At 41.7% G+C, this 243,793-nt stretch overlaps 2 protein-coding genes across 7 annotated transcripts; one reads left to right on the top strand and one right to left on the bottom strand.

Annotated features, from left to right (window-relative positions):
* Nucleotides 1-51,949: 51,949 nt before the first annotated feature.
* On the top strand, nt 51,950-87,441 carry hmgcra (3-hydroxy-3-methylglutaryl-CoA reductase a). 2 transcript variants are annotated; one of them, XM_041186661.1, is made up of 20 exons: nt 51,950-52,105; nt 60,774-60,957; nt 64,289-64,400; nt 64,547-64,634; nt 65,335-65,419; nt 68,180-68,285; nt 68,656-68,762; nt 68,908-69,027; nt 70,475-70,635; nt 72,033-72,247; nt 73,307-73,497; nt 74,156-74,350; nt 76,335-76,493; nt 76,649-76,806; nt 78,149-78,254; nt 80,393-80,563; nt 80,734-80,874; nt 83,101-83,259; nt 85,479-85,633; nt 86,784-87,441. In XM_041186661.1, exons 2-20 carry the CDS (start codon nt 60,793-60,795, stop codon nt 86,836-86,838), a joined length of 2,649 nt encoding a protein of 882 aa, XP_041042595.1. In that variant the 5' UTR covers nt 51,950-52,105; nt 60,774-60,792; the 3' UTR covers nt 86,839-87,441. The 2 variants fall into 2 exon arrangements, with proteins under 2 accessions (XP_041042595.1, XP_041042594.1); XM_041186660.1 differs by lacking the exon at nt 51,950-52,105 and adding an exon at nt 52,403-52,420.
* A 20,346-nt stretch (nt 87,442-107,787) lies between these two features.
* On the bottom strand, nt 107,788-239,348 carry LOC121277086 (ceramide transfer protein). Of its 5 annotated transcripts, none has more exons than XM_041186066.1 (18): nt 239,119-239,348; nt 238,197-238,331; nt 193,235-193,351; nt 154,546-154,653; nt 151,999-152,034; nt 142,851-142,989; nt 141,849-141,929; nt 140,158-140,315; nt 138,629-138,721; nt 137,327-137,413; nt 137,047-137,139; nt 122,221-122,316; nt 121,872-122,004; nt 120,994-121,064; nt 116,337-116,465; nt 115,959-116,088; nt 112,499-112,635; nt 107,788-111,466 (listed from the first exon to the last, which is right to left on the bottom strand). In XM_041186066.1, exons 1-17 carry the CDS (start codon nt 239,209-239,211, stop codon nt 112,508-112,510), a joined length of 1,827 nt encoding a protein of 608 aa, XP_041042000.1. In that variant the 5' UTR covers nt 239,212-239,348; the 3' UTR covers nt 107,788-111,466; nt 112,499-112,507. The 5 variants fall into 5 exon arrangements, with proteins under 5 accessions (XP_041042000.1, XP_041041999.1, XP_041041998.1 ...); XM_041186065.1 differs by having other exon boundaries at nt 115,959-116,085; nt 141,849-141,932; XM_041186064.1 differs by having other exon boundaries at nt 141,849-141,932.
* Between the last annotated feature and the right edge of the window lie 4,445 nt (nt 239,349-243,793).

Raw genomic sequence — 243,793 nt, forward strand, 5'->3', positions numbered from 1 at the left:
CTGTCTGTCCCCCCAACCAATGAATCCCCTACCACTATAGCTCTTGTTTTCTTATTCCTCCCCTCCTGTACAGCCGAGCATCTCATGGTGCCACAAACTTAGCCCTGACAGCACTCCTCTGAGGAACCAGCAGAAAACTGATTTGTGAGCAGGACCCCAGGAGACACCTGCACTATCTGCCTACTTCTCTTAGGCTGCCTGGTGGTCACCCATTCTCTCTCTGTCTCCAGGGCCTTAAGTTGTGGTGTGACCACCTCCATGAATGTGCTATCCACACAGCTCTCAGCCTCACAAATGTGCCACAGTGACTCCAGCCGCCGCTCAAGCTCTGAAATCCAGAGCTCAAGTTTCTGCAGCTGCCAGCACTTCCTGCACGTGGTCACCTGGGACACCAGTAGTGTCCACGACTTCACACATATTACAGGACACGCATTCCACTCGACTGAGCTGCCCTGCCATGTCTTAACTCTACTTCCCTTATGTTAATTTTATTCTACTTTGGATTATTTATATTGCTTTATTATATTGGCCATAAATTTCCCTGTTTCCTTTTGCTTCTCAGTTAAATCCAAGTACAGCAACTTGTTTAAAAATGTTACACTTTCCTAATTTAGTCACCGGGTCCTACTTACTAAGGCTGCTGCACTTCTTTGAGGAAAAGTAGAAAAGGAAAGGAGCACCTCCTCCCTCCTCACCGAACTCCCTCAGTCACCAAACTCAACTGAAGCACTCTACTGCAGCCATAAGCAGCACTCCAGTGCAGGCAAAAGACATATTTGACATTTCCCAAGCGACAACAGAGGTACATACAGGAGATGTCCAATGGCCTGTTTTGAAGGGCCAACAAATTCATCAAATTTTCATCAGATGCTGATATCAAGGCTGCTACAGCAGTTGACTTCGGGACTATCGCATGGTTTCCACAGATACAGGGTAATCAAGTCCACACATGTGCCCATTAGGGCTCCCTGATAACAGCCAGCTACAATTGTAAATCATAAGGGGGTAGAGTGTACAGCCTTGTCCACTGCTGGGATTGTCCAGTCCCACCGAAAGTTAATGGACGTTTGGCTGGTGTCACAAAAATATAATTTTCATAATATTATTGTAATTTATTGTAATGGTAGATTAATAGTGGGGTTTGGATTAGTTTCTCTTTGTGTAGATATGTGTGTAGGTTTTAACTGAATTACAGACAACTGGTCTGGGTGCTTTGATGTATCAGAAGGGAAACGAGGTTTGAAACGCTAAATACATAACCGTGGTTTAAGTTTTAGATTGGGGAGGTATGAAGAACATTTGCATTTTTAGATAAACCCAAGTAGTGAATTTCAAAGAGATGGTAAGGTGTTACACCTAGCCAGCAGAGGCTAAGCCAAGCAGTGTGTTTATTGTTCCCAAAGATTACTGATAATATGAGTGCTATGAAAAATTTATATTATGGAAAAAGTAAAGTTGCAAAGACATATTGGGACAATGGGATTTACATTAAAAAGGGAGAAACATTATAAAGGAGATGAGGTTATGTGTAAGGAAGAAGACATTCTAAGATCCAACAAGTGTGAAAAGCCTCAATGTACCAAGCTGCTGTCTCCAGGAACTGAAATTAAGAGAATTCACTTTGAATATCATTGTCTAGGGTATTGTGTACTTTGCCTGGGTCTATTGAAATCTATGTTGTTTTACTGTTGCCTTAATGAAGGTGTAGCTGGGAGCTAGATTAATTAGGGAGATTTGGGAGTTACCAGAGTAGTAATTTGTAGACCTATGTTTGTTCTTAAAATCATTTCTTTTATTAATAAATGTTTAATTTAGTTTTGTTTAAAAAAACCTCTAAGACTCGGTTGACTACCGAATTCAAGGCATGCATCTCGAAATAAAATGCAAATTGCAAAACAGTTGCGGCAGCTGTTTCAAGTTTCCCTCTGGGATTTGAGCAGCTGAGCATTTACCATCCACTGTAACACTGCCATACCGCATACCCCGCAGTTGGTCCCGCCACGGCAGGGTTGGAAATTCCCGGCCAAGGAGTTTCACTCCGTTAATGTTCCAGTTGTCTGTGACCACCGGGGAAAAAATTGTACAGGTGTTATGCGTGTTTCCCACGGAACTCTCATGACTCTCACATCTTAAGGAACTTCTAGTTGCCACTGCTATTCAAAGACTCTGCCCAAGTGCAGGGTTAGGTCCTGGGTGACAAAGGCTGTCTCTCTCAGAACATGGTTCATGACACCAGTGTGTCATCCCCAAAGCCCTGCAGTAAAACATTATAATGCTGCATGCTGCTATCATAAGAGCCATCATGTAACAGACCATAGGATTGCACAAAATGCAGATCCAATGCCTTTTTGACAGGTCCAGTGAAGCTTTACAATACATGCCACAAAGCGTGTCCAGGATTGTCACTGCCTGCTGTGTCCTGCACAACATGACATTGCAAAGGGGAGAAGAATTGCCAATCGAGGACATGGAGGAGCTGCTCACCTCCTCAGATGAGGATGACAGGGAGGAATGTGTGGAGGAGGACAAAGATCTCGCGGTAGCTCTCCCAGATGTCAGGGCCGTGCAGAGACATGCCAAGGTTGTCAGGGACAACAGAAGAGTGATGCATCTACCTGATCATCATTTCCTCGCCTGCAAACCTTTTCCTACTTCAACTGTGCACCCACCTCTGCCAGACTCCGTCTGGAGCTACCTCACTACACGTCTTCTACCCTAAGAAGACCAAAGGGAGTGGACCATTCTCAAAGGATCAAAAGATATGGCTCCCCTGGAGGATACTTGTTTTGCACTAACACTCAAGGCAATGAAGCTATCGTGAGCCATCGCTCTGTTCCTGACCCATATTGTCAAGGCCATGATGAAACACATCACTTCTCGTGCTTGGTGACCTTGGTCAATCTGCTTGGCAAGTCACTTATGGGGAGGTCAGCAAATGCAGCATGTGCAGGCATCATACATTGCCTTGAGAATACAACTCATGTGACACATTTTACCATCCAATTAAGGCTGACCTCCAACACACTGCCACATTGTTATCTACACAGGTGAGATGTCCCTCAGTTCTCTTCATTCAGCAACAACTGCCAAACATGAAGTATGACAGTTGAATATGCCCTCCTAACAAATGCACATAATGCACATAGTCAAGTAAACATATTCTACTGTGATATCTATATAAATGTGCATACCATATGTGTTTCAGCACCCGTGCCACCATTGTGTCATCAATACTTATTTATTTTCTTCTTTTACAACCTCAACATCTTGCTGTGACCCCAACATCAGCAGTTGACGAGGAGGTAATTCCCCTACTGTGTAATTGCACGTGGGACACGTACCTGCCGCACGCACTTAAAATTCGCATTGTTATTGTGTATGTTGAAGCTCCTGTCATGTAAATGGAAGTGGCATCCACTTCTTTCATGCAGTTGGGAGCCACGCTCTTCTTATTAAGTTACGTCCTAGATCTCTCAGGGAATCAAGGGATATGGGGAGCGGGCAGGAAAGTGGAGTTAAGGCAGAAGACCAGCCTTGATCATACTGAATGGCAGAATGGTAGGGACCATATGGACCACAGGGACCGAGGGGCCATATGCTCTACATCTGTTACTATTTCTTATGTTCTTTTGAATGCCATACCTCACCAATTTGATTGAATTTTTTTAAGTAAGTTATTAGGTTGGTTGATATTGTATACCTTAGTTTTCAAAATGTTTTAGAAAGGTGTTATACAATCAACTATTACCACCAAAACCTTTGGATTTAGTGGCCAGACTTAAAGACCATATAGGAATTGGTTCCATTCTCAGACAGAAATTTGTCAATTTTGGTAATGTGGTAACCGATTGCTAGTGCAATCCTGCAGGAATCAGTGTTCGGGCCACTGTTCTTGATAAGCTTTATCAATGATTTGGATAAAGGCATTAGATGAACAGTCCATATGTTAACAGACAACAATAATTTTTGCAGGTGTTAGATCTTTAAATGAGAAAAATTCTAGCTATGATATGGAAACAGGCCAACATCTGGCAGATGTAATTTAATATAAATAAATCTAGTGGTATGTACATGGATACAGCTAATAACAAGAAGTATACACCATGCAGAATTGTATACTCAAGGCTCAGATTAGAGAAAAATCAGGATACACTGTACATGAATCTCTACAGGTTCACAACCAGCTGCTATGCTCAGCTAATGTGGGTTGAGGATGGGGGAAGCAGGGATGCAGAAGCGACCCAAAGAGAGAGACTGAGTGAAGGTAGGGTTTCCCTTTATTCATCCCAGCATGAATTGAACCTTCTATCTCTCTAGCAGCAGCCAGAAAACCCTAGGCTGGCAGCCAGGAATGCAGCTGAGCTCCTGTTTCCATCCCCCAAACCTAGTGTAAGGCCCTGACACAGGACAGACCTGAACCCGGGAGGTGGACTATCTAGACTCCCCCAAGGCAGAAAATATGGGCGAGTCCAACCTTCTTGAGGCATGGGATACCTTGGGTACATTTCACTTGTCTAGTGCATGATTGTCATTTCTCTTTAAAAGAGTCAGGCACAATCAGCCCTTAGAACTGCTGACAATGTCACCAAATGGACATTCTCCGATGTAGGATTTAAAATAATTCAAACTTAGTCACAGTTTAACAAAACACAATAATAATGTACAGGCAGTGATTATTTTGAGAAACAGATTTGACTTCTTTAGTATCTTACATAATCCTACCTCAGTAAAGACTGAGACTGCTCCGATTGTGTTGTGTGATCATAAGCCTACAGAAAGAAAGAGAGTAGGTAAAAAGGTTACCGAGACCTGAATCAAAGATATTTTCAATTCCAGTAAGATGATAATCATTTTGTTTTAAACTCTACACATTTTATAAGATTTTGTTTAAATGAAGGTCAGCCAGCTTAAAATCTGCAGCAAAAAAAAGGGAAGGTCTTTCACCAAATTTGTACATCTTTCTAAGCATTAAGTATTATATTTTCACATTTACTGTTAACTCTTAGGGCAGAATTGTCCCAGATTTGCACCAAGTACGGTAGTGGGCGGGAAGAAGGACGTTTTACCCGCTGGCCACAATGGCAGGTTATCATGCCATATCATCTCAATCCCACCTCATTAATCATGCATTCCTGCCAGGGTAAGGCACCCATCTCATCACTCTAAGCTCACACATTCACAAGCCCATCACATATTCACTGGCAACTCACTCACTGCCAGCTCAAGGGACATCACCATTTACTCATTCTCTCTCACACACCCTTACATCTCCATCTGGCCTCATCTCCTCCGGAGATTGCCTCCTCAGCCCTCAGCTTCTTGAGGCCACTTGCACAGATCAACAAGTGCCCCTACACACACCCTGGGATACCTGCCTTTCCCAGCAATGCCATTCACTTGCCTGAAGCCACTTCCCTAAGAAAGCCATAGCCCTGCAGCCGTTGTAAAGCCCCGCCTACGGCTAGTCTCATAAGTGGAGACTTGCCTGTGAGCCCCCCTAAGAGTGATGTGGTGCTGCCTGTGAAGCCTGGCACTGATGACCGCGAGTCCTGCCCAAAGCAAGATAGGCAAACAAGCCTCAAAGTCCCGAGTGAAGTTCAGCTCGCTAAGTGCACGTCGCTTATGTTCAGTTGTGAAACACATCAGCGTGCCCGCCATTGATTGGATGAGCAGACAATCACAAACTGCGATTTTTGGCCTTCCTGTCATATTGTCTGCTCACGACTGCCATGATGCCAAACGCCAACAGGCACAGAAAATTCCATCCTTAGTGTTTAATTATTCCTCAGTTGCAGATTTTTGGTCAAGGGCAGCCTGGGAGCGAAACATCTAGATTATTGTTTTTATTACATCCTCTCCAATTACATCACAATTTGAGACTGCTTCCTAATAACTTTAAAATTTCTTTAGTTATAAGATCTCAGAAAATTTTAGTAAAGTGTTTGTGGAACATAGGTTTTCAATTTATTTAATGGGGAGATGGTTTTAGATGAAAATGACCCAGAAAGATTTGAAAGTAGTTCATTAATCATCTTAGATCTAAGAATAATGATTATTTTGAATGAAAGCATGTACTTATGTTCACTTCTTAAAGTATCCAGGAAAATTACTGGGTGCCTACTTAGAAAGTCCTTTGCAACAGAATGCTATGTCATTCTGTTTCTGCATTAGGATGAACTACCAAAGAATGACAAAGAGAACCTTCAGTCTTTCCTTCCATGTGGCTCCTGGAGACAGTTTTCAAAATTCCAGTTAAACAGGTAAGTTTGAAAATAAAGTTCTGCATGGAGCTGCTCCTCCAATCACAGGATTTTTTGCTGTTTTGATCCCGCACTGGCTGCTGTTTAGGCTCACTAGTGAACCTAAATCAGCAGCAAATGTGGGAGAGAAACAACCTGTGATTGCAGGAGTAGCAAACACCAGTGGCAGTGAGTTTGGGGCCGGGTGAGCATGGTCCAGGGAGCGGAGGTGCCGGCAAGCATGGCCCAGGCAGGTCGGAGCAGGGCTCAGGCGAGTTCGAGCAGGACCTAGGGGTCCAGAGCGGGGCCCAGGCATGCCGTAGAAGGGCCCAAGTGGTTCAGAGCGGGGCTCAGGCCAGCTGGGGCAGGGCCCAGGGCGGGGCAGAGGGGAACCTAAGCAGGCCAGAGTGGGGCATGAGGCAACAGCCAAAGCAGGACTCATGTGCACCGGTGTGGAGTATGAGGCAGTGGGAGCTTGGCCCACTGGCATCTGAGTAAGTAAGTGTCTGGAGACTGTGTGTGTGTGTGTGTGTGTGTCGGGGGGGGGGGGTGTTAACTCAAAGCCGAGGAGAGTGTGAAGGGGGAAAGGTTGCGGGGAGGAGTGATTGTGAGGGGGTGAGAGATGCGAGGGGGAAAGATTGTTGAGAGTCATTGTCATTGGGGTGAGAGGGTGTGAGGGGGAGAGGAGGGAATAGGTAGAGCGTGATGGTCAAGAGGGTGAGAAGAGTCTGTGTGCAGGGCCAGACTGTACCTTAAGTCTGACTCACTCCCAGTATCATTTACCCTCACCCCCGTACACCAACATGCCTGGGCTAAACAAATACCAGCTAAATGGTTTTTAGGGTAGTCTACTGGATATTCTTCAATTGAATATTTATCTATAAGGTTAATTCTGATTTATATTTTTCTTCATTGCTGTACAACCAGAAAATCAGAATGCTCGAGGGATGGCAGACATAAAGCAATGCAAATAAACAAGTTTTCTGACTTGACGAACTTAACTCACTGGTTCCACTCACTGGAAAGACATGGTTTAGAAATTACATTCAGTGCCAGGCTTCCTGCATGGTCTGTTGAATGCATTACTGCTATACCAGAAGCCCAAAGGGCTTGAAAAATGATTAGGAAAAAGTACCACAGCTCAAGGATAGCCATTATCAAAGTAATGTGAAAATGAACTTGCAAATACTGTACTCTAACAGACGTTTAACTACCATAAAAAATCATAGTTCTGCTCCAACAGAACAAAGAAGGGACCTTGCACAAGTAGTTTGGAAAAAGGAACTACAGCAGAAACCAATAATGGAACAATGGAAAGAAGGCATTCAGGTGCAAACTAAGCATATTTATTTAACGAGAAAAGATAGAACATCTAAAGCTAATGCAATCACTGTGGCAAAGGAAATAAAAGTTAAAATGAAACAAAAAAAAGAGATGAATGACAAGCATCAGGAGCAAGATTCCATTAATAACCAGGAAGATTATGGAATATACAGGGGGAAAAATGTTAATACGGGAATCAAACGACAGGTTACAAGATTAGTAGGCAACATTAAATTGAACTCCAAAACATTTTATAAATTTATAGGGCGGAATCATCACACATTTGCACTAGGAGCGGTAGCAGGCAAGTAAAACGATGTCTGGGAAACAGCCAACGAAGCCAATGACCCAGGGCCTCCAATCAAGCCCCGCAGAAAGCTCTGAAGAATCTGTAGGCCCCCTCCTTGAAGTACGTCACAGCACTCACCCACACCCTCCACCAGGGCAGAGGCACACATCTCCATAAGATCTACCTTTAGAATAGCCTCGGGATCACAATCTGGTGAGCACATCGCAGTGTCTGATCCACAACTGGCGGCGGCAGGGACTCCCTAGGTGTCCAGCACTCAGAGGACTGCTGGAGGTCAGAAATTTGTTGAGCCCAAGTCAGATGACAAGCCTCTAGACTCAGTCACATCACAGCTGCTGGAACTGCAAAGGCAAGCTCGGGAACATCAGGAAGGGATGTCCGCTGCACTCCTCAGATTGCAAGGTACGGTGAAGGAGTCCATCTGTCTTCACTCTAAGGCAAAAGTACCGGCATTGCAACACACGAAGGTCAACACTGGTGGGATGGTGGCTGCAATGGAGGCCTTGGTCCAGGACATTGGTCCAGCACTGCTGCGCAGGCTCAATTCCATTACTGATACCATAGTTGGCCTCCAACAGTGTGAACGCAAGAGGGGTGCTGGACAGCTTGATCTCACTCCAGCTACCTTTTCTCCTCAAGGGGTCAGCCTGGGGCCATCGGGCACCCATAGGGAGGTTCATCAGCAGGTGCACACCCAGGGGACCATCCATCCAAGTGACTCTGGGAGTGTCCAGCCCATCCGATTCCCCTCTTCCTGTGACCTCAACAGCTCCAGCTCCACAGGCCGAGGAGGGTGCCACTGCCACACAGCATGACCCCCCAGGGAGGCCGGGGTCCTCCAAGTCTCAGCCCTCCAGAGGACGCCTGTCAAGGTCTGCAGGCTGCCTCTGCCTCCGCTGTGGATGTTCGGGGGGCACCAAGATGTAGCAGCAGCGTTAGGAAAGTTAAGGAGAATTAACTCTTTTAGGGTCTACCAAATAAACTAAATTAACAAAGTCAGGGACAAAACAACCACATCTCCTAAATTAGGGAACTGCAAAACCAAAGACAAAGTTTAAAGGAAACTTACAAACATTAAAGTTAAGGAGAATTACATTATTTCATAGTTTTGCCGTTGTGAGATTTGAACTCTTCATCTTGGGGTTACAAACTCAGTACCATAACCACTTGGCTATTTAGAATTAGTTGCACAGCCTGGGCACATACTGTTCACTATTATCAATAAACTCCCAAAAATGTCTCGTTGCCTATGGCTCATTGTTCTGATGAGCACTGTTCTTGTCATCCAGACGTGAAACCTTCTGCACAAGATAAAGGCAGGTCTCTCAGTCCAGGTCCTCTTCCCTGTGGAGCCTTCAGACCAAACTGATGATCTGGTTTCACATTGCCTGGACACATTACTGATACCTGCACCTCAACAGTGCTCATCATTGCTGCCAGAATGTAGTGGGCAGGTACTACAGAGTTTTGTCATTCTCTGTGTGCTCGCAGCATCTTTAAGGTGGGGCTGGCCCCCAGCTCTTCAGCATTTGTGGCCACTGATGCTGTGCTCCTGAAGGGCTCAGGTGCTGAAACTCTTTTGAGTACAAACACATTTCCATCTGTTCCTATTCAGATGAAGTTACATTGTTTCATAGTTTGCCATGATGAGATATGAACTCTCGATCTTGGGGTTACAAGCCCAATACCATAACCACTTGGGCAGACAAAGGGTCAGATGCTTGTGTTGTTTCATGGCTGCGTCTCTATAAGACCCTGATCACAGACAGCAGGTGAGCTGCCCTCGGCCAGACAGGAGTCAGACATTCTCACAGGCTGTATGAAAATCTATGGAGTGTCACTGCATGTGACCTCATCCTCTTGCAATCAAGTGACTATCAGGGCCTCCACTACGTCTCCATGACAGGAGCATTCGTGCTACCATAAGCCAGACTGGAGTCAAAAGTTCATAGATGCAATGTGAGGATCTATGGGATCACCTCACCTCACTGCATGTCGTCATCATCCTCCACAAATCCAGCAGCTATGAGGGTCTTCCAAGTTCGCCTGCCCCATCTAGCCAATGCAAGGGCCTCATCACCATCGTTGCCTTTGAGGACCTCCTCACCTTCATCAGTGTCCTCCTCATTGGAGGAGACCTTCAGCTCCTCCTCAGCAAGCTTCTCTCTCTGTTGCAGCGCCAGGCTGTAATGGGCACAGCAGGCAACGATGATGCGTGACACCCTCTGCGGACTATATTGCAGAGCTCCACCACGCTAGTCCAGGCACTGGAACCTCATCTTCAGCATCCCAATGGTCTGATCCACCAAGCTGCAAGCTCCAGCATGAGCCTCATTATGCCATCACGCCATGTGAGTGCAGTCGATCACACCCTGCACCTGTGGGAAACCCAAAATCTGGGTGAATCTAATTACTCTTGCATCCTGGCTCTCCTAGTCCCAGGCGAAATGCACAAAGTTTTGTGCCTCACAAAAAAAGCATCCATGACCTCATGAATGCATTTGTGGGTGGAGGCTTGTGAGATCCTACAGAGGTCACCTGTGGAGCCCTGAAAGGAGCCACTGGTGTAGAAATTGAGCACTGCAGTCGCTTTCACAGCCATTGGCAATGAATGCCCTCCATGTCCCCGTTGGTGCCAAGTCCTGCAGTGGCTGGCAAATGTGACCGACCAGTTCCCTAGACATGTGTAGTTTTTGGCAACACTGGTTCTCGGTCATCTACAGGAATGAAAGACAGCATCAATAGACCCTAGGCGTCGTTAAGCATGACCAGAGGCAGCTCACTGTGGCTCTTCAGCAGCATGTGCAAGGGCCCCAGTTGCCCCTTCTTCCTGAGGTTGCTGCTGCTCCTGCCTCTGCGTAACCAGAAGCCTCAGTCGCTCTATCCGCCATCATCTTCACTCTCTGTAGGCCATCATGATCCTGGTGTACTTCTCCTGCAGTATGAAAGAGAGAGACACGTGGTTAGCATGGGTGCACTAAGAACCTGTCCTGGGTAAGTGTGAAGGCCATTTAACACTTCCCGAAGAGTGCTAGCCACCACTTGGATGGCCATGGATTAGCGCACTGCATGGCTGCCCGAAACCCCACCCTTTTCCACCCCAGTCCACCCGACCGATTGGCAACAGCTTTGCCAATTGGATTGCAATGTTATGCTCTCAGCTCAGGCGTTCTCCTAACCCGCGCTGCAAAGCTGCACCGTTAGGTTGAACTATAGGGGACACTGGTCGAAACCGGAATGCTGACATTGCAAGGGGCTGTGAGCACCTCCAGCAGTGACGACTTGCACTATGGCCAGCTTCAGCGAGGAGATTGTACAACGTGTGCAGTCGTCCAACTGTTACGCAGTCCACTAAAATGCTCATGACTTTGTAATCTATGCCAGGGTGGAGGCAGGGGGGGAGGGGGTGCATGAAAAGCTTTGGAGCACTTGGTGGCACTTTGACGCCTCTGCACTGCTCGAATGGGCAGATAAGCCCACTCACTCATGGGATGTGGGCTTCGCTGGTTGGATCAGTATTTATTGCCCATCCCTAGTTGCCATTGAAGAGGTGGAGGCGAGCTGCCTTCTTGAACCGCTGCAGTCCATGTGGTGAAGGTACACCCACAGTGCTGTTAGGAACAGGGTTCCTGGATTTTGACCCCACGACAGTAAAGGAATGGCAATATATTTCCAAGTCAGGACGGTGAGTGACTTGGAGGGGAACTTAAAATCTATCTGCTGCCCTTGTCCATCCAGATGGTAGTGGTCATGGGTTTGTAAGGTGCTGTTGAAAGGGCCTTGGTGAGGTCCTGCCATGCATCTTGTAGATGGTACACACTGCTGCTACTGTGCATCGGTGGTGGAGGGAGTGAATGTTTGTGGATCAGGCGGGCAGCTTTGTCCTGGAGGGTGTCAAGCTTCTTGAGTGTTGTGGGAGCTGCACTTATCCAGGCAAGGGATTTTTGCCTTGTAGATGGTGGACAGGCTTTGGGGGTCAGGAGGAGAGAGTTACTCATCGCACAATTCCTGGCCTCTGACCAGCTCTTGTAGCTACAGTAATCATAGGGCTAGTCCAGTTCAATTTTTGCTCAATGGTAACCCCAAGGATGTTGATAGTCGGGGATTCAGTAATGCATCAAGGGTCGATAGTTAGATTCTCTCTTGTTGGAGATGGTCATTGCCTGGCATTTGTGTGGCACAAATGTTACTTGCCACTTGTCAGACCAAGCCTGGATATTGTCCAGATCTTGCTGCATTTGGACATGGACTGCTTCAGTGTCTGAGGAGTCACAAATGGTGTTGAATGTTGCACAATCATCAGCGAACAACCCCACTTCTGACCTTATGATGGAAGGAAGGTTATTGATGAAGCAGCTGAAGATGGTTGGGCCGAAGACACTAGCCTGAGGAACTCCTGCAGTGATGTCCTGGAGCTGAAATGACTGACCTCCAACAACCACAACCATCTTCCTTTGTGTTAGGTATGACTCCAAGCAGCAGGGAGTTTTCCCCGATTCCCATTAACTCCAGTTTTGCTAAGGCTCCTCGATGCCACACTCGGTCAAATGCTACCCTAATGTCAAGAGCAGTCACTCTCACCTCACCTCGGGAGTTCAGTTCTTTTGTCCATTTTTGAGCCAAGGCTCTAATGAGGTCAGGAGCTGAGTGTCCCTGTCGGAACCTAAACTCGGCGTCAGTGAGCAGGGTTATTGCTAAGAAAGTGTCACTTTCTTGTTGATGAACCCTTCCATTACTTTACTGATGATCGAGAGCAGACTGATGGGGTGGTAATTGACCGTTGGATTTGTCCTGCTTTTTGCATACAGGACATACCTGGGCAATTTTCCACGTAGCTGAGTGGATGCCAGTGTTGTAGCTGTACTGGAACAGCTTGGCTAGGGGCACGGCACATTATGAAGCAGAAGTCTTCAGTGTTATTACCGGAATACTGTCAAGCCCATAGCCTTTGCACTATCCAGTGCCTTCAGCCATTTCTTGATATCACGTGGAGTGAATCAAATTGGCTGAAGATTGGCATCTGTGATGCTGGGAACCCCCGGAGGAGGCCGGGATGGATTATCCACTCAGCACTTCTGGCTGAAGGTTGTAGCAAATGCTTCAGCTTTAGCTTTTGCACTGATGTGCTGGGCTCCCCATTCATTGAGAATGGGGATATTTGTGGAGCCTCCTCCTCCAGTGAGTTGTTTAATTATCTACCACCACTCACGACTGGATGCAGCAGGACTGCAGAGCTTAGATTTGATCAGTTGGGTTGTGGGATCGCTTAGCTCTGTCTGTCATTTGCTGCTTATGCTGTTTGGCACGCAAGTAGTCCTGTGTTATAGCTTCACCAGGTTGACACCTCATTTTAGGAATGCCTGGTGCTGCTCCTGGCATGTCCTTTTGCATTAATTGAACCTGGGTTGATCCCCTGGCTTGATGGTAGCGTGAGATTGGGGGATATGCTGGGCCATGAGGTTACAGATTGTGTTTGAGTACAATTCTGCTGCTGCTGATGGCCCACAGTGCCTCATGGATGCCCAGACTTGTGTTGCTAGATTTGTTCGAAATCTATCCCATTTAGCACAGTGGTAGTGCCACACAACACGATGGAGTGTATCCTCAACGTGAAGGCGGAACTTCGTCTCCGCAACAACTGTGTGCTGGTCACTCCTACCAATACTGTCATGGACAGATGCAGCTGTGGCAGGCAGGCTGGTGAGGATGAGATCAAGTATATTTTTCCTTTTTGCTGGTTCCCTCACCACCTGCCACAGACCCAGTCCAGCAGCTATGTCCCTTAGGACTTGGCCAGTTCGGTCAGTAGTGGTGCTACTGAGCCACTTTTGGTGATGAACATTAAAGTCCCCCATCCAGAGTACACTCTGTGACCTTGCCACCCTCAGTGCTTCCTCCAAATGGTGTTCAACACGGAGGAGCACTGATTCATCAGCTGAGGGAGGGGTGGTACGTGGCAATCAGCAGGAAGTTTCCTTGACCATGTTTGACCTGATGCCATAAGACTTCACATGGTCCAGAATCGATGTTGAGAACTAAGGGCAACACCCTCCCGACTGTATACCACTGTGCTGCCACCCCTGCTGGGTCTGTCCTGCCAGTGGGACAGGACATACCCAAGGATGGTGATGGCGGTGTCCAGGACATTAGCTGTAAGGTATAATTCCATGAGGATGTCTATGTCAGGCTGTAGCTTGACTAGTCTATGAGACAATTCTCCCAATTTTGGCACTAGGCCCCAGATGTTAATGAGGAGGGCTTTGCATGGTCAACAGGGCTGCGATTGCCACTGTCGTTTCCAGTGCCTAGGTCGATGCCGGGTGGTCCATCCGGTTCCATTCCTTTTTTGAGACAACTGAGTGGCTTGCGAGACCATTTGGAGAGTGTTTAAGAGTCAACCACATTGCACCTGAACTGTCCCAGCTGCAGAGGAATGGTCACTTCATACGGATTTCCCCAATGCATAGCCGCTTCCCTCACCCACCCTACCCCACACTCCAAATGCTTGAGATATATTCACCCCACCCCGAATGCTTCTGTGATAAGTTCAACAGCAAAGCTGCCCTTGACCCCACCCCCTGACAAGTCACCTCAATGGCAGGACTGCCCTTGTCCCCCACCCCTACAAGTCGCCTCAACCTTAAGGCAGCCCTTTTCCCCCCTCAATAAATCATCCCAACGGTAGGGCTGCCCTTGATCCCCCCGCAACGCTCCTCAATCTTGAAGTCAACAGGGAAGTCAACATCGTTGCTGTGTGCTCACCTCCAAGTTCCCCTCAAAGTGCAGCCTGCCAAGTGAACATCTTTTACATGCTATTGTGAAACCGTTTGGCATGCTTTCCCGCCGACCAGGACAGACAATCCAGCGGGGAGGTGCGATTCCAGTAGACTGGCCTAAAATGATATGCAGATGCATTACAACGAGGTTTCCAATGTCCGATGGCAGGAAACGCAGCTTGCCATTGGCGGGGCTGAGTGGACGATTGCGAACTGGTTTCACACCGTCGTGAAACTGATCGCGCCATATTGTCCGCTCACACCACTGAACACACCCGATGCCAGCTGCCACGGAAAATCCTGGCCATAAAGTTTAAGTGGTTAGCAAGGGAGGAATTTGGGCCTATTAGTTGAATTGAAGACAGTTCAGAGAAGGTTCACTAGGTTGATTCCTGGGATAAAGAGGTTGTCTTATGAGAAACAGCTGAGCAATTAGCATCTATACATACAGGAGTTTAGAATAATGAGTAATCTCATTGAAAAATTTAAGATTCTGAGGGGGCTTGGCAAGGTAGATGCTGAGACAATGTTTCCCCTTCTGGGGGCATCTAGAACTAGGAGAGGGGGTTGCTTCAAAAAAAGGGGTTGCCACTTAAGACAGAGATAAGGAAGAATTTCTTCTCTGAGGGTGGTGAGCCTTTAGAATTCTCTATCCAGAGAGAGGTTTGAGTCACTGAATATATTCAAGTCAAGATAGTCAGATTTTTGAATAATAGAGGAGTGAATGATTATGGGAACATGCAGCAAAGTCAAGGTGAGGCCAAGATCAGATCAGCCATCGAAGCATAGGATCAACAGTAGGCTATCCAGCCCGTCGAGCCTGCTCCACCATTCAATGTGATCATGGCAGATCATCTACATCAATGCCACCTTCCCACACTATCCTCATATCCCTTGATATCATTGGTTTCCAGAAATCTATCAATTTCTGTCTTGAACATACTCAACAATTGAACTTCCCACTTCCTCTGGGGCACAGAATTCCAAAGATTCACCATCTTCTAAGTGAAGAAATTCCTCCTCATCTCAGTCTTAAATGGTCTACCCCTTATTCTGAAGCTGTGACCCCTGGTTCTAGATTCACCAGCCACGATTAACATCTTATCTACATCCACCCTGTCACACCCTGACATAAGACTAATACACTTATAATTTCTTAATTTATGTCTCCTACACCTCTTAAACAATGTAATGAACCAAGTGCCAGAAATTGACCTGCTCAAACCAAAGGAAGTACCACCATTACCGATGCATCCATCAGCATCTTAGGGGTTTCCGCCAGAAGCTTAACTGGACGAGCCATATCAACAACCAAAAGGGCAGACACTGGACACTCACAAATTACTCACCTTCTGAACACTCAAGAACGTCTCCACCATTGAAAGTTCTCCAATCAACATTATAGTGGAATTATTCCACTCATCTGAGTGGATAAAGCGGCCACATTCAATAAACTCCACACAATCCAGGGTACAGCGTTTCATTGATTGGTGGCCTGCCATTGGACTCTACCTACAGGATGTGATTCTGTGATGTACTGCAGCAACTCAACAAACTTATTTATATAGTTGCATATATCACCATTCCTTCGTCATCACTGGGGCAAGGTTCTGGAATTTTCTCCGAATGCCATTAAGAGAGCAACATCACCACAAGGATTGTAGCAGTTTAAAGCAGCTGACTGAAATCTTCTCAAGGCTACTAAGGATGGGCAATAAACCTGGTCCTGCAGTATCACCCAAGTTCCAAGAACAATTCAAAAAGGATACTCTACAGCATTAGCAGTGTTGTGAAGCATTTGGCAGTAGAGTGACAGAGATATCGGTGAGAGCCCTATGGCAGCACCAAGCCCTTCACTTTTATGCTACATAATCCAAGTAATTCAAGTATTTGAGCTTGTTGGCAGCAGCCACTATTCACTTGGCCAATATACAAGTCACAGAAGCAACATCAACCACCTACCTTTGCATCCTCATGTGAAATACATGTAAAGGCATAGACACTATATAGGAATGATCATTTATGATGTCCAATCTTTCCTATTCATAAAAGATGCACCAGCATCTTGTAAATAGGGCCCTAAGCCTTTGCTCACATGCAAACTTGATGCAGAAACAGTGTGCCTTAAAGCTATCCTGTAGGATAATGGCTACCCTAACCAGATGCTTGTTCACTGTGCATCACACAAACAGGCCAAAGGCTGACATTTATGGACCTAAAAAATGCCTGGTCTATCTCAAATTACCCTGCAATGGCAAAGTATCTCGAAAATTTGAACAGATTAAACGAGATGTTTTATGCTCCTACTATGCAGTGGCTACGTGAGTGGTATTTTCCACTAACAGGATGTTGTCATCTGTCCAAAAAGATGTTCTGCCTACCACACAATTGAGCAAAGTCATGTATGAATTTCAGAGCCAGTGCAATAGCAAGCACGTAGACTGTTATGTCCCAACGATTGGCTGATGAAATCAATCAGTATGTTCCTTCAGTTGTTTGTAATAGGCAGAGTGCAGACTATACTCAATCAGCCTGCGCTGAACAAAACATCTACTGTTAGATGTGATTCTGTGATTGGGCAGCACTCGCTGAGATAGAGGAAGACAGAGAAATGATCGGCAAAAGAATCAAAGGGCAGCTTGACGAAACACTTTTTTTATGCACGAGTAGTTTGGATCTGGAATGCACTGCCTGAGTGTGTGGTGGAGGCAGCTACAATCGGGACTGTATGAGCACCTAAAAATAAAAAAAATTGCAGGGCTATGGGAAAAGGTTAGGATGTAGTAAAAGCTGAGTCGCTCTTGCAGGAAACCAACATGGACACAATGAGCTGAATGGCCTCCTTCTGCATTGTAACCATTCTGTGATTCTAGTTTTAATTCTCCCAACATTATCTTCATGACAAGGTGGTCTCCTTTCTCTCTAGTCACGAATCCAGGTTCATTGCAGCCTTCCGTCTCGTGAAAAAACAGTTTGCACCTTGGTAGTTAACTCGTGTTACGTACCACCTTGTGGGACTCAGGAGACCCACTGTGGCATAGCAGTCTCTGCCACATTTGCTGCAGATGAAGATAGTGCCTGAGAAGAGGCAGGATTCGCTGGCCTCTGTTTTCTCTGCACTGTCTTTTCAGTCAGCTAAGCTTTCCATTTCTCCTTCCCTCTTCTAATCCCCATCCGAACAGTCAACCTGCAGAGGTCACAGTTGTCAGCGACAATCTCCCAGCTGTCAGTGAAAATATCCACCATTTTCATATCTCGCTAGCAGGTGTATTATAAAGAAGATATGAACGTCCAGCAGATCATGGCCCAGTAGCCAGTTCACTGTACAAAGTTTCTCTGGGGAAATGGCCATCATCCATCCAATGAACATGACCAAGAATGTACAGATGTTGTTAGCTTAGTAATTAATGCATGCTGATGGAATTAGCAAACTCCAGGGTCTGAGTTGGTGACCTCACCCAAGAGATGCCAAGTAAATGTCTGAGACAGCAAAGATAGAAACTATGCAGCCTTTTCTCCTGCTAAGCATATACTGTCCAGGTCTTATTACTGTAGAGGAGCGTGCTGAGGTTGCAGGCTTGCTACACTCACAGTTTGGTGTTCCGAGTCAGACCACTGTTGTTCCAAACTCCCTTACTCAGCTTGGGCATAACAGCTACAGCTTTTGCAATGCGCATATTAATTTCAGCATCAAGTGACAGATTGTTGATTTTGGATCCTAGATATGTGAAGCTATCAACAACCTACCACATCACATTGTCAATGCAAATTGAGGGCATGATGGCAATGTCCTGGACCATGACATTTATCTTCCTGAAGCTGATGGTCAAACCAAACTTTTTACAGGCATGAGAGTCTGCCCATTGAAAGTGTACCTTGGTGTGGAGCACTAGTGCAGCATCATCGGCATACAGCAACTTTCTAATAAGGGTTTGCTGCACTTTTGTCTAGATCTCAGGCTGCAAAGCTGAACAGCTTTCTATCAGTTCTAGTATGTAAGTGGACACCCTCTATAGTTGAACTGAAGGCATATGACAGCAGTGAAGAGAAGAACATGACAAAGAATGTTGCATCAGAACAACTTTATTTGATGCTACTGGGGATCTCAAATCTCTCTCACCTTATCATAGCGGACCTTACCCATCATGTTCTGTAGCTTCGATGGACAGCCAATTTTCTTGGGCAGCTTAAATAGACTGCCTCTGCTCACATCTGGGTCTTCCACTTCTGAAATCAAACTGGGATTCAGGATAGCTGCGTTCAGTCTGAGAAGGGCAATACAGGCAAGTACTTCTCCCATAATTCAAGGTGAATTGTTCATTATCATTTGCAACAGATTTTAGTCACATTCCCCTATTAACCTCACTACCAATATCAAACTTCAAACCTAACCAAACTTTCAGTGGCAGCTCAGAGTCAATTTTTTAAAAAGTTCATTCATGGGACATGGTTAGCGCTGCCAAGGCCAGCATTTACTGGCAAGCCTTAATTGACTTTGAACAAGTAACATCTGTGAGATGTTACTGCACCCACAGTGCCGTTTGGAATGGAGTTCCACGATTTTGACCTTCAGCTATGAAAGAACGGGAATATATTTCCTAGTCAGGATGTTGTGCATCTTGAAGTGGAATTTGCAGGCAGTGGTGTTCCCTTAAGCCTGTTGCACTTTTTCTTCCAGGTGATGTCAAAGAAGCTTTGGTGAGTTGCTGAAGTGTCATGTAGACGGAAATTAGAGCTGATAAGTGCAAAAATCTTTACTGACATATATGGGGATTAAATTTTAAGTCGTGCGTTTTTTTTGTTTTCTAAATATTTGTTCTTAGCATGTGGATGGTGCCAACAAGGTCACATTTATGGTCCATCCTAGATGCCTGTGTCTTCTTCAAGTGGAGCTACAGTCCTTGTGATAATGCAACTCCATTGTGATGTTAGGTTGAGAATTCCAGCATATTGACCCAACAACAAAAGGACAATATACATCCAAGGTAGGATGGCATGTGACTTGAGTGTGATGGTTTTCCCAAACAATTGCAGTTCATGTCCCTGTCTGTAGTAGAGATCATAGGGTAGGAATTGCAATCAAAGTGTAACTGATTAAATTAACTATTTATATTGCACATTAAATAAATGAACCATTGGCTAACTTGTCATATAATGATCAGTCTCTTTTAATGCTCAGAAGCAAAAGGGAAATAAAAAGTGCACGATGCCATGAAAATTGAAAAGAAATAAATTCAGGAAATAGTGATTAGGTACGCTTCTCTTTTGAAGACTGAAGCCAAAAAGACTCTTCCTTTTTCGCATTGACACCCTTGCATCGCCCTCAAAGTGCCTTGGAAGAGAGATAAAACATGACCCACTCTGTGACAAGATCTATCATTGAGCGAACCATTGGTATCCCGAAGATCCATTTTAGCTCTAGTTACCGCCACCTCTGTTCAGATGCAGCTGTCTCATCAATATAGCTCACTGCTTAAATGTAGAGAGGGCGATAAACTAAATAGTGGGGGCGAGGGATCAAGCTAGGGAAGATAAGATAGATTAAAAAAAGACAAGGCAAGACAGCAGTAGGAATAAGAGAAATGATAATCAAAGGCATGGCAGGAAGAGACAGAGTACAAATCTGAGAGTGCAACAGCAGGTAGGGCTAGAGGTTACAAAAATAGTAAAGGCTCTGTATTTGAATGCATGTAGCATACATAACAAAACAGATGAATTGGTAGCACAAATAGAAATAAGTATGTGATGGCTATCAGACCATTCAGAGACATGGCTGCAGGGTGACAAAGACTGGGATGTGATTATTCAAGGGTACATGACATTCAGGAAGGACAGGAAGCTAGGAAAAAGTGGATGGGTAGCTCTGTTGATTAAGGATAACATTGGTACAATAGAGAGAGATGACCTTAGTTCTGGAGATCAAGATGTAGAATCAGTTTGGGTAGAGATGAAAAAATAGTCAGTACGAAGTTACTTGTGGGACAGGTTTCCAGGCCCCTTAACAGTAAGCACATTGTATTGCAGGGTACGAAATAATGAGACTTGTGAGAAAGATACAGAAGAAAAAATCATGGGTGATTTTAATCTACAAAAAGATTGGACAACTCAGGTCGGCAAAGGTGGCCTTGATGGTGAATTCATAGTGTTTTTTTCAGGACAGTTTCTTAGAGCAGCATGTTCTAGCACCAACCAGAGAGCAGGATATACTACACCTATGATGGAAGACATCATCAACAGTGCTATTAAGCGACCCTTGCTTAAAAATAAACTGCTCACTGACACTCAATTTGGGTTCCGCCAGGATCACTCAGCTCCTGACCTCCTTATAGCCTTGATTCGAATATGGACAAAAGAGCTGAACTTAAGATGAGGTGAGAGTGACTGCCCTTGACATCAAGGCCACATTGACCGAGAGTGGCATCAACGAGCCTAGTAAAACTGGAGTCAATAGGAATCAGAAGGAAAGCTCTCCACTGGTTGGAGTCATACCTAGCACAAAGGAAGATGGTTGTGGTTGTTGGAGGTCAATCATCTCAGCTCCAGGACATCACTGCAGGAGTTCCTCAGGGTAATTTCCTAGGCCCAAAAACATCTTCAGCTGCTTCATCAATGAACTTTGTTTGATCATAAAGTCAGAAGTGGGAATATTCTGCACCATTTGCGACTCCTCAGATACTGAAGCTGCCCATCTCCAAATACAGCAAGACCTGGACAACATTCAGGCTTGGGCTGACAAGTGGCAAGTTACATTCGTACCACACAAATGCCAGGCAATGACTATCTCCAACAAGAGAGTGTCTAATCATTGCTGAATCCCCCACTATTAACATCCTAGGGGTTACCATTGACCAGGAACTGAATTGGACTAGTCATTTAAATACTTCAGCTACAAGAGCAGGTCAGAGGCTAGGAATCCTGCAACAAATAACTAACCTCCTGACTCCCCAAAGCCTGTCCACCATCTACAAGGCACAAGTCAGGACTGTAATAGAATATTTTTCACTTGCCTGGATGAGAGCAGCTCCAACAACACTCAAGCAGCTCGACATCGTCCAGGACAAAGCAGCCTGCTTGATTGGCACCACATCCACAAACATTCACTCCCTCCAGCACTGGCACGCAGTGGCAGCAGTGTGTACCATCCACAAGATGCAAATCAGGACCTCACCAAGCCTCCTTAGACAGTACCTTCCAAACCCACAACTACTACCATCTCAAAGGCGAAGGGCAGATGATGCATGGAATCACCACCATCTGGATTTTGCCCTCCAAGCCACTCATCATCCTGGACTTGGAAATATATTACCTTTCCTTCATTGTTGCTGGGTCAAAATCCTGGAATACCCTCCCTAACAGCACTGTGGAGCACCTATGCCACATGGACTGCAGCAGTTCAAGAAGGCAGCTCACCACCAACTTCTCAAGGGCAATTAGAGATGGACAACAAATGCTGGCATAGCCAGCAACGCTCACATCCCATGAATTAATTTTTAAAAATCTGGAGCAGAATTTTCCAGTCCTGCCACCAGCGGGAGTTGTGCAAGACGGGAGCGGAAAATTCGAAGAGGCCAAAAGTTAGATTTCTGCCGGCAGGAAAGCAAGATGGAATTTTCCCTCAGCACTTTCATGGCGGCCTGCTGACGGTTTAGATTTCTAGCTACTCCATGCTGTTACAGACCCCAAAAATGAAAAAACTTACCTTTTTAAAAACGAAGGTTAGGCCCTCAAGAGTTTAGAACTACAGTTCCTGACGGACCTCAGTGGTTTCTGCACAGGTGGCAGCCGTGGAATGGCCGCACAGGCGCAGACCATTCTTTATGATCTGCAAGCTCTGCACATGTGCTGGCAAGAGAATGGTGTTAGGCCAGTAAGCGGCCATACGCACAAGTGCAGTTTGTCCTTTTTCTTTTTTTTTTATTTAAAGCTAACCCTGCATCTGTATACAAGGGAAGCACAACCCCAAAAGTGAAACAGTGCGAAAAGGGGTTCAGATGACTTAGAAGAAAAACGCTATTACATAGATAGGCACAGAAGAAACTGGACATGAGAGTGGGAGTTTCAGAGAGCAGATTTGCCAGAAGAGGAAGGTCCCAGAAACCAGGGAGAGGGACAGGAGAAAGCCCCAGGAAACAGTTCATGCAAGGAAGAAGAACAGGAATCAGAAACAGGTCCTGGTCAGTGAAGTCAAAGTAAGGAGCAGAGAAAAAGGCTTTGAATGAAAGAGAAAGCTGCGGGGAGAAGAATCAATGCAAAGTGGTCTTGCAAGTGGCTAGAAGATCCAAGGAGACAACCAAAGGTTGTTGGCTCCTTACTATGGATCTGTGAAGCAGTTGTGTTCTGTTGGCATGGCTGAGTCTCTCTTGGGAGGAGGCTTGGGTGGGATTAGTATGGCAGAGCGTGGAAGGCAAAGCTTGAATGCACGTGGCAATCCAGAGAAGAGGAACATCGGACAGAGGGATCGAAACCCTGCAGGTGGATCCTTGTTGAAGAAGTCTGAGAGAAATCATCATTTGGGAGAAGATTCCAAGGCGAGTTGAGTGTGGAGATTGGAAAATCTTTTGCGAAAGACAAGATTTCCGTGAGACCAGTTGGCTCACAGTTTGATGCGCATCTGATGGGAGCTGATGAAAGATCCTTAGCATTTGCTTTGGGTGGCATCGGTCACTTGATCTTGGAGGGTGCTGTGTCCGGCCACAGGTCCTTATTGGTTTACATGGACTATATACTTACTGTGAACATTGGAGTATAAGATGGATTGTGTAACTTGCGTTATTCTTACAAGTCTGTATATATCTGTAAAGGTATGGTTGCAGGAGAAGAGTAGTGTAATATAGTTCATCTTTTCATGCTTAATAAATGTTTCATTCTTTTATTAAAAGTTCATCAGCAGACTCTGTGACTCTGATTAGGAGTTTCCCTCTATGTTTCTAAACAAAAAATAAAAGTTAGGATCTATAAGTTTGCTGATGACACAAAACTTGGTGGGAATGAGAGTGGTGAGGAGATGTTAAGAGGCTTCAAGATGATTTAGACAAGTTCAGTGAGTGGGCAAATACATGCCACATGAAGTACAACATAGATAAATGTGAAGTTATCTACCTCGGTAGGAAAAACAATGGCAGGGTGTTATTTAAATTGTGATAGGTTGGGAAATGTTGATGTGCAAAGGGATCTGGGCGTCCTCGTACACCAATCACAAAGCAAGCATGCAGGTGCAGCAAGCAGTTAAGGCAGCAAATGGTATGTTGGCCTTCATTGCGAAAGGGCTGGAGTACAGGAGCAAGGATGTCTTACTGCAGCTGTTTAGGGCCTTGGTGAGACCACATCTGGAGTAGTGTGTACAGTTTTGTCTCCTGACCTAAGAAAGGATATAATTGCCATAAAGGGAGTGACTGATTCCTGGGATAGCAGGATTGTCGTATGAGGAGAGATTAAGTCGACTAAGCCTGCATTCACTGAAGTTTAGAAGAATGAAGGGAGTCTAACTGAAACATGGAAAATTCTGACAGGGCTAACCAGGCTGGACGAAGGATGATGTTTCCTCTAGCTGGGGGATCTAGAACAAGGGGTCAGAGTCTCAGCATACAAGTGAAACTTCAAAGGGTGGTGAACCTTTGGAATTCTCTACCACAGAAGACTGTGGAGACCAAGTCACTACATATATTTAAGGAAATAGATAGATTTCTAAACTCTAAAGGTGTCAAGGGCTATGAGAAAGAGAGCGGGAGTATGGCATTCAGGTAAAGGATCAGCCATGATCATACCAAACAGTACAGCAGGGTAGAATGACCTACTCCTGCTACTAATTTCTACGTTTCTATAAAGCCAGGTTCCACCAGGAATCTGACTCGTCCAGTAGTAACATCAGCTGGTGTCATAATGTCAGGAACTCCATTTGCGTGCATTAGCATATGATGAATATTCATTAAAAATACAATGTGCCAGATTCATGTGCACCCTCCTAATCATGTGCCATGCCATCAAGAAATTAGACCGGTCTGATTCATGACTGGACTTAAGTGACGTGCACCTGCCCACCTTCACTTCACTCGTGACTTCAAGGTGCGAACAACATTGAAAGCCTATCTGCAACAGAGCTGTTCCGACTCCTCACTGCTGCCAAAGCTGCCCGTTCAGGCGAGACTGGTAGGGTTCGCAGGCAGGGCTGCTTGCACTGGGTGCTGTGGAGGCACAGGCAGGGCTGCACTCTACTAGTAGAGACCAGTGTGGTGGTGGTGGTGGTGGGCAGGGGGGGTGGTGTGTGTGTGTGTGGAGGACAGAGACACGAAGGTCAAGTGAACAGGGCAGGGAGGGGGGAATGGCAGGCCGAAGGATGATTGGGGTGGTGGAGATAGAGCCACATGGAAGGGGTGCACGTGGATTTGGGAGGGGTTGGGTGGGATTAGTATGGCACAAGGGGGAATGGGTGCACAGACTGATGACTGGGGTGGGGGGTTGGTGGAGACAAGTGTCAGACAGTAATAGTACTGGGACTTTTTTTTTATTCATTCATGGGATGTGGGCTTCGTTGGCTGGGCCAACATTTATTGCCTATCACTAGTTGGCATTGAGGTGGTGGTTGTGAGCTGTTTCTTGAACCCCTGCAGTCCATGTGGTGAAGATACACCCACAGTGCTGTTAGGAAGGTAGGTCTAGGATTTTGACCCAGCAACAGTGAAGGATCTGCGCTATATTTCCAAGTCAGGATGGTGAGTGACTTGGAGGGGAACTTCTAGGTAGTGCTGTTCCCATCTATTTGCTGCCCTTGTCCTTGTAGGTGGTAGTGGTCATGGGTTTGGATGGTGCTGTCTAAGGAGCCTTGGTGAATTCCTGCATTGCATCTTGTGGATGGTACACATTGTTGCCACTGTGCGTCGGTGCTGGAGGGAGTGAATGTTTGTGGATGTGGTACCAATCAAGCAGGCTGCTTTGTCCTGGGCGGTGTCAAGCTTCTTGAGTGTTGTGGGAGCTGCACTCATCCAGGCAAGAGGGGAGTATTCCAACACACTCTTGACTTGTGCCGTGTAGATGGTGGACTGGCTTTGGGGAGTCAGGAGCTGAGTTACTCGCTGCATGATTTCTAGCCTCTGACCTTTCCTTGTAGCCACAGTATTTATATGGCTAGTCCACTTCACTTTCTGTCAACGGTAACCCCCAGGATGTTGATAATGGGGTATTCAGTGATGGTAATGCCATTGAACATGAAGGGGCGACGGTTAGATTCTCTCTTGTTGGAGATGGTCATTGCCCAAGATGTGTGTGGCATGAATGTTACTTGCCACTTGTCAGCCCAAGCCTGGATATTGTCCAAGGCTTGCTGCATTTGGACATGGGCTGCTTCAGTATCTGAGGAATCATGAATGGTGCTGAACATTGTGCAATCATCAGTGAACATCCCCACTTCTGACCTTATATTGGAAGGAAAGTCATTGATAAAGCAGCTGAAGATGGTTAAGCCAAGTATACTACCCTGAGGAACTGTCCAATCTGATGGCAAATGGTCAGGGTGAGAGATTAAAGGCAGTCCTGGGGCTTTGCAGGCCATGTTATAGGGCTGTACATGGCACGAACAATGTGGTCCCACTCCAAGGAGGGGCAAGTCTGCCTGCTCAATGGGGATCATGCACAGCATGGTGTGCAGGGCATGGTCAGTGCCTCACACACAGTGGTCCTGGGGGTGGCTGGCTCATCACTGGTCTGCCAATGGAATAGTCATGGTTAGGGGAGGCATCTGAGGCATATCAATGGGGAAACTTAATAAAGGAGAGTTTATCAAAGCTTTCGTTGGGGGGCACCCCCTGTATGTGACCGCACACATAGCCTGAAGATGGGGAGGGATAAGGTCCACCTGGCAGATGGGAACATCCAGTGATGGGTTCAAAGGGGAGGGCAGGTCCACAACAAACACTATGTGCTCAGGTTTACAGGGGAGGCTGGAGAGTGACAGGAGGGAGGTCTACCTGAACATTGTGGGGCTCCAGGATGATTGGAGGGACATGAACAGTGACAGGGGGAGGGTGGAAGCTGGTCTGGAAGCAGAAGTCCAGCACCACCTTGTTGAGACCCAAATCAATGACAGTTTAAAAATGAAACTGGAAATAAAAAAAATCACCACAGGAGGGGTCTGATGCAATGTGGGAGGCGTCCACAGCTGGGCTCCAGGGACAACATCATATTTATTAGAATTTCAACATGGAGATGAAGACTCAGCTGAGAGAACTCATGAAGACTTTATTGAAAAGTTAGAGCTAAAGCCAACAATTCATGATGTGCTTTCACGCAAGACTGCACTAGGCTTTGAGGTAGCATTATAGGTGGTCTCATTGAGCATTTAACTGTCAGAGGAACATAAGAAGGGAAGAGGCAGCCAGCCATTAAGGGAACACAACTGCTGGATATATGCAAGAAGCTCTATCAAACCATGCAAACTGCACCGTCTATTTGACATGGGTCACAGGGACCATTTCCAATCTTTCCAAAAGTTCAAGGCATGAGTAATCTCAAACCCAAATTAGGCAGTGTATGAATGCCTATAGTGAGCTTCAAAATTACATGGCTGTGCCTAACCCTCTTCTATCCTAATGGGATTGAGATGTCAAGTTGTTGGGGTGGCTTCTTGATCTATGATCTGTGAGGGAGTGCCTCAGCTACAAGGATGAACCTGGGAAAGGCAGTTAGCGCAAGCATAGCCCAAGGGCATAACAGTGGCTCTCTGGCTTGGAGTGGGAGGTCTGTAACTGTTGGGTGATATACATTCATCTGTTGCCTCTATCTGTCCACAGCAAGGAAGAAAATTGCAGAATGGAGGCTGCAATCAATGCTGCCTTCTTGACGACAGTGCTCAGATTGAGGAGGAGGAGGGGGGCCGGGCGCCATCTAGCACAACCTAAAGAGCCTCTACCTGACGTGCATGGTCCTGGGCTGCCCCAGGAAGACCCAGAGGCTGAGGACATCAGACCCATCCCACAGAGGTGACTGGCATGATCAAGGGCTTACCGAAGGTACCTCTCCTATTTGGAGATGAGTTGTAGATCTGCATGGCACTGTCTCTGTTTGGGGGAGGCGGTGGCATAGTGGTATTATCACTGGACTAATATTCCAGAGACCCAGCGTAATGCTTTGGGGACCCAAGTTCCAATCCTGCTATGGCAGATGGTGAAATTTGAATTCAATAAAAATCTGGAAGTAAAAGTTTGATCACCATGAGAAACCATTGTTGATTGCCGTAAAAACCTACCTGGTTCACTAATGCCCATTAGGGAAAGAAATCTGCTGTCCTTACCTGGTCTGGCCTACATGTGTATTGTGGTTGCCTCTTAAATGCCTTCTGAACAAGGGCAGTTAAGGGATGGACAATAAATGTTGGCCTAGCCAGCAATGCCCACATTCCATGAATGAATAAAAAAAAGTCAAGAGATGTAGTGACCCATTTAGATGTGGTGGCTCATATCTGCAGGAGGATCTGGTGCCGCACGGACTCGGAGGCCATCCTCTGCCAGTGCCTTTGAAGGGAGTGGGAAGCTTTGGCAAGCGGCTCATTCCAGGGAGCCACAGGGAACCTATCCGGCATTCCTTAGTCCTCAACATAAATGTATAAAGGAGGTGACGGATACCTTCTACAGTTAGGCTCAACATTATATAATGTTCATAATGGATAAAGGTAGTCAGCTGCTAGATTTCTGGGATGTGCTTCCCAAGAGTTCCAATCAATTGCACACGTCACTAAGAGCTCCCTGGCAACAGCCCTGACTTTCATTAACAGGAAAGGGTTCGAACTCTAACATTCGGCTGGTCTGTGATCATCAGAAGCAGATCGTGCACATTTGTGCCAGGTACCCTGGGAGTTCTCATGACTCCTACATCAAAATGAACACAGTTCAGTGTTGATGAAATATTACATGTAGCCTCCAAGACATATGAGCACAGAATTCCATGATGTGTTGCAAGGTTTAAAGGGTCAACTCTCAATGTGCAGTCACTTCCAGATATCGCTTGACACATATCCCTTACATGACAAGGGGCGAGTGACTAACAAGTCTGTAAACAGCACATGAATGAGATGCACAAGAGGTGGCAAAACACAGAGGGAGCTTAGATCACCCTTGCAATAAGAGGCACATATATTCATATGCAGGAGGCATTCACACAATGACACCACTACCATTAACTCAAAATGTGTTTACAAAGGTACATGATATATGGTGAGTGAACACCCATGCCACTCACGGATGCTCTCAGTATTCCTTACCTTTTTTTACCCTACCACTACATCTAGGTACATCCCTGACATAGCAGCAGGGTGGAGGCAGCCTGCTGCTGCTATGTCATGTTGTCTGTGATGACCTCTGCTGGCATCCTCTGGAGGGTCAAGGCCTGGAGGCCCCAGCCTGCTTTGGGTCTTCTGTTGTGAGACAGCTACACCTTCCTTGGCCTATGAAGATGGAGGTGATGGGGAATAGAATATAAAAGCAGGGACTTTTTGCTACAGTTGTACTGGGCATTAGTGAAACCACATCTGGAGTACCATACAGAGTTTTGTTCTGCTTAGTTGAGAAAGGATATAAATGCAACAGAAGCAATTCAGAGAAGGTTCACCCAACTGAAACTTGGGATGTGTGGGGGCGGGTTATCTCGCTTTCTTACAAGGAAAGGTAGGGTAGACTGGGCCTGTATCCTTTGCAGTTTAGAAGAATGAGAAGTGAACTTACTGAAACATATCATATCCCAAGGGTGGATGCTTGTGGGAGAGACTAGAACTGGGGGAGACAGTTTAAACATAAGGGTCTCCTATTTAAGACAGAGATGAGGAGAAACCTTTTCTCATAGGAGGAGATGTGTTCTTGGAACTCTCTTCCCTGGAGAAGGGAAGAAGCAGGGTCATTGAACATTTTTAAGACAGAGGTGGATAGATTCTTGGCTAACAAAGGAGTCAAAGGTTATTAGCAGTAGGCGGAATGTAGTTGAGGCCACAGTCAGATCAACTATGATCTTATTGAATGGTAGAGAGGTTCAATGGGCCAAATGGCCTACTACTGCTCCCAGTTCATATGCTGCCACAGAATTTGCCCAAGAAAATTAAAGCTTCATTCCAACACCACAAGCAGGAATTAGGCAGAAAAGTATTTGATTTACCAGCTCTGCTGGCTTCCTACACTTGACATTTTGCAGCATAAGTGATGCTGCCCAAATATGGATGGACATGTTAGAATTAAGAGCAAATGATAAGAATTCATCGTATGACATAATTTCTGTCATTTATAGCTTTAGCAATGCTGAGCACAAGGGATACCTGTTATGACTTAAGAAAATATATTTGACAGCTTGTGGTCAGCGTCACAGATTATCACCATGAACAGTGCCAGCATAAACGGTAAGTAATATGAATAAAATGGACAATAGCAAAAAAAACTAACAAAATATATATTCAATTAAAAAAAAACAAGCAAAGAGCTAGAAATGCATCATCTGGCCTCCTGCAAAGGTAGATACGGAATGCAGTGGAATTTCTACCCATTCATAGTTGGGTCACTGACCCTGTCCTAATCCTGGGGTCAGGATTATGTGCTGAGACACCTGCCTCAGCTGGGATGGGGGTAGGGAAGAAAGAGATTTCGCTGTGGCACAATGCTGTGCACTGGCTGCCATGGAGAAACTGTGCCAGGCACAATAGCATTGGGGGAAATAAAGAGGAAGAGGGAAACTGGCAGGAATTCTGACAAGTGATGTATTTTCACCAGTCCAATTCCTAGATCTTCATCATAGAAGAGCAAATTGTAAATTTGTCCTGATTTCCTGTGGAATTTTGTTATTTTACCAAAAAAAAGGATAAGGTCAGAGGATCCAGCACAACTAGGTTGCAGCCCAAATTCCTCCAGATCAGCCACTATTTCCAGAGCTATTTCAGGGCTCAAAAATCTGACAGTCATCCTCTATTTCAAGATAATTTCTAACTTTGATATAATTCGTACCAGAGTTTTCACTTGCTGTTGACGATTTTCCAGATGTAATAGAAAGCATTTGGTTTTAGGAATCATCTGTATCACAGGTGAAGAATTTCCTAAGACAAGTAAGAAAAATTATTATTCACTTTTGAATGACCATCATTCTTCAAATTAAGGTTCATACCATGCATTAACCTAATCCAGGAAAATTTAGATGGAATTGTTCATTTAACAGATTTTGGTAGAAAGGAACAGAGACAGGGACTTTAATGTTTATATGGAGGGTGCAGCAAAGAATGAAACCAACCGAAGAAACCAACTGAAGGTGTGCTGTGGTCCTGCCAAACATACCAGCATTATTCATGTTTCAAGTACATTCGGCAGCTAGCCACAACCTCCCAGGGGGATGATTCCCAGCAATCGGTTGAAGGAAGAAAGGCTGTGACAGGAGAACCAAGGCCTCCTTGGGAAGCCTGGAGAACCACTCCTGCTCCTCCTGGTTATAAGAAACAGTAAAATAAAAGCAAAATACTGTGGATGCTGGAGATCTGAAATAACAACAAAGTGCTGGAAAAACTCAGCAGGTCTGACAGCATCTGTGGAGAGAGAGAGTTAACACTTCAAGCTCATAGGACTCTTATTCGGAACTCTTCAAGTTCTGTTTCTCTCTCCGCAGATGCTGCCAGGCCAGCTGGGTTTTTCCAGCACTTCTGTTTTTATATAAGAAATGGCAGTTCCGAGACTATCATAGAATTACTGGAAATGGGAGTTGTAGGAGAAATGCTGGGGCTGGGCTTTTTAGCAATAGATTTATCTAGCGCCCAATTCAAGGGATTCTCCAACTGCCTGCCAGACATAGCAGTTAAGACAGATTGTGTTTTCCACAGGGTCATCAGTCTAGTTCACCTAGCCAGAGACATAGATCCTCCAGATACAGGCTTTTTTTATTCTTTCATGGGATGTGAGCATCGTTGGCAAGGCCAGCATTTGTTGCCCATCCCCAACTGCTCCTAAGAAGGTGGTGGCAAGCCACTTTCTTGAAACACTGCAGTCTGTCTAGCACAATGTACCCACAGTGCTGTCAGGAAAGGAGTTCAGGATTTAGATCCAGCGACAGTGAAGTGATATATTTGCAAGTCAGGATGGTGTGTGGCTTGGAGGAGAATTTTCAGGTGGTGATATTCCCAAGGTCTTTTCTGAATCCATCCCATTTAGCATGGTAATAGTGCCACTTGACATGGTGGAGGGTATCCTTAGTGCGAAGGCCGGACTTAATCGCCACAAGGTGATCACTCCTACCAGTACCGTCATGGATGTATCTGCACAGGTAGTTTGGTGACGACAAGGCCACAAGGTTTTTCCCTCTCGTTGGTTGGCTCAGCACCTGTCACAGGTCCAGTCAGGCAGATATGTCCGTCAGGACTCAGCCAGTTTGGTCGGTAGTGGTGCTACCAAGCCACCCTTGGTAATGGACATTGAAGTCCCCTACCCAGAGTAGATTCTCTGCCTCAGTGCTTCTTCCAAGCGGTGTTCAACATGAAGGAGTACCAATTCATCAACTGAGAAAAGGCGGTATGTGGTAATCAACAGGAGATTTCCTTGCCCATGTTTGATGACGAGATTTCATAGGGTCCGGAGTCAATATTGAACTCTCCCAACTGTACACCACTGTCCTGCTGTTGGGACAGAACACACCCAGGGCTGGTGATGATGGTGTCTAGAACACTGGCTGTAAGATACGATTCCATGAGTAAGACTATGTCAAGCTGTTGCTCGACTAGTCTATGGGACAGCTCTTCCAGTTTTGGCATAAACCTGCAGATGTTAGGAAGGAGGTATTTGCAGGATCAACAGAGTTGGGTGTGCTGTTGTAATTTCTGATGCCTAAGCCAATGGCGGGTGGTCTGTCCAGTTTTGTTCCTTTTTGATTTTTCTGCAGCGGTTTAGTACAACTGAGTGGCTTGCTAGGTCATTTCAGAGGGCAGTTAAGACTCACTTTGCTATGGGTTTGGAGTCGCACAGCCACCTAACTTCCTTCCCTAAAAAGGGCAATAGTGAACTAGATGGGTTTTTACAAAAAGTGATGAGTTTTGTCACCATCACTGAGACGAGCTTTCAATTCCAAATTTATTAATTAATTGAATTTATTAACTGAATTTAAATTTCACCAGCTATCACGGTGGGATTTGGGCCCAAGTCCACAGTGCAATAGTCTCAGCCTCTGGATAACTAATCCAGTGACATTATTAACCATGCCAACATCTCCCTTCCTGAGCATGACATGGAGCCTTGTGCCAGCTTATTTAAACAACTATTGAAGCTAACTGAGATATTCTAACTATAACAATAAATAACAAGAAAACTTCATGGGCTAAGGGACTAAAATAGGAAAGGAGGATGTAATTGAATGAGTAATTGGCATGGGACTCATCAGCCTCTAGAAATAACATATATAAACAGGCACTTGGGGAAAAAGGTGCATTGGACATGGGACAGCTGTGTGTGTAGAGGATGTGTTTTCCATTTTTTAAATCTTTACCCACCCTGTCCTACCCCACCATCATCTGTCTTGGAGAGGAGTAAATATTGAGGCCATCCTATTATACATAAAAGTGCTCATGGGGTTGAATAATCCCGTGGGCAGGTATGAAAGCTCTATTCGCTGTAACTATGTACTAAATATGAATTATAACTGAGGTGTAAAAAAGTCACCAATCTTAAACCAGTTATTTACAAATGATACCTTTGGGTTCCAAATCAAACCATGTTTTCTATCATTGGTTTATTACCTGAAAATGGCTACTCCAACAGCTCTATAGTTCCAGAGTCCACGAATTAAATAGGCAGGAAGGAAAAAGATTAAAATTGCTGATTAATTTACAGAGTCTCAGCCAGAACAGCAGTAGGATCACTACTATTCACCTCAGTGGCCTTGGTCTAGGTTATATTTTGCACATCAGCTTTAAAGGAATGCTGAGCAAGTCCATAGACTGGAAAGATGCAAGGCATAGGAAAATTGTTTGCCTGGAGAAAACTGCAAGCAGAAATTTAAATGTTAACCAAAAATGAGTTTAAAACTCTCCCAAAGGCCTAATTGTAATAGTGGCATGAGATAATATAGTAATTTGGTGGCACAGAATCACTACAGTGCAGGAGGCCATTCAGCCCATCAATTCCACATTGGCTCTCTGAACAAGCATTCTACTGAGTCCCACTCCTCTGTCTTATCCCCGTAAATGTGTACATTCTCTGTATTCAAGTAGCAATCCAATCCCCTTTGGACACCTCAATCAAATCAGCCTCCACCCTCACAGGAAGTTTGTTCTAGGCTCCAGCCACTCTCTGGGTGAAAAATCTTTTCCTCACATCACTTTTACTGCTTTTGCCAATTAGTTTGAATCTGTGCCTTCTATATCTTGTTGCTCTCGAATGGGAACTGCTTCTCACTATTTACTGTCCATACCTCTCAGAATCTTGAGTACCTGTACAGGAAATCCTCGGACATACGACAATTGCTTCCTGAAAACTGCGTCTTAAGTTGAAACATTGTAACTCGGAGCCGATTTTCCCATAAGAACAAAGTTATAAATGGGGGATTGTTTCCAGAACCAAGGTCCGATACCCTATTTTCCCTAAAATAACCCAGAATTTTGTACTCAATTATAGACAAGTAATATAGCAACATTAATGTATTTACATTGTAAACAACAATCTTACTGCCATAAACAAATCACATAAGATGAAAACGCATAGAAATATAGTACAGTACTGAACTAATGGCACCAGAACAGCAACTGAGCATCTTGAGTCAGGGAGATGGGCAGCACAGAATGATGTGCATGTATGAACATTTGAATTTGTTTGCTGGCCTGGCATCATAAAGTCGAAACCAACATGGGAACATCAAAACAGAGTGTCAATTTATAAATGTCATTAGTGCCATCTGTCGTAACTCGAACGTCATTGAAGTCGAGAACAGCCTGTATAAAGTCTCCTCTCAGCCTTCTTTTCTCCAAGGCAAACAGTCCCAACTTCTCCAGTCTATGCTCATAGCTACAGTTCTTTATCCCTTGAATCTTTCTTGTGAATCTCCTCTATACTCCCTCCAATGCCTTCGTAGCCTTCCTCAAGTATGGTGCCTAAAACTGGCCGCAGTATTCCAGATGAGACCTAACTAGTGTCTTATTCAAGTTCAACATGGCCTCCTTACTCTTGTTTTCAATGCCCCCATTAATAAAGCCTAACATTCTATATGCTTTATTAGCTGCTCTCTCAACATGCCCTGCCATCTTCAACGACTTACATACATATACACCAAGGTCCCTCTGTTCCTGCACCTCCTTTAGAGTTTCTCCCTTTATTTTATACTGTCTCCATATTCTTCCTGCCAAAATGAATCAGCCCACACATCTCTGCATTGACCTGCATCTGCCACTTGTCTGTCCAATCCACCAACATGTCTATGTCTTTTGAAGTTCAAGACTATCCTCACCATAGTTGACAATATTTCCAATCTTATCATCTGCAAATTTGGAAATCATTCGCTGAACACCACAGTCTGGGTCATTAATATAAATCAGGAAGAGGGTTAAAACAGTGACCCCTGGAGAACTCCACTACGGACCCTCCCCCAGTCTGTAAAACACCCATTTATCACTGCAGTTTCTGTCACTCAGCCAATTTCTTATCCAAGTGCCTACTTTGCCTTTTATTCCATGAGCTAGAATTTTGTTCACAAGTCTGTTGTGTGGCAATGCATCAAATGCCTTTTGAAAATCCATATATACATCAACAGCATTGCCCTCATCAACCTTCTCTTTACCACCTCAAAAAACTCCAGCAAATTAGTTAAATATGATTTTCCTTAATAAATCCATGCTGGCTTTCATCAATTATCCTGCACTTGTCTAAGTGACTATTGATTTTGTCCCAAACTATAGTTTCCAGAAATTACTTTAACACAAGTCCAAGTGACTTGTCTGTAGTTGCCGGCTTTGTCCTTGCACCCCTTTTTGAGCAAGGGTGTAACATTCGCAATTCTCCAGTCCTCCGGCACCAACCCTGTGTCCAAAGACGACTGGAAGATTATCACTAATGCCTCTGCAATTCCCACTCTCACTTCCCTCAGTACACTTAGATGCATTTCATCCGGCCTTGTACCTTATCTATTTTAAGTAAAGATAGCCTTTCTAACACCTCCTCCTCCTCAATTGTAAATTTTTCAAGTGTACCAGTTATCTCCTCTCTCACACCTTGGCCTGGGTAGCATCTTCTTCCTTTGTAAAGACAATACAAAGTACTTGTTTAATACCTCCGTTATTTCTCTTGCCTCCACGTGCAAGTTTACTTTTCTATCCTTAATTCACTCTACTCTTCCTTTTACCACCCTTTTATTATTTATATGCTTATAGAAGGCCTTGGGGTTGTCTTTTATATTAGTTGCCAGTCTCTTTTCATGCTCTTTCCATTCTTATTAGTTTTTTTTCATTTCCCCTCTGTCCCTTCTATATTCAGCCAGGTTCTCCATTGTATTTTCTACCTGACGTCTGTCATACATGCACTTCTTCATTTTCATCTTCACCTCTATCTGTCTCATCATCCAGGGTGCTCTGGATTTATTTTTCCTGCCTTTCCCTGTCAAGGGACTATACCTTGACATTGCCCGCAATACCTTTTCTCTCAAAGTGGCCCATTGATCAGCCACCATCTTTTCTGTCAACATTTGATTTCAGCCACGTGCTGAACTGTCCAATCTTTCTATTCTTACGTTCATGAGCATGCGGCACTGGGAGTAATCCTGAGATTACTGCTCTTGAGATCCTGCTTATTAATTCCCTTCCTAACTCTCTAAAATCTACTTTCAGGACATCATCCCTTTTCCTACCAATGTAATTGGTCCCAAAGTGGACCACGACCTCTGGCTCTTCACCCTCCCACAAAAGAATGTTCTGCAGCTGCTCTGTGACATCCTTAACCCTGGCAGCAGGCAGGCAACATACCATCCTGGAGTCACGTCTACAGTCATAGAAACGCCTATCTGCTCCCCCAACTATGGAATACCCTACCACTACAGCACTTCCACTCTTCCTCCTCCCCTCTTATGCAGCTGAGCCACCCATGGTGCCACAAATTTAGCATTTGCTACATCTCGGTCACCAGTATCTGAAATGGAAAAGCAATTAGAGAGCAAGATAGCCTCAGGGATTTCCCGAACTATCTGCTGTTTCTCTTAGATACTCTTGCAGTCAACCATTCCCTCTCTGCCTGTGTACTTCTTAGCTGTGATGTGGCCACCTCTCTAAACATGCTACCTACGTAATCCTCAGCCTTCCAGAGCAGTCCAGCCGCCACTCAAGTTCCAAGACCTGGAGCTCAAGTTTCTGCAGCTGGTGACACTTCCTGCAGATGTAGTCATTGAGGGCATTTTGTGCCTGCACGATGCCCACATCCCACAAGATGCACGTTCCACATGGCCGAGCTGCGCTGACATACCATAAAATTTACATAGTGTTTACTACAGAATAATATAATAACTCAACTGTCTCCTCTGTGCTGAGTCCAGAAAAGCCAATACTCACCAACCAACCTACAGGACACCTATGATGCAAATTTTAGATTTAATCTGTAAACTCCTGGCCCTCTCTCTCCAAATGCCAGCCGCTTTATGGGCTTCCCCTATAGCAAAGTAACAGCCAGCTACTGGAGGCTGAGGACAGGTAGAAAATGCAAGGATCACCTCCTTCCCTCTTCACCAAATTCGCTCTTCACCAAACTCCAACTTAAGCATTCTAGTGCACACAAAGCTGCACTCCAGTCCAAACAAAAGCAGCACTAGAGCAGCAGAACTAGAGTATTGCTGAAAAAGAGATATGGTATCAAAGCTTTTTGTCTTGCACTCATCAGGATAGCTTGCAGGAATTTTCCAGCAGTAATGGAGGAACAACAATTTATACTGCATGAGAAGAGAGTGCTGATGGTTGGCAGGTGGATTCCAATTGGTGGAGTCATTGCCATGGAGAATGCAGCATGGAACAGTTAACTGCCCTGCTTTATTCAAATTCACTGTAGATACAATGCCAAGCAGGATTTGCCATAAAGTCTTGGGTTTAACTCAGGGGAGATGCCAATGTAATGGTAGCGTCATTGGATTTATAATCCAGATCCCACCACGACAGTTGGTGGATTAAATCCACTTAATAAAATCTGGAATTGAAAGCTGGTCTCAGTAACAGTTCACTAATGTTCTTTAGGGAAGGAAATCACCCAGTCCTTGCCCGATCTCCAGACCCACAGCAATTGCTGGCCCAACCTGCAATGTGCTAGACATTTAACTGCCCTTTGAAATGGCCTTGCCAGCGACATCCAAATCCTATGAAAGGATAAAAAAAATCATGGTTTACACTGAGCTAGCTAATCTCAGACAAGGAACAGTTGGGAAACTACAAGTAGGTCCGATGCCACTGACCTGGGGAGAGGAAATCAGCAAGCAGAATTTTAGGGTCAAATCAAAAGGCAGCTATTCACTCGTCATGCATGTGGGTGGCAGCTTTCAAGCAATTATCCATTCAGTCCCATTTTTGTGCCCCCCCCCCCCAACATATATTTGTATTTTTCTAATATTTATTCACTTCTTTTTAAAATAAGAGGGCTTTTAGGGACTGCCATCACTTCAGACTATTTCCTGCCCTAATAACCCTTTGCATTATAAAACAGTTCTCCTAACCCCTCCCATCTTTCTTTATGATTTTAAATTTATTCCTTATAGTACCTGAGTTACCACCAGTAGAAAGAATTTTTCTCCCTTTTCCCTCAGTCAAACGTCAATTTTAAGTAGGTGCCAGATATCCTCTTAACTTTTTCCGTTCTAATGAAAAGAACCAAAATTCTCTCGTCATATTTCATACTTAAAGATTCTTATCCTAAGAGATTTCTTCTGATTCCCTCTCCTAATTCTAATTAAGTTGAGACTCCTGCTGATATTTATGCCTGTGTACACACAGAAAGGAAGGTATGAATTCAGCTGTGATCAGCTCAGTAACACTGTTTAAGCTTGCACAAAGAACACACTCATGGGTGAGGTAGCATTAGATTGCTGACATCTAGTGAGACTTACCTTTGACAAACGCCAGTGCCATCATGTGGGTGTGAAGAAAATGGACAGAAGGAACAAAAAGGTAATGGGGGAAAAAATGAGCCTATGTACCTCTTGATAGAATTAGACATATAAAATCAAAGAAATATTACCCCCAAATGCTGCTTCTGTGCCGGAAGTAAAATCACTCATTGTGTGGTACAGCTGAAAAGCATTTTTATGAATAAACAGCATCCTACATGAAACAGAAACACATTTATAACAGCAATATTGAAGAGTAAAATTTGACAAGTTACAATAGCCACAGATACGTACAACAGACAAATGACACTGTTAAATTCAAGTCCATTGCTGTGGATGGCATTCACCAAGACCACAAAACCACAGGAGATGTTGAGTGTCTGAGAAGACTAGGGAAGTTGAGGAAAAAAACAAATTGTCCTCCACACAAATTTGTCAAAGACATTCTACTTAAATCATTACAAACATTTTCTACACCCAAGTTTTAACGGTGTATAAAACAAAGCAGATAGTTTATGGTGCAATGCAACATATAATTATGGAGTCTGTTGTATATCCCTCCAACCTCAGTTGCAAATGCTTCAGTGAGATCCTAGATGACACCAAACATTTACTCAGGGGAAAGGGAATGTGGGGCTGGGGGGCGGATGGAGCAAGGAGGGGGGGATTGGGGAGATATGGGGGGGGGAGGGGGAATTGGGGGAGGGGGAATGGGGAGGATTTGGGGAGTGCCAGAGATGGGGGTGTGAGGACCGCGGCCTGGTCTCGCTTTCTATCACACGGACGCTGCCAATGCCGGGGTCTCTGGCTCCGATTTTCATTTGGATACCTCTCCACGCGAAGCTCTCCCTCCTCGCCCTCACTATCCTGGACGGAACCCTCGACGATCGTCTCCTCACTCTCACACTCCGACAACGGTTCGCACTCCATCTCCCTCACACCAAAAGCAACCGCCCACTCCCCGCCGCGCATCAACAGCGCACACCCTGAAGATACGGGGGGGATCGGGCCAATCACTCGTCAAGTCCGCACGTGCAAACCTGTCTCAGTGAGGTGGTGGACCCGCGAATCACGTAACAGCAACTGCGCATGTGTACTGTCCAATGGACTCGCGCGAGGCATGCGCTTCGCGTGCTCACGGGGCACATGCCTGAGGTGTGTGCACGAGGCGGAGAAGAATGGTGCAATTTGTGTTCTAGGGCTTAACCAGATGAGGAGAGGGGAGGAAAAACAATTATAGGTAGTTGCTGAATGTGGACGACCTAATGCCCACCCATTCATAAACTCCAGTTTTTCCAACGAGAAATATTTTTGTGAATGTGACTTCCCGGATTTTTTTGTACACTTTTCGTGGGATTTTTTTTAGAGACTTTATGAGCATGCTGATTCTTATGCCAGTGTTTGTGATGCCACAGCAATATGTATGCTATTTTATAACAGTAAGGCTGTTGAATTGATTCATGTGCAGTGTATTACCGGGACAATTGTGACAAATGTTAATATTGCACAGACACACCCGCCGTGGTCAGATGAGTCAGATTTCCTGCTCTGTAATGTTAGAGGATGTGTTTGTGCCAAGTATGGTATGAGAAAATGGCAGACTTATTAAATGTGTACTTTTAAACTGTAAACATAGGCCGGGATTTTCCGACCCCGCCTACTGAGATCTTCTGCTCCGGCCGAAAGCCAATGGATAGGTTGAGTAAGTGGGCAACAATTTGGCAGATGAAGAATAATGTGGGAAAATGTGAAGTTGTTCACTTTGGCAGGAAGAATAAAAAGGCAGAGTATTACTTAAATGGAGAACAACTGCAGAATTCTGAGGTGCAGAGGGATCTAGGTGTTCTAGTGTTTGAACTTTTTAACAAAAAGTTAGACTGCTGTTTTAGCCACAGTATCCATATGGCTAGTTCAGTTAAGTTTCTAGTCAATGGTAACCCCCAGGATGTTAATAGTGGAGGATTCAGTGATGGTAATGCCATTGAATGTCAAGGGGCAATGGTTAGATTCTCTCTTGTTGGAGATGGTCATTGCCTGGCATTTGTGTGGCACAAATGTTACTTGCCACTTGTCAGCCCAAGCCTGGATATTGTCCAGGTCTTGCTGCATTTGGACATGGAGTACTTCAGTATCTGAGAAGCCACGAATGGTGCTGAACGTTGTGCCATCATCAGCGAACATCCCCACTTCTGACCTTTGATGGAAGGAAGGTCATTGATGAAGCAGCTGAACATGGTTGGGCTGAGGACACTACCCTGAAGAGCTCCTGCAATGATGTTCTGGAGCTGAGATGACTGACCTCCAACAAGTACAACCATCTTCCTTTGTGCTAGGTATAACTCCAACCAGTGCAGAGTTTTCCCCCCGATTCCCATTGACTCCAGTTTTGCTAGGGCTCCTTGATGCCACACTCCGTCAAATGCAGCCTTGATTTCAAGGGTAGTCACTCTTACCTCACCTTGGGAGTTCAGCGCTTTTGTCCATGTTTGAACTAAGGCTGCAATGAGGTCAGGAGCTGAGTGGCCCTGGTGGAACCCAAACTGGGCATTAGTGAGCAGGTTATTGCTAAGCAAGTGCCGTTTGATAGCACTGTTGATCACTCCTAACATTATTGTTGATCGAGAGTAGACAGATGGGGTGGTAATTGGCCAGTTTGGATTTGTTCTGCTTTTTGTGTACAGGACATACCTGGGCAATTTTCCACAAAACCGGGTAGATGCCAGTGTTGTAGCTGTACTGGAACAGCTTGGCTAGGGGCGCAGCAAGTTCTGGAGCACATATTTTTAGTACTATTGCTGGAATATAGTCAGAGCCCATAGCCTTTGCACTATCCAGTGTCTTCAGCCATTTATTGATAACACATGGAGTGAATCAAATTGGCTGAAGACTGGCAGCTGTGATGCTGGGGACCTCCAGAGGAGGCCGAGATGGATCATCCACTCGGCACTTCTGGCTGAAGATAATAGCAAGTGCTTCAGGTTTATCTTTTGCACTGATGTGCTGGGCTCCCCCGTCATTGGGAATGAGGATATTTGTGAAGTCTCCTCCTCCAGTGAGTTGTTTAATTGTCCACCATCATTCATGACTGGATGTGGCAGGATTGCAAAGCTTAGACCTGATCCGTTGGTTGTGGGATCACTTAGTTCTGTCTATCGTTTGTTGCTTATGCTGTTTGGCATGCAAGTAGTCCTGTGTTATAGTTTCACCAGATTGACACCTCAATTTTAGGTATTCCTGGTGCTGCTCCTGGCATGCCCTCCTGAACTCTTCATTGAACCAGGGTTGATCCCCTGGCTTGAGGGTAATGGTAGAGTGGGGGATATGCCGGGCCATGAGGTTACTGATTGTGTTTAAGTACACTTCTGCTGCTGCTGATGGCCCACAGCGCCTCATCTTGGGCTGCTAAATCTGTTCTGGTAGTGCCACACAACACAATGGAGGGTATCCTCAATGTGAAGGCAGGACTTCATCTGCACAACGACTGTGCAGTGGTCACTCCTACTGATACTGTCATGGATATTTGAAACTGCGGTAGGCAGGTTGGTGAGGACGAGGTCAAATATGTTTTTCCCTCACCACCTGCTGCAGACCCAGTCTAGCAGCTATGTTTAAGACTCAGCCAGCTCAGTCTGTAGTTGTGCTACCAAGCCACTCTTGGTGATGGACATTGAAGTCCCCCACCCTCTGCTGAGCCTGTCCTGCCATGGGACAGGACATACCCAGGGATGGTGCTGATGGTGTCTGGGACATTGTCTGTAAGATAGAATTCCATGAGGATGTCTATGTCAGGCTGTTGGTTGACTAGTCTGTGAACCCAATTTTGGCATTAGCCCCCAGATGTTAGTAAGGAGAACTTTGCTTGGTCGACAGTCATTTGCCATTTCATTCCTTTTTTTGTGACTTTGTACTGGTGGGGGAAGACCTATAATTTCAGAGGGCACTTAAGAGTCAACCACGTTGCTGTGGGTCTGGAGTCACATGCAGGCCAGACCAGGTAAGGATGGCAGATTTCATTCCCGAAAGGCCGTTAGTGAAACAGATGGGTTTTTACAACAATCGATAATGGCTCCATGGTCATCATTAGACTCTTAATTCCATATTTTTATTGAATTCAAATTCCACCATATGCCATGGGAGGATTCAAACCCAGGTCCCCAGAGCAATACCGTGGGTCTGTGGATTACCAGTCCAGTGACAATACCACAATGCCATCGCCTCCCTACAGGAGAACCTGTGGAATTCTCGACCACAGATGGCTGTGGAGGCCAAGTCACTGAATATATTTAAGAGGGAGATAGATAGACTTCTGGATTCTTAAGGGCATCGAGGGGTATGGGGAGAGCGCAGGAGTACGGCCTTGAGATAAAGGATCAGCCACGATCATGCTGAATGGCAGAGCAGGCTCAAAAGGCCAAATTACCTACTTCTGTACCTATTTTTTATGTTATAACAGATATTTAAACCAGAATCAGGGAAAGTATTTATAATAATTGAGAAGTAATAACAAAATTTGTTATTAAGAGTTCTCTCTTTATGGCTGTGAGGGAAGGTTTATAATTGGACAACTTTAAATAGAAACACCTGAAAAAAACAGGAAAATGGATAATGTAGAGTTGAACACTGATAGCCTTATACATCCTTATAGTCTTGGAAGAATAACTGTGCTCTTTCGACAACTTTCAATCTTTCTGTTAGAATAATTAAGAAATATTTAAATGGCGAAGCTATCCCAGACTTTCTTTTAGCATTATTAATGTTACAGCAAATGCAAGGAATCTTAAAAGCAATACGCTGCATATGCTGGAAATCTGAAACAAAAACAGAAAATCAGATCAGGCAGCACCTGTGGAGAAACATTTCAGGTCAATGACCCTTCAATGAAACTGAGAAAGATAGAAATGTAATAGGTTTTGAGTAAGTGAAAAAGGGAACAGTGAGGGGTTGGGAAGAACAAACAGGAAGGTGATGGGTGGAGGACAGGAGAGATTAAATTACAAAAGGTTTCATTGGATAAAAATCAAGGTGAGTGGTAATGGGTAAAATAAAGAAACAAAAGATGTATCCAGATAGGGTGTGAATGGCTGGATAGCAGCCATCTGATTGCATAGCGAAGGAATAAAGAAAGAAATGAGAAAAAAAACAACCAGCAAAAAGAAGCATGAAACAACTTGGAGGCAGAGGTTATGATCTAAGATTGTGGAACTCTTGAGTGCAGAAGGCTGCACAATACCGAGTTGAAAGATAAGGTGCTGTTCCTCGAGCTTGCATTGAGCTTCATTGGAACATTGTAGCAGGCCAAGCACAGAAAGGTCAGTGGGAGCAAGGTGGAGAATTGAAAGGAGAAGTGACGTTCAGGGACACGTTTACGGACTGAATGAAGATGTTCCACCAAGCAACCATCCAGTTTGTGTTTGGTCTCCCCAGTGTAGAGGAGACCAAATCGTGAGCAGTGAACACAGTCTAACAAATTGAAAGTAGCACAAGTAAATCACTGTTTCACTTGGAAAGAGTGTTTGGGACCTTGGATGGTGAGAAGGGAAGAGGTAAAAGGGCAGATGTTGCATCTCCTGTGCTTGAATGGAAAGGTGTCATAGGAAAAGGAGGGGGTGTTGGGGGTGTCATGGAAGGAATGATCCCTTCAAAATGCTGAAAGCAGAGGGTGGAGAAAATCTGGACGTGGCAGAAATGTCGGAGGGTGATCTGCTGAATATGAAGGATAGTGATGTGTAAGGTGAGAGAAATCTTAATCTTGTCTCTAGATATGAAAAGAGAGTTTGGAAATACAAAGGCAAAGAATGGTAACACAGGTAGAGAAAAAGGCAAATCCCCTGAGAAGAGGCTAGTTGCCAAGGCACCACATGCCAAAGTAGATGGTAAACATTTGGCCTACAAACACTGTATTCTACACAAAGCTAGTGGCACGAAGTAAAAGACTGAAAAAGTTAGAAGTAGAGCAAATGCCTGATATGAGGCCTCAGATGAACCTGCAGTCCATGTATTATGTAAGAATAGGCTAATGTTGTACTATAATATAAGGAAAGAACCCTGAATCCCCATTAATACATTTAAGGAGCCATGCAGCCACTCAAGGGTTGGAACTGGTCTCTCCAGGATTTGAGGATGGATTGTGTTGTTCTCTTGGGAGTTGGGGTGCACTGTTGAAGAAGTCGGAGCTAGAAAACCTGGTTGTGTTATCTGCATGTCATCTTGTCATTTAATATAACTAAAAGACCATTACCAGTCAATGTAGCAAAGTTTGTTATTTTAAGAAATCAACCAATACTATTGTAATATGATCACGTCTTTCCAAAAGGTTTTTCATTTGCACACACGTGAAATGCTATTAAATCCAGCTGCCAAGAAGGCTTCAATTTAGGTGGAAAGGCTGCGGAGGCTATTTTTGCTGGATATTGTGGTGCTAAAGAACCTCTGATATGGTCAAGCTGAGGTCTTAAACTGCACCAGTGATTTAGTTCACATATAACATAAGATGTCATCTTGGTAAAGGAGTTGAGGCCTACACCAGGAATGGCCACTCACCGACTCATTAGGGTGCTGATTGCCATGTAAAATGCCTGCTAATGCTGATTAAAAAGACTGCACAGCATTTTGGTACCAAGTTGAACAAACACCATTTTCTAATAGTGACCAGTTGCTTGGGAATAAATGCAACATTGATGGAGATTTCAAGAACGACTAAAGTGATACTCACCATTTCATGTTCATGTATGGCTGAAGCTGTGAAGAGGACCTTTCAAGCACATCGGGCGACTTTCTGGAACACTTTATTAAGAATTCACCAACCCTTGAGCAACACTTATTCTGAAATTTCTCTGAGACCTTCCGTGAAAAAGAGTGTGCTGTTCTACTGAATCTTAATGGAGATTTTACAGATGTTACCAGGAGAAGGGGAATCCTTGGTCATAAAGTTATGATCCTGTTTGGTACCAGTAACTTGATGTTTAAAGTAGACAAAATTTGAAATCCTGGTTTCTTACTAAGAGAAAAAAGCCATAGGATTCCGCGGTTTCAAACAAACAGAAGAAAGTATTTATTCAAGAGTCAACAAAGCAAAGAGTCAAAACTATCTTATACCCTAACAACCAAAATTAACATGAGGAAAACATGAATTAACAGGCAAACTGTGGTCGAACACAAACCACAAACGTCACACCAAATGGCAGTCACAATCAAAACACTAATTTCTCAGCAACCCACCGAGACATCAGTAGTCATGGTGAGTCTTTTAAACTCTGCCTTCCTCATAAGGGAGATCAGCTCCTCTCCTTTGATGGTTCAGCTGTTGATTTCCCTCAACAGCAGTTCCAACTTGAAATGGAAGCCCTTTTACTCCTTCTGCCTACAATGAGTTGGCAAGCAATTGGATTCCAGCTCAGACTGTCCCAATGACTGTTCACCATCCAGCCACTCAACTGCTTCTTCTGAGACTGCATCCGACTGACACAAGGATCCCCAGCATCTAATCAGGGGAACGATCCCAACTCCTTAGCTGCTCTGAGCAGAACACAACTGTTCACAGGCTTTTCTTTGACCTAACTGTCAGTTTCATCAAGCAGACTCCTCCTTAGCTTCACTAAGCTGATAACTACTCCCCACAGGTTTGCTCCCATGCCCCAGCTTCAATGAGCGGGCACTTTTTCAGCTTCGCTGAGCTGACACTGCTCCTTCCACTGAGCTAATGACAGCTGCTATTCCCAGGCTTATCTGAGCCCAGCTCCCAGCTGCACTGAGCAACTACTGCCCTTCAGCCTTGCACTCCTGCGACTCCTGCTGGAAACCTTCAGCTTCGCCTACCCAGACTAATCTGGTCTTGTGGGCTTATTATGTCCAAAAACCCCTAATCACCTGATCAACTTTCGCGCCATCTCCACAGGTCCTGTGGTCACTCTTTTCATGCCATCTCTGAGTATGCTGTCAAAAGGGAATCTGGAAACCAAGCATGTGCTCTGCACCTGCACCATAGCTCCAGGCATGTCAGGAGTTATAGTCCTCAGCCATCACCCCAAAAGTGCATTGCGCAAACCCAACAGTACAGATTCCCTCACACAATAGGCATCTTGCTAGAAGGCCCCTTTTGGTCTGGAGGAAGAGGAATGGGAGGAAGATATGAGAGCAGTCAGAGCACCACTAGCTGCTGGAGGAGAGAGTGACAAGTGAGAAAGGTGGACTCCCCCATGCAGGTATATGATTTTCCTCAACAAAAACAGAATTACCTGGAAAAACTCAGCAGGTCTGGCAGCATCGGCGGAGAAGAAAAGAGTTGACGTTTCGAGTCCTCATGACCCTTCGACAGAGCTAAGTAGAAACAGGAAAGGGGTGAAATATAAGCTGGTTTAAGGTGTATGTGGGTGGGGTGGGTTGGGTGGGGGGAGAGAAGTGGAGGGGGTGGTGTGGTTGTAGGGACAAGCAAGCAGTGATAGAAGCAGATCATCAAAAGGTGTCACAGACAACAGAACAAAAGAACACATAGGTGTTGAAGTTGGTGATATATATCTAAACAAATGTGCTAATTAAGAATGGATGGTAAGGCACTCAAGGTATAGCTCTAGTGGGGGTGGGAGTAGCATGAGATTTAAAAATATTTAAAAATAATGGAAATAGGTTGGAAAAAGAAAAATCTATATAATTTATTGGAAAAAAAAGGAAGGGGGAAGAAACAGAAAGGGGGTGGGGATGGAGGAGGGAGTTCAGGACCTAAAGTTGTTGAATTCAATATTCAGTCCGGAAGGCTGTAAAGTGCCTAGTCGGAAGATGGGGTGTTGTTCCTCCAGTTTACATTGGGCTTCACTGGAACAATGCAGCAAGTCAAGGACAGACGTGTGGGCAAGAGAGCAGGGTGGAGTGTTGAAATGGCAAGCGACAGGGAGGTTTGGGTCATTCTTGCGGACAGACCGCAGGTGTTCTGCAAAGCGGTCGCCCAGTTTACGTTTGGTCTCTCCAATGTAGAGGAGACCACATTGGGAGCAACGAATGCAGTAGACTAAGTTGGGGGAAATGCAAGTGAAATGTTGCTTCACTTGAAAGGAGTGTTTGGGCCCTTGGACGGGGAGGAGAGAGGAAGTGAAGGGGCAGGTGTTACATCTTTTGCGTGGGCATGGGGTGGTGCCATAGGTGGGGGTTGAGGAATAGGGGGTGATGGAGGAGTGGACCAGGGTGTCCCAGAGGGAACGATCCCTACGGAATGCCGACAGAGGGAGGTGAAGACAGAATGTGTTTGGTAGTGGCATCATGCTGGAGTTGGCAGAAATGGTGGAGGATGATCCTTTGAATGCGGAGGCTGGTGGGGTGATAAGTGAAGACAAGGGGGACCCTATCATATTTCTGGGAGGGAGGAGAAGGCATAAGGGCGGATGCACGGGAGATGGGCCGGACACGGTTGAGGGCCCTGTCAACGACCGTGGGTGGAAAACTTTGGTTAAGGAAGAAGGAGGACATGTCAGAGGAACTGTTTTTGAAGGAACGGAGGCGAAGGAACTGAGAGAATGGGATGGAGTCCTTACAGGAAGCAGGGTGTGAGGAGCTGTAGTCAAGGTAGCTGTGGGAGTCGGTAGGTTTGTAATGGATATTGGTGGACAGTCTATCACCAGAGATTGAGACAGCGAGGTCAAGGAAGGGAAGGGAAGTGTCAGAGTTGGACCACGTGAAAATGATGGAGGGGTGGAGATTGGAAGCAAAATTAATAAATTTCTCCAAGTCCCGACGAGAGCATGAAGCAGCACCGAAGTAATCATCGATGTACCGGAGAAAGAGTTGTGGAAGGGGGCCGGAGTAGGACTGGAACAAGGAATGTTTCACATACCCCATAAAGTGACAGGCATAGCTGGGGCCCATGCGGGTACCCATAGCCACACCTTTTATTTGGAGGAAGTGAGAGGAGTTGAAGGAGAAATTGTTCAGTGTGAGAACAAGTTCAGCCAGACGGAGGAGAGTAGTGGTGGATGGGGATTGTTCGGGCCTCTGTTCGAGGAAGAAGCTAAGGGCCCTCAGACCATCCTGGTGGGGGATGGAGGTGTAGAGGGATTGGACGTCCATGGTGAAGAGGAAGCGGTTGAGGCCAGGGAACTGGAAATTGTTGATGTGACGTAAGGTGTCAGAGGAATCACGGATGTAGGTGGGAAGGGACTGGACAAGGGGAGAGAGAAGGGAGTCAAGATAACGAGAAATGAGTTCTGTGGGGGAGGAGCAAGCTGACACGATCGGTCTACCGGGACAGTTCTGGTTGTGGATTTTGGGTAGGAGGTAGAAGTGGGCCGTCCGAGGTTGGGCGACTATCAGGTTGGAAGCTGTGGGAGGAAGATCCCCAGAGGAGGAGGTCAGTGACAGTCCTGGAAACAATGGCTTGATGTTCAGTGATGGGGTCATGGTCCAGGGAGAGGTAGGAGAAAGTGTCTGCGAGTTGACGCTCAGCCTCCGCGAGGTAGAGGTCAGTGTGCCAGACAACAACAACACCACCCTTGTCAGCGGGTTTGATGACGATGTCAGGGTTGGACCTGAGAGAATGGAGTGCAGTAAATTCAGAGAGAGAGAGGTTAGAATGGGTGAGAGGAGCAGAGAAATTGAGACAACTAATGTCGTGCCGACAGTTCTCAATGAAAAGGTCAAGAGAAGGTAAGAATCCAGAGAGAGGGGTCCATGTGAAGGGAGAATATTGGAGGTGGGTGAAAGGATCCGTTGAACGGGAAGAGGACTCCTGCCCAAAGAAGTGAGCCCGGAGACGAAGAAGAGTTCCGAAGGCAGAAGAAGAGTTCAGCATCGTACCGAGCCCGAAATTCATTAAGGTGAGGGCGTAGGGATATGAAACTAAGTCCTTTGCTGAGCACTGAACGTTCAACATCGAAGAGGGGAAGGTCAGGGGGTATAGTGAATACACGGCTGGGACTGGGATTGGAAGATGGGGTGGGGGCAGAGGGACAGGCAGGGGTGGAGGGTCCTAGATGGGTTTTGGTGTCGATGAGTTGTTGGAGCTTGCGTTCCTTAGCACTTGAGAGAAAGAGAAAAAGTTTCTTGTTGAGGCGTCGGATGTTACGAAGAATGAAATGAAACTGGGGGCACGCGCAGCTTTGAAAAAGGGTACGGCGGTGCTGCTGGAGGGAGAGGTCGAGTGTGTTCATATGGCGGTGCATGGCACTGAGTGTGGATCTCAGGATGCAACGGGAACAGCAGTCATTTTCCTCCTCTGGATCTTCTTCACGAGGTGCTCCAGTGCCATCTCCCTCAGTATCTGAGCCATCCTGAGATGTCTAATTGTGTATCAGCCACACCTACAGTGGAAATGGATGCATGGAAACAACATATATTGCTCTATGAAAATTTCACTTAATCAATGCTTGAATGCTAACCTGCAAATCTCTGTTTTAGCACTTGCAGGCACTTTAAATCATGGCAATTATTAATTAGCCCCAAAAGTGTAGGCTCAACCCAAGTGGAATGTCTTATTAACACAGCACCCACTCAGCACCTGTTTACACCCCTCCCCCAAAGACTTTAAACATTCAACTTACTGGAAAGATCAAGTTGAAATGATAGATAACTTGCAAGGGTAAACGGTTCCACAGAACCGTATTTTAAAATTGCAAGTAAGAGTGGGAGTCAAGTGATTAACAATAGTAGTCAAGTGATTAACAACAACTTCAGACCATGAACACTCTCCTCCATCCTCACCCCTTTTTATCCCCTTTTTTCAATATTCATTTTTTTTATTTATTCATATATTTTTCCCACTTATTTTTATTATTTTTTTAAAATTCATTTTCATTTTTATTCATTGTCTTATCCCCACCTTTTAGCCTATTTTCGATTGTTTTTCCCTCCACCCCACCAGGGCCATCTGTCACTTGCTCATGTTGTTCTTTCCAGAGTGCTTATCCTTGTCCAGCTATTATCACATTCTGCTTTCTACCCTTAACGTCACCATCAGCACCTCCTTTAGCCAGTATCATCACCACCATCAACACCCCTTTGACCTTTTGTTTATGACATCTTTGGCAATCTCTCCTTTGCCTCCACCTATCGCTGGCCTTCTATCCAGTTTCACCTGCTCCAACCCCCCCTCAAACAGGATAAATTTCAACGCATTTTTACTTCTCTCAGCTCTGAAGAAGTCATACGGATTCGAAATGTTAACTCTGTCTTTCTCTCGACAGATGCTGCCAGACCTGCTGAGTTTTTCCAGCATTTTTTGTTTTTGTAACAGTTAGTATTTGTCTTGCTTTTGTTGCATTAGAATAATTTGCATTCCTCAGGGAATATTATAAACATAAGCAATTACTGTATTTCTGGTTTCAATTAGCTGAAAGCCTGATCTCATCAGTTTTCAGTCCACATTCTGCTCATTGAACTTAGTACAAACTTTTCAATAATTTCAACCTCAAAGATGAACTTGGAGGCATCATGGAACGAAACCTCCCATTTAACCATTGCTGCTGTTGCCACCTGTGTTTGCAGCACCTTACTTTTCCCATGCAGGTGTACAGTATGCCAAAGTTGGAAATTCATAGGTTCAAACATGTCAGAAAATGATTGTTCCTCTATTGGATGCAAATACTTAAAAATGGGCATTAAAGACCTAATAAGCAGTGAAAAATACGCAGAATGGTGAGTAGACCTGACACCTCCTGCCATGCCACATCTTATGGCAAATCTGCAACTAGTGCAATAGGTATTCAAGCATGTCCCATGATAAATATGCTGACATGTCTTTTTACCGTGATAGAATGTTGACGTGTAGTTTGATTATAAAGTCTCTGCATGAAAAATGGTTGCCAATCCCTATAGTTTGAACTACAAAGTCTGCTGAATAAAAGTACCTGCCATATACAATACTTTTTGCATTATATGATACCGAGATTCGATAGTAGCTGCATTGCTTTGATTGGTACACTTCCAACTGTGGGAGATAATAGGAATGCAGCCTCGTGTTTCGATATACAAGTATTACATAATAAATACTACATATGAAGAAGAGGGATATCACCAAACCCCGAGACATTGGAAGATTGTGTGAATTCATTTAATTATTCAGAGACGGTGCTGCTTATGCTAATATATTTATAAAGGTCGCAAGTTCCCCGCGTCTGTCCCCGTTAGGCCAATCAGGACGAGCGCGGCCCTAAACCTACGGCCCTTATTGGTTCACTTGTCCTCGCAAGATTCCGGAAAACGTGAGAAACCGCCAATCCGGAAGAGCGTGACCAACACATCAGCCAATCAGGGGGTAGAGCAGATCGGGCGATGGGCGCTCGCCATCTTAGCCGCTGGGAGCCGAGTTGGGTTGACGCTGTCGGTGAGGAGACAGCCGAGAGAGGGATCGCAGGCTGGGCAGCGGGGCGGGGGAAACCTAAAACACAGTTTTTAATTTGATCCGTTTTGGGTTTTAATCCGGGGTGAGTTTAAAAATTGTTGTGATTTATTTTTTTTTGTTTTGGACGGCGGTCGGGATTTTGTTGTGAAGGCGTCGCTGTAGGCAGGCCCCGGGGGGCATGTCCCGGTGGAAGCCAAGCATGTTGAGCGGGTGACTGTGATGTAACTTTTTTTTAATGGGGTCGTGGTCCAGGGCATGGCTGGAGCTGTTTGGGAGGCACATACAGTACAACCCGGGCTCCCACCTCCGCTGAAGGTGACCCGTAGGAAACCGTGTGGGTGGATCATCTCCTCGCAACATCCCCAGCACTGTGGCCTGGAAGCGGCTTCATTCTCATGTAGGGCTGCTGTTTCCATGCTGACCACCTTTTGTTGGTTGTCATTCCTGTTTTTAATAATATGTGTATTTAGTTCTGTATTTGAATTCAAAGCGTGTTGATTTCCCCCCCTCCTCCTCCTCCTTTCTGATGTATTGTAAACCGTGCTTTGAAAGCCTGTATTTGCTGACGACTGTACTGCATCTTTTTTCACCACAGCTACCATGCGAAAATATATATTTGCCCCTCGGCTCCGAACCGCGGCCGATGTTATTTTTAACGCCCATAGTGATTTTACGTATTTAAATGCGTCATTCAAAAGGCAGTTGCATTTGTGTTAATTTTAAACTTAGCGTGAATCTGCTGCCGAAGCTTGGATGTCTGAATGGTCCATGTTTGCTTTCACGGTCTGTTTTGCGTTTTTCCTTTTGTTTTTGCAAAATAATTGCATCGACTTGGTTACTGCTGAACAAACCCAAATATTTTTTTAGATATTACCCAGTTTCGCTTAAAATGTCAATGTATGTGATTCTGTTTTAAAAAACCTGTCATTCGAAACTGGTTCAGAGATATAAGGATGTAACAGATTTTACTGAATCATTTCACAGAGTCGTAGAGGTTTACAGCACAGAAAAAGGCCCTTCGAGTCTGCGCCGGTCAATCAAGTGCCTAGCTATTCTAATCCCATTTTCCAGCACTAGGCCATGGCATCACAAGTGCACATCCAAATACTACTTAAATTTTATGAGGGTTTCTGCCTCTACCACCCTTTCAGGCAGAGAGTTCTAGATTCTCATCACCCTCTGGGTGAAAACATTCTTCCTCACATCCTGTCTAAACCTCCTGCCCCTTACCTTAAATCTGTGCCCCCTGGTTATTGATCTCTCCACCAAGGGGAAAAGTTCCTTCTTGTCCACCCTATCTATGCCCCTCATTATTTTATACACCTCAATCATGTCCGCCCCCCCCCCCCCCCCCCCCAATCTCTTCTGCTCCAGGGAAAATAACCCCAGTTATTCCCAATCTCTCCTCATAACAAACTCTCCAGCCCAAGCAACATCTTGGTAAATCTCTTCTGCACTCTCTCTAGTGCAATCACATCTTTCTTGTAATGACACACCTTCCTCCCACGCTCCAACCAAAAGTTTAGGCAATTGGGCCCCTCCTCAATCCTCTTTCAAACACTGTTTGTACTTGATCACGTGCTTTCTTTGCTACACCCTGAGAAAAAAAAACTGTTTATTCTGTACTTCTCTTTGCATCATAATTGGGATATTACTGTAAATAGAGTAACGGCTTGATCGATTTTATATAAGCTTTGTTGATCAATAAAGCCTATATGGAAAATCCTGATCCCATTGGAATAACTTGCATGATTTCGTACATACTCATGCTCTACATAAATGCTGACCTGTGATTGACAAATATATTGTTGTCATAATTCCCTTCAGTACAGTCCCCCCCCCCCCTCATGTCACCCCAATATTGCATTAAATGTATATTGGCACTAGGATTCTAGAATACCACACAGAATATCAAGTAAACCTGCTCTGGTTCCGTTTTCCTTTCACTTATTTGCTTTCTTTGCTGAATGAATGGCCTAATCAAAAATCCAGCTCTGTACTGTTCCGTTTTTGTAGTTCTAAATAAATGTTTGGATTCTATTCACTTGCATTCATCCTCCTTTCTCCAGAAATTTGTCAGTGAGGTATCAAATGTGTCTTTTGAGAATTCCTGGAAAGGAAGTTTGGAATTCCTTTACTAGTGTAAAAAGGTGTGACTGTTTCCCTCCCAATAAAACTTGGCAATACTGCCAGTAAAGAAAGTGAAAAGTGTAGTGTATTCTGTGTTGAAAATTAACTATACGATGGGATAATTTAGGAATACATTTTGGCACTTGACGGTCCTCATTTACAACTCGGCTTTCAGTAGTCCTACAAATTAAACCTGGATTAGGTTTAATCCAAGTCATTCACTTTACACAAACTTTGTCAATTTTATTTCCACTACAGCTCAAATATATGATCAAATTTTGGTGCGTCAGAAGATTCACATTCCTCTAAGCTGACTGTTTAATAGCTTGCTGTAACTGGTGTGTATTCTTGGCTCAGCTTTGTGCTTTTATAAACTCAGCCACTGCCTGTTTTGCTTTTTTATTATTTCACTGTTAAATTTATAGTGAATACATTGCTTCTTTGACAATTTCAAATTACTGTGGCTGTGAAATCTGATGTATTTCTCCATGGATTTTCAGCAAATTATCTCATTTCCTTTAAACTAGAATCCATACATTCTTTTTTAACATCAGTCTTGGCAGAGAATTTCACTTTCCATTCCTATTTTGTATATTTTTTTAAAAGTCTACCTTTTTATTCAATTGTTTATTGATCTGAAATTTGTGCCCTTGCATCTGTCTGACCAGTGAACTTATCAGATAGTGATGATAATGTGATGAATCAGAGGTGCACCTTTTCCATATTTAAATATCCTTCATGTAATGGGTTAAAATGGAGGAGATTGGGAGCATAATGAATCAAAACAACAAAAGAATTGCATTTTCCCCCTCCTTACCAACTTACCAACTGCAGATTCATAATAGTTTTTAATAAAAACAAATTTCACAACCTGATTTGAACTTGCCTTACAATTAATAATTGTCATAATAGTTTTACTTGGAAACCCCAGCCCCTGTAGTTGATATTTTACCAAGACTACCAGGAGTTGCAAAATACATCTGTGCCTGCAGTTTTCAGGATGCTACAGAGTGGGCAATTGTTCAACATGTGTTAGTATGGTTTCTGTGTATTAGTGGAAGTGTGCTTTTTCCTTGTGCTGTAATAAGATTAGACATTATTAAACAAGTTTCATATGGTCAAAGGCACGTTTAGTATATAGACAGCTTGTTCTTCAATTTTGACTTTTAATTTCTTCACATCAACCAAATAATTGGTTTGCAGAAAATAATTTTTGAGGAGCAATCAGATTGGCTTTTCCTGTGTTTTTATGTTAAATAAACAGACACAAGCTATGTTTAAAATTATTGAATTGCATATTTTTGCCTCATTGGCTGGTTCAGCACATGTGTTGCAGATGAATGGTTATCACAGCTTGCTTACTTTGGTTTGTACTCAGAATTCAAAACCATTTTATTGTTTGTAGAATTTAATTATGCAGATGTACTACATATATCCAGCATGTACTGTTGCCCAGCCACAAACTTGATAAATAACCGAAGGCATAAGGAGCCAAAAATTCAATATTTCAGCTTTTAATATATTATCCAAACATGTGTAGGATCGGCTTTTTTTTTCTTCCACCAGTAGCTAGTGTTTAGTAGCTAGGGCAGGTTGTTTATGCAATTTATTTTTAATTTATTAAACCTACCACTAGGGGGTAGAATATAAAGATAAAAGCAAAAAACTGCAGATGCTGGAAATCCAAAACAAAAAACAAAAATACCTGGAAAAACTCAGCAGGTCTGACATGCTGCAGTGAGGAACACAGTTAACGTTTCGAGTCCGTATGACTCTTCAACAGAACTAAGGAAAAATAGAAAAGAGGTGAAATATAAGCTGGTTTAAGGGGGGGGTGAGACAAGTAGAGCTGGTTAGAGGGCCAGTGACAGGTGGAGATAACCGAAAGATGTCGTAGACAAAAGGACAAAGAGGGGTTGATGCTGGTGATATTATCTAAGGAATGTGATAATAAAGGTACAGATCGCCCTAGTGGGGTGGGGGAAAGGGATTGAAATAGGCTAAAAGGCAAAGATAAAACAATGGATGGAAATACATTTAAAAATAATGGAAATAGGTGGGAAAAGAAAAATCTATATAAATTATTGAAAAAGGGGGGGATTGGAAAGGGGGTGGGGATGGAGGAGAGAGTTCATGATCTAAAATTGTTGAACTCAATATTCATTCCGGAAGGCTGTAAAGTGCCTGGAACAATGCAGCAGGCCAAGGAGAGACATGTGGATATGAGAGCAGGGTGGAGTGTTGAAATGGCAAGCAACAGGGAGGTCTGGGTCATGCTTGCGAACAGACCGAAGGTGTTCCACAAAGCGGAATTTGGTCTCCCCAATGTAGAGGAAACCACATTGGGAGCAATGACTGCAGTAGACTAAATTGAGGGAAGTGCAAGCGAGATGCTGCTTCACTTGAAAGGAGTGTTTGGGTCTTTGGACGGTGAGGAGAAGGGAAGTAAAGGCGCAGGTGTTACATCTTCTGTGGTTGCATGGGAAGGTGCCGTGGGAGGGGGTTGAGGTGTAGGAGGTGATGGCGGAGTGGACCAGGGTGTCCCGGAGGGAACAACCCCTGCGGAATGCCGCCAGGGGGGTGAAGGGAAGATGTAAGATAAAAGCAAAAAACTGCAGATGCTGGAAATTCATGCTCTCGTCTGGACCTGGAAAAATTCATTAATTTTTGCTTCCAATTTCCACCCCTCCATCATTTTCACATGGTCCATCTCTGACACTTCCCTTCCCTTCCTTGACCTTTCTGTCTCAATTTCTGGTGATAGATTGTCTACCAATATCCTTTACAAGCCTACCAACTCCCACAGCTACTTCGACTACAGCTCCTCACACCCCACTTTCTGTAAGGACTCCATCCCATTCTCTCACTTTCTTCACCTCTGTCGCATCTGTTCTGATGCCACTTTCAAAAACAGTTCCTCTGACATGTCTTCCTTAACCAAGGTTTTCCACCCACGGTGATTGACCGGGCCCTCAACCGAGTCCGGCCCATCTCCCGTGCATCCGCCCTCACACCTTCCTCTCCCTCCCAGAACCATGATTGGGGATCCCCCTTGTCCTCACTTATCACCCCACCAGCCTCCGCATTCAAAGGATCATCCTCCGCCATTTCTGCCAACTCCAGCATGATGCCACCACCAAACACATCTTCCCTTCACTCTCTCTCACACACACACGCACGCGCGCACACAGACACACACACCCCCCCGGCGGCATTCCGCAGGGGTCGTTTCCACAGGGATCGTTCCCTCTGGGACACCCTGGTCCACTCCTCCATCACCCCCCTACACCTCAACCCTCTCCCAGGGCACCTTCCCATGCAACAGCAGTAGGTGCAACACCTGCTCCTTTACTTCCCCTCTCCTCACCGTCCAAGGGCCCAAACATTCCTTTCAAGTGAAGCAGCACTTCACTTGCACTTCCCTCAATTTAGTCTACTGCATTCGCTGCTCCCAATGCAGTTTCCTCTACATTGGAGAGACCAAATGCAGACTGGGTGACTGCTTTGCAGAATACCTTCGGTCTGTCCGCAAGTATAACCCAGACCTCCCTGTCGCTTGCCATTTCAACACTCCACCCTGCTTTCATGCCCACATGTCTGGCCTTGGCTTGCTGCATTGTTCCTGTGAAGCTCAACGCAAACTGGAGGGACAGCACCTCATCTTCCGACTAGGCATTTTACAACCTTCTGTAATGAATATTGAGTTCAACAATTTTAGATCATGAACTTTCTCCTCCATCCCCAACCCCTTTCCGATTCTCCCACACCCCCCCTTTTTTTTTTGTTTTCCAATAATTTATATAGATTTTTCTTTTCCCACCTACTTCCATTATTTTTAAATGTATTTCCATCCATTGTTTTATCTCTACCTTTTAGCCTTTTTTGGTTCCTTCACCCCTCCCCACCCCGACTAGGGCTGTCTGTACCTTGCTCATCTTGCTTTCTACCCTTAATTAGCACATTCCTTAGATAATATCACCACCCTTCAACACCTCTTTGTCCTTTTGTCTGTGACATCTTTTGGTTATCTCCACCTATCACTGGCCCTCTATCCAGCTCTACTTGTCCCACTCCCCCTTAAACCCGCTTATATTTCACCTCTCTTCTACTTTTCTTCAGTTCTGTTGAAGGGTCATTCGGACTCAATGTTAACTGTGCTCCTCTCCACAGATGCTGCCAGACCTCCTGAGTTTTTCCAGGTATTTTTGTTTTTGTTGAAGGTTAGATGTGTTTGGTGGTGGCATCGTGCTGGAGTTGGCAGAAATCGCAGAGGATGATCCTTTGAATGCAGAGGCTGGTGGGGTGATAAGTGAGGACAAGGGGGCCCCTATCATGGTTCTGGGAGGGAGAGGAAGGTGTGAGGGCAGATGTGCGGGAGATGGGCCGGACACGGTTGAGGGCCCTGTCAACCACCGTAGGTGGAAAAACTCGGTTAAGGAAGAAGGAAGACATGTCAGAGGGACTGTTTTTGAAAGTGGCATCACCAGAACAGTTGCGACGGAGGCAAAGAAACTGAGAGAATGGGATGGAGTCCTTACAGGAAGCGGGGTGTGAGGAGCTGTAGTCGAGGTAGCTGTGGGAGTAGGTAGGCTGTAGGCTGTAATGGATATTGGTGGACAGTCTATCACCAGAAAGTGAGACAGAGAGATCAAGGAAGGGAAGTGTCAGAGATGGACCATGTGAAAATGATGGAGGGGTGGAAATTGGAAGCAAAATTAATAAATTTTTCCAAGTCCAGACGAGAGCATGAAGCAGCACCGACATAATCATTGACGTACCGGAGAACGAGTTGTGGGAGGGGGCCGGAGTAGGACTGGAACAAGGAATGTTCCACGTGCCCCATGAAGAGACACAGGAGAATATAAACATTTGTTTCTGGAGCTGCAGTGCATAAGTAAAACTCCTGTGGAGGAATGATCTTAACTTGTCTAGAGAGCCATCTGATAACTATATAAAATCTTTCATTGCAGGCATCCATCTTTCCCCCAAACAGCAAATCCAGAGAATTGCTGACTTATAAGAATGAAATGCTAAAATGTATTATACTTGGATGGTGTTTTGAGTTGATATGGTATGATATCAGTGTTGTGAACAATATTTCCTGGAACACCTAAGCAAGCTTGGCATAGATGTTGCCTTTTTAATAAACACAGCCCATATTTGTGCGTAAATGATTTCTGATCTTCAGTTATGCTGATGTTGCTTGCAAACATCTAATGCCCAAGATTTTTAATGCACTATTTAGTTGAAAACATGACATGCTTTCTGGTGAAGAATTTTAGGTTGTCAGATGTACTTTGCCATTAAGGAATGGTTTTGACATGCATTGCTTTCAGAACTTGAAATTCCATTATTTTGTTAACCAATGTCTTTACAGGTTTCTTGAATTATTCTCACATGCAATTGTGTTTTTAAAACATTCCTAACATGATGGATTATTGAATGCAATCTGATTTGTACTCACCTTCCTGTGTCCCTTTATGCCCACATGCGGCGAACTTCATTGTACAAGATGAACTAACTCAGAGAATGCCGCTGTAACGTCATAGACGTTTACAGCACAGAAGGATGCCATTTGGCCTATCATGTCCACGCTGGTCAACAAGGATTTGATTACACTAATCCCATTTTCCAGTGCTTGGCCCAAAATCCTTGAGGTTATGGCAATGCAAGTGAATATCTAAGTACTAGAGTGTTACGAGAATTTCTGACACAACCACCCTTTCAGGCAGTGAGCTCCAGGCTCCCACCACTCTCTGGATGAAAACTTTTCTCCTCAACTCCCCTCTTAGCCTTATACCTCTTGCCTTAAATCTATGCCCCCTGGTTACTGACCTCTCTAGTACTGGAAAAAGTACCTTCCTACCCACCCTATTTATGCCCCTCATAATATTATACATCTCTATCGGGTCCCCTCTCAACCCTTGCTGCTCCAAGGAAAACAACCCCAGCCTATCCAATTTTTCCTCATAGCTCAGACCCTCCAGCCCAGGCAGCATCCTGGCAAATCTCCTCTGCGCCCTCTCCAATGCAATCACATCCTTCCTATAATGTGATGACCAGAACTGCATGCGGTACTCCATATGTATAGCACATTCTTAATAAAAAACAAAACTTGTTTGCCGGTATGGCCAACTTGTAGGGAAAACAGCGCCTCAGCTTCTATCCTCTTAATTTTATTTATTACAATAAGGTCACATCTAATTTTTCTGAATTCCAGAGAATATAGGCCCATTCTGCTCAATCTCTCCTCATAAGTCATCTCTCGGCCTGGGAGCAATCTAATGAACCTTCATTGCATCCCCTTTAAGGCAAGTATATCCTTTTTATGGCAAGGAAACCAAACTGTTCTGTTTCCTGGATGTTAATTCCGAGCAAGATTGATGGAGGTTGGAAGTATGAGAGATCAGGTAGCTTTTAACCTATGGAGAAAATAGAAACTTAATGTTTCCCTCAAAATTTAGAGCCGTCACTATATAGTATATCTGACAGTTGAGCAAACTTCAGTTTTTTTTCCTGTGGTCCCTTCCAAAGATCACTTTACTGGGTACCAATAGTGTAGTAATATTTTTGACTTAACTACTTATGTTTATTAATTTTTCTTCTACCTTCCCAAACAGGTTAAATTTAATAAGCAAGATGCTGTCCAGATTGTTCCGCATGCATGGACTTTTTGTAGCCTCCCATCCTTGGGAAGTGATTGTGGGAACGGTTACGATCACCATCTGCATGATGTCCATGAATATGTTTACTGGCAATAATCAGATTTGTGGATGGAATTTTGAATGTCCAAAGATTGAGGAGGTAAGGACACTACCATAACTATTATTCCTTTTCCTGGGTCTCTTCAGTCTAGTTTCAAATTTTTAATGGAATTTTTTTTTAGAGCAGCTTTGTTTTGCAAAGAATGCTCCCTACATACAATTCAAAACTAGTAGAGTTGAGACAAAAAAAAAGACTTGGAAGGTTGTTCTTGTAGGAAGTGAGTCCTTCAAGATTACATAATGGGAGTCATGTACAGTTACTGAATATTTAAACACTTTTTAAGCAAAAATGCATTCTTAAAGCTATGTAACCCATATTTTTTCCTAAATTACCCTCGAACATTGGTGTTACCATTTCTAATATTTCAAATATAACTATTCTCTTTGGAAAAAGTTAATGGAAATAGCTTCAAGTGCTCTTGGGTATACCTATAAAATCCTTTACACACAGATTAGGGAGACGCTGACATAATGGTATTGTCAAAGGACTGGTAATCCACAGGCAGATGGTGGAATTTGAATTCAATAAAAATCTGGAGTTAAAAGTCTAATGGTGACCATAAAAGAAACATTGTCAGAAAAACCCATCTGGTTCACTAATGCCCTTTTAGGGAGAGAAATCTGCCATCCTTACATGGTCTGGCCTACATGTGACTCAACCTGTAGAAATGTCGTTGACTCTCAAATGCCCTCTGAAGTGGCCTAGCAAGCCACTGGGATGGACAATAAATGCTGGTCTAGCCAGCAACGCCCACATCCCATGAATGAAGTGTGACCTACATTTGTTGTTGTATTTTAATTTTAAGAACAAAGACATTTTGAATTACCCATGTACAATAAAGTCATGTTCTTTGTTACCTGAAATCTTGCATAGAAATTGTGATCCAAGTATAAAAACCTTTCGTTCACCTAGATTTTATTTCTTCCTCATGCCTCAACTGACTTGATACTTTTTTGAATATCCACCCTTCGTCTGTAGAGATCCAATAACCCATGCAAAAGCAAAAACCCACATCTCATGCCTACATGCACTGTCTTTGAAGTGGTACTTTGCCTCACCACTGAAGGATGAATACAACAACCTCTATTTGTATAGTACCTTTACCATAGGAAAAAGTGTCTCAAAATGCTTTGTAAACATCAATAAAAATGGATGGTGAACCAAAGAAAAAGAGAAACGGAATGTCCAGAACCCTGATCAGAGTGATGAATTTCTAGGAGGATCTTAAAGGAACGAGGGAGGCTGAGGCTTAGGGAGGAAATTCCAGAATTCAAGCCACCATCCTTAATAATGCATAGAAGGGAGTGGGGTGATGCACCTCTAATTCTTTAAATTTGAAGAGAGAACTGGAAGAGTTGAGCCTGGAGGTAACCAAAGCATGGATGCAAATCCAAAGCAGATATGTTGAGGTAGGGCAGAGCTAGGCAATATTACAGCGGTCAAAGTAGGCAATATTCATCAAAACAGAAAATGCTGGAAATACTCAGCAAGTCTGGCAGCATCTATGGAGAGAAAAACAGTTGATGTTTTGAATTGCTGACGTTTCGTTACATCTGGGAAAAGTTAGAAATGTTTTAAGCAAGCAAAAGGGAAGAGGGTGGTGGTGAAAAGAACAAAGGGCAGACCTGTGATAGGGTGAAAGACAGGAGAGGGTAAATGACATGAGTTGGTGATGCAAGGCTAAAGGGAGCAGTAATGAGACAAATGAAGAAACAAAAGATGTGTCCAGAGGAGGTGAAAATGGCAGAATGATGAACAGCTGCCACCTGAAAATGAAAACAAAAACAAGGGAAAATTGAGAGTAAATCCAAAACCTGAAGAGAAAAAGGAAACACAATGAGGGCAGAGATTACAATCTGAAACTGTCGAATTAGATTTTGAGTCCAGAAGGCTGTAAAGTGCCTAATTCAAAGATTTGAGGTGGTGATCCTCGCTTGCATTGAGCTTTTTAGATAACTGCAGAAGCTGAGGATGGAGAACTCCGTGTGCACGCAAGATGGAGAATTAAAATGACAGTTTGCTGGAAACTCGGTCATGCGGACTGAACGGAAGCGTTGAGATTCTTGGACTTGAAGATATGGTGTGGGGTAGGAAAAGGATGCATTACGAGGGATGCTCTGGCTGCAATTGACTAGCAAGCAAGAGCAGTCCCACTGACCTTGACAGTTGAAGAGTGGTGTTGGTGGAGGTTGGTGTGACTGACCCTGTCAATGGTGCAGATAAGTTTATGGGTGAGGAGTAAGAATGCACCAGACAGTACCATTTGTGATAATGTTGTTTCATTGCTGTGCCAAGGAGGAAACCTGACTGGAGAGATTTAAATGTACAGTTACAGGAAAGATGGGTATGGATTGGGGGTTGACAATACATTTGAGGAATTTGAGAGGAAAAGTTAGAGATGAGGCAATTGTTGCATGGATAGAGCTGCTGAGGAATGATTGATTTATCTAAGGGGTGGGTAGGCAAATGGAGTTTTGAAAGAATAGGGACAATAGCCAAAATGGAACAATTTACAATGGCAGCTAGATTGGGATTCCTGGAAAAGACGCTGGGTGATCAGTTTACTGGAAATAGTTTCTTGGACAGTCTGATTTCAGATGGCTTGAGAGGTGATGGGGAAAGGATAGAAGATGGAAAGATTGGAAAAGTGTGGTGGGATATCCGTGGGTTCCTTTAGGGGGCACCTCCACCTTCTGGACTCAGTTGCATTGGAATTGGGGCCCCTGGACTCAACTGACATTTGAATATGACATAGTGCAACCCAAATGCAGTCCAGAAATGCATTTGTACCTTTTATCTGCAGACATGGCTGTTGCTAGTGTGTCTAGTGGAGCCCTGGGTATCAGCTTGGGTAGGGTAGGGCAGGGGTAAGAAGCACCTTGCCACCTTCCCCCTTTTCCCCAGCCCACCTGGAACTTTTGTGGTAGCTCTCAAGGATAGGAAACCCAGTTTCACCCCAGTTTCTGGATCTTGGCTTCTATTCCACCCAAGCTCCACCACAAGGAGGAGCAGAAGTTCTGAACTTGTTTCTATGCTGAGAAGTTATTAGATGTTATTTTGTTTGTATATTTAAATTAACAGTTCTTGTATTTGGATACTTATTTCCTAAATGGTCTAAATCTCAGAAATGCAGTTAGATTTTACTTGTGCACCACTTTTTTTTTAAAAAAAAAGCCTTTTGAGCTGGGAATCTTAGACTGCAATTACCTGCAACTACTGCAGATATGTTTGCACTGGTTGGTCTGTGTCTTGCCTGGGAAAAATTTTAAATATGCTTATAGGGAGCTAAAATTTTGACAAAGTTTGTCATGTAACTGTTTGTGGTTTAAGATGTTGACCAAATTTCACTGTTGTGACTTTGTTTTCACAGGAAATATTGAGCAGTGATATCATAATCCTGACCATCACACGCTGCTTAGCAATCTTGTACATATACTTTCAATTCCAGAATCTTCGACAGCTTGGTTCCAAGTATATGCTAGGTATGTTCAAAGCACCTTTTATTTTTAAATGTACAGCCAATGATAGAGTGCATGCCCTTAAATCTGAACTGACATTTAAACATGCCTAAGCATGTTATTTGTACAGTGCTTATGCAAATGAATTTTAGCTTAATTTGTTCTTTTAGGGATTGCTGGTCTCTTCACCATTTTCTCCAGCTTTGTTTTCAGCACGGTTGTGATTCATTTTCTGGATAAAGAACTAACTGGCCTAAAGTGAGTACAAAGATCGTCAACTCTACATTTTACTTTGGTGAACATTTTGGATTTGATAGTAACATGAACGCACTACCTTAATAGCTGCATTTTTAGGGCTAGCATTTGCACTAAGTCAAGAAAAGATCAGATTGTTCAATATTTAATAAAATGTTGATACATATTATATCCTAAGTGACCAGTAACTACAATTGCAGCTAAGCAGACAGAAACAAATAAGAACTTACATTTAAATAGTATCATTCACAACCTCAGGAGGTCTTTAAATGCTCCACAACTAAGTGTTTCACAGCTAATTAAGTTCAGTTGCAATGTCAGAAACTTGGCAGCTAACTTGTGCATTTTAAAGCCCCATAAACAGCAATGAAATAAATGACCAATTAAACTCTTGATGATGGTTGAGAGATAGTGGCCTGCACACCCGGAGAACTGCCCAGATCTTCTTTTAATAGAGCCATGATAACTTTCACATCTACCTGAGAGGGTAGACAAAACCTCAATTTAATGCCTCATCTAAAAGATGGCATTACCAGTGGAGCATACCCTCAATATGACTGACAAAATGTCAAACTGGTGACACCTTTGCACAATAGTAGCATTCTGCCTCCTGAGTCAGAAAGTCAAGACACTTAATAATTCTGTATTAGTTTCACAGGGACACTTGCACCAAGATTAACTCTAAATTCATATTTCTTCACAGTGAAGCCTTGCCTTTCTTCTTGCTGCTGATTGATCTGTCCAAAGCCAGTGCTCTGGCCAAATTTGCACTGAGCTCCAACTGCCAGGTACTGTACTACGTTTGCCTGGCATGGATTCTTTGCAGATGGTATTGAACAAAAGCTAGATGAAAACAATATTGGTAAATCCAGACTGAGGACTGGTTACAAATAAACAATGGGGAGCAATTTGTTTGCATTGCACCACACCAAATGGCACTATGCAGATTCGCGTGGATTCCCTAGGGACAAGCAGCTTTGTGGGTGCTACCTGTGGGGGCCCACTCATCATTCTTCATTGCATGACGCTCTTCGTTGATATCCATTAGTGGCCTGCAGTGCTGCTTACCCTTGGGGAATCAACGCAGTATGTGTAGCATATTATGCAAATGAATTTCTCTTCCAGTGCCTTTAATACTAATGAATGTGTTTTGTTTTTAATTGCCCTCTACATTAAAGTACTCAGCAGAAGGCTAAAGTTGATATAGTAGTAACCTCAACCTTTGAGCACGTTATTCTATATTTGTGTTTAATAATGTAAACTGAAGAGAAATGTTTTTTCTAAATTTTAATCTGAATAGTAGAGTAAATAAACATTACTCTAGAGCAATTTGTACTAAGTACCATATATTTATAGTGGCAAAGAGATAAATGGTTTAGGCCTAATCACCATTACTAAGTCATGTTACAAGGTGACCAAGATTGGAAAATAAACATTTCAGGGTACACAACATTTCAAAAAGATCAGAACGGAAAAAGAGGAATAGCCAGCAAAGGGCCTTTAAAAAGTTAATAAAAAATGAGTAAAATAGCCAGGAATATTTTTTTAAAAAGCTTAAGAGCTTTTACAAGCCTATGGAAAGGAGTAGTTAAGTAAACTTTGTTCCTTGGAGGCAGAGACAGAAATAGTCATGGGGAATGAGGAAATGGCAGACACATTAAACAAATATTTTTGTCTGTCTTCACAGCAGAAGACACAAATTACAAAGCAGAAATAAAGGTTAGCCTAGAGGTCAATAAGAGGGAGGGATGTTAATATCAGCAGAGAAAAAAATTGAAGAAACTTAAGGGACTAAAATCTGAAAAATCCCCACAACCTTACAGTCTACATCCTAGGATTCTAAAAGAGGTATTTGCAGAGATGGAGGATGGACTGTTATAATTTTCCCAAATTCCCTCTCCTAGAATGGTGCCAGTGGATTTGAAGTTGGCAAATATAACACCCCTATTCTAGAAAAGAGAAAATGGGGAACTACAGGCCAAGTGAGCCTGACATCAGTCGTCAGAGTGCTGTAATTTTAATAAGGAGGTCTTAGCCATACACATGGACCGTCGTAGTATGATCAGAAATTCTCATAGCTTTATGAAAAGGAAATTATGTTTGATCATTTAGTTTTTTGAGGATGCATCTAGTAGTGTAGTTAAAAGGGAACCTTGGATGGGAGTGTACTTGGATTTCCAAAAAGCATTTGGTAAGGCACCGTACAAAAGGGTAGTACAAGAGGTAAGGGACTTGTGGAGTTGGGGGTAATATTAGCATGGTTGGAGGATTAGTTAACGGACAAGAAGTAAAGAGTAGGGACAAACAGGGCATTTTCAAGTTAGAGTGACTATTGGAGTGCTGCAAGGGTCAGTGCTGGGGTCTTGACAAGTTAACAATTTATATTAATGACAGACGAAGAGGCCCAAGAATATTATATCTAAATTTGCTGATGGTACAAAGCCAGGAAGGAATATAAACTGGGGAGGACAAAGGCTGCAGAGTGACATAGACAGGTTAAGTGAATGGACAACAAAATGGTAGATGGAGTATAATGTGGGAAAGTGGGAAGTTATTCACTTTGGTCGTGAGAATAGAATAGCAGAATATTTTTTAAATGGCATTAAACTTCCAAATGTTGATGTTCAGAGAGATGTATATTCTTGGACCATAACTTTAGGTACAGCTAGCAATTTGAAAGGAAAGTTGCATGTTGGCCTTCAGTGCAAGGGGATTGGAGTAAAGGAGTCGTTTCTTGCTACAATTTACTGCACTTTGGTGAGACCGCACCTGGAGGAATGTGTGCAATTCTGGTTTCCATATTTAAGGAACAATGTACTTGCATTGGAGCAGTACACTAGACTGGTTCTTGGTATGAGGGTTGTCATATGATGAGAGGCTGAGTAAATTGAGCCTATATTCTCTAGAATTTAGAGGAATGAAAGGTGATCTCCATGAAACATTCAAGATTCTGAAGGGGCTTGACAGGGTAGATACTGAGAGATCTCCCCAGCCAGTGGAAACGACCTAAAACATGGGCACAGTTTCAGGATAAAGGACTGATTATTTCACATGGAGATGAGAACAAGTTTCTTTACTTGGTTGTGAATCTGTGGGTTGTGGATGCTCCATCATTAAATATATTTAAGGCTGAATAAACAGATTTTTGGTGTCTCAGAGAATCAAGGGATATGAGGAGTGGAAAGGAGAGTGGAGTTGAAGCTGCAGATCAGCCATGATTGTATTGAATGGCGGAGCGGGCTCTGTGGGACATATGGTCTATTATTATCTTAAATTGCCCCTTGAGTTAAATTTGGTTTCAAAACAGATGGAAAACATTTTTAATTCAAGAAACATAATTGTGATGTGTTTATATGCTAATTAGTGCCAGTAGAACTAATTATTGTCATTATGGCTCTTTTGGTAGATTGCCTTTAAATGTTCTGTAAAATAAATTTTTTATGTCTTCCTTGGTAAATGCAAAATTTAACCCAATCCGTTTTATTTTTCTTGTTCAGACAGTAGTTTCTTTGTAAGCTGGTTCTAAATGTACATATTTTGATTGACAGGATGAAGTAAGGGAAAATATTGCACGTGGAATGGCCATCCTGGGCCCCACTTTCACTCTTGATGCCCTTGTGGAATGTCTTGTGATAGGCGTTGGTACTATGTCTGGTAGGTCACATGAAATTACCTCCTTTCATGCATGAGTGTATCTTTTGTTAGTTTTATAGGAAGTTTCTGAAATTTTTAAGTTTAAAAAGGGTTTTGTGTTAAGGTGCATTTTAATCCATAAGCTGATCCATTTTTTGTGGTAGAATGTGGATTTGAAACTACACTTTTGTTATGAGTGAGTTACTATTCTCGGCATGACTCCTAAGGAAACACCTAGTGGAGGTGAGGAAGGCATGGTTGACATTTAGCAGTATGACGTATTAGAGCAGCACTAACATAAACCAACCAACAGACACTTGATATGTGAAAGGTGAGAATATTAAAAAGCAGAAGAAAATACTGCATTCACTTATTTTGTTTCTTCCTTCAGGCGTGCGACAGTTAGAAATCATGTGCTGCTTTGGCTGCATGTCTGTTTTAGCAAACTATTTTGTCTTCATGACCTTCTTCCCAGCTTGTGTCTCCCTGGTATTAGAGGTAAGTATGAAGTTAGAAATTTTCTAATCATGTTAATAGGATTTTAATGCCTGTTATCATGTATTTATTGCATAATTTGATTTTTTTTTTCTTCAGTCAAAGCTGGAAATCTTCTAATAGCTTAAACATTAAATTTCCCCCATAGCTTTCCCGAGAAAGTCGTGAGGGTCGTCCAATTTGGCAGCTTGGCCATTTTGCTCGTGTCTTGGAGGAAGAGGAAGATAACAAACCAAATCCAGTAACACAGAGGGTGAAAGTCATCATGGTCAGTATTGAAAAGCATTTTCTGGATAAAATGTGGTCATTGATAGATTTCACTAACTGAGCTCTGCACAACTGAACTCTTGCAATAATTCAAAGCTTCTGGAAATATTGCAAAATTATCCATACAAAAATTTCTAAAGAAATGGTCCAACCAATAGTCTAGTTTTCTAGATATCTAAGTGTTGTACTGCCAATTTAATCTATTGAATTTTGTTGATCATCCAGTGAAAGATTAAATTGTAATTGGTGAGCTGAGAATGACTGCCCTTGACATCATGGCAGCATTTGACAGTGTGTGGCATCAGGACCTCTAGCAAAACTAGAGTCAATGGGAATTGGAGGGAAAACTCTCTGCTTGGGGTCATATCTAGCAGAAACGAAGATGGTTGTGGTTTTTGGAGGTCAACCATCTCAGCTCCAGGACATTACTGCAGGAGTTCCTCAAGTTAGTGTCCTAGGCCCAACCATCTTCAGCTGCTTCATCAATGACCTTCCTTCCATCATAAGGTCAGAATTGGGGATGTTCACTGATCATTGCACAATGTTCAGCACCATTCGCGACTCCTCAGATACTGAAGCAGTCCATGTCCAAATGCAAAAAGACCTGGACAATATTCAGGCTTTGGGCTGACAAGTGGCAAGTAACACTTATGCCACACAAGTGACAGGCAATGACCATCTCTGACGAGAGAATCTAACCACTGTCCCATGACATTGTGGCATTAGCATTGCTGAATCACCCACTATCAACATCTTGGGGATTATCATTGACCAGAAACTGAGCTGGACTAGTCATATAAATACTGTGGCTACAAGAGCAGGTCAAAGACTAGGAATCATGGGCTGTGTAACTCACCTCCTGACTCCCCAAAGCCTGTCCACCATCTGCAAGGCACAAGTGAGGAGTGTGATGGAATAGTCTCCACTTTCTTGGATGAATACAGCTCCAATGATACTCCAGAAGTTTGACACCATCCAGGGCAAAGCAGCCCACTTGTTGACACCCCATCCAGAAACATTCACTTCTTCTACCACCAACTCACAGTAGCAGCAGTGTGTACCATCTATGAGATGCACTGCAGGAACTCACCAAGGCTCCTTAGAAAGCACTTTCCAAACTCAAGACCACTGCCTTCTAGAGGGGCAAGGGCAGCAGGTAAGGTACAAAGGAACACCACCTGGAAGCTCCCCTCCAAGCCACTCGCCGTCCTGACTTGGGAATATATCACCGTTCTGTCACTCTCAGGGTCAAAATCCTGGAACTCTCTGCCTAACAGCACTGTGGTTGTACCTGCAACACATGGACTGCAGCAGCTCAAGAAGGCAGTTCACCATTTTCTCGAGGGCAGTTAGGGATGTGCAACAAATGCACAATGAATGGATTTTTTTTTTAAAACTTGTGGATGGATAAATAAATTGTTATGGATTTTTATTTTGTCTGGGTCCAGTCTCTAGGATTAGTTCTAGTTCATGCTCATAGTCGCTGGATAGCAGAACCATCTTCGCAGGATAACACCTTGGAAATGCCTAAATCTGGAACAGGACTGGATGAGAGTATGCCTAAAAGAATTGATCCTGGGGTACCACTGTGGCAATTCTATCTTTCCAGGTAACTGAATATTAAACTGAAAATTGGTTGAAGTGCCATAAATATTCACTTCAAGCAAATGCAAAAGTTACTTGCATAAGGTAATTTAAGTGTGTCCAATACATTGGCCATCTATTAGTTTTAGAAGAAACTGCTACCAAGTTGTGCAGATGGTTTTCTGGGGTGCTTCTGTTCAGCTTGTTGTGCTTCAAAATCTGATCAGCCCATCTTCCTTACCACAAAGTTGTTATTGTGAAGGGGAAGAGCTGGAAATTAGTTTTTTTTAAATGATGGGGAAGGAACACCACAATAAAGCAAGTACTTCCCAATGTGCTTTTAAAAGAGGAAATTTCCCTTTAGACAGTCTGCCCAAAAAGGTTCTAAAAACTCACCAAGGAACTCTCAACTTTTCTAATTGCCTACATTTGACAATCTAACATAACATTTTTCAGAATGTAGATCCTAGGTTCCTATATTGGAAATTCTAAGAGATCCATCAGAGGAGTACCCAGAGAGAAAGAGAGCATTTTTATTTTTTTGGAATGATATGAAATGTTTTGTAAATTTGAATGCTTGAAACGTTGGAACCAGAATACATTTACGCAGATGTCTTATTTTTACACATTTCACAAAAGTGTAAAATTGGGTATTTCAACCTCTCGGAATAAATATTTGTTATGAAATAGTACATGGGAAATAATTCCTATTTTAAAACCATAAAAGCTGCAAACTTGATAACCTTGCAGGCAAAGGCTAGCTGGTCCATTGAACCAGTGCCATGTTAACTGTGGCACCCATGCCCATCAGCAGTCATCTGATCTCCTGAGTGGTAGACAATTAACTGAGACAACATAGAGCATGCATGTACAGCATGATATATTACTTGCCTTTTTGTAAGACATGATTTTCCTCCCCAAGAACTGGTTCAGCACAGTCTCCAGAAGGCAGATGGAAAGCCTACCCTCACTAAATGAACCAGTAGTGTATTCCATAGGTCACTGAACAGGGTGGGTGGGAGGCAGGGGGAGAGAAAGGAAGACATAACCTCTAACCTAGCCCTATTCTTGTATTGCATTTACACATGATCTCTGGTCTTCCCCAACCTGTCTAGTTGAAATAACCTCTCTGGGAAAACACAAGGAAGCTGCTCGTTTTTGATGTACCTCTTATCAAATCGCCTTGATGTCTACCAGGGGAAATAGAGTCTTTTAACTGTTTCTATATAACTAGAGGTTTTTCAGATAGAGATTAATCTGGTGGCCCTCCTTTTTTTTTCTTAAAGCTTTTGAATTGCACGTCATGTGTACTGGATACAGTAATTTAAATGTAATCTAACCAGGGTATTGGACAAAAGTTCATAGCCTAATAAAACTAATCAATGCTAGTTAATACATTTTATGTTTTATTTCATTCTACAGGATGATCAGCATGGATATTGAACAAGTAATTACTCTTGGCCTAGCACTCTTCCTTGCTATCAAATACATCTTCTTTGAGAAAGCAGAAACTCAATCCTCTTTCTCGCTAGTGGTGCAGAAAAAGAATACTGATAGTTGCATGAATAATATTGGACCCAGCAGATTCCAGCCGAATTCTCCAGCAGATGAGGAACCAACCAGTAAAGAAAATACAGGTAAAAGTTACAGGTGTATGTTACAATTGCTGTGCAGTAATGGAACTATAATTATAACCTTATGCTGAGGGACTTGGATGCATGTAAGCCAGACTGGCAGGTTTTGTTTCCTAAAGTACTTCAGTGAAACAGTTGGGTTGTTGCAACAATCTGACAGTTCTATATCTTCATATTTTCAACTGAATTCAAATTCTCAAATTGGCATTGAGATTTGAACATCTTCTTCGGATTCTTAGTCCAGTCATATAATCACTAAATTATCATAAGAGTTTGAAATATTGCCTGAGGCAAGCTCAAATATGTTGTTAGCCTTCTGATACCAATAGACTTTATACTTATGCTTGATATTTGGTTCATCAGTTCAAATACATTTCTTCTACTATCCTGACTAGTGACCAATTTGTAAGCAACAGAACTTCATTCTAGCATCATACCAATTGTCCTCCCCAGATCATGCCCACAGCTGGTAGGACAAACCACAATACGGTTTTTCTTGCGGATGTAGCACACAAACTTCAACTAATGCTGAAATCCTAGTGACAAGCTGCCAGCAGTGATTGGCAGTAAGATTGGGTGTAAAATGTAGAAAAATGTCCCGTTCTGCAGTACTGATACTTATTTTGATAAGGAAGTACCAAAAAGGGAAAGACTGGCTCCTGGACAGTTTAATTTGGATTTTGTTGCAAGGGTCAAGAGTTAATTGTTGGGTACTTTTGGCTACCTTGCTCCCTTCTTGCTCCTACCCAACTCATACAGGAGCTTCTTCTTTAAAATCCCACACCTTGTTACATCTTTCTCTATTTTTGAAAGTTGCCTTAAAACAAACCCTTTGTCCTTCTCCAAATATTCCCTAAGATTTGGGACCAACCATAACTTGGAATACCCTTTGAAGGCTTTCTATAAATGTAATTGTTAGCATATTACTTTTATCCATCAGGTACTACACATTATCTTTGTGTACATATTATTGGTAATGCCTTTTTGAATGAGACGCAGTTTATTTTTGTTAATGTTGCCTGTGCTTCCACATAAACTAATCACCGGCTATTTTTCCTGCAGATGAAGTCATTAAGCCTATTGCGTGCTCTATCCCTAAACTGGTCAATCATATGTCAAAAGCAAATTTTGTGTTAGGAGACTTCACTCCTCCTAGCTCTTCATCTTCAGGAACACCTGAAGAGCTGGATACTGAGCTTCCATTAGAGCCACGACCAGTTGAGGAATGCTTGTTCATACTCAAAAGCCCAGAGGTAAAAGATTTCTAACTTAGTCATGGTCTCAACTATTTTGTATAGGTCTCTGGAAGGAATGTGAGTTTGTTCTGTATTTGATTTGAAACCTGTTCAATGATGAACAGTTTGGCTAAATGCTGGAAATTATTAAGCCTCTTTCAAACTCCATTACAATAAGTCATTGAATCTATTGTAGATAATAGATATTAGATGCTGAATAATGGGCACATCAATTTCTATCCTATATGTCTTCAATTGTTATATTGGACATAGTAATTTTATGGAGTTTGTTTTTTGCCTGTGCTACTGTAATGAGGGAGGTTTTAGAATTGTTAACTTGAGATGAATTTGAATGTTTAGTTACTTGGTAATGATGCTTGTGAACAGCTGAGCAGAGTATACAGTTAACTAGATGGCCAGTGGCTTTTAATGCTAATTAAAGATATATGAATGCAATCTGAATTAATCAAACTTTTGAAATAGCTTTTAACCAACTCTTTTATATTGGTGGAATAAAATGATACATCTTAAAAATAAAGTGTATGATAAATTGTAGTTTTAAATTCATGGTCTATCTAATTTCTGTAGAATTATGAAGAAATGTTTATTGTGGAGCCCTTAGGATTGAACTTGAAGTATGATACCAGTGATTCGATTGTTTTTTTTCCCTCTCTAGAGAGGAGCAAAATGCCTTACTGATGCTGAGGTAATTAGCCTGGTGAATGCCAAACTCATTCCAGCTTACAAACTGGAGAATATGATGGAAACTCCTGAACGTGGCGTATTCATACGTAGACAGCTTCTGGCTCCAAAACTCCCAAAACCCACTGCACTACAGCTTCTTCCCTATAAGAACTATGATTATTCATTGGTAAGTCAGAGCTCTCAATATTAGGGATTTAAAATCAGGAAGAGTGAGGCAGATTGCAAACCCTTTGAAAGAGTCCACATCCTGTGAATGAATAAAGGAAAAAAAAATGTGGAATGTTTATTAGCTTGGCTCTAAATGAGTTGAGACTTATAGGCAAAGCATATTAGTTTTCCTTTTAAACAATGGAAAACTAATTACCAATTTTAAAACATTTTCTCAGTTGTATTTTTAACCTCCGGCTAGTTTTAGTGATGCAAATTTTACTTGATAGGAGGAAATTAATTTTTCCAATTTTGTTTTTTTTTTTGCAAATATTTACACTAAACTTCACGAACACAGCATGTTGAGATTGCTGTGTGCTACTTCTAGTTTCTTTATTGTCCATCCTTAGTGACTCAATCCTGCAATTGAGAGGCCTGATATAGGAAGAAAGTAGAGACACTACACCCATAGAATTCCTAACATCTCTATAAGGAATCGTCCCTTTTTTCACCTCCAGGATCTTTAAACTCATGGATTAGGGGATCAAATTTGCACCATGCTACTTTACAACACCTTCCAGTGGACTCATTTTTTGCTAGTACTTGGTGTGTTTTTCATGAATGTAAGTTATTTTGGAATGTTGCTGAAACCTTTTGTCTTGCACTCATAAGGATAAATGAATGCAAGAATTCTAAATTTCGAACAATCTCAACCATTTATACTACTGGAGAATTAGGTGCTGATTGGCAAGTTGACTCTGGCTGCGGTGTGACCATGGCGAAAGCAATGAGGAACTACAGGCTCCCAGGCAATTCAAAAAAGACAGGAGGCTTGAGCATATTCCTTTTTGTTTGTAGAGAACCCGTCCCTGTTTGAGTGTGTCGCTTGTAGCAAGTGTAAATTAGCCACGTTTTGAGCTCGACTGATTATCTTAAATTCCCTCTAGGTCCAGTGCTTGTTAACGTTTTTGTTGGTTTCCACGAGAAATGCATTTTTGATTAAATGAGCTCTAACCTACTACCTTGTGCACATTTTGATACATAGCTATGTTCACGATCTTTTGTATTTGCGGCTAAGTGTAAGGATTTCCTTCCAAACCTTAATATGCTCCAACCCAGGCTCAAATTCATTTTTGAGATGGATCAATCTAACATGCTTCCTAGAAACCCACTACAGTCTACCCCAAGCCTACTTTCAGTGGTCAATATACTTGTTGGGATTCATATATCTCCCTGTGCTATTAAGATTGGCCTTATCAGCAATCTTGTAAATAGGGCCTCAGACATTTGCTCACCTTGTGATGGATCCATTCTCTACAAACAAAAGGAATATGTTCAACCCTTGCAGCTTTTTTAAATTACCCTGGAGCTTGGGGAGCCTAGTTTCCACATTAGCTGAGGTCTTGCCATGGAGAAAGCAATCGGTTGATTTGCCAACCAGTCAGCGTCTTTTTTCTCATGTTTGTCCTGATGATTACAAGACACAGTTTTGGCAATATGTCTCTCTTCTAAGCAATATTCAAGTAAATCATTTTCTTTTCCTCCACCCAGCATTTTTTTTTTTAAATCCTGGAATAGAGTTAAATATATGGGAGATGTGTTTCCCATTCCTGGTCTCTTCACTCAAGTGCACACTTCACGTGCAAGGGTAGATGGTGAGTGGTCGAGACTGTTTTAACTTATAAGAAACAAGTGAAGTTCCTTCATGACCTCTTACTCAACGTCCAAATGTGCACATTTTCAGAGGGCACTGAATTGTATTCTGGAATAGAAACCCTTGACTAGTTTATTAGTCGCAAGGACCCTGAGGCCATTTGTACCACCACTGATAATTCTGCAGACTGGAGATCAAACAGGGAACATGCAAGTAACTACTCCGCCTTAACCAGCTGAGCTTTGGCAGGAGGTGTTTAAATTTAAGATTTATAGTTGCTGTTGGCTTTGGAAATTTAATTCTACGTTTGATACATGAGAGCTTATTTTATCTAACTTTGAACCTTTAGGTCATGGGTACATGCTGTGAGAATATAATTGGCTACATGCCCATACCTGTGGGAGTTGCTGGACCACTTTATCTGAATGAGAAGGAGTTCCAAGTGCCTATGGCAACCACTGAAGGCTGTCTTGTGGCGAGCACTAACCGAGGTTGCAGGGCAATATGTGTAAGTAGAAGGAAATTGCCAGTGTTATTGCACAAGTGCTTTATAGTTGAATGCTTTCTTGCATCAAAATTGTATTGCAATCTGTTTTAAAATATTTTATCACGTTTTATCTTTCATGTTGGTGATACTAAATACTTTTAACTTTTAACCTTCAGCTTGGTGGTGGAGCACGGAGTCGTGTATTGGCAGATGGAATGACTAGAGGGCCAGTTGTTAGGCTGCCTACTGCATGTGAGGCTGCAGAAGTGAAAGCTTGGCTGGACAGCCCTGATGGTTTTCAGATTATGAAAGAGATGTTTGATAGCACTAGCAGGTGAGGTTTTGTGTATCCTTCCAAATTAGAGTGAGAATCTTGAACTTCAGGTTCTTCGGTGATTGTCAATGTTGCTATTTGGCTGCCATGAGATGATAATTGGGTCGGTTCTCTTTTTTTCTTACCTCCCTTCTTCCGTCTCCTGCTATCTCCACGAAAGGTATTTGTTTCACGGTGGTCGTGGTCTTCCAGCAGAGTGCACTTTTCTGTATGAGGTGATGAAACGTGCAAACTAATGGGTAGTTGTACAATGAATTTGCCAAGTGTTTCAATTGTTAACTGCATTGAGTATTTAAAGGAAAGTTTTAGATTTGCATGTAATGGTCATTGAGGGTGAATTTGTACTGCAGTTTCTGCTTTACTATAGTGTAAGTCTAGAAACTGATCTTAACATCAGCCTGGAGGAAGTTGCCTCAGGCTGTGTTTACAACTCAAGTGTAACTATGGTGCAATATAATTTTGTTTTATCCCTGATGCTAGAGTTGAGAGTCTGGCCTGACCCTGACTCCAGCTTCTGATTCCTTGAAGGAAAAGTTATCATGTAAATACAGCCTCTCAATGCTTGAATTTGACACCATACAAGTACAATTCCATCACACCATGAAGCTTGGTTTTGAAAGGTGCCCAGAGGGTATGGCCCTTTGAAAACCCTGAGCATTTTTCAAACTTGACTGTGAATGATTTTAAATATTCAGGTAGCACCATGCGTTCTGAAGATTTATTCCCCAAAATTCTTAGATTTCTTCTTCACCAGTAGAAATGTAGTGAAGTGGGACGCTACCCTCATCACTCTTCAATGGATAAGACAGTTATTAACATACTTGGGTGTGTGTTCCTCTTAAGTGCTTCAGAGGTGCTCAGTCCAACAGTTGGGAGGAAAATTGAGCAGTGTCTTGCTGCTTCAAAGGGTAGTAATGAGGCCCAGGAAGGATCAGAAATGAATGGCATTAACATGTTTTAATGTATTGACATTTTTGGAGAAGTAATCAATTTTCCTCTGCAGTCAGTTTGCTTTTCCTAGGGCTGTCCTTGTCCCCACAGCAGACTTCAACATCTTTCTCTAGGCAAAAGTTCAGTTAGGTTTAACTTGCATAATTCCCCTAGGCTTAGCTTGGAGGAGACATGGAGGATCCTATTTCTTCTGTCCTCCACCCACTCCAGCCACCAGAATCTTAGCCCCATAAATCATTGGAATTGTTATATGGAACCAGACAGTATTAACGAAATAACAGGTGGCTAAACTGACACTGCAGCTTCTGGCCTGTACAAATCCACTGTTTTAAACATAAAATCTCAGGTGTTTTGTTAATATGCTTACACTATTTTCAATTCTAATATATAGGTTTGCCCGGCTAGAGAAGCTGCAGATTGGGCTTGCTGGACGCAACCTTTATATCCGTTTTCAATCCAAGACTGGAGATGCCATGGGCATGAACATGATCTCAAAGGTAAGTATAAGTTTTACTTAATACATAAACAGAAATACTGGAGAGACTCAACAGGTCTTGCAGCATCTGTGGAGAGAGCAAGTGTTAATGTTCAGGTCTATGACCTTTTGTCAAAACTGGAAAATGTCTGATGTGTAACAAATTTTAGGCAACCATTGAGGCAGGGTAAAGGGGGAGGGGTGGCTAGAGAACGATGGAAAGGTCTGTGATATGCCAACATGCTCGTGTGACCCTGAGCCTCGGGCCACTGGCATTTTAATTCTCTGCCTCCTATACTACAGTGAAGCTTGATGAACAGCATCTTATCTTTCGATTAGGCACTTTAGAGCTTTCCAAACTACATTGAGATCAACACTTTCAAATCATAAACATTTTCTCAGAGCAAGTGCTGGTGATGGTTCTGCTGTTACCCTTTGCAGTTCCTATGGACTTATTTGTTTCTCATCCTGTTACAGTCCCCTGTTGACTTAATCTCCCCTTCCTTCCACTCTATCACAGACCTTTCCTTTTGTTTGTTCTTTCTCCGCCACTGCCCCTTCCTTGCCTTTGCATTTGTAATATTTTCTACTTCTGACGAAAGATCACAAACCTGAAACATTAACTTCTGTTTCTCTGTCCACGGATGCTGCCAGACTTGAGTATTTCAGCATTTTCTGTTTCTATTTCAGATTTCCAGCATTCACATTATTTTGCCTTTGCCAATAAACAATGGCTGACTAAAATATCAATCTGCTGTTTAGAGCTGAGTCAGTACTCCAGTTGGCAGATAGCTATTAGTTAAATTCTTGAACATGAGCATAACTCCCTGATAGCCTGCAAATATTTCTCTACAGTATGCTGTAATATTGAATAGTTTGTGGGATTGAGAAAGTGCTGCTGAAGCCAGAATAAGTACAGATATGATAATGTTTCAAATTTTATTAAATTTACCTTCCCCATCATTTATGAAGCTCGCACCTATTGCAGGCAACCAACTATATATTGGGTAATTATTGCTCACAATTTACTAATACCATGGGCGTAAATTTAAAAAAAGTTTCCATTTTATAAACATGTAAGATTTTGGGTTAGAGAGTCAGTTAACTCTGGGTCGAGAGTTCAAATATGATTTTGAGGTAGTTTATTAAGAAGCAATAGTTTATACATGATGCATAATTGCTGAAAAAAGAGACGCTGTCTAAGCTTTTCATCTTGCACTCAGGACAGATTGCAACAGAACAGGGAACAGCAATTTATATTGCATGAGAAGAGAGTGGTGATTGGTTGACAAGTGGACTCTGGTAGCAGCAAAAATGCAGCAGGAAACAGTTAACTGCCAAGCTTATGTTCAAATTTAAACCAGACAAGTCGACTCTGGATAATGAACCGGGGAATGGCCGTCTCCCCGCCTCTTCCGGTCTCTGGAATACTAGTCAGTGACAATGCCACCATGCCACTGCCTCCCTAAACTTTTTTTTTTCCAGAAAAGAAAACAATCTCTCTGCTGAGGTGGCCTTGTGCTATGATTACCTATTGCATAAGAATTTTATACTTTATTCTGAAAGTGTCATTTATTACAGGTCCAATTTCTTACACATAGTAATTTTATAACATGTTACCTTTGAGATCATGTTCATGCCCATAGCTGTTTAAGGTAGCTCCGCAATAGGTTCATTGAATTTACACTTCATTAATCACCTGTATTTACCAGTTTATACACAGTGCTGAACTAATATATTTGTGAATTAGCTCTTTGTCTGGGTTATTTGTTGCAGCTGAGTACAGAATATGATCCTAAAAGGCTTCACACCCTTATTTTGATGCCTTTTGAATGGAAGGTGAAAAGAGAAAACAGGCCATGAATTCACAGGCTGCTGTTTTAATCAGTAGCACCTGAATATTGTTTTATTTCAGCCTTAAAGAATTCCATGACCTTTTGCTGGTTAAATGTGTTAGTAAGCTTCAGTCTGATATATTAAGTGCAGTGATGCAACTGACTTGTGTATAGATAAGCACTGTATTGTGGATAACAGGAACTGGAAATGGTATGCACACTGTGAGCCCTTTTCTGTGAGTGAGAAGGATGGATGAATAAAGAAAGACCCTTTTGTAAATGGTCCAGAATTTGACATCAAGTCTACTGTTCTCCCTTTTTTTAGGGCACAGAGAAGGCTCTCTCCAGGTTGCAGGAAGAGTTCCCATCAATGCGTGTACTAGCAGTTAGTGGCAATTACTGCACAGACAAGAAACCTGCTGCAATTAACTGGATTGAAGGAAGGGGGAAGTCTATAGTCTGTGAAGCAGTCATTCCAGCTAAAGTTGTGCGTGAGGTATAGCAGCACATGTTTTGGATTAGTTAATGCTTTTTCACCAAGAGTTATACAGTAATTAGTATTTAAGCTTCCAACTAAGGTTTTTCTTTTTAAACTACTTGATTTCCAATAATGGTCTGTAATTAATGCACTTCTATTTGCACCTTGTTTACGTTTTTTTTCTTCAGGTATTAAAAACCTCTACGGAATCTCTTGTAGAAGTGAATATCAGCAAAAACCTGGTGGGCTCAGCTATGGCTGGAAGTCTCGGTGGTTACAATGCACATGCTGCGAATATTGTTACTGCTATTTATATTGCATGTGGGCAGGTAGGTGCATGGATCCTTTTAAAGTTTTATTTTGCTGCATTTCTAAGTTTGCATTATTGCCACTGACACGGAACACAACAATTGTCCAACAATTAAAATCGTCATTCCTTCAGAGAGGCTTTACCAGGAATATACTGGGACAGCAGCCATCTAAGGAGTACTTGTGTTCAGGTTTGGATGTGGAAGATTTGTAAATGAGAAATCTGTTTGTAGTTAATGTCTTAATTCAAACAGATTGGGCTCTAACTTCCAAGCTCCAGGGTAGTGTAACTGCCAGGGGGTGGGGGGATCCCCAAAGATGCACTGGGAGACCCGTCCCTAGAAATTCTCCAGGTAATGTTTGCACGGCAATTACCTGGGAAGTGCAAACTTCCCATGGGCAATTTCTCTGCGCTGGGATCCACCCGAAAACATGATTTAACTCACAAACTTATGATGGCTCAGACTGTTAAATCAGCAGTTACCTAGAAGAAATTAGAAGGATTAAAAACACTTTCAACTTTTGTGTAACTATATTGTACAGACCAAACCCCACCCCCATGAAACTTTCCCCACACCCTTGAACCCCCATAGGGCTTGGACTTGCCCTCTCCAACAAAGACACCCCCAGCTTTACTCTCACCCTCCTCCCTGAGGCCTTACCCTGCCAACCTTTCTCCACCACTATCCCACTCCCACCCCACCAAATCCACTTACCTTATACACTTAGCTTGTCAAAGACTCTTAAACTTGGCTGAACCTTTTAAACTAACCAGGTTTACAGCAGCTAATGCTGTTTTAAAAAAAAAATGGGGGGTTGAGGGTGCGGTTTACTTACCTTTGACTCTGCAGCCCTTTGACGCTAGTCCCTGGGGACATGCTGCACTACCAGATCTTGCCCAGCCTGAGTTGGAAGGCCGGGCAAGATAGGATCGCCTGGATTTCCTGGGAAAAGCATTCGAGCTGATTGGCAGTCTGACTCAATTGCCACTTCAGTTGAAGTTACAGTTGAATAGACTGATAAATTTAGTACAACAGTGGCTTGGGAAACTATGATTTTACCATAAAAGTGATTTAATGGTATAATTTACTAAAGCCAGTTTAGGCTTTATTATTAACTTGGAAACTATTAGGTAAGTTTGTAATGCGCTAATGGTTTTGGTAGAAATTTCTTATTTAAAACTACCTAATCCTACCAATGAGAGTTAGTGGCGAACTATACTGTACTGTTGAATCCAATTCTTTGATGACAGGATGTTCAAGTAAATAAAGATCAAAAAGTAAATGGGGTACGTCAGGAGACTGAGATCCACCTTTTGTTTGTCTTTTCAAGGCAATGTAACCATTGTGCTGCTGGTGTATTAAGATTGTCCATCTTAATTTGCCAGTTGCGGTAGAGATGGTAATGTCACTGGAATAGTAATTTAGAGGCCCACTAATGCTCTGGGGGCATGAGTTCAAATCCCACCACGACAGCTGGTGGAATTTGAATTCAATTAATAAATCTAGAATATAAAGCTAGCATCAGTAATAGTAACCATGAAGCTATCATTGATTGTTGTAAAAACCCATCTTGTTCATGTCCTTTTAGGGAAGGAAATCTGCCATCCTTACCTGGTCTGGCCTACATGTGATGCCAGACCCACAGCAATGTAACTCACTTTTAAATGCCCTCCAAAATGGCATTGCAAGCCATTCAGTTCAAGGGCAATTAGGGATGGGCAACAGAAGCTGATATTGCCAGTGATTCCAACATCCCAAGAAAGAATAAAAGGGTGGTGGTGGTTGGCCGGTGGGGGGGGATGAAGAAGAGGTGTGGAAAACAGCTTCTGTGGCCTTTGAAATATTAAAACCATAAACTCTAATTTTGAAATAAACCCCAGTTTTACTGCTGTGGGATCTTGCAAATAACCAGTTCCTGTAGCAGTTCTGAAATATAAGTAGGCTATTGATGACTCCCATTCACTGACTTTGGCTCGTTAAAACTTCATGATTGGTCATCTAACTTGCACAGAGAACTAGGATGTTGCCACTCTGAATGTAACCTCTTGGTCTAGTTAAGTTTTACAAATCACCTGTACGCATATTTAAACTGTCGATGAAGAAACACAACCTGGAGTTCGTTTCTCACAACTCAGAAAATTTCTTCTTAAAATAAAACATTTAACTCTCTACCCAGTTTTTTGTAATTTGCAGATACCTACATACTGTACAAATTGGCATTGATACTATGTATTTCTAACTTAGGACCCGGCCCAGAATGTCAGTAGTTCAAATTGTATTACATTAATGGAATCAACTGGCGTCAGTAATGAAGACTTGTACATCAGCTGCACCATGCCATCTATAGAGGTTGGTACTGTTGGAGGAGGGACCAACTTGCCACCACAACAAACCTGCCTGCAGGTGAGGATTCATGCATATTTTGCTCTTTACTGTTTGATTTCTAACTAAAACTTAGTATTGTCATCAGCTTATTAAGCCAAGGCATTTTAAAAAGAAATCAGTGGAGGAACACAAGAAATAGCAGGAGTAGATCACATGGCCCATCAAGCCTGCTCCACCACCACCATTCAACATGATCATAGCTGATTTTGGGCTTCAACTTCATTTTCCTGCCAGCTCCCCATATCCCTTAATTCCCTGAGACCAAAAATCTCTTTTTCCCAGTCTTCAATGTATTCAACAATGGAGCACTCACAACCCTCTGGGGTAGAGAATTCCAAAGATTCACAACACTTCGAGTGAAATAATTTCGTATCTTGTCTTAAATGATTGGCCCTTTTCCCTGAGACACTGTTCCCATGCGTTAGACTAGAGTAAATAATCTGTGTCCACCCTATCAAGTTCCTTCAGAATTTTGTAGGTTTCAATGAGATCACCTCTAGACTCCAGAGAAAATAAGCCCAATTTCCCCCTTATCTCAGAGGTCAATTTAGTGAACTTTACTGTACTGTCTCCAATATAAGAATATTCATCCTTAAACATAGAGACCAAAATTGCACACTATTCCAAATGTGGCCTCACCAAAACCCTGTACAACTGTGGCAACACTTCTTTATTCTGTCTTCCAATCCCCGTGCAATAAAAGCCAATGTGTTGTTTGCCTTCTAATTGCTTGCTGACTTTCTGCATTCCTTGTACAAGCATACCCAAGTTTCTTTACCATCAGATTTCTCACCTTCTTTAAAAAAAAATCTGCTTTTTGTTTTTACAGCCAAAATGGATACTTCACACTTTCCTATGTATATATTTCATCTGCAATTTTGTTGTCTACTCACCTAACCTATATCCCTTTGCAGACTGTCCTCCCCACAGCTTACCTTCTCACCTTGCTTCGTATTATCAGCAAACTTTGATACATTACTCTGTCTCTTCACCTAAGTCATTTAATATAGATTATAAGTAGCTGAGGGCCCAGTACAGATCCTTGCAGCACTCCACTAGTCACAGCCTGCCAACTTGAAAAAGCCTGGTTTGCGCCCATTCCCTGTTTTATATCCATGAACCAATAACCTATCCATGCTGATATACTTTCCTCAACTGCGTGAACCCTTATGTTGCCTAATTAACCTTCTGTACGGCACCTTATCAAATGCCTTTTTGAAATCCAGATATACTACATCTACTAGTTTCCCTTTATCTACCCTACTAATTACATCCTCAAAGAACTCTAAATTTGTCAAATTGTGTTTTCCTTTAGTAAATACGAGTAGATGGAAACAAAATTTAGTTCCCAAAGCACAAACGCGTTATGACAAACAAAATGGAACAGGCGGAATTATGTTTCTAACTTAAATAAGTTCTCCTCTTGCTATGGCCCATCTGGAGAACATTCCGAATTGAAGTGTAGTGACTGGTACTTAATTACTTACAGCAATGTCCCACAAACAAGTGAGGCAAAAGATTAGTAACCTATTGTGGTGGTGAAGTAGACACCAAGGAAACCTTCCTGTTCTTTTTTGAATAGGGACATGGAATCTTTAATGTTCACCTAACCAATATAGGTGGGGCCTTAGTTTAGATAGTGGCGTAGTGGTAATGTCACTGGATTTGTAATCCAAAGACCCAGGTTCATGCCTAATAATTAATAAATATGGAATTGAAAGCTAATCTCAGTAATGGTGACCGTGAAACTATCATCAATTGTTGTAAAATCCCATCTTGTTCACTAATGTCCTTCAGGGAAGCAAATCTGCCATTGTTACCTGGTCTAGCCTACATGTGACCTACAGCAATGTGGTTGATTCTTAACTGCCCTTTTGAAAAGGCCTAGCAAACCACCTCCGTCAAAGGCATTTGGGGATGGGCAATAAATGCTGGCCTTGCCAGTGACGCTTACATCCCATGAAGAACAAAAAAAAATGCAAAAAATAATTCAAATAGATGGTGCTGTGTGTGTAATCGTGGGGCTTGTGAATTCAAATCTCATTTAATGGAGCTCCTATATGCCAAATGAAGTAGACAATTGGGCATATTCTGGCCCAAAAGCAACTTCAAATAATATGAAAATTTGAATGTTATCTATTACTGATGCAGCTGAGCTGTTGTTCAGTTGTGGTAACCTAATGGATGATTTTGTTTAAAAGAAGTACCTAGACTTTAAATCTATTTTCTTCTCATAGATGCTTGGCGTTCAGGGTGCGAGTAGAGAGTTTCCTGGTGAAAATGCACGTCAGCTGGCAGAAATTGTTTGTGGTACAGTCATGGCAGGTGAGCTGTCACTCATGGCAGCACTGGCAGCTGGACATCTGGTAAAGAGCCACATGATCCACAACAGGTAAACTGGTTTATCATTTTAAGGTTTTTTTGCTAGTAATTGATCAAAATATTCAAAAACTAATGTATACATTTAATATGCAATCATCAATGTCTTGGCACCTAGGAAGGCCATTCAGCCCATTGTGCTGGTATGCTCTGCCAAAACTTGTGGGTGTTTTTCTTGTTTTTTTAAAACCATAACGCAGTTGAATTACAGAACTTTGATACATTTAAGGTGTACGTTTGCTTTCTTAAAACCGGTTCCCCTCTGACTGCTGATTTCTCCCCCTCCCTGCTGAAAAGAAAGTGGTTACATGCCTGGAATGCAGTGTTATGGGTGATGGTCTTCTGGCAACTTGCCCAATATGTCCTTAATGTGGTTAGTGGAGGGTGTCAGCAAGCATTTTTATCATGATGGAGAGGAAGCATATCCTAGCAGAATCCAAAAGGGGTCACGGGATTGCAACCAGGAATGAGTCTAAAAGTCTGTCTTTTCATTTTCTTCTCCAGTGGGATGCTGAGGACATTTATAGTGCCGTTACCATCTGGTTAGACTGGCCCAGTCACCACAGCATATCTGAACCTCACCATAGCATATACTTATTGGTCAACCATGTCAGGAAGTTTGCCATACTTTCAGAAAAATAGAACTCCTCACTAACCCTGTCCACTGCTAGCTCATTAGTTAATGGTTAAACCATGCAGACCAGGAAGGCCTCAAGTTTGATCCCTGGTCAATGCTGACTTGGCTTATCTCAGCAGGGACCAGGATAGGGCTCTACAGATGATATCAGTGCTGAAGGGAATAATCTAAGGATTCCTGTTCAAGATCATATTCCAACTCTATGCTGGAAGCTCTTGTGTGATCCAGTCCTCATACAACACGAGTGCAATTCCCTGTTGAATATTCTAGTTGCATTGGGGGGGGGATGAACGTAATGACAATTGCTTGCAAAAGGTACTAGAGAGTGGTGAGCACCCTTGAAAACATAGTTCAGCAAGAAATTGATACCTCTTTAAAAGAGGAAATTGGTGAGAAAGGACTATTTATTGGTTCCAATAACCAGATGTAAGGTAAACTGCCTGTACCTTTTGGATGTTTGTTGGACCTACAGCATGCAAAGAACATTCGATGTCCCTGATATTGTGCTTAAATTTGATTTATGCAGGTCAAAGGTTAATCTTCAGGAGCTCCCTGGCAGCTGTACGAAGAAAGCAGCTTGATCGCTGTAGGATATCACAATTCAAAGGGATCCACTGTAAAGACTGGCACTTGTACACTGGAAAGATGCTTTGGATTTTTCCGTTTTGAATTAAAGGGGCAGTTTGGTGTTTGTTCATGATCAATTTTCAGGATTGCTGGTCTGTTGTTTCAGCCAGTATATCTAAAATTGAATGCACAAGGGTTACTCCCAAAGCAAAAATACCAGTATCCAATGGTGTGACCAGAAATTGTACAGTGGTACATAAGACTGAGTAGCCTGTGGAACATCATAACATAGGAAGAAACTGCAAAATGAAAGGACCTTGAATGTTTGCTAATTCCTGCTAATTCTAATGGTCTTATGAAGGCTTTCTCTGTCTTTAAGTTATTTATATGTATGTTTTGAAGCTGAAGTTCAAAGCTTGCAATAACCAGTGTCTTGGGTGAAAGGATTACTGGAAAGATTATAGCAGTCTCATGATTAAAAAGAAATCCCTGGCTGTAGGCACTTGTTTTTTTTCTGGTTGTATAGCATGGTTAATCTTGCCATAATGAGACAGATTGTTTTTGAAAATTTAGTTTGGGCAATGAACATTGCTTTATGCAAAACGAAAACAGAAATACCTGGAAAAGCTCAGCAGGTCTGGCAGCATCGGCAGAGAAGAACAAAGTTGACATTTCGAGTCCTCATGACCCTTCAACAGAACTAAGTAGAAAAAGGAAAGGGGTGAAATATATTTCACCCCTTTCCTATTTCTACTTAGTTCTGTTGAAGGGTCATGAGGACTCGAAACGTCAACTTTGTTCTTTCACCCCTTTCCTATTTCTACTTAGTTCTGTTGAAGGGTCATGAGGACTCGAAACATCAACTTTGTTCTTCTCCGCCGATGCTGCCAGACCTGCTGAGTTTTTCCAGGTATTTCTGTTTTCGTTTTGGATTTCCAGCATCTGCAGTTTTTTATTTTTTATTATTATTGCTTTATGCAATGTCTTCTCAGGAGAAATTACAGTTACATGCCCAAGATATTAAGTACATTGGCACTTAAATCTCTAGAGAGACTAAAGTTAGAATGCAGTATATTTTAAAAGTTAACACATTTTATAATACTTCATCCAGTCTACCCCTAACTCCAAATATACTCATTCAGTACAGGCTGGATTCAGGTGTTAGCTTTTGCCAAAAACAAATTTTAGTTTTTTCAAGCATGGTCAGTGTAGAGATTAAAGCATTTTTCAAATAAGGCAAAATTAATCATTTATAAATTGGTGCCAAAATTTGTGATAATGTGAACCTAAAACGTTCCCTGCCTCTTGGTGCTAATACCACTGCAGCTTGAGGAAAACTGAATTTTAACCAACTATTTTAATGTCTCGTCAGCTACTGGAAGTAATCTATTGGTCCTAGCAGCTGCTTGTTTGAAAACTACATGTAATGTTTGCCAGTAACTGACCTGGAATTTCCTGACCACTGTGTATAATAAGACATTGACATAGGAGCAGAAATTAGGCCATTCGGCCCATTGACTCTGCTCCACCATTCAATCAAGGCTAATAAGTTTCTCAACCCCATTCTCCCGCCTTTGCCCCGTAACCTTTGATCCCCTTACCAATCAAGAACCTATCTATCTTGGTCTTAAATACACTCAATGACCTGGCCTCCACAGCCTTCTGTGGCAATGAATTCCTGCTGTTCATGCTGATTCTGTGAAACCTCTGCTCATTAATTTGGTTCCATCCCATGTTAAAGTGCAGTTCAAACACATTTCCTGAAATTACACCAGCTCTAATCAAGCTGTATTTTTTTATCTAAAAGATTAGGCACAGTAGAACATTGTAAACTATTTCTACTACTCTTAGCATTTAAAAAACATCCTTGGATTAACTATCTTTGCATCTCCCTGGCATCAGAATGATTTGAGTGAAAAATAGAACAACTTTCACATTGCATTTTCAAAACTCTGCCTCGTGTTTGGTTTCAAATTTTAATGTTCATTCTTGAAGGAATATGCATATGTTTGGTGTATTCCTAATCCATTCAAATGTTTATACTAGTTATGTTCCAGTATATGGGAATGAATGAGAATTTCACCATGATGCATTGAAAAGCCCCACTGTACAAACCAGGCAAAATTGGCATAAATTGTCAGGGTACCCCATTTCGGAACTTCTGACCCGCACTCCCTGCATCAACTTGCATCTGTGAGAGAGAAATCAGGGAGAGTTGCTTCCTGGTGTATGTCCTTTCAACATTTGACATCATGAATGTTTTTGTTTGTTTATCCAAAATTGGGTGATTTTTATTTTTTTTTTAACTTTATTCCATTATAGCTGATTTCTTGAACTACTCTACATGCAAATCATTCTGTCTATCCATAAGTATCAAGCTGTGTACATGTAAAATAAATAATAGTCTGTATATGAAGTAATCCCCTTAGGTTGTAGACTCCTTTTTTAAAGTGATATTTTTGTGGCTTAAATTGATTATTTACTTCCAGATTAAATTATTTTAAAATCATACTTATGTGCTGGGAGGGTTGAACATTTCACCTGATTATAGCCTATTTCTAGATCATCTCTTTCTGCTGAGAATGTGCACTATGGCTTTTTTAAATTCTTAATTATCTTAATTCTTTGACTGCAGTAATCTTAAACATCACTTACAAATTCTTGTGCCAGCTTTTCCAGATATTTGAAATAGTGTGGTAGAGATGGATTGTTTACTTAATCTTCCAGCCACAGTCGGTAGAGTTTTCTGTAATGTTGCTACCTATAGTGCTTAACATGGTGATCCATTTCATAGGCACAGAGCAGTGGTGTCCAATTGAAATCACTGACTAGCCTTCAATTCGCTACGTCAACATTACTAAAAATACATTGGACTAAAGTAAAAAATGCATCACATACACTATTCCTTCGCATTTACAATTTAAACATTGCTCTTTAACCAGGGAAGTACAAGTTCTCGAGGATCAAAAAAAATGCTAAAGCATTGGATAACAATGTCTTAAAACAGGTGAGTCATTTGATGAAAGGTCTAACTTGGCACTGCTCTGTACAAAATAGAAGCAAAACTGTATACAGTGAAAACATGCATCAAATGTGGTTTTTGTTTCTGCTACATTGAAAATATCCCTCGTGGATGAATACCTAACTATTTTCTCATTGTTTCTCTCCTCTACTACTCTAAATGGTATAATATATATATATATATATATATACTGATTTCTGGTTGGCTCTGATGTTGTACACTACCTATTGGGACATAATTTATTTAGACTCAGCCCTGAGACAGTTCATATGCTTGAAATTATATCAAAATTGTGACTGTACTGTGTATTTAAATTGTAAAAATACTGGGTTTTTTGCTAATGAAAAGCAGATTGAAAGCAACCACCAGTATAGCACAATTCTAGTAATGCTTTTACAATGTGAAGATATGTTCATTAAATACATTTTTTGTAAAAAAAAGTTTTCACTTTTTGAAATTTTGCATTTCAGTATTTTGTATAAGGATGTATTTATCTCTGCTATTGATCATTAATCAAGCTAGACTTCTAAATGTGTAGTCCCTACCTAATGTTTTCCAAGTATTGCTGAAAAGAGACCTGTTACTGAAGCTTTTCATCTTGCAGTCAAACAATCACAATTCATACTATAGGAGGAAAGGGTGCTGATCAGTTGACAAATCAACTGATCGACTGAGCTGATGCCTTGGAGAAGGCAACGCAAACTATAGACACTCCAAGTTCCTGGGGAATTCAAAAAGTTGCATGGCTTGGACGTATTTTGTTTGCAGAGAATAGGTCCCTGTGTTTGAATGAATGCTGCTTCTAGCAAGCCTAAATGAACCTTGATATGAGTGCAACTGATATCTTAAGTTGGTTGTTAGTGTATCTATTGGCACACTCCTAATGTTCAGCTGCCCAATTGCAGAATCCAACAGTAGAAGTTTCATGAGCACCGATGTGGTTAAGTACAGTCTCTACTCTGTCTATTATGATAGAATCAAACAGCACATTCCATCAGCCATTCATTAAGATGTTCCTGGCATCACACCAGCATTGAGATTCATAAATAATGTTGCTCAAATGTTTGGCAGGCATGCTGTCATTAGTCCAAAAAGATGTTCTGCCTACTGGACAATTGAGCAATGTAGTGTATGAATTTCAATGCCAGGCTTGTAGGCCTATGTCTCCAATGATTGGCTGATCAAATCAACAGCATGTTCCTTCAGTTGTTTGTAAAACCCAAAACACATGTCTACTGTTAGATATGATTTTGCTTTGATCAATCCTGTGTGTGCTAATAGCTACACTAACAATTTAGCTGAGCTTGTAATGTGGCTTGACAGAAGCGACATCCATTCCTATGCAGGGACCCATTCTTTGCAAACAAAAGTAATATGTTTGAGCCTTGCATCTTTTTTGAATTATCGGGAGCTTGGGGAACCCATAGTTCCCCGTTACTTTCTGTGTAGCCAGACCCCCAAATTGTTGGCAAGATTTGGTTAGCGACCAATAACATTTTGTTTAAAGTAGACAATGAGATTTAAGACACTTGCTCAATGAAGACAGCCACAAGGTTCCACAGGTTCTTAAAACAAAAATAGACTTTACAAGATGATAAAGATAAAACTTTATAATTTTTTAATATTCAGGGTCACTGTGGGTTACTTAACAGGCAACCCATGGTCTCATACCACGCTGCACAATAAATGCCAAATATGACCTAAACAGATTCCATTGAGTCAGCCAATCTTCTAACTCCATTTCTCTTATGAGGGATTCTAATCTTCATCCTTCAAAGATCTCACCTTGGAATTCACTCCAAGTCAGATGGCTTCAGTAGCCCACCTCTCAGCGTTTCAATTTCGTCTCCTGAGATTCTGTTCCCCTGGATTCCCGAGTCTACACTTGATCACCAACTAATGAGCACAATTTCAGCTCTGGCTGCACTGAGCAGAACACGACTACTAAAAGTGGGTACCTTTCTCCCAACAGCCTGCAGTGGGGCATAGTGGTATTGTCACCGGACTAGTATTCCAGAGACCCATGGTAATTCTTTTGGGCCCTGGGTTTGAATCCCACCATGGCAGATGGTGAAATTTGAATTCACTAATGTCCTTTAGGGAAGGAAACCTGCTGTCCTTACCTGGCCTGGCCAAGATGTGACTTGACCCACAGCAATGTGGTTGGCTCTTAAATGCCCTCTGAACAAGGGCAATTAGGAATGGGCAATAAATGATGGCCTAGCTAGTGCTGCCCATATCCCCATGAATGAATTTTTAAAAAGTCTGCTCCTCACAGCACTTTCTTTAACTTGGAGCCTGTTTCTCTGCTCCTCTCTATTAGTTGAACTTTACTGGGACCTGTTTCTGTCCCATCTTTGTTCCGTACCTGGGACTTCCTTTTTGGACCTCTCCCTCCCCCTTCTCTCCTGTTTGGGACCATGTCAGGGACACTTGCTGGCAAGGGTGCTCTGCTTACCTGACCGAGGTTTTCACAACATTTTCCTTTGCACAAGCACAATGGGCCAGTCCTCCACCCAAAGAACTTAAAGCTGCAGCTCTGCATATATGCTGCCTGCCCAGTCTTGAGTTGTTAGATCTGTTTGAAATCTATTCCATTTAGCACGGTGGTAGTGTCACACAACACGTTGGAGAGTAACCTCCATGTGAAGATGGGACTCCGTCTCCACAATGACTGTACAGTGGTCACTCCTACCGATTCTGTCATGGACAGATGCATCTGTGGCAGACACTTTGGTGAGGATGAGGTCAAGTATGTTTTTCCCTCTTGGTTCCCTCACCACCTGCCGCAGACTCAGTCTAGCAGCTGTGTCATCTAGGACTTGGCCAGCTCGGTCAGTAGTGGTGCTAACGAGCCACTCTTGTTGGTGGACATTGAAGTCTCCCACCCAGAGTATATTCTGTGCCCTTGCCACCTTCTGTGCTCCCTCCAAGTGGTGTTCAACATGGAGGAGCACTGATTCATCAGCTGAGGGAGGGTAGTATGTGGGAATCAGCAGGAGGTTTCCTTGCCCATGTATGACCTGATGCCATGAGACTTCATTGGGCCCAGGGCAGATGTTGAAGACTCCCAGGGCAACTCCCTCCTGATTGTGTACCACTGTGCCACCGCCTCTGCTAGGTCTATCCTGCTGGTGGGATAAGACATACCCAGGGATGGTGGTGGTAGTGTCTGGGACATTATATGTATGATTCCGTGAGGATGGCTGTCAGGCTGTTGCTTGACTTGTCTGTGAGACAGCTCTCCCAATTTTGGCACTAGCCCCTAGATGTTAGCAAGGGTCAACAGGGCTGAGAATGCTGCTGTTGTTTCCAGTGCCTAGGTTGATACCGGGTGGTCCGTCCAGTTTCATTCCTTTTTTAAGACTTTGTAGCAGTTTGACACAATTGAGTGGCTTGCGAGGCCACTTCAGAGGATATTTAAGCGTCAACCACGTTGCTGTGGGTCTGGAGTCACAGGTAAGGGCAGCAGATCTCCTTCCCTAAAGGGTATTAGTGAACTAGATGGATTTTTATAACAATTGGCAATGGTTTCATGGTCATCATTAGACTTTTAATTCCAGATTTTTATTGAATTTAAATTCCACAATCTGCCGTGGCAGGATTCAAATCCCCAGAGCATTACCCTAGGTCTCTGGATTACTAGTTCAGCAACAATACCACTACACCAGTGCCTCCTGTTAATTTTCAGGCTGGCAGGAGGAGTTCATGGGCAGGGGGTGGGGGGGATGTCTGAAAAGTAGCCATATTCAGGCCTTGAGTGAGAAGGGGGAGGTGGGATGCCTCCATCTAACGTCAGGTGCCACTCTCCCCCCTCCCCAGAAGGTCCAGCCCCTGCAGGTCTTCTCTTGCCCACCCCCTCCAGCCTTTCCACTAACACCCCCACCCTCTGCCCACCCCACTGTGCCTCCCCTCCCCTCCATGAGACCCCCAAAATGTACCTGGTCCTGGAATCCCAGGACCTGGGGACTACTTGCAGTCTGGCGCTGCAGGGACCAGAGCGCTACCAGATGCTCAGATTGTAAGCATAGTTCCAGGATACCATTTAACTCTCACTTTTAAAATTGTCTCAAAGTTGGGTCAATCTAGTTTTAGTTTCAGTCTGCCACCATTACATAAGTCATTCAAGTACAACCATTTTTGAGCATGGCAAGTGGGAGGTCCTGCAGTCAACTATTAGATTCATACCCTATGCCTGAAGGCAGACAGTGCCAAGAATCTGTCCATAAGCTGTGGAAAACATTCAAACAGGCGCTGACTAAAATAGATTTGTATTCCCTCTGTAAGGTTGTATAATAAAAGCTGGAGTTCTTTGAATAAGTAGAAAAATTAATATGACATTAGGGCCAATACAATAGAAAATCAAATCAATTACTGTATAGAGAGGAAGCAACAGAACAGAAAGGCTGAGGAAGTACAAAGAAAATTAGTAGATAAAGGGAAATAGTAAAGAGTTTTACAAACACATAAGGTAATAGAGCAAGAATGAAGAAAACTGGTCTTTCAGAGGATGAAGGGATGTCAGATACAAAATGAGTACTTTGCCTCAATTTTTACAGTAGAGTCTTGTGGAGAAGTAGAAGGGTACATTTTCACCACCAACTCTTGACATGGCCACTGTCAGCCCGCTTATCTGTCGTGCTGTCCTAAATGAGCCACAGTTTAAGAGATTAGATCGTGATAAACCACGAGAACATCAATACTGGGCAATCTTTTAGAAGTCATATGCCAAATAAGGGACATATCAGATTGGGTGTACAATGTAAAAGCAATTCATGGGTCGTCAAGTCAAGGATATTAAACCATATTTCACTTAGGTATTCTACTTGCCAAATCACAAAAGTTTATTGAAATATAACACAAAAGATCAAGTTATATCAAAGCATTGTCAATTATTTGTATTAGGTTTTGTACAAAAAACATTTGCCACAAAGTTATTTGCCATTTTAATACCTCTGTTTTGAGTCTTCCTTTGTCCAATTCTTATGTGGGAGCTCCTTCCTTCTCAATAGATCAGCTCTGATTGATCAAGGTGCTACCATGAAGAATACACCAAGGAGTTATTGTTCCGCCATGCTTTTGTTTGTTTAATTAAAAAAGGCACAATGCCTGGGCCTGCAGCTGGCAAGTCCAGGGCCTATTTGCCAACCAGAATGTCTTTTCCCGTGCAATATAAATTGTTACACCCTTTGAAATTTGGCATTCTTGTGTCTTTCCTAATGACTGCAAAATAAAAAGCTTCAGACAGCTCTGAGGATAGCAGCAACAGCCAAATTTGTTGCATCACAGTTGGCTCTGCTGCACAGGGGAGGAGTAAAAAGTGTGGGAATTCAATAGTTATAGGGGATTCAATTGTAGAGGGAATAGATAGGCGTTTCTGTGGCCGCAAACGAGGCTCCAAGATGGTATGTTGCCTCCCTGGTGTTAGGGTCAAGGGTGTCTCAGAGCGGCTACAGGACATTCTGAAAGGGGAGGGTGAACAGCCAGTCGTTGTGGTACACATTGGTAGAAATGACAGGTAAAAAAAGAGGAGGTCCTAAAAGCAGAATATAGGGAGTTAGGAAGTAAGCTGAAAAGTAGGACCTCAAAAGTAGTGATCTCAGGATTACTACCATGCTAGCCAGAGTAGAAATAGCAGGATATATCGGATGAATATGTGGATGAAGAGATGGTATCATGGGGAGGGTTTCGGATTCCTGGGACATTGGGACTGGTTCTGGGGGAGGTGGGACCAGTACAAACTGGGCGGGTTACACCTGGGCAGGACCAGGACTGATGTCCTAGGGGGAATATTTGCTAGAGTGGTTGGGGAGGGTTTAAATTAAAATGGCAGGGGGATGGGAGTCAAAGGAAGGGGAATCAAGAACAAGAACAAAAGACAGAAAGGGGAATAAGAAAAGTGATAGAGAAATCAAGGGTAAGGTAAGAATTAAACTGGGCCTCAGTGAAAAATAGTGGGAATGGGACAAATAATGTTAAAAAGACAAGCCTTAAGGCTTTGTGCCTTAATGCAAGGAGCATTCACAGTAAAGTGGGTGAATTAACTGCGTAAATAGATGTAAACAGTTATGATATAGTTGGGATTACGGAGACATGGCTGCAGGGTGATCAGGGATGGGAACTGAACATCCATGGATATTCAGTATTTAGGAGGGACAGACAAAAGGGAAAAGGCGGTGGAGTTGCATTAAAGAGGAAATTAATGCAATTGTGAGGAAAGATATTAGCTCTGACGATGTGGAGTCTGTATGGGTAGAGCTGAGAAACATTAAGGGGAAGAAAACATTAATGGGGGTTGTATATAGACCCCCGAACTGTAGTGGTGATGTTGGAAATGGCATTAAAGAGGAAATTAGAGACGCATGCAATAAAGGAATATCTGTAATTATGGGTGACTTTAATCAGCATATAGATTGGGAAAATCAAATTAGTAACAATACCATAGAGGAGGAATTCCTGGAGTGTTTACGGGATGGTTTTCTGGACCAATACATTGAGGAACCAACTAGAGAATAGGCCATCCTAGGCTGGGTATTGTGTAATGAGAAAGGAATATTTGGCAATCTAGTTGTGCGAAGCCCCTTGGGGATGCGTGACCATAATATGATAGAATTCTTCATCAAGATGGAGAGTGACACAGTTGATTCTGAGACTAGAGTCCTGAATCTTAATAAAGGAAACTACGATGGTATGAGGTGCAAGTTGGCTATGATGGATTGGGAAATGTTACTTAAAGGGATGATGGTGGATAGGCAATGGCAAACATTCAAAGAGCGCAGGGGTGAACTGCAACAATTGTATATTCCTGTCTGGTACAAAAGTAAAACAGGGAAGGTGGCCAAACCATGGCTTACAAGGGAAATTAGAGATAGTAATAAATCAAAGGAAGAGGCTTACAAATTGGCCAGAAAAAACAACAGACCTGAGAATTGGGAGCAGTTTAGAATTCAGCAAAGAAGGACCAAGGGATTGATTAAGAAGGGGAAAATAGAGTACGAGAGTAAGCTTGTGGGGAACATAAAAACTGACTGTAAAAGTTTCTATAGATATGTGAAGAGAAAAAGATTGGTGAAGACAAATGTAGGTCCCTTACAGTCAGAAACAGGGGAATTTATAATGGGGAACAAAGAAATGGCTGACCAACGAAATTCATACTTTGGTTCTGTCTTCACGAAGGAGGACACAAATAACAAAACAGAAATGTTGGGGAACACAGGGTTTAGTGAGAGGGAGGAACTGAAAGAAATCAGTATTAGTAGGAAAATGGTGCTGAGGAAATTGATGGGATTAAAGGCCAATAAATCCCCAGGGCCTGATAATCTACATCTCAGAGTACTTAAGGAAGTGGCCCTAGAAATAGTGGATGCATTGGTGGTCATCTTCTGAGATTCTATAGACTCTGGAACAGTCTCTACAGATTGGAGGATAGCTAATGTAACCCCACTATTTAAAAAGGGAGATCGAGAAAAAACAAGGAATTATAGACCAGTCAGCCTGACATCGGTAGTGAGGAAAATTCTAGAATCCATTATAAAAGATTTAATAGCTGAATACGTGCAAAACAATGGCAGAATCGGACAGAGTCAGCATGGATTTATGAAAGAGAAATCACGTTTGAAAAAATCTACTGGAATTTTTTGAGGATGTAACCAGTAGAGTTGATGAGGGGGAGCCTATGGATGTGGTTTATTTGGACTTTCAGAAGGCTTTTGACAAAGTCCCACAAAAGAGATTAGCATATAAAATTAAAGTGCGTGGGATTGGGGGTAGTGTATTGAGATGGATAGAAAACTGGTTGGCAGACTGGAAACAAAGAGTAGGAATAAATGGGTCTTTTTCTGAATGGCAGGCAGTGACTAGTGGGGTACCGTGGGGATTGGTGCTTGGGACCCCAGCTACTCACAATATATATTAATGATTTAGATGAGGGAACTCAATGTAATATCTCCAAATTTGCTGATGACACAAAGCTGGGTGGGAGGGTGAGCTGTGAGGAGAATGCAGAGATGCTTCAGTGTGATTTGGACAAGCTGAGTGAGTGGGCAAATGCATGGCAGATACAGTATAATGTGGATAAATGTGAGGTTATCCACTTTGGTAGCAAAAACAGGAAGGCAGATTATTATCTGAATGGCTATAAATTGAGAGAGGGGAATGTGCAACGAGACCGGGGTGCCCTCGTACACCAGTCGCTGAAGGTAAGCATGCAGGTGCAGCAGGCGGTAAAGAAGGCAAATGGTATGTTGGCCTTCATAGCGAGAGGATTCAAGTACAGGAGCAGGGATGTCTTGCTGCAATTATACAGGGCCTTGGTGAAACCACACCTGGAATATTGTGTGCAGTTTTGGTCTCCTTATCTGCTATAGAGGGAGTGCAGCGAAGGTTTACCAGACTGATTCCTGGGATGGCGGGACTGACATATAAGGAGAGATTAAGTCAGTTAGGATTATATTCGCTGGAGTTCAGAAGAATGAGGGGGGGATCTCATAGAAACCTATAAAATTCTAATAGGACTAGACAGGGTAGATGCAGGAAGGATGGTCCCGATAGTAGGGGAGTCAGAACCAAGGGTCACAGTCTGAGGATATGGGGTAAACTGTTTAGGACTGAGATGAGGAGAAATTTCTTCACCGAGAGTGGTAAGCCCGTGGAATTCGCTACTACATAAAAGCAGTTGAGGCCAAAATATTGTATGTTTTCAAGAAGAGGTCAGATATAGCTCTTGGGGCGAAAGGGATCAAAGGATATGGGGAGAAAGCAGGAGCAGGCTGTTGAGTTGGATGATCAACCATGATCATAATGAATGGCGGAACAGGCTCAAAGGGCTGAATGGCCTACTTCTGCTCCTATTTTCTATGTATCTATGTATTAAAAGCATATGTTTTAAGCATTAAAAGCGTATGTTCCAAACAACGTAAGTTTCAAAATCATTGCAGTTCTCTTCAATAACTTCCAACTGAGTTTACGATGAAAAGTTTTGAGAGAAATAAACATCAACAATCCATTAACTCAACACAGTAGGAAACTGAAGAATCAAGGGCACCAGTCCAGATGTACGGCTAACTTCTTGCTTTGATGTCCATTGATGATGATTAAAAAATATTCTTCACAATTAAATCTAAAGCACTGACTGAGGTGGTTTGCACACTTCATTGCCTTCTCATTTATAATGTGCAACTGGCTGTCTTTGAATGACAAAGCTAGCAGCTGCCTGTCCTAGCAGGAAACACTACCAATGACACAGCAGTCAGAAACAATTAACTCGCAATTGCTAATTTGCTTTCTTTGACATCTGCCTGAAAAAACCCCACTGAATGAAACATCTATCATTTAACACGGAAAGAGAATGTGGTTAGAGATTAAAGGACTGATGAGACAGCCAATATCTTTTGTTACCTGGACGAATATAAAAACAGAAAATGCTGGAAGTACTCTGGAGGTCAGGAAATATCTTTGGAGAGAGAAAAACAAAGTTAATTTTCAGGTTGATAACCTTGCATCAGAAATTCCCCTGGACAAAATTGCTGGTTGAAGTCAGTTTTAAAGTCCCAAGGCATAGCCTAATTACAATTTCATTCAAAATATTAAGCACTGAAAGTGAAAAATCTATACATCTATTCAAAGTTTCTGTATCAGGAATATTTAAGATTTGATACAATAAAGGACCCAAATGCTCACTTTTTGCAGACTCCACACTTCCTGAATCTCTACACTTTCCACCTCTACCTTTTGCTATCTTCTTTAAAAAATCAAATTCAAGATCAGATCAAATTATTAAGTAAAATAAATAGGCTTTAAAATAAAAAGCCAAACTTTAAATTTAAAATATAATCTTGTATTTCCCTGTAAAGGACAACTTTGAAAGAATTACTGTGCAAGCACTGGCACAGTAGGTTGAATGGCCTCTTTCTCTGCTATATAATTCTAAGTATATGTCAGGGGTGCAACAATAGTTTGTCACCACAACTGCTGATACAGGAAGTTCTTGCCCCAGCAGGTGAAAGATGGACCAGAGGATATTTTCAGCAACTTTTAAAAATATTTTTCCCAACAAGCAACCAATGAGCACAAGTGGCAGAAATTTATTTTACAGAAATAAACAGGATACACAGGCAAAATGCCTAAGAAACTATTCATTCAAAAATCAGAATCATGCTCATAAATGCATTAAAATTATTGAAGTTATATGGTAGCAGAAAGAATGTATCCACTAATTTGCTAAAAACAGCTTCTATTTAAATAATTATTGATGGAAAAATGGAAGGATCTATTTCAGTATTCCAAAACATCACCTATAATGGGCTTATAGTGAACTGATCAGCAGAGATACCACAGCCAATCAGCTTAGGTTTCATCAGATCTCACCATCGTTTCAGCCAGACGACTCTGTTTAACCCTCAGAAGCCTGCAGCAGAAATTACTGCACTACAGACTATGGAATTACCACTTCTCATTTCACTTAACATGCACATTAATAAAATACTGTTAAATCACGGCTATAAATAGATTTAACAGTTTTAACTGAAAATATTAACACCCTAACTAGTTTATGTTAAAAGATCAGAATAGATGAATAAAATGTTTACATTTTGCTAAAGAATAACTTACAGGCAGATGACACAAATTGAACGATGTACCTGTGACATGTACAATATTTCTAGCAATTCACAGAATCACACAGTGCAGAAGAGGCCCTTCAGCCCATCGAGTCTGTACCAACACGTGAGAAACACCTGACCTACCTACCTAATCCCATTTACCAGCACTTGGCCCATAGCCTTGAATGTTATGATGTGCCAAGTGCTCATCCGGGTACTTTTTAAAGGATGTGAGGCAACCCGCCTCCACCACCCTCCCAGGCAGTGCATTCCAGACCGTCACCACCCTCTGGGTAAAAAGGTTTTCCCTAACATCCCCCCTAAACCTTCAACTTATGTCCCCTTCCGATTGACCCTTCAACTAAGGGAACAGCTGCTCCCTATCCACCCTGTCCATGCTCCTCATAATCTTGTACACCTCGATCAGGTCGCCCCCTCAGTCCTCTCTGCTCCAATGAAAATAACCCGAGTCTATCCAACCTCTCTTCATAACTTAAATGTTTCATCCCAGGCAACATCCTGGTGAATCTCCTCTGCAACCCCTCCAGTGCAATCACATCCTTCCTATAATGTGGCGACCAGATTCAAACATATTTAACTATTAACTTGTAATGCTTTTACTCATTTCCCTTCTATTTCCTCCTAACATGTAGATTCTGTTCCGAGGTCATTGCCATGAAGTATGTAGGAGCAGCGTAGTGTAGATACCGCTGAAAAAAAACTGCTTGCTCTTTACTCAGCATTTTCTGCAGAACTGTGCCAGTGAATGAAAATCAGAGTTGAAGACACAAATCAAACATGGGCTCTTCAGCAATATGGTGCAGCTGCGAATGCATGATCATGTCACCTCACAGCACAGTGCTTTCATTTACTTACGTTTTGTGGTCAGTGGCGAAACAACGTTGACTCAAAGTAAGTTGTTGACAAAGATCCAGCAATTACTGAGGTGTGTATTGCCCTAATTCAATTCCATTGCCAAGAGGATTGATTTTTCAGGTGTCCAGCAACAGAGATGTCATCAAGGATTGTAAGAAGCCAATCACATTGACGTATTCTCAAAAAAGACAAACCAGAAGTAAAATGCACTGATTATCCTTTGCTTAAGGGAAGTAAGCTTCAGATATGGGGATAGAGCAGGAGAATGTAGCTGACTCGATTGCTCTACGGAGAGCCGGCATGGACTCGACAGGCTGAATGTCCACCTGTACCATTATGACTCTATGATGTATGCTTTTAATTAAATTTTACAGTGAAATAAATGATTGAGAGCCCTTCATTCCCTTTGCGATGCCCTGGTCCACTCCCCTATCATCCCCAGTATCTCAACCCTTTGCCACTGCACACATGCAATCACAGGAGGTGAAACTCCTGCCCCTTTACCTCCTCAATGTTGAAGGCCGCAAACACTCCTCAAGGTGAAACTGTGATTTACTTGTACTTCTTCCAATTTAGTAAACGTATTTGCTGTTCACAATGTGGTCTCCTCTACATTGGGGAGTTCAAACACAGACTGGGTGATTGCTTTGCGGAACACCTTTGCTCAGTTCCGCAAGCAAGTTCTGGCCTTGGCCTGCTACAGTGTTCCAGTGAAGCACAACACAAGCTGGAGGAACAGCACCTCATTTTCCAATTAGGCACTTTATAGCCTTCTAGACTCAACATAGAGTTCAACAATTTCAGTCCATGAAGTCTGTCCTCCATTTTGAAGTTTGTGTCCCCCCCCCCACCTTCCCACAAGTGCTAGTTTGTATCTTTTTCTTACAGCATAATCCTCATTCTGCTATTCACACCTACTCTGGACAAACTTTTGTTTCTTTAAATACCATTATTACTACTCCCTTTACCTTCGGTTCCGTTCCATTACATTTTTGTCATTTAATCTCCCCTGCCCTCTAACCTATTCCTGACCTTCTCTTCTTCTCCACCTGCCCCTCCCCTTATTCCAACAGCAGAAAACCTATCACATCTCTACCTCTTCAGTTCCAAAGAAGTCATATTGGACTCTGTTTCTCACTCCACAAATGTGCTGAGTTTTTTGAGTGCACACACTTTTTATTTCAGATCCCCAGCATCTGCAGTATTTTGCTTTTATTTCAAAGGCAAGTTCTTGTTGGTTCAGTGATTTCTAATCGATTGCAGTCTGTAGGGACTTCAACAGTGCACGCTATGGAGAAACATAGAAACACTGACAGCAATTTCTGGAATTCCACATTTAATTGCTGGTGCAGAGACTCCAAAAATTGCTGTCAGTTTCAGAGTAATGACTGTAAATGCTGACAGTTTCACCATCATTACCACCACAACATCCAGGCTATTTTTACTGTTACATTATATATAATAAATTATATGTATGAGATGAAGAGCCTAGACAATGAGCCATGTCCCTGATGGATAAGTAGCTAAATGCAGTATCACAGAATCACTACAGTGCAGAAGGAGTCCATTTTTAAAATTCATTTACAGGATGTGGGCTTCGCTGGCTAGGCCAGCATTTATTGCCCAAACCTAATTGCCTTTGAGAAGCTGGTGGTGAGCTACCTTCTTGAATCGCTGCAGTCCCTGTGGTGTAGGTATACCCACAGTGCTGTTAGGGAGGGAGTACCAGGATTTTGATCCAGCGACAGTGAAGGAACGGCAATATATCTCCAAGTCAGGATGGTGAGTGGCTTGGAGGAGAACTTTCAGGTAACCCTATGCATTCTTCCTGTTCAGAAAGCAGTCTAAATCCCTTTTGAATGCCTCAACTGAACCTGCCTCCATCACATTCTCACGCAGTGGCTTCCAGACCTTAACCATTCACTGCGTGAAAAAGCTTTTCCTCATGTCACTTGTTATGATCCTGGACCAGATCCCAAATGTTTGGTACGAAATGGTTAGGGACTAGTAACTTGCCACAAGATTCTATAGGTGTTAAACAAAGAAAAATGAACTTTACAAGGTTAGAAAGATAAAACAATTTACAACATCTTATACTCTGACATTCAGGGTTAATATGAGGTACATGTGAATTAACAGACAAACTCCAGTTGAACGCACACTTCCCAATAAATGTGAGTTATGACAGATTTCTCAGCAACCCATCCAGACATCAGTAAACACAAAGTCAACCAATCTCATTGATTGACTCACGAGCAATTCCAGTCTTCACCTTTGAATTCTTTCCAAAATCACTCTGACTTGAATGGCCTCAACGTCGGACCACCCAGTAGGGTTTCAATCTCATTTCCCAAGACATCATTACCAAGTATGCACTCAAGTAGTAACCCACAAGCACAACTTCAGCTGCATCGAGCAGAATACTAGTGCTCACAAGGAGTATCTTTGCCCCAACAGTCTGCCATATAGAGTCACCAACCTTCTGCTGCCCACACTACCTATGTCTGCCAACTGAAGCCTCCCTTCTGCTTGGAGCCTCTTTATCTGCTCTTCTTAATTGGGACCTCTCCCTGTCTCCTCCATGAGGCTCTGCTATGGCGTTCCACTCCTGGTCACATGACCCAGGTTTTCTTGCAGTTTCTTTTTTCCCCCATTTTACACAGGCGCACTACTGTAAGGGTGGCTGAGCCCTTTAGTTGTCAGATTGCACATGTGCTAGCAGCTCCCAGCCCATGCACGTGTGAAACTCGACCCTGTTGGGACTTGGAGTTCCCGACCTCCACACTCAACAAGATGAGTTTGGATTTCTAACCCTGCTTTTGCTAATTACTTTAAGCCTGTGCTCTCTCGTTCTTGATCCTTTCAAAAGTGGGAACACTTTCTCTCGATCTCCTCTAATCTCTCAGCTTTATCTTCTCCAAAGAAACTAGTACCAACTCCTCCAATCTATCTTCATAACTGAAGTTTCTCATCCCTGGAACCATTCTCATGAATCCTTTCTGCACTCTCTCTAATGCTTTCACGTCTCTCCTAAAGTATGGCACCCGGAACTGGACACAATACTGCAACTGATGCTGAATTAGCATCTTATACAAATTCAACATCCTTGCTCTTGTACTCTCTATGCCCCTATTACTAAGGCCGAGGATACTGTTTGCTTTATTATCCATATTCCCAATCTTTCCTGCCACCTTCAATTACTAATTCACATACATACCCATGTCCCTCTGCTCCTGCACCATTTTTGATTTTTAAAAAAATTTATTCATTCACGGAATGTGGGCTTTGGTGGCTGGACTAGCATTTATTGCCCATCCCTAGGTGCCTTTGAGAAGGTGATGGTGAGCTGCCTTCTTGAACCGCTGCAGTCCATGTGGTGTAGGTACACCCACAGTGCTGTTAGGAAGGGAGTTCCAGGATTTTGACCCAACGACAGTGAAGAACGGTGATATATTTCCAAGTCAGGATGGTGAGTGACTTGGAGAGGAACTTCCAGGTGGTGGTGTTCCCACCTGCTGCCCTTGTCCTTCTACGTGGTAGTGGTCGGGGGTTTGGAAGGTGCTGCCTAAGGAGCCTGCTGTGCATTTTGTAGATGGGAATCACTGCTGCCACTGTGCGTCGGTGGTAGAGGGACTGAATGTTGTGGATGTGGTGCCAATCAAGCGGACTGCTTTGTCCTGGACCGTGTCCAGCTTCTTCAGCCTTGTGGAAGCTGCACTCATCCAGGCAACTGGGGGGTATTCCATCACACTCCTTGTGCCATGTAGATAGTGGAGTCAGGAGGTGAGTTACGTGTCGCAGGATTCCTAGCCTCTGACCTGCTCTTCTAGCCACAGTATTTATATGGCTAGTCTAGTTCAGTTTCTGGTCAATGGAAACCCCCAGAATGTTGATAGTGGGGGATTCAGTGATGGGAATGCCATTTAACATCAAGAGGTGATGGTTGGATTCTTTCTTGTTGGAGGCAGTCATTGCCTGACACTTGTTTGGCACAAATGTTACTTGCCACTTGTCAGCCCAAGCCTGGATATTGTCCAGGTCTTGCTGCATTTGGACATGGACTGCTTCAGTGTCTGAGTAGTCACAAATGGTGAACATTGCAAAATCATCAGCAAATATCCCCACTCCTGACTTATGATGCAAGGTCCTTGATGATGCAGCTGAAGATGGTTGGGCCTAAGACACTATCCTGAGGACTCCTGCAGTGATGTCCTGAAGCGGAGATGACTGACCGCCAACATTACAACCATCTTCCTTTCTGCTAGGTATGACTCCAACAAGTGGAGAATTTTCCCCCGCTTCCCTTTGGCTCCAGTTTTGCTAGGTCTCCTTGATGCCACACTTGGTCAAATGCTGTCTTGATGTCAAGGGCAGTCACTCTCACCTCACCTCAGCTCAGCTCTTTTGTCTGTTTGAACCAAGGCTGTGACAAAGTCAGGAGCTGAGTGGCCCCAACGGAACTCAAAACTGGGCGTGTGAGCAGGTTATTGCTAAGCAAGTGCTGTTTGATGACCCCTTCCGTTACTTTACTGATGATCGAGAGTAGACTGATGGGGTGTAATTGGCTGGGTTGGATTTGTCCTGCTTTTTGTGTACAGGAAATACCTGGCCAATTTTCCACATTGCCAGGTATATGCGAGTGTTATAGCTGTACTGGCTAGCGTGGGTGGCAAGTTCTGGAGCACAAGTCTTCAGTACTATTGGCGGAATATAGTCAGAGCCCATAGCCTTTGCAGTATCCAGTGCCTTCAGCCATTTCTTGATATGTGGAATGAATCGAATTGGCTGAAGACTGGCATCTGTGATGCCGAGGACCTTCGAAGGAGGCAGAGATGGATCATCCACTCACCACTTCTGACTGAAGATTGTTACGAATGCTTCAGTCTTGTCTTTTGCACTGCTGCACTGGGCTCCTCCATCATTGAGGATGGGGATATTTGAGGAGCCTCCTCCTCCACTGAGTTATTTGTCCAACACCATTCATGACTGGATGTGGCAGGACTGCAGAGCTTATATCTGATCTGTTGGTTGTGGGATCACTTAGCTCTTATCACTTGCTGCTTATTCTATTTAGCATGCAAGTAGTCCTGTGTTATAGCTTCACCAGGTTGACACCTCATTTTTAGGTATGCAAGGTGCTACTCCTGGCATGACCTCCTGCACTCTTCATTGAACCAGGGTTGATCTCCTGGCTTGATGGTAATGGTAGAGTGGGGGATATTCTGGGCCATGAGGTTACAGATTGTGTTAGAGTACAATTCTGCTGCTGGCCCACAGTGCCTTGTGGATGACCAGTCTTGAGTTGCTCGATCTGTTCGAAATCTATCCCATTTAATGTGGTGGTAGTGCCGCACATGACGGATGGTATCCTCAATGTGAAGACAGGACTTCATCTCCCCAATAATTGTGTGGTGGTCACTCCTACTGATACTGTCATGGACTGACACATCTGCAGCAGGTACCTTGGTAAGGATGAGGTCAAGAATGTTTTTCCCTCTTGTTGGTTCCTTCAGCACCTACCGCAGACCCAGTCTAGCAGCAACGTCCTTTAAGACTCAACCAGCTCGGTCAGTAGTGGTGCTACCGAGCCACTCTTGATGATGGACATTGAAGTCCTCCACCCAGAGTACATTCTGAGCCCTTGCCACCCTCAGTGCTGCCTCCAAGTGATTCCTTGTACTGGTTATATTATATATTCTCTCTCCATGTTCTTCCTACCAAAATGAATCACTTCATATTTCTCTGCAATGAACTTAATCTGCCACCCGTCCACCCATTCCACCACATGATCTATATAAGTGTGAAGTGTGCAGGTGGCACGGTGAGAGACAGGTCAGAAACAGGCAGATTTAAATTCCTGCCGTGTGTGCAGAGTTACACTGATCTCAGCCAATCCGGTTATTAGGCAATGGGAAGAATTAAACTGACTTTACTACAGTCAACTCTTGCCTGAGTCAGAAACTTATGAGCTTGAGCCCCAATCCAGACATTTGAACCCAAAATCTATGCTGATACTTTAGTACACTACTGAGGCAGTTCTGCATAGCCAGAGGTGCTGTCTTTCCAATAAGACATTAAATCAACCTATCCTCTCGGGTGGATTTAACATAGCATTATTCAAAGATCAGCAGACACCTACTTGCAGTATCTTGGCTAACGGTCATTCTTCATAACACTAAAACAGATCATTTAGTCATTCATCGTATTGCTATTTGTAAGGCTTTACACAACTGTTGTTTTTTCTACAACAGTGATTAATTTAAAAGTACTTCATTGGCTGAGAAATACTTTGGGATGCTGAGGTCATGAAAGGTGCTATTATAAATGTAAACTTTTTTTATTACCCATCAATAATCATTTCACCCTCATCAGGGAGTACTGAAGCAAAGTGAGGAACACTGCATTTTATACTGAAAATGAAAAAAAATGTTTGAATGAATGACATTTTCAAAGAATACACAAAACACTTGATCTATAATGTTTTAATACTTTTCACTTTTTAAATACTGGATTTTAATTTCTGATAACATGGAGGAACTAAACTTTATAAACTGATCTTTTACACATTGCTGATTGGAAAAACTGTTTTACAGTCCAACATCACAGACACACATTAACCAGTGTTTTGCTGTACACAAAGCTAAATCAGGATATAAAGCTTTCATAAAACAAATCTCTTACCACATTCTACACACAATATATTTTGAAATAAAAGTCCATATTTTAACCTGTAAATGACGTGTTTTTACATTCCAGAGAAGTTTCAATACTTTACAATCGCCTTTTAGTGTAATCACTTTATACCAGAATAATTTCAAAATTACATCACATTTAGTGCAATTGTGGCTAACAATATCAAGTTCTATACACGTAAACTTCCCAATTTATTAAAAGTTAGCTTAATTCAAACCAGTAACAGGTTTTTAACCTGGATCATTGCTAAAGTTCCCATTGATAAGTTAGTCAGGTATATAACGGTTTTTCATTTGGAATATTCAATCAAAATTTACAGTTTTTCTCAAATTCCCAGTGAAATCTATGCACAAACATTGTTGATTGCTCCTTGTTGAATGCAAGCATTTTTAAGTAAACTGAAATGAACAGGTGCTGAAAATAAACAGCATGATAAAACACCTGCTACTGTAAGCCACTGAATTTCATGTTCAATTTGAATCCAGTATATGTATGGCTCATTCATGCAACTGGCAACAACCTCCATATTTCTAATCCAAGGGTAAACTGCTTCTCCCAATGTAATTTTTGGCCAGGTGTAACTACTGTGCAAGGCAGATGAAAATAATTTTCTCCATATAGAAAGCTATGAACTAAATTAGCACAAAGGCTGAAGAACTGGTCAGAATGGAGTCTGAACCTACTCCCATCAGAGAAAGGAATCTAACCATCTAATCTACAAACTAATGCATGACCCAAAATAACAGTTTGGAGTAAGATGCTCTTATTTATGTGGTCATTCCAAAACACAAATATTCCCCATTGTTTGTAACATAAAAATTGTAAAACATTACCAAGTTACCAGAGTTGCCATTAGTATTCTGCTTCAGAGCTTAGGTTCCAATATATGACATTGCAATGCTAAGCCTCACTCGCTACACTCCACCCAAAACTGTTTCTTTGTGATGAACATCAACTGCTGCAATTAGCTTTAAACACCACTTCTCAATGCCACCAGCCTCTAAACTGACACAAAGAAGCCACACACTACCTAGTTTAACATTTTTGAAAAATCTGACATTCATGTTTGTTTTGATATAAGTACCTGGAATACTAACTTTATATAAAACTTATCAAGTGCATAGAGGAATTCTTGCAAGAAAATTAGCACTAAAACTTCTTTAAAAAAAGTCTCAAGATGAAAAAGCAAAACTGGTTGGAACAGTCTGAAAAATTGAACTAGCAAGCCACTTGTGTATGTGTGTGGGGAGAGTGGGATGGTGGTGGAGAAGATGCAGAGCATTCCAATATAAAAAAATCTCCTGCACTTAGTCTGAATTGTAATTGCCACTTAGGGGAATGCACTGTGAAAATTAGTTTAATCACATCCTCATTAAGCAACACATTTCTACCAACCAATGTAGAGTGGGAATGAACTGCAGTCCAAAAAGCATCCTCTTTAGTGTGATTGCTCAACTAGCTGGCATTAACTATTCTCAAATTCCCTCAATGTCTAAATGAACAGAATATCCTGCTTTTTGCACACTGGTACACTAGCTATACATAACCAGTTATTTTGGTCTAATAGTAAGCAAAACCCTTGCATTCAGCCAAGAAAAACTTTCCTGTTGATTTGCTATTTACCACAAATTAATTTTAAATGCCAATATGAATGGTGTTCTGTGAAGCATGGAGCTGATCATTCTTTATAAACAGTTGTATTAGGTATGGCCTGGAAGTTCCAGTATTATCTAAATATAAAGAGTTCTAAATTAATCCTCAACACACAGTACTCATACTTGGCCAGGCTTCTATTAGAATGCATCAAAACAATTTATTGAGCACAACCATTCCTCAAATTTAGGCACTTTTACATTTGAAGCAATTGTAATATATACAGTATATAGTGACGTGGTATTGTGATGCAAAAATAAAGGCTGCCGGTCACATCACTGATATTCATTTGCTTGCGTCATATTGGTTGTAACATCAATTATTAACAATATTAAAGGATCTGTAGTGGCTCCAAATGCTAGACTTAAAAAAAAATCAAGTCTATTTGTTGAAAAATAGCAGAATAACGTGCTTAATTTTCATGACGAAATGTTTCAATAAACCAGCAGTCCTGAAAACCAAGTGTAAAGATTTTAAATATGCTATGACAGACACAACATTAAGTGTTGTCTTGAAATCAACAGGGAGAAAAAAAGGTTTCATTGCACAGAATTTCATGGGAATTGAAGTTCTTCAGATGCATCCATTCCACAGAGCAACATGTATCAAGAGCATGTAAATTTTTTCCTGAAATACAACTGGCTAGTTCTGATCAAACATCAGGAACCGCACTTAATTCAATTCAGAACAGATTTTGCACAATTGCATTAATGAACGGGAAGGTGTGCACTTTTTGAAAGTAGTGCACTAACGATTTATGCAATGGGCTTCACCTATCAGCTAATGCTTAGCCGGCGTACCTTATTCACAATAATGCACACCCGTTCTATCAATATTGCTTAAAACAGTCATTCATCTTTTGATGATATGTCTACACTGGTCATGACTAGAACACCAATCTATTTCAACATGAAAAATCCTTATTTGACATGTTTCAAGTAATCCTCCTTCCAGCCCTTACCACCATCTTAAAAGATTTCAGAACTTTCAATTACAACACAAAATATATATGTAACAAATATACAAACTAAAAATGCTGTAGAAATATAGTTTGTAAACAAAAGAGAAATAAAGCTTTTCAAAATCTCCATCAAAACTGTATGTTCTTCATAGGAGATGGTAAGAAAGGGAAAGGGCAAATGCCAGAGGTCAAAGGGCATAGACAGCCCTGAATTAGTTTTATAAGAAATTAGTTTCAAGGTTAGAAGCAAGGACTGGTTTTAGGCCAGTAAAAGAATGTAATGAGTTCAGTGATTATAGAACGCTAATTAGCAAGACTTGAGTAAGACTTAAAGAAATTACACCTTACTGTAGACCCCAAAGATGGCTAACATTTGTACAACTTAAGATCACAAATTAGGTTTTGTGTTGCAAAAATTTTGAAATTTTGGCCATGATTATGCAGGCCTACATTAACAAACATGCTATCCTTTTAACAATTAAAGCCATTAACCTATTGTTTTTGATCCAAAATGTGATTGTTTTATAAAAAAAATGTTGCTGGGTCAAATTGTAAACAGCTGCATGAGCTCCACATACAGATGAATTACACACTGATGCACTTAAATGGAACAGAGCACAGACAGTGTTGAACATCAGCCACAGATGCAAAATGTCAGCCTACATCAGTTGGGTGCAGGCTGAGAACTGGGACAGGCCTTGCGAGAGGGAAGGACACTGGAAATTCACTGCGCCAGCTCGGAGTCACTGTAATCCTTGAGTGTACGAGGACATCTTTTCTTCTCTACGCTGATCGCCGGGGAAAGCGTGGTAGAAACAGCAGCAAATCCATGCTGAACACTAAAGACATAAGATGGTATACTTGAAGATTTTTAGGAATACTGTTTGAACATGCTACTTGAATACTTCTTTAAACATAAAAATGCTTTCATGAGGAAAAGGGGCACTGATACTGCACATTCTCACTCTCAAGCTCCTAAAATCCATTGCAAGATATTTCATTGTAAAATGTTCCTCTCATTATTTCTTTGTAAAGCATCTTGGGACACCTTCAATGTTAAAGGGACCATATAATACATTTTATTTGCTGGGCACAAAATTCTGAATTATTCATTCTTTGAGGTGAGCTATTTAAACGATTCTGAGTCAATATTTCATTCTTCTCTTGATGATTATCTGGAAAAACATCTAAACTGCTAAGATTTTGTTCATAAACGAACACGGAAGAGCGTTGTGCTAACTACACACAGCTTCGAATCCACAGAAGCCTGTGGGAGAGGGGCATTATGGTACAAACCAGGAACGGACCCTGCAGCTGTAAGTCACGGTTTGTCTTTTGAGACCACCATTTTAAAGCTATTGCACCTCAGGAAATCATTGAGTAATAAGGTTTAATTGCAATAAACTCCAGCAAATTGTACCCGGCCCATCAAAGAAAGCTGATCAATCCCACAGTTGTCAGCTACAAATTCTGCCTCCAACTATAACATTTAAGGTGTATAATCTGGAACTGGTCTTGTGGCAACAAAACTATACTCAAAACAATATGAAAAACAAGGGCCTTGAGATGATGCTGTAGTAAAATTTTATTCCCATTTTCTTCCCTGAAGTCTCTCCATACATGGCACTGTTTATAACTCAGGGATCAAGGAACTTGCTTCATGGTCTGTGTTAATTCCAATAAGGGCAGTTTGTGTAATCTCAGAGATTCTAACTCAAAGAATTCAAACAACTCAACATCCAGCTGCAATTTTCTTGAAATTTCATTAAGCATTAGCAATTATCAACACATTGAATTGTTTGCTCTCAAGCAATTTCTCTAAATACTGGACTTAACCATTGTAATGGCACTTCAATAGAAATAACTCATACCTCTAGATACTAGAAGAGAATGTCTTTGCCTGCAGTTTTCTCCTGCACGTATGATGTAAAACGCTTGAGGAATTTGGGATATTCACGTTTTGCAACTGCCCTAAGTACTGATGCTGGTGCCCATCCTCCAGGATTTACTAAGAACAAAGAAACAACATAGGGACCAAATTACATCTTTTAAAAATATAAAGAGCAAAATTATTCAATATCCAACATTCTAACAATGACAGGAGTTCATTTTAAAAGATCAAGATGTTTCTAAATGAAAACTGTTGTAGAACATAAATATAAATAAGCTTCCGCTTTCTCAATTACTAATGCTAGGGGCCAAATCTTAAATTTCAAAACACACTATTTAAAATATCTAAATTTTATTACAGCTTCACATACAGAAGCCTCAAGCAAACTTCAACTGTCTCAGTTCAAAGTTGCTTAATTCAAGTCATCTATTAAATTGAACTGGTACAAAAACAAAACAAGAGTGAAAATAAATTGCTCAATTTGTAGCTCCATTCAAATTGCCAATCAAATGAGCCTTGAACAATGACATTTTTTTCAATTTATTCTGGTTAAGCTAACCCTTATGGGCTATTCAATCTCAACTTGCTGATAACAATGAATGACTTCCAAAGATTTGAAATCACCATTTCTGCATTGTGATTGCGCTGCTTCAAACCCAGGTCCACCACAGATGGGGAAGCAAGCAATATTCTCACAGCAAGTGCTGACAATTGGCAAGCAAACTAAAAATTATTTTTTTAACTTGTTATAAGGCCAACAGCAGTAAATGAAACTGACTGTTTTTACCAGCTGCGGTCTAGCAGAATGTTAGCCTTTAGTGAAAGTCTTAGATGGGAATAAAGCTAAACATCAAATTACATTCACAGACTGCATTAGAATGCCCGAGAGCCACAAAACAAAGTTGATGGTGAGCCTGAATTCCAAAAACATCTCAGTCCAAATTTTGCTGCAGCAGAGCATTAAATTACATCATAAGAATCCTAAGAAATAGGTCACAGTGAGGGAAAGAAGCCATCTAGGACCTGAGTGAACAGGGTGAACAGTGGATTGCTACAAGGTTGAAGAATAGAGAAGGAAGCTCAGCATAAATTAGAGCTGGTGAATTCAATATAAAATCAGATAGAGAAAAAGTAAAGAGGAGGAAAGAAAGACTGGATAGAGTGAAAAATAAAAGTTTTAAAAAATTGATATTTTTAAAAAAATTCCAACAATTAGTACCTCGATGAATGAGACTCCACACTTGTAATAGCGTCAAAGGTTGAGTGATGAAAAGTAACACTTTTCATACAGATACTTATGCTTGTAATGACACCACAACATTCTGTGATGAGTTTAGTTTACATCTTTCATGCAAATGCATATCTTCTCACCATTAAATGCATGTCAAGGGTGAGACAGACAACAAAATGCCATTTTCACAAAGCTAACAGCAAGCCATGTAACATGAACAGCAACTCTTTGGATATTAACATTTAACCGTACATCTGCTCCCAGTCTCTCCTCGCTGTATACCACTTGTACATAAATAAGGGAAGATAAGTCATTAACCTATCAATTATTTTGCAAGCAAATTTTGGCCCATGTTTTTGTACCCTACATATGACCAGTGCTGAGGCGTGGCTGTGCCACTTTGACCAAAGCATGGCACTGCAAGGCATGAAAATCTCAATAATTGAAAACACATGTGAAAGCCATGCAGTTAACAGCAGAATTGCTTCCTAACTGATTTTTAGTGCTTTGAATTGATCGTGCCAGCAGGGGAAGTGCTTAACAGCCAAGAATCCCATTCATGCCCTGCAGTGAACCTCGGAGCACACAAATTCTTTTGCTAAAGATCCCTCTAGGTTCAGGAATTGTACCATAGGTTAGAAAATTATAAATTGTTACTGGTCATTTTAGGAAGGAAGAAACCAGGTTAACTATAGACTCATACTACATACTACTACTACAGACTTATCTGTTATTTTTTACCCCCCCAAGATGTCATGGGTATTGTCGATAGGGGAATATGAATAAATATTGTGCAAGCACAGGGAATTGGAGGTGAGTTTCTGATATGGTTGATAATTTGTTATGAGGCAGGAGATAGAGTAGGGATAAAGGATTTTCTTCTGAGTGGGGTTTGGGGGTGGGGGGTTGGGGGCGGGTGTCGTGGGCAGGTATGTGGCAAATGATGTTCCCAGGAAACTGTACTGATGTCTCAGTTTTTCACCGTATAATAAATTGAAGGAACTGAGAATTACATGTTCAGGTTTGCAGATACAGTAAACTGTATAGATGGAATCAGTTAGTTACAAAGGAATGTCAACAGGCTAAATGGATGAGCAAATAAGTATGGAGATCAATGTGGCAAGTGTGAAGTTTTTACTTTGGATCAGAGAAAGCTAAATCACAATATTTTTTAAAAAGTCTTGTGGCTGTAAAGGAGCAATGGGGATTTAGGTATCCGTGCACATACATCCTCCTCCAAGTATCATGCCATAAGAGGGCGACCATGGACCTCCACTGGATTGGTCCATGATACTTGGCGAGTACTGCAATGGTTTGCCATTGCCTTCTGCAGAATGGCTGACCAGGAAACTCTCTGTTACCGCCTGCGATCTAGCATATTGGCAAGATTTATAGGCTGATAATCGACTTGTTTGGCCATTTAATGAACGCACCTTCCCTGGTCATCAAGTCCTGAAGTGACACTTGAAGCCAGGGCTTCTGGCCCAGAGGTAGGGAAGCCACCCAAAGTGCCACAAGACCTCCCATGCACACATTGCTAAAAGCAAATGCATAATTACAAAATAAATCAAAAGGGCTAATGAAATGTTGGGCTTTACCTTAAGAAAACCAGAATAAAAATGAGATTGTGACAGTTCAGCTGTTCTAAGGCTTCCTTACAACTCATCTGGAGTAGTGTGTGCAACTCTTAAGCATCACACTTCAGGAAAGGTATGTTGGCCAATGCAGATGAGGAGGTATACTGCAGATTCACCAGAGTGATACTCGAGCTTAACGGGTTTAATTATGAGGAATTTTGTGGTGAACATGTCAAAAATAAACTTATTGCAGGTACCCTGTATTTATTATTCAGTGAAACATCTTACTTTGAGCCATTTTATTTACTTTAGGCTATAGCTTGCCTAAGCTCAAGTTTGTATGCAGTATCCAAAAACCGAAATTATCTGAAATCCAAAAGGCAATTGGCCCCAAGGGTTTTGGATAAAAAAAATACCTGACCTGTATTGCTTCACCGAGCCATACACCTGGATTTGAGGGGGGTACTCCCAGATTCCAGGGTGCTGCTAGCCATCCACCAGCAAATACTCAAGGGCAGTCTTATTGAGAAATTCCCATTCAACTTCCTTCACTACATCCTGCAGGAAGGAGCACTTCCTTGCAGCAGCACACTGGATTATAAACTCAGCAGAACATGAAGTCTAAAACTTACCATTGGCTACATATGTGATCTTGCATAGGATGTTATCTCTGCTGATTGCCTGGTTCCCTTCTGGAGGGCTTACTAGTGTCTGGCAGATCATGGCAATGTTTATTTTGGCACGCACACATCTATTATTCTGCTGCGAAATAGGCGGAGAAGTACATCACCATTTTGAAGTTGCATGGCACACAAGATCAAATCTTCTGCACTTGCTACAGTGAAGAAACTTCACATAATAACTTGAGCAAATTCCAATATTATCTATTTTAACACAAACAAAACTGTGTAATTCCAAGCATCTCTATGTGCTTAGTTAACCTTCAGCTCCATTACCTACAAATAACAGCATATTTTGCTATTGAAATCTTTATAAATATAGACGCTTACAGGAGCACTGTCATGCTCCACAGAAAAATTGCAGACAAGCCATGTATCAGGGTCATTTTCATTTGTAGCTGGAACTTTTCGAATTGCAGACAAGTAAAGCACATCTCTCTGTGAAGCCGGCCAAACCCTCTGGAAAACAGGAAAAAAAAAAATCGGGCTGAGCAACAGCAAGCTATCAAGTCAAAAACCTCCCATTGATACCCCAACATAATGCAACTGACATATATTGTGAAATAAATTTAGATTTGCAAATCACCTGAACAAAAATGAATAACGTTGGGGGCTTTTCTAATTTTCTTACTGAATATTCAGAATTATTCATGCTTCTAACTATGGGGGATTCCTACTCTTTCCAAAGACAACATTTTGCATTCTAATTCCAATGTCCAAACATCAGAACTTCAGCTTCTGTTGTTAATACCAGCGTGGTTGCCTATCTGCTTAACTGTTCACATAATTTGCTCACGGATAAGATGGCATCATCTGACATCTCAACATCAAACATTTCTCGAATAGTTAGTTCCACAATTGTAGAAGAAATGTAAACCTATCTCACCTAGTCTCGAATATGGGCTACTCTGGCTAATCCATCTTTGAAAAGATGGAATTAGAAGAGAGCAATAATAAGGTTGACAGATCTTCAAAGCATTAAATTTATATTTTCTGACCAAAATATGGGGAACGAGAAGGATGATTTGGGCATTTTCCTAGTTTGCTAAAGATGCTCACCTTCTCAGAAATTCTGTGTCACTTTGTCAAGTATAACTTAAACACAATCAGCCTCCACACAGACCTACCATTAAGAAAATCTAAATCTACTGAATGCATTCGCCTCCAAGTTGAGTCAAAGATAAACCTAAGCATAATTGTAAAATTCTTTTATAGCTGTGAAGTCGATTGCCTGATGCAGTGAAGATTGGATTTTGGAGATTGGTGGCATTATAGCTCAATGTTGGAGTAGAAAAAGCTTTACTTTGTACTTGATCATGACTGATGTCAATACCAGATGACAAGAGTAAGAAAAAAAATTACCCCCTGCACTGAGCATCACTCTAATGAACATTAAAAAAATCAGTTAAAATTTAAGGTAGAAACACTATTCAGCAACCTCTCCATGCCGCAGATGTATCTATCCATGTCAGTATTGGTAGGAGTGACCACCGCACAGTCATTGTGGAGGCAAAGTCCCACCTTCACATTCAGGATACCCTCCAGCGTGTTGTGAGACACTACCACGGGGCTAAATGGGATAGATTTTGAACAGATCTGGGCATTCAAGAGACACTATGGGCTATCAGCAGCAGCAGAATTGTACTCAAACATAATCTGTAACCTCGTGCCCTGGCATATCCCCTAATCTACTGTTACCATCAAGTGAGAGGATCAAGCCTGGTTCAATGCAGAATGCAGGAGGGCATGCCAGGAGCAGCACCAGGCATACCTAAAAAAAAAAATGAGGTGTCAACCTGGTGAAGCTATAAAACAGGACTACTTCTGTGCCAAACAGCATAAGCAGCAAGTGATGAGACAAGGGCTAAGCAATCCCACAAACAATAGATCAACTCTAAACTCTGCAGTCTTGCCACAACTAGCCATGAATGGTGGTGGACAATTAAACAACTCAGTGGAGGAGGAGGCTCCACAAATAGCCCCATCCTCAATGATGGGGGAGCCCAGTATATCAGTGCAAAAGATAAGGTTGAAGCATTTGCAACAATCTTCAGCCAGAAGTGCCAAGTGGATAATCCATCTCAGCCTCCTCCGGAGGTCCCCAGCAACATAGATGCCAGCCTCTAGCCAATTTGATTCACTCCACGTGATACCAAGAAATGGCTGAAGGCACTGGATACCGCAAAGGCTATGGGCTCTGACAATATTCCGGCAATAGTACTAAAGGTTTGTGCTCCAGAACTTGCCGTGCTCCTAGCCAAACTGTTCCAGTACAACTATAACACTGGCATCTACCCAGCTATGTGGAAAATTGCCCAGGTATGTCCTGTATACAAAATGCAGGACAAATCCAACCTGGCCAATTACTGCCCCATCATTCTACTCTCCATCATCAGTGAAATAATGGAAGTGTTCATCAACAGTGCTATCAAGCGGCACTTGCTTAGCATTACTTGCTCAGTGATGCCTAATTTGGGTTCCGCCAGGGCAACTCAGCTCCTGACCTCATTACAGCCTTAGTTCAAACATGGACAAAAGAGCTAAACTCCCGAGGTGAGGTGAGAGTTACTGCCCTTGACATCAAGGCCGCATTTGGCAGAGTATGGCATCAAGGAGCCCAGCAAAACTGGAGTCAATGGGAATCGGGGGAAAACTCTCCACTGGTTGGAGTCACACCTAGCACAAAGGAAGGTGGTTGTGGTTGTTGGAGGTCGATCATCTCAGCTCCAGAACATCATTGCAGGAGTTCCTCAGGGTAGTGTCCTCAGCCCAACCATCTTCAACTGCGTCATCAATGACCTTCCTTCCATCATAAGGTCAGAAATGGGGATGTTCAGCACCATTCACGTCTCCTCAGATACTGAAGCAACCCATGTACAAATGCAGCAAGACCTGGATAATAGCCAGACTTGGGCTGAAAAATGGCAAGTAACATTCACGCCACACAAGTGTCAGACAATGACCATCTCCAACAAGAGAGCATCCAACCATCGCTCCTTGATGTTCAATGGCATTACTATCACTGAATCCCCCACTATCAACATCCTTTTTGGTGGTGGTGGTGGTGGTGGTGGTGGTGGTGGTGGTGGTGGTGGTGGTGGGGGGGGGGGTGGTGGTACCATTGACGAGAGACCGAACTGGACTAGCCATATAAATACTGTGGCTACAAGAGCAGGTCAGAGGCCAGGAAATGTGGGAGTAACCCACCTCCTGACTCCCTAAAGACTGCCCACCACCCGCAATCCCCACTTGCCTGATGAGTGCAGCTCCAACAATACTCAAGAAGTTTGACAGGGTCCAGGATAAAGCAGTCTGCTTGATTGGCACCACATCCACAAACATTCACACCCTCCACCACTGACACACAGCAGCAGCACTGTGTGCCATCTACAAGATGCACTGCAGAAATCCACCAAGGCTTCTTCGACAGCACCTTCCAAACCCATGACCACTACCATCTAGAAGGACAAGGGCAGCAGATAGATGGGAACACCACCACCTGAAAGCCCTCCTCCAAGTTACTCACTATCCTGACTTGGAAATATATCGTCATTCCTTCACTATCGCTGTGTCAAAATCCTGGAACTCCCTCCCTAGCAGCACTGTGGGTGTACCAACACCACATGGGCCGCAGCGTTTCAAGAAGGCAGCTCTCCACCACCTTCTCAAGGGCAACTAGGGCCCAGCCAGCAAAGCCCATATCCCATGAATGGATAAAATATATGTATATTTATAATATATGCATTTTTGTTAGGTGCAATATCAAATATGTTCAATCTGGATCTTTGTGCATAAGATCTGTGTTGAAATACATAGAGCTATATATAAAGATGTATTCTGATTTTGTAAGCTGCTTACAATTTGAACTACGATCCCACGCATTTATTGCTCGAGGTAACCCTTTTTGAAGATGAGACTTAAATTTCAAATATTGCAATTCAATAATCTGTTTTCTGGGCAGAGTATCAGAGTGAGCAGGCTATTCATACCACCCTGTAGTCTATCACAGAAGTTCAGTTTTCCTAATGATACCTTGGGAAATTTAAAAAGCAATAGGGACTGACCACAGCAATTACACATTAAAGGAAGCTTTGTTGGGGTTCTGCCTTTTGAGCCAAGAAAGGAAAAATGCTGATTGCACCGTCTCCCCAGGGTCTTTAACATTTGCAGCACATACAACTTTCCCTCTTGCCCTCCTTTAAAAACTTGCCATTCATTTATAACTGATTATTTCCTGGACAGGGTTTATTTGGGTGGCATTTGCATCATATGGCATTTCACCTCTCAAGGTTAATTCAGCCAATGTATAAAGGACATCAATTCTTTGAGCACAAGTCTTCCATGTAGAACATGTCAACAGTAACATCACAAAAATTGGTTTACAATGAAGTTGCTAGAAAATTGCAGAATATCAGGAAAGTGCTACTTTTCTTGGTGAAAATAGAACACTCTTCCAGGAAACCTTTTCATCGCAAATTAGAAGCATAATTAGCAACTGTGTTGTAGCTACAGCTGAAAGGTCATAATGCATTATCGGTCAACCAACCTGGAAGATCTTTCAAGAATGGAACAATACACTTATCTTCTAACCCAGATACATGGATCATAAAGCAAATCTGAACTGCTAATCAAGTCAAAATTAGAGCCCTGCACACATGGCAAGGGAAACCAGACAGGCAGCCGGTCTCAAATCTGTTCTAGTACGAACTAGCTGCCAACCAGTAGGCTAATGCGGTCCTAGATAGTTTAGCTGGCTTTAATTTTTCCTTCCTGTTCTTCGCTGGGTTATCATCCCTCAACAGCACATGTGAAATTAGAGGTTCATCACAAGAGGAAATTGCAAGCATAATATAATGGAACGTTGGTTTAATATATGTGGCCCATGTTGTTAAATCGATGTACCTAAACAACCCAGAAACCTGGGACACACCCATACTACACCAAATCACCATCTGTAATGCTTAATATCTAAAAACAGAGTACATACCTTGTGTGTCTGGTAGATGATGATTGCATTATCTGATAGAATTTCTACCACATGGAAATTTTCAATGGTTGCTGTGGAATGTAAATGGATACATTCTTTGTCAAATCACAACAGACAAACGAACATGAAAAAAGTAACCAGCTAATTTGCCTTTGGTTGAGGGAAGATTGTTGACCAAGGAAATCCTGAAAGAAATCTCTGCTGTTCTTCAAATGAATCATGGGTTCTTAACACTCATGAATTACTAAAACAGGCAGATCATGCCATTCTATCGTCTCATCTGAGGAACGGCACCTCAGGCAATGGACACTCTCCCCAATACTAATTAAGATGTTGATTGTACACATAGGTACAGGTTTAAATAAAAGTAAAATCAATAGCTACTTCTGAAATTAGATAAAGGTGCAAGATTGGAGCGAGGATTATTTACGCATATGAAAAAGCAAGACGCCAAAGACTGGTGAGCACTATTAGCTTACTGCTGTTTCAAGAATAAATTACTAAGAAAATAGATAGCATTTTACCTCAGCCAGCTGTGTTCTGTGGCTATAAATCATCATTCTTGCATTTTATTGTGTTTACCTCTAGCCAAATTGCTAAACACACATCTGGACAGTGTCCAAAGTGGAAACGCCTGTCCAGCTAGGCTGAACTCATCATTTTGGAGTGTTCAGTGATTCAACATATTGCCAGTATTTAGTAGAATTAAAAGGAAGAGGCAGGCCAAATTTAGCTTATGGGCCTCATACTACATGATCATATCTTGAACTATCAGACACTTAAAACAGACTGCTACTAATCTATCCATAAACTCTCAAATTATTTTAAAGATAGCTTTAAAAAACTACCAATTTGAAATTAACCTAAAATATTCTTACTTTCCCAATCGTTGCGAACATCGACGTTCCAGAAGTAATGGCATACTTCATGACCTGTAACTCCTTTGACAGAATGTGTTGCTTTAAGAGGATCCAAGACAATCCCATTCTCTTCCACTTCTCTCCTGTACACCTGCACAAAATGGAGAACTATGGTTGATCAGGTTAATCTGGGTTTTAAAATGCAGCTATGCTCAAAAGTAGGTAAAAGTCTCAACCTTGCACCTATTGAGAATAAGGGGTGGATCTTGCCTTGATCAAAAACTCAAGCTGAGAAAAAAAATCTACCTCTTTTAGAAGAGAAATGGACTGAGTTTAAATACTTCAGACAAGTGCAAATATTCCTCACCTTCATTTCTCCCTCTTCCACCACCAACTGCCAATTAGCATCGCCACCTACATCCTGCAGAGAATACTGCATGTGATTTTGCACCATCTCTTCAACCTGCAAAGACAAAGAGCAACCACTTTTACAACCTGCAATATAGCAGACTATGCATAGTGTCCATAATCTGCTGCTTGTGGCGTAATCAACAGGACATCAGCTACAACAAATGAAATTCAGGCTGACATAAATTTTCCAAAATATTCCTTGTCCGTAGAAAATTTCAGAGACAAGAACATGTAGTTTGTCTTAACAAGCCTGGTTCTTTCTTGGGCATCAACTTTCACTTTATCTTGTCTCTCTTTCTATCACCTGCAGCTGCAGAAATTCATCAAATTGTTTCAGCTGCCTTTATTATTAATTTATTTCACACATTTATTACTCGTGGGTAATTCACTTAATCACTTCAATTTTTTCCATCCTAGTTTTTGAACACTTAAAAAGTAAAAACAATTTGGATCACCAATTCCTTCCATAATTTTGAAAATTCCCATTACGTTACTTGATGTCTGATTCTTTGCAAGATTCTTCTGCAAGATTTACAACAAGGCCAATTCTTTCTTCATTAATGAACTGCTCTGTTTCTTTTACTGCACAGTATTCCAGATGGAGTCTAATCAGTGGCTAACAAATTTTTTTTTGATCTGTAGTTTGTGTCTCTGCTAAAGCAACTCAGTACCCTTTTATTGGGTTAACTGGTATGAAAAAGGGAATTTGTCTTGCACTAAACTAAGAATATTATATCATAAATTAACAATTATGTCTGCTTGGTTTAAAGTACTATTCTTGCCTTCTAGCTCTGTCCCTACATCTTTATAAATGTGAGTTTTCATTTCTCTCTCTTTTAAATGCTTCCCCCAATGTCACCAACCACCACCCCACTTTAACCTTCCCTTTCTTTTTCAATTTCTGGATTAAAAAACTCTTCCATCATTCCCTATTGAAAACCTGTAATCCAGTTTGTTCCCTTCCCACAGCACTGATCAAAGTTATCCTTTGTGGTGAATATTTGGAATTCTCTACCCCAGAGGGCTGTGGAGGGTCAATCATTGAGTATATTCAAAGCAGGGTTCAATAGATTTCTAGATACCAATGATGTCAAGAGATACAGGAACAGTGAGGGAAGATGGCATTGAGATAGAAGATTGACCATGATCCAGTTAAATGGTAGAGCAGGCTCAAGGGGCTGAATGACCTACTCTTGCTCCTATGTTTCTACCCTATTAGGCTGCAACTATGTCTTCTTGTTCCTCCACACCCTCCAACCTCTCTGCTGGCATCAAAGCTAGCCTTGCCATACTCAAGTGTCTCTACAATACTCTGTGGTACTGCTCTCTCTAATTTCTATTCCAATAGATCTCAGAAGATTCCTCCATTGCCTTCCTGCAGTAACCTCCAAGGTTCCATACTTGACTTTCATATATGCTACCATTTAAAAAGCTATCCAAAAATCAAGGATGCCAATGAAGCCCACACTACCTTCCTTCCTTAACCCCTTGTCTATTGCCATTGTCTCCAACTACTATCTGGTAAAGACTTCAACAAAGAACAACTTCCGCCAGCATACAAGCAAAACCAAATCTTCAGCTGAGACAAACGCCTGAAGATCTCAAATTCCAGCTTCACTAATCTCCCTAGCAAGCATCTGAACCTAGAAGCACAGAACCTTGAATGACACTTCAAACTCCACTTGCTCTCCAAATCTAATCAGGGCCCTTTCCTCGATCCTCTCCCACCCCAGCCCTGTTTGTGTCATCAAAATCCAAACCAACATCATCTTGCAGCATGACTTTCAATGCTTTCACCATCCATAAACTACAACTCGCTCAGAGTGCCCCAAACCAAACCTTCATCCACGATGAGGACAACATCCACAAGCACTGATCAAAGTTATCCTTTGTGGTGAATATTTGGAATTCTCTACCCCAGAGGGCTGTGGAGGGTCAATCATTGAGTATATTCAAAGCAGGGTTCAATAGATTTCTAGATACCAATGATGTCAAGAGATACAGGAACAGTGAGGGAAGATGGCATTGAGATAGAAGATTGACCATGATCCAGTTAAATGGTAGAGCAGGCTCAAGGGGCTGAATGACCTACTCTTGCTCCTATGTTTCTACCCTATTAGGCTGCAACTATGTCTTTTTTTTTTGTCTTCTCTAAATTCCACAGGTTACCCAAATTAAAGAACTGTTTACATACTCACCCCTCCCACTCCACATGACCCTTTCTAGCCTTCTCTACATGCAAACTGCAGTTCTAACAGACCTACTTGTTGCTCCCTGTCTTCACTACATAGCCACTTCAATCGCGTTGTACCCACCCTCTTGAATTTCTTCATTCTCGAACTAGGCAGCTTCCTTTAAGGAAGTTCGAGAATGAACTGTCCCACCACTTAAGTATCATCTACCATCCTGTAAAGAACTTTATGATTTCTATAGAGACATGTAACAGATAGTGGGTGTACTAGAAAGCTCTATGCTGCTTTCTAGTGATATGTAGTGAGCACTACAATTATAATCAGCAAATGTGATTAAATGCGACCAACATGGTTCATAATGCATGGTGGATGTTACAAGTGCACAACAAACAAGAACCCTGAAATTGAGATGTTTATACATCATGTGTAATCCAACAGTTTTCACAAGCCAGCATTACCTTACACCTTGTTGACACAATGTTATAGTTTATCATTGGTAATATCAACTTATATACATTCAATAATAGCAACTAGAGTATAGAAACTTCTGCAACTCAGTATTAAAACCAAACTAGGAATGCCAGTACCAAAGTGCTTGTTATTCCATTAAATGTAAACACATATAATTTATAAAATGTAGCTAGTTTGCAGATAGCATTGAGATCCTTTGGTTTATGGCGTGGGCCATTGTCCAACTATAACAAACGTTTCATGGTAAATAGTTAGGCCCTTCAGATTAAGCTTCAATTACTTTGAGATTCCCAAATCCAACATCAAGTTCCACATCAGTATTCAATCTCCAGCACTTAATGACAAAATTAATTGCAGCAATATCATCTTAAACAATTTCTTCAGGATAATGTTCACAGAATCACAGGATCTCAGTGCAGAAGAGGCCCTTCGGTCCATCGAGTCTGCGCCGACACATGAGAAACACCTGACCTACCTACCTAATCCCATTTACCAGCACTTGGCCCATAGCCTTGAATGTTATGACGTGCCAAGTGCTCATCCAGGTACTTTTTAAAGGATGTGAGGCAACTCGCCTCCTCCACCCTCCCAGGCAGCGCATTCCAGACCGTCACCACCCTCTGGGTAAAAAAAAGTTTTTCCTCACATACCCCACTAAACCTCCTGCCCCTCACCTTGAACTTATGTCCCCTCATGACTGACCCTTCAAGGGAACAGCTGCTCCGTATCCACCCTGTCCACGCCCCTCATAATCTTGTATAACTCGATCAGGTCGACCCTCAGTCTTCTCTGCTCCAACGAAAACAACCCAAGTCTATCCAACCTCTCTTCATAACTTAAATATTTCATCCCAGGCAACATCCTGGTGAATCTCCTCTGCACCCTCTCCAGTGCAATCACATCCTTCCTATAATGTGGCAACCAGAACTGCACACAGTACTCCAGCTGTGGCCTCACCAAGGTTCTATACAACTCCAACATGACCTCCCTACTTTTGTAATCCATGCTTCGATTGATAAAGGCAAGTGTCCCATATGCCTTTTTCACCACCACACTAACCTGCCCCTCCGCCTTCAGAGATCTATGGGACACACATGCCAAGGTCCCTTTGGTCCCCAGAACTTCCTAGTGTCATGCCGTTCATTGAATACTTTCTTGTAATAATGATGCTCAAGATCCTTCTGTTTGAGAAGTGTTAATCATTATTCTGTCCAAGTAGCAGGCTCAGAAAGTGCATAAGCTAAAAAAGCCTTTTCCAATAGCTTTGGAACAGTTTTAACACTTCTACCTTCAGGGAAAAAGATTCCCCATGAAATCTCTGAGGCATGTATTGAAAGTGGCAATGATCTTCAAAAGTGACTAACCCAGTAAATGACATGTCCACCAGTCTACAAAATGCCACTGAAGAAGTGCTCATCACTCTTAGGGCATCAAAAAACGGTAGCACTTTCTTTGAGTCCTTAAAATTATTCTTGCCTCATTCTGTGAAAGTATAAAGTTTCTGTTGCTAAAGGATCTCTGGCCACCATCCTACATTTGCAATGTTGACAGTGACATGGGGCAAATCTAATCCCTGCATACAAATCAAAACTTTCTAAAGAAATGGTTCCAACCAATAAACTAGTTGTCTAGATATCTGAGTATTGTACTGCCAATTTAATCTATTGAATGCTGTTGACCGCTTACAATTCTCCAGTCCTTCGGCACCATCGCTGAGTCTAAAGGAGATCAGAAAGTATGGCCAGTGCCTCCACAATTTGCACATTCACTTCCCTCAGAATCCTTGGATGCATCTCATCCAGTCTTGCTGCCCTATCAACTCTAAATACAAGACAGCCTAACCAATATTTCTACATCATCAATTAAGCCCTTCAGAGCTACCTCCTCTTTTACCATGACCTGCACAGTATCGTGTATCCATGAATATTTAATACCTTTCTTTGAGCCAGGTCTCTATTATAGCCACATCATATTTCCATGCAGCTATCTGTATCTGCAACTCACCAATCTATTTACCAAACTCCACATATTCACATATCTGAATAATAACCCTAATTTAGACTCTATTACTTTCCCCTTTACTTTGAGCCCACCTAATAACTTATCTCCTACTCCAGTGTTATCTCTCTCAGTATTATATACCTCTTGGTATTCCTCTCTAATACTCCCTCCTGATTCCACACCCCTGCCAAGTTGGTTTAAGCCATCCCCAAACCTCTGCACAAGCAAATTGCCCCTGAAGGAAACTGTTCCCAACTCTGTTTAGGTGCAACCTGTCCAGCCTGTACAGGTCCTTCCTCTCCAGAACTGGTTTCAATGTCCCAGGAATCTAAAACCCTCCCTCCTGCACCATCTTTCCTCCATGCATTCAGCTATTTTATCCTATTTCTATACTCAATTATGCATGGCACTGGGTGCAATCTGAAGATTACTACTTTTGAGATTCTGCTTGTTAATTTTCTACCTTGCTCCCTACATTCTGACTGCAGGATCACATCTTTCTTTCAACTTATGACACTAGGACCGATGTGGATCACTAGTGCTGGCTGTTCACCCTCCCCCAAGTGCTCTGCAGCCAGTGACATCCTTAACCTTGGCACCAGGGAGTCAACATACCATGCTGGATTCACATCTTCAAATGCAAAAACGCCCATCTATTCACCGAACTATCAAATCTCCTCTCAGTATTGCTCTTCCAGTCTTCTTTGTGCCCTCCTGTACAGCTGAGCCAAACATGGTACAATAAATTTGGATCTAGTTGCACTCCCCAGATGAGCCAACATTTTCATCAGTATTCAGAACTGAGTACTGGTTGGAGAGTAAGATCCCCCTCAGGACTCCTGCAATACCTACCTGTTTCTTCTTGACTGCCTAGTGGTCACCCGTTCCCTCTCCATACTCTTAAACTGTGGAGTGACTACATCTATAAATGTGCTAACCACAAAGCTCTCCGCTTTACGGATGCAGTGCAGTGACGCCAGCTGCTCAGGCTCCAAAAGCTGGAGCTTGAGTTACTGCAATTATTAACACTTCCACACAAGTGGTTATCTGGGAAGCATCCTGGAGTTCCACCATAGCACAGGATGTGACACTAGAGATTGGAGCTGCCCTGCCATTCCATTATTAAATAATAAACCTCGCTACTACTAATAAACGTTGCTATTTAAAAGACCCACTAGCTCCTCACTTCCCTTCTGTTGATGTCACTTAAAAATATGGAAGCTAACTGAACGCTTTACCTAATTTCTATTTAAATGCAATTTTTATTTCCCAACTACTTAAACTAAATCCCTAACTTTTGGGAAAGGGAAACACAATAGCAATATTCACCAGCCAATCAACTGTCAGCCTTCCTGTGATGCTGCTGCTTGATTTCTTTTCTATTTTTTCCAAACTCTGGCATGTCCAGGTTCATGCTGTTAAGTCCACTTCAAAACTCTGCAGCCTTTCAGTGAAAAAGCTACTCTCATCCCTTTCCTCTGTTTTCCAGCCTTTGCTTTATTCCACTTTTATCTATCTAATTATAGCCACAACAACACCACAAATGGCTTCCCACTATGGTTACCTCAGGACTGACTCAAGGACCAGTCCTCTTCCTCATCTTTATACTGCCCCTTGGTGACATCACATGAACAGAAGTACAGCTTCTTCCCTTTGTGGTCAGATCGCTGGCCCAGAATCCAATTTTGAATGAATTGCAATTTCCCCAAATTTAACACTGAGAAGAGAGATGTCATCATCTTTGGCCCCCATCACAAACATTATACCCATGCTACTGAATCCATGCCCCTCCCCAACCACCATCTAAGCCCGAATCAAAATTATTCTCAACCTAAGCATTCCATTTAACCCCTGAGCTCTGATGTCAAACCCTCTCTATCACAAAGACCACCTACTTCCATGTCTGTAAGTCAGCTGTCTCTGCCCGCTTCAGCCTACATGCTTCTGAAACTCTCTTCTATGCATGTATTTTAATCAGACAAAAATAGATGTTGAATCATTGAGTGATCAAAAGCTCTGTCGAAGAAATGGACTTTAAAGGTGGAGTGTCATGGAGGAGGAAAGGAAGGTGATGGATTTCAATGAGGAAAATTTCAGGAAAAACAGTTTTTGCAAATACTCACTGTTAGATGTTTTCTTCACTTTGGTGACTATTCTAACACTTTTCTGGTTGGCCTTCAATCCTGTATGCTTTGTAAACATACAGTGAACCAAAATACTGCTGCCCAAAACCTAACTCTCGCCATATCCCACCCAATCGTTGCTATCCTTCAGGCTTCCAGTACATTCACCTCCAATTCAAAATTCTCATGCTCGTGTTTAAATCCCTTCATGGCTTTGCCCTTTCAGCCCTCTATAACCTTCTCCAGCGCTACAAATCTCCTCCCCCCAGCACCCTCTATTCATCCACCACCATCAATTTGTGTTTCTCACAATTTGCTATGTTGTCAGCCATCTAGACCCAACGCTAGACCCACTGTTGTTGGGTCAAAATCCTGGAACTCCCTTCCTAACAGCACTGTGGGTGTACCTATACCACATGGACTGCAGCAGTTCAAGAAGGCAGCTCACCACCACCTTCTCAAGGGCAACTAGGGATGGGCAATAAATGCTGGCCCAGCCAGCAAAGCCCACATCCCATGAATTAATTTTTTAAAAAGGCTCTGAAGCATCTTGGTACATTTTCTATGATATGGGCTATCTGAATTCAATAAAAAAAAAATCTGGACTTTAAAGTCTGATGACAACCATGAAACCATTGCCGATTGTTGTAAAATCCCACCTGGTTCACTAATATCCTTTAGGGAAGGAATTTGCTGTCCTTACCTAGTCTGGCCTACATGTGGCTCCAGACCTGCAGCCATGTGGTTGACTCTTAAATGCCCCTTGAACTAGGGCAATTAGGGATGGGTAATAAATGCTGGCCTAGCCAGAGACACCCACATCCCATGAATGAATAAAAAAAATCTAAATGTAACTGATGTTTCTGGATTAGGAGCTCAGAGGGGAAACTTGCCTCTCTTTTTCCTAGCTTGAGAAATTCTGCCAAAATCCCAGTGCTAGGGTGAATCCTAGGACTGTTTATCAGCATTATCCAGCATCTGGCTCAATGACAAAATTACTGCCCCAATGTGATAGTATCACAGTGACCTTCAACGCCCTACCTCTCACCTATACTTAAATGTTGACCTGGTCTCTGCTTCAATCATTAATTCAAGTTTAACACAAAGTCTTCCAAATAGTGTACTGCAAAGGAAGTAAGCAGTCAGAAGAAAAATTATCCAAGTTTGCAACTGGAGAAAGGTGGTCATAGAAAACCATATGTGAAGGGCAAACTAAATTCAAGGGTCAGGGTTGTCGTCAGCTGACCCTCATTAAGAGGATGATGTCTACTCAGGGTTGCAAATTTCTACCACGGGTATTCATGTGACTAAACAGGCTGATTCTCAACCCACAGGTCTTTGGGGACATGAGACAGGACATCCCATGAGGAAGGCAGGATTTGTTTCCTTTTCTGCCGCTGTTCTGCCTCGTCATTAAGGCATTGGGACTCAAAGTCTGATGCGGCTTGATGGGCAAGTTGTTGTCATTTTGAATGACTGGAGTAAGCTGTTCCCAGTCATTAATGTCAATGCTGCTGTGCTTCAAGGAGAGCTTCACAGTCTCTTTGAAGTGCTTTCTTTGTCCTCCCCTGGCACATTGGCCATTTAAGTTAAGAAAACAGGATCTGGTGAGGAAATGCTTTTTGGCCATCCAGACATTGTCCAGTTCATCGCTGATCTTTCAGGAATTTTGCCTGAATGCTTGTGGAACTGGTTGCATGAAGGACACTAATGTTTGTTCGATGATCCTCTCATTGAAACTGGAGGATACAATGGAGGCACTGCTGATAGAATTTCTCTTGTGCTCTCATGTGTGGCCAATACACAGTCCAGATCTTACTGCAGGAGTGTGATGATGACAACTGTCTGTACACTAGGGCTTTTGTTGACAACAAAGACCTCCGCAAGTCAAAGAGTCGCTGCTGTCGTCTGTAGATGGCGGTGTTGGATCTCCTCATCAATGGTGGCCTTTTGACAGAGGTAGCTGCCAAGGTGTGGGAAGTGCTCAACACATTCCAGACTCTCTCCTTCAACATGGATTGGAGGTAGAATATCTAGCTGATCAGGCATGGGTTGATATGAGGTTTTTTTTTGGCAACATACAAGGACAAGCCGGGGTAAACCTAAAGGTTGCATTAGTCTTATTGTACTTATTCCTTTATTCTCTATGTGCTTTAGGACTACAATATAGTTGTGCCAAACGTAATCAAGTTGGTTAATTTAAATCTATCTAAAAAGGCCAATATCCTGAAATACAGCATTTCTGGAAAATATAGTGATGGGTAAAAAAAAAAAGGCCACTTAGCACCCAAGAGTAATTTCTATTCCACAGCAATAATTTGCAATAAGCTTTCATTATTTTGTAATGAACTGTCAAATTCATGGCCTACTGATTCTGCAATTCTCTGTAGCCAAGGGTGTCTAAATTTATCTGGAGCAGCAGTGCATGCAATAAAATCAACTTATTCAGTAGCTATAAGCATTTGGAAGTCTGCATTGGTGACCAGGTCTGACGTGAGATCTAAATATCATGTGCTAGCTGCAAAGCAATTGGCAAAAAAATCATTGGGAATAAGATAATTCGCTCTGCCATCTTCTCTCGTCACTACAGCCCTCCTTTATCGAAGCATCGAACAGTTATTCACTTCCATTCCCATACATTGAAGCCCACTCGATTTATTAACCATTCAGAAGAATATCCCAGTCCTAAATTTCCCTTTTACAAATTTGAACTTGTGTATCTTACTCTTCTGTCATTCCACTGAAGTAGTAGCTAGATGACAACAACTTTCATTTATCACTGCATAGCTTCATTAAATGTAATGGCAAAAATCTGTCTGCATTGGATATATAGAACATCAGAATCATTTGCATGGATAATCAGCATCATCCCATATACTGAAACCTGGTCAAAAAGGGGCACTGCTGCATCAGTGGCAGAATTCTACTCTGGTATTTTAGAAAGACTAAATCTACATTAAACTACCTGAAATTCAAGGACGAAGTGGTATAGTGAATAAATCATAAACTTGACAAGACATTTGATGCAATGCTTGCATTATTGCATATCATGGATTCAAATGTCTTCTGCCTCCATAAGGAACATGTTTTCTCCAAGAGGAGAGTCACCTATTACATTGGTGTAGGCCACCCCTTACTTCCTGCATGTCATTTTACATTTTGTTGATGTGCAACACACTGTAACTGGTTTCCCGAAGGAGCTTTTTTGCATGCAAATATTCAACAGCTTCAGACAAAGATACTGAAGGTAATCAGTGGTGCTAAATGTGCCTATGACAGAAATACTCAACATTAATAATACCATGCCATGAAAGTGCTTTGCAATTCACAAAATAATATTCACCCAGTGAGAATGGATCCAACAACGACAAGCTATCCAAGAAAACACCTTCATCCTGGGGACTTTAACTACAAATATTATTGTAGGATTGGCACATTAAGCTTTGGATGAGAACTGACTGGCTACAGAAGCGGCCTACACTTTCTACCTGACATACGAGATAATGGGAGCGCACCACGGAATCACAGAATTATTACGGTGCAGGAGACAGCCATTGTGTCTGCACTGGCTGTCCAAATGATCAAATCATTTATTGCCTCCACCCTCTCCCTGTAACCCTGCACATTCTTCATTTTCAGACAATAAAAGTGAAACTCAGTGGTACGTTAGGCCATTTCAGAGGACAGTTAAGAGTCAAGCACATTGTGTGGGTCTGGAGTCACCTGTAGGCAGAAAGGGACACAGATTTCTTTCCCTAAAAGATATTAGTGAACCAGATGGGTCTTTACACAATTCAATCATTTCATGGCCGTCATTATGAAGCTATTTTCTTTAATTCCAAATTCTTAACTGAATTTAAATTCCACTACCTGCTAAGGTGATATATGAGTCCATGTTCCCGGAGCATTAGCTTTGAGCACCTAGATTATTAATTCAGTAACATTATCACTAAGTCACTCTCCCTCTCATCCTTGATTGGTGCTTTTTGAATGCACCAATACCATAAACAAAAATTATGGCCTGCATTTTGTATACATAACAAAGCTAAGGCTATTTATAACAAACTAAATCGGAGAGTGCCTTCCAACATCCAGACCATGCACAGTTGGAAAATTGGAAGCTGCTGTCTGAGATAACCCTGTCTTCCATAAGCTGCATTGTAACTGCCCTCACTGCTATATTCAGCATTCAAATCAATGTGAAGGCATGAAGTTAGGGTTCTTGCCCACTAGTTCCCCACGAAAGACACCGGAAAAAATTAGGGCTGGTGCATTCAGGAGTAAATGAATGCATGATAACTGTGTGATAACTGCCAAGCAATCTTTCTTGACCTGAAAATGTAATTTTACAAATGTATCTCATTCATTCAGAAGTTAAATACTGTTGGAGATTATTTAAAACATTAATATTGAGTTACTGGTCAGGAGGCTAAAGAGTGTGTACAAGGCTATTAGAACTCTTTACTTTTAAGTAAAATATATATTTTAATTTACACAAACTGAGCATTTATGCATCCAAGATTGTCCTGATAGAATGCAAAGGAAGCAAGAATTGTCAAAACAAAGCTGAATATTCCACGAGTGCCCAATTGAATATAGAATGTGAAAAAGTTCTCAGTAACAAAATAGTAAGGCTTGTCACTGTCTTAATTGTTAGAATGCATCAGGAAATTGCCAAGATAGACATTTGTCTGAAGGATGTTGAATCTGTAAGATGTCAATGAACTTCCCTAATATGTATTATGTATTCTAAGTAGTCATTCTATAAAGTTTAACATTGTGTATCATGCGCAGAATGTACTGCAGCACTGAAAAAAAATCAGGGTTATTTATTCAAGAGCATTAATGAAGTTTCAAGCTGAAATGTATTAAATGGCTGGTTCCTATTGTAAAGCTTTGGTTAAGCTTAAAAATTGCTATTTAGTGTTTCCAAATGACTGGGATTTTTGTGGTCAATTTTTCCAGTCTGCACCAAATATTTTTTTTAGCAAAAATAAACCTTCTATCAGTTTACAAATAGGCCATAAAATTGCAAATGCCGTTGACACTAATGATACACACATTCTCCACCTAGACTATTCCAACCCACTTGTTACTTTTGGAAAATGGGAAAAACTAATCTGTAATTTCTTAAAACTGATGACACTTAAAAACCAAACGTCTATCTGTTGAGTTCCTAAACTGCTCATGTTTCTGAGAATGTATGGTTTAAATTGTAACCTTCAATTGTTTTTACCCATTTTTCTCACAGCGTAAATAAGGCCATTTTACTAATTTTTCCCCTGGAAAATTGCCAGCAATGGAGCAACAAGGGCTCCAGAAACTGAAAGACATGTTGAGAGTATGTTACAGCTTGAAAGTGCTGGGATTTATCCTGATCTCACTCAGATGATAGTAGGGTAAACCCACTGGCATTGGCTAGAAGACAAGTTCACTCAATTAACATGGTATTTTTGTTTATATCCAAGCAAGTAACAACCACTGTTATATTTGTCAATAAAATGTCAGCACTGTGCTGAGGATCTTAAAGATCCTCCTGGAAAGGTAGACCACTTATCCACATCAACATTCTCAAAATAATCAAGTTCAACCTGTGCTCTGTTCTGGGCGACTGCCTCTGATGGTGCAGTTAATGCTCCACCTCTCTAAGGTTATTAAGGACAAATGGTTGGTACAGCACCAGAGTCCTAATCCATCTTGGTCAGACAATGTCCACAGCTAGACAAAATCAAAGGTGGAGGGGAAGGGGGTTAGGGGTGGGTGAATAAGAGGAAACAGACCATAGAAAAACATTACAAAACTACTGTGAACATGAAGAGCTTTTGTTGCTACTGACAGTAGGAAAGAAAACTGTGAAACTGCCTCAAAGTAAGATAGTGAAGATTCTGAGCAGTGAGGCACAATTTTCTTAAAAAGAACAATGTGCTAAGTGAATTTCCTTCTCCTCTCACAAGAGGATGAAGCAAATTTCCAATTGCACAGACATCAAGCAGAAAAAAAAACCAGATTGAGATCCAGTTGCAATGGTTACATTTCTAAATACTAAAAAATTTCAGCAAGTTATATATATAATGAGTTTAAAGACTATCAGAACACGTGCATTAGTAATGGCAGGTTTAAGGTACAGCATGCCATTATGAATTTATGTTACTACACCAGTGATGCTTGGATTAACCTATTCCACGGGTTAGGAATCTTAACAGCATATAATTTTATTGTGCCTGGTTATATTTTATTTCATAAGTTAAGAGCTGATCTTTAATTTGGCCTTTTCATTGTTTTCAACATAGCTTTCATATTCAGGGGCATAAAATTTGATATGAAGAAATTCTATACAATTTTTTACTCTGGCTTAAATAGAATAAAGTTCACTACCACAGCAATTTTAAAATATTTCAGCAATAATCTGTTTTATAGTTGATATGCTGAAGTAGCTCAGGGAATAAGTTACATTCAACAAACATCACCAACACTATGAAGATGTGGATGCAAACCCAGGTGAAGTAGTCAAGAGAAGTGAGCTGCAGAGAAGGACCACTCTGAGTTCGTACAGTACCTGGGTGCTGAATCTGTGATCATCTGAGGCACTGACTAGATCAATGGAAGACATGGAGGAAGAGCGACTAAAGGGCTACCACAGAGACAGACAAAGAAAAACCCAGTTCAGAACAAAGGCACAACATAGCATTCAAACATTAACCTTCACCACAACAAAGTGCATTAAAGAGCCAATAAGCTTTAAAGAAATGAGAACAGCCACAATGATATCATGCAACTATGTATCATACTCCACTGCATGGAACCCTGAAGAAAAGGCAACTCTACAATAATAGCCAAGATCAGGTGCAAATTTATGATGCATTTGTTTTGAAGTACATATCACAACTAGTGTCTAGATTTAAAAGTGATTGCGATGTACATAAAAACATTGTATGGTATATAAGCCATTAAAGCACAAATATAGTATTTCTACACAATTTTGTCTCAAATACTTCTGATATTGCAGTAAAGTACTAGTTTTAGTAATCTGGTGAAATCCACAAAATCTTTATGTAAAGCTTTCTTTTAAATAAATAATCCTTTTTTAGAATTTGATAAATTTAGGTATTATTAATAATACGAGATAAATGCAATGAAAATTCTACTATTCTGGCAAGATAGTGTTCCTCTGCATAGAAGTGAAATAGTTTGTAAACTGTAAAAATAAGTTTTATTAAAACCTTGCAGTGGCCTTAAATTGTTTATATTTTGCAGAGCTAAGTATGTATCAATTCTTTTCCAGCTCCCAAATGCAAATTGAAATGGATTTCACTATTTATAAAACTGGTTCATGGAAACAGATTACAAAAAATAAACTGAGGAAAAGAGATTTCACTGCCCACAGTGAAAACAACCAGGGTAACTTCCTGATGGCATTTTGAACGAGGTAGTTGAGAAAAATAAAATTTGCAATAACTTTAAAAAGCCCTCATTTTTACACATTGAACAAGCAGAATATTCAATGATTAGAGTGAAAGACCAATTTACACATCATGTATCGAGACCATGGAATTTTGGATCTCATGATCATCCAAGAGGTGTGTGTTTCAGGCTTTCCATCACATCCTGTTTATCCCATGGACACTGAATTTCAAAGTCCCTCTTTTCCCCCTCCCATGTTGATACTTCGCACCAGAGGGGGAATCTGGTTACGTGTCTGAAAGTATCAACTAACCAACACTACCACAAGCAGTGCTTCAGTGACATCACAGGATGAGTCGGCAACCAACTGGAGTGCAGATCCTCACATTGCATTCTCCATAGGAACTGCCAATTTGAGCCTTCTACAATAAAAAGTTTAAAACAATTAAATCTTTTTTTTTTAAAATCAACATTTATTTATAGAATAGAATCACATCATAGTGGCATTCGAGGATTTTGCTAACAAAATACACTCAGTAATGCCACTACTAAAGCAATATCCTTTGTACCGATAAAATGATCAGGTCACCATACCTGTTTGGCAAATCTGTGGGTACCAACTGCCGAGAAGGAATCACCGAATGGCACAGCAGCTGACCAATGAATCCTTGACTTCTCTGTGTGAGACTAAAATTAAAATGATTACAACACTCAATGACAAAGAACAGTACAAATGATTATTCCATGCAACAGATTTTGCTAAGAGCAAGAAGAAGCATCTTCAAAAAAGTTAATCAATTGCAGTAGATTGGAATCAATTGGAATATATGAAACATTAACTTAATAATTTACTTAGAACTAAGGGAGAAAATACCTGTTCTTCAATCTTATCTTGTCTGTCAAGAGCAGCTTCAACAGCATCAAAGAATTCTTCCTCATTTATCAAACTATTTGGACCTTCCTAATAAAAGAAAGCATTCGAACAAAAGAAAATGAGCTCCAAAAATATCTGCAATTGTACACTATCTCATCACATTTCAGAAATGCTACAAAGCACTTTACACACAATGAAGTGCTTTGAAATACAGTGTGTAATATAGCATTGTACCATGACTAATACAGGCAAAAATGGTAACTACTGAGATCCCACATACATCAAAATAATGACAGTTCATCTGTTTTGGTGCCGCTGGTTGAGAGTGGGCAGGGTTTTGGGAGAAAGCTTCTTCAAACTACACCATGGGGCCTTCAATGGCCACCGAAACAGGCAAATACCTCAATGTTAACGTGTTATGCAAAAGTTTATTTTTAAAATTGTAAACAATGCAACTATGAAAATGCAGCATTTTCTCAGTTTTGGATTGTCAGCTAGGATTTATAGGTTCTGTCATCAAGCCATTATCAGCTCACACTTCAAGCAGCTTGGCAGACAAAAGTTTTTAAACTGACGAATGCAAAAGCAAGTTTAACAGGGGCCATCACAAGGTGCTTGGTTCCAACAAATTCCAGGTCATTATATTCAGTAACAGTATTGTTAACAAATAGTAATTGAGAAAATAATGGGACTTATGATAAATAAATATCCAGGACTTAATGGTTTCTACTTCGGGTGAGGGAATTGATCACTAAAGAGTAAACTATTATCCACCAAGTTCCTTGCCCCCAATTTCTATTTAGTCATCCCTGCCAGCAAGTCTAGTATATGAAAACTTGATGGTATTTAGATCATGCTCCAATTGCCTGCCACTCACCATCTGCTCTAGTTTAAGGAAAATCTAAATTAGGCAAGATATTGGAATGTGATTGTAGAACCATAACTAGCATGATTCAGTGCCCTCTTAAGATGGGAGAGATTTAAACAAAGTAAAAATTAAAGTAGATCACAATTATGTTGCAAAAAAAATCTTTCAAAAGTACTGTTTTAGCATTCAACATGCTAAAATATTCAGAACCTGGAAGGCTTTGAATCAATACAGTCCAACAGAATTAAGGTGTGAACAAAATCCAAAATGCAGATCATATATATATATGTGGAAGGAAGTTTGATAAGCCATATGACTTCCCTCACTCCATATTTTTTTTCTTGGGTTTCTGTTCTATCCAACCCAAAACAACCAGAATTTGAAAGCAAGCTCAAAAAAATGATGTAGTGAAATTGATCGGCAATTGATCTTACCTCATAATCAGGTCCACCAAAATGACACTTTTTCTTAAGTTCTGACATTGCATTCTTGTAAGCATCCTCAACTCTTCGCCTCTTTTCAATCTCCTATGAGTTCAGAGATCAAAGGTACGCATACTTTTCAGTACAGGATTGAAAACAACTACTGGGGCCCAAGTTGGCCATTTAGTTTATGCATTAATTACATAACAGGTAACATTAGCACATAAAATCCAATATGCTGGATCTCAAGGTCTATAACAGACGTAAGAGTTTCTTTTCCCTCAAGTTTTCTCTCTATCCACAGGGTTTCCACCTTACTTGCACCCATACCAGATAGGTTAGTCTCTGTTCATCTTCAAGTTTCCTTTCACAAGAAAAAGTTACATTCCTTCTAACTATGTCTACAAAGTAGCTTATCTCTCTGAATGTTTATTCAAGCAGTGTCACTGTCCGATTGCTATCACATAGCTTCCCTCTTAAACAAGTATTGCCAGGTCTCCAATTTTATTTCTAATACTCCTAGTATTCATATATAAAATTTTGAGCCATCTCATTGATGCGTTATCATTTCCCTGTGTGGTCAGTCGTCGTCAGTGGGTGTCCCTTGATTCAAGAATGGTGTCTACTTACGATCACAAGTTTCTGCCATGGGTCTTCACATGACCCAACTGGTCAATTCTCGACCCGCAGGTCTTTGTTAACATGGGACAGGATATCCCATGAGATAGTGGGATCCGAAGTGCAGAATTTGCTTCCTTTTCTTTCCTGCACTGCCACCGCTCAACTCATCATTAAGGTTCTCAAAGCATGATGCAGCTTGATGGACAAGTCATCGTCAAACTGAACGATTGGCAGCAAGCTCTTCCCAGTCATTAAGGTCAATGTTGCTGTGCTTCAAGGGGAGCTTCAGAGCATCTTTGCTGTGTTATTTGTGTATCCTATTATTGCACATACTTACTTACCCTGCCTGTATTTAAATAATCATCTGCCGTTCCTCCTCTACGCCATCAGTTTTAGTTTCCTTCTTTCTAACTCTACGTTCCATCTCCCAAAGTTTAATTTTTCCCCATCTCTGTTCACCCACTGTACAAGGATTGTAGCAGCAATCCAATTTAGGGTCGCCCTGTTGCATCCATAGAGTTTTTCCCCTTCTCTTAATATCAGAGGAATCTGAAGTTCTCTTTTCAACATCATGTAATCACTCATTGACACTGTTTCTTCCTAATTTTATTTCTGCAAGACATCAGACATAACTCTGAGATAACTACTTTCTCTTCTACTCCAGCCTAGAACCGAGCTGAGCAAACTCTCTTCTCTGCAAATCCTTCAACCTATTCTTTCCTATATCACTGGTTTTTCTCCATTTCCGGACATCTTTCCATCTGTTCCGTTGATTCGCCTGCTCTGACAAGTCTGCACAAAGGAAAAATATATTGTGCGCATATTTACACTCCTTCCGAGCTTCATGATAATGTTGAACATTTGTGGAAATTGAGCAATTTTAAAACAAAAATGTTTACAATGGTTTTTTCCAGTGTTACCTTATCAATCCTTTTCTGCCAGCTGTCTTCTCGTTTCACCATCAGTTCAATGCAGTGAGAAAGTGTAGCCAGTATTCCTGCAGTAGTAGCCTTGAAAGTGATAGCTTCACCTTTAAAATCTATTCCATTGATCCCTTTGGGTGTCACACATGGAAACACTGTACAAAGGATATAAAATACACAACATGATTCTGAGAACATCTGGAACTCAACTGGCTGAAAGAAAGCTACTACAGTTAACACATAAATCATCAGCTTTATAAAAACAGATAAAATCTATGCATCTCTCCCAGACATTCCAACATGTAAGTGAATTACAACACAAAAGTATTATAGATAATACAAAGATGCATGTATTTTGTAACAAAATACTTTTTTTCATAGTTATAGGTCCAATCCAGATCTCTAAACAATGAGGGGGTTCCTTGAAACCAAGGTTACAAATTTCCAAGAAGCCCAGTTCTGAGGACAGTCACACTTATGCTTGCTACACTTCTGCTTCAACAGATAAATGTTTAAATACTTCTGATACCCATCTTCAATATAACAATTTAACTTATACATCATCAAGAGTCTATTTGCCTACTTAATCTTCCACCAATAGCATTAATAATTTAATTACATCACACTGAGAACAACAATAAGCGGAGGCCAGGCTCATCAACAAATGATGTGGAGAAAAACTAATGAGAGGTATTCTTGTTAGCTCTTGCACATTTGCAAGCAGCCAGGTTTTTTAAAAGGTGGAGGGTGGAGGTGGGGTGAAGAGAAAAGGGCCATTAACTAATTAACTGAAAATTGCGGGTAGGATGGAACAAGCTGAATGGAGCTTTGCTATTAAAATTTGAAATTTGTATGATTGCCATAGATTCTTTTTGTTTAAGCACTCATAGCGCTCTGATTGCACAGCAAGGCACTTTACATAGCTAAAAGAAAAAAGAAATGACAACAAACAATGGTGCGAGAATTACGTGAAGTAATTGAAAACTTAAGTGAAAAAGATGAGTTCTAATGAAGTTCTGAAAAGATACACATTGTAAGTTGAGAAGCAAAGTTGTTTAGTGAGAGACTATGAGAGTAGTGCCAAGGCAGCTGAAGATTCTGTCATCAATGATAAGACAACAGGTTGGGGCAGAAAGACTGGAGATGCACAAAAGCAGGCCAGAATTAATTCAATGAGTCTTCTCCAAATACACTCACAATTAAATGAGAAATTTTACAATGCACAGACCTCAGGTGATACAGAAAACAAATTTAATACAAAATAGTGTGCAGTAGACGTTTCATTTCTATTCCATCAATTAAGATCTGCATTTTGCAAAGTATTTTAATTAGTGTGCTGAAATAATCATATTGAGCAACTTTACTAGCTTACACTTAATTTTTATTTTAATGATTACCTATAAACCTGTCATGAATTATTACTTATTTTATTTGTATCGTCATCACAATTCCACACCCGCCACCATGATGATTTATCAATAAACCAATAATCTAAAAACTGCAATCGACTTCACACAAGATTATTGAAATGGCTGAATTTACACATCTATCTGCATGAAAATTGTGTGTAAGAAAAAAGATGCTAATTTAAAAAGCACTCAAAACATTTTCATTCACAGATTAGCAACTTATTACTTTGAAAGTTAGAGTGGTACAGCAAATAAGCTGCAAGTTTTAAAGATACTTACATTTCTCTTTGCTGCCATTATTATTATGTATAAAATCCCCATCCGATCGTGTGGTTGGAAAAGCATCCTCGTCATCTTCTACTACTAAAATAGTAGAATTAAACTTTAAAACGTTTTTCCAGACTTCTGTCAAACAAGCCAATTCTTATTCAGTTTCTATACCAACGTAAGCCACATCCTTTTTAAGTCCAAGAACATATACTGCACTCACACATTCCAACGACAGTAGTCTCTATTTAACAGTGTTAAGAGTTTTATGAATGATGCTAAGCTGAGGAAAAGCCACAATTGTTGCACTTGAATTTAGCTGAATAAATGACTGGTACCAATGCTGTTACAGTTAGAGACAGAGCAGCACTACCAGGAACGTGAAAAAACAGAGTTTGCCACTGCTCCCAAGGTCTTATCACATAGAACTTTGATATTAATTCTTTGCGACAAAATTGGATAACATATCCGATAAGGTTTGGGCTTTGCTGCAAAAAGGCAGATTACCATGAATCTACATCCTTTACACTTGCTATGCTTTGGACAGCATTGTATGAGATTAACAAGCATCTCTCAATTAGAGCATAATACCCTAACGACATGATATGCCCACTAGATTTTTCTGTTTTCTCCGAAAGACAGTAAATACTACTCTCAGATAGTTACATTAAGGCTAAAATAAAGACTGTTTTCGAGCAAGATAAAAAACAGATACATAACACAAAACCTGCAGTAAAATGCTTGATTTACAATGCTTAAGTCTCAAAATAAAAAGGCCCCAAATCCTTCTAATTTCCAGCATTTCATGAAAGGCTGCCAAAAATATCCAGGGGCTGAGCAGCAAGAGGAGGAAAATATTTCTTACATAAACTCAGCAGTGAGAAAAATTACATGGCAGTACACTTTCCTTTCTCTCAAAAGGCATTCTGAAATCATTTTTGTTCACAAGGCTAAAGAGTACAAGCTTGTGCCAGCAGTTTAAAATACCCCATGTTTAGAAAAATATCAATGCACCTTTATCTCTCTGGAGTTCATCTTTAGAGACAGCATCAGCACAAGCATCAAAATACTTCTGTAGTGTATCAACCTGTCTGCACAGGATATCACGAAAGGTTTCCATTTCAGCAAGTTTTTCACGTAGGCTATGGCCTTTCTGAAATCAGAAAACAGATTATTTATAATTCCTGCAAAAATACAAGTTTCAAATTTTCTGAGCTTCTTTACAGGTAAAAGGCAAAAGAACCACCACAGACCAGGTAATTAAGCCTATTGCAGGCAACTTGGGATATTGACAAACATTGTAAACAGCTGTTGTAACACCTGTAATGATTGTCTGGGGCAATTCACATCCTTAGTGAGCATTTGGGCTCTGAGCTGGTGTAGGACAAAGGTCTGCAAGTTCCACAGCTGATTTTTAAAATATATACGAATAGGATCATTTACAATATCGAGAATGGTAGCATAGTGGTTATGCATCTAGACCAGTAACCAGAGGCCTTGAGTAATGATCAGAATGCATGAGTTTAAATCCCACCAGGGCAGATGCCGAATTTAAATTTAGTTAAATAAATCTGGAATAAAAAGCTAGTATTGTAATGGTGACCATGTAACTGCTGGGTTGTTGCAAAAACCCATTTGCTTCACTAGTGCTCTTTAAGGAAGGAAATCTCCTATTATTACCTGGTTTGATCTATATGTGACACATTAATGTGGCTGACCATTAACTGTGGCCTGGCAAGCCACTCTGCTGTCAAAAAGGTGGCTCACTACCACCTTCAAGAGCAATTCAGAATGAGCAATAAATGATGGACTTTACAGTGACACCCATACCCCAAGAGTTTGTTCTGGCCCCAGTGTTTCAATTAGGATTTTGAAATCATTCACTGTGATTTCGGGGACCACAGAAGTGATCATAATGCAGTCTCTGTCAGGCTTTGTTGTAGCCTGCAAATTCTTCTACAGCACCTACCCAACTTCCTGCCACCCAGTTTTCCAGAGCCCGCATGGAATAGGGGCAAGGAAAAGTGTAGCGACACAACAAGATGAAGACAACCGTGTTCAAACAGAAGAAATATAATTCCTGACAAGTTTACTAGCTAACTGCATTAGGCAACTAGGAAACTGCATTGGTAAGAAAATGATGGATTCCTTGTTAGTGAAATACAGAAGGTGCAATTTATGTACATTTTTCTGCATTTATTTTGAAGATAGTAAATCTCAATGCTGTTGGGCAACTTCATTGGTGAGATCATCTCAGAAATTTGAGGAAGTGTGGCCTCCAGCAATTTCATTCTACTCTCTACTCACCCTCTTCCACTACCTCCTCCCAAACCACCTTACAAAAATGTTATATTCTGATCATATCCTTGATTCTGATCAGAAGGGGCAGCATTAGGAAGTTAAGTGCACATGCACACATATCTATCCAGTCCAAACATTTCAGGCAAGACATGGGAAGCTGATCATTGATTCAGAAGGGAGGAAAGCAAAGCTGGAAATGGAGGCAGAAAATTAGAATGAGAAGTTGGAAGATAGAGCAAAGGTTGGAAAATAGACAAAAAAGCTCAGTTGTGGTTAATGGTAATGCTAAATGCAAGGAGTACGGTGAATAAGACAGATGAGAAAAGGGCACAGATTGACACATGGAAGTATGGTTTTTTTCCAGCTATTAGAGAAGGGCAAGAGCAGTAGCTGAATGTTGCTGGCTACAGAGTTTTCAGATAAGAGGGAAAGGAAGATAAAAAAGGAGGCAAGGTAGCCATATTGATTAAAAAAACAATTCCCGTGTGAAAATGGGTGATATGTTAGTGGAATCATCAAAAGAGGGTATACGGATTGAACCAAGGAACAAAACTTAAGGCGATACCACTGCTGAGAGTATGCTATAGATCTCTGAATAGTTCAAGGGAAGATAAAAGAGCAAATTTGCAGCAAATTTCTGACAAATGTAAAAAACAAGGAGGTAAAACAATAGTGGGGGTTTTCAAATATTCCAATAATAACTGGGATACAGTCAGTGTAAAAGGGTTCAGGATTTCTAAATTGCACTCCAGTGAGCTTTTTTAGCCAGTATGTGACAAGTCCAACCATGTGTATGGGGGGCTGGGGGGCAATTCTGGATTTAGTTTTAGGGAATGAAGCTTGGGAGGTGGAAAGAGCATCAGTGGGAAAGCAATTTTGTGGTAGTGATCATAATTCCATTAGATTTAGCATAGTTGTGGCAAAAGACAAAGATAAAATAGGAGTAAAGGTTCTAAAGTGGGGGAAAGCCAATTTTGCTACGCCAAGAATCAATTTAGGTACTTGAAAGAGCAATGGGAGGTATTCAAGTTCGGGTAAACATGTTCCCACAGAGAAAAAGTGTGGGTCGGCAAAATCTAGAGCCTTGGATGACAAGGTGTATAGAGAGTAAAAGGAATAAAAAAAGAAAGTTTATGTCAGACACAAGTGCTTAATACTGCAGAAAACCTAAAATAGTACAGAAAGTGCAGCAACAAATTAAAAAGGAAATTAGGAAAACAAAAAAGGGCATAAACAAATATTGCCAAGGAAAATCCAAGATGTTTTATAAGCACCTAAAGAGCAAAAGGCTAACTAAGAGAAAAGTAGGGCTTATTAGGGACCAAAAAGATAACCTGAGAGGAGGCAGAGAATGCGGGAGAACTTAAATACTTTGCAGTCATCTTCACAAATGGTGGTGCTGATGATGTCATAGTTAAGGAGGAAGAGGGTGGAATATTGGATAGGATAAACATTGTAGAGATGAAGTATTAAAGAGTTTATCATCTTTGAAAGTAGATAAATTGCCACGTCCAGGTGAAATGTTTCCCAAGTTGTTAAAAGCAGCAAAGGAGGAAACTGCAGACACTCTAACCATCATATTTCAATCTTCCCTGGATACAAGGGTGATGCCACAGGATAGGGCAGCCAACATCTTACTATTGTTCAAAAAGGGAGGAAGGGAGGAAGGGATAATTGAGGTAATTATAGGACAGTTAGCTTAGCTTCGATTGTGGGCAAATTATTGGAACTAATTCTGAGGAACAGTATAAAGCTTTATTTAGAAGAGCCTAGGTTAACCAAGGAAAGTCAGTACGGATTTAAGGGAAGGTCATGTCTAACTGAATTGAATTTGAGGAGTGGCAAGCAAGGTTGATGTGGACAGTGCAGTGATGAGGTCTACATAGATTTTAGCAAGGCTTTTGACAAGGTTCTACAGGGCAAACTGGTCAATAAAAAGTAAAAGTCCTTGGGATCCAAGGGGGAGTGGCAAATTGGGTTCAAAATTGGCTTGGTGTCAAGTACCAAAGGTTTATGGTTGATGAGTGTTTTTGCAGCTGGAAGGCTGCTCCCAGTGATGTTCCAGTGGGTTCAGTACTCAGTCCCTTTTTTTGTAGTTTATGTCAATGATTTAGACTCAAATGTAGGGGGCAAGATAAAGTTTGCAGATGATACAAAAATGGCCATGTGGCTAACAATAAAGAGGAAAGCTTAAGACTGCAGGAAGATTTAGATGGTGTGGTCAGTTGAGCAGCAAAGAGGAAAATGGAATTGAATTGGAGAAGTGTGAGGTAATGCATTTTGGCAGCAGCAGCAAGGCAAGCAAATACACAAGAAATGAGATAATACTGAGCAGTGTAGAGGAACAGATGGACATTGGAGTGTATGTCCACAGATATTAAAACATAGCAAGACAGATCAATAAGGTGGTTAGGTGGCATATAGCATGCTTTCCTTTATTAGTCAAGACATAGAACATATCAGCACGGATGTTTGCTAGAAAGATATACAACATTAGCTAGACCACCGCTCGAGTACTGTCTGCAGTTCTGGTTCTAACAATCTCTACAGAGACGATAACTTTGAAAAAGAAATTCAAATTTCCACTTACTAGTCGAAAAGGTGATACAAGATTTCATGCTTTAACAGTTTTACTAGAGCAAAAGACTAAAAGCACTATTGACCAAACACTATCTTTGTAGGAAGTTTATACTTTACACAACAAAACAGAACATTCCCCTTCTTTCAGCACTACTGAAAACATACTTCACAGATATACTTTACACTGTCCTTTAAGTAGACATTCAATTCTCCTAAAACTATATCTGGAATACTGTGTATAATTTTGATCTCCTTACTTAAGAAATGATTGCATTAGATGCAGTTCAGACAAGTTTCACTTGACTGATTGCTGGGATTAAGGGCTTATTTTATGTGGAAAGGTTGGAGAGGTTGAGCCTAAATCCGTTGGAGTTTAGAAGAATGAGATGTATCTTACTGAAACGTGCAAGGTCCTGAGGAGACTTGACAGGATGCTGAGAGAATGTTTCCTGTTATGGAAGAGACTAGAACTAGAGGCACAGTTTAGAAATAAGGAGTCTCCCATTTAAGGGGTGGCAATGGCGTAGTGGTATTGTCACTGACTAGCAATCCAGAGACCCAGGATAATGCTCTGGGGATCCGGGTATGAATCCTGCCACACTGGATGGTGGAATTTGAATTCAATGGAAATATGGAAATTAAAAGTCTAATGATGACCTTGAAACCATTGTTGATTGTTGTAAAAACCCATCTGGTTCACTAGGAAATCTGCTGTCCTTACTGGTCTGGCCTACATGTGACCCCAGACCCACAGCAATGTGGTTGACTCTTAAATGCTCTCTGAATTGGGCAACTAGGGATGGGTAATACATGTTGGCCTGGCCGGTGATACCCACATCCCACGAACGAATAATTAAAAATAAGACAGAGATGAGGAAAAAGCTATTTTCTTTCAGAGGGTCATTGGTCTGTGGTATTCTCAGTGGATACAGGGTCATAGAATACTGTTACGGCTGAGTTAGATAGATTCTTGATAGACAAGGGAGTCAAAGGGTATAGGGGCCAGGCAGGAAAGTAGAGTCGAGGCCACAATCAGATCAGCCATTATGTTATCAAAAGGCGGAGCAGGCTCGGGGAGCTGTATGTCCTTCTCCTGCTCCTAACTTTGTATGTTCATATGTAACTAGTCCAATGCAATTCTTGGCTCCCGAGGTTTTACATCTGTTCTTTTCTCAGCCTGGGAATTTCTAATCTCAGAATTGTTTTTCACAGTGAGGCACAGCACCCCCCCCACCCCCTGGATTCTTTTTCTGATGCATCTTTCAGCCTTGCTTTAACTATTCATAAACTAATTTTTTTCAATCTGAGCACAAGCTCACACCTGCATTCCTGCATGGCGAACCACGACATCCTGCTGCCTATAGCTACTCTCCCCCTCCAGGATCCTGGCAGGCTCACTGAGAGTTTTCAGGGATATCTTAGACCCTTCCTCTCTCAGGGCCCAGCTCCATGGCAACACGAATCACATGGCCCTTGTATCCAGGTAGAAATGGTGATTAACTATTCTTGAGACTCCAAGTCTCCTTTATCATGGAAATAAATGGACAGTTTAAAGAACAACTGTGTACAACCCAACATGTTCAACACTTATCTATAACTTTGGAGACTCTCAGTCTATCCACTGTTAGCACATGGGCTGCTGCCATTGTCTCCAAGTGTAAACACCTTACACTTTCTTCCCAGTAAAACAATCTGAGCCCCTTTAACCTTTAACAAACAAACCACCCAGGCTTGCTGTTAGGCAGAATTCAACATAGAACACAGGTCACATGACCTCCCTTCATTTTACATTAAAGAGAGTCCCAAAACATAATCTTATGAACCTCATAATTGTAACAATATTACAGGAAAGATATGATTTCCATTGGAGAGAGTGCGGAGGAGATTTACAAGGATGTCATCAAGGCTGAAAATTTTAAGCTATGAGGAAAGTTTGGTTAGGCTTTGGTTGTTTTCCTTTGAGCAGAGGAGGCTGAGTAATGACTTAATTGAAGTCTCTGGATACAGTAAATAGGGACAACCTACTTATTTTAGCAGAAGGAAAACTAGGGGGCATAGATTTAAAGTAATTGCTGGAAGAATTAGAGGGGGAGATGAAACATTTTTTCACCCAGAGGGTGGCAGGGACCTGGAACTCATTGCCTAAGTGGGTGGTAGACACAGAAGCTTTCACCACAATTAAAAAGTACTTGCTGTTTAATTGAACAGTTGTGACCTGTAGGGTTACAGGAAAAGTGCAGGAAGGCAGGATTAGGCAGGGTTAACCGGCATAGACACAATGGGCCGAATGGCCTCATACTATGTTGCAAATTTTCTATTATTTCTATAATTTCCATCAGCAAACCAGAATGAAAAGTTAGCCTGGGATGGAAGTTGCATGTGGGGATATTGAACTACAAATCAAAAACTGTCTACTTCATTTACAGATTATATTCTGTTTATTTCTAATCCTATTTGTAAGTCAACAAAAATCAGAGGTGGAACTCACTTTTCTAAAGCCAACTCGGAAGATGAATGTTCACTGCATGCAAACTATCTCAGATAGCCATTACTGCCCAGCAAACCCTTTCTGTATTGGCCTAGGGACTGCCACACCACAAGAAAACAGTCTCAAATTAGCGCAGAGCTTCCAATGGGTATTTCTTGTACATCTACTGTGCACAAGACCCTTTTAGGTCAAAGAGTTGCTTGCTTTATGATCATCATTTTGGGAAAATCAATGACGAGAACTGGGAAAATAACCTGTTTGCTCATGTTGAAAGGGAAGAGACGCAGATTTGGAAATATCTTATGAAGAACTTCACTCAGTGATGAATGTTTGGAATCATCTGTCAAGCAGGGTTCCAGAGTTCAAAATGTATCTAGATGCCACACAAGGTGCCAGGGTACTCGAGACAAGTTTCAATGGGCCAAATAGTTCTTCTCCATGTCTTTGATTTTGATGTTTTTAGTGTGTAACAATTCTATTCATTTAATTATGGGAAGGTACACTTCTGGCTCTTCGGCCTCAGGGAAGGGCAGGGCAAAATTAGCTTTACAAGGCAAGTCTGAAGCCACAAGTGGCAAGAGAGTATGCATTAATGAGAAAACAATGTGATGCGTTGTTGACCTGTTACACAATTTTCACTTAGTATTAAAATCTTGTGTGGTTTCTTTGAGAGATGAAAACCCCATTTCCAATACTGTACATGGGCCTTCACAAGTAGCCAGCTAATTCACCAGTTATCTTCTCCATCATGTGAAATACATCTTCGAAAATTCAAATAGGTAATCTGAATGTGTCAACCAGATAAACTTGCTGAATACCTCAATTAATTATCCTATCATTGATTATTTTTATTCACACATCAACTGGTGATGCTAGCAGGCCACATTTTATTGCTAGTCCCTAGCTGCCAGAAAAGACAGTGATGTGGACTGGTCTCTTCCGACTGCTTCTATAAGGGGTAGGACATTTGTTCTAAAGCAACCGGTGGCCACTATGCCTTGATACTCATTGGTCACTTTCAGAGAAAATTCATCGATTTCTCCTGGGACAAAGATTAATCATGGGGTCTTTAGTGGAGTTCTAGGTTCCCTGCTTGTGGAGAGTGGTCAGGGTCTGCTGTGTGTTTACATCCAGATTGTGGCTTTCTGCCTCTAGACCCTGCAGAGATACCCATAAAAGAGGTATGCTTTGGTGATGTTTTTCTTTCTTTAGATGCACAGCTTGATTTATGACAGGCAACTCCTTTTTATTAAGCTGCAATGAGTGTTTTTATCTTTGCAAGAGTTGTCCGCTGTACCATGAGTCTCAAACCTGGTAGCTTCCATTAGGGGCGCTCTCCCAACTCGCTCCCATTATTTAGCACTCCTCTGTTTCCCCAGATGAATCGGCTATCTTGAACAATAGGTGACTGCATGAACAAGAACACTTGTTGCTAAAGTAATTAGAATCAGGAATGTATTGGTTGATAGCAGAGTTAGGTGACTGTTGCCAGAGGCATTTCTGCCCAAGTGTTCTGGCGCTACTTCTGATCTGTGATGAAAGCCATCCAAGGAGTGGCTCGACTCAGTTAGGTGTATTGAGAAGACTAAAGCACAGAAGCTGTTCTGACTGATCTCATCCCCATTCAGATGGAGCTTCGTCGATACCCTCAGCTTCAACTGAACCTTGTTCCGAAAATACCCTCCATGCCATTCCATTCTGGAGGAATGGTTTTCTGTAGAGGATGCTGGATGCACATTATCCCTCATCTTCTCTCTAGATATACTTTGGCATGATAACTTGACTAAAAACAGAAATGCTCAGGCCAGGCAGAATCTGTAGAGCAAGAAACGTAGATAATGTTTCAGGTCAATAACCTTTTATCATTGACATGAGGAAATGTAATTGACCTGAAACATTAACTCTGTTTCTTGCTCCACAGATGCCATCTGATCTGTTGCAATTTTTATTTTTATTTCAATTTCAAACATATGCAGTATTTTGATTTTGTAATATCTTGACTACTGGCAGTGGTGAGCATCCCCAGTATCATCCTTTCATATCCCCTTAAATTCTTAGACACATCCAATTTTCTCCCTTGCATTAGTTTGTTTTAGCAAAGTTGTTCTTAATACAGCAATCATTTGTCTAGGTTGTCAATCTGCCTCGATTGTGCTACTTACCAGAATCTATTGTCCCTCACTAAACTCTGCAGATTCTAAGCATCTTGCATCATTGAAGACTTTTTCTATTCTGTTGTTCCACACCGTGCAGTCCAGCAAAAAAAAAATTGTCACTTTTTATACATGGTAGTACTGCTCTCAGTAGTTGGGGATGCACCAATCAAAACTGCCTGTACTGCTTAGCAAAAAGACAGGTTTCATTCAGATAAATTAAGTTATGCAAAGTTGCTCTAACAGCTCAAATAGGTAGATTTGGTAAGTATCATGTACAATGGATGGCATGACATCCTTTCAATACAAGGTTTTTAGCTATGCATCCAAAACAATAGAACTGCATTATCCCCAATCCTTACCTTTAGTCACAACTTGCAGGAGACATCTTTTAGACCTGACTATTTTGTTAATTGTGGTGGAACTTCAAAATGAAAAAGGAGTATCATTAAATTAATTGACACACATTTATGAAGTGGCCCAAAATCATAAATAGTTAAATCCCTTTATATTTCTGCAAATAATCACCCAAATATAAAGTGCAGCTAAGTTCAAGCCTCCCTTTGCTGAAAGCATTAGAGATCAATTGTATTCACCCAATGGTGCACTTTGCTTATGTGCAAAATTTAAGCTTTCCTACCTGTTGGTTGAGATCTTGGACTGGCCCAATGGAAGTCTGTGGTAACAAATGAAGGACTGTATAGTTTTTCATCTATAACCAGCAGTTTACAAGTTTTTAGTTTCTAGTGCCTCTGGGAACTTTCAACAGAGCTTGCATTTTTGTGCCGATAGCGGCTATGCAAAAGTACACAAAAACAGAACGGATGGGTCCACCTTCATGCCCTAAAGTATCTGCAAACTAGTTTAATTTCAGAAGCTAGTTTAGTCTGTGCTTTAATGAACCTCAAAGTCTTAGCCCAAAGTAAATCTCATTGAAAAATGCTCAACAATATGCAGTGAATTTTCTGTGGCAAGAGTGAAAGCCATTGGGACTTTGAGGACAAAAGAATGAACTGAAACTTCTTCCACATTTAAAATGGCTTATCTATTCTTCTGGAAATGTTACCAATATTTGCAGGAACATTTGTGCTATGGTGTCTAATTCTTCCACTCCAACCTACAGCCTTCAAAATGTCAACCCCTTCCACCCAACCTTGTTTGAATTTATAAAAATGTATTTTGGTAACTGAAATTAGTGTTGGGCAGTAGTGCAGAATGGGCAATAGCACATCTGCAGCTTGCTTTACACACATTCACTGAAAACAATTTTGCACTTTGATCTAAGACAGATTTCACTCCCAATAAATCCAGCTTCCATTCCTCTCTGCACAAACATCAGATACGCTCTCCTCATTTATTATTCAATGTCACACATCTCACAGGTTCTACGAGGACCAGCAACATTATGGCCCACTTTTTTTTTTAAATTGGATACTACAAAATGAATGCATTGAGTGGCAAGTTCCACTGCTGAACTCAAAACTGTGCAGCTCAAGCTCAATTTACTTAACAAAATTACTGACCACCCCAAGTTAGATGAACAATGTTATTGCTACCTGCAATTTGATGTGCCTTTGGGGTATTGATATCTACAATGTCAAAGACAGTGATTCTGACCATAAAAAAATCTGAGGAGATAGCATTTTGGTAGCAGTGCTGCCTAAGTACCTATGAGGATGACATATTTGTTTCAAGTCATAGTCACAATGATTGAAGTATAATTTGTTGCATTATAACTGGATTCTTATCCCTCCCACACCCCAAGAGATGAGTATATGCCAACAAAACTGACATTTCCTGCCAAACAGCAAATTAGACACTTGAGTCCACACACTACTAAAATACAAATTAAAGTATTGTCCTCCTCTCACCCCCACCAAAAGATATAAATTTCATGGCCAGGCAATGATATAACAGGCTTACCTATGCCACTTTGTCTGAACTGAGACTGTAGGTTGACTGGAATTTCCATTCAATCTTCAAGGAGAAACAATTTCTTTCTAGTTTTAGGCAAGCATTCAGAACTGACCATGTTAACCAATGCAAAAATCAGATCTCCAAATTTAACTTCTCCTCAAATGCAGGATACTTAAATTCTTATTTTTGTGTCCCATAGGAATAAACAGCACATCAAAAGAAATGCACCTATGCCGGGTGGGGTGGAGGAATCTACAGTGAGTAATGTAAAGGAAATTACATTTTTCCCTAACATTACTGTGGGATACTGATACATGTGGGGGCCATGTTGCATGCGTGTTACATGTGTGTGCCTAATTTAATTAAACTGAAGATAATCAGACTGCAAGATTTAAATCATCAAAGGGATTAGGTGTAAACGCAGGGATTTTCAAATGGAAATGGATGAGCTAACATTTGCTTTTGTAGATAAGTTGAGAGGTTGTTTGAGTTTCAAAGGGAAATAAGAAGGTGACAAGGAAAATGTTTGCATCTTGCAGGAGTTCATAGGTAAACATGTAGTGCAGATATCATACTTTATTGACCCAGAATCAAAGACAAAATGGAAACATGAAGGATCTTACATTTGGAGAGTTTGAGTTTCAAAGAAAGTTTAAAACAATGGGTTTTAAAGATCAAAAGGGAGAAAATACATTTAAGAAAAAAGAGTGACAGGTTTATGGGAGTAGCCAAGTGAGATCCTCAAGAGTGTGCTGTATAGTATCAGTTTCTAGCCGCCCCAGAGAAGTGCTTGCTTGTTAGAAAGCAAGGTTTTGTTTTGGCCATGGATCTCCCTTGTCGAGTGAGGGGGAGAGGGGAGGGTGAAATACCTCCTTTATGGTAACAGTGGGTGCCTTGCAGTAATATTATTGGATGTTTTACAGATTTAGAATCTATTTGGACTGTGCCAGAAAAGGTTGCTTATTTTGGGAGTCTAGCTAAGTAGGAATTTCTTTGGAAATGTTGCAAGACTAGGCTTAACTGTGTAACTGTAATCTTGTGTGTTTACGTTTTCTTTTCTTTTGTTAAAAAATGTTTTAACTGAACATTTAAAACCTCCAAAACTGGTAGTGGAATCTTTACTTCTGACTTCAGTGCACATACCTTCTCGTAATAAAAATACAAATTGCAAATCATTATGATAGCTTGGCTAAGTTTCCCTTTGGGGTTTGGTCAGCCCGACAATTACCATCTACTGTATCATAACAGTAAAGAGGACATTGATCCTTACCTTAAATGATGAGGTGGATGTGGCAGAATAACCACTTGCTGCAGACGTAAGAGACAGCATGGAGCCATGACGCCGTAGACTTGATTCTGATCCATATCCAGATTCTGCCTATTAAAAAAAAGACATATTTTAAAACAAGTAATCTGAGAAAGTGCATGCATTACACAGTGCATACTTCACATATCAAACATACATATTAAATATTGATAAAATTAATGCAAAAAATGTACGGTTTGATTATCGCACTTCAATTATTTTCATATAACGTATCATGGCTCACTTCTTTCCCAATCTCTAGTTTATTTAGCTTGAATTCTACTCTAATAAACTCTTCTTAAACATCAACACTTCCTCACCGCCATCTGAGTGTAGATAGTTCTATTTTTATTCTCAGCCTCTTTATTATGAGGCAACAATCGCTCAAACGATCAAAAATGATCAAAAACATCCCACTGAAACAAGAACCTGTGATAGCCACTTTTTAAAATTATACCTTTGACAGTCAATCAAGCAGACCTGAATAGGCATATAACCAAGAAAAAACATGAGTGTTGATAAGCACTGGTAAAAACAGTGAATTACAAACATCTCACGAATCAAAAATACTTCCAATTGCTGATGCATCCCTGATTCTGAATAAGTTTGCATTCTTTGGATAGGTAGCAGATATCCAGCCAGTATTCTGGCGACACTAGCTACAAGAATTTAAAGGGTTGCTGATTTAAAAGTAAGGATTCCCATTTTAGGACAGAGAAGAGATGTTTTTCTTCTCAAGAGGGTTATGCGACTTTGGAACTCTCTGCCTCAGTAGGCAGTGGAGGCAGGGTCATTGAATATTTTTAAGGCAGAGGTAGATAGATTCTTGTTAGGCAAGGGAACCGAAGGTTATCAGGGAAGATGGGAATGTGGAATTTGAAACACAAACAGGTTGGCCATGATCTTATTAAATGGTGGAGCAGACTTGAGGAGCCGAATGACCTACTTCTGCTCCTATTTCATACGTTGGCATATTTGTAAGAATGTGACCATTTTGCATTTCTATCAGCACAAAGCCAGTTAGAATTGTGCGCTCCAGATTTACAGGAAACTTGTGGTGCTTTTAAGGGCTATAAAGTGATGCATAAAACCCTGAAATAGTCAAACAGAATTTTATTCTAAAATAAATTTAAGGAAATGTTTTAAGCTTCACTGCTCACATATATCTCAAAGTGACTTGAGAAAATCGTTTTTCAGAACCCTGGAGCAGACACCAGCAAATGCAAGATTTGAATGTCATCTTTCAGAGTCTCTTTTTCCTATTCATCTAATGCCACCTGTTGCCAATAAAATTGTCAGATGCACCCGATCCCTGGATTCCCTCCAGGAATTGAAGGCTGCTATGATTAGGAGTCCCGGGTTTAAGAGATGGAAGTAGGCTTTTCCATTCTGTGATCCTGTTGACGGCTTTAATGAATAATCTCAGTTACCCTCTGAGCTCACTTCAGGGATTGATTCCTATTTAGCATTTCAACCTGGAATTGTCCTATTGTCCATTGGTATATTTATCAGGAAAGGAGTGACAGGATGGGCCTCTTTTCTCCTGAAAAAAGAAAGCTAAAATTATGAAAGGTTTTGATACAGTAGATACAGAGAGACTGTTTCCTCTTGTGGGGAAGAGCATAACCAGAGACCATCAATGTAAGGTAGTCACCAAGAAATCCAGTTTGGAATTCAGAAAAAATTTCTTTAACTGAAGAATGTGGAACTTGCTACCACAGAGTGGAAGAAGCAAATAGCACTGATGCAATTAAGGGGAATCTAGACAAGCATTTGAAGGAGAAGGGAATAGATGGTTACGATGGTAGGTTTGATGAGAAAAGATGGGCACTAGTGGAGCATAAGCACAGGCATGGCCAAATGGTCCGTTTCTCTCATACTGTAATTTGTCCTTTTTTTAAGTCATGCTTTGCTGGTTCTTAAAATCTGACCTACCACTACTCTTTGCAGATTTGTACAATGTTTCTTTCGATTTGACAGGATCCTTAACTTCCTTAGTTAGCCACAGATGATGCATTCTTCTCAAAGTGTCTTTCTTTTTCACTGGGATAAAGCTCTGTTGAGTTATTAAATATCTCCTTAAAAGTTTGTCACTGCATTACTACTGTCCTAACTTTTAATCTAGTTTCCAAGTTCACTATAGCTAGACCTGCCTCCACACCCTAATATTAACCTTTATTCAAGTTTAAAACACTCATCCTAGACCCAACTTTTTGCCTTTAAACTGAACTGAAGTACAATGTGGGAAAACGTGAACATGCCCACTTTGGCAGGAAGAATGGAAAAGCAGAATACTACTTAAATAGAGAGATTGCAGAATTCAGTGATAGAGAGAAATCTGGGTATTCTGGTACATAGAAAAATAGGAGCAGGTCATCCTGCCCTTCAAGCCTGCTCCACCATTGAATATTATCATGGCTGATCCTCTATCTCAATGTTGTACTCCTGTGCTCTTGCTATATCCCTGGAGACCTTGAGTCCAGAAATCTATTTCCTTCTTAAATATATTTAGTGACTTGGTCTCCATAGCGCTCTGCGATAGAGAATTCCATAGGTTCACCACCCTCAGAGTGAAGAAGTTTCTCTTCATCTCAGTCTTAAATGGCCTACCCCACTATCCTGAGACTGTGACCCCCCCCCCCCCCCCCCCCCCCCCCCCCCCCACCGCCCGCAGTCAGAGGAAAAATCATCCCTGCATCCAATCTGTCCATCCCTGTCAGAATTTTATATGTTTCGATAAGATCATTCTTCTAAACTCCAGTGAATACAGGCCTATTCAGCTCAATCTTTGCTCATATCACAAACCTGCCGTCACAGGAATCAGTCTGTTGAACCTTTGCTGCATTCCCTCTATGGCAAGTGCATCCTTTCTTGGGTAAAGAGATCAAAACTGTACACAATACTTAAGGTATGGTCTCACCAAGGCCCTGTACAGATGCAGTAAGACATCCTTGCACCTGTACTCAAGTTCTCTCGCAATGAAGGCCAACGTATCATCTGCCGTCTTAACTACTTGCTGCACAAAAAGAGTTGCCCCCTGAGCAACATTTACATGTTTTAAATTTAAAAACGGCTATAGCACCTTGGTCACCACTGTACAGGGGCTTGGCTTCACAGCTTTGGCCAGGCTGGCAGGTAAGGCCTCAAAGCCAGAGTGACCACATCTGGAATACTATGTACAGTTTTTGTCTCTTTACTTGAAAAAAAGATATAATTGTGTTAGCAGTTCAGACAAGGTTTCATCAATTCATTCCTGGTAATAGGGGCTTAACTTATGAAGACAGATTGAACAGACTCATTCAGGTTTAGAAGAATGAGAGGCGATCTTATTGAACCATATATGTTCGAGGGGACTGGAAAGGGTGGGCACAGAGGATTTTCTCTTGTGGGGGAGACTAGAACTAGGGGACACAGGTTAAGGTGGAGATGAGGAGAAATTTTCTCTCTCAAAGGGTCATTACAATGAGGAATTCTCTTCCCCAGAAGGCAGTGGAGACAGAGTCATTGAATGCATTCAAGGCAGATTTAGATAGATTTTAGATTATCAAGGGAGTCGAGGGTTATGGGGGGCAGATAGGAAAGTGGAACTGAGACCACAACCAGATCAGCCATGGTCTTATTGAAATGGCCTCCTCCTGCTCCTAAGTCCCATGTTCCTTCGTAATCAATTGATCTGACCTTAAGGAAATACCCATTTTCCAGGCGCAATCTTTTTCCACTCATTTTTGAAGACATTAACCCATACCATCAGCCAACTTTTGAGTACCTTGTCAGCAAGTAACTGCAAGCTATTCTTGTGAACTTTCTTGTGGGGATCACATTATAGTCATGAGGACCAGAAATTGAGTGATTTTTCCCTCTCAACCACAGGTGGAAGCAAGCCAAATGTGATACTCCAACTGAAGTAAGCCAGCTCAGCATAGACCTATTAGTTCTGTATGATTCAATGCCATGTTAGGCAACACATTTACCAAATAAGCTCTCAAGGAAGTTTTTGGTGGCGTTTTAAAAGTCTTCCTGGTTGCCTTGACCTGTTCCAAGAATAAACAATTCCCTGAAAAAGATAGCTCCAGCTTTCTGTATAATCATAACAGTACAAATGTTACTCTTAGTCCTGCAGAGAGCACAATGGAGCAACACAATGCCCTGGGAAGCTACTGTGACTAACACTTTTGATTGACTGTTATCCAAGCTTAGTCATTGCACTAATTTCCACAGCAGCTTGCACCCAATTCCTGATGTGGTTACAGGTCTAGTGAACAAGTTTACTTAAGTAGACTACTACCCAGGGAGCCTAAGAGACAAATGTATTTGATGCATTCTATAAATACAAGTTGCATTCATGTAGTGCTTTTAATGTATTGAAACATACCAAAATACTTTGCAGGAGCATTATAGAGCAAAATTTGACTCTAAGCCATAAAGGCAATATCAGGGCAGACGACCAAAAGCTTGGTAAAAAGAGATAGCCTTTAAAGAGCACCTAAAAGGAGGAAAGAGAGATGGCGAGGCAGAGGGAAGGAATTCTAGAGCTTAGAACCTAGGCAATAAAGGCATGGTTACAAATGGTGTGGCAATTAAAATCAGGATATTCAAGTACCTGTCCACCATTCACAAAGCATGAGTCAGGAGAGTGATGAAATACTCTCCACTTGCCTGGATGAGTGTAGCTCCCACAACACTCAAGAAGCTTGACACCATGCAAGACAATGCAGTCTGCTTGTTTGGCACCACATCCACAAACATTCACTCCCTCCACCACCGGTGCAAAATAGCAGCAGTGTGTACCATCTGCAGATGTACTGCAGAAATTCACCAAGACTCTTCAACAGCACTTCCAAACCCACAGCCACTACCATCTAGAAGGATCAGGGCAGCAGATAGATGGGAACACCACCACCTGCAAGTTCCCCTCCAAGTCACTCAACATCCTGACTTGGAAACATATCACTGTTCCTTCACGGTCAATGGGTAAAAATCCTGGAACCCCTTTCCTAACAGCACTGTGGATGTACCTACATCTCATGGGCTGCGGTGGTTCAAGAAGGCAGCTCACCACCACCTTCTCAAGGGCAACTAGGGATAGGCAATAAATGCTGACCCAGCCAGTGAAGCTCACATCTCGTGAATGAATAAAAAAGGGCCAGAATTAGTTGAGCACAGATATCTTGTAGAGCTAGAGGGAATTAGAGATGGGAAGGTGCTAAGTTATGGAAGGATTTGAAAATAGGTACGAGAATTTTTTAAAATCGAGGCATTGTTTAACTGGCAATCAATACAGATTAGTTAGCACAGAAGTGATGGGTGAGTAAGGAGAGGGGCAGAGTTTTGGATGGCTTCAATTTTAGAGGGCTTGCCAGGAGTCTGCTAGAATAGTCAAGTCTAGAGGTAACAAAGGCATGGATGAAGGTTTCTGCAGCAGGTAACCTGAGGCATTGTTTCTCATTTCTCATTTATTAACTGTTTTGAACACACTTTTGCAGAGGCTAGAGCCTTCTTGTTAGGGTTGGTTAGGTAAGATGATTAAAGTGTGGTACTTAACAACACTGTTGGTGAGGTTTCATTTCCTTATACCCACTGATGAATTTCTTAGGGTCTGCTTCTTCTACTTGTTCTACTGAAATATTATAGCATCGTGGAAAGACTGCTTGTGTGCAGAGCCATGATTAGCATCCTTCAGACACCCAAGGATGCTATGCAAAGACAGAAGCTTTCTTGCGTTAGAAGGAAGCACTGCATTTCATCGGTATTGCTGCACTTGGAAAATTTGTCACTGAATGGCTGTATGGGCAAACTTTTCTGAAGTCTGATAAACACTTAAAGCTACCAAGACCTTTGGGGACACTGTCCTAGGGTACAGGGACACAAATGCAAAGAGCAAATAAACCAGAAGTGTTAACCACAATCAGAGGTATTAAATAAGTTATTCAATTCATCTTGGAATGTGGTGCTAGTTGGAATTAGCAATAGTTGCTCAAAGGAAGCACGTTTAAACAGTATCAGGCCAAAGCTCATTGCTGAGATTTAAAGAATTCCTGGAACAGAATTACTTTCCTCCTCCTTCCCCTTCCCCCCTTTACAAAGATAACTGAAAGACAGTTTAACCGTCTATAAGCAACATGATCACAGCTAAAGGACCACATTAACACAGGTGAAGCTGAAGCTTTGGTCAAGCTTCCACTTCTACTCAGTAAGTAACACTCTTGCCTCGGAGTCAAAAAGTCACGGAATTCAAGATCCGCTCTAGAGATTTGGATACAACATAGACAAACACAATGCAGTATAGAGGGAATACTTCACCGTCAGAATTAGCTTCTTCTGGATGAGAAGCTAAATCAAAGGCCAATCTGCCAGCTCAGGTGAACACACAAGATCCCATGGCACTATTCTAAGAACAGCAGGGGAATTTATCCTGGTCTCAGGCATTTGCTCCTCAATCAACAGAATCAAAATGAAGTTATGTAGTCATTTATCTCAATGTTGTTGCTGGGACCATTCTTTGTACAAATTGTCTGCTGTGTTTGCCTATCCAGCAAAAGTCACTAAATTTCAAAAGTACTTCAATGCTGTGAATAACTATGAGAAAAATCATTTAAACAATTCCCCTAGTCCCTTTGAACACCTATATTTTAGCCATAAAAGTAGTGCTAGATAAGGGGCTGAGGAGAAAGGCTGTTTGATTGTCAGTCAATAATCTACCAATCAGGAAAAATTTCTTTCCCAACTGGCGTGAGAAGAAAGATGGACATGTCAGGCAACCAATGTGAAGATTGAGGTGGCGGGGGGTGGGGTGGTTGGAGGCAAGAGGTCAGGTGGTGAAACCTTCTGAAATATGTCCAACCATAGAAGGAAACGCTATTCTGAATTACAGTTCGAAGAACCTTATGATCACTGCGCCAAGGCATGCCATACTACAGTGAGAAAAATACTATTTTTCTTCCATTGTGCTAATCTTGGTGAAATAACACACAATTCTTGAAAGGATACAATACCAGATAGCTCAGGCCTCCCAGATAGAAGGGGAGGATTCTATGTAGGTAAGCTAGGGCATAGTTATAGCAAAATTACATGTTTCAAAAATGTTTCTTATGTTACAGTGCATAACAAGCATAGTAACAGTAAAAAAAATACACATGCGGTTTGATGATCATGCAACAAGAATCAATGTTAGAAGTGGTAGTTAATCATGGCCATTAAAGGCTTTTTCATAGGTCACCCACTCAAAAACTCCGACTGCTGCAACTTAATTGCTGCATTGTTTGGACAACAGCCATGATTCTCAATATATTCAAGCAAGCAGCAGCTCGGTTCAGCAAGCTGTTTGAGATACTGGTTATTCAGTCTATTGAAGGAATGTATTTCTAAAATGCAGATGAAGAATCACTTAAATTATTTATTTGCACTTTACCTCCTGCTTTAGAACTAAACAGCACATTATACTATCTACAAAAAGGGTGTTCAAATTCAAAAAGAATAGAAGTTTTATTTTGAAGGGCTGGTTTCCTTGTTTCCTTTGTACATAGTAGTTTATAGAACTGAGAAGTTAGGCAACAAATATATTAGCACACTCAAATAACTCAGTAGTCAAGAGTTAAAATGAGATTTGATCAATACAAACTTAATCAGAAAAATGCATAGGGAAAGTATGCAGCATGCAAAGCCCACCCTTCGACTGCAAGAAAGGCAACTAAAGCAGAGCTGGTCCATGCCACAATCACGACTTTTGGTGCAGATCATTAGCTGTTCACTGCAAAGCAATATCAAATTGTAGCAACGATGAAAGTTCCTTTCCTCAGTCACACAAATAATCCCAGCACCTCGGAATATGCACTGTGAAATCTCATGGGAAGGAGATGAAGAACAGCAGTTCCTTGGTTTTAACAGGAGTAAAGCAGGAATTAGGTGCAATGCCGATATTGCCAAAAATACAGCAACTTAATAATGATTCTGGTTACCATGCTGAGTCAGGGTGCTTTTTCAAAAGCTGGAGATCCATGCAGATACTATACCAGATGATTCTCACGGACTGACATTGATGATGCACTGCAACGATGGCTGCTGTTGTCTGCTACATTCCACCATAGGATCCATCACGGCTTCCTTGGTTTCAGAGTAAAACGCTGCAATATGCAGTTAAGTGCTTTCTGACGTAAATTTAGTTCATTGCTGGTGTGAAAATGCTGTTGGCAGCTAAGGCAGAGAGAGTGGGTTTTGGAGCTTGCTCATTAACTGCCTCAAATGTAGACAATAAAACCTCATCCCACTCTTTTAATCTCATCATCCCAAAGTAGGTCAATACTCCAGCAGAAAAGCAAAGCATCATGGGAATTACTTAGAACTAAGATTTTTAAACACAATTTCCTTCATTGCCCCTTCAAATTGTTCAGAAAAAATACTATTTATGATTTCCTGTGATAAATATTTACAAGGTAGTATTTACATGTTATGTACTAAAGGGACACACCCCAATGCATAGGATTTGCAGCAGTCACATTGAATATTCATTGCCTGACATTAGCAAAAAGCAGCATGCAGCAAGATTGATTCCTCATCCACAGCTTCAATGCAACATTAATGCCAGAATTCAACTCATTACACTCAGCTTTAAGCTCTCCTAAAGTAAATTCCCAGCTTTTAACTTAAACTTCACACCTTTAGTCAAATACATTGAATATATGGTATATTTTTAACCACACTTCAGGTCAACATTAAATACACAGTACTTAATAAGTATAGGCTGAACAATTACGTGAAGCTCAAAAGCAGTAAGATTTCAAGTATGAAAGAGAGCAGCAATGCCATCAGGCATAAATTGCTCTTCTTTTTACCTCTGAACTGCCACATTCTGCAGGCCGGGCCAGTAAATATAGCAATCAGAAAACGAGAACAGGCTACTCCAAAAGTGTGAATGCTTCTGACTGCCCAAAAGCTATAATTCCAAACTGAAATGGCAGATGACATACATTTCACTTCACATGTCCCTACTTTCAAAAATAGAGATATCATACCTTGCTCCCAAGTGACACAATCTAGTAATGTGGCCGGTAACAAAATTAGCTATTACAAGTAATTCGTGGCTATTTTTATATATCTTTCAGCTTCAGGTAAAGATGTAGCGCATTTTTCACTAGGAAGTGGCAAATCTTCCTTAACAAATTCACTCTCTTGTAACAGATCCATAATTGAGATGAACTATTGAACCTTTCACATCTGTGGCTTTTTCTAGTCCAGACAAAGTGCTAACAGAAACTGTGATGATGTCCAACGCAAACTGGAGAAACAGCACCTCATCTTCGAACTAGTCACTTTACAGCCTTCCTGACTGAATATTGAGTTCAATAATTTTAGATCATGAACTCTCTCCTCCATCCCCACCCCCTTTCTGATTTTTCCCCCTCCTTTTTGTTTTTTCCAATAATTTATATAGATTTTTCTTTTCCCACTTATTTCCATTATTTTTAAATGTATTTCCATCCATTGTTTTATCTCTAACTTTTAGCCTTTTTCAATTCCTTCACCCCAACCCACCCCCACTAGGGCTATCTGTACCTTGCTTGTCCTGATTTCTACCCTTAATTAGCACATTCCTTTAAATAATATCACCACCTTCAACACCTCTTTGTCCTTTTGTCTGTGACATCTTTTGGTTATCTCCACCTATCACTGGCCCTCTATCCAGCTCTCTTGCCCCAACACACCCCCCCACCCTTAAACCAACTTATATTTCACTCCTTTTCTATTTTTCCTTAGTTCTGTTGAAGAGTCATGCGGACTCGAAACATTAACTGTGCTCCCTTCCACAGATGCTGCCAGACCTGAGTTTTTCCAGGTAATTTTGTTTTTGTTTACGATGTCCAGTGCCATTTTGTGCAGAGTCAGCAGGTGAAGATGTGGGCCCGCATGCCTAGGTCAGAGCCTAAGGAAAGTCATGGGGCGAGGAGCTTCCTGAGGGCAATCCGTGCAGTACTTGGTCCCTGTTGTTCCATCAAGCTCCAGCCGGGGTCAGGGGGGGTTTCTGCAGCTCCATCCAGTCAAAGTCCAGCAGCTTCCTGGTTCCAGGTTCCTCTGCAGGGCCTGTGCTTGGATTTTTCCTTGGAGCCAGCAGGGGTCCCAACACTGGAGGAGGGGTGCAACACAAAAATCAGAGATCCTGTGACTCATGGTAGGGCATGAAAATGGACCCATGTGAACAGGTTTACACAGGAGTACGGCAAGCAGAGAAGGAGAACACAAAGGCTTGTTCTTGGAGTGGGCAAGAGGCAAAAGAAAAGGTTGCTACTACTGTTTCAGTTACTTCAAAGTAACTGATTGACCAGAATTGGCCATACAGTGCACAGGGTTGTTACTGGCAGTTCAGATGAAGATGATTCTGATGGATTCGTGCAATCAAGGTCAATGGGAGTAGAGCTGAGATGGTTCTGCAGAAATGCATCATTTTGTTGAAGATTGTACCTGTGGAACTGAGGTTGAATGGGAGCTGATGTCAGCTGAGAATTAGTGGCTGGAATTCTAACTGGGGAAGATTAGATTCTAGTGGCTGAAATTGGTGCCATTTATGCTAAGTGGGCTGCCTTACAAATCTGTGAGATCCAACTTTTCTGTATCTGCTAATTAATGGGTAATTTATACTGAGTGTGATTTGCCTATTAATTTGTATTTAATTTATGCTGATTCTTCTTTGATTTTTAAAGTAAAAGTTATAAAAGGTGAAATCTTGTCCACTGGTTTTTCATTAGGGTTGTTTACTAAATTCAGTTCTTTTGCTTTGATGATCTCCACAGGGGTCATAATACAAGCAGCTTAAGCAATCACCTCATCTCCCCATTCCCCAAGGCATATGATGCAGATTAATTTCTAAATACTTAATTTTCTTCTGCCTCTTTTCTTTCTCTCTCGTCTCCCTACAATTGCATGTATATAAGGAAACTTCCTCCCGGTACTTCCTTTACATAACTTCCCTGGGGCATGCATGTGGCTAAAGATTAGCCTCAGAACATTCCAGCCGGTATAAAATGCCCGAAATATACAAATCAGTTCTGATTGCACAATACCAGGAATTCACGAAGTACAAATTGTGCCAAAAGCTCATATCTTAATGTGGGACATTAAAACCCCAAAGTGCCAACACTTTCCAGACCAAAAACAGTTCTATTAGGAATCACATGTCCGTAAGACATGCAAGAAATCAAACCATGTATATCAAACATTATTCTTATTTGCTTATTTAAAAATGAACTTTGTTGAACCAAAAGATGGCCAGCACAAGTCACCTGATGCCTGGAAATGTAAGGTGACCATTAAGGCATTATATAGATTGCACTGGAGACATGCCCTGACATGTTGCTCATGGAATCTCACACCTGGGAATGTCAAGATCTATTTAAAAAAAGAACTGTTGAAAGGAAATGGATGTCAATTTGCACCTTTATAAACTTACCCCTCTAGCTGAGCTTGAATCTACTAAGACAACAGCTACCAGGAACAGGGTCATCAGTATGGATGATGACTCTTTCAGAAGTTAGTGACTGGGACATTACAAGCCACAAAATAAAAGCCAGATCCAGACCCCAGATAAACATCCCTTTATGAAATCATTGTGGAGGAAGGAGGTCATGTGACTTATTTTGTCAGCTTTGAAATCTCTATATACAGTTAAGAACTCAGAAGCAGGCCAGTCTGCTGATTTATCTCCAACCTGCAGCCAACAGCAGGACTCCAGGCTGACCAAGCAGTTTGCAACAAGCCCTCCTCGAAGTCTGTTTATCTGCAAGCCACTGGCCAGCGCCTGCCAAGTAAGTCAAGTCTCTGGATATCATCCTCATCTCACTGCACTACCATTATCTTTAATGGAATTCTGCACTTTTGTCTTCAACCTGGAACCTGTCTGAATTGGAACTTTCAGTGAGGGAAGCCCCTCTGGATTTGGACTTTCTGGACTCTGGGAATCACATGATCTGATACCTAAAACAAAAATAGCTGGAAAAACTCAGCAGGTCTGACAGCATCTGCTGAGAGGAACACAATTAATGTTTCGAGTCCGTATGACTCGAAACGTTAACAGTGTTCCTCTCCGCAGATGCTGTCAGACCTGCTGAGTTTTTCCAGCTATTTTTATTTCAGATTTCCAGCATCCGCAGTATTTTGCTTTTATTTTGATCTGATATCTATTTCTGTGGTTCTTTCTGTTAAATTATTCATTTTTGTAAAGCCCCTCTTTTCTATCCCCATGTTTGCACATTTGTGTGAAGTTGCGATCATCGCCTGGGTTTGAATATGTGAATAAATTAAACTTGCAATTTAATCCTCAGAGTTTGCTGCGAGTTACTTTAACAATTGATGACACAAACCAAGGGTTTTTGGAATAAGCACCACAGCCTATTTTTAAAACAAAAACCGACAGCGAAAACACAAAGGAGTTCAGTTTTACCTCTCTCTCTCTCCTGTCCATAACAGAAGCAAAAGTGAGAGTTACTATTTTCACAGGCCAAGTATCTGAAATTATCAAAAGCTTGAGGTCTCTATAAAAGATGTGAAGAACATGTGCACTATTTATCCACAGCATAGTCCCCTTTGGGAAGTCTATCTAAGTGCTTAAAACACAACATAATTCTAGACTGAGTCTCATCTTTTCCCGCTTCTCCTGATTCAAAAGGCAGAGGCATGCAGTATACACGGACTACATATTGAAGGTATTTTCATTACGCTCACCGAACAAGATAGGAGCCCAGACTTTGTATCAAGTATAATAGAAAGGCTATCAGCACTCACCATTATTATGGAGTAAATTGGACAGCAATATATCAGTTAAACACGAAAATCAGGCAGTTGCTGTCTGCTTTGCCCTCCACAAAATTTTGCTACACTTGTACCTCTTCAGGAGGCTTAGCATTAAATAAAATTTAAGTAGGGTGAGTGAAGAGTGTGAAGTTGCTGTACTTATTCACAAGGTTTTATCCTCTACAAATGCAGCAGAAAAAAAGAGCGTGTTCATTCAAGTGTAAACATATTATTATTGGCCTAATAAATCTTAATTACTGACAAACAATCTCTGACACTAAACATTTACTTCATAAATGTGGAGTGCTGTTCCTTCAGATTCTCATTATAGTTGGAGATTTGATTAAAGTTAAATATTTTTTAAACCTTCTATCTTTTCTTTGTCTCATCTCTCTCTCAATCCTATTTTCCTATGCTACTCTATTGTGCTTTCTGCAAATGCATTTACATTAAATTAAATATTCTAACTTATAACTCCTGATTTATACCATGTGATTCTGAGGATTTTTCAATCCAATTGGTTGCATAGACCTGTTTCCACAGGTCCTACATCCCCTGTAGGCAACGCTACACTAAAAGGGATCTCTAGTGACCATACATTGACACTCAAGAGCCCATGAAATCTCTGTGGGTCCAAGATAGGCTTGTTCAACAGGCAGACGTGCCTTGTGAAGGCCCTGAATGTGGGCCCCAGAGAAAAGTTTTCAAAATACCGCTAAGTGGAGCGAGAGTGCGCGCTGGGGAGGGAGAGCAAGAGCGCGCGCTGGGGAGGAAGGGAGAGAGAGAGCGCGTGAGAGAGTGAGAGTGAATGGCTGAGTGTGGGAGACAAGGAGTGAGTATAAGTGAGAGTGTGGGTGTGTGTGTGTGTCTGGCACACTCGCAGTCATAGGATTCCCAAATACCCTCATCCCGACACACCGTAACATAATCACACCCACTCACACAGTGGGTAAGTGAGTGGGCATTAAGAAGTTGGAAGTGAGCCAGACAAACAGACTGTGTCCCGCTCACACTCTAATGGTGATCTTTATTAATTACTCTTTTCAAATGATCAATTTACTGCTTTGACATTGTTTTATTTTGCTCAACAAGTTGTTTCTTTTCTTCATACCTCAACTTCATTATGAAATTCACGTTTAATGATGTACTAAATTGCTTCTTTCTGAAATTTGCTCATCCCCTTAAGTGAGGAAAAGTTGGAAATGAGATCTCCACACCCCCCGACCAAGTGAAAAGGTTGGACATGCCTGGTCTAAGCATAACCAATGGCAAATGCCATTCCTTTGCTGCTGACCACAAAAGCCGGACATTTCCTAAAAACCTTTTTTTATGCAATTGGTATGCAGCGTAGCTTTAGCTTCGCATTAAATATGAAAATTATGTGTACCCAGAAGTAGGTCCAAAATCTTTTTTTAATTGATAATTAACTGTTTTGCTGCTTTCTACACCATTTCAGTTGCTCCACTTCCACCCAGGCAAAACCCTGTTTATACACAGATCATATGCAGCACTCTTCTCCCAGTGCTAAGAAACTAAATGATTAGAAAGCGCAGTCCCAATTGACTTGCACTGATGTTTATGCTCCACACAAGCCCCCTCTCACCTTAATTCACTTCACATATCAACATATCCTTTCTCTCTCTCATTTACTTGTCTAGCTACCCCATGAGGGGTAGAGGAGAAGCAAGCAGTATAAGGGGAAGCATGTTCCACATTCAAACAACTATCTGGGTAAATAGGTTTCTTCCGAATTCCTCATGGGATTCCGTTTAGGATCGGGATCCCTATTTCTGACCCTGATCTGACAAAAAACAGTTACTTCCTCCAATGTTTCTGGGCAATCTTCCAATGGAAGATCCCGCAGAACTCAGTCAGCACAGAAAACCTCAGAGGGAGCAACAGAGAGAATCCGTACAGAATCCATGCCCACTTTTTAAGACACTAGCTGCCATATTCTGGAAAGCAAAGGGTTTAAATGTCTCAATGATTCTTTGAAAAGCTACAGTAGAGTGCCTGAGGGGGTAGGGTGGCTGAGGGAGTAGGATAGGTAAGCCAAGGAATAAAGGATCACAAGGATTGGAGCCTGAATATTGAGGAGTAAACAACATTCAAGAATAGGAAGCTACGTAAAGGTGGAGGGGTAGCACTGTTAATCAAATATGGCTCTGGTACAATAGTTTGAGATGACCTTGGTTCAGGAGATCAGGATGTAGAATTGGTTTGCGTAGAGATCAGGAATAGTAGGAGAAAAATGTCACTAGTGAGAGTGGTCTACAGTCCCCTAACAGTAACAACAATGTAGGACAAAGTATACAAGAAGAAATATTGGGTGCTTGTGGTAAAGAGACAGCAATAATTAGGGGTGATTTTAATCTACATATAAACTAGAAAAATCAGATTGGCAGTAGTAGCCTGGATGAGGAATTCATATAATGTTTTTGAGATAGTTTCTTTGAGCTGCACATTCTGGAACCAACCAGATAGCAGGTAATATTAGATTTGGTATTGTGTAATGTGACAAAATTAATGGCCTGAGTAAAGGCATCTCAAGTTAACAGCGACCACAATATGATTGAATTTTAAATCCAGTTTGAAAGAGAGAAAAGAGTAGGTCCAAGACTAGCACTTTAAACTTAACTAACGCCAACTATGCAGACATGAGAGCTGAGCTAGCTGAAGTTATTTTTTAATTCATTCATGGGATGTGGGCTTCGCTGGCTGGGCCATCAAACTGAAAAGTAGTAAATATAACCCCTCTATTCAAGAAGGGAGGAAGGCAGAAAACAGGACAGTTAGCTTGATGTCTGTCGTGGGGAAGGTGTTAGAATCGATCATTAAGGAGATTATAGCTGGGTACTTAGAAAAACTCAAGGCAATTGGGAGGAGTCAGCATGGTTTTGTGAAAGGGAAATCATGTTTAATTTATTGGAGTTCTTTGAAAACTTGCACCACGGATATCGGTAGCCTGCGCCATGGATATCAGTAGCCTGTAGACATACTGTACCTAAATTTCCAGAAAGCATTTGATAAGATGTCACATCAAAGGTTAATGCAGTAAATAAAATCGCGTGGTGTAGGGGGAAACATATTAATCTGGTATTAGATATGTTTTGCATCAGCGAACCAAAAGTAACATAAAACAGAGTATGCATAAATGGGTCACTTTCTGATTGGCAGGATAAGTGTAGTCCCGCAGGGGTTTGTGCTGGGGCCGCAACTTTTTACAATTTCTATCAATGACTTAGATGAGGGGAGCTAAATTTGCAGATGACACAAAAGATAGGTAGGAAACTATATTCAGAAGAGGACATAAGGAGGTTGCAGACAATTGTAGATAAGTCGATAAGGGGTGAAATTGGGTTGGTCGTTTGGAGGAGGGGGGTGATGGTTGGCGCTTGTCAGTTCGAGGCGGGGGAAGTCACGTGAATTTGGGTGGCGGGGGTTAGTCAGGTCGGGGACGGGAGGGTGTTTGTGGGTCATTGAGAGAATTAATTGTATAGTTTCCCAGGTTACTAGGTTTTAATCTGTCTAACATTTCCTGGGTATCCAGATAAGTAAGTCAAAACTGTGAAGTCTCCAACTCTAACTGAAGAGTTGCAGGCTTCTTCCAGAGGGTCCTGGGAAATTGCCCATCGGAAATTCAATCTTCCTGGGCAATTTCCATAGAGTCATTGCATTGGAACTTCTAATGGGGTCCCTATCTTGGCGAGTGCGTCCTGGCTCCAACTATCCAGAGATCGGAAGATCTGCGCCATAATATTTATCTAGCCCAAGACTGCCTGCTCCAGGGAGGCTCTCGCCAAGTCTTTCAGAACTATATACATATTACATATTCGCACTCACTGCAACATGCAGATGGGCAGAGAGGCGGGCACACACATATCAAATTTAGCATTACTATGAAATAATTTCCAAACATTACTTATAATATAAACAACAGCTCTCTGGAGACACTAGGTAGTTAATCTCACTGCTCATGAGCTTGACGGTACAAATTTTAAAATCAACTAGGAGCTGCCACAAACAAGTTTCCAGACCAAATCCATTTGCATGACTGCGCCATGATGCTAACCTCAACTTCTATATTGGTCCAGTGAAAAGTATTGTATCATCAATGCAAGTAGTTCAAGGATGTGCTCTGCTACTGATGATTACTGATAAGATCATGTATCAACATGAGTATTTAAACATTAGTTCCATTTCACAGCACAAAATGTTAGGCAACTATAAGCTTAAACTAGCTTTAAAACACCAGCAAACTTGACTGTATTTTCCAACTTAAATCCTAGACAGTGAATTTTCAATTTGGGACCCAAAATTTCAGAAGTAAAAGTCTTTTGCATTTAAAGCATGGAAATTCCACTTTCCATTGATATAGTACTTGTTCCCAGCCAACATGTGGCAATGCCACATGAAAATTTACCACGGCAGGCAAAATGATTCAGTGCTGCACCACTATTTTCTGGCAGTAGAAGTGTTTCATCAATTTCCTGGGGGTTACCATTGACCAGATACTGAACTGGACTAGCCATATAAATACTGTGGCTACAAGAGCAGGTCAGAAACTAGGAATCCTGCGATGGGTAACTCACTGCCTGACTCCCCAAAGCCTGTCCACCATCTACAAGGAACAAGTCAGCTGTATGATGGAATACTCCCCACTTCCTGGATGAGTGCAGCTCCAACAACACTCAAGAAGCTCGAAACCATCCAGGACAAAGCAGCCCACTTGATCGGCATCCCTTCCACAAATATTCCCTTCCCCCGCCACCTATGCACAGTAGCAGCAGTGTGCACCACCTACAAGACACACTGCAGGAGCTCACCAAGCCTCCTTAAGCAACACCTTCCAAACCCATGACTGCTATAATCTAGAAGGACAAGAGCAGCAGATACAAAGGAACACACCACCTGTAAGTTCCCCTCCAAACCACTCACCATCCTGACTTGGAAATATATTGCCAATGTCACTGGGTCAAAATCCAGGAACTCCCTCCCTAACAGCACTGTGGGTGTACCTACACCATATGGGCTTCAGCAGTTCAAGAAGGCAGTTCACTGCCACCTTTCCAAGGGCAATTACGATGGGCAATAAATCCTGGTCTTGCCAAAAATGCTCATATCTCATGAATGAAGGAAGAAAATACCAGAACTATCAAACATGGCAGGTCTACACTACTCTGCAGATAAATAAAATCTTGCAGCACTAAAATGCATTGGAGCATATTGCAATCATTTTGCTTTTTTTTCCTGTTGAATGCATGTGCTTATGCGCTTTATGTCAGAACTTGCATGTTTTTTGCAAGCAACTTCAGTATCATACATTAATAAATCAGTTAGGGTCAATGAACAGAGTGACAAACAGTATTAAGCTAAAACACAAATATGTACTTAAACAGCACCTTTCAAAGCCTCATGTGTTCCCAAAGCGCTTTACAGCCAATTAAATATTTTTGAAGTGTCATCACTGTTGTCATGTAGGGAAACACAACCAATGAGATTATTAATGAGATTATGACCAGATATTACGTTTTAATGAGGCTGGTTGAGGGATAAATATTGGCTAGGACACCAGCGGAAACACTTCCTTTCTCTACTTCCAATGGTACTGTAGAATCCTTTATGTCACCCCCCCTTTGTGCTGCACTGAAGAGTCTGCCTAGATTTGGTGCTTTTCTGGAGTGGCATTTAAACATTTGACCTTCTGCCTTACAAGTGGGAGAGCTACAACTGAGTCACAGGTTACAGCTAAAGGAATCCTTTATACAAGACATGGGAAATTGGAAATGCAGCTTTACGAGAAAGTCAGCTTTATTTATATAGCACCTTTTATACAGCAAAATGGTCCTAGTATCTCACAGGAACGCTATCAAAGAAACTTTCATACCGATCCTCATATTAGGTGGCCAAAAATTAGGCGACTAAAAGCTTGGTCAAGGAGGTGGGCTTTAAGGAGTGCCTTAAAGGAAGAGGCAGGGAGCAGAGCCATGCTTTCTGGCAAGTGATTTCAGAGATTAGCAAGGCTAAGAAGTAGCAATGGGATACGACGAAATGAAAAATACAAAAAGGAAAATTAATCCAAAAAAATTGCATAAGGGGTAAAAGCTAACAGCAGGGGTTTTTATAAATATATAAGGAGGAAGATAGTGGTGAAGGGTAATGTGGCCCCATTGAAGACTGATGCGCAAAAGTCCGTAATGGATTCTAAAGAAAATTGCACACTTAACTAATACTTCCTATCCATTTACATACTGGAAAATGATAACATAATACAGGTTCACTACAACATTTCTGTAGCTCCTAATTTGCTCAATCACAAACTCACCTCCACCTTTGACGCCCTCGTCCTATTAAAATCATTACTTTTTCATGCCCTAGTTGTACCAACCATCATCTCCACTCCATCAAGACCAAGGGGCACAGACTTAAAAGGATATGGCAGATAACTGGTTTAGCCATCCACCGTGAAACCTGGCTGGGCCACATAAAACACCATCGGGTCCTGCTAAAATTGCTCAATCTCCCAAGATTATTCTGGAATGCAAAGATAACCTCAGCTTCCTTCCTCTACTGCAAACCATCTTCTTCAATCCTTCCCCCTTGTCTCCTCTAGCCTCACCTCAAATGACAAGGGCAAGGAGCTCAGAAACTTCTTTGTCATTAAGATCAAGGCCATCTGATCTGCTGCATCCCTCCCTTCCACTAGCTGACCAGGCAAAACTTCCTCTAAAGACCCCGTGTCCTAGCCCTGAACTCTCATCTTTCTCTAGTTTCTCTCTTATCTCCCCTCTCTAAACTTGTCTTGCCCCATCTCCTGCTCTCTTGACCCTATTCCCCATAAACAATCAGCCAATGTCCCCTTCTGGTCCTCATGTTAACCAATGTTGTTAACAGTTTTCTCTCCACAGGTGTTGTCCCTCTCTCTTTTAAATCTGCCATCATCATCCGTCTCTTCAAAAAAAAAAACAAGCCTTAACAACAAAAGAATGAGAATATTAAAGTCAAGATGTTGCTTGACCGGGAGACAATGTAGGCCTGTGAGCATAGAGTTGAGAGGGGAGCTGGATTTAGTACAAGTTAAAATACAGGCAGCAGGATTTTGGATGACCTCATGGGCAGCAGAATGTGGAAGACCAACCAGCAGTGCACTGGAATAGCTGAGTCTAGAGGTAACAAAGGCATAGATGAGGGTTTCAGCAGATGAGCTAAGACACAGATGAAGTCAAGTGATGTTATGGAGGTGGGAATAGGGGGTCTTCATATTTAAAATTTTTTCATGGGATGTGGGTGGCGCTGGTTAGGCCCACAGTTATTGTCCATCCCCTAATTGCCTTAGAGAAGCTGCTGGGGAGCTGCCTTCTTGAACTGCTGCAGTTCATGTGGTATTCGGGAGGGAGTTCCAGGATTTTGACCAGCAACAGTGAAGGAACGACAATATAGTTCCAAGTCAGGGTGGTGTGCAGCTTGGAAGGGAACTTGCAGGTAGTGGTGTTCCCATGCATCTACTGCCCTTGTTCTTCTAGACGGTAGAGGTCGTCAGTTTGGAAGGTGCCAAAGGAGCCTTGGTGAGTTGCTGCAGTGCAAATTATAGATGGGACACACCGCTGCCACTTTGCATCGGTGGTGGAGGGAGAGGATGTTGAAGATGGTGGAGGAGGCACCAATCAAGCTGGCTGCTTTGTCCTGGGTGTTTTTTTTTTAAACTTGTTCGATGTGGGTGTCGCTGGCTAGGCCACCCCTAATTGCCCATCCCTGATCGGTTAGCAAGGGCATTTAAGAGTCAACCACATTGCTGTGGGTCTGGAGTCACATGAAGACCAGATGTAGGTAAGCCACACGTAGGTAAGGATGGCAGATTTCCTTGAGCTAGGTGGGTTTTTATGACAATTGTTAATAGCTCCATAGTTATCATTAGGCTTTTAATTCCAGATTTATTTTTATTTAATTCAAATTTCACCATCTACTACGGTGGGTTTTGAACCCTGGTCCCCAAAGCACTACCCTGGGTTAGTGATGATACCACTACGCCACCACCTCCCTGAGAACTGCATTCATCCCGACAAGTGATAAGTATTCCATCAAACTCCTGACTTGTGCCTTGTAGGTGGTGGACAGGCTTTGGAGAGTTAGGGGTTCAGTTATTCTCCACAGAATTCCCAGCCTCTGACCTGCTCTTGTAACTAGAGTATTCATGTGGCTGGTCCAGTTCAGTTTCTGGTCAATGGTAACCCCCATCAGGATGTTGATAGTAGGGGATACAGTGATGGTAATGCCAGTGAACATCAAGGGGTGATGGTTACATTCTCTCTTGTTGGAGGTGGTCATTGCCTCGCACTTGTGTGACATAATGTTATTTGCTGTTTATCAGCCCAAGCCTGAATGTTGTCCAGGTCTTGCTGCATATAGGCACAGCCTCTGAGTCATCACAAATGGTGCTGAACATTGTGCACTTATCAGTTAACATCCCCACTTCTGACCTTATGATGGAGGGAAGGTCACTGATGAAGCAGTTGAAGATAATTGGGCTTAGGACACCATCCTGAGGAACTCCTGCAATAATGTCCTGGAACTGAGATGATTGACCTCCAACAACCCATGTGATGATACTAATGAGGTCAGAAGCTGATCGAGATCAAATGATACCAAATTTGCTAACTGGCTTAAGCTCAGGCTGCTGCCAGGGAGAGGGATTGAGTCGGTAGCTAGGGAAGAGTTTGGAATGGGTACTAAAAACAATGACTCCAGTCTTCCCAATGTTTAACGAAGGAAATTTCTGCTCATCCAGTACTGAACGTCAGACAAACAGGGCTGATAATTCAACAACAGTAGAGGCTGTTGAAGTAGTGAGGTAGAACTGGGTGTCCTCAGCGCACATGAAAATTATCGCCATGCCTTTGGATGATGTTGCCGAGGGACAGCAAGTAGATGAGAAATGGGAAGTGGCCAAGGATAGACCCTTAGGGACACCAGAGGTAACATTATGGGTGCAGGACAAGAAGCCTCTGCAAGTGATTCTCTGGCTACAATTAGATAGATAAGAATGGAACCACGTGACAGCAATCCCAACCCAACTGGACGACAGTGGGAACAGGTTGTTGGATGGTGTCAAAGGCTGCAGACTGGTCAAGACGGATGAGGAGGGAAGGTTTTCCTTTGTCATAGTCACACAGGATATCATTTGTGAGCGATTAACTGATGGAGTTGTGGGAAAGGTGAGAATGGATTTGGGAGACAACAACATGTTCAAGGATTTCAGAGAGGATAGGGAGGTTGCAGATGGGACGGTAATTTGCAAGAATGGTAGTAAATGCTTAACCTGTGCTCAGTCATATTAACCAAGGTCATGATTTGATCCCCTGTCTATGCTTTGTTAGGTAATGTCCCCACTGTCGGGTTGGGTGGGGGATCAGGGTAAGGGAATGGTGAAGAAGAGAAGTCAGTGTATAAAACATAAATGCTTTAGACCAGGAATTCCTTTGTTCAGATGACATCCCCATAAATAAACAATTGGCTGAATTGCACTAACCACTTTGGTGAGGTAAGCAGCAGCGTCCACAGACTCAGACTCATCATAGGTCACTGCCTTCAAGAAAGGTGCAAAGGGGTAGAAGTGCTTTGTTCTAAATAATTAATAGTAAAGGAACGGTGTAGGATCATGTGTGTTTTAACAGACATGCAAATGCATTCCATAGAGGTTTCTCAACGCTTTCATTTGTCTAAAATATAGGCTGCATATTCCAGGAAAATGGAACAATAAATGCAAGGTATGATTCTGATGATATTTTTGACCAAGCTATATGGTATAAGTGTGTACACCAAACTTTGATTTCCTTCCCTTCACTATATTTTTCTGTCAGGCAGGAAAAAATAATTTTTCTACAATCCTACCAATGCTGCTTTTTTGTCCGAGGCATTCGGGAGTATACTTTTGTTTCCCTTCTCTTCAGTTTGTTCCCCACTTCTACCTTTCCCTGTAATTTACTTTGGGCTTAGAAACTCCTAGGAAGTAGTAGATGTTAACTCAATTAACAGTTTTAAGGTTGAGATGAACAAATTTTTGCTAGTCAAGGATATGGACCTAGGCAGGTGGATGGAGTTAGGATACCAACAGCCAGGATCTCACTGAATAGTAGAATATACCCACAGTCAAAGACTTGGACTTTATACAGGACACACCGGATGGCCTTTTTTTTGATGCTGAACTTGTGGGGCTGAACAGGCTACTTCTGTTCTTACAAAATTTTTTAAAAATTATTCATGTAGCCTACAGACATCTGTTTGGACATATAGAATGCTGGGCACATGCAACAATTAAAAGCTTCATTACCTTCAGAATGGAGTCAACACAACTGCAAAATGATATGATAAAACTAAGAGGTAAAATCTCGTGTAGGGTCGTAACCAGGAAGTCATACCTCAAATTATATGCATTTTGTGTCCATGTTTCCAATATAAATTTATGCCTACATTTCCTGCCAATTGGATTAGCACATGACAGAACAATCTATATAAGTAAGCAGAAATCAGATTTAAAAAATTGTGGCCAGAGTAAAGTGCAAAATACACATAATAACTTTAATATTTAAAAGAGGAATGTAAAGTTTCAAGCCACCTAACCATCACTCATACATTTTAAATACATCTTTAAGAATATGCGATCGTGAAAATTTTCAACTTCCAATGTGCAATACAGAAGTTATAAAAATACATTCAACTAAGTGGAAATAAAGTGTAGGTCAGAGAATAAATTATATGTTAAGTTAGAAAACCATACAAGAATGACTTGTTTTGCTGCTTCTAAAATGCTAAGCATACTTTTACATTTTAAACCAGCCTGATTGAAAAAAGTCATGCCTTTAGCATGGGACAGAGCCATTACAAACATATGAAATAGGAACATAAGCAGGCCATTCTGCCCCTTGACCCTACTCTACCATTCATTAAGATCATGGTTGATCTAGAGGCATAGACTATTTTCTAAATGGGGAGAGAATTCAGAAATCTGGAGTGCAAAGGGACTTGGGAGCCCTGGTCCAGGATTCTCTTAAGGTTAACTTGCAGGTTGAGTCGGTAGTTAGGAAGGCAAATGCAATGTTGGCATTTATTTCGAGAGGACTGGAATATAAAAGCAGGGATGTGCTGCTGAGGCTTTATAAGGCTCTGGTCAGACCACATTTAGAATATTGAGAGCAATTTTGGGCCCTGTATCTCAGGAAGGATGTTCTGGCCCTGGAGAGGGTCCAGAGGAGGTTCACGAGAACGATCCAGGAATGAAAGGCTTAACGTATCAGGAACGTTTGAGGACTCTGGGTCTATACTCGATGGAGTTTAGAAGGATGAGGGGGGATCTGATTGAAACTTACAGAATATTGAAAGGCCTGGATAGATTGGACGTGGAGGAAGATGTTTCCATTATTAGGAGAGACTAGGACCCGAGGGCACAGCCTCAGAGTAAAGGGAAGACCTTTTAGAACAGAGATGAGGAGAAACTTCTTTAGCCAGAGAGTGGTGAATCTATGGAAATCATTGCCACAGAAGGCTGTGGAGGCCAGGTCATTGAGTGTATTTAAGACCGAGGTGGATGGGTTCTTGATTGGTAAGGGGATCAAAGGTTACGGGGAGAAGGTGGGAGAATGCGGTTGAGAAACTTATCAGCCATGATTGAATGGAGGAGCAGACTCGATGGGCTGATTGGCCTAATTTCTGCTCCTATGTCTTATGGTCTATTTCAAACTCCACATTCCCAACTATCCCTGATGACCTTTGATCGCTTCCCAAACAAGAGTCTATCTACCTCCGCCTTAAAAATATTCAATGACCCTGCCTCCACCACCTTTTGAGGCAGAATGTTCCAAAGTTGAATAACTCTTCGAAAAAATTCTCCTCATCTCTGTCCTAAAGGAGCAACCCTTAATTTTAAAACAGTGCCCTCTAGCTCTCACCCACAAGAGAAACATCCTTTCCACATTCACCTTGTCAATCCCGTTCAGGATCTTATATACTTCAAACAAGTCACCCCTCATTCTTCTAAACTGCAGTGGAAACAAGCCCAGTCTGTTGAAACTTTCCTCATAAGATAACCTGCTCATTCCAGGCATTAATCTAGTAAACCTCTTCTGAACCGCCCCCAACTCATCCACATCCTTCCTTAAATAAGGAGACAAAACTGCACACAATATTTGAGATGCCCTGTATAACTGAAGCATAACATCCTTACTTTTCTGTTCAATTCCTCTCGTAATAAAGGATAGCCTTCCATTAGCCTTTTTGCTGTATCTGCATACTAACTTTCTGTGACTCATGCACTAGAAGATCTAGATCCCTCTGCAGCTTGGAATTCTGCAGCTGTTCTCCATTTAAGTAATACTCTGCTTTTTTCATTTTTCCTGCCAAAGTGAACAACTTCACATTTTCCCACATTATACTCCATTTGCCATATTTTTCCCCACTCATTCAACCTATCTATATCCGTCTGCAACCCTATGTCCTCTTCACAACATGCTTTCTCACCTATCTTTGCATCATCTGCAATTTTGCTATCATGCCTTCACTCCCCTCATATAAGTCATTGATATAAATTGTAAAAAGTTGAGGCCCCAGCACAGACCCATGGGACTCCATTCGTTACATCCTGCTAATCAGAAAAAGACCGATTTACGCATACTTTGTTTTCTGCCAGCCAGCCTATTTTCTATCCATGCTAATACATACCCCCTGCATCATGAGATTTCATTTTCCGCATTAGCCTTTGATGTGACACCTTATCAAATGCCTTCTGAAAATCCAAGCACAGCACGACGACAGGCTCCCCTTTATCCAGTGCATGTTGCTCCTTCAAAGAACTCCAATAAATTGGTTAAACACGATCTCCCTTTCACAAAACTACGCTGACTCATGCGATTATCTTGAGTTTCTCTAAGTGCTCGGCTATAACCTCAATGATCGATTCTAACACCTTTCCCAAGACAGACGTTGAGCTAACTGGCCTATAGTTTCCTGATTTCTGCCTTTCTCACTTCTAAGAGTGGTTATATTTGCTGCTTTTCAGTCTGATGGAACCTTTCTAGAATCTAGGAAATTTTGGAAAATTATCAACGCATCCACCAACTCATTAGCCACCTCTTAAGACCTAGGATGAAGTCCATCAGGACCCAGAGACCTATCAGCCCGCAGCTCTGTCAGTTTGCTCAGTACTACTTCCTTAGTGATTCTAATTTTGCCAAATTCCCCTCTCCCTTCCACCTCCTGATTTACAGCTATTACTGAAATGTTTTTGTGTCTTCTTTAGTGAAGACAGAAGCAAAATATTTGTTAATTTCATCTGCCACTTCCTTACTGTCTACTATTAACTCCTGATTCTCACTCTTTAGGAGACCAACACTCACTTTACTTACTTTTTCCTTTTAAATACCAGTAGAAATTCTTGCTAGCCGTTTGTGCATTTCTAGCTAGCTTCGTCTCATGCTCCTGATTAACCTTTGAGTCATTCTCTCCCATTCTTTATAGTCTGACCAATCATCTGAACTGCCATTCACCTTTGCTCAGTTAAATGCTCTTTCCTTAAGTTTGATGCTTTCCTTAACTTCTTTAGTTAACCACAGATGCTGGGTCCTCCCTTAAGAAGTTTTCTTTATAGTAGGAATGTACTATATGATATATAGAACTTGAATATCGCTGAAAAGAATGCCAAATTTTAAACGATCACACCCATTTAAACAGGCGAAAAGGTGCTGATTGGTTTGGAAGTTGACTCTGATTGGCCGAGGTATTGCCATGAAGAAAGCAACAGGGAGCTATAGGCTCCCCATGCTCCTGGGTAATTCAAGCGTTTGAAAAAAAATTTGAACAGCCATTTAAGCCAGCAGTTTTACTTTGCTATTATGCAGTGGCTATGCAAATGATATTTTCCACTAATAGGATGCTGTCAGTCCAAAAAGATGTTCTTCCTCGCAGACAATTGAGCAACGTAATGTATGAATTTCAGTGCCAGTGCGATGCCAGATACATGGCTTATGTCCCAACAATTGGCTGGTTGAATCAAACAGCATGTTGCTTCAGATGTTCATAATAGGCACAGTACACACTGTACTTAATCAGCTCATGTTTGCAAAATGCAAAATAAAACATCTACTGCTGGATGCGATTCCACAATTGGGCAGCACTTGCTGGATAATCCTCGGTGTGCTAATAGCTACACTGACAATCAATTTAAGATAATTGGTCGAGCTTGTAAATATGGCTCATATAAGCTTGCTTACCATCATACATTCATACACAGGGACCTGTTCTCTTCAAACAATAGGAATACATTCAAGCCTTGCGTTTTCTTGAATTACCCGGCAGCTTGGGGAGCCTATAGCTCCCCGTTGCTTTGCTGGCAACACCTTGGCCAGTGTCGACTTGCCAACCTTTTCTCCTATAGTACAAATCTGCTTGAAATTTGGCATTCTTGTGCTTGTCCAGATGAGTACAAGATGAAAAGCTTCAGCAACGTAGCTGTTATTTGTTATTGCTGAAAAGAGATAAGTGGAAATTTAATGCTTAAAAAATTTGAATTAAGCAATTTTAAATTAAAGGAGACTGGACTGTAGTTACAATAAGCAGTTGACACAGCTCCGGTGTATTCAAGCTATAATTTTTAAAGCAAACTATTCATCTATTGAAAAGAATTTAGTCTGTGTTGCATTGTCAGCATATAACATCGTCTTCCCTACTTCATGCTGGTACTCACTGCAGGCTGCTACACACAGATATTATAGGATAATACAGAACATCTATCATACATGAGAAAGCTCTACAACCAAATATTAGGGTTTGGATCAAATGTATAATTTTGAGGAAAAAAACTGAATGTGCTGCATCATCCAAAGCTACCAAACATGATCTTTATTATGGTGCAATGTTAACATGGTCCTTGTTCATATATCTTTCATTTACAACTGAAAGTGTTTGTAATAGGTTAGGTGGTTCTGCCCTTCACACTTTGTATATGAATGTGCCATACTCAAGAGGCTACTCAGAGCCTCTGTAATTTGTGGCAATACAAAACTATTAAACCTATCACTAGGATACTATATAACCATTAGAGGGCACTGTTTAATGCTTGCATATGAATGCAAGCCAATACAGTCAAAGGTTACTAATGGTCGTTGACTGGAAATAAACCCTAACAGTTCTATTAAACAGTTCCCAATTTGTTTAGCATCAGCCTTGGTGAATTTGACATGTCAGACTCACAAACCAAACATAACAAGACAGTTTTTGCACTGATGAATCATTAAGAAAAAGTTTCAGAAAGAAAATGCTGAATTTAGTATGTAATATTTATACACTTTTTCAAAATAACAAATAAGAACACAAGGGAAGTAATTTCTCTGTCTTAAGAAACATTTCCTGCCAGTATCAACATTGATATTATCAGTTGTATTCAAGTTCCCTGAGATAGCAGAGATTTGAAAATCAGTTGTCACACGGAGAGATCACACTTCAATGGGATTTCAGCCAATGCTATTCTTCTGCTCAGCAGCCAGTAAATTGGCCATAAATCCACCTATGTATTTTCCAGTGTCTTGGGCTCGTCGACAAACACCTCTTGCAGTAGGGGCTGATGCAGCATTAAAATGCCAGGGATCCACATTAATGTTTTTTTCTGGAGAAGTGTAATTTTTGGATTGGCTAAATAGACAACAGTTGACCAAAGTTTAGTTTAAAAAATTACGTCCATGCATCAGGTTAGATACTTGGTTAACCATGAGCTTAAAAGGAGCCTTTCCTCTTCGTACTCCCTCTCAACTCGACATCTAAGTAACTTGATATTTTAGCTAAGACATAGGCCAGGATTTTCCCCTCGGTGATTTGGGGGCGGGGCCCGCTTGCCAAGGGGAAAATGACGCAGGATGACATTGGGAGGAATCCTCAACGTCATCCTGGGCCATTTAAATTTTTAGGAAGGCGGGCGGACAGCTAAATCAGCTGTCGCCCGCCAACCTGTCAATGGCCAACTGAGGCCATTGACAGGCTAATTAAGATAATTAAATACCTGCTCGTCCAACCTTAAGGCTGGCAGGCAGGCCAGGAGCCCCAACGGGGTCCAGATTATTCATGAAACTTCATCCACTGCCAGGATGAAGTTTCATATCCGTTTTTTAAAAACGTAATAAATTTTAAGTGTTTATTGTTAACATGTCCCATCTCGTGTGACAGTGTCACACGAGGGGGACATGTTAATAATTTTAATTTTTTTCTATTTTTAGACTTTACTTGCCTGTCAGCGGTCTCCGAGACAGGACTTTGCCTCAGGGAGCAGTGCACTCTTTCGCGCACATGCACATAAGAGGGCACTTGGACAGATGGGGATTCCCTCACCCACCCCCCCACCCCACACAGGAAGCGCATAGCCTTAATTGGTCCGCCCATTCAAAATGGTGGCGGGGCCCCGTTTCGGTGGTGGGGGTCTGCTGTCTGCCTGCCGCCGAGCTGGTGGGGCCCGCACGCCTTCCAAGGGCAAATTTCTGCCCATAGAGTCAGTTCGCCAACACATTGTGCAGCTCCTGGCCATTAAAGAAGCAAATCCCACCCCCGACCCTTTTGCACCATAACAATTCTGTGGTTCTGCCAGGAGTTCATTAAAATGTGCCTCTCTCCCCCACCATGACTCAAAAACTCAAAAAAAAGTCTGCCAAAAAACGACTTTCAGGAGTAAAAAACCAACAAAAAGTAAGCCTATTCACAATCTGAAGTTGAAGATTCAGATACAATTGAACAATTAATTTGTCACAACAAAAGTGTGCTAATAATTTATGATTCTATTATCAGCTTCAGCCTCATTATTAGAGGTAGAACACTATATGGCTTTAATTATCAAAGCAGCAAATTTCCAAAAGCTTGATAAACAGCAGCCTGAAAATGCACAACATAACTAATAATGCTTTTTGTAGTCAAAAAAGCCACAAGGCTGCAATGCAAATTATATTGCATCATTAGAACAATGCACATAAGCTTCAATTGATACATTTCATGGCAAAGGAGCTACAAATCAATTTTTCTTCTATATAGAGCAATTAATCTATGTTTAATAATGCAGAGAAATTCAACGCAATTTTTCAGTGTTGCACATTTTAATGAACTCATAACAGAATCACAGAATGGTTATGGCGCAAAAGGAGGCCATTTGACCCATCATGCCTGCACCAGCTCTCCAAATGAGCAACTTATCTCATTCCATTCTCTCGCCTTCTCCCCATAACCTTGCATATTCTTCCTCTTCAATTAACAGTCTAATTCCCTTTTGAAGGCTTCAATTGAACCTGCTTCCGTCACACTTTAAGGCAGTGCATTCCAGACCTTAACCACTCACTCTGCTTCTTTTACCAATTACTTTTAACCTGTGCCTTCTCGATCTTTTCAGGAGTGCAACAGTTTCTTCCTGTCTACTCTGTCCAGAACCCTCATGATTTTGGATGCCTTTATCAAATCTCCTCTCAGTCTTTTCTTCAAGGACAATTGTCCTAACTTCTCCAATCTATCTTCATAACTAAAGCTCCCCATCCCTGGAACCATTCTCGTCCGTCTTTTCTGCACTCTCTCCAATGCCTTCACATCCTTCCAGAACTGGACACAATACGCCAGCTGAGGCCAAACTTATGACTTATACAAATTCAACATAACCTCCTTGCTCTTCTACTCTATGCTCTCTCAACCTGCTCTGCTACCTTCAATGACATTTGCACACATACACCAAGATCTCTCCATTCCTGCGCCTGCTTTAGAGTTCTACCCCTTATTTACACTGCCTCTCCATGTTCTTTTGACCAAAATGAATCACTTCAAATTTCTCTACATTGAACTTCATCTGTCACCTGTCTGCTCTTTCTACCAATTTGTCTATGTCCTTTTGAAGTTCTATACTAACATCCTCACAGTTCACAATGTTTCCAAGTTTTTTTAAATCACCCACAATTTTGAAATTGTGCCCTGTACACCAAAGCCTACATCATTTATATCAGGAAAAGCAAGGGTGCCAACACTGACCCCTGAGGAACGCCACTACAAGCCTTCCTCCAGTCTGCTCTCTGTTTCCTGCTGCTTAGCCAGCTCTGTATCCATGTTGCTACTGTCCTTTTTATTCCATGAACTATAACTTTGCTCACAAGTCTGTTTTGCAGCACCTTATCAAACACTTTTTGGATGTCTACATACACCACATCAATTGCATTGTCCTCATCAACCCTCTGTTACCTCTTCAAAAAACTCCAGCAAGTAAAACACAATTTTCTCTTAAGAAATACATGCTGGTTCTCCTTAATTAAGCCACATTTCGCCATGTGACTATCAGGAATGAACATAAAAATCAAAATTTTGTAACAGAAGCTATTCTTCCCATCATCCTCATTAGTCTAATATAGACCATCTTTTAGACAGCCTTTTCAAAATCCAAATAAGTTACTTTGACTGAATTACCATGTACCCTCTGTTGCTTCCTCAAAAAAATCTAATTGGGTTGGTCAAGCAAGATTTTCCCTTTTGAACTCTATGCAAACTATTCTTTATTGTATTTTTCCTTCCTAGATGTTCTGCTATTTTCTCCTTTAATATGGATTCCATTATTTTCTTATCTCTGATGTCAAGCAAATCGGTCCCGACTTCTCTGGGCATGTTCTGCCCCCTTAAATATAAAGGTTACATGACACTTTTTTCTTTATTTAATTGATTCTTTCATGGGATGTGGGTGTCCCTAGCAAGGCCAGCATTTGTTGCCCATCCCTAATTGTCCTGAACTAGGTGACTAGGCTATTTCAGAGAGCGCTTAAGAGTCAACCACATTGCTGTGGGTCTGGAGTTTCATGTAGGCCAGATCATGTAAGGATCACAGATTTCCTTCCCTAAAAGACATCAGTGAACTAGATGTGTTTTTATGACAATTGATGATAGCTTCATGGTACTGAGACTAGTTTTCAATTCCAGATTCTATTAATTGAATTTAATTCCACCAGCTGCCATGTCCCCAGAGCTTCAGCCTGGGATTCCAGGCCACTGGTCCAGCAGCATTCCCACTACACCACTATCTCCCGGTTACTAACAAATTATTGAAAATATATTGTAAAGACTCATATCTCTTCCCTTGATTATCTTTCAATGTGTGGACATGGGCAAGTGCAGATTAATTAAAAAGGCCAGCATGGATTTGTTAAAGACAAATTGTGCCTAATCAACTGCATTGAGTTTTTTGATGTTGTAAGAGAGGTGGTTGATGTAGTGTACATGGATTTCCAAAAGGCGTTTGATAAAGTGCCACATAATAGACTTGCTAGCAAAGTTGAAGTCCTACTTTTGGTTTCAATTTCAAAGTTTTCGTTTTGGGCCTGTGTTGCAAAACTGAGCGCTCAACATCTTTGATGACATGATGCTCTTCAAAAATAAGTTCAATCACCGTGTTGCATTTAAATTGTCTCCTGCATAAGCAAATTTAAGGAATTTATCTGTATAGACTTCAGAACAGAATTGCTTATTCACTTGTCAGTTTATTCACCACACCAAACAAAGAACTAGTGAACTGAACAGCTCAGGGATTCTCAACCTTTATGGTTCTGTGACACCCCCCCACCTCATGTTATAATTCCACAGACTCCTGTAGCAAGCGTACATTTTCTGGATACAAGTACAAAAAGCAAACAATGTCCTTGTATATTTCATTGATTTCAATTAAATGTCTGTAATTTAGAGGGCTTCAAAGGTTCATTCAACAGTACTTGTGCACAAATTACACACTTTGTTTAAGGAATATCTCTACTTGAATTTCAGTTTTATTTGCACTGCAAGTAGCTGTCTTCGCATTTTGTTAATTCCGGGGGTTGGTTTTTTTTTCTTCTTTCACGTGCCGTGGGTATCTCTGGCTAGGGCAACATTTTTGGTGTCCATCCCTAATTGCCCTTGAGGTGGTGATGATAAACTGCCTTCTTGAACCGCTGAAGTCCATGTGTGTAGGTACACCCACAGTGTTTATATTTCAACTCTTTCTTGGACTCGAACTCAAGTTCTGTCGAAGGGTCATGAGGACTCGAAACATCAACTCTTTTCTTCTCCGCCGATGCTGCCAGACCTGCTGAGTTTTTCCAGGTAATTCTGTTTTTGTTTTGGATTTCCAGCATCCGCAGTTTTTTTGTTTTTACACCCACAGTGTTATTAGGGAGTGAGTTCCAGGATTTTGACCCAGCGACAGTGAAGAAACTGCAATATATTTCCAAGTCAGAGTGGTGTGTGGCTCGGAGGGGAACTTGCAGTGGTGGCATTCCCATGCATCTGCTGCCCTTGTCCTTCTAGGTGGTAGAGGTCACAGGTTTGGAAATTGCCGTTGAAGGAGAGACAGTGAGCTGCTGCAGCGTATCTTGCAGATGGTACACACTGCTGCCATTGTGTGTCGGTAGTGGAATGAGTGGATGTTGGAGGTGGTTAATGGCGGATTTATGTTTTTTGATCACACCTCCACCTCCTCGAATTCTTCAGCTCTTGCAGCTGAACTTCATGAAGGAAGTCCTGTATCATTGCTCTGAGGGTTATGCTGTTTGAAGCTGATGGTCAACTGAAAACACATCCATGTTTGTATTTATTGTGTGTGCTTACAATGATTCTTCCTGTTTTGTACTTTATCCTGCTCCCACTGAAACAGATTTGTTGCTTAATGCACTCTCTCTCTCTATCTAAGGTGCAACGTGAGAACATGTCAAATTTTGTATTTTCAGCATGAAACATGCACCAACCAGGGATAGGCATAAATGCCAGCATAGCATACATCTCAAGTATCAAAATATATCAAAAATGTCCCAGCTTTCACCAGAATGTTGAGTAAAGCATAATACCCTAACCTCATGAATATCCCATGTGGGGCTGTGCTGATTTGAGAAAGGTACTGTCATATTTTGTTAAGGCAAAAAGGTGTTACTTTTGCTTACACATTGGCAGACCTCTTAAAATCTTCCATGGACCCCTGTTTGAGAACCCCTGGAATTGCTCATTAAGCAGGATCAACCTGCCTTCATATATCGGGTTTACATTGCAAAGCTGAAAGGTCAGTGCCAGAACTAGAGAACTGCCACTCCTAAACAGCATTTGATGACTAATACAATTGAATGATTAGATTATGTTTGAGAAACAAATTACTTGTCAGAGCAAAAGTATTTAACATTATAGTACGATAATGCTTAGTTACACAGTACCCACAAGAATTGTATGAGATTCTAGTTACCATATCCACCCCACCTCAAATCCCATGACTCAGATTGCTGGTGGTTTTCAACTAGCAAATTTGCAAGTATTACAAAAACATCAAATTCGAAAACAAAAATAAAATTTAAACACAGCTGGCCCTTTTATTTAGCAGAATTACTTTTGTGACTGAGCTCTCAATTAAACTGCTTTTGCTTAGGTGTGTGTCAATATGTGTGAAGGGCTCAAAAAAAAGGAAAGTTGAAAAAATATTTTGCTTTATAGTTTCAGCATTTTGCTCCAACAAAATTAAGTTCCAGCATTTTAGTTTATACGGCAGCTTATAGACCATGGTCCACCTATGGAAAGCAGGCACACACCCATCTGAATGCATAATTCCAAGTGTCCGAGCAAACATTCCTCCCTCAAACAAACAGATTTACCAGACATTCAACGTAAGATCAGAAAAAGCTGAAAAGGCAGCATCTGTGGAGAGAGAAACGGCTAACATTTCAGATTGATAACCTTTCATCAGAACACTGTTCTGTGATCAACTTGAAACGTTAACTGTTTCTCTCTCAACAGGCGGTGCCTCACCTGTTGAGGAATATTTTCAGCATTTTCTGTTTTTATTTCAGGTTCTCAGCACCTGCAGTGTTTTGCTTTTAAGAACTTATCATGCAACTCACTTTTTATGGGGTATCTTGGTGGCAAAATGGTTGCTATACTTACATGTATAAGTCACTGCACTTCAGGGCCTTTTTTCAAACCTAAACTATTTTGAGATATCTTGAAACATAATAAGGCGTTAAAGGAAGTTTTAACCTCATGAAGTAGGGCAGGGAAAAAATCCAGGAGGATTGGAAGGAGAGTTGGTTCTGGATTTTTTTTTTCAATCATTTATAGGATGTGGGCATCACTGGCTAGGTCAGCATTTATTGCCCATCACTAATTTTCCTCAAGAAGCTGGTGGTGAGCTGCCTACTTGAACTGCTGCAGTACCTCTAGTGTAGGTACATCCACAATGCTGTTAGAGAAGGAGTCCCAGGATTTTAGCCCAGCAACAGTGAAAGAAGGATGATATATTTCCATGTCAGGAAGGTGAGTGGCTTGGAGGGGAACTTCCAGGTGGTGATGTTCCCGTGAACCTGCTGCCTTTGTCCTTCTAGACAGTTGCGGGTTTGGAAGGTGCTGCCTAAGGAGCCTTGGTGAGTTTCTGCAGTGCATCTTTTAAATGGTACACACTGCTGCCACCTGGATGCTGTCAAGTTTCTTGAATGTTGTGGGAGTTGCACTCATCCAGGCAAGCAGAGAGTATTCCATCATACTCCTGACTTGTGCCTTCTAGATGGTCAACAGGTTTTAGGGAGTCAGGGGGTGAGTTACTCACCGCAGGATTCCTAACCTCTGACCTGCTCTTGTGCCACAATATTGATGTGTTAAGTCCAATTCAGTTTCGGTCAATGGTAGCCCCCAACTCTGCCAGGATGACGATAGTGAGGAATTCAGCAATGGTAATGCCATTGAATGTCAAGGGGCGATAGTTAGATTCTCTCTTTTTGGAGATGGTATTGCCTGGCACAAATGTTACTTGCCACTTATTAGCCCAAGCCTGGATGTTGTCCAAGTCTTGCTACATTTAGACATGGACTGTTTCAGTATCTGAGAAGTCGCAAATGGTGCTGAACATTGTGCAATCATCAGTAAACATCTCCACTTCTAACCTTATGATGGGAGGAATGTCATTGATGAAGCAGCTGAAGATGGTTGGGCCGAGGACAATCCTTTGTGTAACTCCCTTGTCCAATTCATCCTGAAATCTTCTGTTGTCTGCCTTCCTTCCAAGCCCCATATGGATATGATTTCTTTCCTCTTATACCTTTTGATCAATCAACTCCTTATATTCAAGTCACTTCACCTCCCCTAGCCCACTATGCTCCAATCTCGCTGCCTCATGCCATCATCCAATCATTAATCACTTTGACCTCTTTCTTGCATATCACCATCCACTTTCTCATCTTCCCAACCACCTACATTCCCCCACTTACCACTTAGTGGGTGAATATGCTAGCTGGTTCCCACTTATACTGAGGGAGGTCTATCCAAGTTAAAGGCTCACAAAGAACTGAGTTGGAAATTCAGTTTTGTTAACACCCAGCTGTAGTCAGGTTTGTGAAAAATACTGGGATGCGGAACGGTCTGCACACAGCATCTTATGCATGGCTGAAATGTGCCCTTATCTATTTCTGGAGAACATCCACTTGTTCAAGATGGACTGATTCCATAACATCAAGCTGCTTAAGGCATCAGCTACATCAGGAGTTTTCATGCCACAGCCCCTTGACCACTTGCAATTTCCAATCCCAGGCAATAAGCATGAGAGGAGAGCAATAGCTTGGAAACTGCTGAATAAAAGCCCAAAAATCTTTCCCCTAAGTTGTTAACAGTGAAATCAATTTTGATAACATAGGAATAGGAGTAGGTCATTTAGCCCCTTGACTTGGTTCCGCAGAAGAGAACTAAGGCATGCTTTGAGTAAGATGACATAGCTCTTTTTAGCATTAGAAAAGCGTCTGTGTAAATAGTAAAGAATAATTATATTCAGCTGCCATCAGTTTATACAATGACCTACCAATTTGTGGGGTGAGATTTAATATCGTTGAATATAACTACTCTAACTGTTACCCCGCATGGTGAAGAGATGACTAAATTCTGCCACAATTACAAAACTCACTATTGCCCATTTTCTACTGGAAAAAAAGACTGATTCAGAGTACATTGGCTGCAATAGCTACTTGCCAACAGTACTCTCATACTCGGCTCCATCCTGACCAACAAGTATCCTGCTTTATACCAGCGGCCTCCAAGCGAGATTTCTAATTTATCACAGGAAGTGGTTTTCCACGAAGTTGAAAACTCATGCCAGGAATTCCCAATTTGGAACCATGTAGTATATCCACAGTAGAGTGAAGAAAACTCACTTGAGTCAGTGACCTAGGTTGAGTTTGATATTATTTCTAGCAGCAGGAGCAGGAATATGACCAGAGATTAAATGGATTTCTGCAGTCTTGACAGGCTTCAGAAGGGGATAGAGAAAAAGAGTGAAATGGGATTTAGAAGTTGAATAAAATTTCAGTCCCATCCACCAAGTTGCATAATTAATTTTTCAATTTAGAATTATAGAATCTTACAGCAAAGGGGAGGCCATTCATTAAGCCATGCCTATCCTGGCTCTTTGAAAGGACTAGTCAACTACTTCAACATATAAGCATTTAGAAAGGAACAAAAATGTGGGAAAAACACAGTTCCCACATAAATGTTCCCCTATTAATATCTTTAATTTTTTTGCCTTTGCTATGGGTAAGTATTTCTTAGGCTAAAAATGGCAAATCCCATATATGACAGCAGTTATGAGAAAGTGAATGCTAAGTCTTCCTGTCTTACATACTAAAACTGCTTGTTCTTCAAGCCAGTGTATTTTGGCATAGAAACAACAGGAAAGCTTGCTCCTCTCACATTCTTTTCCACAAGTTATTGCCATAAATTCGAGCACCTAGAGATCCACTTCTAAGAGCAAGGCTTGGGTAATATATGTGGGCAAAGTACTGGAATCCTATACTTTCTTTCCTTATACAATGCCAGCAGGAGTGATGATATAGATGTAACCAGGTTTAAAATGAGTGCCGAGCTAAGGGCCATGGTTTAAAATCAAAGCAGCCTAAAGCTGGACAAAAGATTAGACTGAAGATATCCCTAGCTGAAAAGAAGCATAGAATGTGGCTGCACACTCCGCTGCAGCCTAACAATGGTCTTTTACAAGCTCAACATTACCTCCTTTCTTTCACAATATATGCCTCTAAATACAAAACCAAAAATTCACATCTATTCCTCCTTTGCTCAACATCAAAATTTTTACAATTTATGCTGTACTTCTCTACTCTTCTCACTTCCAAAATTCATGGAATCACATTTTCTACACCAAGTTGTACCTGCCACCTGACAGGCTTCCTGAATTCCATCACAATCCTAATCAATATGGTATCATCAGCTTACAGTACTGTTTTCTCAATTTCTAAATATATAGTAAATAGGTGTTGACCCATCGCAGGCTTCTGTACAACACTTGGTGCAGAAGAGACTGGCAGCAAGAGCCGGTGACACATAACTCCTTCAAAAAGGTGCCAACTAGGTAACTTTGATTACGAAACTGATGGTAGACATATACTATTTTCTTTGTAGAAATCTTGTTTTTCCACTTCTTCCCTCTCCCCAATTCCTTTCCCCCCCTTTTTTAATTCTTAATCCTTCTGGCCGAACAGTACCTTATGCTGCAACTTAAGAGAAACCCAGTTCCTTCCCGAGAAGGGTCACACACAACAGTTTGTATTTAGACCAAGGCTCAAAGACTTCTAGCTAAATAACCAGAAGGCACTGACACATCAGTTAACTAAAAATTCAACTTGCCATACATGTTTCACTAAATTGTCACTTCTTAGGTTGTTGAAATGTATTCAAAGTTGATCCTGTGCTTTAGTCCCTTCAACATGGGAGGGGTTTAGAAGCCCATAAATTCTATAAGTTTTAACTAAACAATGTATAATTTGAAATGTGTCACTAATCTTATCTTTAATTCAAAACATTAAATCTGATTAACGCTTCTGATTTTTCATTTTACCTTGTGTTGTTCAATAGCCTCTATCCATTGCTGTCTATGGTCTGGGTCTTGAGCACGGAGATACCACACACTGTCATTCACACTGATATCAAAGCGACATTCGTCAAACTCATGGGGCTGTGGAGAAGAGTGATAGGTCATGAGAAGTGAACTGGATTAACAAAAGAGCATGCAGGTTTCAGCTGAAGTGACTAACAAACATACAATGTTTCCTCATAGTTTATGAATCAACATTGCTTCATATAAGCAATTAATTAGTACTGTAACCCACACAAAATAACAATATTGTCTCTTAAATAAAGACTTGGTAGACCAGCAGTGAATATGCAGTTTCAACTATATGAAGAAAAATAGAATTTTGAAAATTAATTGAATTATGTATATATGCCCATAATATAGTTTAACTGTACAAAGCACACAATTGAGCAGCCTGCATTGTGAAACAGCTCATAAATGGAGACAGATATCCTTGGTTGAAGTGAATTCAAGCCAGCCCATTAAGTACTCAGTGAAAAAACATTTGAAATAGAGGTCACAAGTAGCACATGGTACAAAAGGAACAAAAATTACTGAACTGGTATATGTTTGAATGGAATAGGTTATTAGCTTAAAGGATTTAGACCTCACTGCCAATCAGAAGACTGCATGAACACAAGTCTAAAGTCTTTGCTCCATAATCAGTTTTCATCAATCCAGTATAACAAGACTCTCAGCACATTGGTTTATGAACACCAATCACCATGTGGTGCTAGAATTCTGGTTTTAAATCCTCGCCTTTGCCGGTTCTTAATCTTACTCATCAATATCTCAAAGCCAGGGGTTCTGGCACAGGGGAAAAAAAAAAACTGAATCAATTTGACCTGTTGTCTGTGGCTGGTTTCAGACTAACATACAGATTTACAGCCCTGCAAGGAAAGAACTTCTACAACTACTTAATGACAATTTTAATACATTGTGCATTGGTGTAATGTGATCCATTGTCAGAATAATTACAAAAGAGATTACAATAATTTGGTATCACTTATTTGGAGGTACCAGATAATATCCTAGACAAAGATTTGAGGTGAACAAGGATCGCAACTAACTTCACTCGATGCACTTAACTTTGAAACTGGTCCAGTAGTTTAAAGAAACTTAATCCCTTTGATAGTAAACACAATACATGATTTAAAAGGTATATTTTTCTTCAGACTTATGGGTTTGCAGGAAATTTCTTAAAAATTCAAATTCCAAAAATCAATAATGCATGTTTCACAGCACATTTTGGCTAGAAAGGTAATAAAATCACTGACAACATCTTCATGCCTCACTGGTCCCAAATATAATGATGCATGGCAAAAGCTTTTAAATAAAATATTATAAATTACATTAACTTAAATCTTGAAACACTTAATGCACATTTTATAGCAGACCAAAAATGGTAAGAACTGACTACTTCTCCCCAAAGCAAGCAGAAGCTACCTCAAAATTGTTCTATGACTGCAGCAGTAAACCAAACCACCTATCAAACACAGGAAATTAGCAAGTATGATCTCACAGAAATCAGCAGTAAGACCTTGCAAGAATGGCATAACCAACAGCCTGCAAATGAGCATGATATTTTATTCCAGTATAGTCAATGCTCATCTGTAATTTGTCAGCTTATCAAAAAAACCGTATTACAACCTTTGAAGGTTTCATGGCTCGATGGTATACAGTTCAAATATACATTTGTTCACACTTGCCATTTGTAGCATTTCTAGTCATTACCCAATTTAAAAGTCTCTCAGTTCTGATATTAGAAGAATTAATGCTCCACTTTTCTGAACTGCGGGAATATCTGAAGTTCCAAAGGGAAGCCATTGAAAGTTGTCTTTTAAGCACAATACATAAAAGCACTTGGGTGCTGGAACTTGAAAGCTGAAAACAAACAAATCACAGGTTTGCATGCAGCCTAGGAAAACCTCACCATCATAAATTTATTGGAATGATACCCACAGATGTAAGGCATAAGTTTCATGGAGAGGCTAAAGAAACTGGGGCTGTTCTCCTCAGAGCAGAGCAGGCTGAACAAGATTCATTAGGTGTTCAAAATCATGAAGGATCGTGATGGGTTGAGTAAGGAGAAACTGTTTCCAGTGGCAAAGGGTTGGGTTATTGGCAAAAAAGCCAGAGACGACACGAGGAAAACATTTTACACAGCAGATTGTTACAAACTGAAATGCACTGTGAGGAAGGGTGGTGGAAGCAGGTTCAATGCTAAATTTGAAAACAAGCTCCAAGGGAGGAGAACAGATTATCAAAAGCAGAAGTGCATGCCATACATTTTGAGTATGTAAAATATTTTAATTAAGTTTGATAAAAGTTTCAAGATGCAATAATCTAAAATTTGCCCACTCCAGTTTCCCGAATTGAAAATTGGCTGATTTGACCTTCGACCTTCTAAACTGGAGAAGGCGGTGAAGTAGTGGCATTGTCACTCATAATCCAGAGACCCAAGTAATGCTCCGGGGACCTGGGTTCGAATCCCACCACAATTCAATAAATATCTGGAATTAAATGAAGACCATGAAACCATTGTCGATTGTTGTAAAAACCCATCTGGTTCACTAATGTCCTTTAGAGAAGGAAATCTGTCGTCCTCACGTAGTCTGGCCTACCTGTGACTCTAGATCCACAGTAACGTGGTTGCCTCTGAAATGGCCTAGCAAGCCATTCAGTTGTAAGAAACTGCCACAGTCAGTAAAAAGGAATGAAACCGGATGGAGCACCCGGCATCGACCGAGGCAACGGAACTGACAAAGGCAAACTCATCCCTGTCAACCCTGCAAAGTCCTCCTTACTAATACCTGGGGGCTTGTGCCAAAATTGGGAAAGCTGTCTCACAGATTAGTCAAGAAACAGCGTGACATAGTCATACACACAGAATCATACCTCACAGATCATGTCCCAGACACCACCATCATGTAACTCCTGTCCCAGCAGAGGTGGCAGCACAGTGATATAGGGTCAGGTGGGAATTGCCCTGGGAATCCTCAACGTCAAATCTGACCTCCATGGAGTCTCATAGCATCAGATCAAACATGGGCAAAGAAACCTCCTGCTGTTTATCATGTGCTGCGCCTCCTCCACTGAATCAGTACTCCTCCATGTTGAATGCCACTTGAAGGAAGCACTGAGTGCGGCAAGGGTACAGAATGTACTCCAGGTGGGGGACTTCAATATCCATCACCAAGAGTGGCTCGGTAGCTCCACACAGCTGCTCGACTGGGCCTGTGATAAGTGGTGAGGGAACCAACAAGAGGGAAGAACATACTTGACCTCATCCTCACCAATCTGCTTGCCGCAGGTGCATTTGTCCATGACAGTATCAGGAGGAGTGACCACCACACAATCCCTGTGGAGACCATGCCCCGTCTTCACATTGGGGATACCCTCCATTGTATTGTGTGGCACTATCATCATGCTAAATGGGATAGATTTCAAACAGATTTAGCAAATCAAGACTGGGCAACCATGAGGCACTGTGGGTCATCACCAGCAGCAGAATTGTATTCATCTGTAACCTCATGACCCAGCATATCCCCACTGTATCATTACCACCAAACCAGGGGATCAACTCTGGTTCAACGAAGAGTTGGGGAGCGCATGCCAGAAGCAGCAACAGGCATACCTAAAACTGAGGTATCAACTTGGTGAAGCTATAACACAGGACTACTTGCACACCAAACAGCGTAAGCAGCAAGTGACAGAGTTAAGTGATTTCACAACCAACAGATCAGATCTAAGCTCTGCAATCCTGCCACATCCAGTCGTAAATGGTGGTGGACAATCAAACAACTCACCTTCCACAAACATTCGCTCCCCCCACCACTGACGAACAGTGGCAGCTGCATGTACCATCTACAAAATGCAGTGCAAAAACACGCCAAGGCTCCTTAGGCAGCACTTTCCAAATCCACGACCATAAAGAACTAGAAGGACAAGGGCAGTAGACACATGGGAACACCACCACCTGGAAGTCCCCTTCCAAATCACTCACCATCCTGACTTGGAAATATATCACCATTCTTTCACTGTCACTGGGTAAAAATCCTGGACCTCCCTCCCTAGCAGCACTGTGGGTGTACCTACACCAGAAGGGCTGCAGCGGTTCAAGGCAGCAGCTCACCACCACCTTCTCAAGGGCAATTAACGCTGGCCTAGCCCACATCCCATAAATGAATTAAAAAAAGATAACTAACCAGATTTTGACTTGAAACTAAACTTAAGCCTTCCTAAAATTCAGAAATGCAGTGAAAACAAAAGAACTCACATTTGCATAGCACATCATCAAGATCCAGATGTGTAGACATCTATACCTACTTCTTGGTCTTATTAGAGTTATGTAGCCTTCCCTTTCTATTCAGTTCAAATCTTGCTTGCGAGTTGCAAGTAAACCAAAACTATCCTATCTTTTCACTGTTCAAACTTGCTTAATATTTAGACTTTTTCTTATAAATGCATGGCAGATGCAGTATAATGTGGATAAATGTGAGGTTATTCACTTTGGTAGCAAAAAACAGGAAGGCAGATTATCTGAATGGCTATAAATTGGGAGAGGGGAATGTGCAACGAGACCTGGCTGTCCTCGTAAACCAGTCGCTGAAGGTAAGCATGCAGGTGCAGCAGGCAGTAAAGAAGGCAAATGGTATGTTGGCCTTCATAGTGAGAGGACTCGAGTATAGGAGCAGGGATGTCTTGCTGCAATTATACAGGTGAGACCTTGGTGAGACCACACCTGGAATATTGTGTGCAGTTTTGGTCTCCTTATCTGAGGAAGGATGTTCTTGCTATAGAGGGAATGCAGCGAAGGTTTACCAGACCGATTCCTGGGATGGTGGGATTGACATATAAGGAGAGATTGAGTCGGTTAGGATTATATTCGCTGGAGTTCAGAAGAATGAGGGGGGATCTCATAGAAACCTATAAAATTCTAACAGGACTAGGCAGGGTAGATGCAGGAAGGTGTTCCCGATGGTGGGGGAGTCCAGAACCAGGGGTCACAGTCTGAGGATATGAGGTAGACCATTTAGGACTGAGATGAGGAGAAATTTCTTCATCCAGGGAGTGGTGAGCCTGTGGAATTCGCTACCACAGAAAGTAGTTGAGGCCAAAACATTGTTTTCAAGAGGAGTTAAGATATAGCTCTTGGGGGCGAAAGGGATCAAAGGATATGGGGAGAAAGACGGAACAGGCTATTGAGTTGGATGATCAGCCATGATTGTAATGAATGGTGGAGCAGGCTCGAAGGGCCGAATGGCCTGCTTCTGCTCTTATAGAAACATAGAAAATAGGAGCAAAGTGTTTTACTTTGATTAAAAAAAAAAGCCAACTGCAAACACAAAATGCATGCCCAAGTATACTTCAGATAATTAGGGCCACCAAAGCCACAGCTCTCCTGATAAAAACAAAAAAGCAAAAAACTGTGGATGCTGGAAATTCAAAACAAAAATAAAAATACCTGGAAAAACTTAGCAGGTCTGGCAGCATCTGCGGAGAGGAACACAGTTAATGTTTCGAGTCCGTATGACTCTTCAACAGAACAGCTCTCCTCAGCTCTCCTGATTTGATTGTGGTGTTGACAAAATGTCTTAACACTGAAGTGGTGCTGTATAACACTGCTGCTTTTATAAGTTGGCACGCATTTCTAGCACTTGGATAATCACTGGCCATCCACAGAATTGGCTTGACCCTTTTCTTTCAAATAAGTCTCGGTCTCTAGACAGGTCACACTCCGAGCACTGCATCAGATTCTGGTCAAGGGACAAAGGAGACATTTGAGTGCTGAGGGACTCATTAAGTTTTAGATATACTTACAGACAAGAAAAGTGATCTGCACTGAGCTGAATAAAGAGGAGTTCACTGATATTTCTCAGGATCTCAACTCTCCATATGCATTAAGCTAAACTTTATGTAATTTATGCTGGTACTGTATTGATCTTTAGCTGACAGTTTTTATAGCACAGATCTCAGATAGCTGATGGCCCTATCAAAATAAACCTTCTAGATCTGTTTTTTAAAAAAATGTTTTTTTTAGGGTCTTCCTGTCAGAATCTCCTGTACCCAAGTAAATATGCTGTTTCAATGGCAGCAGCAAATATTAATATGACGGCATTCACTCATGTTATAATGATGCTATGCAACATCATGATGCTACTATGCCATACATGTGCATAGCCAACATTCCACAGCTCGGCCACACAAAATTAGAAGGCAGAGAATTAAACACCCTCAATTACTTCAAAACAGATTTATTCAATGCAAAGCTGTTTTTTTTTAAAGATTCTCCTCCCATAGTTGCACCAAATTAGCTTACCTCAGCTGGGCTGGCAGTATAGATAATACAATTGGAAGCAGTGCACAGAATTTGGTAGAGAAATGGAAAAAAAAATCGATTCCCTAATAACCTTTCAGCAACACGCTACTTAGGTAGATAGGTTCTGCAGCAATACTTAACTAACCTTCTAGAACATAGTGTATCACACATGAGAAATAGCCGACACAGCAATGCCATCTCAAGGCTGTCAAGCACCTGTGCAGAACTACTCCAACATTTGTCAATACCGTCAAAAATGCAAGAGGAGAATTCTCCACTTTAGAAGACAGGAAGGTGGATCAATGTGGACTGAAGCAGTCTGTGCCCATATGCAGCAAGACCTGAACAATATTCAGGCTTAGGCTGATAAGTGGCAAGTAACATTGAGCCACACAAGCTCCAGGCAATGAACATCTCCAAGAGAAAATCCAACCATCTCCCCTGACATTCAATTGCATCACTATTGCTGAATCCCCCACTATCAAGATCCTGGTGATTACCATTGATCAGAAACTCAACCAGCCATAAAAATACTGTGGCCACAATAGCAGGTCAAAGGTTGGTAATTCTATAGAGAATAACTCATCTCCTAACTCCCAGAAGCCTGTCTACCATCTACAAGGCACAACACAGGATGAAGTACTCTCCACTTGCCTGGATGAGTGCAGCTCCAACAACACTCAAGAAGCTTGACATCATCCACCAGAGCAATCTACTTGACTGGCATCCCAACCACCACCTTCAACATTCACTCCCTCCACCACCAACGCACAGTGGCAGCAATGTGTAACATCTACAAGGTGCACTGTAGCAACTCCTTCGACAGCACCTTCCAAAACCTGCAACCTTTACTACCTAGAAGGGCAAGGACAGCAGATGCATGGGAACACCAGCGCCTGCAAGCTCCCATCCAAATCAAATGCCATCCTAGCTTGGAACTATATCGCCGTATCTTCACTGTCACTGGGTCAAAATCCTGGAACTCCCGTCCTAACAGCACTGTGGGTATACCACATGGCCTGCCGTCCAAGACGGCTCACCACCATTTTCTGATGGGCAATTAGGGGTGGACAATAAATGCAGGCCATGTAGGCAATGCCCACATCAAGTGAAATAATTAAAAATAAATTAAAACAGGAAGAGAGAAAGAGGGAGAAGGCTGTGTGCATTCCATTAGAAATAAGATTAAGTGCTGAATGCGATGTGGAAATTCCACTTTTCAAATTCAGAAGTCAAACTCAGAATTAAGCACAGTTACCTGCCCCAAAATTAGACTACACACTTGAATTAACTTTCAAAATTCTATTTCATACATGGATGAGCAGGAGAGATGACTAGTTTTAAAGCTATTTTTATGCCAGCAATTCCTGTCAGTGGAATCCATGCATTATTTTTAATCTACAATGTTCAAAATGATGCCCAACTATGACAATTACTGTAAAATCCCCTAACCACAGACACCAAACCACAGAGGGAAAGCCAAACAACTATTATCAGGGAATGATTTCAGGAACATAACATGAGTTTTGAAATATAATGCAAACCAGCTGACTTCATTACAGTGATTTGAGGTTAACTTTGCCAACCTTGCAGTATTTGATTTGTTACATTGGGCCTTTAATAGAAAAGTAAATTCACGAGATAACCGATAACCCCTAACTCATTTGAAAATGGACTTTCCAAATTGCCAATTATTAAACACTTAAGTAGCAGAACTTCACAATTAAAGAACTAAAATCTATCTTTGTTTTAAAAAAATCCAATGTGTGATGCTCCAGTATGCAATCATTTTGCAACTACAAATATGTCCTACATCCTCATCTCACCCGGGTTTAAGTTGCCTGCAGCAACTCCACAAAATGGTAGAGGAGTTGAGGGGCTGTTCATACAAATAAGGTTTGAGAAGTCTTTATTCCTTCCAAAAATGTCCACACAATGTTCAACACAGGTATTCACCTGAAAAAAATACTCAAAGTCCACCCAACATAATACTAGAAAAAAAGGATATAACGAGCAACAGGATAGATGCAGAATCCATAACAATCAATTTAGTTGATAAGATGAGATCCATCAGCCTAGGGATTATACTTTAGACCACCAACTACTCAACTCCCTAACCCACATATCATAGCCACCCCTTAACCTTGCCATCCCATGTGGTATCAATTACATAAGGCAATACAAAATCAAGATACTGCAGCTGCTGGAAATCCTGCTCTCATCTGCTAGGGCTACTCACTATTCCAGGATCATCTTGGAATGGAAAGATAACTACCGGTTGCTTTATTTCTACTGAAAAGCATCTTCCTAAACCCTCGCCCCTCCACTCTCACCTCCAAGTGCGAATACCTCATGGACTTCTTCATCACTAAAATCAAGACCATCCAATCAGCTGCCTATGCCATGTCAATCCCTTTCACTAGCCCACCTTTAGCCAAACGTCCTTTACTGCTTACCCCCACCCTATCCCTGAATTTACATGTTTTTCTGGTTCCTCTCCTATATCCTCTCGTGCCCTCTCTGAAGTTATCTTGTCCACGAGACCCACCACCTATTCCCTCAAATCTTTTCAATTAAATTGCTAATTACCCCACTTAGCCCCCATTTTAGCTAATGTTGTAGATAGTTCTCTCACCAGGTGTTGCCTCTCTCTCCTTTAAATATGCTGTCATCATTCCTCTCCTCAAAAAGCCAATCCTTCATCCCACTACCCATGCAAATTAAGAACCCATCTCCAACCTCCCCTATGCCTCAAAGTCTCTGAATGTGTTGTTACCTCCAAAAACCATTTCCAACTTTCCCAGAACTCTATCTGAATAACTCCAATCAGCTTTCTGCCTCTGCTATAGTACCAAAACAGCTCTTATCAAAGTTGCAAATAACATCCTATGCGACAATGACAGAAGTGAACTTTCCCTCCTCCTCTGACTTCAGCCTTTGACATGACTGATCACACCACCTCCCTCCAACATCTTTCCACTGTTGTCTAGCTGGATGGGACTACTCTTGCCTGGTTTCATTCTTATCTAACTAAAAACAGCCAGAGAAACACTTGCAATGACCTTGCTCCTGCACCATTACCTCTAGTTTCCCTAAGGACCTATTCTTGGCCCTTTCCTATTTCTCTTCTACATGGTGCCCCTCAGCGACACCAGCCGAAGACACAGCGTTAGTTTCCACATGTACACTGACGACACCCAACTCTGCCTCACCACCATCTCTCTTGACTCCTTCCCTGTGGCTAAATTATCAGGCTGCTTACAGACATCCAGTGCTGAATGAGCAGAAATTTCCTCCAATATGTATTAGGAAGACTGATGCATTGCGTTCAGTCCCCAATTCAAACTCTGTTCCCTGGCTACTGACTCCACCCTTCTCCTTGGCAACAGCCTGAGCTTAAGCCAGTCTGTCTGTTCGCAACCTTCATGTTACATCATCCTAAGATGAGCGACTGACCTCATATTCTTGCCATCACTAAGACCACTGATCTCCACTGCCGTAACATTACCCAATTTCACCTCATCTCCTGCTGAAACCTTTATTCATGCCTTCTATTCCACGCAGTCATGGCTGGTCTCCCACATTCAACTCCCCATAAACTTGAGGTCAGCCAAACTCTGTTGCCCATGCCTTAACTCGCAACAAGTCTCATTTCTCTATCACCGCTGGCCTACACTGGCTCCCGGTCAAGCAGCGCCTTGATTTTAAAAGTCTCATCCTTATTTTCAAATCCCTCCATGGCCTTGCCCCTCCATATTTCTAATCTCCTGCAGCCCCACAACCTTTCCAGGTATCTGCATTCTTCTAAGTCTGGCCTCTGTGGACATCTGATTTTAATTGCTCCATCACCGGCAGCTGTGACTTCAGATGCCTCGGCCCGAGTTCTGGTATACTTTCCCTACACCTCTCTGCCTCTCTAGCTTGCTTTCCTCCTTTAAGACACTTCCTAGAATCTCCCTCTTTGCCCAAACTTTAGGTCATCTGACCTAGTATCTCCTTATGTGACTCAGTGTTAAACTCTGTTTATAATGTCCCTGTGAAGCACCTTGTGGCATTTCAATACATTGAAGATGCTACATATTGGCCCATAACTTCTGCTAGAGTGGCCATTGAGTTGGATTGCCACGTCGCTCGCAGTTACTTAGCTTGAAATCCAATCGCTCCTATCTCGCCCGACCTTCCAACTCAGGCTGGGCGAGACCTGTGTTGCGCAGAAGCTTCCCATGGCCTTCTGTCCAAGATTGCGGTGACAGAGGTAAGAAGGACATGTCCCGTTTTTTATGGCACCAGCTGCCATAAACCAGGTAAGTTTAAAGATCCAGCCACTTTGACAAGCCAGAATGATTGTATAATGTAAGCGAGTAGGATTTGAAGGGGGCTAAGGGAGGGGGAGAGGGGGGTGGAATCAGGACGGGCCTGGGGTGGGGTCAGGTCAGACACTGGGTTGAGCTGAACCTGTGGGTAGTTGGGAGGCGGTGGGGAGTTCCGGTGGAGGTGGGGTGGGCCGGCTGGCTAGTGGGGAGGCGGGGGCAGGAGAGAGGGAAGAAGAGTCAGGGGAGGTCGGTACAATAGTTACCCAGAAGCTAGAAGTAATTTTAATTTCTTAATTCTTATTACTTTTTCTGAGTAACAATTGCCATATGACAGAACCATCCAAGGTTTGCGATTTAAATCGCATTTTTTGGATGGTTCCCAGTGCAGGGCAATTGCCCATGCAATCCTTACCTGGGAACCTCCGGAGGGGGGGGGTTCTCCAGTGCATCTTTGGGGTATCCACCCAAATACACTGTTCCAGAGCTCAGAAGTTAAGGCCCATCATATCTTAATAGCAGTATTCAAAACAGAATAAAGTACAAAATTGGGTCAAGTGTGACTTAAGTAGGACAGAGACAAGTTAATAATTAGCAAAAGAACAAATTATGAGGAAATGTGGGTGAAACTGCATACAATAAACTTGAGAGGAAATCTTGAGAAACAATGACAAAGAAGTGGGAAATCTTGAAAAGAATATTCAGTATAGAGTTTGAGAATTGTTTTCTACTCATGGCCAAAAGCAAACAAGATAATAATACAGCACCATGGAGAAATAAACAACCAAAGGAAAATTTAAGTCTATAGAAAAGGGCATAAGTGCTTAGATACTAAAGAGGAGGGCAAAAGCAAATATGAAAGAGCTTAGGAGAGAAGTAACAAAATCAAATCAAGGAAAATAAAAATAATATGTTCTATAGATACAAATAACGAAAGGAAAATTGAAGTAGGCATAGGGCCACTAAAGGATGAGCAAGAGAAACTTACAGCTAATGACAAAGTAATGGCAGAAATTGTGAATAACTAAACTGCTGAAGAAACTAACAAAATAAATACTTCATTTGAGGATCAATACAGTTGGGATAGCAATGGAGAAAATAAATTGACAAATTAGTAAAAGTAGAAGGTAAAATCCCAGGTCTGGTTGTTGCACATCTAAATATACTCAAGGAAACTAGGGAAGAGAAAAGGCAGTGTCACAGAACTGAAGCTGTCCTTATATACAAAAAAAGGCGATAGAACACCACCTAAAAATTATAGGCCGGGGGTGGGGTGGGGAGTTCAACATGGGAAAGATACTGGAAGCCATACTAAAAGTTGCATGAAAGAGCATCTAGAGGCAGAAAGTATAATAAAATAGTCAGCATGGATTCAGCAAGGCTAAGCCATGATTTTTCTCTTATCAGCTTATTTAAACAAGGCTGTACAGCAAAGTAGCAATTTGGGTAAAAATAAGCAGAGTGGGTCAGGAAAGGACAGGGAGCTCAACGAAAGGCAAATGGGCATTAATGACTAAGGGAACACTGGAAAAATCTAAAAACATTAAGGCAAAAGACACTTTATCTGACTGCAAAATACTCGGTACAAGGTGGATCAATTAAAACCACAGAAATAAATAGGTTTGATCTAACAGCCATTACGTGGCCGTGGTTACAGAATGAACATGATTGGGAACCAAATATCCCAGGATGTTTGACTTTTAGAAGTAAAATATTGCTGTAAAGCAAGACATGTTGCTGAAGCTTTTCATCTTGCACCTATCAGGTCAACTGCAAGAATGCAAAATTTCTAACGATCACAACAATTTACACTATAGGAGCAAAGGGTGCTGACTGGTTGACACATCCACTCTGACTGGCCGATGCGCTGACGTTTACAAGTATTGGGCAAAATAGAAAAGGTGAGTGAGTAGTCCTGACAATAAAGGATGGGATAAAGGATCTAAACCAAGAAAAACCAAGAGGTAGAATTAGTTTGGGTGAAGCTAAGAAACAACAAGGGGAAGAAAACACTGGTCTCAGTATTTGGACCTCTAACAGTAGCTGTAGTGTCAGGCGGCATATAAATCAGAAAATAAGAGGTGCATGTAACAAGGGTAATACAATAATTATGAAACATTAATCTTCATATAGACTATGCAAACAAAATTTACAGTACACTAATTGTGTGGAAAATGAACTCATGGAATGCATTTAATTTTCTAGATCAGTATACTGAAGAACCAATAAGGGCAGTGGTTCTCAAACTTTCTTGGAGGAAGGACCCTTTTTCAACTAGATTAGTAATCATGGATTACCCCATTCCATAAAAACGATGCTGCATAAGTTATTTTTGAAGGTGTTGCATGCAATGAGTGTTTTTAGGGTAGATGTGGAGAGAATGTTTCCCATTTGTGGAGAATCCAAATCTAGGGGGCATAATACAGGTTATTTACTAATAAATTCAATATGAGAATGAAGAGAAATTATGTTACATAAGCATGGTTAGAGTGTGGAGTTTGCTACCACAAAATGTTTGAAGCAAACAGCTGAAACGCTTTCAAAAGTAAACGAGAATAGGAGAGAAAAAGGAAGAGATGAAGCGGTCGGAAAGGACGAAGATGAGTGGAGCATAAACATCAGAAGACTAGTTAAGCCAAACGGCCTGTTTCCGTGTGTATCCTCCATGGAATCAACGTATTTACTAACCAGCACATCCGACATGCTGTGTTGTGAAATGTTAGGTCATTTCAGAGCTTGCTTAAGTAGTTGAGCAGTTCCATAGAGTCAGTGAAAAGTTTAGTGATTCATTCTCGGCCACTCATGCATTACTTTGCAGCGAGTTGTAAATGGATAGGTTCAGGAAGTTACCCACCCATTTTACTGATCATAAATGTTTTGGGAAAATAAGTCTTTTGTTTCCATCCTCTTCAAACTTTGGTGCTGTTATCGAAAAGCAAAATCTTTGACAGTGGACTTCAGCACTTGAAAATTGGTTTATCACACAAGGGCATCATGTTATCTTGTCCATGGGTTAGGAGAATCAGATCACAAGACTAAAATAGTTAAAAAATAACTTTGATTTGTCAAGAATGATGAAGCAATAAAAAACTCTGCTGACAGAACAAAAACAAGCAAAAATCTTATTGGTGAAAACATTGAAACTATGCATTGCTGTCACCACTATACCCAGACAAAAAAGCACCTGATCGAGTCGGCCCTTAAACAAAGTGGATTTCAAGAGAAGTGAAAAGGTTAAAAACTTTCTTAAAAGCTTGAAATCTGGTAAGTAATGCGAATGTGCCTTGGAACATTTTTCCACATTAAAAAGATACTATATAAATACTAGTTGCTGCACAGAACTAGAAACAGTGGGCAGAATTTTGTGAATAGAGTCGGGGTCTTGATCGCAGCTGGAAACATACATCAGCAATATGTACTGCTGGCCGGCAGGCCCCCCCCACCCACCTCCCCGCCCCACCACCGCCACCGCCCCCACCACCGCCACCACCACCTCCAAAAGCCCCTCAATCCTACTGGCAGTAGCTCATTACTGAGCTGCTGCCGGATTTGTTGTCCTGTGCAGCTGCTGGCCTAATCAGAGGGCTGGCAGCTCAGTAGCGCCACCAGGAGTGGTGACCACTGTGAAGACATGGAGGGGGGCCCGAAGCCGACTCCAGGTAGGTCCAAGGACATTTAAATGTAAATGAAATTCAACTGATGGGGAGAAAACCTCTCTGAGCCAAGTGCTGGGGTCAAAGGTCAAGCGCTGCCTTCCCAGTCCAACAGGAGAGATATAAAGAAGCTGCAATATTCCAATAGATAATCTAGGCATTTTCTTTCAACAGTATCTTCTGGGAAGTGAAGATTAAAAGGGATAATCCTGTTATCAATTTAACAGCTAAATACCAAAACAGAATTTCTTCCCCCATGTTAAATAGCACATGGTTTGTAGGCTAGATTTTCTGATCTCAAGTTAATAGAAGAAATTCTGTACATTTGTAAAACTGATGCATATTGTATCTCATGACACCCAGCTCAACCTCTATCGCCCCTCCTGAATTCTCCGCTGCTTCTGTGCTGTCTGATTTCCTGTCTACCATTCAATCTTGGATAGCCAGTAACTTCCTCCAAATTCTCCTGATTACAAAGATCAAAGCAATCATCTCCATTCCACTGTGCAATCTCTGTACCCTAACCACTATCTCCCTCCCCTAACCACTACATCATGATGAACCAAACTATGCAACATCAATCTGCTTGAGCTAGAGACAGGTTTCTGAACCTATATCAGCTCTGTCCCAAAGACAATCTACTTCCAACACCACCACACCATCACCGACTTCTGCCCTCCTAACTCAGTCTATATATGAAAATTCTCACTTATGTCTTTATTATTTCCAGATTTAAATTAATCCAATGCTTTTCTAGTTGGCATCCCATTTTTCACCCTCAAAATTTGAGCTTACCCATTTCCTATCATGCATCAAATCCCAATGACCCATCACCCCTGTCCTCACTGAACTACAATGGCTCCCAGTTCCCCAATTTTCAAATTGTGTTGAAATCTCACCGTGCCTCTCCTTCCATGTCGAAACTTCTCCAGCTTCTCAAACCTCTCCACTCTTCTCACTCAGGCCTCTTGTCTATCAACTCTGGAATGCCTTCTCCAATTCTCGCCAACTCCTTCTACTCAAGGCCTTAAAGAGATGCCTCCCACCCACCCCAAATGCTTTTGATCAACTTTCCTAATCTTCTCTTCCTTAGTTCGGCACCCATTTTTCTTTATATCTCTGATAAATTTCTTGGGAGTCGTTCTACATTGAAGTAAAATTCAAGTTAAGGTTGTAACAAAAAGCAATAGATCATTTGTTAAAGCTAACATTCTGATTAATTTGGCAAAACTTCTGTATGTCAGAGAGGTTATGCAGAACCTTTTAAACCATTGGTTCAGCTACAATTTGAGTATTGCATCCAGTTTTGGTCACCACACTTTAGAAAAGATATAAGGGTCCTTGAGAGGTGCTAAAATGGTTCCAGGGATGAGGGATTTTAGCTACAAGATTAGGTTGGAGAAACTGGGGTTGTTCTCCTTGGAGCAAGGGAGATTTGATAGAAGTGTATAAGATTACAACAAGTTTTCATAAGGTACACAAAGAAAAGCTATTCCCATTAGTTGATGATACAAGAACTGGGGGACACAAATACAAGTTTTTGGGCAACACGTGCAGGGGTGATGAGGAAGAACATTTGTTTGGAATGAGTGGACATGACTTGGAACTCACTGTCTATGAAAGTGGTGGAAGCAGAGACGATCAATAATTTCAAAAGAAAATTGGATGGGCAATTGAGGGAAATAAACTTTCAGAGCTACGGGGATAGAGTAAGAAACGAGATTGACTGGATTTCTCCACAGAGCCAGCATAGACTCAATGGGCCGAAAGGCATCCTTCTGTGTCATGATGACTCTATAGCTGTATGAAAACATGAAAGGTAGTCACTTAACCCAAACAAATTTTTCCACGTTATCTTTCTCAAAAATGTCCTTGTATTTTTATATTGGAGCAGCAGATATTATTCCAAGTGTACATGTCAAATACCCTTCTGAAAGCCTTTCTGATTGTACAATGGTTCCCAAGTCTTTAAAACCCTTTAATTCAAAATACAATCTTCAATTTACAACAACACAAGCTACACCGAATAGGCTTTGGCAAATCATTATTTGAAATGGATAAACTGTTAATTATCTCCAAAAAGCATAAACTTGAAAGGAAGGTTATAAATGTAGCTGAAATTTTCTGAGTCATAGTTTCACAGAAAGTGATGTGATAACATCACTTAAATACATAGCATCTAGTATTGGAGCTGCCACCCATTTCTACACGAGATGGAATCTTTCCAATGTCAATAATTCCACAAGTTATCAATAACTAGTTGTTGCGACAATAGAGTCTCCATTTGGAAATACAGACATGTGATGATGAGTTGCAGTGGTGCACAGGACTATTTCAGTTACGTACAAGCACACTAAAGCAAACTAGGTTCTTGTGATATGATCTACAAATTCCTTCTAAACACTTCATGCTTCTTACAAGTACTTAAATTAATAGCTACAATTTAAAACAAGAAACACGAAAGAAACCTGCGCCATATATAACTTTGTAATCAAATTAAGTAATCCTTATATATGTCAGCATCATCCTGTATGCAGTCTCAATTGGATGCAATATCAAAAGATAAAATTATGAGAGTCTGGTCAGGTTTTTTAATTCTTTCACAGGCTATGCGTAGATCTTTAACAGTGGCAGGGTATATTGAAAGAGTAGTTAGCAAAGCAAATGGGATCATGAGCTTCATAAATAGAGGTATTGTGTACAAAAGCAGGGAAGGAATGCTGAACTTTTATAAAGCTCTGGTTAGACAACTGGAGTATTGTGCCCAGCTCTGGTCACCACACTTTAGGGAAGATATGAAGGTCCTTGAGAGGGTGAAGAGGAGATTTACCAGAATGGTTCCAAGGATGAAGGATTTTAGCTACAAGGTTTGGTTGGAGAAGCTGAGGGGAGATTTGATACAGGAGACTTACAAGAAGATGACAGGTTTAGATGAGGTACACAAAGATGTTCCCATTAGCTGATGGTTACAAGGACTTGGGGATACAGAGTTGGGTTTTGGGCGCAAGATGTGGGGAGGGGGGCAAATTTTAAAAAATTCTTTCACAGGATGTGGGCATCGCTGGCCAGGCCCTTGAAAAGATGATGGTGAATCACCTTCTTGAACCACTGAAGTCCACATGGCGTAGGTAGACACACAGTGTTGTTAGCAGGAGAGTTCCAGGATTTTGACCCAGCGACAGTGAAGGAACAGCTATATAGTTCCAAGTCAGAATGGTGTGAGGCTTGAAGGGGAACTTGCAGGTGGCGGTGTTGCCACGTATTTTCTGCCCATGTCTTTTGAGGTGGTTGACGTCTTGGGTTTGGATGGTGCTGTCGAAGGAGCCTTGCCAAACTGCTGTGTACCTTATAGATGGTACACACTGCTGTCACTGTACACCGGTGGTGCATGGAGCGAATGTTGAAGGTGGTGGAAGGGCTGCTAATCAAGCGGGCTTTGTCCTGGATGGTGTTGAGCTTCTGTTGGAGCTGCACTCATCCAGGCAAGTGGAGAGAGTATTCATCACACTCCTGACTTGAACATTGTAGATGGTGGACAGGCTTTGGGGGCTGTCAAGAGGCGAGTTACTCATTGCAGAATTCCCAGTCTCTGGCATGCTTTTGTAGCCACAGTATTTATATGGCTAGATCCAGTTCAACCCAGGATGTTGATAGTTACCATATGGGGTGGGAGGAAGAACTTTTTTTTTAAATTACAGAGCGAGTTATGACCTGGATGGTGGAAGCGGAGACTAGCTTTGGCCCAAATCTTCCGGTCAGCGTCAATGCTGAGTGCACTGAAGCTGCCCACCAAGATTTGCAACCCAACCCTTTTAAAATTTTGCAGCCAGACTTCTGATCCCATCTAAGTATCAGTGCGGAAATCACTGGAGAAGATCGTTGGGCACAAGAAGAGAAGGAAGAAGGGAGGACACATCTCTTTTTTACAACAGGGGCTACCATATTCATCATAAGTTTTTAAAGGTCCAAGGCTTTGGTTGAATGGGCAAGTTGGGCTGGGTCAGAGGCGTTTTTAGATGGTCCACTGGTTTGGGGGGGGGGGGGTGCTTTTCGGACATAATCGGGTTTTGGAGTCAGATTGGCTCAATGGGGTAGTTGGGGGGGGGGGGGGGGGGGTATCTGGCCCAAGTCCCTGCCCTGAGCTCAGGGTCAGAGACATTCACGAATGCTCCAGGCAGTACAAATCAGCCCATCAGAAGTTCGAGCTTCCCAAGCAATTATAATTGATTTAAAAGGTTTAATTTAAAGGGATAAGTCATGGCAGGAGAGCTCAAACCCATGGCATGCTCCTCGTGCTTCATGTGGGAAGTCAGGAACATTCCACCCAGGACCAGCATTTGTGCAGGAAGTGTGCCCAGCTGCAGCTCCTGGAAGCTCGGATTTCAGAACTAGAATGGCAGCTGGGGACACCAGCATCCGCGAGTCTGAGAGCTTTGTGGGCAGCACGTTTAGAGAAGTGGTCACACTGCAGCTGAAGGGACTTGAGGAAGGAAGGGAATGGGTGACCACCAGGCAGTCCAGGAGAAACAGGCAAGTAGTTTAGGAGTCTCCTGGGGTCCTACTCACAAATCAGTATTCCATTTTGGAGGGTGCTGGTTCCTCCAGGGAGTGCAGACAGAGCCAAGCTTCTGACACCACAAGCAGGTTGTCTGTACAGGACGGGAAGAAGAGAGGAAGAGCAATAGTAATACAGGATTCTATAGTCAGGGGAACAGATAGGCGCTACTGTGGCCATCAACGTGACTCCAGGATGGTGTGTTGCCTCCCTGGTGCCAGGATCCGGGATGTCACTGAATGGCTGCAGGGCATCCTGAAGAGGGAGGGTGATAGGGCACAGGTCATGGTACATGATGGTACCAATGACATAGGTAGAAAGAGGGATGAGGTCTTGCATCAAGAATTCAGGGAGTTAGACAGTAGACTGAAAAGCAGGGCTCTTGGGTTGTAATCTCTGGATTGCTCCCGGTGCCACATGCTAGTGAGCACAGAAATAGGAGAATAGTACAGATGAATACATGGCTTAAGAGTTGATGCAAGGTTTTAGATTCCTGGGATCGTTTCTGGAGATGGTGGGACCTGTAGAAGCAGGGTGGTCTACGTCTGAACCACAGCAGGACTAACATCCTTGCGGGCGGGTTTGCTAGTGCTGTTGGGAGGAGTTTAAACTAATTCAGCAAAGGGAGGGGACACAATGTTAGCAGAATAGGAACACATCATAATACGGTAAAACAATCAAGTCAGAGGGAGTACAGCTGCAATAAGTTTCAAGGGAGTAAGGCAAGGCTGGATGGCCTCTATTTTAATGCCAGGAGTATTACAGGTAAAATGGTTGAGTTAAGGGTGAGGATTGACACATGGAATTGTGATATAGTAGCCATCACTGAGACATGGTTGAGGGAGGGGCAGGATTGGCAGCTCAACATTCCGGGATATAGAATCTTCAGGTGAGACGGGGAGGGGGTAAAAGAGGACGAGGCATTGCATTATTAGTTAAAGAGTCAGTTACTGCAGTAAGGAGAGATAATATCTTGGAGGGGGCATCGAATGAAGCTTTGTAGGTAGAGCTTAGGAATAAAAAAGGGGCAACCACATTGTTAGGTGTTTATTATAGACCCCAGATAGTCAGCGGGAAATTGAGGAGCAAATATGTGCACAATTTGTGGAGGTGTGTAAAAACAATTAACAATAGGTGATTATATTAGGTGATTTCAACTTTCCCAACATTAATTGGGATAGACATAGTGTTAAGGGCTTGGACGGAGTGGGTTTCTTGAAATGTGTACAGGAGAACTTTTTAGGTTAATATGTAGGGGGTCCAACAAGGGATGGCACAGTGCTGGACCTAATTCTGGGGAATGAAGCCGGACAGGTGGCTGAGTTGGCGGTGGGGGAGAGCTTTAGTGATAGCAGCCACAAGATGGTACAATTTAAGCTTGCTATGGACAAAGAAATAGACAAGTTGCAAAAAAATGTTTTGGATTAGGGGAGAGCGGATTTTAGTAAAATAAGACGGGATCTGGCCAAGGTTGACTAGGATCAGCTACTTGTGGGGAAATCTACAGAAAAGCAGCGGGGGAGGGGGGGGGGGGGCATTCAAAAAGAAAATGGGGGAGGCTCAACATGTTCCCTCTAGGGTGATAGGGAGGAGTAACAAGCCTAGAGAACCATAGATGACCAGAGATATTCAGGATACGATGAAAAGGAAAAGAGAGGCTTTTAGCAGGTACAAGGGGAGTAAATCAGCGGAGGCATTAGTGGAGTACAGAAAGTGCAGGGTGGAGCTTAAGAAAGCAATTAGGAGAGCAAAGAGGGGATATGAGAAAGCTCTGGCTGGTAAAAGTAGGGAAAAACCCAAGATATTCTCTAAGTATATCAATGGGAAGAGGACACCCAGGGAAAGAGTAGGGCCCATTAGGGACCGAGGGGGCAATCTATGAGTGGAGCCAGAGGGCATTGGTAGAGTGTTGAACGAATACTTCATATCCGTCTTCACCCAAGAGAATGAGAATGAAGGTATGGAACTCAGGGAGAGAGCCTGCGAGGTTCTTGAGCAAATTGAATTAGGGAGTGACAAGATATTGGAGGTGTTGGCAGGCTTAAAAGTGGACACATCTCCAAGTCCAGATGATTTGTGTCCCAGGCTGATGAGGGAGGCAAGGAAGATCGCAGGGGCTCTGACCCAAATTTTTAATTCCTTGCTGGCTATGGGGGAGATGCCAGAGGGCTGGAGAACAGCTAATGTGATTCCGCTATTTACGAAGGGTTGCAGAGATAAGCCAGGAAAGCTCAGACCAGTGAGTCTCACGTCAGTGATAGGGAAACTATTGGAGAAAATTCTGAAGGAGAAAATCTATCTCCATTTAAAGAGGCAAGGTTTGATCAAGGATAAGTCAGCATAGCCATGTCAGAGGGGGGGTCATGCTGAACAAATTTGATTGCATTTTTTGAGGAGGTGACCAGGTGTGTAGATGAGGGTAGTGCAGTTAATGTGGTTGATATGGATTTTAGCAAAGCCTTTGACAAGGTCCCACATGGGAGACTTATAAAGAAGGCAAATGCACATGGGATACTGGGTAATTTGGTAAGGTGGATTCAAAATTGGCTTAGTTGTAGGAAACAGAGAGTGATGTCAGATGGCTGCTTTAGTGACAGGAAGCCCGTGTCCAGTGGCGGACCACAGGGATCAGTGCTCGGTCCCCTATTATTTGTCATTTATATAAATGACATAGATGACTATACAGGGGGTAGGATTAGTAAGTTTGCGGATGACACAAAGATTGGCCAGGTGGTTAGCAATGATGTTGAACGTCTTGGGCTACAGGAAGATATATACGGGATGGTCAAATGGGCAGATAAGTGCCAGATGGAATTTAACCCTGAAAATTGTGAGGTGATACACTTTGGAAGAAGGAGTAATTTGACAAGGAAGTATTCAATGAATGGCATGACATTAGGAAGTTCTGAGGAACAAAGGGACCTTGGCATGTATGTCCATAGATCTCTGAAGGCAGAGGGGCATGTTAGTGGGGTGATGAAAAAGGCATATGGGACACTTGCCTTTATCAATCGAGGCATAGATTACAAAAGTAGGGAGGTCATGTTGGAGTTGTATAGAATCTTAGTGAGGCCACTGCTGGAGTACTGTGTGCAGTTCTGGTTGCCACATTATAGGAAGGATGTGATTGCACTGGAGGAGGTGCAGAGGAGATTCACCAGGATGTTGCCTGGGATGAAACATTTAGGTTATGAAGAGAGGATGGATAGAATTGGGTTATTTTCGTTGGAGCAGAGAAGACTGAGGGGTGACCCGATCGAGGTGTGCAAGATTATGAGGGGCATGGACAGGGTGGATAGGGAGCAGTTGTTCCCCTTAGTTGAAGGGTCAGTTACAAGGAGACATAAGATCAAGGTGAGGGGCAGGAGGTTTAGGGGGGGGATGTGAGGAAAAACGTTTTTACCCAGGAGGGTGGTGACGGTCTGGAAAGCACTGCCTGGGAGGGTGGTGGAGGCAGGTTGCCTCGCATTCTTTAAAAAGTACCTGGATGAGCACTTGGCACATCATAACATTCAAGGCTATGGGCCAGGTGCTGGTAAATGAGATTAGGTAGGTAGGTCAGGTGTTTCGCACGTGTCGAAGCAAATTTGATGGGCTGAAGGGCCTCTTCTGCACTGTGAGATTCTGAATTACAGCACCTGTGCACAGCTCAGATCTTCCATGGGGTCTTGGCACGCGTCTCCCATCTAGCGTCCCATCTCCACTGATCCAGATACCAGAAGATTTGGGCCATATTTCAAAAGGAAACTGGATGACCACTTGACGGAAATAAACTAGCAGGGCTACAGGGCTAGAGCAGAGAACGAGATTGACTGGATTGCTCTGCAGCGAGCCAACATGGACTTGATGGGCCGAATGGCCTCCTTCTGTGCTGTGATGCTTTAACTCTAGTTCAGGTCATACTTAATCTATACAAAGGTTCATGTTACCTCAGTAACCTCGTAATATCACGAGCAGTTCACTGAGAAGCTGGGTTTGACTGTATAAGCAAACCTTTGTAATAGGCTCAAGAAAAAGAATCACTAACGTGGCCAAATTGCAACTCAATTATATAAAACAAAAACAGAATTACCTGGAAAAACTCAGCAGGTCTGGCAGCATTGGCAGAGAAGAAAAGAGTTGACGTTTCGAGTCCTCATGACCCTTGAAACATCAACTCTTTTCTTCTCCGCCGATGCTGCCAGACCTGCTGAGTTTTTCCAGGTAATTCTGTTTTTGTTTTGGATTTCCAGCATCCGCAGTTTTTTGTTTTTAACTCGATTATATAGGTATATGTAAGAATACCAAAGTAACAAATGATAGAAAATACTCTTATAAGCCTTATTTCCAAACACTGCCACTGAAATAAATGCTTACCACAGTTTAGGAAAAAAGGGAGACTGAAACCTTGGTGCTTTTATTGAAATAAACCTTAATTAACAATCACACTAGTCTATCCGAATGTATTTTTTTTTGTTTTAGTATGAATCTGAACATGTCTTGATTTTCGACAAGATATGGCATGTAAACTTTTGGGTTAATACCAAGCAAGCCAACTCAAGAATTTCCCCCTGCAAACGAGACAGGAGTGACTTTGCACGAGCCACCTGCTTAATTGAGGTAAAAGCAAAATACTGCAGATGCTGGAAATCTAGAACAAAAACAAAAACACTTAATTGAGGTCTACTTTTTATTCCCTCTATTTCAGTCAACTTCAAGTTCATCATGTTAAATCATTCATGTAACCAATTTTATAAAGTTCAACACTGAAACTGCAGGGACTGGATTTGAAAGTCCAACAAATCAAGGCCACAACAGTTCTGTGCTTGTTTTCAATTCAGGCTTGTTTGATTTTACTGTTTTAAAAGGAGCTGCATGCCTCAATTTCCTTTAAATAGTAGACAGTTATCCTCAAAAAAACCTGTAAACAGGCTGCAATGACTGACTAGATATATATTACATTAAAATTAAGTGGACGTTAAACCTCTCAGTAAGTTTACTAGGATTGCCAATGTTATTTTTCACTTCAGAGAGATCATTCTTGATCATCATGCTTGCTGCAACCTGTCAAGTTGTTGGTACCAAATCAAATGCCTCTCATAAGGCTCCCTACACAGACATAAAATCGCGTTTCATTCCAACGGGTGTTTACTAGTTCCTTCCATCCTCAACTAGGTACATTAGATTACAGCAGTCCGATAGGTTTTCAATAAAATTCCTAGGATTAGTCATTACTGCAAAGAAAGAGGCCATTCAGCTCATATTCTTAGCTTCCTCAATTTTTCATGTTTAGTCCCACTGATCACTTATCAGCAATCAACATATTCCACTATAATGACATACAGTATAGGAGAAACTTACTTAAAAATGTCTTGTGAAACTTTTTTTTTTATTTATTCAAAGGACGTGGGTGTCACTGGCTAGGCCAGCATTTACTGCCCATCCCTAGCTGCCCTCAAGAAAGTGGCGGTGAGCCACTTTCCTGGACTGCTGCGGTTCATGTGCTATAGGTTTTGTTCGCATCAATCTTTCAGTGTCTGCCAAACTGAGCTTTGATTAGGTGGCTTGATCCTCCTGTGCAGTAGTCCATCATACAGCATTGCTCCCAAAAAGTAAATTTGGAAACAAAAGTGAAAAAGAAGTCAAAAGAAGTCAATAAAGGAGAAAACAAAAAGGGAAATGATAAATCTGGTTCCTATGGACACAAATTGAAACTAGCTTCTTTTGGAAACACAGTAAAACAAAGTGACTGGAAAATTGGTAGAACTGCCTCAGCTTCTTCTTGATACCTGTGTCTCAAACAACTTAGCATACCAAGTTTGGAAGACTGAAACATGAATCCAATAAACAATCTAAATCTTAAATGACATGAAAACTAACAAATTTGCATTATAACATATTTCACACCTTCAGGGCATCCCAAAACACGTCACAACTGATTAAGTAAAACAATCATTATATAAGTGCAGCCACCAATTTGATCACAAGCCTGAAAAATTTATTTTGGCTAAGTTAGAACATAAGAAATAGGAACAGGAGGAGACCATTTGGCCCCTCGAACCTGCTCTGCCATTCAATAAGTTTATGGCTGATCTTGTGTTTTGATTTCCACATTCCCATCTAACCCCGATAACCCTTGATTCCCTTGCCTAACAAGAATATATCTACCTCTGCCTTAAAAATATTCAATTACCCCACCTCCTTCACCTTCTGAGGCAGAGAGTTCCAAAGTCACACAACCTCGAGAAAAAATTTCTCCTCATCTCTGTCCCAACAGGGCGACCGCTAATTTTAAAACAGTGCCCCCTAGTTCTGGACTCACCCACATGAGGAAATATCCTTTTGATATCCACCTTGTCAAGACCATTCAGTATCTTACATACTTCAATCAAATCACCCCTCACTTTTCTAAGCTCCAGTGGAAACGAGCCCAGTCTGTCCAACCTTTCCTCATAAGACAATCCACTCACTCCAGGTATCAATCGAGTAAACCTCCTCTGAACTGCCTCTAATGCATTTACAGCCTTCCTTAAATAATGAGACCAAAACTGCACACAGAATTCGAAGTGTGGTCTCACTAATGCCCTATATAACTGAAGCATAGCATCCTTACTTTTATGTTCAATCCCTCTCGTAATAAAGGATAGCATTCCATTAGCCTTCTTAGTTATTTGCTATACCTGCATACTAACTTTTTCTGACTCATGTACTAGAACATTTAGATCCCTCTGCATCTCAGAATTATGCAGCCGTTGTCCATTTAAGTAATACTCTGCTTTTTGGTTCTTCCTGCCAAAGTGAACAACTTCACATTTTCCCACATTATACTCCATTTGACAGATCTTTGCCCACTCACTCAACCTATCTATATCCATCTGCAACCTCATGGCCGCTTCATAACATACTTTCCTACCTATCTTTGTGCCATCTGCAAATTGAGCTAGCATGTCTTTGCTTCCCTCATCTAAATCATTGATGTAAATGGTAAAATATTGAAGCCTCATCACAGACCCCTGTGGAACTCCACTTATCACGTCCTGCCAATCCAAAAAAGACCCATTTTATGCATCCTCTGCTTTCTGCCAGCCAGCCAATCTTCTAGTCAGGCTAATATGTCACCCACTACACCATGTGCTTTTATTTTCTGTAATCAGCTTTGATATGGCACCTTATCAAATGCTTTCTGGAAATTCAAGTACAGCACGTCTACAGGCTCCTCTATATCCACAGTGCATGTTACTCCTTCAAAAAACTCCAATAAATTGGTTAAACATGATTTTCCTTTCACAAAACCATGCTGACTCTTCCCAATTGCCTTGAGCTCTTCTAAGTGCCCAGCTACTGCCTCCTTAATGATCGATTCTAACAACTTCCCCACAAGAGGCTCAAGCTAAGTGGCCTACAGTTTCCCATTTTCTGCCTCCCTCCCTTCTTGAATAGAGGGGTTATATTTGCTACAATCCAGTCTGATGGAACCTTTCCACAATCTGAGCAAATCTTAAGACCCTAGGATGTAGTCCATTAGGATCCGGAGACTTGCCAGTCCACAGCTCCAATTTGCTCGGTACCGTTACCCTCATGATTTCAATTTCAGCAAGTTACTCTCTCCCGTTCATCCCAGCTATTACTGGGGTGGTTTTTGTATCCTCTATAATGAATAAAGAAGCAAAATATTTGGTCATTTCTTCTGCTATTTCCTTATTATCTACTATTAACTCTCCACTATCACTCTCTAAAGGACCAACACTTATTTTACTCTTTTCCTTTTTTAATACCTATAGAAACTCTTGCTATCCATTTTTACATTTCTAGCTAGCTTCCTCTCATACTCTAATTTCTTTCTTCTGGTTAACCTTTCAGTCATTCTCTTATATTCTGACCAATTATCTGTCCTGCCACTCATCTTTGTGGAGTTGCATGTTTCCTTAAGTTTGATGCTTTACTTAACTTTAGGTAACCTTGAATGATAGGTCCTCCCCTTAGAATTTTTCTTTTTAATAGGAACGTACTTATTCTGAATGCTCTGAAATATCCCCTTAAACGTATGCTTCTCTATTGATCTACCCTCTAGCCTAGTTTCCCAGTTCACTCCAGCCAGTTTTATTCCCACATAGTTGCCCTTATTTAAGTTTAAGATCCTGGTCTTAGACCCACTCTTGTACCTTTCAAACTGGATGGAAAATTCAATCATATTGTGGTCGCTGCTAACTAAGGGTGCCTTTACTGAGGTCATTAATTAATCCTGTCACATTACACAATGCCAAGTCTAATATAACTGCTCTCCAGTTGGTTCTAGAACTTACTGCTCTAAGAAACTATCTTGAAAGCATTCTAAGAATTCCTCATCCAGGCTATTACTGCCAATCTGATTTTTCCAGTTTATATGTAGATTAAAATCACCCATGATTATTGCCATCCCTTTATCACAAGCACACAATAGTTTCTCTTGAATACTTTGCCCTACACTGTGGCTACTGCTAGGGGGCCTGTAAACCACTCCCACTAAAGACTTTTTTCCCCTACTATTCCTCATCCCCATCAAAACCGATTCTGCACCCTGATCTCCTGAACCAAGGTCATCTCTAACTATTGTGCCAATGCTCTCTTTGATTAACAGCGCTACCCCTCCACTTTTACCTAGCTTCCTATTCTTCTTGAATGTCATGTACCCTTCAATATTAATGACCCAACCTTTGTCACCCTGGAACTACATCTCTGCAACTGCTATCTAATCATATTTATTTACTTCAATGTGGGCAATTAATCCATTTACCTTGTTATGAATGGTACATGCATTCAGACAGAGAGCCTTCAGTTTTGTCTTTTTGTTAACTTTGTAACAACCAGTCTTGACTGTTAGTATATTCTTAGGTTTTTTCTCTCTGTCCCTTCCTGCCATTCCATGACCCTCATTTCGCATAATACTATTTTGCTCTCCTGTCTTGACTCTACACCTTGAATTGCAACCTCTACCCAAGCTTGATCCCTCACCCCTTTGTATAGCTTAAAGCCCTCTCTACTTCCCTAGTTATACGATTTGCAAGAACACTCATCCCAGCATGGTTCAGGTGTAAACCATCCCAACAGTACAGTCCCCACTTTCCCCAGTACTGATGCCAGTGCCCCACAAATCAGAACCCACTTCTCCCACACCAGTCTTTGAGCCACGCATTCATCTCTCTAATCTTATTTGCTCCATGCCAATTTGCACATGGCTCATGTAATAATCCAGAGATTATTACCTTTGAGGTTCTGCTTCTTAATTTGGTACCTAGCTCCTCATACTGACTCTGCAGAATCTCTTTCCTAGTTCTACCTATGTCATTGGTACCTACATGGACCACGACAACTGGATCCTCCCACTGCAAGTTCCCCTCCGGCCCTGAGCAGATGTCCCAAATCCTGGCACCGGGCAGTCAAAATAGCCATCTGGACTCTCGCTCTTTGCTGCACAGAACAGTGTCAATGCCCCTCCCTATACCAACCCCTACTACCACTACATTCCTTTCTACTCTCCCCACTTGAATGGCTTCCTGCACCACAGTGCCATAGCCAGTCAACTCATCCACCTTGCAGAATTCGCTTTCATCCACACAGGTTGCGAGCACCTCAAACCGGTTTGATAATTGCAAAGTCTGAGGCTCCTCCACTATTGTCTGCTCGGTCCCATTACCTGCCTCACTGACAGTCACATCCTCCTGTCCCTCACTGCTGACCAGAACAGGTGGCCCTCTTCTAAGAGGTGTGACTGTCTTCTAGAAAAAAGTATCCAGGTATTTCTCCCCCTCCCTTATGTTGCAGTGTCTGCATTTCAACTTCCGGGTCAATAATCCTGATCCAGAATTCCTCAAGCTGCTTACACTTCCTGCAGATGTGTTTGTCATGGAAAGCCTTGGTGGCCAAAAGCACCCACAGCTGCAACATAACGCCTGTCCCACCATTATAACTTATGTTATTTCCTTAATTTATTTTAATTATTTTCTTCCTATGTATGCTACAATTTACTGTGTTTATTGAATGCCAGTACCACTGATAACTAAAGGTTATATACTTAACTACTAAGGTATGTCTTTTCGAAGTTTGTTTTAATTATCTTATTTTAAGCTGATTTTTCACACACTGTCCCTTAGACCGAGCACTTGCCAGCCAATCAACTTACTAGCTTCCTGTGACGTCCACAGGTCCACTCTGCTCCAACTCCCAGCAAGGTAGGCCTCACTCAAATCCCCGATCCATATTAATAGGCACTCCTCAGCTCCTGACTGTCTCCTGCAGGTCCACTCCACTCCGACTCCCAGCAAGGTGGTGCAGGAGATGTTAGCAAACACACAAGGAGAACTCCCCTGCTCTTCAAATAGTACACTGGGATCTTTCAAATCCACTTTAACAGCCAGACAGGGCTAAATTTCATGCCTTAACAAAAAGGCAGCACCTCAGACAGCCTTCCTTCAGCCTTACACTAAAGAGAGAAGCTAGATCAAACAGATTCAGTCATTCAAAAAAGGCTCAATTGTGGCACTCTTGCTTCAGTCTCACTCCATATTTGAGCATTTAAATGAGGCCCATTTGTCCCCTCAGGTACAAATAAATATGGCATGACAATGCCAAGAGCAGGCAAGTTTCCAAGTTGTTGTTGTTGCAGAAAGCCAACATGGATATGGCAGGGCAAATGGTGCTCTTCTGTGCTGTAACCACTCTGTAATTTTCCTGGTGTCCTGGCCAATACTTATCCCTCAAACATAACCAAAATAAAATAAAACAACAAAATAAAAGGGATTATCTCACTGCTGTTTGTGGGACCATGCTCTGCACAAATTGGTTGCCAAATTTCACTGCCTTACAACAGTGGCTATGCTTCAAAAAGACCTAGTTGGGTCTGAAGCAATTTGGATCATCCTGACGTCATGAAAGGTGTATAAACTTAAGGCCTTTCTTTATATATTTATTATAACACACCAAGTGTGAAGCTCAGGAATAAATGAAGAATTGCATCTCAAAGCACAGGTCATTACTGGACATATTATCATGAGAATGAATAGAGTAATATTTAATTCAAACTGAAAATGATCATGCTTTCATGCTCTTTCCTCGCTTTTACATTCACAATTTTTTTTTAAACTTCTAAAGCTTTATTTCAATGATGTACAGGTAACAATAGTACAATTGTTGCTTATGCAAGTGCTTCAACTAGAATCCTTGCACAATATCTAGTTTTTGATGAACTGCAATTTCCTGGAGCAAAACACTGGAAAGACCAAAGTCATTGCCTTCAACCCTCAAGAAGCTCCATACCCTTGCCAATTCCACTCCTATCTGGTATTGTCTCAGCCTGAACTAGACTGTTTGCAACCTCAGCATTCTATTTAATCCTGAGCCAAGTCTCCAACTTCGTACCTGCTCCATCACAATGACAGTCTGCTTCCAACTCTGTAATATCACCAACCTCTGCCTGTCTATTGCTGAAATCCTCATCCAAGCTCACATTGGTCAAACAGTTGCAAGGCTTTCCTGGCCGGCCTTCCATCAACCCTGCATTTACTTTAGCTCCTCCAAAATTCTTCTGCCTCAACTGCTCACCCTCATTAGCTTACATGAGCTGCTGGTCCCCTACCGCCTCATTTAAAATTCTCCTCCTTGTGTTTAAATCTCTTCATGGCTTTGCCCTCCCCATATCTGCAATCTTCTCCAGCCTTACAGCCACCCACTTTCAAAACACTGCCTTCCACTGATTATAGCATAATGCATCTACCCTCACCACTTCATCCACCACTTTCCATCCACCAAACCGCAGGCTCTGGAATTGCCACCCAAAGCCTCTGCCTCTCCACCATTCGCCTCCTTAAAAGCCATCCCTTTGACCAAACATTTGATCACTTCTCATTTCTCCACCTTTGACCCAGCATTGAATTTGTTTATAGACTTACACCTCTACAAAGCACCTTAGAATTGTTTTTCCATATTGTAAGGGTTATCTACATGCAAATTGCTGTTGAACTGGTTTCATTTTGACCACTAGTATACTCACTAGCGATATCAGTTTGATTTGTCTATAATTATTTCATTTATCCCTTTCTGAATAGTAGCACTACATTGGCAATTGTTCAGTGGTACAACCTCTACAGGAAGGCTTTGCTGAACTTCATCCCGCACAGCCTCATTTTGCTTAGTCATTCTCCAATTAGAACCCTGCATTAGCATTGCATTGCTGCCGTTTTACTATAAATTCACTGTACGTCTGGATGTTCCCATGCAACCGCCATGTTGAGCCCGGGTAGGGTGGGAAGCAGGAAATCTTGGGAGGGGCTTATGAGTTTCAGACAGACTTCTTCACATAACACCATTTAATATCGCAAGATCATTTCAGCAAAGCTTTCTTCCCTGTTTTGGCTCATCATCATCACCCTTTTATAACACCTTACATTAAGTACCTACATGCCATTCCTGCTACATTGTTTAACAAAGCTAGCAGATTTCCCACAATGATGCTCATAGAAAATGGGTGGGTGAATAATAAAAATAAAGGAGCAAATTTGACAAATTTATAGCACAAATGTAAATTGAGTTTAACACAGAAAAGATTGTTTTATAAAATGTCTTCCTCAAGTGTAATCAATTCCAAGAATAAAAAATATAATCAGCAAATTAAACCTAGTAAATAAATAACATGAGCAATTTTGATAATTCTAAAATGGAATGAAGAACTTTGTAAATAGTGAGGTGCGTGGTGCAGTGTTTCAACAATTGGTGTCTTGTCAGGTTCTCATGTAAAAGAGTCCCTTTCAGATACAATGTAATTTGGAGCATTTTCAGTTTCAATTTGAGATTGAGCATTTTTTAAAATTTAAGTATTAGATGTAATATTACAGAGTCACTTACCTAAAAGAATATTTTGTTTCATTTGGTCTCAAAAATCATGGGGTAAAATCAAACGTTAAAGTTAGTTGTGTCTCTCTTTTATACACAGCATACTGAGTTTCCACTAAATTAAATACAAGTTGTGTTATTTTGGGAACTTGGTTACGATTGAGATTGTGAAATGCTGTCAGGGCAGGAAAGAGAATTTGGTTTGACAATGAATGATAAAGTCTGCATTAGGAAGCATAATTGTTAGAGCATCTGAAGTGTTTGTGGTGCTGAGAGTATCAGTTACTGAGAAAGTAACATTTTAGAAATGGACCATACACAGAAATGAGGTCTCAAGTTCGGTCAACAATAACTATGATATTGCCACATTGCAAATTTTGTAATGTTATTAATGGAAGAGCAAAGTCATTAAGTAAACTGGCAGAAGGATAAATAGACTGGTTTTGGATTGGAAGCATAAGATTTCCATGCTCTGAACTGACCAAGGTTTTGCAAAAGGAGATTTTTGAAAAAATAGAAATGCTTAACATTAGAAAAATTGCAGCAGCATCATTGGCATAACAATAGTCAAGGAGTGACTTTGAAAAATATACAATGAGATTTTTATTAATGTGAGCTATTACAGTAAGTTTTTTTAAAAAAAAAATCAAAAAAATGTTTGGCACTCAGATTTTTCTATATTGCATGTCAGTAAAATCCATTTTGAAAAACAGAATCCAAACTTACCATCAGAAAACGTCTGATATAAAAAGCAAAACAATGCAGATGCTGGGAGTCAAATAAACAAAAATGTTGGAAATACTCGGCAGGTCAGGCATCTGTGAATGGAGAACCAAAGGTAACATTTCAGGTGAAAGGCCCTTGACCTGAAATGTTACCTTTGAAAACAGGTTTTCCAGGTATTTTTGTTTTTGTTTTGGATTTCCAGCATCCGCAGTTTTTTGCTTTGACCTGAAATATTAACTTTGCTTCTCTTGCCACAGAAAACACCTGATGTTTCAGTAATTTAGATAGCATCGAAATCTGAAGAATTGGAACAATTTTATGGGTGGGCCTCCTTCTGTACATATTCCTACGACACCAGAACAGTCAGTTTTACACCAGCAGCTTGAAATGGGCTCAGTGAATTGACAGCTGTTTTTCTTCTTTTCACTGAAGTCCATAGAAGAATAATTCAAACTTTTTTTTGGAGGTTTGTTTCCTGGTCTCGCTGTCACTTTTACTTTTGAAATTAAACATCTTGGCAATACTTTCCAAGTCAATAGAAAATAAAAACTAGCAGAGTGAGAAAAAAAAATCGTCTGTCAATTCACTGTGAGCCCATTTCATGTGACTGGCGTGAAGCAATTTGACCCCCTTAATGTATTAAAATACCAAGAATAAAAGGTACAGAGAAATAAAGGTAAAGTGTTAAGGCCTTAAAATTAAAAAGGTGCAAACTTTATTAGAGACATAAAATAAAGGGTCGGCAAATGCGGGAAGCCTCAAGGCACAAAACAGCCACTATATTCTTAATCAAAAACAGAATTACCTGGAAAAACTCAGCAGGTCTGGCAGCATCGGCGGAGAAGAAAAGAGTTGACGTTTCGAGTCCTCATGACCCTTCGACAGAACTTGAGTTCGAGTCCAGGAAAGAGCTGAAATATAAGCTGGTTTAAGGTGTGTGTGGGGGGCGGAGAGATAGAGAGACAGAGAGGTGGAGGGGGTTGGTGTGGTTGGGATGTTTTGATGCAATAGGCATGAGTGCCAAATCAATGCGATATGATCCTGCTGTGCAGCAAGTCACACCAATAGAATGGGTGAGCAAAAGGGTTGCAACTTCCATTCCTGCATATAAGCCTCATGATGCTCTTGATAACATTGTTTAAATGAAAACATCTCTTTTAACCAAGAGACACAGAAGCTTACTTTCAACCCCTCAGTTCCATCCCAGACTCATACAATCTTGCATCCACAGTATGAGGAGCCCCAGGCAAGCTTCTGCACAGTGTAGCCAAGTTCAGGCAGCTGCAAACTACAGTCTTTTATTCTCATACCGAGCTGTAAACTGATGCTCTTTATCTTGCCCAACAGTTTCTGTTCCAGGTAGACACTACTCATCAATGCAAGTTGTTTGGCAATCACAAAGTATATTCTCAGGTGGTTACACCTTAGATAAGTCATAACTTCATGTACAGATTTTTGTAACGGATTCCATTTACCAGCCCAGCCAGACAATCAGACTGAGCTATATGAATTCATAACTTTCACATCCTGTTTCACCGAGTTGCATTCACACCCCAAATCTAACCCATAATAAAATGCCCACCTTGACAAAAGCTCCCACTCCACAATCTCCACTCCCAACAGGTCAGGAATGTCATCTTACAGATGAAACAATCAAACAAGGTCCCATCTACCTGCTCAGATGAATGCAAAAGATCCCATAATACTATTTTGAAGAAGAACTGGGGTGTTATCCCTGGTGTCCAGGCCAACATTTATCCCTCAATCACATTACAAAAACAGGTTACCTGTGAATTGGCTGCAACATTTCCTACATGACAACTGCGGCAATGCTTCATTGGCTATAAAGTGCTTTGAGGCATCCAGTGATCATGAAAATTACTATATAAATGCAAGTCCTTCTTCTCTTTCTTTTACCATTTCAATCTGCCCCCATGCCACTGGGCTTAACTCAATCAAAAGAAATGAGTTAATACTGATGCTGTAACAACAATGATTACAAAATCTTAATGCAACTATCAACAGCAGAATTACCAGCAGGCTGGGAGCAGATTACCGGTCTTCTTGTTCAATAAAAAGAATTATACTGAAGGGAGAAGTATATTTCAACATCTCAAAACACATGTGGCGCACCTTCGTATTTAAAACTCCACTATATTATTCTATAGTCAAAAATCAATGCGCCACAAACACAAATGATATTGTAGAAACAAAAGAAAATCAGTAGGTTGCATCATTTAATCTACAATTAGGCAAAGAACAGATCAAATTAACTAATTACTTTTAGTACCACTTAATAGTTACAGGTGGCCTGATATATTAAATCATGGTCCTGTAAAGGTTTTTTGGTATCTGATAAAAATGGTGATAGGTTCCTGTGCATGAGTCTCCAAATCAAGTAACTGAGGAACCTACATGTATAGAATTTAGATTTGCTTGATAAGGAGTGCAAATCCCACTTACCCAAGGCCAAAGTTCTTAAGTGGAGGCTGGCAAGAGTCAAAACTTGGGGTCAATCAAGTATGTACAGAGAAATTGGAGTTTTGAGCAGCAGAAAATACAGGAGTTTTCTAATGCAAAGTACAAGTGAGTTCCCTGGTACTTTTCCAGATGGGATCACCCTACCTGTAAGGTACAGACTTGCAGCACAGTGAAAACAACCCCAGCACCTAGTGACAGATGTACAGTGCTCTTATTGTTCCATTAGAATTAGATAGTTAATCAGCAGTATCATGGAGTACTGTGAACATGCCTGGTTCAGGTATTGGTTTACTACAGAGCTTTGACTCTGTTCCAAGCTTCCACCATCAGACGTATCATCTTGCAGCTGCATCAACTTCAAGAGATTTCATCATTTCAAGTTAGTTAGGAGTCATAGTGATCAGTATGACACCCTATCAATAGATTGTATACATGTCTTCCTGCTTCCCTCATTGTTTTTGACCCCTTTTGGCCAAAAGGTTCATTTGTTTCAGGTAATAACACCCTAAAGTACAGTAGATACATTAGTATTAACAGTAGTAACAAAACATATACCATCAGTTTCTAAATGAATTTATTGCTGCATACAGACACAATGTGCATACATAAGTAGAAATATTTCAAAATTCAAGTCTCCCACCAGTTGACTTCAGTTTTCAAGCACTTAATCTGGTGCCAAAATACAACACTGTTCGTCCCTCCCACTCATCACAAATACACGCAACAGAGAACAAGCGAAAACTTAAACCAGCTTTCCTCACAAAAAACTGGAAAACTCTGGTGACTGAAATTTCAAATCCCAGTTCAAGATAAATTGGTGCTTTTTGTTGCTTCACATATCCTTGCTCTGCCAAACTATCCCCAAAAACAGTTCAACATGATGCAGTCAGCTCCATACTGTGTGTAACATAAACCTCCACAAAAGCTCCATTCTTTAAATGAAAAAACTGGCCCAACCTGTTTCACGAACATCAAGTTCAGCTCAAACATCAACATCAAGATGCGAATCACAATACACATAAAAAAAACTTCAAAGTTAGCATTCCAATAGGAGCGTCTTCTTCAAAAAATGTAGTTTACATTTGAAGTAGCACCTTCCACATTAAAAGACATGATGATGATCGTAAATGAATACTGAAAGTAGGCAAAAATTACTGCCCAGACTAGTCGACCTTCTTAGATGACAGATTGCACAAATGAAACATAGTTAATGCAACAATCATATTTTGATGAAAAGGTTTTATTCATTATATTTCTAAATCCCAAAGCATCACATCCATCTGAATAGCAAAAACAATACCCTTCAATTCAACATCCTGCTTTCTCCAAAATCAATTATCCTACTGTTTTACAAAATCTAGGTGTTCAAGAAGGCCATATTCAATAATTTACAACAGCATTTATATTCCTGGGTTTGCCACATTAGCAGATGTTATTGTACTGTTCACAGAATGGAGGCTTACTAATGGGAGTGGTATTTTACATTAAACATTGGAGACATGTCAGGACCTTCATCAAAACCTGTCACCATCCCCAGGATGCCAAGAATAAGGGCAGTTATTTAGTTACTTAACTGCTAAACCTCAATCACCAATTCCTGTGTGTAAATCATGTTTTAATATAATTTGTATTTAGGAAAAAATATTGACACCACACACACACATCCAACGACAAGAGGTTCTGGAACTGTTGAGTTTTGTGCCTTAATGATAGATGCCTAAATTTTGATTTCCTTTCAAGTTCAGACTTAACAATCTGCTTTGCTCTTCTTCTGAAGAACAGTGAATGTAGCTTCTACTTTCTCCACTACTTCGGTTTTTCTTCTTAGTGTTCCAGCCTATTGCACTCCTATCAACAACAAACAATAGTCCTACTCCGGCCCCCTTCCACAACTCTTTCTCCGGTACATCGATGATTATTTCGGTGCCGCTTCATGCTCTCGTCAGGACTTGGAAAAATTTATTAATTTTGCTTCCAATCTCCACCCCTCCATCATTTTCACGTGGTCCATCTCTGACACTTCCCTTCCCTTCCTTGACCTCTCTGTCTCAATCTCTGGTGATAGACTGTCCACCAATATCCATTACAAACCCACCGACTCCCACAGCTATCTCGACTACAGCTCCTCACACCCCACTTCCTGTAAGGACTCCATCCCATTCTCTCAGTTCCTTCGCCTCCGTCGCATCTGTTCCGATGATGCTACATTCAAAAACAGTTCCTCTGACATGTCCTCCTTCTTCCTTAACCGAGGCTTTCCACCCACGGTCGTTGACAGGGCCCTCAACCGTGTCCGGCCCATCTCCCGCGCATCCGCCCTCACTCCTTCTCCTCCCTCCCAGAAACATGATAGGGTCCCCCTTGTCCTCACTTATCACCCCACCAGCCTCCGCATTCAAAGGATCATCCTCCGCCATTTCTGCCAACTCCAGCATGATGCCATCACCAAACACATCTTCCCTTCACCCCCCTTATCGGCATTCCGTAGGGATCGCTCCCTCCGGGACACCCTGGTCCACTCCTCCATCACCCCCTACTCCTCAACCCCCTCCTATGGCACAACCCCATGCCCACGCAAAAGATGCAACACCTGCCCCTTCACTTCCTCTCTCCTCACCGTCCAAGGACCCAAACACTCCTTTCAAGTGAAGCAGCATTTCACTTGCATTTCCCCCAACTTAGTCTACTGCATTCGTTGCTCCCAATGTGGTCTCCTCTACATTGGAGAGACCAAACGTAAGCTGGGCGACCACTTTGCAGAACACCTGCAGTCTGTCCGCAAGAATGACCCAAACCTCCCTGTCACTTGCCATTTTAACACTCCACCCTGCTCTCTTGCCCACATGTCTGTCCTTGGCTTGCTGCATTGTTCCAGTGAAGCCCAACGCAAACTGGAGGAACAACACCTCATCTTCCGACTAGGGACTTTACAGCCTTACGGACTGAATATTGAATTCAACAACTTCAGGTCGTGAGCTCCCTCCCCCATCCCCACCCCCTTTCTGTTTCCCCCTTTTTTTTTCCAATAAATTATAAAGATTTTCCTTTTCCCACCTATTTCCATTATTAAAAAAAAAACCCACTAGAGCTATACCTTGAGTGCCCTACCATCCATTCTTAATTAGCACATTCGTTTAGATAATATCACCAACTTTAACTTTAACACCTATGTGTTCTATTGTACTATTGTCGTTGACATCTTTTGATGATCTGCTTCTATCACTGCTTGTTTGTCCCTACAACCACACCAACCCCCTCCAACTCTCTGTCTCTCTATCTCTCCGCCCCCCACACACACACCTTAAACCAGCTTATATTTCAGCTCTTTCCTGGACTCGAACTCAAGTTCTGTCGAAGGGTCATGAGGACTCGAAACATCAACTCTTTTCTTCTCCGCCGATGCTGCCAGACCTGCTGAGTTTTTCCAGGTAATTCTGTTTTTGTAATGTTTTCTTTACTCCCTTTCATTATACCTAACACTATTCACCCTGACCACCTCAGTTTTCCTTCTTCCACATTTTTGATCCTTCAGTCATTTGTTCCACTATTTTTGCTTCAATTTTCTCTAAATTGCACTGTTTGCGACTTCAGAAGAAAAAAAGACTAAATGTAGCAAGAATTTTTTAAAAATAGTATCAAAACATTAATGGAAAGATGTATAAGAACGAACAATGAAAACTAAATAATAAAACAGAACACAGACTGGTAAAAACTGAAGTAAAAGACAAAGCCTATTTACATTTGTATTTCCTTCTTATTGGTGTTGCTGCATACAACATGGAAGAAAAATAAACAGCGAGTCAATATGATAATAAAGAACAAAAAAAGTTGGATATATTCAGCATGTCTTGCAGCTTTTGGGCAGAGAGGAACACAGTTAACATTTCAGGTCTGTGACCTTTCATCAGAACTCATGAGTATGAGTCAGTCAGTATTATAATCTGTTGAATAACTAAGAGTATGTGAAATTTAAATGCACAAAACTTCTTGAACTGTTCTTGTGATCTATGGCCCAGGGTACATGCTTCCTGTAAATCTTTAAAGAAGATTTTAAAAGGATTAATCTCCCAAATGAAGAGGGAGAAAGTTGGCGGTTGGACACAAGGAGTATTGATCCAGAATTAGCTGTAAAGTGTTGGTTAGTAAAAGTTTTGCCCTATGGTAAAAATCAGATACCCCAAATTTAATGTGACAAAAATATACAATGCAATACTATTTTCCAACGGAAATTTGCCCTTTCAGTCAGCTGAACATTGAGATCATATTGCACCAAATAAAACATACGAGGGGTCATGGGGATGTCAGTAAACCATTATGGTGGGGTCATTTTTTTTGTTCTATCCAACGAAACTTTGAAAAACAGTGCGGTTAGATTTTGTTCATCACTTCAGCATCTCAAAATAAACCTGTATGGCAGTTCAGAAGAACATTTTGAGCTAAGGTGAAAGAAAGAACCATCTTGCACTTACACAGCACTTTTTAAAGGACTAGCATACAGGTATTAGAACCGTTTATGCCTTACCTTGTTAAGAGTGTTGTCAAGATGTGGGAATTAACTACAGAAATTCATATTACATTCAACGCAAGTACAAAATGGAAAAGATTGGTTAAGTAATTCTCACTGGGGCAATTAAATCTATTAAATCAGTTCAGAAGTAATGCCCCTGATCTATTCTACAAAAATGAGTCAGAAATAAGATTTTTAAGAGACTAAAAGATAAAGCAGCTGGAAAGGCCTGTACTATTAAGTGAATGTTCTAAAATTCATACAGTTTGACCTCCTTATAATGGCGATTCCTTGCTTTGATACAGTTCCTGAGGAGTAATCCTCCGTAGCTTGCCCAAGTGAGCATTAAACACGTGTGGAACTAAAAATGAGTGTAGGTGGACTACAGGACTGCATGTGATATCACGGCAAACCTTAAAATTCTCTCACTCAATGCCGATACATACAAACCTCCAGCAAGAGTCAGTAGAGAAGTCAGGGCTGAGAACAATGAAACTTTCCCCTTTGAGCCAAAGCTGCTGAGGCCAACTGTAGCGTACTCCTGCTGTCTGAACTGAAATCAGGTAACTCACTGAAAACTGGGAATTTACTCTGGGTTTTATAACTCGGCTATTCATCATCTTAACCTTTTGAACCTCAGATCACATTTTGAAAGTTAAATTGATTTCAACATAACCTTTGATGCTGAGCATTATTATTGCTTAGATTGTGATCCCTCAGCTTTAGGACCTTAAATCAAAATTGAGTTGCGGTTTTAAAACATCAACATTTAATTAATTTTCTTGTGGGCACTATGCCAGAGCACAGTGCTATCCAAGTTCACCACAAAAAATGTATTTCAAAATTGGCAGTCCCATTCAGGATGAGTAGTGCAGGAAATGGAAAAGTCTCAATGACACAGTCGAATGCTTGGGGGGGGGGGGGGGATCATTGCAGCAGGTCAGCGTGTTTGCTCTCCATTTCATTATGATTTGCACAGGGAGTACCGAGCGGAACTAGGTGTCTAAAGTGGCAAGTTTTCAACAGTGGCAACTTACTCACTCTGGGAAAAGAAAAGCTACCAAAACATTTAGTGTGTCAACGTATAAAAAAAAACACAAGCTGATCTAAAGTTAGTTGAGCTAGACTCCAAAAAGGTGCTGATACCAACTTCAGCTATGGAACAGATACAGCACATAAAATATACCTCATGTTACTAGTTGTGTGTCATCTGGCTTTATATTAGACCAAAACATTTAAAGCTGCACATAATATTGTGCAACACTCATCATCTCCTCAAAGAGTTCACACCCTAACCAATGGCACATCCAAGTATTAATGAACTGCTATATATTTCGAAATATTCTTTCAAGCAAGCACAGTTTGACAGTGTAGAAGGCTATCTGACCCATGGGACCCTTGCTGACTCTCTGAAAGAGCTTTCAACACAGTCCCACACCCCAGAAACTTTAATTTTTTTTCAACTATCCATTCAAGTTCCCTTTACAAGACATGATTCTGTTTCCATTGCTAGCTTTGGTTCAGCATTCCATTTCTAACACCTTCTGCTTAAATGAAACACTTCCCAACCTCTTTGATATGTTAGGGGCAATATTAAATCTGTCATCTCCACTCAGCAAATGGTGAAATAGTTTTTCCCTCTGTATGTCATCAAAAATCCTCTAATTCTGAACATCTCTATCAGAACTCCTCAACCTTTTCTGTTCTAATGAAAAAAATCCTTATTTTTTTTAATTCTCCTCATAACCAAATGCTCTCATACCAGCACTCAACTTAATGAATCCCTTCTGTAATCTCTCCATTGCCTTGACATCCTTCCCAGTAAGGGCGCCCAAACTGGAGCAATATTCTAACCTATCCACAATCCCAATTTGGAAGGGCACAGTTTATCAAATACTACTGCTGACAAAAATAAGCTCCAAAGCTGTGGTACAATTGTTTGCCTTACTAGATCAGTCAAGTGTTTACTTGAGCTCTCACTCCCTTACCATTGTGGTAACCTATTCCGGGAAACGGTTTGAAAAATATCCTTAGTGCTCTGGTGCCTCAAAAGTGTATTCTATTGTTTTGACAATAATTGATCATTCTATCTGCTTTATTTCTGATGTGCAAAACAGAACATATTGAAGGTTCATCGATATATTAATATAAATAACATACTTGAACATATCCACCCTTCCAAAACAAATATAATGTACTTAGTCAAGATTTGGTTATAATGGAGAACAAATATCATATCACCCTTTACCTATTCACCTCTCTCAATGTGAAAACAGCATGTGAGCCAGAACAACCACACCCAAGGTCCCCTTTTTAATTGATGCCTATCCTGAGTCCAGTAACCTCAGCAATATTAAAAGTTTTAGAAGTTATCTGAGTGCCCTCAGGCTTGGTTGGGCAACAAAGAGGCAGATCTGGTTATCTCCAGATCACTAATCAATGATCTCATCAGGAAAAATACAATTACGTTTGACTCCCTTGCCACGCCTTGGCTGAACAGATCAAGACACTCAATCTGGGCTCTCATGATAAATGGTCATTGTAGTGCTAACAAACACGAGCACAATTCACTAAATTTGAGGAAAAAAAGATTGAAGCTTTAATGAAAAGCACTTTACCCCACTTGCAAAAGTGCACACTTTTAATTAAATATCTTGATTGCTATGCTCTGTTTGTACAGACTTAAATATTAAGTATACAATTTTACTACTTCAGTTAAGCATGCTCAGTACAGTAATACTGTGCAGTGTTTAGTGAAAATAAACTACTGTGACAGTGAGTAATGTCTCATCCTAGAAAGTATTTAAAGAGTCCCTCCTGCATTGTGACTTCTGAAGTCCCCCCTTGGCCCCCTTCTATTTCTCATCTACATGCTACCCCTCGGGGATATCATCCAAAAACAAAATATCAGGTTTCACACAGATGCCAACGAGGCTCAACTCTATCTCACCGCCACCTCTTTGGACCCCTCTGATTTGCCACACTGCTTGTTTGACATCCAATATTCGATGAGCAGAAATTTCCTCCAATGAAATAGTGCAAGACTGAAGTCATTGCCTTTGGTACCCACCACGAACACTGTTCCTCGATCACATTTTCATCCTGGCAACTGCTGATAGAACCATTCACAACCTTGGTTGTGTTTGACCCCAAGATGAGCTTCCAACCAAATAACTGCTCCATCACTAACACTGTCTATTTCCACCTCCGTAACATCTTTCATTGGCTTCCAGTGAAACATTTTAAAATGCTCATCCTTCAAATACTTCCATGACCTTGCAACTCCCTATAACTGGAGCATTCTCAAGCGCTACAAGAATTTGAGATTTCTATGCTCTTTCAATTTTGGCTCTTGTACAACCCCAATTTTAACTCCTCCATCATTGGCGGCCCTGCTTTCAGCAGCCTGGGCCCCTATGCTCTGAAATATCCTTCCTAAACTTCTGCTCCTCTCTCCTTCCTCTTTTGAGGTGCTCCTTAAAACCCACCTCTTTGATCAAGGAATCTCTCCTGATACCTCCTTTTGTAGCTCAATGTTTTGATTGCTTTTGCTCTTGCTTAGCGTCATGAGGTATTTTACGTTAAATGCATTATATAAATGTAAGTTGTTGCTGCTGTTTAGCTTTCAGCATTCATTCTTGCCCCAATCCCTGCAATTTCAGAGAACTACTCTCACTCAAGAGCAGGTGATATTTTTTCCCAACAACGTTTGAAGCAGTAGTTTCCAGGCCAGTACAAAGAATATATTTTTCTGTTCTATTGCCCAGTTTAACTGAAGAAATCTGAGCAGCTCCATACAGTGACCGGAAAGAAAGCAGCAACGTGGCAGGTGACTACAGGACCAGTTGACTTTTTTCTCTGCTGCAATACCTTGCCAATTGAGGACTTTCAACTATTCAGATTTAACTTGATTTTTAAAAGTTTATTTGAACATGGTCACTGATAAGCCAGAAATAACTGCATAAAAGGTTGGTTCCCCCAAGTAAAGATGCTAGAATTTAACTCTGTCAACGTAGCACATGCAAACAAGGCCATTTTAGAATTCTATGAAGTGGATATAGATAACTTTAAATATCCCAAACAAAAAAAAAAGCAATTTCAGATTCCTACAGCTATAAAAAGGTGCTGCTTTGAAATTATGAAAAAATTTTGGTCTTGCCTTATCATTTTCATCACTATGTTCAATGCTCAACAATATTGCTGATCCATGGTCAGTCTACTAGGCACACGCTTAAAGGAAGGACCCTTGCTGCCGCCTATTCTCTTTTGCACCTCCTCTACAAGAAAAGCATTCACAACAAACTGGATTTTTAATATGCATTGCCCTGTCAAGGAGGTGATGGTATAGTGGTAATGTCATTGAACTAATAATCCAGAGGCCCAGGTTACTGGTCAGGGGACATGGGTTCAAATCCCATCATGGCAGCACATAGAATTAAGATTAAAGAAATAAAATCTAGAATTGAAAGTTAGACTCAGTAATGGTGACTATGAAACTATCAATTGTTGTTAAAAACCCATCTGATTCACTACTGTCCTTGAGGGAAGGAAATCTGTCATCCTTACCTGATCTAGGGATGGGCCTTGCCAGCAACACCCATACTCTATGAAGGAATCTTTTTTTTAAAAAGTAGAACAGATATAACACTATCGTTGTTACAATACCTTATATTTCACATTAACTCAAGCGATATGAGGGTGCTCTGAATGGTATATTGGAAGGGCTGTTAAAATTCAAAATGGCTTGGTGGAAGTGCTATATTAGACTCAATGAAGGCAACCTCAATCTCTCGAAAGTTAAGCTCCAAACTTCAGCTTTACCATCAACAGCTAAGTGAATGCCATGCAATACACCACAAGGAGAGACTCAGCCATTCTGATTGACTTCGAGCAAACAGATTTTAAGAGAAAGAGTTTGAAATGATTATCTTCTATCAAATGGAACCATGACACAACACCTTAGTATTAATACTTTGAGTAGCAGACTGTAAGATAATACCCAGTTTCCAATTACAACACTGCCTTACATTTTCTATATTACAAGTGACTACACTTCAAAAGTACTTCATTGGCTGTAAAGTGCTTTGAGACATCCAGTGTGTGAAAGGCACCATAATTACTATTCCACAGTCATATCCATATTAGGAGAAGACTGGCAAAAAGAATAAGGTTATTGCTTATGAGTTATTGAAACTCATTTTCTATTCATATGCGAGATAAAATAAACTCAGGCTGTTTGAAGAGCCATACTGAACTGCAGAATGGTAGGACAATTGCTGTCTACAGCCGCCCAAATACCTGAGTTCGTAAGAAACAAAAATCAAATTGAACAAGTCAGTCCAATTAGTTCTCAACATAAAACTGGCAGAGAATACGTCGATATATTAAGAAACACAAAATTATTAATCCTGTTTTTTTACATTAGAGGACATACTGCAGTACTCAATGGCCAAGGAAATAACTTAGTGAAGTAAATCTACTGTATATTGTACAATAAAAATAGGATGGCGCAAACCAAGGAGAGCAATACAAAAAAACTGGCGAACTCACAGTAATGACAGCCTTGCTCAGACAGATTGATCCCCTACAACCATACTCCGTTTCATCTTCAGATTTGTAGTAACTCAAAGTATTGGTTTTTAAAACCACCCATCGGTCCTGCCAACCGTGGATATAGTTGGTCCACTGAAAAAAGACAATAAAACAAACAGTAAGACGCCAGGATGTGGGCTATTTTGAATTATACGTTGAATATACACAAACGGATCAAAATATTTCATTCCCTGGTGTCGGCATCCTAGAAGCTGGATTTACTGTACAAACTCTTGGAAAAACGCAACACAAGTCAGCCAGCCGTTCCATAGAAGTACAAACAACTGGCAGATGGGTGCGTTACTCATTCTAACGCCAGTGTTGCAACAACACGAACACGCCCGAGTTCACGGTAAAGTTAAAAAAAAGGCTCCGACACATCAGCCAGTACCAAATCCACACTTTGGACTCGGGGTTAGAGATTAATGTATAACAGAATCCAACTGTTAATCTGATTTAAACACAAAGCACGGGGCTGTCAAAATAAAACATCCCTCATTATTTAAAAAAAAAAACAGCAACCAATACACTATAAACGAGAATTAAACTCTATGGTTCGGCGACTCCCACTTTAAATAACTTTCCTTCTAATATTAAGCCGTTTGTAATAATCAGCCAGTGCGCGGCTCCGGTAGCCCCGGGTTAGCGTTCGGGGTGAGCGACAGGCCTCAAGAGCTCCAGCTGTCGCATCTCCGTTACCGGGGAGACGGCGAGAAGCGGCTGAGGAGTTGTACAAAATATCGGCGGGGTCCCGGTGGGAGGCGGGCTCTGAATGAACGAGCCCGAGGCTACTCTCCTCCCCGCCCGGGGTTGGGGGAAGAGTATAGGTTACCAAGCCAGACCAGCGCTGGAGGAGGAGAAGCTGCGGCCCCGGGCTCACCTTGCTCAGTATCCCGCACAGCTCAACAGGCGGCCCGGACTCAGTGTCCAGATCCTCTTCGGAGGAAGAATTCCAGCTCTGGTTATCCGACATCGAGAGAGAGAGAGACGGGGTGAAGTGACAGTCTGGGATGGCTGGAGAGGAGGAGGGTGGCGGCCGCGGCTCCTGTCGCTGCTTCTCCACTTCCCACTGGCGCTGCAGCTCAAAGCGCCGCCATGTTGGTGACGTCAGCCGCCGGGAGTGCGCATGCGCGTGAGGGAGGCCCTCTGGCTGCCTGTGACGTGCGGCATGCGTCATCACCACTACAACAACAACAGGCACTACCAGCCAGGCGTCCCTTCCCGCCTCATGGGTGATGGAACGATGAGAGTGGGTGTTACCTTGCAGATAAGTAAGTGGCTTCCCCTGGAGTAGCCACTGCTAATATCCCAAACTAAGAACGCACTATCAAGAGCCTTCGAGGAAGCTAAGTTAAAAATATTATCATAGATCGGACAGGGCGTCCAACTCTTAGGGACATTTTAGCCCTGGAATCAGGGACGGGGGAAATGCTGGTGACCATGGAGGGAGGGAGGGGGCAGTGTGGTGTTAAATAGGAGATAAACACAGAAAATGCTGGAAAACTCAGCAGGTTTGGCAGCATCTGTGGAGAGAGAGACAGAGTTAACGTTTCAAGTCTTAAAGGTTTTATGACTCTTCAGAGCTTTTAGTTGAGTTTTTCCAGCATTTTCTGTTTTCATTTCAGATTTCCTACATCCGCAATATTTTGCTTTTATCTTAAATTTAAAATAAGTTGGGAGTGGGGTCTTGAGACAATAATAGCAGGAGAGGTGGGGTTTAAAATCAACTAAAACTTACAGTTTATCTTGTTGAAACACAACATTATCATCTCCTTTTCTCCTTCAACTCCTCTCACTTCCTCCAAATAAAAGGTGTGGCTATGGGTACCTGCATGGGCCCCAGCTATGCCTGTCTCTTTATGGGGTATGTGGAACATTCCTTGTTCCAGTCCTACTCCGGCCCCCTTCCACAACTCTTTCTCCGGTACATCGATGATTACTTCGGTGCCGCTTCATGCTCTTGTCGGGACTTGGAAAAATTTATTAATTTTGCTTCCAATCTCCACCCCTCCATCATTTTCATGTGGTCCATCTCTGACACTTCCCTTCCCTTCCTTGACCTCTCTGTCTCAATCTCTGGTGATAGACTGTCCACCAATATCCATTACAAACCCACCGACTCCCACAGCTATCTCGACTACAGCTCCTCACACCCCGCTTCCTGTAAGGACTCCATCCCATTCTCTCAGTTCCTTCACCTCCGTCGCATCTGTTCCGAAATTGCTACCTTCAAAAACAGTTCCTCTGACATGTCCTCCTTCTTCCTTAACCGAGGTTTTCCACCCACGGTCGTTGACAGGGCCCTCAACCGTGTCCGGCCCATCTCCCGCGCATCCGCCCTCACGCCTTCTCCTCCCTCCCAGAAACATGATAGGGTCCCCCTTGTCCTCACTTATCACCCCACCAGCCTCCGCATTCAAAGGATCATCCTCCGCCATTTCCGCCAACTCCAGCATGATGCCATCACCAAACACATCTTCCCTTCACCCCCACTATCGGCATTCCGTAGGGATCGCTCCCTCCGGGACACCCTGGTCCACTCCTCCATCACCCCCTACTCCTCAACCCCCTCCTATGGCACCACCCCATGCCCACGCAAAAGATGCAACACCTGCCCCTTCACTTCCTCTCTCCTCACCGTCCAAGGACCCAAACACTCCTTTCAAGTGAAGCAGCATTTCACTTGCATTTCCCCCAACTTAGTCTACTGCATTCGTTGCTCCCAATGTGGTCTCCTCTACATTGGAGAGACCAAACGTAAACTGGGCGACCGCTTTGCAGAACACCTGCGGTCTGTCCGCAAGAATGACCCAAACCTCCCTGTCGCTTGCCATTTTAACACTCCACCCTGCTCTCTTGCCCACATGTCTGTCCTTGGCTTGCTGCATTGTTCCAGTGAAGCCCAACGCAAACTGGAGGAACAACACCTCATCTTCCGACTAGGCACTTTACATCCATCCGGACTGAATATTGAATTCAACAACTTTAGGTCGTGAGCTCCCTCCCCCATCCCCACCCCCTTTCTGTTTCCCCCTTCCTTTTCTTTTTTTTCCAATAAATTATATAGATTTTCCTTTTCCCACCTATTTCCATTATAAAAAAAAATGCTCTCCCCACCCCCCTAGAGCTATACCTTGAGTGCCCTACCATCCATTCTTAATTAGCACATTCGTTTAGATAATATCACCAACTTTAACTTTAACACCTATTTGTTCTTTTGTACTGTTGTTGTTGACATCTTTTGATGATCTGCTTCTATCACTGCTTGTTCGTCCCTACAACCACACCCCCACTCCACCTCTCTCTCTCTCTCTCTCTCTGCCGCCCACACACACACCTTAAACCAGCTTATATTTCAACTCTTTCTTGGACTCGAACTCAAGTTCTGTCGAAGGGTCATGAGGACGCGAAACGTCAACTCTTTTCTTCTCCGCCGATGCTGCCAGACCTGCTGAGTTTTTCCAGGTAATTCTGTTTTTGTTTTTGTTTATTATCATCTCTCTGCTGGCCAACTCACTCCCTTGCAATCCCACTCAAATCAGTCAAACTCACCCTGGAGACTCCCAGGATCAGTTTCCCACAAGCTGTTCTAGAAATGCAGAACAAAGGGCATCCCTTAAGGGACACAAGACAAACAGTCAAAATATGGGGCAACCCCTTACAATATGAGAGAGGAACTCACCAAGGTTCGTTCAAAAGCACCTTCCAACCCCAAGACCACTATCATCTAGAAGGACAAGGGCAGCAGACACATGGGAGCACCACCACCTGGAAGTTCCTCTCTAAGCCACACACCATCCTGAATTGGAAATATATCGCTGCTCCTTCACTGTCGCTGGGTCAAAATCCTAGAACTCCCTCCCTAACTTCACTCAGGGTGTACCTACACCACATAATTTGCAGTAGTTCAAGAAGGCAGCTCAATACCACCTTCTCAAAGGCAATTAGAGATGGGCAATAAATGCTGGCCTAGCCAGCAACGCCCAGATCCCATGAATTAATTTTAAAAATGTTGGATGCCCTGAGACTTATCTGCTATAGGAGGGGGCATGGCCTCCTTGAATTCGCTGGGGCCTGCAAAGAGTCTTTCGATGCAGGCCCCAAACAGCTCCGATAAACGGAAGTGTCAATGTAATTTTCAAGACCAGATAAATAGGTATTTTTTCTAATTCTTGCGGGCCAGCACTTTCTGAAGCTAGGCAGAAGTTACAGCCCAATACTTCATTCACAAAATTTCAGAAGGCAATTCCTTAATTTCCTCACTGTTGCTGGGTCAAAATCCTGGAACTCCCTTTCTAAAAGAACTATGGGTGTTCCTGCAACACATGGATTGCAGCAGTTCAAGAAGGCAGCTCACCATCACCTTCTTAAGGGCAATTAGGGGTGGGCAATAAATGCTGGCCTAGCCAGCGATGCCCAGATCCTATGAATGAATAAAAAAAAATGTTGGTTGCCCTGAGATAGGAAGAAACTTTTGCGGTCCAGGATTAAGAACCAGAGGACACCCATTTAAGGTGATTGGCAAAAGAAGAAATGCAGCGAGTGGTTGAGATCTGAAATTCACTGCCTGTGAGAGTGGTGGCTTTCAAAAGGGAATTGGAAAATTATCTGAAGAGGAACAATTTGCAGGACTACAGGGAAAAGGCAGCGGAGTGGCATTCAGTGAATTACAGTTGTAGAGGGCCAGCACAGACCTGACAGGCTGAGTGACCTCCTGTTCTGTAGCCATTCTATGATTTTATGTCAATTAGTCACACTATGTCCCGTGATTGTGGAAGGCTGAGAGTGTTCCTTCAATAGTTGCTTATTTTTGCTTTGACTAATAAGGGTCAAAGTATCAACCACAGAGCCATTTTTCAAGAGGTGGCAAACTATTACAATGATTTAAACAAATTCTGTGTTGTAGCATTTCTATGATGTGTCAATCAAATAAATGGGAAGCTTACAAAAACAAAATGGTGGTACAAATCTGACATAAAATGAAAAATGCTGGAAATTCTCAGCAGATCTGGAAGCACCTGTGCAGAGAGAAACAAAGTTAACAGGCCGTAACTTCCGAGCTCCAGGGTGTCATATCTGGAAGGTATCCCAAAGATGCGCCAGGGAATCCCCACCCCTCCACCCTTTTCCCCGGATGTTCCCAGGTAAGGATTGCATGGCAATTGCCTGGGAAGTGCAAACTGCCCATGGGCAATTGCCCTGCACTCTTTCTTGGACTCGAACTCAAGTTCTGTTGAAGGGTCATGAGGACTCGAAACGTCAACTCTTTTCTTCTCCGCCGATGCTGCCAGACCTGCTAAGTTTTTCCAGGTAATTCTGTTTTTGTTTTGGATTTCCAGCATCCGCAGTTTTTTTGTTTTTAACTCTATTCCCTGCTCTAACTGGACTCAATCCTATGTTACAGGAAAAATCAATCAGGTTTCCTGCTCCTGATTCTGGGTCAATAATTCGTTCAATAAAAAAATGTGGTAATGTGGATATTGGGATCTTGTTTTCGTGCTTGGCTGTGCTACCCTGGTCCCTGAGGCCTCCAAATATTTATTCCCTTTGTTCAT

The sequence above is a fragment of the Carcharodon carcharias genome, chromosome 4, assembly GCF_017639515.1.
Source record: "Carcharodon carcharias isolate sCarCar2 chromosome 4, sCarCar2.pri, whole genome shotgun sequence".
Classification (NCBI taxonomy): domain Eukaryota; kingdom Metazoa; phylum Chordata; class Chondrichthyes; order Lamniformes; family Lamnidae; genus Carcharodon; species Carcharodon carcharias.

What these genes read in the sequence shown, in the direction of transcription:
- hmgcra (XM_041186660.1), top strand. An exon ending in TGGCAATTCTATCTTTCCAG is followed by an intron (nt 70,636 to 72,032) that starts GTAACTGAATAT and finishes TTCATTCTACAG; the next exon opens with GATGATCAGCATGGATATTG. An exon ending in TTTATATTGCATGTGGGCAG is followed by an intron (nt 80,875 to 83,100) that starts GTAGGTGCATGG and finishes TTTCTAACTTAG; the next exon opens with GACCCGGCCCAGAATGTCAG.
- LOC121277086 (XM_041186064.1), bottom strand. Translation starts at nt 239,211, where the DNA reads ATGTCGGATAACCAGAGCTGGAATTCTTCCTCCGAAGAGGATCTGGAC. An exon ending in TTGGTGGACCTGATTATGAG is followed by an intron (nt 137,414 to 138,628) that starts GTAAGATCAATT and finishes TTCTTTTATTAG; the next exon opens with GAAGGTCCAAATAGTTTGAT. An exon ending in AAGATAAGATTGAAGAACAG is followed by an intron (nt 137,140 to 137,326) that starts GTATTTTCTCCC and finishes TTTTAATTTTAG; the next exon opens with TCTCACACAGAGAAGTCAAG.